Genomic DNA, 288358 nt, shown 5'->3' with positions numbered 1-288358 from the left:
TGCTTGCTCTCAGCTACCTACCTACCTCCTCTCTTCACTTTCCAGGGAATGGCACCACCCGCAAAGGACTAGGGCTTCCTATGTTAATCAACAATTAAGACAAGCCCCACAGACCAGCATGATCTAGATAATCCTCATTAATATTTTCTCCCCACGTAATTTTAGGTTCTGTTAATCTGACAACTAAACTCAAGTAACACACCTGGCTACCATATTCTACTTAACCTATAGAACCAACTAACCTGGGCACATAGGGGTTCATAGAGTCTGAACCACCAACCAAAGAACATGCAAGGACTGGTCCTAGGCCATCTACATATATGAAGCTGATGGGCTGCCTGTGTGGTTTTCAAGTCAGTCCCCTAATGATTGGAGCAGGGGCTATCTCTGACTTGGACTCTTTTGCCTCCCTCTGGACCACATTTCCCTAGAAGCGCTGCCTTGTCTTGCCTTAGCAAAAAAGGAGGTACTTAGTCCTGATGGGACTTGATGTGTCAGAGTGGGTTGGTACCCGGAGGCGTGGTGGGGCAGCATATGGGGGAAGTAGTGAGAGGGTGGGACTGGGAGGAAGTGGGGTTGCAATTGGGATGTAAAATGAACAAATAAATAAATTAATGAAGAAAAAAGTTTCCATTTTTGTTTTAAGACCAACTCCCCTCCTCATCCAACATGGTTTTATGTCTCCTTCACAAGCCAGAATGATGCCATTGGGGGGGGTGGGGGAAGGAGCTACCATGTTTGATTAAACACTATGAAAACCTAACTTAAGTTTTCTTTTTGTTTTTTGGTTTGCTTGTTTGTTTTTTAGGTTTTTTGAGACATGGTTTCTCTGTGTAGCACTGGCTCTCCTGGAACTCTCTTTGTAGACCAACCTGTCCTCGGACTCACAGAGATCCGCCTGCCTCTGTCTCCAGAATGCTGGCATTAAAGGCGTGCACCACTGTGCCCAGCACTTAAATTCTTTTCAATCTCCCAATTTGAGAGGAGACCTGAGAAGGCTTTAAGCTGAGAGAATAGCAATCTCAGCAAGTGCCTAGATCTAATTACTCATTTACAAGAGGCAAGAGGGAGAAAAAGAGATGCTAAGTGCTTTGGGGACACACATAGCAGTGAGGAGGACCCTGCAAAAAAACAACCCACAGACTCAAAGAGAGACAGAGATCGTTTCATGCCTGGTAATCAATTACAGTGTATGACGTTGATTTGAATACTGATTCAGCTGTATAGGGCAGAGAAAGGTAAACTGACAGCATTTGGCAATAAAGGAATTGGTGCTCACTTTTTAGCTCTGACAGTAATAGTGAAGGCATTGTTAGGAAACAATTCTACTCTCATCACTGGGACCACATCTGGCTTAGACCTGTGCAAGGACTGTGCATGCTGCCACACTCTCTGTAAGTTCATATATCTGTCAGTCCTGCTATGTTTAAAGGACCTTGTTTCTTTGATGTCCTCCAGCCCTTAATACAACTGACTCCACGATGGAAGTACCATTGGAGCTGTAAAACTCAGTGCATAGATAGCACCACCTAGCCAAACAAACAAAAACAAAACAAAACAAAATAAAGGCCTAATCCACCAATGTCTAAAGTCAAAGTTCTGGGAAAGTTTCTGTATGTACTGACCTTGCTTTTTGACTTCTGGAGTTCTGCTTCTGATTAAGTGTTCTTGTTAACTGAAGAGTATCAACCCAGGACATGATATTTATGCTTAAGAGCTCACTTTATGGTCATGTTCCTTTTGCACAGCAGTAGTAGTCAGGTTTTTCCGAGGTCTCTGTCTTATCTGGTCTCAGGTTCTTGCCCACCCTGTCAGTGTCAAAGATGGATTCCATCTCATGGAATGGTTCTTAGATCCAGTCATATATTCATTGGTTACTCCCACAAGTTTTGTGCCAATATTGCATTAGCCCATCTTGCGGGCAGATCAAAGAGTTAATAGCGTATCGGTGTTTACCTTTCTCCTTTCATAGGTCCAGAATACCTTCTATTACCACAAGCACTGGTCTGTAGGGCTAAAGGCTCTACTTAGGTACCATATTGGCTTCTCCATGTTCAATGAGTTGTGGAAGTGTTGTCTTTAGCAATAAGACCTTACTGTCAGCCTACGGAGAAGAACCAATAACCTTGGCATTAGCCGGGCTTGTTTGAGGGTTCCCATGGGGCCCCTTTGGCTAACAACTCAATGAGATGTAACGCATTCCTGGCATGAAGTTTCATTTAATTCCGAGATGTCCAGATGGGGCTCTGGCTCCCCTTCTATTGGGCAATTTCAAACATGTATATATTTTAGGGTGCTTCTTCTGTATTTATTTTCCATATGGGTTCTTAAATGGCCCTTTGTTTTATCTGTCTCTGCCCAGATTCCCTCCCTCACCCTTCTCTTTCCTCTCATTCCCCATTTGATCCTCTCATTCCTGTCCATGGCTTCCAATCCATCCATAACTATTTATTCTATTTTCCCTTCCTAGGCTGACCCATCCCTACCCCCCCCCCCCCATTCTCTTACTCTATACTTAACCTCTGTGGTTATCTGGGTTGTAAGTTGCTTATCAATGACTTAAGAGCTAACATCCAAATATAAGTGAATACATTCCATATTTGTCTTCCTGGATCTGGGGTCTGTCACTCAGGATTTTGTTTTGTTTTGTTTTTGTTCCATCCATTTACGGGCAAATTTCATAATTTCGTTTTTTAACAGTTGGGTAATATCCCATCGTGTAAATGTAGCACAATTTTTCTTTTATCCATTTCTCCTTTGATGAACATCTAGGCTGTTTCCTATCTGGCTGTTTTGAATAGCACAGCAATGAACAAGGTTGAGAAAATGTCTCTGTAGTAGAATGAAGCCTCCTTTGGGTATATGCCCAAGAGCGCTGTGCTTAGATCTTGTGATAAATCTATTCCCAGATCCCAGCGAGGAACTGGCTGGCTGAAAAATATTGTATTTATAAATGAGACTGAATGTCATAATTAGGCTTAGGATTGGAAGATGTGTGTGTGTGTGTGTGTGTGTGTGTGTGTGTGTGTGTGTGTGTGTGTGTGTCACTGTGGTTAAGGAAGGCCACAGGGTGCAAAGCAAGTTGAAGGCTCAGTTTAGTTAGCTGATCACTATGACCTATGACAAATTATCTCCATTTTCTAATCTCCACAATGAAAATTATGATGTCATCTATCTTGCAGGATTTTAAAGGTGAACAAAATCTATTCAATTGCAGATCACAGTGATGACGCCATATGGAGGTAACACATATAAAGTGATCGCATATTGGACAGACAGTAAGTGGATGGACATAGATTGATTGAAAATTGGCTATTTAGATGGACTGGCCTTTCACTTTTTCAAAGAGCTATTCTAAACTTACTATGTTTTAGCCACATAGCAACATGCTAACAACATACAAAATGAACATTACCCCCCAGTGTCAGAGATGCCTAAGAATCTTTCCTAAGGTGACGTTAGTAGTGTGTATGGGATACAGGAACAGTTCATCTACCCTTGCCTACTGGCTTCCACTGACAACACTCCATCCTCAGGCAACTGATTGTTCGCCACTGTCCATTAGACCCTCACATTGTTTCTGATCCCTTTGCTTTAGGAGACAATGACTCCAAATCCCAGGACTACAGAGGTAAGGGCTGCCCTGATCAGCTCTCGGGAGCCAGAGGAAGCATACGCTGGCGACTGCTGATAACTGATGGCTGTCTACCTATCTTAGCATTAATCTAACTCCTCCTGCCTGGCTTACACTCTCGGGTCACCTCTGGTCCTGATAGCCCATCCTGATTCTCATAAGGCTTGTCAACATCTGCTGGTTAGCATCCTATTTGTATGCAAATAAGCCACTTGCTTTTGTTGCTTGTGGATTTATCACCACTGTAAATTGGAGCACTTGTCTACTGGATGCAGAGGGTTGTGGAGTCTAGGGCTTCTGGAAGTAACTTTGTAGGATATGAAGTGCCAGTTCTCAAAGATAGGGAACCCTCTCCATTGGTAAAGTGATTGCAGCACCAAGCATGAAGGGCCAAGTTTCAGCTCATCTCTAGCACTCACAGTCACATTGAAAAGCCAGGCAGTGATTCCTGCCTGATCCTTGGTGCTGGGGAGGAGACAGAGCATCTTTGGGAGTTCAGTGGCCAGCTAGCCTCGCCAAATCAGTGAGCTCTAAGTTCTGTGAGAGACTCAGTCACAAAAAGTAAGGCAGCAAAGTGACCGGGAAAGACATCTAGCATCAACCCCAGGTGTCCCTCCCTATTCGTGCATATATGTGTAAGTGCAATTGCACTCATGTGTGAGCACACACATACAGAGAGACAGAAAGAGAGAAAAAAAGACTGACAGACAGAAACAGACTTGGGTAGGTGTATGTTTCTCCAAACTCACCCTTTGAAAGTGGAGAAGTGGAACAAGTGAGCTGGCATAGACAGTAGAGACACTGCAGTTAAGTCAATCCCAGGAACCTGCACAGTGGAGGAAAAGACCCAACTCCAAGTAGTTGTCTTCTTGCCTCCACACAAACACTACAGTATGTGCATGACCACAAAGATAAACACACACACACACACACACACACACACACACACACCACTAAATTAAAAAGTACAAAAATATAAAAATATTTCATTTTTTCGTGTGTATGTGTGTATGTGTGTGTGTGTATGTGTGTGTGTGTATTTGTGTGTGTGTGTGTGTGTGTGTGTGTGTGTGTGTGTACATACTTATATGATCTTTGGATCAAACTCTAACTATCAGGCATGGTCCAAGCATCTTTACCTGCTAAGCCATCTTGCCAGCCCAAAACCAAAAATGTTGTAAGTGAAGGTTCTGCTTGAATCAAAATAAAATAAGTCTATTGACTGATTACTTTTCAATAAAAGCTATTTTAGATAAATGTCCATGTGTCAAGGACTAACAATGTTCACTTGGTGAACAACAGAATTTGGTTATCATTGAAAAGTGCAAATATTGTTATGCCAAAGCAAACAAAGCAAGAGTTTTGGAGGGAAATGTTGTAAGTTTAACTGAGGAATAAAAAAAGCCACCTCATTTGGAAATGAAGTCATGATTTAAAAAAACACAATTAGTAATGAAAATCAAACCATTGTAATTGAAACCCCCCCTACCCCCCGCAACAAAGTAATGGCAAATCAGTGCAGATGTCATCTCCAGCGCCAGAGTGGAGAGGCGCTCCATACCAGGCGTCAGCCCTGGCAGCCATGCAAAGAGATCAGACATGCGCAGCCGCTGTGGAGTTCAAGCACAGTAAGAGAGAAAGATGATGGCCTTCTGGGGCACATCAACTCACACCACATATGACTTTTTGTCATCAGTCTCTGAGACTGCTTGCTATTGTCTTAAAAAATAATTTTAAAAATGGTTGGCATGAGTTAAAATGTCAATGAGGACTTGAAACAAGGCAGGAAGACAAGCTAGTGTTCGCCTCTGCGCTGCAACAGCTAGCTACACAGGCAATGAGGGATCCGGGGCCCGGGTGACATAAAAGTAACTGATTCAAAGCTCTCTCCTTTCTCATTTGCTCTTCTCAAAGCCTGGGTGGGTGTTTAGTACCCTTAGGACCAAGGAGTGTCACAAGCTCTCAGGGGATCAGGGACTGCAGTCATTCCCAAGTCAGAAGTGTGGCGCAGCCAAAGCCAGCACGTCCTTAGTGAGGAAATCCCCCATGTAGAGACGAATCGCACTTCAGGCCCAGTGTGGAGCTAGTGTCTGGATGCGCCTGGGAGACGTGGCTTTGGTGTCGTCGGAACGCCTGCTCCAAGCTTCAGGGGACCATGAAAAAAGCAGAAAGAGACACCGGGCAGCATTTCTGCTTCCACTCTTCTTCCAGCCCGTACATCCGCTGTGCAGTACTTTAAACGTCAACCTCCTCAACCCGTAAGCTGCTTCCACCTCTCTGAATGGAGAGGACCAAGCTGTTTGTTGTCAAAAGCCCGGGGAATGGCACCATCTCAGAACCCTGTTTGGAATGACTGCACTGCTCACTGAATCCCGGTGGCTTGAACGCCACTCAGGGCTGCCAAACTAGAAAAAGAGAACCAGGCTTTGAGTGGCACAGACATCAGATGGGGAATTACGGGTAGCACACTCACATCAAAGCCAAGGAGGAGGAGAAAGCAGAAAACAGGGACGTGCCTCTTTCACACAGCCTGGGTTTCCCACCAGATGTGTCAAATACCCACTAATTGAGTCGCCAGCAAACCATAGACGGCACTTAAGTGGAGGAGCTTGCAGGAGGTGCACCCAGGGGGAGATCTTAGCTCTGTTCTCACTGGAGACCTACTGAATAATGCCTTCTGAGTCCTGCTTCCATTCCGACACAGACTTCTTCCCCATATTCCCTCAGCTTTCTTAATTCCTATTCTTTTGTCATCCTCTGAGTTGCTTGTTCCTTGGAAGCTCTAACAGCAGGCTGGTGTTGGAGTGTTGCTTCGGGGGCAACACCATGTTTAATTGCTTCATGCATGGATGGCAGTTTATGAGGCCTTCCCTCTGTATTTAACCGTGTCACCACTGATGGACTTTCACTGCTGGAAAGCAAGCTCTGGTCTCCGGCACATTATTTTATAACCAATGGGAGAAGATGCCCTCTCATTTGGCAAATTGCATCTGGCCTTCCCAGCCCAGTGGTCATTAATGTTTGTTCTCACCCAACGGGCAGGTTCAAAGCAGGGCAGCTTTCATTAGTCTCCTGCTCAATTAAGAATAATGTTCATCTCCCCAGTGGTGAAAGCACTACCAGTGTGCTCAAACACTGAATAGCAGTTGGAAGGAGTGAGGAGGTTGGAGAAGCCACTTCCACTGCTGCTTTTGCCAGCCTGAGAGTACCGGACTCCTAGTTCCTCCAGCTACTCCCATCCCACCCACCTCCTAATGAGCACAGATACTAACTAGCATTGCTGGGTGGACCAGTAAGTGCCATAAACGATGTGCACAAATGAGCTCATGTAGTCAAGGCAACATGACCTCCAGCATCACCCGAAAGCTTGGCTCTTGGGAAAGCCACAAAGAGGAAGTCTACCCCATTGTACTTGAACTAGATCCAAGGAGGAATCATGTTAACCTCTGGGGTCAGTTTCTCCTTGGGTGGATCCTTTTCCTTTTCTTTCCTTGCCTCAGGCTGTCCCTACACAGCTGACTTGTATGAGTGGTCACCTGTGACATGAGGGAAAGCAAGAATCAAAATAAAACTTCCTAACTCCCAGTAATGTCATGATCACACATCTGGAGTAAACTGGGATAGCCAATGACAGCTGTGTTAACAAGCACAGTTTCCAGGAGGAAACTTTGCTAATATATCAAAACTTTAAGTACACATGCCCTTTAATTTAGGCTGTCTACTGTTAGGAATTCATTCTGAAGAACAGAAGAAAGGGACCGGGAAGATGGCAAAGGTGGTCGCGTTCTGGCCAAATAAGTGACCCTGAGTTTGGATCCCCAGCACCCATGCAGAAAGCTAAGCATGACAGAGCATGTCTGTGTCCCAGCACTGGGGAGGCAGAGACGAAGATCACCAGGGCTTGCTGAGCAGTGTGGTAAGATCATTTATGTACATCCTTGAGGGCACTTCCAGATCCAATGAGAGGCCTGGTCTCAGAAAAGAAACTGGACAATGATCAAGGATGATGCCTAAGATCAACCACTAACCTCCATATACACTTATAGAAACATGTGTGTACATGACACACACACACACAGTGCATATAAAGTAGTTAGTGAAAGAGAACTGTGTGTGTTTGAGCATATTTGTTTCTTTATTATCTTACTAGCATAATACTGTAGAGTCCAGGTGGAGGACTGGCTAACTAAATTACTGTACATTTGCACAATGGAATATTAACTGCTAAGCCAGCTCTCCAACACTATCACAGTGGAATATTATATAGCCATAAAAGCATAAGGTATTTCTAATATGTTCAAGGTCCTGGACTCAACCTCTGGCAGTACACACACACTAATATTGTATTAGCCACTTTCCTATTGCTATGATAAAACACCATGGCCAAGCAAATTTATAGAACAGTCTATTTAGGCTTTTGACTCCTGGAGATTAAAGTTTATGATGGTAGAACAAAGGCATAACAGTAGGAGCAGAGAACTGAAGACTCCATCTTAAACTGCAAGCAGGAAGCAGAGAGATCAAAGTGGAAATGGCTTGAGTCTTTAAACGCTCAAAGCCTACCCCAGGTGATGTACATTCTCCAAAAGACCACATCTCCTAAACCTACCAAGAGCATCATCGATGGAGGCATCTCATTCACACAACCAAATAACAACAACAACAAATAGTTCCACCTTAAATCTCAATTTTAAAATGTCTACCTTTTTGTCAAGCAAGAATGGCAACCGATTATTGTAGTTTGTCATTGCCGACTCTCACTGACAACCTCATCAGAGCTGTTGCCTCTGGGAAATGATGTGCGGTGGCTTGAAGCCAGGTTTGAGAGGGACATTTACTTTTACTCTGTCTCCTTTTGAAACTTTTGACTTTATGCCACAGGAATAAATCATTTAGACAAAAAAAAAAAAAAAAAAAAAAGATACTAAAGATACCAAATATTATAAAACAAACTCCCAATGCTTAAGTAGGTGTTCAAGATGTTTATGGTTTAAAAAAAAAAAAAAAAAGATGTTTATGGTTTGAGAAAAGGAAAATGATAGAAAGATGTGCAAAAAAAATCCATGAAACACTAAGCCAGTCAATGTGCAGAGAAGCTAGCATTGGTCAGGGAGACACTGTGGCCGTGCCCAAGCTGGTCACATCCTCCGGCAGACCCCTGACCCTTCACTTGCCATGTGGCATATAGTCCTGCGCCCACTGCTGGGAAACAGTGTTTACTCCAGATGGACTCCTGATTGCTAAAGGCAGTCAGTGCCCTTATGTGGGAGCAGCTGAAATCCCAGGGGCTTTTCTGGATGCTGCTTTGCCTCCTAGCTAGCTTCCCCCACAAGCTATTGTCCCTGTTATGGCTAATCTTATGTGTCACTCTGATTAAGCTATAGCTCCCAGAAAAGTGGCTAAATATGTCTAGATGTTCTTGCGAAAGCACTGTTGAGATTAAATTGACATTTATATCACTAGACTTTAAGTAAAGTACATCCCTCTTTCCCAGAATTCAATCAGTTGGAGGCCTTAAGAGAATAAGAAGTGAGCTCCCCTCAGCAAGAACACTGCCTTCAGACTGAGATCTTTACAGCAACCTTTCCCTGGCTCTCTACCCATCTGGCCTCTTCTGCATAGCTCAGACTCTCCAAGCACAACTGCACAAATCATTTTCTGTAACGTAAATCTCTCTTGAGAAGAGCACAGAGAGGTTTGATTGCTTCTGTTTCTCTGGAAAATACCTGGCAAATACCCCATCTGTAGGGATGGATTCTTACGTCACCCTGTGTGCGGCCTCTGCTGGGCTCTTACGTGCTAGCACCTGTATGTGTGGTGTGCTGGCTAGGTCACTGTGAGTCAGCACAGCTGTCTCTCTCATGGATGTATTCTGCTATCCGTCACTGTACCTACCCCAGGAACAAATGTCCCATAGGGAGGAAGCCAGACTTACTATGACAAGCACCCTGTTGGTAAGCACTGGGCTTGGCCCATCTACAGATCAGCATCCAAAGCAACAGGAAGAACACAAAGAAAAAGGAAACTAGAGAGTCAAAACAGCTCTGGAATTTGTTCTCAATTACCAGGAAAGGCTGACTTGTCTCTTCCCAGAAGTCCTGCCAGAGGCAAGGTTCAGAAATACACTGTGGTAGATGTCCACAATCGTAGACTTGCTTAGCTTACATCCTCTCAAGACAAAAATCAAAAATTACCATTTGAAATAAGATGTATTGACATAAAAAAATAAAGAAAACACGTGACTATATCCCTCACTTATAACTTTAATTGTCTGAGGAATGTTACCATCCAGTAACTCTCAACTAAGATTAAAACACCAGTCCTTAAAATCCTTTGGAATCTTTGTTTGGAAACCTCTCCCTACTGGTTCCACATAGGATTTTTAAAATTAGTTTCCATAATTAAAGGGTTACTATAAATTCATTTTTGCCAAGTTGCCCTGAGTTTTAGTTGAATAAAGAATCAGTTGACTTAGCTTTCTGATCAATGAGACTATTACGATGAGTTCCCAACACTAACAATTCTCTCCTGCGGGAATATTGATTTATTAGCATGTCAGAAAGAGATTTTATTTCACTTCCTGTTTTTACCGCTCTGCCTGCAGCTGTCAACCAGGACCATAGACATGCTCCCCTGGGAATGAGGAGGCGGAAGAGTGTGAGGCCTTCGGGGTCAGCCTTGAAAGTGGGAAACACTCAGGTCTGACCTGGTCTATTGAAATCAATATGACATGGCGCAGAAAAAGGAAGCAGATGGCAGACTATAGCTACGTCAATATTTTCTTTATTCTGTAATCTATATTAAATTCTGTTAAGAAATAAGTGGATTAAATTGACCATGAGAGATACAAAAGAGAGAGAGAATGTGATGAACCATTTTGCAAATGCATTGCAATCAACATTCTAGGTTTTACATGAGATGCTTCTTTTCCTTTTAATGAAGTTATCTCATTTCCACTCTAGGTTATGTGAGAAATGTACAGAATGGGGCATGTAGAAGAGAAAACAGCTTGCAGTCCACCCTCCAATGGTGCCACCATTATCACATCAGCATATTTAATTGCAAAGATCTTTGTGTGTTTTACATGACTAAAATTTATGCTTTTTCCAATTAACACCAGGGTAAAACAATCTCCTATTTTATTATAACTTTTGTTTTTCCTTGTGCAAGGTGATAACTTCTTAGTGTGAAGTTAAGCCTTTTCTGGCCCCACAGAACTGCTCATCAGCAGGGTTGGCATTCTATTAATCTACTGAGCTCAATGCCCATGCATGCACTTTCTGTATGTTCAACTACCTTAAAAATAGTTGTTGCTTTTGACCACTGAATCATCTTCAGGGAATCTATATGGAATCCCAAACATGTGAAACCATCTGGGAGCATGCTGCAAGGTCAAACCAGTTATGTATTAAAAACTAGAGAATTCATATCAAAAATAATCAAACAAAAAACCCAGCTAATTTTAAAAAAGGATTCTACAAGCAAAATAACACAGTATGCCATCTTAAAAGATGATAATCACTGGGTTTTGACGTAAAGCTATTCCCAGTTTTCTGAGAAAGCATCCAATTGATTTCCAAAGTGGTTGTTTAAGTTTGCACTCCCAACAGCAATGAAGAAGTGTTCCCATGTCCTCGCCTATATGTGCTGTCACTTGAGTTTTTTATCTTACCCATTCTGATATGGGTAAGATGTTATCTCAGAGTCATTTTTATTTGCATTTCTATGCTGACTAAGGGTATTGAACATTTCTTTGGGTGCTTTTCAACTATTCAGTATTCCTCTGTTGATAATTCTGTTTAGACCTGTACCTCATTTTTTAATTGGATTATTTGGTTTGTTGGTGTTTAGTTTCTTGAGTACTTTATATATTTTAGATATTTACCCTCTGTCAAATGTAAGGTTGGTGAAGATTTTTTCCCAGTCTGTAGGCTGTCACTCTGTTCTGTTGAAAGCATCCTTTGCTTTACAAAAGCTTTTCAGTTTCATGAGGTTCCATTTATTAATTGTTGATCATAGAGCCTGAGTGTGGTCTTCTGTTCGGAAGTTGTCTCCTATGCCAATGAGTTATATTCAAAAGATGCTCCACCATACAACAGGGACACTTGCTCAACTATGTGCATAGAAGATTCATTCATAATAGCCAGAATCTGGAAACAACTGAGATGTCAAGAAACTGGTACATTTACACAATGGAATACTACTCAGCTGTCAAAAACAAGGAAATCATAAAATTTACAGGCAAATGGATGGAACTAGAAAAGATCATCCTGAATTAAGTAACCCAGACTCAGAACAACATGCATGGTATATACTCATTTATAAGTGGATATTAGCCCAACATATATGTCCTCTAAAAGACTCCACCCAGCAGGGGATCAAAACAGATGCTAAGATTTGCAGCCAAAGCACTGAGAGTAGTATGGAAGTGGGGGGATAGAAGGACCCAGAGGGGAGAGGAGCTCCACAAGGAGACCATCAAAGCAAAGCCAACAAAGCTGGACCTAGCAGGTGAGGGTCCAAGGATAATGCATTTAGAGGACCTAGACACCCTGTTTAGATGTAGCCAATGGACAGATCATTCTCCACGTGGATCCCCTATTAAGGGGAGCAAGGACTACCTCTAACATAGACTCTTGCCTGCGATTTGATCACTTCTACTTGGTGTGGCGGCCTTGCAGGGCCACAGAGGAAGAGGATGCAGGCTATCCTAATGAGACCTGTTAGGCTAGGGTCAGATGGTAGGGGAAGAGCCCCCCCTTTGTCAAAGGACTAGAGGAGGGTAATGGGGAGAAGATGGAGGGAGGGAGGGTGGGAACAGGAATACGTGAGCAAGGGAGTAACAATTGGGATATAATGTGAATAAATTATTTTTTTTAATTTTTTTAACTAAAAAGATTAAAGTACCCAAATGGGGGGGGGGGGGCAAAACAAAACAGTGATAACCACACTCTTTCAAAAATTACATAAATCCTAGAGCATTGGCACAGGCCTGTAATCCCAGCTCTTGGGGAGGCAGACAGGCAGATCTCTGGGAGTTTGAGGCCAGCTTCGTCTACAAAGTGAGTCCAGGACAGCCAAAGTTACACATAGAAACCTGTCTCAAATAAGTAAATAAATAGATCAATATGCCCACATTGGGACTTAAAAAGAAGACTTGCTTATAAGAACATCAGCTTGTTACCTTGAAAAAATAGGTTAAGTATGTAAAATCTAGAATTTGGCTATCCTTTTGTGCATTAACTAGTTTTCAATAGAACCAAGTAACTAATGGGCCTCTTATTGTAAAAGAATTGTGGATAACTCATTCAAAAGCAGGGGTACAATAAAAAAAAAAGTGTGACTTCAGTCCCTAATGAAATACCGAGTGGAGGCAATCTTGTCAGTGAATGTCCACAGGGCCAGCTATAAAGAGAAGAGCATTGGACCCCATCTATTTGATTATTAGTAGTATTCAATGTAGGGAAAATAGGCTTCATGAGATGATGGTGGCAGCTACAGGAAGTACACAGCACGGGAACCTTAAGCATATCAAGACTCAATGTAATTACAAGGTTCTTTTTGTTCTTTGTAGGAAATACAAACAGAGAAACAAGTAAAAAAAAGCATCACAAACATCTAGAACAGAGGACCTGCAAGTATACAAGCTGGTTTCTTCAATAAATTAAAAAACTCATAGCAACAATTAAGTAGTTAAGATACATGACAACCATGCAGTATGTAGATTTTATTGTTTAGCATTTGATTAGGCCAACTATAAAGAATTTTGAGAAAGTTAGATACACTTGAAGATGAACCTTTACAATATTTTAAACATTATTATTTGATGATACACAGATATATATATAAAGATATATCTTGCATCTTAATCTCATGCAAAGTATGAAGTAAGGTCCATGATTTGGGGTATTGGCTTCAAATGTTCCAAGAAGAAAGAATGTATGTCTGTCTGTCCATGTGGTAGAGGAGAAATGAGGTAGAAATGAATAAACAAAGAAAGATGCACGATGCTGCTTATGGTGTAAGGTGAGCAATAGGCACATAAGGACTCATTGCACCATTTTCTCTACCTTTGTATGTTTGGACTTTACAACTTAAAAAAAAAAAAGTTACACCAAGATGATACTTAAAAGGATACCACTGATTAAAGCTGGTGCACACCTTTAATCCCAGCACTCTGTGAGTTCAAGGCTAGCCTAGTCTACAGAGCAAGTTTCAGAACAGCCAGAGCTACACAGAGAAACCTTGCCTTGGAAAACCAAGAACATAAAACCAAAAAACGATGTGAAAGTACATAGAAGTGAAATCCTACTTATGGCAAAAACTGGAAAGGCATAGAATAAGTAACTGAGAGAATGCTTATCTACCAGAAACCCCTCCTGTATATGCTCTGTGCTGATCTCTTGTCTTCTCGAAGTGGAACCACTGTAGGCATTATCCAATTCATTTTGAAATTGATGATTAATTAAAAGACTAAACACAGTCCACATTCCTCTGGCACCCAACACTATCACCAATACTATCACCAATTTACATAGGAACATCAACATTTTCAATCAAAGATAGAAATTTAGTAACTCAAAAAGGTTTATGTCATGCTCAGTGCACACACCCTTCTCATTGCGAAGGTGGGGGGTGGGGGATGGGGAGGAGTACTTTGGAGAGGGGAAGGAGAACATGAATCATGCAGATCAGTGTCTGGGGTCCTTTTTAAAGGCTAAGCTGGGGATTTGGGTTTTACATTTTTGCCACTGAGGATCCCAAAGCAAGGCAGATTTAATAATGAGTGAAGGGATAAAAGAATTTGGGAAGGTGCTTCTTTTCAGGAATGCAGTTAACCAAGCTAATAGCTTGCAGGGGTTAAAAATAAGTCCGTTCACCGTGTGCCCCCAAACATTCCCTGCAATGACAGATGGAGATCTAATTTTAAAATCAGACTACATTTAAAAAATTTTTCAGGAACATCTATCTAAACAACGGATTAGGACTTGATTAAAAAATAAATAATTTAGCACCAAAAGCTCATAGAAGGAAAGACGCTATATGAGAAAGCCTTCCCAAGGAAACGAAACTCTCGGTGTTCAGTAAAATATTTTTAGCTAAATTAAATGACAATATTTTCATTTTCAGTTTGCTATGGGGCAATTATTTGCTCTTAATAAACAATTTGTTTTTAAGTAGAGTTGTAACAACTGGGGAAGGAAGGCATTTCTAGAATGTTTAAACCAGAGCACACTCTTAGGTCAGGCCCAGAGGACCCGGGCTCTGCTGTGCAAGGGCACGTACAGGAGCTTCTAGACCCCTCGGAAGCATCTCCTGTGAGGGCCCAGCCCCGGGGGCTGTTGAACTGTGATGCTATTCCTGGAAGCCTGAGCAAACCCCACAGGGAGCCCGGGTGGAAATGGCCCTTCAGGATTTCTAATGGAGGCACATAAACGTGTCATTAGAATGGTCAGCTGTGACCACAGCTCCCACTCAGCAAAGGCCATTTTGGAGTAGACTCGGCGATGAGTCATCTGCAGAAGTCAGTCAAGTAACCAACTGCATCTTCCTCTCCCACCCTCTTCCTTCCCTCCGCCACCCCCCGCCCCTTTTCATTTTGATACTGAGGATTGAATTTAGGACTTCATGTTTCTGGGAAACCACATTACCACTGAGCCATTATATCATTCGTGCCTTTCACAAATACTTTTTTTTAAAAAAAACTTCTTTGATACAGGTTCTCATTTAGCTGTCTAGATAGACCTTGAACTCTCTGTACCTCAGGCAAGCCTTAAAATTGCAATATCCAGGCTTTACCCTTTCCAGTAAACTGGGAATTACCAGCCTTCGCCCACAAACCCAACTAGGATCCAACGCTTCTTACTGCTTGGGACACACCTGCATTGGCCCACTGAGTCTTTCATCTTCTAGGACCTTTGGGCCATAGCTCATCTCACCTAAGATTACCACATATGACTCTGGATGTTCCCTTATGCTGTGGAAATTTAGAAGATGAAAGTTGCTGTGCTAAATCACAGTGGCTGCCGCCACAGCTGGGAAACTGACCTTCCTCTTTCTGCTGCCTTTTTTAGACTCCTCACACATTTAAACACCTCTGCTATAAGGTGTTTGGGCTTGGTAACTCAGATTCTGCTCCCTAAGGAACAAAAGCCATGGCTCAGCATGACGGGATAACTGTGGTGATGGATGGGCAAATTCCGGTCATATTTTTTTGGTACTTGTTTATTTACCATCAGAATCTGCACAGAAACCCCAAGAGCCTGCCCTGGGAACCACCTATATGTGATTACAACTGGGTGACAGCTGCAGCTTAAAGTTTAATAGGATTCATTTTTTTATTCCCAATAGAAACCTTTTCCTCCGGTGACCAGGACATAAGAGATTGTCTACGTCAGTGTTTCTATTGCTGTGGTGAACACCAAGACAAAAAGCCACTTGGGGAGGAGAGCAGTTCATTGGCTTACATTTCTACAGCACTGTTCATCATCGAAGGGAGCCAGGACAGGAACTCAAACAAGGCAAGAACCCAGAGCAGGAGCTGACAAAGAGGCCATGGAGGGGTGCTCCTTACTGGCTTGCTCCCAATGGCTTGCTCATCCTGCTTTCTTAAGGAAGTCAGGAGCACCAGCACAAAGACGCCACATCCACCACGGGCTGAGCCCTCCCCATCTAATTAAGCCTTACATCTGAGTCTCATGGAGGCATTTTCTCAACTGCCTCCATTCTCAGATGACTCCAACCTGTGTCAAGTTGACATACGATTATCCAGCACAGAGACCAACAACAGTAGATCAAAACAGGTGCAGAGACTCACAGCCAAACATTGGGCAATGCATAGGGAGCCTTGTAGAAAAGTGGGGCAAAAGAGAAGAGGACATGGAGATGACGGGAGTTTTACACAAAGACCAACAGAGCCAACTAACCAGAGCCCAGAGAGGCCCGCTGAGACTGAAGCACCAACCAAGGACACTGCATAGACTGGATCTAGGTCCTCTAAACGGATGTAGCTGATGGGCAGCTCAGGCTTCATGAGGGTCCACTAGTAAAGGGAGCAGGAGCTCTCTCTCTCTCTCTGATATGGACTCTCTTGCCAGCTTTTCAGTTACTTCCTCATGGTGGAATTGCCTTGCCAGGCCACAGGGGACAAGGACATACTCAGATCTAATATGTCACCTCTAGGTGGCCATCTTATTCATGCTTTCAAAAGGCATTGGTTGCTTCTGCGTAGGCTATGTGTATTAAAAACAGTGGCCCTCTCAGAAGACATCTATGTTGGGCCTATAGCCACTTACAAGTGAGTTCATACCACATGTGTCTTTCTGGGTCTGGGTTACCTCACTCAGAATCACCATTTCTAGTTCTATCTATTTGCCTGCAAATTTCAAGATTTCCTTGTTTTTGATAGCTGAGTAGTATTCCATTGTATAAATGCACCACAGTTTCTTTATCCATTCTTCAGTTGAGGGACATCTAGGTTGTTTCCAGATTCTGGTTATTATGAATAAAGCTGCTATGAACATAGTTGAGCAAATGTCCTTGTTGTATAGTGGAACATCTTTTGAGTATATGCCCAGGAGTGATATAGCTAAGTCTTGAGGTAGAAATAATCCCAATTTTCTGACAGTGTCAGATTGATTTCCAAAGTGTTTGCACAAGTTTGCAATCCCACCAGCAATGTAGGAGTGTTCACCTTTCTGCACATCCTCGCCAGCAGGTGGTGCCACTTGAGTTTTTGATCTTAGCCATTCTGAGGGGTGTAAGGTGGAATCTCAGAGTTGTTTTGATTTGCATTTCCTTGATGACTAAGGATGTTGAGCATTTCTTTAAGTGTTTCTCAGCCATTCAATATTCCTCTGTTGATAATTCTCTGTTTAGCTCTGTACTCCATTTTTTTAATTGTGTTATTTGGTTTGGCGGTGTTTAAATTCTTGAGTTCTTTATATGTTTTGGATATTAGCCCTTTGTCGGCAGTAGGGTTGGTGATACTGGGATTTGCAGCTGGACTCTGGGGGAAGAGCTATGAGTTGTATGGAAGAGATGGTGGATGAAAGGCTGGGGGGAGGGTTGTCAGGAGCTTTACAAAGAGACTGTCAAGGCTGCCAGATCTGCACCCAGAGGAGCATGCACAGAATAATACACCAAGCAAGGACAGTGCAAACAGAGAACCTGGACACCCTGTTTGGGTAAAGGCAATGGCCAGCTCATTCTCCACATAGGGAAATGGGTGGGGGGGGGATGAAGCTAGGAACTGCCTCTGACAAGATCTCTGGTACCTGAGATTTGATCACTCTCCCCTCAGCCCTGTGAGAACACAAAGGAGAGGGATGAAGACTGACTGGATGAGACCTGATAGATTATGGTCAGATGGTGGGGGAAGATGACCCCACCTGTCAGAGGTCTAGGGGAGAGGAATAGGGTGGGTGGGAACAGGAAGATAAGATCAAGGGGTATTTCAATTCAAATGTAATGTGAAATGAAGAAAAAATTAAAAAAAATATATACATAGCAAATAAATAAATAAATAAATAAATAAATAAATAAATAAAAATCAAGCTTTAAAAAAAAAAGGAACAGTAGCCCTGATCATCCTGCATCCATTGTTCTTCCTTTGCTTTAAAGTGCGACATTAAAAGGACCATATGTCAGTCTATCAAATCTGTAAAGTGTTGGGCAGAGCTATTGCTTGAATGTCCATAAGACACAGGGATAAAGCCGTTTGTGACACATATGCCAACTCCAATCAGGACAAATTATAGCCACTTCCAGATTGCAAGACAGCCAGGTATCAAGTTTCTAAATGTGACTGGTTTTTCTTCCCAGGAAACAGTGTTTACTGGAGGTCCAGTGTTGGTTTCCATTGCTCATGGGTTGAATATTCAGTGGCAGAAGTAGATCTGGTAGCAGCAGTAGATATAGTAGGTAATTAGTTGATTCTTACGGTGACCTACTTTCAATTAACCAGACCTAGTGGTGTGTTTTTATGATTTATAAATTATATTGGATTTTATAATTCATTATTCAGTTCTTATAGACCTCTATTTTATTGAAAATGGACTTTTTGTATAACATATTCTGATTATGGTTCTCACTTCCCCAACTCCTCCCAGATTCCCCCACCATCTTTGGGTTTAAAGGGTGCTAGATAGTGAATTAAGTGAGGACACTGTGAGGACCTCTACTATTGCTGTTAGGTGTTTTTGGAATGGCAGCTCTCTGCCATTCTCCTTCTGTGAAAAAAGGAGTTTTAGTGCATTCTCTTGGTCGTGGCAGGAAAATTTCAGAAGCCTCCATGTGCCCTCCTGTACTATGATAGTTCATCTTACAAACTACAGAGCTAACAAGGGTATTCTACTAACTCCTATGGATAATGTTATCAATTATATGATCAGAAATCGAGCTAATGACCACCATGTGAAGCCATAGAGACAAAGAGCCCACAGAGAAGTGGACTAACTACCCATGACAATCTTCACTTTCAGCCAGGGGGCATGATGAAATATAACCTTCCTGGCATATCAGTCGAGTTTGCCACACTGAAGGACTTCTTTTTAAGTGTTATAGGATTTACCTATTTTTTAACTGGACAGTTGCCCCTGTACATGTCCACGTATCCCTTTTGGTATAGACTGGGGAAATTATTATCATAAGCACTTGTCATGAAATAGCAAGACGCCCCTTCAACCCATCTTCAGTTTTAGTGGGCGGGTCTTGCATCAGAACACTGATCCAGGCCTGGACTGTAGCCAGGGCTTTTCAGTACGATGTGATGTGTATCTTTTGCTTTTCCCATTACCGTGATCAGATGCTTGATAAGAAGCAACTTAGGGAAGGATTTACTTTTACTTATTTTGATGCTATAATCCACCCTGAGAAGGAAGGAGTGACAGACAGTGGCTGTGATAGCAAGAACAGAAAGCTGCCTATCCAACTCTTGCCTGATCAGGAACCAGGGAGGATGCAGCTGGTGCCAGGCTACTGCCCATAGAGTTTACTCTCAGGGACCCATTTCTCCCAGTAAGGCCCTTTCTACTAAATGTCCCATATCCTCTCAAAATAGCACCACCAGTCTGGACCAAGTGTTCCAACACATCATCTTGTAGGTGACATCTTACAGATAAACAATTGGTTTCATTATTACCTTGCTATCTGCCCCTTTCTTGCTCCTAAGAATTCCATATTCTAACACAATACCCCTCCCTTATCTGGTATTTCCTTTTCTGTGTAAGTTATTCCTGGTCAACTACAGTCTGAAGATATCAAATAGAAAACTTCAAGAAGTAAGTAATTCATATTTTAAATTGCACCGCACTCTGATTAGCATAATAAAAAATATCCCATTTTCCTGATCTGGACGTGAATTATTATAGTCATCCTATATGTCCTATCTACAAAGTTAATCAGTCAGTGGCTATTCTGGTTGTGCAATCCACTTTCATGGTGTCACAATGATTCCATCCACGCATACCTTACACAGTAGCCCACTGTTATATCACAGTGCAGTGCTTTCCGTGACACAGAGCCCACTTCACCTCACCACACGAGCTCTGCTTCCTCTCCCATCATTACAAGAAGAGTGAATATGATACAATGGGAAAGAGAGTTTGTATAACTTTTATTACAATTAGCGATTTTCTTGGTTATTAATCTTTATTGTACTTTATAAATGAAGTTTTTCATGGGTAAATATATATTTATATATAACATATACATACATGTATATATATATATATATATATATATATATATATATATACACACACACAACACATATAGGGTTTGTTTCTACCCATGTTTTTAGAAACCTGCTGGGGTCTTGGAATGTCCTGGCCACAGGTGAGGAAGGGTTTTTGCAAGCATCTAACTAGCTCTCTCCAGATGGGAGCTTCCTAGCTGCCACTTCAGCCTCGGCATTCATTCAAAGAATTGCAAGCTCCTTGCTTCTGCCACGTAAGTCTGTCAAGTGGCTTCTATCACCATGAGATCTTATTATCCTCGTTGCTGTTAAAGAGACCAATTCCATAACAACATTGTCGACAGCACCACGGCTGCCCTGTAGAGAACAGTCACCATTAACCTCCTCAGTGGTCTAGGGTCCTCCTCACCAGATCCTGCCTTTTTGCCTTAGTAAATGGCTTGTCACCTAATCAGTGAACTTGTGGGGTGTTTTCCTTAGAGAGCATATCCATTCTAGACAACATGTTTGGTTCTTTCAGTCTTTTGATTTTTTTATCACTGTCTGCTAATATATCTTATGGAACATATTGTATTGTCTGGTAGTATATTCCTCACATATCTCCCCTCCTGAATTAGGCAATAACTTTGCTAAAAACAGAAGAGTCAGGCAAGGGACTCCACAAGTAAAGCAAGCAGAGCAGTAAATCCTGTATCCCAGGACAGCTCCCACACAGATTAACCGTGTCCAACTCTGTATGCCATCCTTCTTAATCCAGGCTCTTCCAAACACGGTCTTGGGTCTTGCATAGTCTTCAGTATATATTAGTTTCTCTTCTTTATCAGGACCAGCACCTCTCTTGCTTCTGCAGCTACCAAATTTATCTACAAAGAACCAACTGGCAGTATTTTAAGTTGTGTGGGCCATTTCCCCTCTGTGGAAACTACCCACCTCTTCCAACGTAGCATGAAAGTGCCCAGAGACAACATGGCACTAAATGGTCTGTGGTGGTTGGAATCCAAATGGCATTTTACCCCTAACAGACTATAGGCTGGATTTGGCTCCATTGCTGTTTCTGGTTATTGGTCTGGTGTTTGGGGTCAGGGTAGATCCTGAGTTGGAAATAAGCTGCCCTGGAAGGCAAAGCCTTCCAATTTGTCTTCAGTTGAGTGAACAAAAGAATTCTCAATTACAGAGTAAGCCCAGGGGATTCAGTTAATCTAGACATTGCAGGTTTGTCTCAGAATCGAGCCAGGTCCCTGACTTGCCAGAGTTAGGAATTTTACTTTCTCTGGAGCTCTGCTGGTCTTAGCATTAAGTACAAGGTATGAGCCTAGCTTGTTTCTGCTTCAGGCTGTGGAGAATGGGAGTCTCTTTATAAACTACCAAGGGCCTTCTAGCCTCCGCACTTAGCCGGAAGTTGATAATGAATCACTGTAGCCTTCACTGCCTTTCTCTGGCTCATTTTCTAGCTCTGAGCAGCTGCCTTCCAATTGCACTGTACCACCAATCACCCCAGACCTCTCAAGGACTCTGGACACTGCGCCCACAAATACATTGCCTTCACATTTCATCACAGTGAAAGCTGAAGTACTGGTAGGGCTGCAGCCGGCTAAGGCCATCAGTATTTCAACCACACAGCTGTGGCATCCTTGATAGCCACGCTGGGAAGTCGGGGAATCAGTCTCAAATTAGAGTTCCCTTCCATGGCCTAACCCTAGCCCCTCATAGTTTTAGGTAAGAGTGAATTCTGAATAAGAGATTTCTGTGAAGGACTTTTATTGTTAAATGTTTTCAAAATCAATTTTTATATAAGTGTAGAAGACAAAGAATTCCACAGAGGGAGAAAATTACCTGTTATTCAGCTAACACGGGCCTTGAGCAATCCCATAGATTGCTGTCAGATTTGTTCTAGGCAAGGAAAGAGGACAAACATGGAGTAGAGGCTGGCCCATCCCATTCCAAAATTGCAGACTGGAGTATAGGCTTGAGAAATAAGTTCCCTTCTGCAACGTTGGTGGACTTACCTGCGCACAGAAAGGTCAGCATTCCTAAGAAGGAGAGGAAGGAGTTCCTGTGGTCTGCAAGGGAGATGAGGTCACACAGCTGATGGCTTCAGCAAGGACACCAGACAGGCAGCCCACTACTGCTGTCACACCTGTTACCAGGAATCCTGGGAGAAAAGCCCTGGGTTCAGATAATTGTTCTAATTGATTTTTTTTTCTTCCTAAAGACATTCTGTGCAATGAAGGCAATTAAGCATCAACTTTTGAAGGGCAAAATAATGAGAAACAAAGAGACACAGAGGGAAGAAGAGGTGGAGGGATAGTGAATGAAAGAGAAAAAGTGGATCCTTCTGACTCAGCCCAGCAGACACGGCTCGTTTAACTGAACATGCACACTGTCTAACAGTCTTGCCTCTCTATTCCACCACCTTTTAACAAGCAGCATTTTCCTACTTTTTGACATGGCTAAGGGGGAGCATTTGAAGTGCCATACTGCTGAATTTGAAACAGTGGTAAGCTCAGAAAATATACTATAAATTAAAATAGATATGTATTTTTTGAAGTTAGGTGAAGGTAAACTGCCTATTCATATCTATGGCACGTGCAGATACCTACACAGATGTAACCTATTTCCTCCAGAATTTGGAAAAGTACTGTAGGTAAAAAAATTTTATTTACTTGAACTTTGAAACTACAGTTTTATGAAATCTCACAGAAATCAATAATTGAAAGTTTTTCAAGACTCCAAGCATTGTTATAACACTTGTGTAGTTTCAAATTCAGACAAATTTGTCAGACATATTATTTCAAGTCCTATAATCCTTTCTTTTTATCCAACATTCATTGGTACCCAGAACTTTTATCCTCACACAACTCCAGGGTTAATTATCCTGTGGAAATAAAAATTGGATGTTGAAGGTTATGAGCCATATGTTTGGGTTCTTATTTACCCGTTTTTGTGTGCTGTCACCTCATTAGTCTCTGTTACTTGAGATGTAGTAATATAGATCTTATTATCTCCATTCATATTATATTTATTCTTCAGGGTATTGTGGTCCTGAGGAGGGATATTTTCAATAAGATAAAATGTTTATGCCTTCATTAATGCATCTGTTGATGCAACTAGGGTCACCACGCATCTAACTCCCTGCCACTACCACTAAGAAAACAAAGCCTTAGACTCTACAATGCAGGCAATATCCACAAGCGAAAACATAAAGGCCACTACGCCAACCCTAGGACCCAACAGAGATGGCTGAAATGCAAGCACTAGGCCAGGATGTTTCTAGATACTTAGACTTACTTATGGAGTTGAGAGAATGAGATGAAATAGCATGGTCACAATCCCTCATTTCATACCGGCACATCGTGGAGAAAGCCTGTCACATCTTATCTGCAATCCAAATTTCCACAGCTTTGAAGGACATGTATATGTGCACTGTGACAGACAGGAGACTATACCAAGGCTTTGATGTCAGTGGAATATGGTCTTTTCTAGAGAAATTAATGCACCGATGGACAGTTGGTCCTCCAGGTCCTAGGGGGGGCTAATATGTACACTTTATGGACTTGGTAGTTTTTGGAAGCCCAGGGCTATGGCTCTGTAAACCAATTCAAAGGGTTTTGAACAAGAGTTGGGAATCTGTCCTTGTTGAGTCTCCTTTTGTTCCCTTCTGGCTGGGTGTGGTCTAATCTATCATCTGAAGTAAGAACCAACCTTGGTCAGGCATCCTCTGTATCTTAGCACTCACTGAGAATCTTGTGAGTGGATTTTGGAATGGGCATGGTGTTTAGCAAGGGACTCGTAACGATTCCTATAATAAAGATGAGGGAAGTAAGAAAGGGTCAAGAACACCTAACGACAGAACCAGCTTGACAGGCCAGGCTCTAGCTGATAGCCACTGCTGCTCGTTCTTATAGGGCAGGCTGGGTTTCCTTCAGCCAGCACGGCTTCTCCAGGAGCATTTGGTATTCAGCCAGCTCATTTTCCCTGTGTCCTGAGAAGCAGCACGGTGCAATAGTTATCAAAGTACAATTCAGGAACCCCCAGGTGTCACCGAGACCCTTGCAAGGAATTTTCAAAGCCAATGTTAATGTTGCAATAGTTGTCTTCTTTCAAGCTAAACATTTAAGAAGATTTGGGAAAAACTGTATGCTATGATGTGTGTGCTCCTCAAAGTTCATATACTGAGAACCTGATGCCCTGTACAACAGATGAAAAGCGGAACTTCTTTTATGGGGGATTAGGTCACAAAGACTATGTTCTCTCTCTCTCTCTCTCTCTCTCTCTCTCTCTCTCTCTCTCTCTCTCTCTCTCTCTCTCTCTCTCTCTCTCTCGTTGTTTGCTGAGTAACACATGCAAGCCACTGTATCTGTGTGGAGGGAAAGGACAACCTCAGGTGTCAGCCCTGTGTTCCACCTTGTTTGGGGATGGTCTCTGGCTGTTCTCCACTATGTACACCAGGTTATCCTGCCTGCAAGATTCTTGTCCCTACCTCCCATCTTCCCATAGGAGCACAGGAATGACGGATACATGTGCTATTGCACCTGGTTTTCTCTGGAGTTTGGGGAATCTGAACTTCAGCCCTCAGGCTTGCCACATAAGCACTTATCCACTGAACCACCTCCTCGGCCAAGGATTTGTTCTTATCAATGGATAAGAACAAATCCTTGGATATTGCTACTATTATTGTAAATTACCTGGGTGTTCAGCCCTTTTTTGCTTGCTCTTGCCTTTGTTTTTCTTTCTCCTCCTTCCTCTTTTTCAGCTCCCCCATCTTCCTTCTTCCTCTTCCATTTTGTTGTTTTTTGACAGGATCATATACATTAGCTTGAGCTGTGTAATATATTATGTAGCCCTGGCTGGCCTCAAGCTCACGGCACTATTCCTGCTTCAGCCTCCTGAGTGACAGGATTACAACCATGAGCCACTCTCTCTTCTCACTTCTTCCTCACCCTTCCACTACTATGTGGTGACACAGCGGGATCATTACTAGGCAGTGACACCTTGACATTGAACTTCTAAGCATCCAGAGCTAAGAGAAATGCATTTCTTTATAAATTATCCAGTCTGTGAGACTCCATTACAGCAACACAAAACAGACAGAAAATTGGCACTGAAATGAGAAACCATGACTAGAACAAAAAGCTAAAAAATGGGAGAAAATGGTTTAGACAGAAGCTGGAAGCACTTGAAAGGGCAGGCTAGAAGAGTCTTGTATTGCTATCAATGGATCACTGAGAGCAAATTTAGGGAAAGTTCAGAAGACAAAAGGTAAAAAAAAAAAAGTCTAATCAGACTACAGATAGAAACATAGATGGTAAGAACTTTATAATGAGGCATCAGAGGGAAATAAAGAACAAAGTGGTTGAAACTCAAGTCCATCCTTAAACTAGCAAAGAACTCAATGGAATTGTGCCCATGCTCTGCATCTTCACAGAAAATGCAATTTAGGAGGAGTTAGGATGCTCTAAGCAGGAGAGAGACTAAGCTAGCACACGGCTTTTCCCAGTTATTTACAATTAGACGAGCAACAAGAGAAGTGATTTTTAGGGTGGAAATTACAATCAAAACAGATGTGTAATGGAAGATTTGAAAGACTCTCCGCTTAACCATGTTAAGAATAAAACATTATGTTCAAGTAAGAAAATCAAGTTGTGGCCAACCATCTACTTGCTGGAGCCTGGTGTAAATAGAAAACAGGTTCCTTTCAACACAATAATAAGAGAATAACCCCGAAGGCATTTTCCAGAAATCTTTGAGGCAAAGTAGGTCAAATTTCCAGAGAAGTGTCTTATACCACTGGTGGCCTCTGCTTCTTAGGTTTCAAAGTCAGTGCTTCTTTGTCACCACATGTTGTCTCAGGCAGTCCTAAGATCAAGGTTGTAGCTTGACCCATCACTCTGGAAGATACAGCATAAGCTGGTGACATGCACGCAATGCTAATTTTACAATCATGAAGAATGCAAGTGCTGTGGGGACCATGGTAACTTTCACCTAGATTTCAAATGGCATAAAGGTTCCAAGCAGAGACATCACAGTGACAGAGCCACTGCAGAGAGCACTCATTAGGGCGATGTTCAGAGACCCATAAGAGCAAACTAAGCCAATACAGAAAGTGCCCTAGGGTGAGGATCTGGTACTCTTAGGAGTCAGACAGCCTTAGACACTAAATCTGCATAGCCACAATCCTGCAGCTAAAGTCTGGAAATGCTGCATCCTGAGACGCCAGCCCACAGGAAGCTGCTTGGATAGAGTAACTATACATTGTGAACACATAAATTTGGACCAGGGCTGATCATAAAATCCTATGTACTGTTTGAATGTGTCCTCCAAAATTATGAACTGATTAATACTGCCGTCACAGAGGGCTTACTGTTGCAAGAGTGAGTTTATTAAGGTGAGTTTGACTCTCTCTTAGTCTTTCCTTTATACCATGGAAGGCATTTCCAGATTGCTAGCACTGTAACACTGAAGTCAGCCTCCAGAGTTGTGAGACAAAATTCTCTTTTTCACAAATTGGTCTGTGGTATCGCTGTAGCACCGTAAAGCAGTTTAAGGCAATTTAAATTCGCTCATCTCACTATAACTTCAGGTGATGATATTTTTTATGAAAACATATTAATGTTAACAAATAATGATTTCCTTGCTTTTATTTTATTGAGAGAACATTTCATGTATCCTTAGGCTGGCTGTGGATCTGCCATGTAGTAGACGCTGACCTTGAACTCCTAATCCTCCTTCTACCTCTGGAGTACTTGCATCACAGATGAGGCAGCATACTCAGGTTATACAGCGCTGGGATCGAACCCAGGGCTTCCCACATGATAGGCAAGCATTCTAGCAACGAGGCTATATCCCAGCCCCAATTTTGTTACTTTTCAGTCAATAAACATTTTTAAAATGTTCTCAGTCATAATTTATAACTGAGGGATGCAAGCATCATAAACAAAAGCTCTTAAGAGACCTGAGTGCACTAAAAGAATCTGAGCTGAAAAGAACAATACAGCCCAAACAAAACCCTTTACAACTGTTAGTATGCAGCGCCGTGTCTGTTGCCTACATACCTGGGTCCACTTTACCACTTACTAACTGTAAAGACCTTTTTGTATTCCCAGAACTGCTTAGAAAATGAAATGAGTTTGTCTATATGCATCACGTACAGCATCTTACTAAGTTTTAGTATTGTCGTTGAATTTTAACGTTATAAGCATGTAAATATGTCCAGGAACCCCCCGCCCCAAGTTTCAAGGTGAAAACATTTCTAAATTGTCCCAATTTTATTCGCTTAGAAATATGAAAGACATCTTGGGACAAGTCATTCCAAGTACAAATATTAAGTTTCCATCCACTCTTTTTATTGTCAACTTAGTATTTTCATTCTCACACAGCGCACAATATAAAAACACCCTTAGGAGCTCAAAAGGCCTTCACTTGGAATCATAGTTTCCACATCTGCAGGCACTGTGTGCGGACAGGGAGACAAACCACTCGATGATATTGAGACTGGAATGCCAGACGTGGGTTTTAACAAAAACATAACAAATATAATACTAAGTAATTCAGGACTTCAAATTTTTAAAAAATTATTTTATGTATAGATGCTTTGCCTGAATGTCTGCCTGCACCAACATGTATGCAGTACCTGCAGAAGCAATAAGGGCATTGACCCTCCTAGGACTGGAGTTACTACTGAGGGTTATGAGCCACCGTGTGGGTGCTGGGAATTGATCCTGGGTCCTATGGAAGAGCAGCCAATGCTCTTTGACCACTAAGCTATGTCTCCAGGCCAGCGTTTGGAATTCTTAACAAAATCAAAATTATAGATTTAACTTATGTGATTTGGGTAGTTTTAATTATCTTAATATAGGTGTGTTAAATATAGGTATATGCTAAATGTATATTCTCTAGTTTCTCTAAAAAAAATTATTGTGTTTACTCAGAAAATAATACTAAAGCAAACAAATTTGGGCTTTAGAGATGGGTCAGCAGTTAAGAACATCTGTTGATTTTGTAGAGGACCCAGATTTGGTTCTCAGCGCCTACATGTTGGCTCACAACTATCTGTAACTCCAGTTCTAGGTGTTCTGACATCCTCTTCCAACTTCCATGGGCAAAAGGCAGGAAGAGTGCACAAGATATACACAGACAGGTGAAACACTGACACAGAAAAAATAAACTAACCAAAACCAGACCTTACCAGTTGGGAACAGTTTCCAGAGCAGTGGTCAGTAAAGACACACATTTGGAGAAATGGTTCTTCCTGCTGTCAGATACTAACGTGATCCATAGACAAATTATATTATACCATCCAGAGTACCATCCAAACTCGAGGCTAAAGGAGGAAATGGTGGGTAGTGACTTAAATCAGTTCCAATGTTTGACAACAAACTAAAATTCTGTAATCCCAGAGCGCTCTCACTTCTCAGGATAGAATAATGATGTTGGGTTGTTACACCTAAGATTTCTCAGCTGGAAAACATAACTATCTACTTCTTAAGGGTAACAGGAAGACTAACTAAGATGATGTGTAAATCTCTGACCTTAGAAGCATACTGACAAACTCAAACACAAGGTAGAAAGTGAAGGAAAAAGAACTCATGAACAATGCATCCTAGTTACTGGTGTGCAAATTCAGTAATATAAACCAACTGTGCTATAAGGGTCAATTCCATTTGAAAAAGGCTCACAGGCAGTTTTTGCTTGGCTCTGTCTAAGGTCATGCTTGGGAACTGGTAGGGACTGTCATTATGTAACGTCATATGTGAATGTCATGCAAGGTACTCAGATACTGGAGTTGGTGCTGGCTGTTAGCTGGGATTTCATCGGGGACTATCAACCATTGCATGTCATACTCTCATGTGGCCTGGGACTCCATGTAGTGCGAACTCCTCAGGATAATCAGACTTCTTGCATGGTCAAGAGTACAAGAAAGGAAGATAAAAAGCCAAGTTGCCACTCCCCACTAAGGGGAGGTGGTCAAATATGGGGCACCAGAGTTCATGTCAGAGTCAGTCCCCGCTCTCCACCTAACTGTGGAGAGTGTCCTGTCCATTGGCTAGATCAGAGAAGGGGTTTGATGTTTACTACTTGTATTGTCCTTGGTTAGTATAATAGTTTGAGCAGACCTGCCTCCTCCACCCCAAACTACCACCCCACCCCCACCCCCGCAGGCCCTGATCCACCTGTCACAATGTTCCTCTTGTAGGTTTCTAGGACCCTCTGGATCCTTCTATTTCCCCTTCTCCTCTATTTCTCTTACCTAGAGTCACTCAAAGAAAGAATAAGCAGGCTACCAAGATGAGACTTGATAGCCTATGACCATATAGTGGGGCAGGAGATCCCCCTCAGTCATAGACTTAGGGAAGGGGAATAGGGTGAAAGAGGGAGGGAGGGAGGGAGGGAGGAACGGGAGGATACAAGTGATGGGATAACAACTGAGTTGAAATCTGAATAAATTAATAAAAAAATTTTAAAAGCAAAGTTGCTTTTAATGATTATCACTGGAAGCTGACAGCCTTGCTTCTACACTTTACTGTGAGAATAAGTAGGAAGGCAGACCTAGGAGTCAAAGGAGCAAGCAGGTATGTAGTTGCCATGCAGTTAATGAAAATATCTTTGTCTGTACTAGCCCAAATCAAAGAAGAAAAATGAAACTATAAAATTATTGCCCTGGATTTCTAATTGCTGGGGTTTCCACTGTAGTTGAGGCTTCAACCCCAGATTCATAAATGGCCCACCCTGGGGATTTACACAAGGAATCTGATCCTGCTACACATTCCTAGCCATACAGGCTTTCCTTTGTAATTTACTGGAAAAATCAATTACCATATTGCTGGCTAGTTTTTTGTCAACTTAACACAAGCTAGAGCCATTTTGGAAAAGGGAACCTCCAATTAAAAAAAAAAAAAAGTTCTTGCCAGATTGGTCTGTAGTATTCTCTTGATGACTGATGTAGGCAGATCCACCTCACTGTGGGGGTGCTACGTGCTACAGAAAGCGGGTTGAGCAAGTGTTGAAGAGTAAGCCAGGAAGGCAGTATAAATACACACACACACACACACACACACACACACACACACACACACACACACACAGTAGGGATTTCTCCCATACTTTGGCTAGATCAAAGTCACTGCCCCCAGTGCCACCACTGCAGCAGCAGAGACAGCTCAGAGCCTGAGGACACCACAACCAAGGCAAAAGCCATGGTTCCCAGCCTCAGCCTGAGGCAGCAATAGTAGTCTGCCCCCAAAGCCTCCCAAAGTTGTAGTGGTCTACTGCTTCAGCCATCCACAGCCCTCACCCCAAGCCTTTCGGCCCACTGCACCACTACCCTCAAGAGCTATGTCTAGCCCTTGAGCCGCAAGCCACTAAAATTTAAAATGGCTCGCTGCCAGTTCTCCTTCCTGCTTTGAGGCTGTGAAGATGGGAGACAAAAGTGTATCTCCTGTCAGCACCTCAGCAGGAGCTGCCCACGGTGACTATTCCTGCCTCAGCCGACTGCTATGAAAACCGCACACCGAACTCTTATATTTATGGTTGAGAGCCTACCCTTTAACGGCTGAGTCATCCATTGGACTATGCAAATTGATTTCTAGTAGCAGTACTGAGCAACTGGGCATTTGCTAGCATACACCCTTTCTTACCTATACTAGACCTTGGGTTGAGGAATGAAGGAGCAGCCTTCTTTTACTAGAGATGCAGAGAAACATGGCTGAAAATATTAAAAAGATGTTTGGGTTCACATGTGGTGCTGTTGCCCTAGGTACAACCATCACCGCCCAGAGCCAGCTAGTATCATCAGACCTATGCTGGGCCTTGCTAAGAAGCCCAGTTTCTAATATGTAAAACACACAGTCAGCTTTAATGCTCAGATGGGCTCAAATTGAAACCTTGTGTTTTATAGAACGGAGGTTTGGGGGAAGAAATTGGTTCTCGGTTACGTTTACAGCACTAGGGATTGTGTTTTCTTGTACATTTTGTACTTTAAAATCTTTTATCGGAATTCAGCACTCCTTCCACACATACAAAGGGAAGACAAGCCAGCAGTTCAGGCTCTTCCTCGATTACAGTGCTGAAATAATAAACAGTGAACAGATCACAAAAAAAAAAAAAAGAAAAAGAAAAGAAAGAAAACCGCACACCTTCTCTGCCTCAGAAAGCCTGCTGCTGCAGCCAATAGGAGCTGTCCATGATGACAACCTTTTCTGCTTCAGCCTACTGCCTTCACAGTGGACCTGTGAATTTTGGACACATTGTAAACTTTATTACCCCCTCAAGGCAGAAAAGTTGCCTACTTCTACCGGAGAAAGCGCCAGCAACCCACAATCCCCCCACCCCCAGCTCTGTGACTGCCATCTCCAGCACAGACTAAGGCTAATTGGGGATGAGAAGTCTGGACAAAAACCTACCAATCTCTGAGCTCCCCCCAGCTCAAGCTTGAAACCCCACCAATCCACACTCAGGAAATCCCTGCCCCCAGAAAGCTCCACCCCACCCCCACCCCTGAAACCCTATATAAAGGCTGTGCCTGCCCAGTTTCCTGCTGTCTCCTCCCAGAGCAGAGGCAGCCACTCCTGGATTTGTCGAGAGTTACTGCACTGTGACTGTCTTCAGAAGAGAAGTGGAGCTCAGGCTCCAAGGCTCCTCAGCAACTCAGGTGTTTGGGACAACCCTCCCTTGGGAGCTGCATGTCTCTGTTGAGAAGGCCTTCTCTCAGAGCTGCCATGAGGTTCCAGGCTCCTGTGCCTCAGGATACCCTTGGGACACTGTCCCACCTCAGGCCTGCATACCTTCCCAGCTCTCAGAGTTGTGGACGGACACCCTTCCATCAGAGTACCAGAAGGCAGGGGGCGCGCGCGCGCACACACACACACACACACACACACACACACACACACACAAATTGCCCCGAGAAAATTCCCAATATGAGTGGTGCTTACTTCCCACCATCTCTAAACTAAGCTTTGCTTAAGAACTGGGCCCACCTCAGCCTGAGAAGTCACATGGGAAGAAATAGTTACTGTCAACTATATCTTAAACAAATTTGCACTACATATACCCTTATGTTAGCAGCACTTGGGGACTTAGGGTACATGTGGGGCCACTAATTGAATCTCCACAGTATTATGACTTTCACTTTCTCTCAGGCTAACCCAACCAACCCAACTGGCAAGACAGTTTTATTCCCTGTCACTCTCAAACCCACAGTTCCATTCATGCCGCTGCTCTGCCACCCTTCAGGCATCATCCTTATCTGTATGGATGACTGCACACTTCATTCCGAGCTTGTGGGGAGTAAGAGGCAGAGCCAAAGCGGTTTACCTCAGGGTTAATCTGCAATAACTGTACCACCCTCTCTGTGTACACCATGGGCCCAAATCCAGTCACACCATCACAACCTGCTGTTGGGGAGCAGGGGAAACAGGCCCCAGCTGGAACCAAAGCAGTGTTAGGAAGCTTGGGCAAGAAATCCTACCTACTGTCTCCTTTAAAACAGTACTAAACTGCTCTGTTTCCTACTCTATGAAACAGCAATATTACTACACCTTACAACAGAAATTTTAAAAATGTGCTTATCCTCAGTAAACATGAATTTGTGGAACAGAATACAGAATACAGTGTCTATCCTGGAGATGGGCAGTGAAAACCAGGCTGTCAGGGGCCTCGGCAACATGCAAGGAGAGGACCACGTTTATGCTGTCTCAGCTGTGATTCGGTCTTGATGTCTCAAGCTAAACCCACACCAGCCAGCCTGGTGGGGACATTAATGCCAGGACTGCAAATAAATTAAGCTTTATAAAATTATGTGGACAGACATGGAAAGATAGGTTGTACTACAAACCTAAAAACAGAACAAAAGCTCTCTGGTGGATGGAAAAGATAGCTAATAAAGTAAATGGAGGTAGTACTGGTATTTGAGAGGTTAGTAAAAACCACCACCATTGTCTCTTACTCCAGTGGTAAGAAGCAGGAAAAAAAAAAAAAAAAAAAAGAGGAAGGTAGGAAGGAAGGAAGAGGAAGGAGGAAGAAGAGCAAGAAAAGGTGACACAACAGTGGATGTACACGACCAAGTACAAACTGGAGGTACAAGCTACAGGTGCTGATATGGTATTGATGGGTTAGACACAGCCAAGTTATCAGCTCAGCAGCAGGAGGGAGTATAATGTGGCAGAACAGCAGGTAATAGAAGAATGAACCAGATGCCTGACACTTGTTGAGCGAAAACAAGAAGAGGTGTAACACAATTAGTACACATCCTCGGTACACAATTAGTACACATCCTCAGTAGCGTGTAATTTAAAACCGCACCACCTGAAACACACAACAAAGGTACAGATTTAAGTACATGTCAGAGATGTGAAGAGCCTGAGTACTTCTGTAGGAAGGATGCTAGAAGAGATGAAGGAACAAAACTCAAGCCAGGGAGCCCCTTCCTCTTTTTAAATAATAGTTAACTTGTATCCTGAGCAACATATAATTCAATCTCATACTCTAAGTGTCAAAATAAAACAGTATGGCAAAGGTTGTCCAGCACGGGGTGCAGGCCAGTGCGGCCTACTGGCATCCTCAGCCACTGCGCTAGTCTGGCCCTTTCTATACTGAAGGAGATATTATCCAAGAAGCTATTGCTGGGAAGCCTACTATGGAGTGGGTCCTTTGGTTTGTTGAGCCCTCACAACTTGTGAGATAAAAGGATTGAAAACCCAAAAATGTGCAAAAATGGCATCGCTTTTCCAGCATCACAAAGGTAGCTCACTGACTAGTAGGCTTAGCTTGCCTCCTACCAATGTATTGCTAGTGCCTTCTCCTAAGTGACGTAACTAAGAATCTCTTCCGAGATTTAACCAGGAGGCAGTCCTAAAAACTACATAAGGTTTGGCAGTCACTCTTTGTTCTTATTTAGAAGTAAAAGCTACACAGCAAGCCCTTAGCATGTTGTGTTCTTTCCTTCCCTACATCCTTCCCATCACTGTGCCGAGCCATGGGCTCCTTCCTAAGCCAAACACATTCACGAGTGACACTCAGTTTTTCTCCTATGTAAGCCTCAAAGTCCCCAACTTAGGTCTCTCTGACATGATGTGATGAGTTATTCCAACATTTAAACTAATTTTGGAGTAGACAAATCATTTATGCTTCCCACATTATGCTGACAGCCAGAAAGCATTTGAAAGCTGAGGCAATAAAGCAACTGTCAGGCAGTAATGCAGGTCCTGGAGCCCAACAAACACGTCATCACTTAAAAGCTTTAAACACTGCTCAAAAATGACATCTGAAGACTAACATGATTCTGACTTTATTAGATCAGAACAAATAAAGTAGCAGCAAAAGATCCATTCTGCAATCTGGCTTCCCTGGTCCTCAGACAAGGAGGGAAGTGCAGTGGGGGAGTCATCTCTCAGTCTCAGCCTCTCAGAATCTCACTTGGGCCCTGAAGTGCATCTGCTTGGTGGCATTGTTCTTCATTCCCGTCTTCAGCATCCATTTCGATTTCATCCTTTGGACATACTGCATGTCCCGTTCACGCATGAGAGCTGCGCCTGTGGTTGGAAGGAGGGTAGAAACTGAGCCATGTGTTTCTTATCTGTTGGCAGCGTAAGTCAAATCTCTGCAGAGAATTTCTAAAGTTGGCTTGTTAAGTGGGTTCTTAGATTTAAAGACAGATGCTAATGTGGGGGTTCCAAGCAAAGGACCACGGATCCACATGCATCCCAGAACTATGTCTAAGAATGTTGTAAACAGTGGCGTTTGCAATGTTTTTAGGCACCAGAGCTTTCTGAGACATCAGAAAGGCAGTTCTCTTATCTTCACTACTCTACTCAAAGGTTCTTCCCCAGAAGGACAAAGAAGACAGCACACTATGGTTTCGAAGTTTAATAACGTCAGTTGTCAGCTTTACTCATTCCAATCTACTTCTATTAGGAAAAAAAAAATGCCTAAGAGGGCTGACACCAGACCTGTGGTACCTATATCATATATGCATAATGACAGTCAAACCTCTCAATACCTGGGTGGGTCCGCTGATCATTTATTTCCCTTATATAAATGAGAAAATTGAAATTTAATAATGAGACTCCACATGTCATGTCAGACTCCACAGCTCCACTAAGATTCTATCTAATTTCTGTTACCTCCAGGTAATTTCAGCTTGTAATGATTTCTAAGATTCCTTTTATAACTATGATCTTCTGCAAACGTTCACGATGCATATTAAGTTACTAGGCTAGGAACATTATTATTTTTTTAGGTCATGGAGTCTTGGATTTATTGCACTAAGTACCATGTGGTAATGGAAGTCCCTGAGCTAAGAGGTTTAGCTTCCCTGGAAAAGGCCCTAGAAGGACAACACAAATGAGAACATGTCACTCAAGCCCCCACGAAATCCATGCATGTAAGTAAGCATCAATGTACCTGTGCTGCCCGTCCACCCCAGGGCTCGGTACTGCTGGAGTACCCTGCCCACAGCCTTCTGATTTCTAGCAACTGTCACAGCTCTTGGCAAGCCAAATCGTTGTTTGTAGTATCTCATCAAGGAGCGATGACCCACTCTGGCACCTGTATTTTGAAAGAGTAATATTCAAACAAGTTTCTTTCAATTCAGAGCTATAAGTCAAAGGCTTCCTAAAAGATCTTCAAGGGTACCAAGCCTTAGAAATTCCTGATGGGAAAGCAGAGGTAACCAGGACAATGTATATCTTCTACAGAAAAACAAACCAAGATGATTATTAAGAAAATATATAAATAAAGGCTAAAACCCCTAAGAGAAAGAAAATCAAGGAGGGACTAGCCCTGACATTAGGTCTACAGCCATAACTGGAGCAGAAGGGAAATAAAACCTTCTTTCCTCTCTTTTTCTATTCCAGTGGTCCTCCAACAGGAGTGAATTTTACCACACAAGGACATCTGACATCTGCTGTAGCCGTCTTTATTGTTACAGGTGGAGTGCTACTGACATCTAGTGGCTGAAGAAGGAAAAAGATGCTATTGAACATACTAAAATGCAACAGCAAAGCCAGTAAAGTGGCTCAGCAGGTTAGGGGCATGCCAATCCCCAGAAACCACATCAAGGTGGATGGAGAGAACCAGCCCCAGAGTTGTCCACAGGCCTTCCCAGGCATACCACACATGCACACAAAGCCCCCAAGCCCCCTCACAAGAATAGTAAGTAAATTTTTAAAACAAAAAAAAGAACACACATTTTTAATTAGAAAACTAAGGGACAATGGTATTGGCCCTGTAAAGCTCGGAACATCTATAATTAGACTAATAAAATCCCAACATAGGTAAGGTAAGGATGGCCCATGTTTGCAAGGATGATTATCCCTATATGAGTAAATGACAGCTGGTAATTAATATGTATATTTGTAAGCAACATTTGGAAATCCATCTTACAGCTTCTGAGAGCAAGCAGAAGAGAAGTGAGCTACTCTTGCTGTCAGTTAACAGTCAGAACTTGGCAATAACACCATATAAAGTGCTAAGAGCAGCTCAACCTGAAGGCCCTTGGGAGGAACAGATTGGCTTTAGAACACTGTGCCTGCCCAGTAACAACTGTTATGCTGACTTATGAAATTCCTGTCCATGTAGCTTTCACCATGGAACTGTTCATAAAACTGTCTATTCCTGCTGAACAACCAATACAATTAATATTAGATACTAGAGTATTTCCAAATCTAATTTCCCTAGGATTAATTGTGCTTTTCTCGTGGATATAACAGCAGTTTCTCTGGCCAGTTGGCAAATAAATCATTGTATCTTTCACATCAATTTCCTCCATATGAAGTGAAGAGTAATGAAGGAAATGCAAAGAAACTGAGCCAGGCCACAATCTCCCAGAGAAGTGCTCAGAGCGCCCTCTATTGGATATTGTTTTCATTGTCTCTGGTGCTAAAACTGATGCTTTTCAAACAAGCTTAAAAACAGACTGTTAGCTGTATGATCCTTTCCAAACTGGACCTGGCAATTGAGGTTTATTCAGAAACAACTAGCTGATCCACAAGCTGCCACTACATTTTTATACAATGTTTGTTCAGAGATTATATTCACCCTGTTACCACTGTGCATGTATAGGCTACAATAAATTACAATAATACTTTCTCTTTGTTTTAAGAGTTAAAAGATTAGTAACTGGAGCTAATGACAGCTCTCTGTACTACATAGTGATATGAAGTACAGCAAGACAGGAAAGCAAGACTTCACACATAATGCTTCGTCAGACACTTCACTGGCAAGAAGTTGCCACTACTGCTGTACTATTACTGCAAAGCTACCTTGCAGTGTAGGGACTCCAAAAAGGCTTGGTGTAAGACCCTGTAGAAATTGCCTGGTCCTGTGTCAGCTTCATATGTGCTCAGTAAGCAGCAGGAACTTTACTATTCTCTCTACATTCCTTCTCCTTCATTTCAAACCATGCCCTCTGAGGTTCCCCCATCCCTGCCAGTTCATTGCCTCATTTCTTTCTTCCTATACAATAAACAACAGTGGATGCTTCTCATATTCATGACTTCTTCCTCTCCTCACAGCATAATCTTACAATAAGTCCTATTCTCCAAGGGAGAAGACAGAATTCATCCTCTGTGCCTCTCACAACTACTAGAGATAGGCAACCCAAGCATTGTTATTCAAACATCAACACAGCAAGCTTTTCTGGCAGCCTGCTACAGTTTGAACATGAGATGCTCCCCAAGTGAAGAAACAGAAAGTTTAAGTGGTAGGACGAGTTGACAGAAGTGGATCATTGGAGCTAGGTCCCTGGAGATTTTTAATCCCTACTCTTTTTGCCTCACTACCTGCCTCGAAGATGGGAGAGTCAGGGAAGAGGATGGACTAGGAGGTCAAAGCTGGATAGAGCAGACAGAGCCAGCAAGGACGACCTACTGGCAAGTAGCATGGGTTGTGTAGCTGAGAGATAGCTAAGTAGCTTTCAGAGTTGAAATCTGCCCAACTCCAATGCTTTAAGCTTATAAAATAAATTATAGTTTCTCCGTGTCAATTATTTTGGAAGCTAGTGGGGTTAAAGAAAACTGTTGCTTTATTAGATAAACTCATAAGGAGCAATAATAAGAACTCAGGAAGATGTCCAACATTGACCGCTAACCTTTACACACACACACACACACACACACATATGTACATACAGATATGCCAAACACAAAGAAAAAGGCACAAATACATATACACAGAAGTGAGAGAGGGAGAGATTGAGGGTGAGGGATCTATCAGTCTACATTTAGGAAAAAATTAAGGAAATACCTGGTCAAAATAATGTAAATCTGAAAAGAAACAAGGGAAAACAATGACCCAATTTTAGTGAAAGAGCTAACTTAGAGCTAAGTAGCCTACTTTTAAAGTTACAAGGACCTAAGAACACACACGTGCGAGTGAGTGCACAAATACACACCACTTTAAAGTTCATGTTCTTTACCCTCAGTAAAGACAGGTAATTGATGAAGACATGTTTTTTCCACACACCAGCATCAAGCTGCTACTCCTTGACAAATACACTTACCAGAAGGGAGTATCAGCTCCATGGTTTCATCATCACATTCCAAGATCTTTTCAGATGACAGCTCGTCAAGCTCACGAGGGTCCTGCCCCTCCTTGTAATCAGGGTAGCTACTCCTGTAACAGACAAATAGCACTAATAAATATACAGACCTGAAAGGGATGCCTGTGTTTGCAAACGTAGTAAAGCTGCCAACTGCTCCCAGGGAAGGCCCACAAAAAGGATTGAGGGATAAAACTACTGTCAAAATTTCTCTGCAACAAGGTGACCAAACGACCCTTAAGAGGATGTTTCCACCTCTCTAGGGCAGTTACCAAAAGTAGAAGAAAGAGCACAGAGCTAGACATGAAGTTACAACCCATTTACAATATAAACAAGTTCTAGAAAACTGAGGCCCAACAGATTTGTGATGACAAAAACAAAAAATAAAAAACACATTCTATGTGTCTCACATGTTAGCTTTAGATACATAGGCTTTCAAATCTGAACTTTAAGAAATGCAGATAGTGTGACTAAAGCACTGAGTTTTGTTGTGTTCTTTGAGACAGGGTTTCTCTGTGTAGTCTTAGCTGTCTTGGACTTGATTTATAGACCAGGCTGGCCTGGAACTCAGATATCCACTTGCCTCTGCCTCCCCAAGTGCTGGGATTAAAGGCATGTACTACCACGCCCTGTGCAAGCACTGAATTTTTAATATATATGTTTTATTTAAGTGGTTATAAAGATTTGCCTAGTAATTACTACACTGGACAATATAATTCTAGAAGAATCTTTGTTTCTAAATATTTACAAAATTTTATATTTAAATGGACATACAGAAAATAACTATAGACAGTAATGGGGAGATGGCTCAGTGGGTAAAGTACTTGCCATGCAACCAGATCTGAGCTTGATTTCCAGCAGCCACATGAAACCAAGACACAGCACTAAGGGAGTGACTAAGAGCATTTAAGGAGCTGGCTGGCCAGCCACCAGTCTAGCTGAAGGAGTAAGCTCAAGGTCCCAGATGAGACCCCGTTAAAAATAATACAGTGGAGTATAACCAACTCAGGTGTTACTCAGGTGTAGTAACACCAACTCAGGTCTCCACTTGACATGTACATCTGTACATTTAGAGCACATGTAACGCATATATAAACACAAACAATAAATTTTAACTTTAAGAATTGGACAAATACAAATTGAAATATTAACAGCTAGACAATCCACCAAGAAACAGATAAAAGACTAAATCAGAAACAAAAATACCTCCAAGTAGCCAATTAATATGTAAAAGTGTTCACAATAACATTGGCCATAATAAAATACAAAGTAAAACCACTATATATTCAGCCATATGGCTAAAAAGAAAAACTTGCCCTCAGTAACAGTACTACTATAGAGAACACTTTGAAGATTCTATGGTCCAACACCTCGACATACATAGTAGGTAAAATATGCACATTTACAAATGTTGGCAGGATGGTAAGCAGCATTGTTTCTATCAGCTCAAAACTGGACACCACTTATATGTGTATCTACAGTAGATTAAAAACTAGAAAACATTCAATCTAGTAATCTTAAAAAAACAAAAAAAACATCTGTAATTATATAAAACAGGATGGATTCAGAGAGATGGCTCACTGGTTAAGAACACTTGTTCTTGAAGAGGCCCAGGTTCGGGTCCCAGTATCCACATGTTGGCTCACAACTATCAGTAAGACTAAAGCAGAAAAATAACCACTTGGAGGCATTTTTGTTTGTGATTTATCCCTGGGTCTCTGAGCTCCACTTAGGGCCTCTACAGGTATTGGGAACATATGGTATACATACAAACATGCAGGTAAAACACTCACACACATAACAAGACATCTGAAGAAGAAATTTCAGAAACAAAAACAAAAAGGGATGAGTTTTCCCAAATGTGAAGTTAAAAAAGTTCCAAACACAAAGGGTACATTCTTTGCTCTTCTACTTATATAAAAGTTCAAAAACATGTAATCCAACATTCAAAAAAAATATAAGTCCAAAACAAAAGCTATCTTGAAAGGGTGAATTATACTGTGCTCATTTTTTTACACAAGTAAATTCATAAAAAGTACTTATGAGAACAAGGCCTGAGAGGTAGTAAGCACTCAGTGCTGGCCTTGTCAACATTTTCTATTTTCTGTTTTCCAAGGTTTCTTATTAAACATTATCAACTTTTGCTTCGTAAAAATGACTAGGGAGGCATTGCTATTCTATGGAAGGTCATGATGGCAAAGGGAAATATATTTGCATTCTTCAGGAAAAGAGGACTCAAGCCATTGAACTCTCCGAGCTAAAGCTAAATGGAAAAGCTCTGAGATCCACATACTTGGTATGTATTAGTTAAAAATCCAGAAATCTAAAAAGCAGAATCATAGCTAGAGTCGGAACACCTAGTCCATCAATCAACTTGACTTAATGTTATAAAAGGGTCCCTCAAGCTAGCTTTGAGAACATGACACAGGAAGTGGTGAGGATGAAAAAAAGTAAGATCAGGCAGACAACAAAACTCAGTGGCAGTGGATGGTAACCTAGACCTGGACACTGGAGGAAGTGACAAATAGTCAAATGCTAAAGGTAACTTCAAGTTGATAAAACAGATTAAAGGAGTAATTCAAGCATAAAAAAAGTACCAAGGGGGCTGGAGAGATGGCTCAGAGGTTAAGAGCACCGACTGCTCTTCCAGAGGTTCTGAGTTCAATTCCCAGCAACCACATGGTGGCTCACAATCATCTGTAATGTGATCTGATACCCTCCTCTGGCCTGCAGGTGTGGGTGCAGGAAGAGCTCTGTATACATAATAATAAATAAATAAATCTTAAAAAAACAAAAGTACCAAGGATGACTGGTATGAGGGGACGGGCACAAGCCATGACGGGGAGAGGAGAAGGCCACGCTCCTCTCAACCCGGCGGCTCCCACAGGAAAAGGCTATTACGCTTCTTTAGAATTAATATCTGTCTCTCCAAATCACCTGTTGAACCCCAATCCCTGGATTAATAGACTTAATGTCTGTTAGGGGTGGTTAGTGCATGCATAGTATACCTTCCTGAATGGAATCGGTGCATTTATAAGAAGATACCAGAAGGAGAGAGAGAGAGAAAGCTAAATCTCCTTCTGTTGGTGTGGAGACAACAGGAAGGTGGTTATCTTTAAGATAGAAGAGGGTCCTCACCAGATCCAGCCATGTTAGTACCTGAATTTCTTATTCCAACCTCTGGAGCTCTGTTAAAGGAACACCAGCTATCAAAGCCACCTTGCACATTTATTGCATCAGGCTGGGATAACTAAGACAGGTATAGAAGTTGTATGTCTGTGTGGGATATGAACCTAATATTATAGTGCTTTCCCAAATTCTTTCCAGTGCCCAGAAACACAAAAATAACACTGTTGTTGTTTTGTTGTTGGTTTAGGTTGGCCTCAAATTTGTAGTTCCCTGCCTCTAGATATGTGCTTCTGTACCCATCTACATTACTGGGAAAGACAGAATTAACATTATGAGGTATGGTGGAATAGGTTAGGTTAGATAGCAGACTACAATACAACTGTTAACGAGAGCTTCAAAGTGTGAAGTTAAGAAGCTGCGTTAGAGATATGAACTGGTAACCATAGCCTATTGGAGGCACTGAAATCTACCAGTCTCAGTAGGAGGCTATTTATACAAGGAGCAGATAGATGTAGATAAGAAATCAGAACGTCTATATTTCACATCTGAGGCCAGGTACTAAGGTTACCACCTCCTGACTATATTTGTTTAGCCTACTCCCAATTAGTCATTCGGTCTAAAGGTCAAACGGCAGCAAAGTAGAGAAGAATGAATAGTATCTTATTGCTTGGGGAGGATGCTTTCCGTCTCCAGCAGAAACTCATACCTGTCTTCTACACTGCTGCCACCTCTAACCTCCCAACTGTGCAATCCAACTGCCACCCGCAATTGCAAACTAAAAAATGAGGAACAGAGAGAGGGCAAAGCAAGTTCGAAAAGTCTAAAATTTTTCTCCCCATCTGTATCACTGGGGCTGTGTGGCTGTTTGGCATGGTACACACACCTGTACATACTCTGTGCCATTATCACAGAAATTTTGACAAAAGAAATTAATGATACATCCTAGTGCAGTGGCACACACCTGTAATCCCAGCACTTGGGGAGGCAAAGGCAGGTGGAGCGCTGTGAGTTCTAGACCAGCCTGGTCTACAAAGCACATCCAGGGCAGCCAAGACTACACAGAGAAAAGCTGTGCTCACATGGGGAGAGGGGGGAGGGCGGGGAAGAGGCACAGGCGCACAGGCAACAGTAATTCTTCATGAACACCTAACCAAATATGTATGAACTGTTCAGGAGTCTAGTCAGAGCTGAACTATCTATGAAATAATCTCACTACCAAATGCCAAAGTCTGGCATAGAATATCAAGCAGTTCAGTTTCTTTAGTAAGTCTGTGATTCCAAGTCTCTCAGGGAACCCAGAATGAGAAACCTCATTTTTGTATTTCTATTCCAAGGTAATTAGCAAAATTAAAGTTCTGCCTATTTAATCACAAAGAACAAAGATTCATGCTCACTTTGGGCTGGAGATCTTCCCTTTTCCAGATGTGTTTCAGTGTGCTTGCAACTTAGAGACATGTAATACGGGTTGAGAAGCTACTGAGCAAAGCTAAGTGTGAAGTCACAGCTACCTGCATGGTGAGCCTAGCTCATTTCCAGAAGAGGGAGACAGGTACCATCCACCATCACTTCACTGTTAACTATGACTCAGATCACTTCACAACTCCAACTCCTCTTACCTAAAGTCATAGAAGTCTGCAAACTCCAAAGCAGCGTCCCCATCTGTGAAGAGCTTGCAGTGGCTCTTGTCATTCATATGTGCCTGGACAGCTTCTGTGGAGTAGAATGACTTCCCTTTCTCATTGCACCACAAGCAAATCTTGCCAACACCGACTTTCTCTCCTGGTCAGATGGGAAAAAAATATAACAATCTTAAATTAACAATCTTAAATCTCAATATTTACTCTCACAAATTGAAAGCTATTTCTTCATCAAAAGCAGGATTGTACTTACCCAAATAGTTAATCAGTCCTTTCAAATCTGAAAGATACTCTATATCAGGAATAAAGAAGCTGTGGACTTTAGTCATGTGAGCCACATTCTTCACGAGGGAGCTTGAATGATGAGAACAAAATAAGCAGTCTGTGATTGGGATGGCACCTAGGGGTGGGCTCTCCCCAGCCTCTTCTTCATCTTGTGCATCCTGAACGTCCACTCCAGGGTTCTCACATTCCAAGCCATCGTCTGAATCAATATCTTCCCAATCTTCAAGCCAGAGAGTTTGGAAAAACAAATTTACTTTTAAAGGTGTGGTAAAGCAAGCACAGACATGACATAGTACGAGTTCCGCTGTCCCCCAGAAGCCAAGTTCTGTTTCAAGACCTCAGTTTTAGCTATTTATTTACCCTCAGACAACTTTGAATACTATCATTTTTTTCCAGCCCAAGGTAAGCTCTTTGAAGTAGCCCTGGACTGCACACGACTTACGTGGATTCCTAACTACTAAGTAACTGTCCACCATTTCTACTTCACAGGAATATGCTCGCGTATACTATGGTGCATGCAGGGCTATTATACGAATGCTTTAGTTGGAATATTTATGTTCTTCCAAGTTCAACTTAGTCACCAATGTTAACAAGTGGGACCTCCAGGAGCCCTCAGGAATGATGGATATCCTAAGAACTTAGTGAACTAGCCAGCCTCCTTCTCTGTCATTTGCTAATCCTCCATGAGTACACAGCCTAGATCTGTCTGCCTTTTCCACCATGTAAACAAAGCCTTAGAAAAATATCCTCCACAGAACAGGCCATCACTAGACAGTCAAGCTGCCAGCAGCTAGATTGCCTTTTTTAATTCCCAGCCTCCATGACTGTAGCAAAATAGGTTTGTATTACCAGGCTTATGACATTTTGTTATAGAAGCATAAATAGACCAACATATAAAACACACACACACACACACACACACACACACACACACACACACACACTGTCGGTATTAACAGTGTTGTGGGGGTGAATGAATAAACATCTCACAGAGTATAACAGCTGGAGCCCCACATTTCAGGCTGGCAGGCAGTTTGAACCCCTCACTCGGTTTTAATCAACTAAATTCAAAATCATAAGAAGCCACTATAACCGCAAGTTCTACAGCAGTGTGCCAACAGCATGTCTTTCTATGTAGTGTAGCCATTCCTCATCTAAACTAAAAGAAGCAAATGCCACTCGTTTATAAAGCACCTCCTCTCTTCTCTTATTCTTTGCTCTAGGCCCTGGATCCACAACAGAGAAGCAGACAAAATGTCCTGCAGAGATACAGACCAGTGAGGTATTTAAACCACTTCTGCACATCACTCTAAAATGTAATGAAACCCATCACTTTATTCAACGAATACGTGCTATTTCCTTCAAATCATATAAAACTTCGTATTAATAAAAAAAAAATGTAACGCTCGCTTTGTCAATAATTAAGATGCTTAAACAATCCTAAACAACTGTTCCTCTGGGTCCACCGGAAGTTTGGTGGGGCCAGAAGCAAGCATTTAAAAAAATAAAAAAAAAAGGAAGGTCTATAATCCATCTGCCAAAATAGTTAAAAGAAACAAACACGTTAACAAGCCCAAATCCAGGCAGGATGCCGTGGACCTAGAACCCAGCTCCCGCGAAGGCGGCGGTAAAAGGACAGCACTCGGGAGGCAGAGGCAGGCGGATCGCTGTGAGTTCAAGGCCAGCCTGGTCTACAAAGCGAGTCCAGGACAGCCAAGGCTACACAGAGAAACTCTGTCTCGAAAACTAAAAAAAAAAAAAAGAAAGAAAGAAAGAAAGTCAAGGCCAGCCTGGGAAAGAGACATCCTGCTGCTAATCTTAAACACGAAGTAGAAAGGTCGGGCTGGGCCTCAGTGCAGTGCTTCCCCGACAAGCGCGGGGGTGGGGGGGAGGGCAGGGGAGGGGTGGATTCCATCCCTTGGAGGACAACTTTGCCAAAAAATCCCGCCGAGGACTCAATCCCAATCTGCAGATTTCCCGGGAGCCAGAGCCCCACCCACCCCACTCCCGACAGGGCCATTACCTTCATCCTCTTCCTCCTCGTCTTCCTCTTCCTCACTTTCCTCCCCCTGCTGCTTGGCCAGCTTCTTCGCCTGCTGTTCGAACCACTGGAGCCGGGGCGGCTTCTCCGCGGGGTCTCGTTCCTGAGTGGCCCGTCTGGAGCCCTCCGCCCTCGAGGATTCTTCCGGGGGCACGAAGGGCGCTTTCTTGGGAGACATAGACGGCTGGGCCTTGATAGCCTGCTGGATGGCGGCGTTCATGGCATCCTTGTCCACACCGTCCACGCCCAGTCCCTTCTCCAAGTTCTTCTCGTTCATCATCTCCACCTGCCGGTTCACCGCCTGCACCGCCTTCTTCTCCAGCTCCACATGCCGCCGCGACTTGAGGTGGTTGTCGTAGGCGTTGAAAGTGGCGAACTTCTTACTGCACACGGTGCAGTAGGTGGCCGTGCCCTTGCTCTCCTCCTCCGCCACCGCCCGCTGAGCCAGCACCCGCTCCTGGAAGCCTTCGGCCGACACCGGGGCCATGTTGGCTACCTTGCGCCGCAGATTGTAGCGGTGCCAGTCGGCCTTGTAGTGCGCCCGCTGCATCTCCGCGTCGCGAAACGCCACCCGGCAGGTGATGCAGGTGTACGTCGCCATTGCCCGGCCCGAACGAAGAGACGACCTAGCCGAGAGCCTACAGATCAGCCTAGCAGTCCTCACAAGACCCTAAGCTACTGCCGCGCCTCCAGCCACGACAAGCGACTGTGGCTTAAGGAGTGGAACTGCGGGAACTTCCGGCACACACGGAAATTATGAACTGCCGGGCAGGAAGTCCTGCCTCTTTTTGACCACGCCCCGGGAAGTGACGGAACGTCATTTCTATCCAGGTGTTGGAGGATCCTCCCTGTCAGCCAGAGGTGGGCGTTCCCTAGAGGTTGCTGCCACCTCCCTGTGTCTACCGGTGCTTAGCGGTTGTGTCGTTGTGCTGTGATGCTGTTAAAGTGGAAGTTCCGGGAGAGGAAGGAGGGCGTGGGCGCCTGGGGCTGCTCTGGGAAGTCCGTGAGGCCGGCCGCTTGAGATGGAGTCCCTTGGCACTGTCTTCTGTGCCTATGGAATGGGAGATCAAACGTGGCCGCAGCGCGGCACTTCCGGAGTCCTCTTCAGGCCAGCTGTCCTGTGCCCCCGGAAACTGTAGAGTACAGACTCAAGCCTTGACCTTTTCATCTTAGGGCGCGGACTCTTGTATGAAAAGTTTTCCTGTTGGGTGCCAAAAGCACAGCCACTGTCCGACAGAAATAGAATCCGAGCCACGTGTGAAAATGTAAATCCAAGTCGCCATATAAAAAGCAAAACTATATGAAGTTGCTTTTAACGATGGGAAACTATTTCAGCATCTAAAAGCTAAAAGGATTTGTGAGATAAAAACAGCAGCAATTCATATCAATTCGGAATTGCCCTAATTCATTTGCTCAATTTGTCTATATAACCTCATATACACGGGGCAGTGTTTCGTAGGAAAATAAAAATCCGCACTGCCTGGCTCAGCCAGATCTGAACGTTGTCGAAGCTTCTAGAGTTTATTATTCATACTCAGATTAGATTGTGTTCCTTTTTGTTCAAAATCAAGTAAGTGGCTTTCCTTTGATCCTAAATAAAATTCAAACCAAGCCTTCTTGAAAACACAGGATCTGCCTCCACCCATGCCTGCACCTTAACACACCCTGCTTTAATCCTGAGGGCGATTGTCCCAACAGGCTAAGCAGGTATATTTTTAGTAAATCCTTTGCTAAGGCTGGGCATGGTGGCACACACCTGTAATCCCAGCACTTGGGAAGGCAGAGGCAGGCGGATCAGATCACTGTGAGTTCAAGGCCAGCCTGGCCAACAAACGAATCCTGATTAGCCAGGGCTACACAGAGAAACCCTGTCTCAAAAAAAAAAAACAAAAAAAAAAAAAAAAAAAAAGAAAGAAAGAAAAGTTAAAGAAATTCTTTTCTATTCTACATGAACTTGTTTCTGCCATCTTGCTGCCTTTTTTAGGTTATTGTCCAAATGCTTTTATGAGGGGCTTTTCTGGGTCTTTCTGTCAAAAATACTGCCTGCTCCCCATTTCCTAAGTCCTTGCTAGGTATTGCTGTTCTCTTTATCACTGTTTAGTTATTAGTGCTGTATTAGATTGCTCTAATATTTAGCTAATTAGATTGTGCTAATATTTAAAACATTAGCTCAGTTTCTGTAAGGCAAGCAGAAAGTTTTGGCTGAGTTAGGTGACTCTTGTGCCCCTTACATGAGTTCACAGTGAACCTGCTGCCCAGCTGAAGTCACCTGAAGGTTTGCGTATTTTACCACGGCTGGAGGAGTCTCATCAGAAATGACTTGAATGGCTAATAGAAAAAGAGTTCAGTTCCTCGACAACTGAATCACTCCATAGAACTATTTGTCTTCTCAGGTTGCCTTTAGAAAAAGCGGAGCAGTGCACGCCTTTAATCCCAGCACTAAGGAGGCAGAGGTAGGCAGATCTCTGTGAGTTCAAGGCCAGCCTAGTCTACAAAGCTAGTCTAGGACATCCAAGGCTGTTACACAAAGAAACCGTGTCTCAAAAAGGAAAAAAAGAGAAAGAAAAAAGAAAAGAAAGGAAGAAGGAAAGAGCAGATTGGAGCCACAATGGCGCTTGTGGTCTAGCCTTAACTAAGTACTTTTACAATTTTCTCTAATGCAGGTCAGCTCATTTAGTGTGAGAGGAGTATTCATGAGATCATGAAAAGCAGGGGAATGGGGTCAGGCAGACTTTATGGGTTGCTAGCCCCGCATCATGTTAGTCCTCCTCAGTATAAATTCCATGAAGCAGGACTCTCTTCCACTGCTGCATAGCCGAGACTAGAATAATACCAAGACAGAGACTATTCATTATCTCTTAAATCTACAATTCTGAAGTGCAAAAGTTAAATTTAATGATTTTTGATGCAGTTTTATTTAGAGATTATCTTTTTTTTTTTTTCAATAACTAAGCTTTCTAGACACATCCCATTTTGAAAAATACAGCTAGTATTGGTTATCAACTGAACTGACCAAAATGTAGAAGCATGGCTGTTCTGGCCAGAGATCACATCCAAAGACCTTCTAGGTCTATGTGATCCATTTGGCAAGAGATCACATCCGAAGATATGTTTGATCTGGCTGGGATACAAACATGCCTTTAATCCAGGAGACAGAAGCAAACAGATCTATGTTCAAGGCCAGCCTGGTATAGAGCAAGTATCAGATAAAGAGAAACTGAGATCCAGGCTTGGTGGTACATGCTTTTAATCCCAAAGGAAGGTAAAGTTAGTTTGTAGAAGGAAGCACCCACATTTGAAAGTGATGCCTAATTGAGTGGCAGAAAAGGTGATGAATCAGAGAAGATTTAACAAAATAGGATAAACTACTTAAGAGTCGAAGATGGCACACACCTTTAATCCTAGCACTCGAAGGTGGAGCACTGTGACTTTGGAGGCCAGTCTGGTCTACAAAGTGAGTCCAGAATCCAGGACAGCCAGCATGACGCAGAGAAACTCAGTCTCAAAAAACAAACAAACAAGAGGCAGTTTTACAGAGAGAGGAGGTAGTTTTTACCCGGACAGTAATAGAGAGATGAGTTGCAGAGAGACAACTCAGGTGAAGACAGGAACAAGAAAAAAAAAAAAAAAAAAAAAGAATAAGACAGAAGATTAGAGCAGATGGCTGAGTTAGTACCAAGGCAAGCAGAGAAATTCCAAGCCAAGAGAGAAGCCAGATTAAGTAAGTCAGCTGGTAAGTCAGCTGGAAGAAGAGTTTGAACCAGAACAGCTAAGCTGAACCAGCCAGCCCAGAGCTCAGAAACAACAAAGAAGTGTGAGGTTATTAAGCAGTACAGCTCAGAGGCTGAAAACATTCTAGGCCTAGGTTAGATTGTATGGAGGTTAGAAGCTTCTGGGACTAGACCTAGGTTAGCAGAAGGAGATAGTAAACCTCCCAAACAATCGAGCTAGAATAATAAAAGTTACTTTTTCAACAAAATATCAATTTATTTTCAAGCTTCCCTGAAAAGCAAAGGATGGCTATATAAAGAAAAGCATTTCTGTTTTTTTTTTTTTTTTTTTTCTCTATTTGATTTTGCATCTTCCTCATGTCTTTATTTCCTTGCTCTTGTTTATTTTCATGATCCTGTTTTAGCACCTTTGGCTTCTCAATACTCTTTAGTCTTCTTTAAAGGAGCGTTGCTACCTCCATTGATTTTGTAGTGAACTCGAAAAAAACAGGCTTTGCGGTCAGTCTGGTTTTTTTCTCTGCTAGCAATGTGACCCGATTTTTCTGACCACTCTATCATGATGTTAATTGTGCTTGCCATTCTTTAGATCCGGTGCGGCCCTTCAAGACTCACGTGCTAGAATTTTGTTCCGCAGTGTAACAGTATTGGGAGGCAGTGGATATTTCAGACATAATTAGGCCATGGGCGTGGCACCTTAATGATGGACTAATGTTTCTGTCAAGAAACTGGGACTAAATTGGTTACTCCAACAGTTGCCTGTTGAAAGTTGGTCAGCCTCCACCATCACCATGTGGTACTATCTTCCACGTGCATCCACTTTCACTTCTACTTCTCTTGCACATGTGGAGCAGCATTTCAGCCATCAGCAGCAGCAACTCAATAGATGCCAATAGACAGCCATACTCTTGGACCTCTAGAACTGAGAACTAAATAGATTTATTTATAAACTTTCCAGCCTCATGAGTTCTGTTACAGCAACAGGAAATAGACTGAGTCATCTATTAAATGTGCAGTCTTGGAGATTAAACAGAATACTATTACTTGGTGTTTCCTATTGCGTAGATCGGGGGTTACCTTAAAGGGACAGGTAGGTAAAAAATTAGGCTTTGTAGTCTTCTCTAGTCTTTATTCAGGACTTTTGGGTTTGTGCAATAAAATAAAAGCAACCAGCCACAATATGTAAATGACTAAGCACAGCTATGTTCTAATAAAACTTTACTTATAGGTTCTAGAATTTTTTTTAAAAACTTAAAATACAGGTGGACATAATGACTCATGGCTAAAATCTCAGCACTTAGGTGGCCTGCCTGTGTTAAGAATGAGACTCTGTCTCAAACAGTTAAAATTATTTTTAGTATGCATCCCATATATAAATAGGTAGGATTTACCATATCATAGTTTGCCAATCCTGCCCTTGCTCTTTTAATCATTGTCTCCGGGGCAAACCAGATACAAAGTGCTAAGTGACCTTACCAGAGTTCCACAGCCAGTAGTGTTAGAACCATGAAAAATAACTATTGTAGAACCTTACACGTGGTCCGCAAAAACCAGTGAAGTAATACACATTTTTATAATACTTTCCATCTGTGTGTTTCACAGGCATTTATTGAACTATAAAGCCATTATAGCTCTGGGCCCATTTCACAGTTTTCTTGTAAGTGGGTATTTAAAAGTTGCCTTTAAGATATAAAATAATGGCTTCGATAGTGTGTAGGCAGGAAAAAAAATCACTGTCTAGACTTTTATGCTATGTTGATTCCCCCTAATGTACATCAAGTAGCTTTTAAAATTCATTCTCAAAATGTACCTGAGTAAAAGGCTAAGAGGCTGTTGCTTGGGGATCATCATACGACTTTGATGTCGTGTCTTAGGGCCATAAGATCAACATCAAAACCAGATGTGCAGACATTCTCCTGGGGAAATGCAAACAGATGTCTAATCACCGCAGATAGGCACAGATGACAGACCAAAGTACAATTCTGCTCAAGTCTAGCTTGGCAAACCAGTGAGCTTATTAGGTTTATTGACTGAGCATGGGTGAGGAGTGACTTACAGGGGTGTGGTGACCCCAAAGCAGACACAACAGCACTTTTTGGACAATGACTTCTATAAGCTGCATAGATAGGGACCCCTTTCAGCTAGCCTTCCACACATTGTATAGGCTAGCACCTCAGGAGGCTACATATACTTAGGGCAGAGTTGTGTATAGCTGGACAGAAGGCCACAGCAGCACGTGGAGAAGATCTCAGATGAGGATCTGATGACCCTCCCCAGCCCCTCCTCTGTAAGAGAATGTCAACAAGCCCAGTCTTAAGGGAACAGCTGCTAGGGGAACAGTGATGATAGTTAGGTCTACCTCAAAGGCTGCAGTGAAAATGGAGGGACAGTGTGCATAGATAGACTTCTGGGACTTCCGTGTTCTGTGACAACAGGTTACCAATGGGTCCACGATGACTTCCTACAACTGATAAAACTGGAGTGTAAGCACACATAATTACAAACAAAAATATTAAAATAGTTTTCTTAAATTTGTATGGACTTGTAGCATAAAATCAGTAAGTAGCATGCTGACATTCGCCAGTTTTCAAAAAGGAGGAAGTTGTGCTTTTAAATGCAAGGACACATGTTCAAATAAGTGCCCTAATTCCAGCACCCAGGAGGCAGAGTCAGTAAGACAATAAGTTCAAGGGCAACTTTGGGCCACATTGCAAGACCCCTCCCCCACAACAAGTCTCTACATAATACATAAATATAGGGATACTTGCTAATTATAAAACTTTTGCAACAGTTTGTCTTCCCCATAGTCTATGAAGGTAGGCAGAAAGAAATTTAATTCCCTTTGAGGGTTTTTAGTGAAAGAAAAAGCAAAAATGTTTTAGGAGGAGGATATGCAATCCCGGGTGGACCTCGCACCTCAGACTCCCAATTCATAAGCACCAAAATCTGTGACCAGTGTGTGCTGTTCTCATTGTATGGTTTTCCTCAGTTCTTTCTACCGGAAACGAGAAAAGCTTTTCTGTAACTCCTCTCCAACCTAAATAGTTCACATCTTAATGGCTACATTCCACATGGATCTTAACTGGGAAAACACTGCAGTTTGTGTAAATTCTTATGGCAATGGATCTATACTAGAGCACTCTTAAGGTTTACTTACTAATATAGCCTAAAAGTAGAAACACTGGGGGAGGGGGTGTCTGGAGAGATGCCTCAGAGGTTAAGGACACAGACTGCTCCTCCAGAGGTCCTGAGTTCAAATCTCAGCAACCACATGGTGGCTCCCAACCATCTATAATGTGGTCTGATGCCCTCTTCTGGCCTGCATGTGTACAAGCAGGCAGAGCACTGTATTCATAATAAATAAATAAATCTTTTTTTAAAAAAAGTAGAAACACTGTTTCCACAGGAAGCACACATACATTTCAGCATCCTAGGCTTGAGCAGAGTTGCCTGTCTGTCCTATGTGAACTGCTATTCATGGAGTCTTGTTCAATTCATACTGAGATGCACGTGACTACAGTGCACTTCTCGGGTACTCCCCCCATACTGGTGACTATTTTCCCTTATCAATTTTTCTTTTAATTTCTATTTAATAACATTTTAGTTTAGATTAGTTTAGTTTACTTTAGATTTCTTTTTGCTCACACTATCACTATTCAGCCGTGTAAACTGTATTTTCTCGTAAGCTTGTCTAGTGACTTCAAACATGTTCTTCCGATTACTGGTTACAACTCTTGTTTATTCTTTAGTGAAGAAACTAAGATGGCCTTTGTCACTTTTTTTTTTTTTAATGTCATGACTAAGATATATTTTCTAAATGAAGAAACATACACATAAAAAAAGAGTACTGGTAACAACTATTTTATAAATATGTGGCTGTATTTTTCTTCACATCCAGCAAATGAATAGATTTCAGATATATTCTTCCTATACTCACACAGTTCCAAGATTTTCTAGCACAAATTTACACTGGTACCAAAATGGGCAAGAGAATGAAGGAAGGCACAGGCTTACTTTGTATCAATCAGTAAAGGACATCAAACACAGCTGTGAGGCACTAATGACGTAAGCAGAGTTCGATCAAAAAAAGCAAGTATTCAGAGTCTTCAGTAACTTCCCTCCCTTTTACATTTGGCAAAAATTCAGTCTAGTATTTTAATACCTCAGAAAGAAAAACATAAATAAGAGATGGTACGTCAATTTTTTTTAAGTTACCTGTAATTCGTCTTTAGAAATAAAAAGGGATGAAACTGAAAGAGAACACAGAGGCCTACAGTCTTTCGATGACCCTTCTTCCTAAGGGTCTCGCATATCTGTGTAGAAATGCCAGCTGAAACTGAAGGTTTAAGATAGTTGCTGACATGGTCCCTCAGTACGACTAAAAATTGTTTCACAAAACAACTATCTTGGTTTCCGCTATAAGTCAAATGTGATTATATCAACATGATCAAAAAAAAAAAAAAAAAGCCTGAAGGAAAAATATATTCTAGCTTCCCAATAAGAAAGAGATTACATAATTAGGCTTCAGTGGCAAAGAAATAAACCTTAAAGTTCCAGCAAGTACCTCTCCTTTGCATCTGTAAACTTAAAAAAAAAAAAAAGTTTTTGTTTGTTTGTTTGTTTGTCTGTTTTGTATCACCAATGACCACATCACTCAGGAACATACCAGTATCTAGTTTTACACCCTTAGGAGACTATAACACAATATATAAACATCAGGTTTTACTTACATCTGAGCGTGCAAAATAGATGTGCACTTACAACCTCCCCACTGCAAACACGACAAGAGCATCGTTAAGAGGTACATAGCCACTTGCTCTCTGAGGGTCAGTACCACCTATTCCCAAGACTAAATGTGGCAATCCATGGCACACGCCCCTTTGCAAGCAAGCCTATGTCTACAACTGCAGGAACAGCATGGAACTATCCCTGCCTATAGCTAGTACTTATTTTTGCAGTTTTTCCCAGAAAGTTAAATTTGATAGCGGTTCCATAGCCCTTCAACTATAAACATTTTAATAATTTCTCCTTTTTTTTTTTTTTACATTAAAATCTACCAAAGTTTGATAGACTGTTTCCAAGCATGAGTAATAAGGGAGGTGATACAGTGTGTGTTCACAACAGTTACTTTTCAGCAAGTTATGATAAATCTCTGCATGCTTGAAAATTATAAAGAAAAAGAATACTTATAGAAAGATCTTAATAGTTTGGTGGGGTTTTGGTGTTTTTTTTTTTTTTTTCTCTCTCTCTCTCTCTCTCTTCACTTTAAAAACAACCTTTAATCACTTATGACAGCACAGTATGTATATATAACTATAAAGTTCATTTCCATGCTTAATACACAAAAATAGCTATCAGAAATGTCAGTCTATCATCAGTTGACACATACCCAGCTCGCTATAGAAGGGAAAAGAAAACAAAAAAATCTAAAGTAATTAAAGCTTACGATTCCATTTTTTCCATTTTTTCCCCCTGCTTGTTTGAAATTTTTGGGTGGTTTGTCTGTGCTTTGCTGCAAGCTGACTCCCAGTTAATGGCCTCCAAGCAGATTTGAAAGGAAGCCTGAAGACTTCTTACTTTGCTGGGCTTCCACCTCTTGGTCTTGTGTTAGTCCCAGTTCACTCTCAATTTGATCTAGCTCTGCCTGGTCAAGTAGTTCAAAATCATCCCCTTCCTCAGTGTCCGTGTCCTCTCCTAGAGTGGGTGCAGCCTGAGCAAGTGCCTGCTGGGCCCCTGCCAACTGGTCTTTGATAGCAGCACTCATTGCAGCTGTGATGACATCCCCGGCCAGGTTGCTCATCAAGTGAAGAGCTTGGTCGCTATTCAGAGGAAGGGAGAGACCAGCAGCCGATTGCCTGTCTCTGCTTGGTCTGTGACCACTGTCCAACTGCTGCTTTTTTCTCTTGAGCTCCGCAGGTAAACCAAGGCTCAAGTCATCTTCATCATTTGTTCCCGTCCCATTTTCCAGAGATGGAAAATCTGAAAGATCTCGAGAGAAAACTTCCTCAGTGGGCCGGTCAAGATCTGTAAAACGTATAACACAGGTTCGTGCGCTAAGTGCGAGAAGACATCCGAAGCAAGCGCTACCTAAAACGACTTTGACCTGAGCTTCCTGAGCTACTAGGCATTCATTTAGCTTCTTTGCTCTACTAGAATCACTTCGGCCACATATTGGCCCCCTCTTGAATCTATGACAGTATCTCTCCACAAGTAGACAAATATTATTGAATATTCCCTTGTGGTTTCAGCTTTCCTATTAAGCATACAACAGTGTACTCAAGGACATTAACCTTTACCTACTATGAGCTATGGGGTTTAACTAGAGTTTTGGCGTTTCTGATACTCTTCATTGTCAATTTGAGTGAACTTAAATGTACGTAGGAGGCACAGCTCAGGGCATGTCAGTGAAGATGTTTCCATAGAGGTTTAACTGAGGAGGGAAGACCCCCGCTCGAATGTGGTCAGCACAGGGGTGACTGAACACAAAGATGAGGACGTGAGAAAGCAAGCTGGGCACCAGCAAGCACTACATCTACTTTCTGACTGAGGTGCAACGTGGCCATCTGCCTCGTGTTCTTGCCACTGCTACTAGAGCTGCACTGACCACCATGCATCCCTACTTTGATGCATGTGAGCCAAGCTGTCAGCCAAAATCAAGTCTTTAGCAAGTTGATTTTTATCAGGCATGTGACACAGCCATGGGTAAAGGAACCTGGAAACCTGAGTTTAATTCCTGTAACCCACATAAACTTAGAAGGAAAACACACACATACACGCACAAGCATACCCTTCAGTTACAGGTATTTGTGAGCTCCGGTACATCCATCAGCGATTATACCAACATTCGAGACATTTGAAAGTAGTGTGAGATTAAAAGGCAGGTTGATTTTATTTCTACTTTTAAAACTATATTTTATTTATTTATTTTGTATGCACGGGAGTGGGGGCGTTGGGGTGCCACAGTGCATGCGTGAAGGTCACAACTTGCAGGAGTACTTTCTCTCCTTCCACCACATAGGTTCCAAGATGTGAACTGAGGTCATCAAGCATAGCATCAAGTGCCAAATTCAATAATATCCCAATCACTCCGAAAAGAAAGCTGAATCACTTAATGATCATTCCCCATTCCCTGGGAGTGCACAGTGCTTTCAGGGTTCGTACATGCTGTAGCATGTATCAGTATTTCATTCACTTTTAAATCCCAGTAAAATGCCATTGTGCAAGTCGTCCCCATTTTATTAACCACTCAGGAGTTGATGGAATTTGAGTAGGCTTTTTGTGCATTCAGTACCAATAAAAAGTAAGAGAACCCAGAAGGGCCAGCTTACCATCAGAAGTGTCTGTCTGTGGAGTGTACCCTTCGGAAAGATTGAAGGTCCCATTGTCAGTCCAAGATACTTCGGACACATCTGTGTCCGACACAGATAGCTCTTTGGCAGCAACTGTGAGGCTAATCTGTGTCAACAGAAATACCAATGGCACATTTTAAACTGAAGAAACTCTTTAAAAATCTATACTAAAATTTTTTAAATTAAAAAAGCCATACTAACTCCTTAAATTTTAAAATAAAAAAGTAAAGATTGTTTTCTTTTGGGATTATCCAATCAGTTTCTAAAACAGGGTAAGAGAACCGCATTATAACAAGTCCATTGGGACAATCATTCCACTTTATGTAAATAAATGACCAAACCACACAGAAACAAATTTATCCAAAATACCTTAGGACAAAGGGCTGAAAAGTCTAATTCACTGTCATCCTTGTGACTTTTTTCTTTATCTGCTTCTGTTGAGGAAAAAAGGGGGGTTGGGAGGGGGAGGTGTTTAGTTTCCTTCCAAGCTTATATATTTTAACATATATTCTCCTCACGTCACTGGGATGTATGTTTGTACATCCCGGTGCCTCCCTATTAATTGTTTGTACTGAAGGGGCCTCACATGTTTGCAAGTGTTTGCTTTCCAGGGGAAATGGCCAGCATCTGTGTTCCCACAGCATGACCCAGCAGTAATAAGAGCTGGGAAGAGCTCTGTGGCAAGGCAGACTCGGGCGTCCTAGACCTCCTGTGTCAGAGATGCGGTGGGGCCCAAACACCACGCTGTACACTGTCGTTTTGATGCATACTATGGTCTGGGAAGCTGTAAACGGTGAAAGACTGACTGACAGGCACAGCCTCGTGTCTTTGTGTGCAGCTTACCTCTATTTAAGTGAGTACATGATTACGACTGCTGGGTCACATCCCACACACACCTTTGCAGCAGTCTGTCCGCCCCCCCCCCCGCCACCGTGCCCCCTCCTCCTGACCACATTTGACTCTAAGAATCTTTCTATGCCCTCTGCTCATTGCCCATTGCTAGGGTGGGGTGATTATATTCATGTCCCACTTAGGAACATGCATAATCTGTTGTAAAAAGTCGATTTACCTAACTGTACATTTGAAAAAGAATATAAGGCTAAATAAGAAAAAATTATATGGATTACACTTTGTGGGTAACCTTTACAGTACCACTGAGTAAAAGTTTGATTTTTCACACAGAACTAATATTCAAATGACCTACCAGATCTCTCACGTTTCTTCTGGTTAATATATTCTCCAATTCCAAAATCTAGCTTCAATAGAATGGATTTGATTTTGCTGTATATTTTTTGTCCAATATCATTACATTTAAAAAGTGGACACAAAAAAGCAAACAGCACTGAAAAATAAAGAAGAAAATAATACAGGTGGAGTGTTTATATTGAATGCTTACATTTTAGTGTTTTACCAGATATTGTTTAATTCACAGGGAAAGTACCAGCTTTGTTCTTAGCGGAAGCTTTCTACCAATTAAGTTCCTAATTTCTATTCTAACTCTGGGAAAACACACTTTACTACACATACACACAAACAGACACACACATACACACAAACAGACACACACATACACACATACACACAGACACACATACACACAAACAGACACACACATACACACATACACACACGTGTGCACTCACGTGCACATGCGCCATAGTCACACCATATTCACAGCTATTTTTAAAATTTGGAATTAGGTTAATTTTGTTCTCTTAATTCTCTACCCTGGAACTCAAGAAGAGCTATAACCACTCTGCTCAGCTAAAATCCTGTGGTTTTTCAGTATTGCCATTTACCATGAGAAAACAAGTACCTACTCTTAGCTTCTTTTTAATGATACTGGGATAATGTTACGTGGGGTTGCTGGGCATGTTGTTGAGCTCAGCACAAACAAGATGATGACAGCCTTGCCCCTGCTTCTCCCTTGCCAGACTTTTCTCACCTAGATCCTACATAATGCAGAGCGAGTCACTACTACAAGTTCTATTTGGATGACTGAAACTGAGCTCCAACCTTCTGCCTGGTGTGTCCTGCATTAGGAATACAAGAGAAAGGAAGAGAGCCACCCTGGCTATGCTGCGTTTTCAGCATTTGTTATTTTGACGTTAAAAACGTCCTCTCTTACCCAGTTATCTTTAGAGGCCAGTGGACTGTATGTCAGACTCAAAAGCCAGGGTAAGAAAGGAAACTTGGGGTCAGTAGAGGTGCTGCCCTGCCCGGAGGTAACAGCACCAGATCTTCACGTGTTTTAGGATATATAACTTGAAGGTCTTCTTAGGGTTTTAACTCACATATAACAAGTTATACAAAGTGTACATTTTGATAAGTTCTGACATGTAAACAACTAGGAACCCTTGGAACAATCAAGACAGTAAACAGTTCACTGCAACCAAGTCTCCTGTCCTTATCAGTCCTTATCAGTCCTTCCTTTCTGCCTCTTGCCTCTCCCTGACCCCACCCAACTCATCCCTAGCAACCACTGGTCTACTTTCCACTAACAATTATTTTGAATGTTCTAGAGTTACATATAAATAGAACTATATAGTACATGCTCTGGCTTCTTTCATATTCCTTTGTGCTATAAAGACCAGCCTGCTGTGAGCATTTGCGTATACATATTTGCAGAGACATCTCCATCTGTTCTCTTGGGTAAATAGCTAGTTGTAGGTTGGTGAGCCATACAACAGGCAAGGCATTACAGTTTTCTGAAGTGATTGCACCATTTTACCTGCCTAGCAAGAACAAACAAGAATACGGGTTGCTCTATTGCCATTTCTAGTACTTGATGTGGTGCTTTTAATTTAGGCCTTCCTGGCAAGAGATACAGTGGCATCTCACTGTGATTTCACCTTTGGTCCCACAAACCATGCATGAAGACAAAGGTGCATGGATATTTGTGCAGAGTGGGGAATATTGCTTAGCTATACATCCAGTGTACATAAGATTATTTTTTGTGATCCTGCATTTTGCATCTGCTCTTCCAGTTGTTTAAATATAAATGTCTCTTGGAGACAAGACAGATGCCATGCCTCGGGGGGGGGGGGGGGGGGGCGGGGGGGGGGGGGGGGGGGGGGGGGGGGGGGGGGGGGGGGGGGGGGGGGACTTGTGTGGTAACTCAGAGCTCACCTTTACTCTTCCAAACCATGGAAGATCTGATGAGCACTGATGAAGCTTGCTCGCCACACAAGTCAGCCAAGTGTTTTTCCCCCCCGTACTTACACAGTAGGTAGCTCAGTATGACGCCAGGTACGTAACTTCCCAAGACGGTGAAAAACGTGCACACACTGCAGACCAGGAGACAAAACTGGAAGTAACAGAAATAGCACGGGGCAGTTATGCACAGCAGCTAGACACTGTAGAATACATGCATGGTGTTTGTGTGTGTGTGTGTGCGTGTGTGTGTGTGTGTGTGTGTGTGTGTGTGTGTTCTGTTATGTCTGTCACATGTTTCTCCAGTGGCACTCTTTAGACTTAGTTCCTGATAATCAGTATCAGGCAGAGGAGCTAACTCTGGTTCTAAGATTGACCGTGCCACCCCCCACCCCACCCCACCCCCAGAAGTGTGCTGCTATATCACTGGCAATCCCCACTCCCTAGCCCCCCCAGGTGTGCTGCTGTATCACTGGCAGTCCCCCACCCCCACCCCACCCCTGGAAGTGCTGCTGTATCACTCGCAGCCCCCCACCCCCACCCCACCCCTGGAAGTGCTGCTGTATCACTGGCAGCCCCCCACCCCCCACCTCACCCCCAGACATGCTGCTGTATCACTGGAAGGTGCGTGAGACTCAAACAGTAGCATAACCTCAGGGACTTTTCCCCTGCTTGCTAAGCAAACCTGCAACTTCAAGCCAGTACCATAAAGCCGCCAAAATCCACAGACAGACTCAAACATGCCGTGGGAGCACCTCTATGAATCCGAGACAAGCTGGACTGCTGGTAAGCCTCTGGCATGCATCTGTGCACACCGTAATCCCTCCTAAATGGATCCACTCATGTCTGGGTTAGCCCAAAACTAAATGCAAGTGAAAGCAAACCTCTGCAGAGAAGTCTAATTATTCTCCTCCCCCTCTGTTGGCTACAAAGCAAAAACAAAATCTTTGTTTTTCTCAAGAAAAATTTAAACACTCTGTAGAAAACTTTCCCGATTCACATGGGAGACGTCAAGATAGAGAAGTCTCCTCTTCTAAGTCGTCACTTGATTCCTACACTCTACTGATAAAGTATGTAATTTTTTAAGCATTTTTTAAAATGGAAGTACTAAAACTGCCAAACAAATTCACTGAGGGGGCTTTCAAAAAACTGGGAGGTACATTTCTCTGGCCAAAAACCATCTAAGAGAAAGAACAAGGGCTCTAAATTTCAGGTTAACTGGCATTTCGTCCCATGTGGGTAAAAGCGTAGATGAATGTGAGGAATGAAGCTAAGAGCCTACTTCAGAAATGGCACGGTCCCTTGAAAGAATTTGAAATTCTAGAAATGAAGACATGTCTCAGAAGTTGAAGGGAGAAATAAGTCAATAAAGACATGGCCACACCCACAAGTCAGCCCTGCGAAGGGATTTGTTATCTCCTGGATTCTGCAGCACCGTAAGCTTTAACTAATGAGCTTGGAGCACATTAATGTAACCCAGAGCAGACATTTTAAGTTGAGGATCTTCCAAAACTATGTACGATCATACTCACTAACTGCCATGTTCCACATGTGAATCAATTCTAAAATGGACTGCTTGTGGTTAAAGAACTCCTTGCAGATACAGCAGCTCCAGTTCAGTGTGCACAAAGTGTTCTCAAGCGCTGCTCTTTCACTTAATACTGCTGAAGGCATGAGAGTGACTGTACACAGCACACTCAGCAGATCTTAATGCTGATATTTCTAGCTATACCTTCCAACTATGACTGGACAATTTGATCTTAAACACAGTGCCGGAACCAGCAAGGTCAGTTGATGGCCCTGCCCTCCACCCAGACAAAGCCACAGACCACCATCTTCGAGTGGGCATCTCCCCATGTGATCCCGTCCATCACTTGGGGGTTTTTATCTCAATCAGAAAACCCACCCTCTACCAGTTGTGTAGCCACAACAAATGTTCTTGCCAAAGCCGGTTTGGTTCCTTCATTCTTTCTCTCTTTTGATAGTCTGGGATGAGGGTCTTGGGGTGTAGCCCAAGCTGACCTTTGATTCATGATCCTCCTAGCTACCCACGTGTGGGAGATCACTGTGTTCGTCACATTCTACAGATTTCCTTCCAAATAAATCAAACCGTAATCTGCGCTACATTTTTAGACATCGAGTGAGACTCAATTACCTCTGACGCCCGAAAAAGACAATGTGTTTATCTCAACCGCCTTTGATTGCAGAACCAGACCACAGATGACAACTAAAGTTTTTAATGACATGCCTTTTTAATATTAATTATGAAAAAGTCCAATCTCAATCCTTCCTAAGTAAAGGGCTAAATAAATCTCTATAATATATGTGCCTAAGAGTTTCACATGTGACCTTGGCTGAGCCTTGTTGAAGCCAGCTCTTTATGCTATCTTATGTTCAAATTAGAGAGTCTTTCCCAGCTAAAGCAGGTCACCTCATTTGAGTATTTTGAAACTTGCCTTGCCAGGGCTCTGCTGTTTAAAAAGTGACATTTCCTGAAGAAATATGCTGAAATTCATCCATGATTCTGCGATGCAGTGGCTCAGTCTGGGTCTTTCATCAGGCTTGGAATTGATGACTTCCCAGCTAAAGAGAGAGGAAAAAAAAAATGTAATTGAGCGTCAGCAACAACAGTGACACCAACAACAGTGTTCATCTATTAAACGCTCAAGGCTTCAGCAAATCTTTATTGAAGATTACTGCTGGCCTCATTGTGCTGTGAGGTCAGACGGCTAAACCAGCCAGATATACCCACCTCAAAAAGCTTAGGTGCTGAGAGAAACAACCAGCCGCAGTTACCTGGCTACAGCATGTGAACCGTTAGGGAGGCCAGGGCTGAGGCTTTAGGACATACTTCCTAAAGAACTCACTTTTTAGCTCGGACCTGGAATGAATTAGTACTTTACCCAAAGTGTTGACTATGGAACATCATGCTACATAGAGAGAAGACCCCAGTAAAGCTGCAAGCTCTACCCTGTTCTAGCCTCAGTGTGGCACCAGCAAGGCGAGCCAGGAGAACAGCCATGTATGTATAAAGCTTCTGGGGAGGAGGCACAGCTCATGCTGAGCCTTGCAGCACTTGTTTACAACTTAAACCCTAAGGATAGGAAGCCACGGCACCTTTAAAGAAGCAGGAACTTTTGGCATATAATTATTAATAATGTCAACAATGTGCTTTCAACGTATTTGGGAGCTGGCCAACTCTAGAAAACTATTAATTCGATGGTGTCTTACAATACTCTCCTTTTTATTTTGAAAACAAAATTAGTATGTATGTGGATTCTGAGGATTGGTCCCAGGTTGCCAAGGGTTTTGCATCCAATGCCGTTATCTGCTGAACCATCTCACCAGCTTAACTCTCCCTATTTTTCTGAAGTATCTTCCCCCATCCATCTCAGATGGGTTGAATGTGATGCAGAGGCTGGCAGTGTGCCATGCCTTTTGTTTCTTCACAAGAATCTCATGGAGCTGAACATTAGAAACATTCCAGGAAGAAGATATGTGGCAATTACACGCCATTCCATGAAATGGTGGCGATATCACTCTCTTAGCACTTACTTGTACGGTCCTAACTCATGGAAAGACAAGCTCTGGTAATTAGTCTCAGATCCATTGTTTGAGAGAGAATTTAGTAGTGTCATGTTGCAGGCTATGCCACTGCGGGGTCATAGGCGTGCAATAAACCAATGCAGCGAAGACTCCAGCAGAGGGCATTAGTGAACAGTCATGGAAGAATTTCAGAGTGAGGCTGACTTCTAGATTCACCCCCATGGCCCCAAAACAAAATACAGGAAAATGATGTACATATAGAGTAACAGAATGTATGTGTGTGTGTGTGTGTGTGTGTGTGTGTGTGTGTGTGTGCGCGTGCGCGCGCGCGCACGGGCACATAGTTAATATTTTTTAATAGTAAGGCAATTTTTCAATTAATTAAATTTATTTTAAATATAAGGTTTGATTGTCCCTGGTGATACAGGCCTGTAATCCCAGCTAAGCAGAAGGCTGAAGCAGAATTTCAAGTCAATATCCTATCTGGACTAAAGAGTAAATTGAAGGCAGCTTAGTGAGACCCTGCCTCAAAATAAGAAAGTAAGAAGCAAGGGGGGGGGTGTTAGAGAGCACACATGCACACTCGAGAGACAGTGATACAGATAGCTCAGTGGTAAAACCATTACCTCCCAAGTACATGGCCCTAGGTTCAGTCTCTATTACCACAATTAGTTAATTAGCACCTAAGTATACATAAATGTCATAGTACTGAAAGGAGGAAGGCATGCTCCATTTTTCTCTCTCTGCCTCAACTAATGCTCTGACAGAGAATCACAGAAATGTCAGATGTGCAAGCTGAAGTCCTGAAGAAGGTAGACATCTGCCAAGTGACGTCATGCCTGGATTTCTTTTTTTTTTTTCTTTTTTCTTTTATTAATTTATTCTTGTTACATCTCAATGTTTATCCCATCCCTTGTATCCTCCCATTCCTCCCCCCCCCCATTTTCCCATTATTCCCCTCCCCTATGACTGTTCCTGAGGGGGATTACCTCCCCCTGTATATTCTCATAGGGTATCAAGTCTCTTCTTGGCTACTTGCTGTCCTTCCTCTGAGTGCCACCAGGTCTCCCCCTCCAGGGGACATGGTCAAATGTGAGGCACCAGAGTACATGAGAAAGTCGTATCACACTCTCCACTCAACTGTGGAGAATATTCTGACCATTGGCTAGATCTGGGAAGGGGTTGGATTTCAAGAAGTAGGTTGTATATCTATCCACTCGTATCACCCTGTCTTAGTGAGCAAGCTCGTTTTCAGTAGTGAACTGATCATGTCCCGGGTTTGCATACCTGGTTAATGACTCCAGAACTACTGTAAGAACACTAAGTATATGGCAAAGGAGACATTATCTATAACAAAATCCAGCATGTCTGCTTAATGAGGTAAGATTTTACACAGGAGAGGCAAATCAGTATGGGTGAAGGAGTACAGGTTGCTAAACTGAGGTTATTTTATCAGACATGGCAGACTCACTCCTAGTGAGACACAGGCTTGACCACTGCTCAGCTTAATGGGACTATGAAGATGACAAACACATTTTCATTTCGGTTTTCTTACACTATCTATATTTAATGGAGGAACTGGTTGAACTGGTTGACAAATACAATTCTACCAAGTCAGTCAAAAACACAACATACAGGCACATGCCTATAATCCCAGCACTCAGAGAGGCAGAGGCAGGCGGATCTCTGTGAGTTCGAGGCCAGGCTGATCTACAAAGTAAGTCCAGGACAGCCAAGGCTGTATAAAGAAACCCTGTCTCAAAAATAAATAAATAAATAAATAAATAATAAATAAAAAAATAAGGCACTGATTTAATTATAGGTCTTTAAAGATTGAATGAGATGAAAAAATTTGATAGTTCCCTCCAACTCAAAATATGCTTTTATCAGGAGAAGGAGGAAGTAACATGAGCAGTACTCAAACAGTGGGAGACAAAATAGCAGGGAAAATGAATGAACTGAACTCTCTGAGTTTGTGTATCAACTTCATAATGATAGTGTCAATAGAAAAAAAAATCTGAAAATACATGCAGTGTGGTGAAATGAACTGGTACTTCAGCAGCAGGTGGGAGGGCTCTGCTGGTAAAGGCGTCTGCTGCCAAGCCTCATGTGGTGAGTCCAGTCGCTGGGATCCATGTAGTGAAAGGGGAGATCTGATTCTCACAAGCTGAATTCTGGCTTCCACGCATGTGCCATTACACACACACACACACACACACACACACACACACACACACACACACACACACACGTCTTCACGCAAATGAATAAAGAAGTGTAAGTAGAACTCAGAGAGGGGGCAGGGCAAAGACTGGGACACGAGCCAGGTAGGCAGGAAGTCCTTAGATACTGATCACAGTCTGCTTCTTGACTTGGGCATTGGTGGTGTGAACATCAGTATACTGTGGCTACTAAAACTACACACACACACACACACACACACACACACACACACACACACGCACATGTGTCTGTATACACATATATAAGCATTTTATTTTTGAAACTTTCATACTGAAATGAATCATTTTCTCACACATGTAGATGCTATTTTGGGCATTACTGCCTAAATACAAACATTTCTAGCCTTTTCCTCAGCTTATTTACTTGTGAAGTATAGATAATACTTGTATTGAGTAAAAACATGAAAATCTTTAAGTGCACATTACTGTGTTTAGGTGCCAGAACTTTGCTCTGAAGGCTGCCTTTAGGATTGTCTCAAGGATGACGTCATATATTTTATTTAGTAAGTAATGCCCTAACGTTGGAAATGAGCCCAGTATAATACTAAATTACCACTGCAGAGATCATGCTAAGAATCTTTTTGATGGACTTCGAGTGGGCATTATCTGTTAACTCATTCACATTTTTTTTTCAGTAAAATATGATTAACCTTCCCCTTTGTGCATTTCATTATGATGAACATACTATTTGTAAAGCCCAAATGTCTATGCTGTTGTTTCTCTCACTATGTCTACAGATTGCATCAATTGCTTAGAAGAAAATACTCAATTTGTAATTGATTTTCACTGACATGAGAAACCACTTAATTTCTCCATTTTGAGAAATCCTCATATGAATTTTTAAAAACAGCACATCCCATAGTTTCTAGCATTGATATTAGCATAGCAAACAATTCTCATTGACAACTGAACAGTTATAATCCCAAACAGAAATCCATTGTACACAATTGGAAATATTATCTATCCAAATGATATTGCAAAAATTCAATAAATGTTGCAGACAAGAATAAATGTTCTGATTGTACCAGACAACATTTTATGGAGTTAGGAATTGAACGGAAAATCTGAATTCAGAGACAAAAACCGGTATCTCTTCACATTTATATGAGACATGAATCCAAAAAAAATTGGTTACTGGAGTTTAATTGCTAAAAAATATATATTGAGCCAGCTTATCAGTTAGGAGCACTGGTTGCTTTTTCAGAGGACTTAGATTTGACTCCCAGCACACACACAGTAGCTCACAACCATATGTAATTCCAGTTACAGGGATCAACTACTTCTTTTAACCTCTACAGGCACCAGGCATGTATGCAGTCTGTAGATATACATACAGGAAAACACCCATAGACATAGAAATAAAAATTTAAAAACAAATTAGATGCGATTATTATAAGAATACACATCTCTATAGTCTCCAAGTGAGTCAACATTAATTTATGTCACCATAGTTTGAGGGTGATATAGAATTATACACTTTGGAACGAGGTCAGACATAATGTCAGTTCTCACATTCCTTCGTGTTATGGATGAAAATTAAACTCACCATGTTGTCTCAACCTTGGGGACAGAGTCAAGACCTAAGAACAAGATCCCTGATTTCCAATACAGTTCTACTTAAACCACGGGAATCTTCAAACAACACATAATTTCAGTGCTACCCTTTTAAAAAATGTTGTTAGTGAGAGTACTCTGGTGCCTCATATTTGATCATGTCCCCTGGAGGGGGAGACCTGGTGGCACTCAGAGGAAGGACAGCAGGTTGCCAAGAAGAGACTTGATACCCTATGAGCATATACAGGGGAAGGTAATCTTCCTCAGGAACAGTCATAGGGGAGGGGAATAATGGGAAAATGGGAGGGAGGGAAGAACAGGAGGATACAAGAGATGGGATAAACATTGAGATGTAACAAGAATAAATTAATTAAAAAATTAAAAAAAAAAAGAGAGTAAGGAACATTCCTTGTTTCCCACCTCCTAGAATGAAGAGAAAGGAGCAGTGATTGGCCAACGCCAGTGTTGGTTCATGCAAGACTAGCCCTTTCCAGGAAAGCAGGCATGTCATGTGCAGAATCCAAATGCTCAGCGGAAACTAAGGCCCAAGAGGAGCTGGGGGTTGCTCCATCACAAAACTCTAGGCGTTCCTAGAGAGCCTGGGAAACATAAAACAGAGCAGCAGTTTCTGTGAAGGCTGGACAAAGTTGGGAAACATCTTTTCCATGGCTGTCTTATCATCATCCTTGGTGGTAACCAATATGCAAGGCAAGGCCCAGATGTCATACAGGGAAGTGAAATACACTTTAGCCTTCAAAACAGCTTGAGATTTTACCAAGTTCTTAACAAAAGACTACACACCATCTATGATGAAAGCTCCTCTAAGGGAGAAAATTTAATTACCACTAGTGTTACTGTTAATTTCTCTTGCATACTTTCAGACAGGACATGCAAACTCCAGGTTCAACAGAAAGTAATGTCCTTGGTGTGTCATGCATCCCTCCCAATCTTGTATTCCTTACTCAGTGAGCCAGTGGCACATTTCAGCCACAAGCAAAGGTTCACGGAAGCATAACCCCCTGGTTCCTACCAGCCTCAGCATCCCAGGTTCTGATCCCAGTCCCCTTGTAACCACGCCTGTTTTCAAAGAGGCTTGAAGAGTCTGCAAACCTTCTCTCAGAAGAAAAAAAGAGGGGGTGCTAAATGCCATTTAAGTTTTCCTTCAAAAGAAAAATACTCTGATGTTTTTGTACAAATGACATTGTACAGCCCAAATAAGCAAGCTACTGATGAACTCTTAGCCCCAAAGTCCTTTGTCAATAGCTGAAGAACTATGGTTTCCCCTGTAAACATAATAAGATGGCTCCTTGGACAGGCAGCCCCTTTGTCAACAGGAAGGAGCTCTGATTTGAGTTTCAAGGCAACATCCTTGCTTTCTGCCTCCATAGTCCTTGTAGACTGCAGCAGGGCATGTGCATGCTGTGATAGAGTCTACCCTCTGGGTTTTTCACTAGGGTGTCTGGCACCTAGGCTGCCAAAATGGGCCTGGGCTTCACTTGAGAATATGCTGGCAGAGCAGTTTGGGGGAAGCTCAGAAATTTGCAAGAACAAGTGTCCCAGGCACTCCCGAACCACGTGTTTCATATCCTAACAGTCACTGTGAGCAAATTATGTACAAGTCCTATTTCACAAAGAGACGTAAATAAAAATTAGAGACAGGAATAACTGCTTGGGCAAGATGGTGTGTCAGGGACCAGGTTTACTCCCTTCCCTGGACATTCAGCAATGAAGGAGAGTGACATGAAGAAGCAAGAATCTTAGGACTGCCTAGCTCCCTCCAGACCCACAGCAAGGAGGAAGCCACCCAGGTGGGTTCCATCACCTCCCTGAATTGACCCAAGATGCAGAGTTTGCAGGCCAAAGAATGGATGAATCTAATGCTACACAGAAAGAAGGAGAGCACATAGTGGGTCTGCAGGGAAATCTTCTGACACTTTCAGAGGAGGTTTGATAGCTGTGCCTGTGTGGGGAACTCAGACAGCAGGAAAGGGCTGTGAGAAATGCCTAGAAAGTGCAGTGTCTGTGCCAAGAAGACTCCTCGTCCCACCAACTCAACTAGAAAGAACTCGAAATCCATGGCCATTGACAGAGCACCCAATGGGGTCTTGGCTCAACAGCCAAGAAAAATCACCTCTGAACAAAGTGCTGCCCTGGTCTTGGGGGCAATTTTTACAAGCAGGCTCTCAAAGGGCCACCCTGACTCACTCAGTAGGTTTCAAAAAGTCTGAATGGGTCTGAATGGCTTTGTTTTCCCCTTCTGTGTGCATGTTTTGCATTATTTTATACTTCTTTTCCTTGAAATTAGTTATAAGGCTTGAGAGATGACTCAGCAGTAAGGAGCATGCTCTTCCAGAGTTTAGTTCACAGAACCCACCTCAAGCAACTCACAACTGCCTGAAATTCCAGCTCCAGGAGGATCCAACACCTCTAGTCTCTTTGGATAACTGTAGTCATATGCACAGTCACACACACAAACATATAATCTTTAAACAATACAAAGTTTCAAAAGCCAAGCAGCCCAGGATGGCCTTGCTATGTAGCTAAGGCTAGCCGAGCACTTTTGATTCTCAGATTTCTACTTGCAAAGGCTAGAATTATAGGCATGTGCCACCACGCCTAATAAACAGAGCTAGCTGTAGTCTAAGCACTTGGCCTGATGGGATGCTCCAGTGCTGTCTGTGGCTTCACGGTGCAGCACGCAGTGTTCTCCGTTAGGGGGTTCTCCAAGATTAGGAAACATGACACTCAATGCTCCTAAAAGTAAACTGTCATTCAGAAAGAGAGGAGAGCAACTAGCTAGTGTCTGACCACTAACACCGGTACTGAAACAAATGAGTCTTGGTGTTATTTTCAAAAAGTAGCATCTCTCGCTTGGCATGTCACCTCTGTTATTTCAATAAGTACACACGCCAAGTATGCAAACTGTTACTATTCCTGACTCCAGAGCTTTCAAATGAGGAGGCGTAGCCTGTAAGATGCCACAGTGCCTGAGAACACATGCCTGTACTCACACAAAACACATGTGTGTGCACACACACACACACACACACACACACACACACACATACATGAAGGTCGCCTGTTAGAAATAGCTTTTAATCTCAGGCTTGTAGAGAAAATTTAGTTTGAAAATTAAGTTGGGGGTTAGATAAGGGAGATGAAGTAAAAAGAATATTTAAAACTGAAGACTTTTTCAGAACAAAAATTGCATTTTTACTACATCAAAACTCAAATTCTTTTACATATTTTTAAATTTAGACTAAAGGAGACAATTACCAAAGAGAAAAGATGGGGAAGAGAGGGAGCAAAAACCAACGACTAAGTGTGAGGGCAGGGGTAGACTATAAATGAACCTTGATGGTCCAGTTTGAATTCTTGGCACTGCTAGGACCAAAGGGCAAGAAACAATGTGCAAAGCAAGACCATCCACAGACTGAAGCCAATTTCCTTTTGCATAAAGCAGTTTTTCTATCTCATTTCTGCCATTTGTAACAAAATAAAAGCACTAATGTTTTTCAGCTCGAAACAACGGAAAACTGTGCGCTTTTTAAAATTATGAGGTAGATAGAACCATTAAAAAGAATTACAGAAAAAGATGACAAGGATTAGCAAAGACTTTTCATTTCGGTCACAGTTTCTAGCTGAAAACAGCCAGAGGTTGAACAACAATTCAAATAAACGCAAGCACAGGGTGTCACAGCAACATGAAACTACACTAGGCGGCTCCTTCCAGGGGACAGGCATTAGTCTGCCTCTCAGAAATGCACCAACCCCATTTAATCATCACATCTGATTTATTAATCCCTGGTTACTTCTAAAGACATTGAGATCCAGATTTTTCACCTACGTGGCTCAAGGTCACAGCCCAGAACAGTAGGAGCCAGCACAGGAAGCACACTGTCCCCACGGGAACACACACATCACCTCAGAGACGATGGTAAAGGGCGTCCATTCCTCACTGCAAGTTAATCCAGTCAAAACAGAGTCATGTAAAGAGCAAACCGCGTCCCAGGAGAAACATGGAATAACAATTTTTTCTTTCAATAGAATTAGGAGTTTCTATGCAGTTCCCACAAGCAATCCTATAATCCAAGTCCATCTTCTCAGACTAAATTATATCCCTTTGTATAATCAGGACCCTGGCTGTGGCTTGCTAAGTGCTCCATTGGTGAGCACTGTCTCAGGTAATCTCCACACTACACCCTTTCCCTCCGTCCTCACAAAACACTGCAAGTCGAGACTGGTGATGTCTCCATTTTACCCAAGGGAAAACGGGAAGGCAGGAGATCTGTTTCTCACAGTCATGCTTTTATATTCTTTCCTTGCGGAATTCTGTTGTGATGGGTTTGTGATCATTGTAATGCTGACTCCCCATTAAATTTTAAGTCACATTTAAAAGTTGTGGACACTGTTCTGACTTCCTTTAGCAAGCCGAAATGGCTAGGGATGTAGCTCCGTTGGTCCAGTGCTTGCCATATACACTTTTCTGATAACTTTGTAGGTTTTTCATATTCATATATGAGCTTGCAATCATTTTCAATAATACTTAGAAGATTCCAGGCAGAGCACCATTGGAGACTATTTCCCAGTGTGACAGTCTAGATAGGAAACATACACTGAAGCTAAACAGTATTTTTCAGAAAGTTAGTCATGCCATTGTCCTATGTGACAAACTTTTAAAAGGGGATTTGTAATAACCTGTCACCTAGCAACACTGACAAACATCTGGTGCAGCCCTCACACCTATAAATATGTTTTGGCCCAGAGACCTTTCATTCCCAGCTAGTGACTCAGGGTCCCATGCTCACAGCTAGTGACCATCTGTTGATGCTAATTCCTGTCGAATTTTTCTTAGAAAGGTCAGTTACTATCCAGTTACAGACTTTAACATTTCTTAGTGTAACATGTCTGACTTCTTTTTTAATCCTCTGGAGACGTGACTATGGCCTCTGTGAGAGAATATACAAGACAAAATAAGAACAGGGAATGTCTCTCTCCACACCATGGAATTAGAGCCGTGACAAAGCAAATGGGATGTGTCAACTGGAGGATTAAACAAGCAATCAGGAGATTAAAAACACACATAGCACTTAATTTGAAGCTTTCACTCTCTCAGACCAATTAGCCAAGGAGCAGCTTCTCCCAGGGCCAGGGACAAGGAGGTGCCAGCTCCCTGGCTGCTTTACCCACCCAGGGAAGCTGAGTTCCACCTTTTGAGGGCTACTCAGTGTTCTGTTCGGACCTACACACACACACACACACACACACACACACACACACACACACACACATGCACCCACATACACACACAAACACACACATATACGCACCCACACACACTCACACACACATGCACCCACATACACACACAAACACACACACATATGCACCCACACACACACACACACTCACACACACATGCACCTACATACACACATACACACACACATACACATACACGCACACACACACATACCTCTCCCTCCCTCCCTCCATCCTTAATTTGAAAAGGTGTAGGAACGGGCCACTCCCTGAGACTGTCCTTCCCCTTGTATCTCAAACTGAGCACTGCCACTTTGGGGTGGGGAGGCAACGATGATCTAACCCACCACCTAGGAGGGTGCTTTCTTCCGCTAGCCGTGGTATTCTTTTCAAATGCCCAAGGACAAGGATGCCTCTATTTTCAACATTTCCACTTTTGTTAATGTTTAATAGCTGGAATTCTGCAAGCTAAGGGCCTGAGCAAGGCAATGTCTCTCGTGAGCACAAGGCCAGCACCTACTTGAGGCATGAAGGAGAGAGAATAAAGTGCCCTTCCTTCTTGAATACCAAGGCCAAGATTTCATTCAATCACTTCACTGTCTCTAAGCAGGAAAAGGTTTCCATTCCATCCTCAAAGGGCAGATAAAAATCAGAGTCAAGAAACAGGCTCCAGGGAAAGCAAACTGTTATTGTGGAGCAAGTTTGTTAACTTAACCTTCTATGTGAGCAGCAATCTCCAACAAATTACAACCCAGGGTGTATTGCAATTGGGCTCAAAAGTAAATGCTCCGTCCCAGCTTTTTGACCTTTGGTTTAGTTGTATGAAACTGGTGACAATTTTTTTTTAAAAGAATATGTTTCTTAGAAGTGAAAATTAAAAAGTTAACAGTACAATTCCTAACTTTGCTATTTATAGACTAGAGCCATTGCACTGGGCCTGAGTAATACAGACAGCCCAAACAGACAGAACTACTTAGTCTTTCCAAAGCATGTCTAATATAAGACCAATAAAAAATTAATTTTCATGTGTGTGATAAAGAAGGATAGCCTGGGCTATGACAAAGCCTGGTGACTCTCACGCACAATACAGATGTTAACTGCCAACCAACATGACGCCCTGCTTGGCTGTAGGTCACATTCATGTCTTAGGCCTTTCTTTAAAGAATACATTGATTGTTTTCCCTTTATAGGTAAGCCAGAAGTTAAATAGCAGAACCAGTAGCTTTTAAAAGAATACAACCAAAAAAAAAAAAAAAAAAAAAAAAAAAGAATACAACCATACCAACATGACCACACCCCTTCCAGTCATAAACACTGCATTCACAACATGATTATCTCTGCTTTGCTAAACTCAAGCAGATTTTGAAAATAGCATATGGTATAAACAGTACATGTGCTCATGGTAAATTAGCACAGTGCAGTACCCAAGGGCAGCATGAAGGGAAGATGGACACAATATGAATTTGGGGGTGTGGAAGGCACAATGAAGAAAGATGATAACGAAAAGTGACGCCTCTTTAAATGCTGCCAGAAATGTGGTAGGGAGCCAAGCCATAACACAATATGAATTTGGGGGTGTGGAAGGCACAATGAAGAAAGACGATAATGAAAAGTGACGCCCCTTTAAATGCTGCCAAAAATGTGGTAGGGAGCCAAGCCATAATGAAAAGTCCTACAGTAAAACAAAGCTCCCAAAATAAAAAGTTCCTGCCTGAACATAGAGGATGTTTCTATAGGAATATATTTCTTCTAATTTGTTATCCACACAAATAGCAATAGGAATTTGCTTATGAATAAAAAGGATTTAGTCCTTCAGTATATCTGAGTTATAATACAGGAATCAGCATATATTATGTAAGTGTGTATGTATGTTTGCATGGATGAATGAATGAATGAATGAGTGAATGAGTGAATGGCTGCCTATAAACATTTATTTAAAGAGCCACTCTACTGCTTCATTTCCATGCACATTATTAATCTGCTCCAGATGCCTCCCTTTAAGAGTGTGCATTCCACAAATGAAAAGGAACACATTATAACTAAAGAGGATTGGGACAGTTCGAGCTGAGCCACACCAGTGACAGAGGCGCCTGCTCATCCTCCCTCATTCTTACCTGTGGGTGACAGATACTTATCTTTGCCACCAGAGTTCTCAGCTGGCTCAAGTTTCTGCCAGCGGTGTGCAAGGGAATTTAATGACCGCCACCTGCAGTTTATGTGCATGTGTAAAATGTCAAGCAGTATACTGGAGACCGTCTTCTAGCCAGAAGCACTTTCAGGAAATCACTTTCGAGATATCAGCGAGCACTAGGAGGTTGTGCGTGCCCCTTGGATGCAGGATATCCTCCTCTTCTCCACCAGGGGGCGCTGCTTCCTGGACTTGCCTGGTAGTAAGTGACTTAGATAGATGCCTTCTGTTTTGTACACAGGCACATGCAGATGCACAAATACACAGCTAATAAGAAGTAATAATCATTCTACTTTCTATTTGAATGCTATGTGTTACATTGACAAGATTGGGAAAATAATAATATAGAGAAATGGCACTCTCATCAGCCGCAATCGTTTACTTTTCCTGGGTGAGAAGCATCCAGAACCACAAAAATAGAACGACTGGGAAGCATTCCTTTACGGAGTCTGGCCATCCCAAGCTTTGTTTTCACATAGGCAAGTAGGCCAGGTATAGGGTGTTAAACATTTTTATCCAAATCTACTTGAGAACCCAGACCACTAGGTGAAAGCTACCAAGGTAATGACTCTTTGAGAATGCAGACACATCCAAATAAAGCTAATGAGGCTTCCTGGGCAACAGAAAACCACTTCTTTTTAAAATGAACAATACTATTTTAATTGAACAACATAAAAAAGAAACAGGGAGAGATCTCCATTCATCATTGCTTTGTTAGGTATTCTATACTTTGAGTTATTTTTTTCATGATATGATGGTTAGTTTTACTTATCAACAGGACACAGTCTAGAATCACCCTGGGAGGAATTATCTGGATTACATTAATTGACGTGAGAACATCTGCCTACTGTGGGCAGCACCATTCCCTGGGCTTGGGATCCTGGGCTATACAAGTAAAACTGTCCAGTTCCAACAGAGTGACCCCTCTGCCTATCACAGCCATAAGACACCCAAAGCAAAGATTAAACATATGTTTGGATTCATCCAAGTTTTTAACATCAATTTCCTACATGAAACTTTTAAGATACAAATAGATGATTAGTGGAAGAACGAAACTTTTCTCTGAAATCTGGCATTAATCAACTCACTGGTATCATAAGAGCATGTGAAATTAGTGTCCTTTTAAGCAATGACAAAGGCTGTGAGACAGATCTACAGCATGGTTCGCACTAGGTAGGACATTCAGGAGTCTGACTATGCCACATGAGGAATGTGGGCTTCTTGTACATAAGGAGCTGAATATAAAGAGGCATTGACTTAATTTTCAAATCATGGTCCCCTCTGAAATATCTGTGGGCCCCGGATTGTGTACTTCTAAAACCTTCTGAAGTCTGAAGTCAGAGGAAACTGAATAATTCAAGCCTTATGTCTATGAAGTGGATATTTACTTTCTTAAGAAGAATGGATGTAGAACTTTGTGTTAACTACAGAGGGAAATAATATGCCATGCTAACAGCACTGCTTAAAACATCCCTGGTAATGCAGATGGACAGGGACATCTTAGACAGCAGCTATAGGTGGCTCCTCAAGTACCATCAAATGTCAGATTTAAGGCCCACTGGTCCCTAGACCGCAGACCTCCTACTATTCTGGAAAAAAGAAAACCAAGACAATTCCACTTTCTGGTGTTATAAGGATACTAAAATGTAAAATGCTACAGGCAGGCTATAGCAATGCCTGTGGTCCTGTCGTGGAGAGAAGTTTAAATCATAGATTATTTCATCTTTCCCTTGTGAGGGACTACTCTGCTGTCTCAGCTGATAATCCAGCTGTTGGTAGCTGTGCATTGAGCAGCTTCCCCACTGCCCCACCTTCTAAGGTGCCAGGAGGCTTAGCTTGTGAAGGCCATCTCCCAGGAGCTCTTCCCTAGTTTGACAGAGTTAGTAAAATACAGATCTAAAAACTCCATGTGTGGTTACAGGAAAGATCATGGGCTTTGTTGTAGACACAGTGCTGGAGATTCCAGAAATGTGACTTTTAAGAGTATAAAGAGAGTGTATGCTGAAACATTGGAGACAGGTAAAAGTCAGGCCTTAACTACCTTGAGGAATTAAGCCATTCTCAGATTTCCATTATAGGGTTTAAAAAGACTATCATCTCCTGTGCTATGATATTACCAACAAAGTTAACTTGTAAGCTGTTTTGTTTTGTTTTCACTATTACATAACTTATTCGATATGGTCTAAGTTATGTATCAATTCTAAATCATGTTAATCAGAATCTGGTATTTGTATATTTGTAGACTCGTGTTTTAACTTGAGGCTGATTTACAATTCATTTCTTGATGTGACAGCTGAACGTAAAGGTCCATGGCTGATACAGGCACATCCATAATGTTAGAAGCCCGGACCCTTTCTGTATTGTTGCTCAGTTGTGCTCAAATCACACTCCCCCAAATGGTCTAAGACAGTTACTTCCGCTACTCGGTTAACTCATTCCCATCACCACCATGAAGAATAAATGGCATCAAGAAAACATTACCCTTTTCTCTCTAAAGCCATGTAACTATACATTGTAGACACGGTTTCCACGCACCTCCTACCAGCTAGAACACAGTAAGAGAGTCTAGGAAAGAGTGCAGGTGTTAGTAGCCACGTGCCAGCTGAAACCAGGATTCTACTGCTGAAGGAGAAAAGGGAAGTTTGGCATTCTGGAACAACCAGCGGAGTATACCACAACCAACGCCTTTTCGATCTCTTACTTCTGTGGTTTTCATAATTGATAATTAAGTTGTGTAATTACCATACAAAAACAGTGGACACAATGAGCTGTGAGATAGATAAAGCTAATTTCACACAACTCTAATGGTGGAAGCAGTCATATACTAGAGTGGTGGTAGGCAAACATTCTCTGTAAAGGGCTAGAAAGTAAACATTTGCATCTTTGCTAGATATATTTATATAAAAGCTATATAAAAGCACACAGTAGTGATCCAATAAAACTTGACTTACAAAAAACAGGCAACAGGATGGATTTGTCCCAGAAACATATAGGCTACCTGTAGGTAACACAGCCCAGCAACCAAACCAGGAACCACAGTTACCGGCTACTAGGCCAGCCCTCCTATTTACTGAGGATATGCCAAGGACTAAAAGCTATGTTAGTGCTTTGCTTATATTGTCCTCACAACATCTGGCAGGTTGAAGAAATGCCCCGTTTTCCAAAAGACAAGTGGACACAGCTGAGGAAAGCAGCACCTGGGTTAGAACCATTCCTGCAGCTTCCAAGCCTTTTCTCTTCCAGATGAAAGAAATGTTCTCCACTATGACAGGCAGATCTGGGCCCAGGGGTTCTGCTCAAGCTATGGCACCAGCCAAGGACAATATGTGCAGTCATCATCAAACCCCCACCCAGATCCAGCCAATGGACAGGACATTCTCCACAGTTAAGTAGAAAGTGAGGACTGACTTTCACACCATCTCTGGTGCCCCATATTTGACCACGTCCCCTTGATGGGGAGGCCTGGTGGCACTCAGAGGAAGGATAGCAGGCTACCAAGAAGAAACTTGATACCCTAGGATCATATACAGGAGGAAGAGGTCCCCCTCAGAAGGGAATAGGGTGAAAACAGGAGGGAGGGAGGAATGGGAGGATACAAGGGATGGGATAACAATTGAGATGTAATATAAATATTATCAATAAAAAAAAAAAAGAAAAGAAATGTTCTCCCAGAAGTCAATGCACTCTAAGCACAACACACGCACACGAACTCCTATTGTACCACTGGCAAAGAAGTTCTGCCAGGTTTGACATGTAACATGTTGCAACAGCAAAGCTTAAAATAGCCCTTGTGCTAGAGGTTTCTCCCTGCTTTCACAAGGAGGAACCTACCCTTCAGCTTTGCCTGGATAACAACTGCCAAGGGCTTAAATGCTAGAGCCTTGGTAACTAATGAGGGGCTGTACAAGTGAAGGTACCATCACAGTCACTGAGCACCTGCAGGGTCTTCCAAAATTGAGAGAGGTGGGGGAGGGCACTGATTCCTTGTCATCTCTCTTGATCTTGCTCTAAGGCAAACATGTACCCTTGGCTTCCCACACATGGCTGACTATGTTAATGTGTTACACTGCTCTTTCCAGAAACTTCCCAAGGAGGCTTCAAGATCCTTATCAGAGCCCCAAGCACCACTTCTAGTTTATTAAGAGTTGGCACCGGAAAATGAGGCTATGTGCCATCAAACCCTTGGCGCTTAGGACTCAACAGCTCCTATCCTATGTCTTTACCCTGCGACAAAGGGGAAGGAATATAAGTTATTTCCTTTCTTGTCAATGCCAACCTTGTTATATCTGATATAAACTGGAAAATAAGTGCATTAAATCTAGGTTTATAATTTCTCTGTACATGTTTGGTTCTATAAGGAAAATTTTATCTCAAACCCTTTCTTAGCACAAACAAGTATGTACCTAAAAGAAAGTGCTCCCAAAGTGTCAGAATGGAAAGAATAGCGCCCATTTAGAATCTGTTCTGTTTACCCAGCTATAGAGGGAAATACATCAGCCACTAGTGAGTGATCCAAGGTACCCCGGAAATACTGAACACACGCCATAGAATCTGACCTCTGGGAAGCCTTCTCAGAACAGCAGAGGCCTGCCTTTTCTGAAAACATAAGTACATTTTTACTCCCCTCTCCTTATCTAAGGGTAGAGTCTATACGTTTTATGGCATAATGTTAAGATGCTCCACTGGAAAATGAAGCACTTAGAAGTTCGATCAAGTCAGTGTGAAATGCTACATTCTGAGTCAGGAATATTTGTACATTGCTACATCTGTTTTGTACATAAGACTAGCAAGCCCCCCCCCCATCATTGTAATTGTAATTACATCAATGTGTGTAGGAGGAGTCTGCTCAGCTCTGGCAGTACCAGTCTCCAGCTCTGAAACACTTGCATGCTGAGGGTGAGCATGCAGAGAACCTTTGTAACTCACTGTTGCCAGGCAGAAGGAACATTCTGGGCTTTGACCCTTTCTATTACCTCTTCCCAGATTAGGCACAGCTGCAGCCCTCCCTCCCTAGGCAAAGAATCTGTGGCAGTCTGGTGATGCCTCTTTGAGACACTACTACAGGTCACAGTGCCAAGTCATTAATAGCCCTGGCCGGTGTTTACCCCGTGAGTGAAGATCACTCCTAGAGCATGCCAGTTCTACAAAAAGGAGGCTCAACTAGAAAAGAGGTTTGATCTAGATGATTCTCAGAGCCTCCTCTCAAGGTTATTGTTTCATCTGTATCCCTAAGGAGAGTGCTAATTGATCGGTGAGAAGCAAAGCTCCACACCCGTCTTCCTCGCCATCATGATCTTCAGGGACAGCTGGGACATTCCTGCCCCCTTGGTTGCCCAATTTCAGCATCAGAACACTTTGTGACCTAGATGTACCACAGAGATTGCTACATCCAGGGTTTGCCCCTTGCCTTTCTCAGTCTGGGGTTCTGAGACAGCAGGTGTCTGAGGAGGGAGCACGCTGAAGACATGAGAGGACCAAAGAAAGATTAGGGTGAGGGCGGGTGGGTGAGAGGGCCTGAGGCTGTGAGACAACGTACATTTTAAAAGTGTGTGTTAGGGTCTGTGGAGACAGATGGTCTTGCTCGATTTCCTCCTACCTCACAAGTCACTAGATACAGCCACTCCTACCCAGACCAAAGAGCCTGAGGACAGTATTCCCCCATGAAGCCATTTTTATTTTTTCTCTTCAGTTTTCTGGTAGCATCACAAATAATTGCTGGCAAACATAAGCAGAGTTCAAAGGCTCAGACGTCCTTCCTCTGAGTCCCCTCCCCATTGGCTCTTGTTATATATAAAGAGTTTAGGCTGCAGCAGGGCACCCAAAAAAACAAACTGAAATAACCAGATTTTAGTTAAAAGAGAAGTTTGGGGGGGGTGAAGAAAATACCAATTTTCTAAGCAACTTCTCTCTGCCCTCAGTGTTGGCCCTCTACTTTTCCAGATGCAAATATGAGAAAAGGGGTACTGCATTAGAGTCCCAGACCCATCACTGGTCCATAGAACAGAAGGCCTTCTGTCCTCTAGTCTTGAGTTCAAACATCAGGTGACTGAAACGCTTAATGTTCTCTTTGTGCATGTGTGTTAAGTTTGTGCACAGCCCATATTAGATTTGGGGACACAATAATGCATTTGTGTAGCACACAAAGTGGCAACTCTGTCACCCAGGACATGAGTAGCAAAGCAGGGGGTTCGGAGCCTACCCTGGCTCTTGCAGTTAGTCTTTGGACATAACCATGAGGCCATGGAGGGAGGTTGGGGCTGAAGGACTAGAAAGGAAAGACAATGGCTATGCAATGATGGAGACCATGCAGAAGTGCATCCCAACATCATCCTTACCATCTAGAAGGGACTCATCATCTCTAGAGAGAACTTTGGGTATCGTTTGAGGAACTGGAACCAAAATTTGTGAATAGGAAGAGATGGCTATGCTTTGATTCACTCAAGAAAACCTTAAACTTCTTGATCTGGAAATAAAGATGGCTAAGTCCACAGTGCCAATAAGATGAAACCAAACCAACGTGTAAGAGAAATAGGCATGTTCTGACCCTGAGCCTCTGCGGCTACTCATGGCCTCATAAGATGGACTGTGTAGGCATCCTGGCTTCCTCTGACAATCCAAATACCATTAACCCTTCAGACCCACAAGATCCATGTCCAAGAATGCTACCAACTCAGAATTGACTACAATCATGGGAGAAGGTTGTACTTGTCCCAAGGACAAACAGACATTGTACAGAGTAGATTCTGGAACCCAGTCCTGAGGGTGAGAGGCTATGGAAGCCAGCCATCCTTTGTAGATACTGAGAGGTAGCTACGCTTTTTTTTTTACTAAATGCAGTCTGTGACATATCGCTAACACACACGTAGGTGTAAACAATTATAGGTAGGGCAAAAAATAGAGGAGCTAAACACATCCTCTGGAGTCCCATTTGAAATGGGGAGGCCATCCAGACTAGACCCTCTAGGCATCCTTCGCAGAGCTGTTGGGGAAGCGGGAGATCAGGTGACTCTGCACCCCCTCCACACAGCTGAGCCACCATCTAGGCAGAGGCGCATTCGCATGTCCAGTGTGCCACTGGGATGTGCACAAGAGTTAGGCCACAGTGACTGAGGTCTGAACTCAGACCGTGACCTACTTAGTGTTGCTCCAGGATGTGTGTCACTAATGTCTTTTATTACTTCTGGGAATTTAACAATGGCCCTTCACACTATTAGGACAGGCACCAAGACCAACAATTAATAAATGGAACCTCAGGCATCTCAGAAGCTCTGAGAGGCAAAGGAAGAGTCATCTGGACAAAGCAGAAGCCTACAGAATGAGAAAAAAAAATGTACCAACTCTACATGCCATAGAGAACTAATACATATACATATACATATATATATGAAACTAGATATAAAAAAATTTAAACAATCCAATTAAAAATGGGGCACAGATTTAAGCATAGAATTCTTAACAGAAGAAACTCAGTGGCTGAGAAGCACTTTGAAACCTTCTTAGTAAAGGGCAGATTGCTTGTCCCCTTCCCTCAAATCGAGGCTCTTGAGCCATTCAACTAATACAACATGACAAGAAAGGCATTGTACTGCTTTCTGGATCCAGCTCTTAAGGGCATGGCAGTTTATACTTCCTGCCTTCCACCCTCTTCATTCCCTATTTAGAAAAACCATAGTGCATATCCCATGTCACTTAGGAATGGCACAATTAATTTCAATAACAGAGGGGGAAATCCAGTAGATAGGATATTCTAGCAGGCATTTTTACAATGTCTTCAAATTGTTTAGGTGCCACTGGAAAGTGCTTATAAGTGAAAATCAATAGAGGATATACCTCTATGTGCACGTATGTATACCATATGCTTATAACTTTGTCAAGAAAATTAATCCAGAACTGTAATTTCATGTTTTTAGGATAGTGAATTTAGAGCTGTTCCTTTCTGCTTTATTCCTCCTTTCCTGCAAAAAAAAATAGCTAAAGCGTCCTTCAGGGAAACATCTTCAGTGGGAAGTCTTCCTTTCAGATATACTCCTGATAGTGAGTGGGATTGGCTTTTCAAGAAAAGATCTGTGCCCCCACGCATTCTGCATGGCCCAGATAAACACGTCATAATACAGCAAGAAAACGACATGTATTTTGACGCCAATTTGCCACAAAGGGTCAAAAGGCCTGCAGGGTCATCTGCCCACAGCCTGCCACAGATACTCTGTGGCCCTTTGGTATTGCAAACTAGAGACCTTTGTCATATTTTAGTGGTGGCAGTAAAGAACTTATCACCCTGTACTTACGGAATACAGATCAACTTCACCAGGTGTGGGAAAGTCAGAAATCTACTAGGGCACTGCAAGGTTTTGGAAGTAGGTTTCTCGTTCAGTGGTGACTAAGATGTCACCAACAAAACAAACTCTCCTGCAGTAAGGACAGACTGTATTGTTCTACGTGTTCTTAATCGGGTTCAAATATTAGCCCAGCTGAGTCAAAGTAGGCTTTCAAGAGTGATAAATATTTTCCATGATTGTGTGGGAGAATGGAGGAAGATAAATGATTAATTACTTCAACCAAACTTGATAAACTGTGATGGCTTCAGGATACGTAAGAGGGGAGGTGTAGCCTTGCTAAAAACTAAATGCCGACTCTGACCTTGGCCTACAATCATTTGTATACTGGAGCCGGCCTCCACAGGCTCACAAGAGCCACTGTGACAGTTCTCTCACTCCCTTTTCAGTGACCTGCTGAGAATGGGGGCATTCAGATCACAAGAATCATCAAATGCTGATAGATGGGGGATTCCTTTCCACAGAGTGAGGCTGAACCTCCCCCACTGCCACTCCTACCCAGGCCAAAACAGCGCTTCTTCACTTGCCTCTCGTTTATCTGCACTGAGCCCAGAGCCCCATCTCTTATGAGCTGTGTGAGCTGCTCTTACTCTATTTCTCAGCATCAGTTTCCAAATGAAAGGTAACAGAGGACTTTCAGGGATACAGAAGCTTAAATATATTTGCTTGTAGGAATCCACCTCAACTGAAAAGCCAAGGGCAAAAACCTGGACTTGAGAAATATACAGAAGTGTATATTTCTGTATTAGGTCTTAGATTTTAAAGAAATGCATTCTCAATGGATAGGCCTGACCACCAATGTAAAATTGTTCCTAAAATCCTGCCAATCTGAACTACTATAACAATAGAAACTCAAGAATATACATAAATCGATTTCTTTTAACATTCCAAAATTACAACTCAATGTAATTGCTAATAACATCTTCATACTAATGAGCCCATTGTGTGTTTAAGACAGCCTTGGTTTTCCTAAATACAACAACTTTTTGAAAACCCAAAAACAAATACAGGTTATACAACCCTAATCTGAGAACTTGGATCTGGAATGCTCCAAAATGTTTAACCTTCTGAGGGCTGACATCATAGCACAAGTGAAAACTCCCATCCCTGATGTCTTGGTCACAACGCAAGTCATAGTCACAATGCAAGCATGCCTAAAAGCAGTCTAGGAAATTAAATCCTAGCACGTGTAAAACCTAAGTGGGTTTTGGGGTTGGACACTGCATTACAGATATGCAAATGTGACAAGGATGGAAGGGATGGAGGATCCTGAAACCCAGGACTTCCTGCTGCACGCATTTCAGAGAAGTGATGCAACAGTCCCACCACTCCAGGGCAGAAAACAACAGAATGATCTGGAAACACAAACCAAGTTCACAGTTCTAGAGTCTCGGTGGCCTCTGCAAAACAAGCTTGTCCAACTCTACTGCGCTGTAAGTGGAGTAACAGCAATGCTCTAGAGTCCAGAGCTGCCGCATCTCCCTCTGAAGGCACCTGAGCTTCTGCACAGACACTAGGTGTTCTCTCATGGTACCACTTTAAACTGTGCCCTATGACCCACACGTTCCTCCTTGCTGATTGCTTCCCGCTGTGCCATCTCTCCCCTCAGATAGCATGGGCCTCACCTACCAACCCATCACCTGGTACAGCAGCTGGTTAGCTTCAGAGCTGCACAAATTTTCTACTGTGAGAACAAGTAAATGTGCGAACAAAGTTACCCAGTTAACGTGCTTTCGTGGCAAGACACACTGAAAGTGTAAAGTGAGTTTCATGTTCAGACAGGCCCCAACCTCATACCCCCAGGCCATCTCTTTCCATGTCATCTGGAACAGGGTATGGCTGATTCACTCACACGCCCTTCACCCATCAAAGCAGGGCCTCCCAGGGGCCAGCTTGGCTGCTGCTCCAAGGCAGGAACCAAAGGAGGTCAGATAAGGAACCACCAGGCCTCAGGCTACCATATAAGCTTTCCCATATGCCTGGAGCTAGTCTAGTTTCCTGGATTTTTCCCCTTCTTCTTTGGCATCGAGTGCTTTTTGCTTAGATGCCTCTCTAATTTCCCAGGCCTACTTCAGATTTTTTTTTTTTTTTGCCCCTTCCCCTCAGCTCTTGACCTTGAAACTGGCAGTGATTCGCCCAGTGTTCTTACTAACAGTGGTTACTACTGGCTAAAGAAAAGGAGAGTTTCTTCATCCATCGGGTGAATGTAAAATGGTACCCGGATCCACTGGGCTGTAAGCCATCCAGCAGAGAGAGAGAGGGTATCTGTGATGCCCACGTCCCAGAACACGATAGATGCCCCTATCATTGCGAGCTTCACTGTTTGCCAAGTTTTGAGTTTATTAAAGACCAAACTCTTATTTAGCTCCCTGGCAGATACAGAGCAATCCAGGACATCAAATTCTAAAATGAGAATCAAACAACATAATCAGCCTTGATGTGAGACGCAATTAGGGGCTGCTGCAATGAAGTTCTGAGAGCACATTTGTCAGCAGACTCGTGACGTGTAATACGTACTTCTCGTTTGGACACAGCACCAAAGGACTTATCCAAAAGCACGCCATCTCAAATTTAGCAAGAGGAAAAATTTCTCCCAATTATAAATATTTTAATTCTAGCCTAGCTCCAATCTTTCACCATTTCTACACAGAGAGAGGAAAAACAAACAAGTACATGGGATGAAAACAAAGAAAGCAATCTGCCAAGGGCTACAGAATAAAAGAACAAGATACAGGAATATGTTACCTCAGAGGCATGGGAGAGGTTTTCACCTGCATCGCGATGTATTACAATCCTTGGCGATGATAGTAATTATCGTGTATATATTTACGTGTACGCATGTACACATGCTTCTTTTTTAATTTGTTTAATTTTTTTTATTAGTGAAACTTTCAGAGAAAAAGCTAAAGTTTGCTCAGCTCATATAGCAAACAGTTTGAGATATCCCTTATCAACAACTAGTTACTATTTAATTTAATTTTGATAATGCTGCTTCTCATGAGAGCAGCCCTCAGTCCACTTCTGCCAAGTCCGTCTCCTTGAAGTGTAGATTGAGCAGGACGCCTGGGCCCCTGGTGGAGAGTGGCTTGCCAGGGCATTCTGTTTGCTTTAAGTGCCTGCTGGTCTAGAACTCAGGGAGCTGGTGGAAGTGCCTGGCTGTAACAGAAAAGAGAAAGCCTCGCTTTGGGGGATGTACGGATGTAGGGGGAAGGAAATGTATGACACCCATGCACCAAGCAGTGCAGACACAGTCTCTAGAAATGTTCTCCACACCAATAAGTCCACAGACTGTGCCAAGCACGGTTACAAAGGCCAAAGTCAGGTGGTTGGCTTAGTCTCGTCTTATGTAGAAAGTTCCTCAATGTAATGTCAATCTGTTTCTTTTCATTTAATAGAATTTGGGGGAGACTAGCGAACCACGGAGAAATGCAGACTTTGAGGAACCTATCACAGTTGGCTAACTCACTCCACACAAACCACACCACAGGGCCATAATTTCCAGCAATAGTCCGAGGGGTCTTGTTTCTAGAGAGTTCTCTTTCTTTGGTAATAAAGATGGACCATGAAACCTTTCTATGTTTCATAATTTTCTTTCTACTTCTTCATACCCAAATTTTGGTGAACTCAATTGGAAAGCCACGGGGAGGATGTAGCAGGTTCCTGTACTGTCTGCCAGGGCTGGATGGGAGACTGCATGGGGGCAGGTACACTTAAGTCAGCACACACTGACTACCAGCACCACCACTGCCCTCCTGGTACCCACTTCTTAGCAGCAAAGAAGCAATGAAGACATTTACAACCATGTACCACACAGCAGGGAGTGGTAACACTTCCAAAATGTATAGCTTAAGAAGTATTTATCAAAATTGAGAAATTGGCCTACCAGTCAACTCAAAACTGTCTGTCAAATCTTTAAAATGCAAATCTAAAAAAAAAAAAAAAAGTCATGAGCTTAAATTTCAACCACCATCTACTCAACTGAAAAACAAGCATGAAATACTTCAAGTAGACTCAAATTGTGTGTGGGAAAATTAGTTTTTAAAGTCCCGGGCCATTATTTCCTTACTCGAGGAAAACCAACCAGCCCTTTGCATGTCTAAACTTATGCTGCTAATTTTGACTCTGTTAAGTGTCTGCCAAAGAAAATTTCCTGGAATTATAATTTTCATTTAAACATATTTAAACTTGTCAGAATATTTTTTTTTTTTAAGATGAACAGCAGCAAACGAAGCCCACTCCAGAAAAGTAAAATGTCACAATTACCTTCGGCCTGGTCCACAGTCGTCGCCTTCAGGCATTTCTGCCCTTTAAGAATCTTAACTGCAGCCGCACCTGCTTGCCACGAGCTGAGACGGCCAGAGACTGTGATTCTGTTCACAACACAGGTGCTCTGGAGGAGGAAACCCCAGCAGGGGAATTCTTTCTTCCCTTTCTGGAGAAAAGTGTTCCTCCTCTACTCAGAAAGCTGGTGTTTACAAACTTCCAAAGTGCCTGCCTCCAGTCTTGAATGAAGCAGAACCCTGGACTGTTATGATAGCTCCCTGCTAAAAATAAAGAGGTCACCTCTCACTCCCAGTACCGTGACAGGCAGCTGGGAGGGAGTGCTGCCCAGAGGCCAGCATTTTCCCTGAAGTCGTGTGAGAAGGTGTCACCAGGGATGACTTCACCTAGCAGCCTGCCTGCCCTTCCTTTTTTTTTTTTTTTTTTTTTTTTTTTTTTTTCCTGGCACGATCTCAGCACCTACCAGAAGGTGGAGTGGCCACAGGCAGGTTGAAACCTCACTCCAGCTATCAGCTCTCCTCCTTTGAGTCACAGGGGGGAGTTGGAGAGCAGAGAGACAAGAGGGGAGGAGGGAGGAGGGAAAAACAAAACAAAACAGGGGCTGTCCGGGCAAGAGAGTGGGAGGTTTGTTTGTATAATACCTGCCACTCAGCAAAAAAGTCTCTTATCAAAAAGGAGAAACAAAACAAAACAAAGTCATGGGGCGATCACTACTTTGCAAGAAAAGCTTCCTTTACATCATCTAAGTTTCCCAACTCACAAAAGGCTTGCACATGAATGACAGCTGTGTGTCCCAGTGATCAAAGGTCCCCCCCCCCCCCCCCCCCCCCCCTCCCCACGCCTTCACTGTGGCCCGGGAGCTGGAGCTAGCCAGCCAATGGGCCACAGGCACAGGGCCAGCTGCTGGCTCTGAGAGGTGTTATACTTTTTTTCTATGCATTTCTCAATTGCTTCCAAAATGCCAGGAGACTGATTTAATATTATCCATGAAAGCCTTTTGTTGACTAAGAACATAAGGGATGATTCCAAGCAAGATGTAATAATTAAATGATTTTTTTCCCTTGAAAAGCATGTATGCTCCCCTTCTTGTGTTAGCTAATCCTAAACATGCCTCTTAAGTGGTGCTGCGCATGGTATCTTTGTTAAAAATGGTTTTTTTGATGACTAACGAGGTTGAGCATTTCTTTAAGGGGGAGACCTGGTGGCACTCAGAGGAAGGATAGCAGGTTACCAAGAAGAGACTTGATACCCTATGAGCATATACAGGGGGAGGAAGTCCCCCTCAGGAACAGTCATAGGGAAGGGGAATAAGGGGAAAATGGGAGGGAGGGAAGAATGGGAGGATACAATGGGATAGGATAACTATTGAGATGTAACAAAAATAAATTAATAAAAATTTTTTTAAAAAAATGGTTTTTTCCCCCAGATCACCAAGGAATTAAAAAGTCAGAGAATTTAAATATCTGCTTTCCTTTGGAAAATGTTGGCCATTTAATGATGTATGCATGCTATGCTTTAAAACAGATGCACTAAGCGATACAGCAGTTAACACAGAGAATGGTGCTTTAGACGTAAGGTTGGCAAATCTAAGGTTTGAAGTACATATACCTAAGGTGGGAACATGGCCTTCAATGCATAACTTAGGTTTTTTTTTTAATATGGCAGACCTCATGAGTCTGCAATGTCATCCTTGCACAGGGTTATGCTAATCTTCTCAGGCTTTAATGTTGGCCCTGCCAAAGTGAGCGCTCTCAAATACATACCTTGAAAGCAGACTCATAGTCAGAGTTCGTAGATCAAAGCAGCAGAACCCTTGGAGAGCCAAAGCCGTGGGCTACGTCACTAGAAGCTGCAGCCCCTCTCAGAACTGAGAACCCATCATAGGTCAGCACTTGCATTGAACTTAAGACAACAAAATTCCACTGCCTCACGCCCACCTCTGACCAGTTTAGCCCCTTAATTTTACCTTGTCTTTCTCCAAGCTCTCATCTATTTATTATTTTTTATTTTTTTTGTATTTTTTATTTTATTTAAGTAATTTATTCAGATTACATCTCAATTGTTATGCCCTCACTTGTATCTTCCCATTCCCTCCTCCCTCCCTCTTTCACCCTATTCCCCTCCCCTAGGTCTGTGACAGAAGGAGACCTCCTCCCCCACCATATGATCACAGTCTACCAGGTCTCATCCTGGTAGCCTGCTTACCCTTCCTCTGAGTGCCACCAGGCCTCCCCACCAAGAGGAAATGGTCAAATAGGGGGCACTAGAAAGCTACAAGAAGACCGTCAAGGCTGGCGGGTCTGGACCCGGGGTGGGGGGCTGGGGGGAGAGTCTACTCAAACTACTGTACCAAGGACAGTGCATGCAGTAAACCTAAACCCCCTATCCAGATCTAGCCAACGGACAGCACGGACTCTGTTATCTAGTTATTAAATAGCTAAACGGACCTCTGCTTACCCCAGATCTGAAGATGTACACCTGAAACTTGTCTCTCGCTTCTGACAAGAATCCACTGGTCAGAGCTAATGGAGTACCAGTTACTGCCGTGACATAGTGAGTAAGGACGCACTGAAGTGCTCACACCTTCGTGCCTTTCCAAACTACTTGCTCTGGATCGCCCCCCTTGAGGTATTTTTGTGGCATTTTGTAAAACTCACAAAGATAAGGAGGGAAAATAAGGACAGCACACACCACACATCCCAGAGTACAGGCACATGGCTGATGACTGTCCCTACTAAGGCTCTGTGTGCCACTTCTTGACTTAACTGTCACTTTCTGTCCTGGGAACTAGGAACTATGGGTTCCTTCATTGCTGTTGACCTGAAAGTCTAGTAAACAACCAGAAGTTGAAACAACCCAAGGAAGCTATCGCCAAGATTTTCAGATGTTATCATAGCCTCAAAAAGTCAGATGGCCACTGGCGACAGTCGGTAGCCCTCCTCTGGCCAGAGATCCAGCACAGCCTCACACCCGGCAAAAGCTCGTGTCCCAGACATTTCAAGGTTTTAGATTTTCCTCTATTTACATTAGCCTCAAATGTGTGTGCATTTACTTTTAGTAATATACTTTACTTTCTCTTTGCCATTCCATATGGCCTAAAAAATAAAAAATAAAAATAGCATTTGAAAGCTGTCTATTTTCCATGGTGCCTTTTGCCTCTTCACACAATCTCTAGTGTTTTATGTCGTGGCTACATCCTCAACAGCAGCTTTGAGGGACACTCTGGACAGCCCCAGACAGCCCCAGCAGGGATAGGAGGACAGCCCCACCCCCCACCAATTCTCTTGGAAGTTAAAAAACAGTGTGAGCAACGAGGGGCAAAAAGCCAGAGCTCTTGTGGAAATGGGTGTTCTCATATTCCCTCTGCCTCCACCAGGGAGCAGAAACCCGGGTTGGTGGTGTGCATTGCCTTCCAGGGTACAACTAGATTGCTCAGCCCATTTGAGCAAAGTGAGGCTTTGTGTTTAAGTTAGGACGGAGAAGGTGTCAGCAAATCCACTGGGCAGCTCTGGGGACTTTCACTAGAGGACATCTAGTACAATCTCATTTTATTCCTTCTAACTCCTGCTAGAGAGAATCTAGACTTGACAGCTGAATCTCCAGAAGCCACTCTGGGCAAGACATGACTTGTGAAACAGAGGGAAAGGCTGGCAGAGTCCTCATGCTAAAGCCTGTGGTGGGGGACACCGACAGCAGTCAACAACCATGAGTAACATTTTACTTTTGGGAAAATGCAAGTGAGACAGAAGTAAGATGTGTTTAATGCCAGTGTTCTTTTGGAACAGGGTTAGAGTAGTCTCCTCTTACCCACGGTTTTGCTTTCCATGCTTTCAGTTACCCACAACCAACCTTAGTCTAAATGTTCCAGTGGGAAGTCCTGGGAATGAACAAGTCATCAATTTTAACCTCAAGGCACCCTGTGTTGTCCTACTTTTTCTGCCTTGGTTCTCTTTTTACCACACGTGGGTACCATCCTTTTTCAGTATCAACAGTGTATATGTTACCTGCCCATTAGTCACTTCATAAGCATCTCAGGTTAGCCGACAGACTATCGAGGTAACTGTGCTGACTGTATCCGAGAGACCATTATTAAACCTACAATAATAGTCCCGTAGTATAAGATCCATGATGCTGGCCATCCAGAGAGACAAAAAACAAAACAAAGCAAAACAAAACAAAAATATAACATATGGCATTTCCTTTCATGATAAGATGAGAGTCCTTGGTTTGACAAAATTTTGAAAACTGTGCTAAAGATACTATGATCTACAGGACACCACAAATCGGTACTGTGCCTACTTCATAAATTAAACTTTTTAAAAAATATATTTTATTAATTTATTCATATTACATCTCAATTGTTATCCCATCCCTTGTATCCTCCCATTCTTCCCTCCCTCCCATTTTCCCCTTACTCCCCTCCCCTATGTCTGTGACTGAGGGGGACCTCCTCCCCCTGTATATGCTCATAGGGTATCAAGTCTCTCCTTGGTAGCCTGCTATCCTTCCTCTGAGTGCCACCAGGCCTTTTCATCCAGGGCATAAATTAAGCTTTATCATAGGAGTGCATGGATGTTTTTTAAAAGCAATGCATACAGGGCTAAGTCTTACACATGGAATCCGGTATCCACTGTGGTCTTGGGATGTATCTGCTGTGGGTAAGGAGATATTGTACTCAACTTAAACTTAACTCTGACGAAACTATTTCCCTAGAAGTATGAGTAATGGCAAAAACAAACAAACAAACAAAAACACCATTTAAACTCAGGGTAAAGAGTGAAGTAGAGATCCATCCGGTCACACTGTGAGATCAAGCCCAGTGTGGAGGGAAGAACCCATGCATCCCACTTCCAGGTCCTTACAGAAGTCTGTCAGGCTGTACACATGTGTGCAATTGTACAAAAATGTTTTCTAAAATCAACATTATAGGGCAAGATGGACTAATTTTACTAATTTGGGTGTTTCTTCCTTTTTCAATAAAACCACTAATGCTATCACAAGGGCCCCACTCTAATTAGTCAACTTTTAAGTACCTCCCAGGGTCCACATCTCCGAATATCATCAGCATGTGAATTTGCATATTGAGTTTTCTTGAACATGAATCTCTTTCCTTGGGAGCACAGTCAAAACACAGCACCTACACTCTGAGCAGTCTCCTGTCCATCAACTGTCACCCACGTGACCAACCATTCTCGGCTCAACGTTCCCACCCTCTCTTGCTGCCAAGTGAAATCCAGCTTCTCTTCTCTGCTACAAAAATCCTTACACACTAGTCTCCTGATCGCCTGCCTTCCCACGCTCTGCCATGTCAGGATAAGGTTTTCTCCAGCAGAAGCTGTCGCCGAGGACAATGGAGTAGGTCTGGCCCAGTAGCTAAGGGCATAAACTTTAGATCTAAATGTGGTCCTAATAGTCACCACTTTCCCTTGGGGTGAATTTGGCCAGTTCTCCACAGAACCCTGCATGTGGGCTTTCTGGAACTGCCACTTTGTAAGCACTTTGTGTGGAGAAAATGGCAAATGCTGTGTCGCTGTTGTTTTTATTAGCGTTCATATTGTGTGTTTAGGATGGATGGGTTGGTAGGTTATGTGAGACTACCATTTAGTCAGTTGTTCTAGAAGAGCCTGTAGACTCTAGAATACAGAGGAACATTAATCAAAATCCCCGATACTACCACGACACTCAAATGTGGGGACTATATGCAGCTCCAGAGGAAACGGGCCTTCCTTACACACTGTGAGGCTGGTTATTCTCAAAGCCACAGTATCTCAGGTGAGGACAGTAGACAGCTGCTGAAGCTTCCAGGCATGTGAGAAGCTGTAGGTGGCTCTCAATTTGTGTACTCTCACTGTGATGGCCCAAGTCTACATGGCAGCAAAACCAAATAAGAGGGGCTAGCTCAAGTAAGTAACTTCGGAATAGTGTCATTCAGTCAGTGCCAGCTCAGGCAGCTGGGAGCAGGTATGCCACAGAGTGAGGGGCAGAGGTCTTTCCAGTTGATGTGGGGGCGGGGTGTTCTGGGATGTTTGTGGCTGAGTTAGGGGAGAGCCATTCTCTTTGGGAGGGCATCTGCACTCTCCTCAAAGTCTCCTCGGTCATCTGCAGCCAATGAGCCCTGAGCACACCGGTGCACCACATTCAGCCAGAGGCTTGCCCTGGCTCCACAGCTGCAGCTCGGGTACCCGTGTCTCCAGGGATTTTTTTCCTGTGGGTAGCAATCTGAGCTGGTATAGCTAAAAGATTCTCTATAATCCACAAATCCTCAATACCAAGACTGCCAGCTTAGGACTTTCCCTGGGACTCAGAGAGATCTGGAAGCCTGGCATGGCTGGGAACCTTTCTATCTCAGTCTACCAGCCAGATCCCTCCTGGATCTTCCTCATTGGTCAGTGCCAGAGTTCTCTCCAGGATCCCTGGGAGGCTTTAATATTTCAATAATTTCATTCCTATCTACCTCTCACCCTTGTATCTCAGATCTGCTTTCCCTGTCACCTTGCAAAGGAGAGCAGACCCCTCCTTAGGTGAGCATAGTCGGCTCACCTAACTTGTGATGTGGGCCTCTATTAGGATGGTTGTGGAACAAAGAAAGGCTACCCAGTGACTTCACAGTCCCAGTGTTTGCCTGCTTCCCTTTCCTCACTTGAGCCCCTCTCATTTACCTCTAACCTGCACCCTCTCAAATTGATGGCCTTCAAATTTTGTTACACACACACACACACACACTGAGGGTGGGGAGAGAGAGAGAGAGAGGGGGGGGGGGCTCTCCTAAATATATAAATGTAACCTCTTCAATCTATATGTTATACACATACATATATGTATATATACATATTTACATATACATACACACAGAGAGATGCACATGCACACTCTACTAAATATATAAATGCACCAGAGTACGTGTGAAAGTCATACCCCACTCTCTGGAGGGGGAGACCTGGGGGCACTCAGAGGAAGGATAGCAGGCTACCAAGAAGAGACTTGATACCCTATGAGCATATAAAGGAGGAGGAAGTCCCCCTCAGGCACAGTCATAGGGGAGGGGAGTAAGGGGAAAATGGGAGGGAGGGAGGGAGGAAGGGGAGGATACAAGGGATGGGATAACCATTAAGATGAACAAGAATAAATAAATATATAAATGCAATCTCTTCAGTCCATATAATGTTACACACATACACATACACACACTTACACACATTTGCCTTGAGGGTTGACCAGTTGGTATTGGATAACTAATTGGTGCTCTCCCCTGGGGAAGACTTATTTCCTCAGCGCTAAGCATTCCTTTGTTGTCTGTAGTTCTTTGTCGAGGGCTGAAGTCTGTGGTATTCCCTAACCCGCAGGTGCAGGAACCCGTGTTGCAGACATATCAGTCAGGACTAGGAACCACACTGATTTTTGTATTAGCATTCAGTGCCACAAAATGCACACAACGGCACCAATTGCGACCCTTGATGTAGCTAATCTAAATTGAGATGTGTTTTTAATATACACACACTGCTTTGCTTTTAAAACTAAATGGAAAATAGACTGTTAAACATGTCATTAATAATTATTACATAGGGGCTGGAGAAATGGCTCAGCAGTCAAGAGTACTGACTGCTCTTCCAGAGGAACTGGGTTCAAAATCTAGTACCCACATGTTAAAACAGCTCACAACTGCCTCTAACTCCAAAATCTGACATCCTTATACAGGCAGACATACAGGCAAAACAGCAATGCACATAAATGAAATTAATTAATTAATAATTACTATACAGATGTCATACTAAAAGAATTCCTTTGGCTATACTGGCTAATTATAGTTATAGAAAGCAGTTTCATCTGTTTCTTTTTTTTTTTTTTTTTTTAACCTTTTAAAAATATGTCTACTGTAGATGATGTTATTGGATTCCATTAGGACAGTTTAAGAGCTTTAATTAGCCAGCAAAAATTTACAGTGAGAGGTAGGAGAGATGCCTCAATAGTTAAGAACACATGCTGCTCTTGCAGAGGACCTGGGTTCAGTTCCCATCACCCCTATGGCAGCTCAAAGCTATCTGTAAATTCAGTTCTAGGGACCCAAAACCCTCTTCTGGCTTCTTCAGACACGGCACATGGACAGTGCACAGACATACATGCAGGCAAACAACCCATAAAAAAAAAAAAAAAGTTAAAAGTCACAGTGTTAACACAACCTTAGCAACTGTTTCAACAATATTCTAGAATTGCTTTTAGTCAGAAGGGACAAAGTACAGATCACAAAAGGTAATCAACAGGGTGAGACTGAGAACAGGCCATAAGACATTTCCACTCTTGGAATCCTGACTCAGAGGGTAAGTGTGGCTCTCTCGTCCTGGCCATATTCCACTGATGTCAATACTGAAGTCATCTGCTGCATAAATTCAGAGGATATAATGTACTTTTTGCAATAGTGGGATGAGGGATGGCATCAGTCTTAAGGCCAGTATACTTCTGGAGCTAAGTGAAAGAGAACATTTTTCTCTTTAGATTAAAACAAACAAAACAAAACAAAAACAAAAACAAAAAAAAAACAAAAACAAGAAAGCTAAGTCAAAGGATCCAATATGCATGTATGTACATGTCACAAACAATGCCACAGAGAGCCTTCAGCCTGCTGGGCAATCAAGTGTAACCAGCAGGCCTCTCTCCTGCTCGGTGGTTGGCAGAGTCATACTGATTGGTGGTTTTGACAACAACAACAAAGTTCTTTTTCTCTCAAGTGCAATGCTATGCCAAACCTTAACACATTGGAGATACAGCTAAAGCAGAAATAAGACATGCTGATGCGATCCCAGTGGGGACAGGGTGTGCTGCATGGCCTCAGTCTAAGGGCATCTTGACACCGGTCCTTGTGTACCCCCACACTGGATGAAGGTGTGAGAATAGTGGGACCACCTGGCTAGACAGCAGAAAAAGAGAAAAGAGAACACTCTGTCTTTTCTTACAATCCCCCCACACTCAACCCACTGTAACTTTACCTTTTCTGGAAGTGTCACACAGGAAGGTTTTCCTCAAAGATCTTTTCAGCCAAAACTAGCAACTCTATAAAGACCAACCCATTAACTTTCCCCACCTCTACTCTGTCCCCTTCCTCTTATCTGTTTTCTAGAAACATCTCTACTTTGGAGGTGTCCAAATCTCATTTAGTAGAAGCTGAGCCTCCAGTCTGGTGATGATGGGAGCTGGGGCTGGCGAATGGCCACTGGATCCTGAGGATGGAAGTTCCACCAATGAGTCTGCCTCCTTTCAGGCAGGGACAGGATCATTGTCACAAGAGTGGGCTTCAGGCCCTGCCCACACCTTGAACTTCTTCACTCCCAGGAACTACCAAATCCATGGTGTTCTCTTATGGCCACAGATTATAAACTAGGATGGTCAGTGCAGTCCCATTTGCAGCCAGCCTGAGACAGACACTCCCCAGCTGCACCCCTTATAACCATCAGCTGGCCCCTTTCACCACAACCTTTGCCCCTACCTGAGACATAAGTTGTGTGATAATCTGTCTTGTCCCAAATAGTCATAACTTGTATTTTGTCAACTTCTGACGGCCTCAGTGGGAACCCAAAATAGAATTACTTCTTTGCCACAAAACAGTTTCAATTTGCCCCAGCCAAACTGAGCCACGTACTTTTTTTCTGTCCTGTCTGAACCACATCTACAGTCTAATCCTAAGACTTGTCAAAGCGAAGCTATGTAGGAAGCAGTGAAGGAAGCAATCGCCCCAGGGTGACCAGCCTAAGTGTGCTTAAAGGATGCAGAGGGAGCAGGGGAGAGGTGGGGGGAAGCCAGAAACAGGGGAGGCTGCCAGGTGTGGTGGCGGACTGAGAAGAGCAGCAGGAAGTGTCAGGGAATCCTGAGTGGAGGGTGGAGAGCGGTGAGGGTGGGGTGGGGTGGGGTGGGGTGGGGGTGGGGTGTAGGCTCAGAATGGTGTGAGGGAGAGGCCGCTTTCTGACAAGAGCTTAGGAAAGGAGCAAGAAGACAACAGGCATCCAGCCTTGTAAATCACATCACCCCACCACAGGGATTCCTCTGCTGTGTCCGGCCACTATTGAGACCCATTTCCTAACAATGAACTTGGTCTCTGCAAGTGGGCTGTCTTCTGCGGGGTGGTGTATTGATCCCCTGGGTCTAATGGTGCCCCGTCTCGTTCCCGCCTCGGTTCCTCATCACCACTGTCCTTTACTCAATGTGCTTCTGCTACCCAATCAATTTCCTTCTCTTGCCCATCCTTCCTCTAGCCACGCACTCTTCCGTGCCATCTACCCTGCCCCTCGTGAGAACACCTATGAAATTCCCACAAGAATTTAGACACTTGTGTAGTCTAACTCTTCAGGGGTCAAATCACCCAGGAGAGTCGGTCAGTCCACCCAGGGCCTCAGCCTTGCTGCTTGCTCCCTCCCTCACAGCTCTGCAATAAGGCAGTGTGTGTATCTGAGGGGTGTAGTTCCTTCTTGACACAGAAATACCCTAGTTCTAAGAAATTGAGAGCAAACAGCCATAACCGTGCGAGAACTCGGGCCAAGCCTCCATGCCCTTCGCAAGCATAAGGCAATGGAATTTTCCCAAGGCCACAAGGGGTGGAGCCAGAGGTCTTTGAGGACAGGGAGGACAGCATGCGTGACTCGATGGGGGCGGTGCTCAACTAAAAAGAAACTATCTCCAGCGTTTAAAGACACAGTATAACAAAGAGGCAATTATACATATGCGCCTGTTTAATAGCAGGTTATGAAATGATTTTTCTGGCACCATGATCTTCCTTATTACATTCGCTTGTGTAGTACCGCCTGAGCAATACCTGATGAGTTTCTTGGCTATGCGTTTACACAGCTCTTTTGCGAAGGAGTCACGCTGAGCTGGAGGTGATCAGGCACACAACTGTGGGTGTTCATTATTTATTTTTCTGTCATTTTCAAGCTCTGGGTTGGGTAACAGAAAACTTTCTCCAAGTCCCTCTTTGACCTGGGCCATGTGGCAAAAGAGTGGCCTGAGCCAGGTGAGCCCTACCACGACCAGCCTTGGCCAGGAATGAGAGATGTCCTCAGATTCTAAAGAAACTTTTCCTCAGGCTTTAGGGTTTGGGGAACCAAGCTACTGGCCAACACCATCCAGCCTTCTTGGAGAGAAAACAGCTGCTTCAGACGGCTTTGCTTCAGGCAGGCTGGGAGTCACTCACCCTGATCTTGATTAAATGGGAAAAGAAGAGGTTTGTTTAGGGGACCCACTCCCTGCATTTCCTCAAGGTAAGGCTCCACCAATAACCTGAAAGACTACTATGTACTTGCAGCTTTTAGTACCTGCTGATGAGCCAAGAACTTCAATAGGAATGCTCACCTCAAGCTCCCACTAACAGAACAACCTGAAAGGATCCCATATGCACCTTTGTTTCTATCAGGCTAGAAACAAAATCTGCTTTGTCTCAGGCCTTTTTGGGCTGTGATAACAGAATACCTGGCACTGGTTGTCTGAGTCAGGTTTCTTTTTTTTTTTTTTTTTAATTTTATTAGTTTATTCATATTACATCTTGATTGTTAGCCCTTCCCCTGTTTCCTCCCATTCTTCCCTCCCTCCCACTTCTCCCCTTCTCCCCTCCCCTATGTCTGCAATTGAGGGAGACCTCCTCCCCGTATATATGCTTTTAGAATATCGAGTCTCTTCTTGGTAACTTGCTATCCTTCCTCTGAGTGCCGCCAGGTCTCCCCATCCAGGGGACATGGTCAGAAAAGAGGCACCAGAGTTCGTGTGAGAGTCAGATCTCACTCTCCACTCAACAGTGGAGAATATCATGTTCGTCGGCTAGGTCTTGGTAGGGGTTCGAAGCTTACTGCCTATATTCTCCTTGGCTGGTACCTTAGTTTGAGGAGGACCCCAGGATCCAGATCTGCCTGTCATAAAGTTCTTCTTGTAGGTTTCCAGGACCCTATGGGTCCTACTATTTCCCCATTCTTCCATGCTACTCTCGCCTAAAGTCTCAATAGGATGTCCTCTCCTCTGACCCACTTTCTTGGTAAGTAAAGATTTTCATGGTACATATCCCTTGGACTAGTGTTTTGATATAAGTGCATATATACCGTTTGTCTCTTTTTGCTTCTGGGTGAACTCACTCATGATGATAATTTCTAGATCAATCCATTTGTCCACGACACTGAGATTCCATCTTACACCCATCAGAATGGCTAAGATCAAAAAGTCAAATGACACCACATGTTGGCGAGGATATGGAGAGAGAGGAACACTCCTTCATTGCTGGTGGGAATGCAAACTAGTACAACCACTTTGGAAAGCTATCTGGTGCTTTCTCAGAAAAATGGAAATAGGGCTTCCTCAAGACCCAGCCATCCCACTCCTTGGAATATACCCAGAAAATGCTCTACCACACAACAGGGACATATGCTCAACCATGTTCATAGCTGCTCTATACATAATAGCCAGAACATGGAAACAGCCTAAGTGTCCCTCAGTAGAAGAATGAACTAAGAAACTGTGGTATATTTACACTATGGAATACTACTCAGCTATTAAAAACAAGGAATTCCTGAAATTTGTGGACAAATGGATTGATCTAGAAATTATCATACTGAGTCAGGTTTCTATTGCTGTGAAGAAAAGCAACTTGGGGAGGAAAGGGCTTATTAGTCCATCACTGATGGAAGTCCGGACAGGAACTCAAACATGGCAGGAACCTGTAGGCAGGAGCTGATGCAGAGACCATGAAGCGGTGCTGCTTACTGGCTTGCTCCTCATGGCTTTGCTCAGCCTGCTTTCCTATAGAACCCAGGACCACCAGCCCAAGGATGGCACCACTTACAATGGGCTGTGCCCTCCCCCATCAACCTCTAATTAAGACAACGCTCTACAGGCTTGACCTTATAGAGACATTTTCTCAATTGGGGTTCTCAGATGACTTTAGCTTGTGTTAAGTTGACATACAACTAGCAAGCAACTGGGTAATTCATAAAGGATGAAGTTTTATTTCTTATACTTCAGAAGGCTGAGATGTTCAAGGCCAAGGCGCCCATATCTGCCACAGGTTGCCTAACCATATCATCCAATTGTGGATGGCAGAACAGCAAGGGGATGCATCCAAGAGAAGGGGGTGGAACTGACCTTTTCATCAGGATGCCCCTGCCTCAGCAACTAACCAAAACTCATGATATCAGCATTAATCCACCCATGAGGCAGAGCCTCAGCCTTACAGGTCTCTTCCAACAATGACTTTGGGAGTTAAGTTTTCAACAGAGGAACTCAGGACACATGCAAATCACAGATCATGAGCCGTAAAACCAGAGTTAAACGACCCAAAAATTTTCAGTCTTGATAAACTGAGTCCAGTAGACCCTACTAGTGCTGCTTCGTGACCATATGCTAGTACCTTGGAAGGCTCCAGGATGCAGCATCCACTCCTAGGAGCACACACAAACCTGTTTAGAGTGTGCTATGTTGAATCACTTCAATTTTCACAGAGCAGCCATAAAGGTAGAACCTGCTATAGACCCTGCCAGGTGCCCCCATCAGTTTCCTACACATTCCAAAAATGCCAAGACCAATCACCAACATTGGCCATCACCATGAGCTAAACTCCAGATTCCTTTAGCATCTCCACAGTTTTCTCACTGACATTTTCCCCTTCCAGGATTTCCATTCAGGGCAGCACACTGCATTCAAGCATTAAACCCATGTAGTCACTTGGGATTGATGAGAATTGCTGGGGTCTCGCATGGGTTTTTACGGACTTAATATTTCTGGAGTATTCTGTAGATAGCTTTCTGTCTGGACTTGTCTGCGATTTTCCTCAGCATTAGACTTAGAGTCAGCAAGAAAAAGGGAGCCACGTGATGTTCACATGACTTACCACTGATAATGCCTACTGGATCACTCGGTTAACATAGTGCTGTTAGGCACACTGTGAAGTTGTAAAGTTGCTTCCTTCCCATACTTAATCAAATCTACACTCAAAGAGAGAATAATGGGGCACAAGGGACCAAAGTCTTTACTCCTGTGCAAGGGGTTACAGGCACATCCTGGGGTTCTTTCCTCCATTTCTTTAATGACTCGCTTATGAACCTGTGCCCTGGGTTTCACTCTTCGTTACTTAACACTTTAGTCCGACTGCTCCAGGCACAAAGTTGTTTCTGCCTCCCCTATCAGAGCATCCATCCATCCCCTATCTCCTCGTGTGAGCTAGAAGCTGCCACTGCAGGTTTTACTCCCGCCCACTTAGCATTGATCCTTATGACAGGTGAGACATGAAGGTCCCTCCAAGGTAACCCCATCTCCGTCCTGTGGAGTGTCAGCATCACCCAAGAGACGGCACCACCATCCAGAAGTTAGAGGAGAATGACACGAGTGGACCAGAAGTGTCTGCTTTCCACACGTACCTCCACCTATGAATGTGTGTGATACACGATGACAGGCACGTGCATTTTGGGGGTGCACAGGCATGAGCTGTGCCCCCAGAACCGCACGCACCATGTGAAGAACTCTCTCTTTCCAATGTGCTCTTATGACGCCAAGAATAATACCGTCATTTACCCCCCTCCCAACTTTGACAAAACTTAATACACCAAGCCCAGATTTTCTTGCCATGTGGGTCATCAGTCCACACCTTCTATGTTCCTCTCCTCTGGAGCCTATTAGATGAAGCCCATGGTTTAAAAATAAAACAAAACCTGGCCTCGTTACATGTACCTACTTTTAGCACCGAACCATGGCAACCTCACACACATTTCCTCATGAGTTTTCACAGTGGATTCCCACCCGTAGACTCTGCCTTCAACCTCACCCACAATCAACATAAATATTTTTATTCAACTTGATTTTACATTATTTTGTTTCGTGAGACAAAATTGCCAACCATACTAGAAATTTCAAAGTGCAGTGGTCTTTCAGACGTCTCCTACCCCAGCTTCTCTGGCTAGGAAAGCAGTTAAAATGTAAGTATCACCTCAGTCCTAATTATAAGTTGAAAGCAAAAGGACACCCTGTGTCAGAAGCTTTACGAGAGGCCGGAAAACATCATGAGTCCCCATCATGTGCAAGCAAGGACATGATGTTTACACTGCCTGGAACAGCGATGGCTGTCCTTTCTCCCCCATGGCAGAGCACCTGGCCTCCTGTGAGGAAACAGACAGGAAGTTCCTGTCAACCGTGACAAGCAGACTTTGCTGAGGTCTTTGCGATGATTCGGAGGGACCAGCCCCATAGCTACAGAGGAAGGCTACTTAAGACTGAGGTTGGAACAGATGAAGTCCCTCAGGGACTCCCAGAAGAGCAGAGCAACAGTCAGGGTGAGGCTTGGGCATAGAGACCGAGCGCATCCTGGGTTCAAAGGACCATTTCTCAGGGAAATGGACCAACAGGATGGACACATAGAGAGACTGACTTATAAAAACAAAAACAAAACTGTTCATGTAATCAAGAGGGTTGGCAAGACTGACATCTACAGGACAAGGCAGCAGCCTGAACAGCCCAGCAGAAGAAACTCCAAGATGGAGTCCACACATAGTCTGAAGGCCAAACTCCTTCTCCAGGGGCCCTCAATCTATTCTCAAAGCTTTCGGGTGGCTGGACAAAGTCGGTTGCAATTATGAAGTGTAATTCAATTTATTCATATTCTACTGCTGAGCCTATAGCATCTAAAAATGGCTTCACAACAGCATCGTAATGGGTGTTGGATCAAACGGCTACATTTATATCAGCTAAGAGACACTCCGCAAAACAGACAAGAAAACCTCAAGCTCTGTTCCCTCATTAACACTCATTTGCTGGAAACATATTCTGCACAGATCCCATGTGACATTACAATCAGACACCAACTATGGAAGGGCCAGCGGGCTCAGGTACCAAGGATCTAAAGCAAAAAGGAGGCTTATGGATACTATGGCCAAATAAATGCTCCACCATGCATTGCACGAGAAAGCGGCTATCAGCAAGTAGCTCCTTCTGTGATATGTTGCCAGATCTCCTATAGACATGAAAGACTTACTCCACAGGTTTGTAGGGAAGGATACAGGACCAGACTGGCTTAAAAAAAAAAGTTCTCCCAATGACAATGCATTAGTGGCTGACAAGACCAACGATACGAATGGCAGATTTCCTCTTCCCAGTCTGCCGGTCTGCAGATTTGGGATGGCACTGTATGGAGTCAGGAGGCTTTCATCTAGACTTCTCTCTCCTTTCCACTCCTCCCTGATGCTGATTCCCAGAGTACTCCTTGCCAGAGCTAAGCCTCTCAACTCATCATCACCCTCTGAGAGAGGACAAAGCATCCAGGTCATTTTCCTAGGGTTCAATGTGGATGTGCCATAGATGGGAAGGCTAAAGTTCTAGCCCAGACAAACAGGCTCTGGGTGGAACTAAAACAAACACCACAAGGCCCAGTGGGTCACGTGGGCAGGGATTTATAGGGCTGTGCAGACTTGGAACTCCAGAGTTCACCTTTTACATCTGAAGACAAGACAGATTTAATTGTTTTGTTCTGTTCTGTCTGAAGACAGCCCTCAAAACTAGGATATACATCATGAATGGTAACCCTCAACTGTAACCCCAGAATTTTGGAGGCAGAGGCAGGAGGAATGCCATAAGTCTGAGGCCAGCCTGGGCTACACAGTAGGCCATAGGCCAACCTGAACTACAGAGTGAGACCCTTTCTCAAGACCAAAAAACAAAAGCACAATGTAGCCACGAGTTTGTGATGCTGCCTATTCACTTTGAATAGACTGGTACTGAGGAAGGAAGAACAGTAGAAGCACCCCAACTGATGATGCAAGTTTGGGGAGCTTGGAGAGATCATGGAAGTTACCACAGAAATAGGTTAAGAACAGTAAAAACAGCAATCATGATAAACAAAACAAAACAAAAATCACATATTTCATATGGCTCAGCTGTAAGATGTGCACTCAATATCAAAAAGGCCAAGTGTCAAACAAGAGCCTTCACACTTGTTTCTTTCTTTTTTCTTTTGCCTGCACATATTTTTGTTTGCTTATTTATTTTTTATTCACTTTATATGCCAATCACAGGCCCCTCCTTCCTCTTCTCCCAGTCCCACCCTATTCCCCCTTATTCTCCACCCCTTTTCCTCAGAAAAGGGGAGCCCTCCCATACCAATCCACCCTGGCACTTAAAGTCCCATCAAGACTTAGTTCATCCTCTTTCACTGAGGCCCAGCAAGGCAGCCCAGCTATGTGAACATGATCCAAACGCTGGCAACAGAGTCTATGTCAGAGACATCACCAGCTCAACTTAACAGGTAACTGATATGAAGGCCAAGCTGCCTATTGGTTGTATATGTGTGGGGGTCTAGGCTTAGTCCATGCATGCTCTTTGGTTGGTGCTTCAGTCTCTGTGAGTCCCCGTGGGCCTAGGTTAGTTGACTCTGTTGGTCTTTTTGGGAGTTCTTGTTCCTCTGGGTCCCTCTATCCTTCCCCCAACTCTTCCGCAAGACTCCCTGAGCTCCGCCTAATGTTTGGCTGTCACACTTGTTTCTTTCATATAGCCGTGGCCATAGGATAAAGAGGAATCAAGTGAGTCTAAATGTAATAAGAGCTTCAGCAACTCTAATTTTCAAAAGTGCTCTTCCACTACTTAATGGTGAAAGTAAATGTTCTTAAAAACACACCAGTCTCAAAAAGCAGCCACAGTCAGTAAAAGTGCAACTGGGGGGCACAGCAAAAGGAGCAACACATTAGGCACAGTAGGCCAACACACTAGGCAAAGAAATGTGGGTGTACATGTAGCTGAGACTTGATTTTACAGACTTACATTTAATGGAAAATGTGCCTCTTTTAAATGTATATGTTTGGGTGTCTATATATTTAAGCTGGCCAACAGCTTTCCCAAGAGCATGGCAGTGGAAAGAGGCCATGGTCATCTTAGGCAGGTGGTTCTTCAAGGTCACTTTATGCCAAGTATGCATTGTACCTGGGAGGAATAGGAAGCCATCAGATTAACTCAAGCTGGTGTGGGGACCAGATGTGTTGGGCTCACGAGAAAGGCAGTGGCTGGAGAGGGGTAAGAGCTGGGCGCCAAGGTAAGGGAGAGGCATCCAGGACACATTAAGAAGAAAGAGGCAAGAGGCTTTCCTGAAGGAGGAAGGTGTGTGTTACAGAACAGGTGAAATCAACGCCCTCATATACACCAGGACACTATGCCGTCCTTGAAAACCGGCTGAAGAGGAGCATCTGATGCTGTGGGATGCTTGACATACTCCGAGCAGAGACTGCAAACCTGTAGCAAGGGCCAAACAGTAAACACGGTCAGGTCGCAGGGCTGATGGTCTCTGTCACACCACTTGGCTCCAATTTCCACAAGAAACAGGCACAGCGTGTAAATAGCCCTGTGGGCCAGAGCTTGTAACTCTTGTGTCTTACACACACACACACACACACACACACACACACACACACACACACACTTCCCACTCAACTTATGAAAGAAAATGTAGCCTATTTGAAAATTGAGTTATTGAATACCATCTGCAAGAAAAGACCTCCACATTGTTCATGATTTAGTAGTAGCGCTGACATGGTTGAATGAGAAGTGTCTTCTCTAGGTGAACATTTGAACATTTGGTCCCCAGTTGGTAGCACTGATTGGAAAGGTGGTTACAACCTTGCTGGAGGAAGTATAAAACTAAAGCAGGATTTGAGGGTTTATAGCCTTGCCCCACTTCTAATCTATTTGCACTGTGTTTGCTAGGATATGACCTCTCAGCTTCCTTTTCTGTTTGTTTCTTTGGGATTTTGTTTCTGTTTGTTTGCTTAAAACAAGGTCTCACTATGTAGTTGGGCTAGAATTCACTTTGTAAGTCATATTGGCCTTGAACTCAGATCCACCTACGTCTGTTTCCTGGATGCTGAGATTAAAGATGTGTGCCACCACACTCAGCTAATTAAGCTCCTAGTGCCAGCTTGTTTAGCTAATTTCTTCATGTCATTAATTATACTGATACATTGATGCAAATTTGTACTGTCACTAGTAATGGGTATTATGTGTTTGTTCCTTGTGGTTTTTCAAAAGAGTGCCTCAATATGTAGCCTAGGCTGGCCTCAAATTTGCTGGGATAAAGGGTTTGTGCTATCACACCTGGCTGTAATTTGATTTTTTTTTTTTTACTCTGATACACATTAACAGTTTCCCCACATATGTATTCCTCTTTACACACACACACACACACACACACACACACACACACACACACACACACACACACACACCTATATGTGTAAATGTGGGCATTCAATTGCCATGAGCCACATGTGGAGGTCAGAGGGCAACCACAGGGGTCAGTCTTCACCTTCCACCTTGTTTGAGACAAGGTCTTTTGTTCACAGCTGCATATGGCAGGCTTGCTGTACCACAAGCTTCTAAGGATTCTTTCTATCTCTGTCCTCTATGTCAGAGGACTGAGGTTACAGGAACAAATTACTGCATCCTGTTTTTGTGAGTTCTGGAGATTCAAACTCATATCCTTGTGTTTGCATAGCAAGCCTTTTGTCCATTGAGTCTTCTGCAGCCCTGCACAGTGTAGCACTCTCCTTAAGCTTAAGAAGTAAACAACTCAAAGGCTTCAGGAAGTCCCTGAAATGGATCAGATTCATTATGTTCCTCCCTTCCCATGCTTATATAAATGGTAAGGACTTCTAAAAGATACTCTCAGGGAAGCTGATTTGCCTAGAAGCTTGTCAGACTTAGTCAAATTCCCTGGAAGAGGCGAGACCAATTGAGCTATCTTGAAAGGACACCCTCCAACCTGCTGAGCTGCCTGGATGTTGTGCAGTGCACTCCAGGTTTCCAGCTTTCATGAACTGTCACCCATTCTGAGTGACACAGATGTCTTTGAGCTCTTTCTATGTAAATAACCCCAATAAAACTCATCACTTCCACGGGCAGACATTGGCGATATCCTTACTTTGATCTGTCATCAGTTACCTATCTGGGGTAAATAGTTGTTCTTATCGCCACAGGAATAGTGTCACACAACACACTGTATTCCTGTTTGCATCAAATAAAAATCTTCAAGTGAAAACGATTCTGTCCTTAAAAATTCAAGAAATGGAAACAAATTCTGTGACTCTGTGCATGGTGTCCTTCCATTGACTGCTGTATATATGTGCTGTTTAGTATAAAAATACAAGGAAGGTCATAATATCACAATTTCCAATTCAGTAGTGACAAGAAACAACTTATAACTGTGTTGATGACCTGCGGTGGGGGTGGGGTTAGGGTGCCTGTGTGAGAAACAGGGAAGGTTGTTTTTGACTGCATTGGCCGAGTCTCTGGGAAAAAAAAAAAAAAAAAAAAAAAAGGTTGCATCTTGAATTAGCAGCTTGCCTTTGCTGTCCAGATAAATATTATGTTGCTAGGACCTACACTGCCCTGCCACGTGGGTCACCCTGCCGTATAATTAGCCTCTTATCATATCAGGTGCTGATCGAGGGAGTAGCATTAGCTGCTAACGTGGTAATTCAACAATAAGAAACTGTTTGCAAGGATCACTACCTCACTGCTTGCTCTACCACCCCCACTCTCCCAGAGACACTTTGGGTGGTTACAGGGCATTGCTCCTCGGCAAGCAGCTGCAGCTCGCTGCCCATCAGACACCTGGATGTCAAGCTTTTAGCTGCCAGCCAATCTGGGCTAATTCTTCCAACATCCTCAGGTGCTCAGCTGCCTGTGTTATCTATCCAATGGCCACTGAGTGGGGCAGAGACTGAACTGTAATTGTCACTTTGGTGCAAAGAAGCTCAAGCTCTTTCCAGTCGTCTCCAGCCTGCATGGTCAATTGGGTGATATTTTTGCCTCTTTCAAGGAATAAGTCAACTCCAAGTAAAGCCTGAGGCAGCCTGGCAGCAGCCAACAGTGCTGTGCCTCAACTCTATATCATTTACCAGTCCTGCTGTCCCCGGAGGCCATGCGACTTTAGTTCTGCTTCACCTCCAGGGTCTCCTCACGCCCCTCCACCTTCCCAGGCATGGCTCCTCTGTGCTTATGTTCATCTTGAAGGCTGCTCCCACAGAGCCCACCTGGCTGCACCCCTCCTAAAGTGCACTTGCTTGTCTGTGCAGCTGTGGCTACCTGAACAGGACCCCACTGAAGGGCAGTGCCACTGAAATCACCTCACAGTGGTGAGAATAGTATGTAGACATCCAAGGGGGCATTTCTGCCAAGTGATTCCTACCATATAACTGCTTGGGTTCTTTGTGATCGTGGGTAAGTTGTTTGCCCCTCTGTGACTGTTTTTCCACTAGAATAATAAGAATTTAAAACAGTACTTCATATAGTTGTTTCAAAGAGTCTATTAAAAGAGAAATGTATTCAAGGAAGATTCTGTATATGATTGGCTTAAACAGAGTACTCAGACTGAATGAGAGCAATCATATACAAAGCAACACTGCCTGGCATGCTGATTTTCTTATACAAGTGTCTGTTAAAAGAAATAGCCAACACAGGAGTCCCGCTCAAACTAAGGCACCAGCCAAGGACAATACAGGCTGTAAACTTTAAACCCCTACCCAGATCTAGCCAATGGACAGAACATTCTCCACAGTTGAGTGAAGAGTGGGGTATGACTTTCACACGAACTCTGGTGCCTCATATTTGACCATGTCCCCTGGAGGGGGAGACCTGGTGGCACTCAGAGGAAGGACAGCAGGTTACTAAGAAGAGACTTGATACCCTGTGAGCATATACAGGGGGAGGAAATCCCCCTCAGGAACAGTCATAGGGGAGGGGAATAAGGGGAAAATGGGAGGGAGGGAAGAATGGGAGGATACAAGGGATGGGATAACCATTGAGATGTAACAAGAATAAATTAATTTTTTTAAAAAAGAAGAAGAAGAAATAGCCAAGAGGGCTGGAGAGATGGCTCAGAGGTTAAGAGCACTGTCTGCTCTTCCAAAGGCCCTGAGTTCAATTTCCAGCAACCACATGGTGGCTCAAAACCATCTATAATGAGATCTAGTGCCCTCTTCCGGTGTGCAGGTGGACATGCTAGCAGAACACTGTATATGTAGTAAATAAATAGATCTTTTAAAAAAGAAATAGCAAAGAAGACTAAAGAGATTTTTTTCTGCTTTCCAGAGGGCCAAAGTTCAGCTCCCAACCCCCAACTGGTGGCTCATAGCTGCTTGTAACTGCAGTTCCAGAGGGCCCATGACACAATACACACACACACACACACACACACACACACACACACACACACTAACAAAATACATCTTTAAACATATATTCAATAAAAGATATTCAAGAGATACAGAGAGTCATACGCATTCCTTACCTCTATCTCGTACCATAATGATATTTCCTTTTCCCTTTCATAAAAATGTCAATAAGAAAGCAAGGCTGAAAGGAAGGAAAAGGACCTGGAAGCTGTCTCAGTGGGTAAGGCTTGAGGATGTGAATTTGGATCCCCAGCATTCACATAAAACCCGAGCACTATACATGCATTTCCAGTGCTAGAGGGACAGACACAGGAGGATCCTGGAAGCTTGCTCGCCAGCCAGCCTAGCTGAAATAGTTCCAGGTTCCATGAGAGACCCTGCCTAAAAACAGTAAGAGCATGAAGACACACAACATTGACCTCTGACCTCTACATGTGCATATACACACACACACACACACACACACACACACACACACACACACACACACACACACACACATTGCAAAATAAGTAATAAACATTTTTAAAGGAGGAAAGACTGAGCCCTAGGTGCCATTTTTTTTCCTCATTTTAATTGCTCATTTACTGGCCTTTGATGGCAGGAAATGACAGCAGCAGCCAGTGTGTTCTTACTAGGCTCCTGGTCCTCTGCTGGCTGCTTTACAAAACCCTTGGACTATCCTGGGGAAGGTGTTCTTAGCCCATTCCAGAGCTAAGGAGAATGAAGTCATGAGAGTCCTAGCATCCCGCCCAAGGTCACAGAACCTGTAAACCGCAGAGCCAGGTCTATGTTTTCCTTCCCTGGAATTACCCATTGCTTATAGCAACAGCTGTACACTCATCATACATAGTTATTAATGACATCGGCTGGTTAAATGAATAACCCATTTAACAACTGTTTTTTCACTGCCAATTGCAGGGTGGGCACCAGGAGGGCAAAGATTAGAAATGGCGTCTGCTGTCACCACGTCGAAAGTCTGGTGGAAAACAGAGACAGCTCAACAAATAATTAAGGAGCAGCATGATAAAGGTTATTACAGCCGAGAAAGTACAGCGTGACGTGAAGGCTCACACCAAGCCCAGGAGTCAACCTTGGGGGACTGGGGCTGCACAAAGGCCTTCCAAGGGAGGCATGCCCCGGGAATGGTAAATGAGCATTGGGCCTAAAGAGCAGAGATTCCGCACAGAAGTCAGACGCCTCATAACACAACTGATATGAGCAGAGACTCAGCAGAGCTGAGAGAGAGAAAATGGAGGACCCATTCACCAAACAGGACACCACTAGCTTGCCTCTCCTTCACAGCCTAGAGAGTTTAGGAAGGCTTCCATGTGCCTTAGCCCTGAACTGCAAGGCTCCTTTCCCCAGTGGTAGTTAGGAGGGGTAGACCCTCTGTCCGTGCCTATGGTAGTAAAGCACCCAGACTGCTGGCTCAGAGGAAATGGACTAAGGGTCTCCACGGTCTCTAAAATAGAACACATAGTGAGGCAGTCTCCAATAGAGAGACCCAGTGGCACTGGATTCTAGCAGTTTTCGCCCACCATGTCTGCTGCAGTGGTCTAGAGTACTAAGATTTCTTAATTTGCCAGTGTTCAAAGATGTTTCTGATTTGCCTTTCTCCCCATCCCTCCATCTCCCCATTCCCTTCTCCATCTTCCTCCATCTCTCTCTTTAGCCCAATGCTGGGTCTCCATGAAGACAATGCAGACGAAGACCAAAGCAATCACACTGATACCGTTTTTCCCCCCAGATTCTCCACAGTATGCTCCTGCTAACTGCATATCTCTGAAGAGCTTCTCCCGATTATCTGTCCATGCAGATACCTCTATGAGTTCCCCCACATGTGAAGTCTGAGTGTCCAAAGTGTGAATCAGTCTTAGGAAAGCCAGCTGGGGGCCCTTCTAGCTTGGTCAGAATCCTTCGCTTTGTAAACTATTAGAACTGATATAATAACACAGCTTATGGAAAAGACTCGTGTGAAATTTAAACAAACCTAATGAAGTGTAGAACCCAACCCAGGCACAAGGTGAACTACAATGCACTGATCTAGAAAGCCCTTCTAGAAAGATGCTGGTCCTCGAGTCTAGAATAAAGAAATTAGCAAGGAACTCAGAAACATACTTATGCAGTGAAAAGGTGAGGACCAAATGTCCTAGGTCCTCTAAGATTCCTTTAAATGCTTAACCTGCACCTCTCATCCCTTTCCTCCTCATGTCCTAAGAAAAATGCCCAAGTTTCAACACTGAGAAAGCAGGTAAAAGGTAGGTCTCCCTGGAAGCATGCAGGTCTAAACCTTTCTCAACTGATGCTCAGGAGTAGGTAACCCTCCATGAAAACAGGCAGAGGACCCATGGGAACACCAAGTGCAGCTTCTCAAACTTTATTTATTTACAAGTTCAGCCACCGTTTCCAGCAGCGTATCAGATGGACTTAACTCCAGCTGGTTTAAACAGAAAATAATTGAGGCCAGTGAGGTGGTTCTGCAGGTAACAGTGTTGGCCTCCAATCCTGAGTCTGTCCCCAGAACTCACCTGATAGAGAGAGAGAGAGAGCTGAGCCCGGCAAGTTGTCCTCTGACCTCCACGTGCATGCCATACACACACATGCTAAACAAACAAACAATAAATATAAGAAGTTTTAAACAGAAAGGAATTGTTTAAAGGGCCACAAAGACTGAAGTCACAAGTGTGACCCAAATAAATCCAAATAATAGATATATTCATTCTACGGGAAATATCAGCAGGCATACGGAGTACAGCTCATGAAGACCCTGTCAATGAATGCTAGGCCCTCAGCTCTGCTATTTGAGAAAAGGGTGTGTTAACCCCATCCTTGCTAGAATGGGCGATTCCTTAAAGCCTGTTTCTTCCATTCCCAGCTGCGACCATGAAGTCTGACCACAGACTTCGGTAGACCCCACAGCTGCAGGCTTTCACTCTTCCTTGGCGGTAGGGAAGTAAGCTCAACCCCTCCTTTGGAAAGGCTTGGACTCTGATACAGGAAAGGCCCTTCAAAAGACCTGGGTAGCCATCAGGAACAACAAAGCCTCTCTGCACTCAACAACTGTCAACACCACAGACCATCAGAGTGCGTTCCCATGAGCTAAGACTTCTGCTATGTGTCTGGTTCCTCCTGTCCTCAAACACGCTAAGCGATGAGTTACCCACTGACTTGAGATGTGTGACCAGGCCAAAAGGGGAACATCCCAAGGTTATCAAGCTCGGCTGCATAGGGCTCTTCACTCCTCCTGCCTCACTACAGAGTGAGGATGTGAAGAGTGGTGGGGGCGAGAGACTGCCATACTCACTTCCAGCCGACCTTATCTAAGGCCAAGGCAATCATGTGATAATGTGTGAGTCAATCCAAGGGGGTAGCCCGGGTATTTCTGAACCCATATCAACATTCACACCTCAGGTCCGGCCAGCTTTCACTCTCCTTCTGAGCTGTCACCAGCCATTTTCCATGTGGGACTCCTAACCTCTGAGTTTTTGGTTTGCTGAGGAGTGGTTAGAATTCTGCTGGGTTGTCGCTCCAGGGCAAGCACCCTCCCGAGGTCTTCAGTTAAAATTCTCTTCTTTTCTAAGTGACTGTTTCTGTTATAGGAGTCAGCTCGTCCATTCAGTGAGTACTTTTATAGAATATGTAACTAACGCCAGCACTGCAGCAAGGACTGGAAACTCAGGACATGAAGGAGCAGCAGCCCTGACACGACATTAATGAAGATGCTTGTAAAAAGTAGTGAGAAGCTGCTGTTGGAATGTGGGATCCTAATAAATTACATTAAAACAGAATGTGCTGAGTGTGGCGGCACACACCCATAATCCCATCACTTAGGAGGCAAAGGAAAAAAGAATTACTCTGAGTCCAGGACAAGCATGGGCTACAGAGTGGGACCCAGGCCAGCCTGGGATATATAACGAGACCCTATTAAAAACAAGAATCTAAGTGCATTCATTCCCACCACAGAATGCCTCTCGCTATATTTCCAATTTTCCCTGTATACCATCAGCTTTCTGCCCACCCACTCCTGGGCTTTGGTCCAGGTCAGCCCTTGAAAGGTCACAATGCCACACTTGATCTCTATGATGCCAAATACAGAGAATAGACTCCAAGAATGAGCACCGTGGCCCTCGGGTACACACAGTCTTGGGCTAAAACAAGAGCAGTCTTGTGCATCTTCAGTCTCTCACCTCACAGGAGACACACAATCCTAGAGGTGGCTCAGTCCTTCTGTCTCCTCTGGAGCCCCATCCCTGGAAGGAAAGCAATGAACTCTCACCCACTTTACTTCTCTGCCTTGAAAAGGACGAGCCAGCCAGTTTTCATAAGGCAAAATTGCGCCTCCTACCAGCGGCGGACTTAAAGCCGGTGAGTGCAAGGGTTTCTTCTGAGAGGGGCTCCCACACAATAAGCTAAAGCTCAGCAATGTTGCTAAGAGCCCAAACTTACTCCCTACTTCTGCAAACAGAAGAACCCCACAGGCTGAAGGAAAGCATCAGTTTCTTCACACTGTCCTCTGTTGTCCACATGCATGTCACAGCACCCAAACCCACACCCACAAAATAATAAAAAAAATATAGTTTAAAACCTTTTGAAAGGTCCAGTGCCAATCGACTTCCCTTCCTCCATTTTCCCATGACTGGCCCCAAGTCATCCTCCCCCCTGTCGGTCTCATCCATTGCTGGCACAAGGACCTATAAAACTTAGTTACATGAATCTAACAACTCTGCCCAGAGAGAGAGACGTTTTGTGCCATGCTCATTATAGACTTCTGAGTCCTTTAATCTCAGTATAACCTCTGAAATAAAATACTATTTCCTACATGTTAAAAGAATGAGATTTCAAGATTTTATACCTTGCTAAGGGGCAACTCCTTGTCAAGAGGGAGTGTTCAGTTAAAATCCCATTGTGAGCCTCGGGTCCAATCTGTTGCTGACTCATTTCCTCCACCACAATATGGTGCTAGACCAGCAAACTGCTAGTGGCCAACACACCACCTCAACTCCACAGGGTGGGGGTGGAATGTGTGTGCATTTGGCCAAAGACCAACAGCTGTAGTTCCTAACAGGAAAAGCGCAATACGAGACAAAGATATATGAAAGCGGATGCAGTAGATGAGGAGAAAGAGTCTGTCTGACACAGGATAACCACTGTCATGGGTAGTGTTTTGTGTGTGCAGCTTACAGCAGGGTCACTGCCTGGGACTACTGTCTCATCACACAGTGCTCACTGCTTTCAGAGCAAACATCAGGGAAAGGAAGCCTACTTAGACCTTCGGCTAAGAACTCTGCCTTCGGCTATATTCACAGAATTTGGAGATGTTAGCACAGGTAGGAACTTGAGACCAGCATGGCCCAGTCCCTTCATTTTACCACAGCATAGACATGAGAGGGGTGTGATGGCCACAAGGGCGGATGGACACTGAGATCTCCAAGGGCCCCAAGTCGGAAGAGATTTCCAGAACTATGGTGCAATCCTGAGTCTTAGAGAAAGCTAAGACACATAAGCCTGCCACATACCCACCTCCACAGACGTGGAGAGCAGATGGCGCCTGGCTCCCACTGTGAGGACCTAGATGCCAACCTCAGGGGACAGATGAAGAGATGGACTTGGAAGACAGGAGCCTGTGATGTGAGGGATCCAGGCAGCTGGAGGATTAGTGCTCAATTCTGCTCCTGGGGTGCCTTGGGCTTGGCATAAAAGCAGCTTCAGAGCTTCTCAAATCAAATGAAGGTAACAGCAGATACCCACAGCAGAGATCAGAGGAGCCCAAGACACACCCAGCACCAGCTGCTACTAACACTACAGATCCGTGTTCTCCTTCCATCCTTGCTGAAGCTCTGCATGGCTGTTTCTCCTACTAGCCTCATTTTCAACACAGCACAGCAAGATCCAGGGGTCTGCATAGCCTTAACCACCAGAGCCCTTCCTCCTGGCATAACACAGACCTGCTGAAACTCTGAACCTCATTGGGGATCACAGACACAGCCTGGGCATGGAGAGGGAAGATAGGCACATGACTTGTTAACGTAACACCGAGGAGCTGCTGTAAGAAGCCGATGTACTCTCACCCTACTTTCTACCATTTCTTCAGGGATGGCTCAAGTCACCTTTTCAGATATAAGATCGCACACCCCTAATAAGTAGCCCCCAAGAGCCTTAACAATCCTACTTCCCCACAAAGAAGAGAGGATTTCACTTTTAAATGACCTGGAGACACCCACAGAGCGATGGGGCTGGGGCTGGGGGTGGGGCTTGGCTTCATGGACTAATAAAATGAGACTAGAGGAAATAAGTTATTTTACTTCTGTGCTCACGTGCTACACTCTGAGCCAGCTGGGAGAGTCCCTGGAATTTGGTGACTAATCAGATACTGGACTGGGAAACACACCCCTGAATGTCATCAGACTCCAGGCATTTGCACCAAGAATCCAGAAATAAGCTGTCACCGAAAGGACGTGTGCCCTCTGGAAACAACATCCAGAGCACATTTCGTAATCGGCAGCTGGGACTCAGAGCCAGGAGACAAGGAAAGGTCAAGGCCTGGCCTGGCCTAGTCCTCGCTGCCCGTTCAAGTGTCCACCCTATGTGCCAACCAAACCCCTCTCTGCTTGCCGTCATGTCTTGGGCCCCTGTGTTCCTTCTCATCACTCTCCCTAGTGCTAGGATCCTGCCATCCTTTCATCATCTGAAGCCGAGATCATGAATTGTTGGCAGGTCTAAACCATCGGGCCCCGTGCGCTCGCCTTCAATGTGTTCGGAGTATCTGTCAGACATTAAGGAGCATTTTATTCACCAGACAGTTACTGTCAAATAATTACTGGTACTAGACTCTCTACTTATCAAATATGACTGAAGTGAGTGACATGTTTTAAAAATATTTTTTTTTTATTTTTGAAGTAATGTAGCCTTGTATTTTAAAAAAAAATAGAGATTTAGAATGAACAGAGAAGAGCTCATCTTGAAGACAGCACATGATCAAACGATTTTCAATGCAAAGTTCTTATATTTATACTCCTATGTTTTCTGGTTAGGAAATGTTGTGGCTGATAATATACATATTTTATAAAAATCGGGGCATATATTTATTTATTTATGTCTGTATGGAGTGTGCATGTGTGTGTGTGTGTGTGTGTGTGTATGTGTGTGTGTGTGTGTGTGTGTGCCCCACATATACAGAGGTCAGAGGTTAACTTTGAGGAGTGTCCTCTCCTTCTATCAAGTGGGTCCCAGACTTTAAACTCAAATTTTCACACTTGGTGGCATATGTCCTTTCCTGCTGAGCCACCTTGCTGGAAAAATCAGTTCTTTTGGTTTCTTTTTTTCTTGGCTTGTCGTTTTGTGTTTTACTTACAATATAAAGGATCAAATCCAGAGTCAGGCAAGCACCATACTTCTGGGCCCAACCCACTAGCACTTTTGGAACTATTTTGATTTGGCTCTAGAAACCCAAAGGGAATGTCTTAAACCAAGCTTGCATTTACCAACTAAAAAATGCCAACAAAACAAGCCTGCCCATGGAGTTCTTCTTTCTGATGACAACCCTGTTGGAGTGGCGTACGCACACGCAGGATCTCAGGCGCCGTCACTGTCACTTAGCTCACGAGCCTGACCTTGTCAACAAAGGTGTTGGTGATGCTCAGAAAGGTAAAGAGCCAGAGCATGCCTGTCATGGCAGAACTGCAGAGCTTCCTGCCTTCTCAGAAGGGAGCAGTGGACAAATGTTACTGCCACCCAGGCTGACGTCAGACTCAAGTCCATCACAAAGGTGGGCAAGAGACAGGCCTGAAAGACTGAACTTCTCAAATCCTTTGATTCTGTCTCTTTCCAAACAATGTTTCATCCACATCCCAGTAAATGATTTACTAAGAAAACCTAGTCCGGTAAAGCCACAGACCTGTTAATAAGTAATTTGGAACTAACTGGTGGTTGTGTGAAGAAGAAAGGAAAGGGTAATATCGAGGTATCCAGTTTATACTAACATGGCTCTGAGTGCTCTCACCCCAGCTGCCTGGGAAAGGCTCAGTCAGGAAGACCCGTGGCCCTCTCACACCAGCTGCAGGCTACCTAATGTACAAAGTGAAATGAGGAACAAGGCAGGAAGTGCAGCACACTGAGAAGACATGGCTAGAGGCTATGTAACCTATCCCATGGGCCTGTGTACACCAAGGGTACTGGAAAGTAAAGCAGCTGTTAAGAGGTTATTCAGAACTGACAAAGAAAAAGCACAGAGTTGGACATAATACATAGTATTGATTATGCACCCACTATATTAGGGATTGCAGAGTGATTACCACCTGGGGACCTGCACCGTCTATATAGAGCTGCCACAACAAAGAAGGCATAGCTCACAGTCACACTAACATTATAGTCTAAATGTGTATGTCCCCCCTAAAGTCATATGTTGGACCCTGATGCCTAATGTAATAATATTAAGAGGTGGGGCTATGTAGAAGTTCATTACATCATGAATGCTTCCCCTTGTGAATAGGATTCCTGCCCTCCTAAAAGTTGCTGAAGGGAGCTGTGTCCCTTCCACTGTGTGAGATCACAGAGGGGAGGAACGAATCCACATCAAACACTGGCTCTCACTTGTACCTTGTGCTCTCCACTGCCCAAAGCTATGATCAGTATATTCTTCCTCTTTATAAATATCCACAGTCTGAGGTATTTTTATATAGTAAGTACTATCTAAAGTAAACTGCCTCAATTTCACACTTGACTCTTCCCTTAGAACCACAAACTAGATAGATAGATAGATAGATAGATAGATACATAGATACATAGATACATAGATAAATTCATAGATCATAGATACATAGAGATAAAAATAGATGATAGATATAAAAATAAATACATAGATACAGATATATATATATATATATTCATGAGTAAAACAAAAAAGACCATCTATATGCCTATATTAACTTGTTTTGTTGGTGGTAGTGGTGGTAGTGGCACTGTAATAAACTATCTTAAAAAGGTTCGCTTAACTCAGGGTTTTGGAGGTTGGAAGTTTAAGGTTGGGTAACCCTCAGTGGTTTAACTTCTACCACATGCCTAACTATTAGTACTGTCATGGTCAGAGTGTGGTAGGCAATGAGATCACACTGACAGACAGAAAGCCAGACTCCAAAACAAGGAGACCAGCCTTGCTCCTCCTATAATAATTCTCTTGGGAGAGATAAGGAAGAGGTCTCGTAGGAACTACCTTAAAGCCGCAGGCAGAACCTCCCTCACTTATCTCCAATAGATCCACCTCATGATCAGCATCCAACACCTGAGCCTTTTAGAATCACGTACCACAGCAATGCCTGTGGTTGGGGCTGTAACTGAAAAAGACATTTCGGTTGTATGTCTGAGAAAAACTCAGGCAGGAAATATATTTTATTACTACCTGTGTTCAGTGGCTGGGATGTTCTAGAACTGAGGGCTGAAGGCTGAAGAAAGAAAGATATAGACTTCACAGAGGAAAGTTTTACAGAAAATAGACCACCCATTTAAAACATAAACATCTTATGTTAAATATTAAATAACCACCACAAGTGAGATAGAGAAGAACACTTCCAACTTGGTCCCCACCCTGTTACCTCAAGGCCCTTTTCTGACTTGTCATCTGGGCTTCCAAGATGGCGGAACTAACTCATGAAGACCAGTGCTCTTCTCTTAAAGGAAAAGACAAATAAGAACAGTAAGAAGCAAGAGGAAATAAGAGTCTCAGACTCCACAAAGCCTGTTCCCTCTCACCTTTAGTAAAACTCAAAGTCTGACTGTTTCCTTTAGGCCCATGGGTTGATACTTGGTCCCTCCTGTTGTGGAGATGTAGTAAAGCCTTTAGGATGTGATGTCTGGTTGAAGGAACTTAGGTTATTGGTGGCTGCACCCCTCAAGAGGATTCTGGGAATCTTTCCTTTTCTCCTTCTTTGCCTCCCAACAGGATGACATGAGTAGCCTCCTCTGCCATAAGCTTCCACCATTATATACAGAGCTGTTACTGATCTAAAGGAACAGGGTCAAACAACCATGGACTGACAGTTCCAAAACTGAGTCAAATACACTCTTCTTCCTGAGAAGTTGTTTACTTACAGTATTTTGTCACAGTGACGGGAAGCTAACACAAAGGACAAAGGCTGCCCTCAAGTGAACTCACACAGGACTCAAGAGTAGATGTGTCAATATTTGCACTATCATGGGTAGTTAATACTGTCCACTTGGCAGGGCCTAGAATCATGCAAGAGATAGACCTCTGACCATGTCTGTGAGAGATGGTCTAGACTTGGCTAGTTGAGGTGGGAAGACTTACTGTAAATGTGGGTGGTACCATTCCATCTGCCATGCCTTGATTTCCACAGCTTCATAAGTCTGCTCATTTTGTTTTAGCCAGTAGGAAATTGAACTCCAGGCAGTTGAGCTGATTTATTGAAAAGCTTACTTTCACTGGGGTCACCTCACCTACTAAGACTTATACTTTTACATGCAAAGGGAAACTTGTGCCAAGACACAGATTAGTTGATATGTGTCCATTTACACACAACATAACATGTACATACACAGAACACATAGTACACACATAAGACAGCATATACATAGTCAATTAATATGCCAATGATTGGCTTGAACTTGCTGAAAACACAACCTCATTTTTGTGACTAGAGCAACCTTTAAACCTAATAAATAAAGCTTTCAACATCAAGCTGGTCATAAAAATAAAATGATATAAGACCTTATGTTGTCTCTCCAACAAATAGAAGGGACCCAAAATCAGAGTTATTGCTGCCCAGCTGAGCCACCCACCCCCACCCCCCCAATGGACTCTGACCACCTCTCATTCCCAAACACAGATGGTACCAACATCACTGCTACTTCATATGGGCATGTAATGAAAACACCTGAAATTCTTCTTTAAAGAGAACACACTGCTTAAAGCCATTGGCACAGGGGAGGCACCAGGTAAGAGCTGAAATTGAGCTTCAGAAGAGGCTCACTGTCCTGCCTCAGACCCTATCCTCCAGATGAACTAGTGAATACACAGGAAGCACTTAGCACAGAGCGGGCAAGCGTTTACACTAACAGAAGGCAGTCAGACACTGCCATCATCACCATCATGATCATCATCATCATCATCATCATCATCGTTGTCCTTGGCCTTCCCTTCCTTGATGGCTCCTCACTTCACTCAAGCTTCCTGTCCTTCTCCTCTGATCCTCATCCCTTCCTGGTTCCCTGTGCTCCCTTGCATTGAACACTGCCAGCTTCTAGAACATACCCTGAGTCCAAGTGACAATTTCCCTTCATTTCCATGACAGAGGGAAACCGAGTGTTGCTAAATTTTGTCATCACCGAAACCTCCTCAAAGAGACAGGTCAATGAGCTCTTCAGGTTCTTCATTCTTCCTCCTGGGTCATTCCTACCAGCCAGGGAAGGCACACAGGGCCAGGTGCACAGCAGAACCAGGACAAGACCTCCTGTGGTGGTGAAGTCCCTCTGCGTCCCCTGGGGCCTCTGAATGAGCCCATACTGCACTGTCACTAAAACCAAACCAGCCACATGCAATGACGGAAACACAAAGAATTAAAATGAAACTAGGCCTCTGTGGCATATCTATCTGCCTGTCCACAGACCTTGAAAGTCCATATTCTTGAGATAAACATTCAACTCCTAGTCAGTTTCTAGAATCACCAAGTTGCACCAAAGATCCCTTTGAGCTGAATAGAGGGCAGAGTCATTGCAATGGGCAGAGGAAAAACAGGAAGAAAATACAATGCAGATTCCAAATAAAAATAATGGCAAGAAGATCCAAAACTGAGAGTTTGTAAGCACAGTGAGTACAAAATTAACTTACTGGCCTTCCTTCAGGCATCCCTCTCCTGGCTGTCTTTTTGTTACTTTGTCTTAAAATTATCATTTCAATGAGCAAAACAGTGTAGGTTTAAACATAACTGTGCACTCGCCAAGGCCTTAAAGAACCAATGAAAATTTCTGAAAGTGACATAATTCTCCCTTCTGAACCAATGAAAACTTCCAATGATGATATAATCCTCCTCCATCTGCTTTTACTGAACCATACAATCTCCTCTTTACACAGAGGTATGAGCCAGACACTCAACTTGAATCCTTCAATAGATGAGTTCTCACAGCTCCCATGAGCCCAGCAGTGTGCCTTATACCCCACTATCTCACTGCCTTTCTGACACTTGACTGGTTTTTCCCTAAGTTCTATTCTCAGAGAAAATGTAGTAACATCTTAATGCTGGCACCGCGCCTCAGGCACATCAAGTGTTGATTGGAAAAATTAAATCACTGACTACAGAGCCACGTATCTACAGTGAAAGTGACCCCAAAGCGTAATCAGAGATCTAAAAGAGCAAACCCCAGTGGATGAGCACAGGGAAAATGAAAAGTTGGAGACAAGAAAGTATGATCAAAACACACTGTAGTCACATAGTAAATTTTCAAACAACAAACAAAAAATATAGGTAAATAAATAAACATAAAGAAATAAACGTGTAAGCTCCACATAGTTCTAACACTTGCAAAGTGGAGGATCTAGAAGTCAGGGTCATCCTCTACTACATAATTGGTTTAAGGCCAGCCTGAGCTATCTGAGCTCCTAAATCAAAGGAGCAGGTAAAATAAATAAATTACTAGCTCCCAGCAAGGCAGAAAGATTACAAGAGGCCAGAAAGTCAAAGTCAGGCTGGGTATCAGAGGAAATCCAGGAAGGAAGGAAGGAAGGAAGGAAGGACAGAGGATAGATAAATGAGAGAGAGAGAAATACATAGATAATATTTTCAAACATAATCATTCTAATGAGCTTTGTAAGGCACTGAATATAGACTAAAAGCCCATTAAACTATTACATAGAAAGTATACCTCATATAAAAATTTAATGACAGATCCCATTATGTGACACAATTATAGTTCATACATCTATGCCTTGTCATGACCTCGGCTTTGGACTTGGCCATGTGATACGCTTTGCCTATGTGGGTATGAACAGGTAAAGCTGGACTAATTGGATGTGAGTGGCCGCGCTCTCCCTGTCTCCGGCCTGCCCACTCTCCCTGCCTCTTCCTGCCCGCACTCTCCCTGCCTCCTCCTGCCCGTGCTCTCCCTGCCTCCTTCCAGGAGTATAACACACCTTGAGCAGCCTGTGAGGCAAGGAAGACAAAAGGCCATGAAGTCGGGCCTGGATGCAAGATAAGAACTTCCTAAAGCAAAGCCTTCCTAAACCAGCTGGATCCCGCTCAACTCAGACATAGAAACAATTAAAAAAAAAAAAGCATGCATTGTACACCAAAGAGATTTTGTGCTTGTCTGTAATGAAGCAGTACCTGACTTTGGGCCCTTCTGCAGAGAAAAAGCACTACAGCACAAAAGAGGTTCGTGGTGTGTTGACTACTTGTTTCTCCTAGGTTGCCCATGAACTGCTGTCCAAGAAGAATTTGAAAAGGTCTCAAGGACACTATGGAGAACTCTCTTTTTGACTAAAAACATTTTACATAAATGTGTACTGTGGCATGAATATGACCATTGTCATGATTCGCAAGAAAGGTCATGTCCTCGTGAAGAAAATGAAATATCCCTGCTGTGCTAGGAACATGAACACTTGTTTGGCTCGCCAGCTAAAGAGACCCCTCACCTCATGAGCTGAATTCATATTAAGTCACAAGAGACTCTGAGCTTTGACTTTTGAGTTGGTGCAGGACCCATTTTAGACTTTGAGGGGATCTAGAGGGGGTAAAAGCACTTTATAGAAGAACTTGAACTGGGGGGAGCAGCTGGATTTTCTGGTTTGGATGTGCCCCCCCGCAAAAGCTTATGTGTTAGAAACAATCTCCTGGCCCTCATGAGAGGATTAAAGTTGACTGTGCCATCCACAGAGGTTAACATTACTATTGTAGGAACAGTGTCACCATTAGGGGGTGAGCTCAGCAGCCAGCACACTTGCTGTTTTTTCCCATGGCCTTTGCTGTCTTGAGTTACAGTCCTCAGCTGGTGCTGAGCAGATGCTGAACTGTGCTTTGGACATCTCAGTCCCCAGAACCATGTATCAAATACACATGCATGATTTTCTACATGACCTAGATTTTTTTTTTTTTTAATCGGGCAGTGCTTTGAATCTATGTACCCCAGTCTGGCCTCAAACTCACAGCTTCCCTACCCATCCTCCTGTGAGTTGTGACATCACAGGTGTGAGCCAGTATAACTGGCTGGTTTTGATCCTAAATGTCTCCCAGGCGTCCCAGGTATTAGTTGGCTGCCAACCTATGGCATTCTGAGAAGTATAGAACCTTTTGGAGAAGGCAGAGTTGAAAGAAGTCAGGCCCCTGGGGACATGCTCCTGAAGAGCATATTCAGGCCCTGAGCCTCCCCCATCTCTTTCAGTTACTCCCATCTACTGTCAGGTAAGCAGCTTTCTTCACCACTCACGCCTGCCATGATGGACCCTACTGCCATAGGGTGAAAGCAACAGGGCTAAGTGACCATAAAACCAAAATAAGTCTTCCCTTCTTATAGACTGATGCTCTCAAGTATTGCATCACAATGCAGGAAAGCTGAGTAACACAGTTGGCGGGTAGTGTTTTGTTAACAGGAACAGGAATGTGACTGGCCATGGGTCTGCTGTGCTCAGATCCCTCCCTCAACATAAGTGAAGAGTCACTTAGGCTCCATGGCTACAAGGAGTGAAAAGATCAGGACTGGCTGATGCTCTGACCTTGACTGACACAGGACCCTCTATCCCTACCCAGCATCCACCACACCAATGTTATACAGTTGTTCGTGGCTACAACATTAGCAACGAAAGGAGAAACAAAGCATAACTGAGTGAAGGTAGTATGAAATTCAAATGGCTTAATCCTCCAGGGTACACATGAAAGTGTCTACAATACCTCTTGTAAAACTTCCCCAAATCCCCGTGTCTCTTGATTCAACAGTAATAAGCAAGGTAAGGTATCTAAAGTGATGGGAGGAACATGGTGACTCCCTGGTGTCTGAGGGAGCTGTCAAACACCAGCACCACTGAACCAGAAGGCATTAGATATAGCTCCTCCTCTTGGGAGCAGTGAGAGCCTCTAACCTCTCACTTCATCATGATCCTTCCCAGGGGCTCAGATTGGCCAGGACTTGGACCTGACTCTCTAATTCTGCATTCCTGGGAGTTCTATCAACCCCTCGCATCCCCCTTCTCCCCCTCACTATATCCAAAAAGACAGAGATGAGCAGTTGGGGAAGGAGAGTCCTGGGGCTTACCACCTACAATCCCTAGACTTACATGCAACTTCACTAGCTCCCCAAAGTGAGCTTCTGGAGCTAAGTGGGTTTGGGTGAGCTGATGAGATGGAGCCCCACTGTGGAACTGCTGCCTTAAAAGGGGGTGATGGGCCGGAGTGCTCTCTATGTGTTGTGTGAGGTGACAATGAGAAGACGGTGCTCTCAGACCCAGAGAAGGGATCATACCAAGAACCCATAATGTTGGGCTGCCAACTTCCAGCAATGTGAGAAATAAATGCTTGCCATCTGAGCCACCCAGACCATAGCATTCTTTAATAGCAGTCCAAACCAAGAAACAGAATCTGAGCCAACAGGTCACGCTAAGCCGAGGGGAAGACCAACAGTGCTGCTGACGTGGCATCAGAGTTGAACACCTGTCACTGAGCCTCATCCACGTCTCACTGGACTCTCTCTGTTTCCTGAAACCACTTGCTTACCAGAGAATAGCTTTTTCTCCTATTCCCAAAATCCATTGGCAGCAGAAATGGTACAAGGCTTCCTCTGGAATTTATAACTGTCTTCCTTCTGTTGATTACATATGAACCCCATATTATGATCAGCAAGAGGTTCTTATCCATTGCAAGTCATGTCTTCTTTCACTATTGGAAAACTCTTGTGCCTTGGCTGAGGGACCAAAGACAAATGTATAATTGGTTTCTAGTCCCCACGATTCCTATACAGACAACACAAATTCTTTTTTTAATTAATTTATTCAGATTACATCTCAATTGTTATCTCATCCCTTGTATCCTCCCGTGCCTCTCTCCCTCCTGCTTTCACCTTTTTCCCCTCCCCTATGTATGTGACGGAGGGGGACCTTCTCCCCGATATCAAGTCTCATCTGGGTAGCCTGCTTATCCTTTCTCTGAGTGCCATCAGGCCTCCCCACCAAGGGGAAGTGGTCAAATATGGGCCAACAGAGTTCGTGTAAGAGTCAGTCCCCGTTCTCCACTCAACTGTGGAGACTGTGCTGTCCATTGGCTAGATCTGAGTAGGGGTTCGATATTTACTACTTATATTGTCCTTGATTGGTGCAGTAGTTTGAGCAGAACCCCTGGGCCCAAATCTGCCCATCATGATGTTCTTCTTATAGGTTTCTAGGACCCTCTGGATCCTTCTATTTCCCCATTCTCCCATACTTCTCTCACCTAGAGTCCCAATAGGATGTCCTCACATCTATCCCAATCTCCTGGTAAGCGAAGACTTTCATGGGACATGCCTCTTGGGCTGGTGTCCAATTATAAGACAACACAGATTTTTTTTAACCCAGCACCACTACCTCCTTCCAGTCGGGGCACAAGGATGTGATCTGATCACTTACAGACAACTCACATGTAAATGCTATAGATTGCATGTGGAATGTCCCATAAAGGGTTCACATGTTGAAGGCTTGGTCCCCATCTGGTGGTACGATTGAGAGAAAACTGTGAGGGTACCAACTGCATCTATAGATCAATACATGAATAAGAACACAGATAACTATGTGACTAGCAGGTCCTTGGGGAACTATGCCTATGAAAGGCATAGTTTGTCACTGGTCTAGTATGTTCCTCCTCACTTTCTCCTGTCCATCATTGGATGAGCTACTTTGCTCCAACACATTTCCCCCACTATGATATCCCAGCTCATTATGCAAAGGAGCAGACACAGCAAAACCAAGGGCCCATACTCTGAAGCCTCTGTACTGTAAGCCCAAACAAATCCCCCTTTAACTTTTCTCCACGATGTTATCACAACAATGAAAATGCCAAGCTTTTCCCTCTTGGCTCTTAAGGAAGGGCCTGAGGTCATCATCTTATTTTTAATCCCAAATTCATTTCAGAGCCAGCACTCAATTTTAAAACACAAGTTTCAATTCCGCTTAAAACTCTCTTGAGGATGAGACTTGATAGCCTGTGACCATAAAGTAGGGGAGGAGGGGAATAGGGGGACCTTGGTCATGGACCTAGTGGAGGAGAACAGGGTAGGGGTGGGAGGGAGGGAGGAACAGGAGGATACAAGTGATGGGATAACAATTGAGTTGTAATCCTATCTTGAGGGACAGAGTGATGGCTCAGAGGCTAAAGGCTGAGAACACTTTCTGTCCTTGCAAAGGATGAGGGTTCGGTTCCTAGCACCACATGGCAGCTCACAACCACCTCCAGTTCCAGAGGCTCTGATACCTCTCTTTACCACCCCCCCTCAAAGGACACTGCATGCATGTGTGGCACATACAAATATGCAGATAAACACTCATATACATAAAATTTAAAAATAAATTAAAAATTAAATTCCTCCCAATTACTTAGTGTTTATTATATACTGAGCACAGCACATTCATTAAGAACCCCTTTAAACATCTTAGCCAGAGTGGGGTAAATATTTACATATGCAACTTATTGAAATTAAACGTCCACATCTGAGTTGAGGTGGTTTAGTTGAGGTACGCTTTAGGAAACGACCGTTTTCTTTCCATAGCAGATGGCTCTAGAGTCATGACTGAAAAGACCTAGCTCATGTTAATAAAGATAGTCATCACCTAAAAATAAGAAAAACATCACGGGAAAGGTTGTTGTTGTTGTTGTTGTTTTTAAGGTAGGTATGTGTGTGTGTGTGTGTGTGTGTGTGTGTGTGTTTCAAAATACTATTCAAAATCTAAAGCTGTAGTCCAGGAGAAGAGAAGAGCATACAGAGGGTGCTGCTTGTGCTCTCAGTGACATGAGGAGCCTCTGAATGTTTTAGTTTAAAAATACTCTGGAAGAATAGAAGCCAAATGGCCGCAGGATTATGAGTTCTCTCCCAGTTGTCCAGGTATTAAAAGCAGGCACAAGTAAGAATAGCCTTCCCAGTGACGGATGACCAGCACGTGAGCTACAGAGCAATGTTCCCAGTCAGGGTACATCACACACCTGCTCCTCCCTCCCCCAGACCTCTAACAAGACTCACCCTGTACTTCCCTTCCCATGTGAACGCACTACCACTATTAAAAAGGGGATTTAAGAGGAAGCTAGACTTAACGGACCAAAAAAAGAAAAGAAAAGAAAAGAAAATAGCCAAAAAGCCCAGTAAATGATGGCAGAGCAAAACGTGGTGTACACAGGCAGTGGGATATTACTCAGCTGTGGGAAGGAATAAGGTATGGTAAAGGGTATATTGTGGGTGAATCCTGAAGTAACCGTGCTGAGCAAAAGAAGCCAGACAAAGTTAACGAAGGACATAGGTTGTTTGTATGGCTATACAAAGGCAAATGCATAAAAAGCAGGCCTGTAATGTCCAGAGCTAGGGGAAGAGGGAAGTGGAAACCATTACCTGATGTTTGTGAGGTTCCCTTTGAGGGGAATGAGAACATTCTGGAACCATACAGCAACGCCAGTGTTTCTCTTGTCACTAGTTAGCCTCACTCCACTCACCTTCCACCATCATTTCCCGAGATGCAGCTCACCACATCTACCTCTATTCTCCCAGCCTTCCTACTATGTTTAAGGCCCTGCGTTTGCTTTCAGTCCTAAGAGCTTCCTCTATAACCCCCTTGACACATAAGTGAAACTCACAGAAAGCTCTTCACAAATGTCTCTCCCAGTGCTTTCCTCTTGGCTCTCAGGACACAGATGGCTGCCACCACCAAGCAATGCTCCAACCTGGCTTCCAGCATGGCATGGTCACATCACTCGGGACCCTCCTGACCACACTGGCTCCTTTTTCAATCCTCATTTTCCCTCTAGCCCAGTGGCAGCATCCTCTTAGGCACACTCTTAGATGGACGGCTTCTCAACTTTCGTCTTCCTGTCTCATGGACCACAACACTCCTGTTTCAGGGCACTGCTCGTGGACAAATTGGGTCAAACTGCATCAGGACGCAACTACTCACAAACCAGGTAGAAGTGCACTGCTTTGGTGGATGGAGGTGGGGCCTGACCAACTTGCCCTTGACAATTTCCAGTAAAGACTGGCTCTTTCACATCACAGCAAATATTCCTTTAGCTCCCTATTGTTGCTATGACAAACTGCTACAGGCTTACGGCTTAAAGCTTGTCACAAGCATAGTCTTACAGCTGTGCCCTGAATGTTAGCATCTCCTCTCCGGAGCCTACGGCCTTCATCTTCCAGCCCTTTGGAGTTGCATGTACTCCTTGACTCCCTCCCTTTACCTCCTGGCCCACCAGCAGCATCTCCTCGACTTCTTAATCCTGCCTTGCTCTGGAACGGGCCCTGTCGTGACCCTGCTGTGTCCATGTGCATAACCCGGGAAACATCCACATCCCACATCTGCAGAGTCCCTGTCGCCATGTAAAGTGACAGACGCAGGGAGAGATTAGAATATGGACATAGCGGGGACAGCAGCATCACCTGGCCCACTCTAAGCACATCAAGGTTCTGGAAACATCCCATAGCACGAGTACTCACATATTTTTCTTACAAACAAGGACTCTTCGGCTAGAACTTCAGATGGTTACTTTATACCCAGAATCAATGAGTCACCAATTTGTCCATCCGCTTTCCACACAATTGCTTAAAAATAAAGCTATCTTCTGGAGTTTGTAATTTGACTTTATATCAGGTTCTGGAGCGGGAGGGAGAAGACAGTCTCTACATATTTTGACTCAGGCGGAAGATTCGTGGGGAGGGGTGAAGAAAAGACTTCTTAGACCAACAGTAGAGCTATTCCAAAGATTCTGACTGTGGGTAGAAACACTAGCAAAACGGCCCAGAATTCAAAGTGCCTCCGAGTTCTTCCCCTCTCACAGGCCCTCACAAGCCATTAGCTTTTAAAACTAAGTGTTACTGCCACTTGTCCTTAGTCTGTGCCACGCATTTTCGAGCGTCCTCCTCCCCTAGTCTGTCTTACTCTGCACAGGTATATGCTTTGTCACACTTTTCTATTGCTTCTCCCTTGGTCTAGGCTCATTTTTACTCTTCTCCCCATTGAATATACATGCAAATGTGCATCCCAAGTACAAGCACAAATGTGTTTGTCTTGCCCAAATGCCTAGGTATTAACGCCCCCAACCCCTACCCTCACCCCCACTTTGGAGTGGATGCCTTCATTTCCCTAGCAAAAGGGTTCTGGGCTTCCCAGAGCTGAGAGGCCCCGCCTCCTACGCGCCCCCTAGTGGACACCAGCAGAAAAGCACCGCCGAGCACACTCAACACACACGAAGCGCTCAAGAAAACTTTGCAGAAGGCTTGCGATGTTTATAAATTACGTTTGGACCCAGAAACCAGTGCCCATTTCACACACCCTTCAATGAATGCAGCCTCCTCAGTTCAGAAGCTGCTCACGTTATGCGCCCGGCTTTCCCCTTTTCCCTTCACGCTTTTGCACTGCAATGCAGTAAGTTCAGAGACTTGTGGAGACTATGGCCAGCCACAGAGATGGGGTTAAGAGGCTGCGTTGTTTGTATATATGATGGAGTATTATGTAGCATAAAAACTTAAGTGAACCTCAACTAGGTACAGAGGCACAACTATAATATTGTATTGAAGTGTGTCATATATCCCAGGCTGGCCTCCAACACAGTACGTAGCCCAGGATAACCTTGAACTGATGATTCAGCTGCTTCTGCCTCCCAAGAACAGGGACTACAGGCATGTGGCACCACACTGTTTTTATGAGGTGCTGGGGACTGAATGGCTTCATGCGCGCTAGACAAACACTTTCCCCAGCCCTCATCTTGTTTTTAATACCTTGAGTTTTATTTTTAATAATTTTTTTTTTTAAAAAACAATTGTATTGCCATTGCAAAGACCTACACCCATCTCCAGGGCCTCTGACTTTCACTCTGAGCTCACAGTCTCCCCAGAGACGAGTGTGGAGCTTAAAATATGGCACACGGGACACGTTAAGCAGTTTCTATGTAAGTATACCACTGGTGGTGAGAGACAATGAACCTAGCCCTCCATGTCATGTCCTCTAGGATGACGTCACAGCTGAGTCCCCTTTTGTAGTTGACTTTGATGAGTCTCAGTATCAAACTGCAACTTGGACAACCCAACCTTCTCAGCTGGAATCTTTTTTTTTTAACACATTTTTATTGAAAAATAAAATAATTCATATTACATCTCATTTTCTATCCCATCCCATGCATCCTCCCATTCCTCCCTCCCTCCCACTTTCACCCCAATCCCCCTTCCCTATGACTGTGACCGAGGGGGACCTCCTCCCCCTGAATATGGTGCTAGGGTATCAAGTCTCTTCTTGGTAGTCCGCTATCCTTCCTCCGAGTGCCATTGGGCCTCCCCAACAAAGGGACATGGCCAAATATGGGGCACCAGAGATCCTGTGAAAGTCAGTCCCCAGTCTCCACTTAACTGTGGAGAATGTTCTGTCCCTTGGTTAGACCTGGGTAGGGGTTTGAAGATGACTGCACATTTTGTCCTTGGTTGGTGCCTTTGATCAAGCAGAACCCCTGGGCTCAGATCCACCCATCATAATGTTCCTCCTGTAGGTTTCTAGGACCCTCTGGATCCACCTACTTCCCTATCCCCTATATTTTTCTCACCTAGAGTCTCAATAGGATGTTCTCACCTCTATCCCACTTTCCTGGTAGGTGCAGACTTTCATGGGACCTGCCCCTTGGGCTAGTGTCCAGTTATAAGTGAGTATATACCATTTGAGTCTCTCTGCTTCTGGGTTAGCTCACTCATTATGATCATTTCTAGTTCAATCCATTTGTCCACAAATTTTGGGAATTCCTTGTTTTTAATAGCTGAGTAGTATTCCATAGTGTAAATGTACCACAGTTTCTTTTTTTTCTTTTTTCATTTTATTATTTTATTCATATTACATCTCGATTGTTAGCCCTTCCCGTTTCCTCCCATTCTTCCCTCCCTCCCACTTCCCCCCTTCTCCCCTCCCCTATGTCTGTGATTGAGGGAGACCTCCTCCCCCTATATATGCTCTTAGATATCAAGTCTCTTCTTGGTAACTTGCTATCCTTCCTCTGAGTGCCGCCAGGCCTCCCCATCCAGGGGACATGGTCAGAAAAGGGGCACCAGAGTTCGTGTGAGAGTCAGATCTCACTCTCCACTCAACGGTGGAGAATATCATGTTCGTCGGCTAGGTCTTGGTAGGGGTTCGAAGCTTACTGCCTATATTCTCCTTGGCTGGTGCCTTAGTTTGAAGAGGACCCAAGGACCCAGATCTGTCTGTCATAAAGTTCTTCTTGTAGGTTTCCAGGACCCTATGGGTCCTACTATTCCTTATTCTTCCATGCTACTCTCGCCTAAAGTCTCAATAGGATGTCCTCTCCTCTGACCCACTTTCTTGGTAAGTAAAGTTTTTCATGGTACGTATCCCTTGGACTAGTGTTTTGATATAAGTGAGTATATACCGTTTGTTTCTTTTTGCTTCTGGGTGAACTCACTCATTATGATCATTTCTAGTTCAATCCATTTGTCCACAAATTTCGGGAATTCCTTGTTTTTAATAGCTGAGTAGTATTCCATAGTGTATATGTACCACAGTTTCTTTATCCATTCTTCTACTGAGGGACACTTAGGCTGTTTCCATGTTCTGGCGATTATGAATAAGGCTGCTATGAACATGGTTGAGCAAATTTTCTTGTTGTGTGCTGGAGCATCTTCTGGGTATATTCCAAGAAGTGGAATAGCTGGGTCTTGAGGAAGCCCTATTCCTAGTTTTCTGTGATAGCACCAGATAGATTTCCAAAGTGGCTGTACTAGTTTGCATTCCCACCATTCGGCTGGAATCTTAAGAGAGCCCTGTGCATGACCCGGAGACCCAGCCCAGCAGCCCTGGGAGGACTTGTTCTGTCTATGAATGGGCCCCTTCTTTTGTCAGGAGAAGAAGAAAGGGGCTTTGAGTCCCCACTGGACAATAGATAACTACAGAATTGTGCTCGGCTTTTTTTTCCCTTAAGGCATAAAAGGCCCATTGGAATTCTCATTTTGGCAGAAGACAGGCTTTCAGTTTGTGGAGCTCAGCTCCCAGGTTCCCTGGGTGCCATCAGCCAAAATAGGCTTATGCAGGCACACAGCACATTTTAGGTTGAGGGACTCTATTTTCTGAAAAAGAAAATTTTTTTCCTCCACTTAACCCAACCAAATGTAACTTTCACTGGAGATACTCCTTTAAAACTCATGGACACCCTCAAGGAACATGTCTACAGAGCAAGGTGCCACACTTATTTGTGGACGGTCCAGGGTTACAATGCAGAGAGAACAAAGAAGCTCTAGGAAGAAAAGTTAAAGCTGTGAAGTCTAAGAGTTTAACACATGCAATTTGTGATTACTGTTCTTGGGAGAGATTACACATTTAAGCAACCAACTTTCTGCTTAGGATTTTGATTTGCCATCCTGCCTATAGTTTATATAGCAGCAAGAGTCATACTTACATTTAAAATAATTTTTCTCAGGCGGGTGATGTTGCTCAGTGGTAGGACACTTGCTTATCATACAAAATGCCCTAGGTTCAATTCCTTGCAACACACACACACACACACACACACACACACACACACACACACACACACATTAACTATGTTCCATTTGTCCGAGGAGATAGCAACTTAGAGACACTAGGTAAATTTTCATTCTTTAAGAGAAATGATGTGATCAGAATTTAATGTCCTAGCATCTGCTTTAATCCTCTGACTCGCTGTGAGCTGGGTGGAACACCACAACTTGGACTTAACAGTCAAAGATTCTCTCCCTGTCCCTCAAAATATGGAGTGGCAAGAGCAGTTATGGAGTGGCAATTATCTGGAAGCTGATGGAACAAAAGCGCATTTTATGCCAAGGCCAAATGTCAGTGCCATGCTTCTGCTCTGCGTGGGTAAGAGGAGGAGAAAACATGTGACACACAGACCATGAAGGGGAACCTGTGATTTGGCCACACAGGGGAAAACCCCCAGGACTCCTGCTTAGCCCTGCTAGGATGGTCTGTGCTCTGCCTCAAGGTGAGTCAGGTTGGTGCCTGGCCCAGCTGCAGCTGAATCCGAGGGCCACCACTGCCTCCTACAGACAGCTCCCTGCTACAAGTTCCTGGAGGTCCCAGAAGACCTGTCAGAAATCCCCCAGCACCTTGTCAGTCTCAATTCTACAATTTTCATACCAACAAACTAAACCTTAAATATCTCAATACTGAACAATAAAGTGACTTGTGGTGAAAACCTAGACCGTTGATATGGGTGATAATGAACAAACTATTAAAGAATCAAGTTAAAAAAAAAAAACTATTTGAACCGGGCATGGTTGTGCACGCCTTTAATCCCAGCACTTGGGAGGCAGAGGCAGGCAGATTAATAAGAGTTCTAGGCCAGCCTGGTCTACAAAGCAAGTTCAGCATAGCCAACGACATACAGAGAAACCCTGTCTTGAAAAAACAAAAACAAACAGAAAATAAAACTATTGGAATGGCATAAAGTTTCCTTTTCCTCCTGTATCTACTGAGATAAACTCAGTAGAGCATTTTATTTTTAAAAAGAAAGCATAGGTGCAGAAAAGAGTAGAGTGTAAGCATCACCATTTGTTAACAGGGGGTTTCACGAAATCACACAATTTTTCAGAAATTAAAAGACAATATTAAGACTCTTGAGTGGGTCTAACCTAATCCTTGAAAGGAGTCATAAGGGTTGTTAGCTCAGTCCAGCTGACAGCAACCTCTGTATAAATCCTGCACACAGTTTACAGTTGTCAAATAGGTGAAAAAAGAGCTTTTCTCAGAGTGTGCTCACCTGGAAACATATCTGCATAATGACTATTCTGGGCACCCCTGCCAACACAACATGGCATCGGAGTCAAAGTTCCCAATCACTATTGATGCTGTTGAAACTCCAAGCCTGGCTTTGGCATGGTGAACTGCTACAGTGCAAACACTTGCAGAGTCTACAAACTGTCCTCAGACATCTGAAGGATTGTGCACGCGCTTGTGGGTACATGTGACCACCACCACCGAGATGGATGGTGAACACTTTACCCAAAGTGAAGAAAGCCCGACAGACAGGAAGCCAGGCTCACACCGAGATCAAGCCCAGACTGAAAACAGATACTGCAAGAGGGAAAACTAAGCCTTGCTGAGTAATCTGAGTATCTCAGCTGTTGCACCAAAGGACAGTGGGGGACAATGTCTAGCCACTGCCAAGGACGAGGGTGACAGTTAGGGTTAGAGTTGGTTAAAGTTAGTAAGCCCACATGGCTCCCATGAGCACAGTGTGCCTTCCTCTACCTCCAGGGAGCTGCTTGTCACCATGTATTTTAACCTGTAGGTTGTTCCCCTTTTTTTTTTTTTAACCTTTTACACTGTTAAAGATGACATTGCGCAAGGCCAGATGCTGAGGACTACAGCTTAAGTCACCTGCCCACCCCACTCTCCTGCCATCCACGAGCCACGTCACTGGAGGAGAAATCCCTTACCTTTCACTGAGGCTTCTCCACAGCTGCGCACCTGCAATAGGAAATGAAATGTGAAACTTGAGCAAGAAGTCACTCTCCAGGGGCATCTGCCAGCTTAGAAATATCCCAAGCTTCTCCAAGAAGAATGTTGATGTCTCTTACGTGCTAGACACTGTCAACACAGCGTCCATGTTGATTACCATGATGGGAGCAGGCAATAATCTACAAAACATTTAAATATCATAAAGGCAGGGCACTCTGGAGCACAGTCCCTACCTGTGGGGCAGAAAACAGAAGGAAGCACTTAAGAAAAAGTGCTGTCAAAGAACCAGTAGGAGACTTGACAGGAGGTGCCAAGCACCATACTTCAGAAAGGACAGACAGGACTGCCAAGCAGGACTAACGGAAGTGGTACTGGTGCAGTCTTCAGATAGTTTAAACCTCCCAAGAAAAACAACAACAACAACAACAAAAAATAGTTGATAATAATGATGAAGATAGATGATAGGTACATCATCACCATCATCACCATCATCATCATCATCACCATCATCATCATCATCATCCTCAAGCTCAGTAAGAAACAACCAGGAGACATTTTCTGCACTTTCCACCAAACCAAAGGTCAAAGGTAGTACCCTGTGTATTACTGACTATCCCCTACCAGATGAACGTCCCCTATCAAATTCTTCTTAACATATACTGCTAGGAAGAAAGTTGCTCAAAACTCTTAGTTTACAAACCTTTGGAGAGCTGGGATTATTCAATTAATCTGGTTTCCTTTAGTGCCTTGGTTGCATAAGCATATGGATCGAATGTTCCTCAGGTCACATTAGGATACTAGACTTCTGCTCCTGTTAGGCGTCTGAAACAACTGTGTCTCCTGTCCGTGACTCAAACCTTCTAGAGTTGAAGAGCAGTAAAAATGAAGTCAACTTAAGACAGGGGGTTATGAGGAATGCTGTGGACTCAATTAGAGAGAGAGATGGATAGAAACCATGCTGTTCTACCCTCATCTTGTACTTGTCTAACTAGCATCTTCATAGTGTTTCTCCGATGACTCTGGGAGCCAACAGTGGAGAAAGGAGATCCTGGCATGAGATGTGCGTCTGAGGTTAAGAACTGGAGAAATGATTACAGTTGAGGGACAGGAGAACTGGGAAGGCTTGAAACTGCAGCCCCCACTGAGCATAGATCCGGTGGGGACTGTGCAGAGGGAGGAAGTTCTGACAAAGATGGGGTCCAAGCACAGCACAAGAAGCAAAGGGCTAGAGAGGGAAAGAGTAAACTAACAGCGGGTTCCACGGGGACAGAGACCTAGGGGCTGAGCAGAGCGTGCTGGATCCGGGGCTTTGCATGTGGAGGTTTGACAGGTGCTTCTGCAGGCTAACCTAGGACAAGTGGCTGCCACAAAGACTACTGAATCCAGGCCTGAGCTAAACCAAGACAGAATAACAGTAATGGCAGAGCAGGTACAGGACTAGAGATCATGGGCCTGACCTCAAATAGGTCCAATCTCAATGACCCAGAGGCTGCTGAGCTGTGGCATAAATAGATAGTGTGGATCCACAGGAGGGACGACAGAAAGACACAGTGGTCACAGAACTACCCCCTGCCACATGACTGCGGGCAGACATGGGGACACCTAACTGGGCCCTCTTTCCTCACAGATAGTACCCGAAGAGTTTAGAGTCTGAGTTGGAGATGGCGACCCTAGTTAGTGTGAGGCTGGAGAATAAAGTGTTTACAGCCAAACTGAGGATATGGGAGGAATGTAATCCACATCAGAAGATGGCCTCAGAACCTGTGAGTGAGCAGTGACACAGTGGTGCAAAAGCATAATCAGAAATACAGGGGTACATACTTCTGAGGCCTACAGCAGAGGACTCTCTTGCAACTGGAGGTTGCAATGACCCACTAACCAAACGCCTAGGTATCTGTGAGAAAAACTGATTCTCACGACTGCATCTCTGCTCCCCTTTCTCCATTTGTTTCACATGAAGTGTCAAGGATGTGTCAGAGGGATGGACGGGGAGGAGAAAGGAGAAGAGGGTGGGCTTTGCTTGATTCTCAATGGGTACAGAGCTCCTGTCTCCTAAGATGAGAAACTTCACAAGAAGCTACTCAGAAATGTGCACACAGTTCATAAGGATGTGCACTTAAAACGTGGGAAGTGTAGTGGAAAAAAAAAAATACTTGGGGGAAGGCTATACAACTATGCTCATAACCAGCAAATCTCATATGTTTAGCCAAGAATGTGGAAAGTGGGCAGCTAAAGGAGGGAAGGAGACACACGGTCCCAGACAGCTCTGCTCACCAAGGCTTCACCAGCACCATAAGTGGAGGTATCTGAGAGTCACAGACAGTTCTGATGGGAGCTACAGTGATGCCACAGCTGCTTCTCCATACATCTTGCCATGAAGTCTACATCTCCCTGAGAGCAGCCTACTGCAGCCAGCACGGTGTTGGGCTGCAAAGCCTGCTGCCATATCCAGCCAGCTATTCACAGAGCTCAATCGGATCTTTGTCCTAAAAGATCAGTGAGGACAAAGAAGGCCCCAGGGTCTCTCCAGCCAATGTTACTGGGGAAGGAAGCTCATATTTTTCTTTTTCTTTCTTTCTTTTTTTCTTGCATAGAAATGCTGTGTTCAGAACAACACTATTCAGTAAAAAAGCCTGAGAGAAAGATGGGCCTTTTACAGAGGCCTGGGTGAGGAGGAGGTGAGGGCAGAGGCCAGCATGTCTCCATCTCCATTAGAAGCTGGTGCTTAGAACCAGCCTTGGCACAAAAAGACGCTTAACATACCCTGGCCGATGAGAAGGCAGAGCTCCAGATGTCCTGTCAGCTGAACAGAGGAGAGACAGGTGGGTTATAGGCTGTCACTCACTGTAGCCCTTCACCTGAACTGAATTCCAATCTGTGGTATAAGAATGGGTTTCTCTCAGACCTAGCCGATGGAGAGGACATTCTCCACGTTGAGTGGAGAGTGAGGTCAGGCTTTCACACAAACTCTGGTCCCCCATTTTTGACCACGTCCCCTTGATGGGGAGGCCTGGTGGCACTCAGAGGAAGGATAGCAGGCTACCAAGAAGAGACTTGATACCCTATGAGCATATACAGGGGGAGGAGGTCCCCCTCAGTCACAGACATAGGGGAGGGGAGTAAGGGGAAATGGGAGGGAGGGAGGAATGGGAGGATACAAGGGATGGGATAACAATTGAGATGTAATATGAATAAATCAATAAAATATTAAAAAAAAAAAAAAAAAAAGAATGGGTTCTCTGCTGTTACAGGATGAAGTGGTTTCCGTCCCTAGAGCAGGAGAGGTATCTGTGACTGTTGCTTCATAGAGAAAAGGGGTGCCATCGCAGGTGCTGTCATGTTAAGACTAGAGAGTATCACCCTAGGTCACCCTAGGGGGCACCGATAACAATCACACGTGCCCTTTGCAGAGAGCTCGGAGGGAGGTCTGAAGCAAGCACAAGAGAAGCCGGAGTGACCACAGAGGCAGGGCTGTGATGATGCAGTTACAAGCCAAGGAGCAAGTCAGGAAGAGACAGGGATGGGCCCATCCCTAGAGCGTCCAGGATGAATACAGACCCACCTGCGGGCTTCCAAGCTACGAGAAAAATACCCAGCCACCAAGTGAGTGGTAAATCCATTACAGCAGCCACACGAAACCACCTATCCTGCAGCTTCCTTATAGCCAGGAACAGATCTTAACAAGCTCAAGAATTATTCTTTCTTCCGTCGTGTCACCCTTGCTATCTTTTTGCACTACTAGGGATGAGACCTAAGGCCTGTGTGTGTGGTAGAGCACTGTGCTACTGAGAAACATCCTCTTTTTATTTTAAGACAGGATCTCAACCAGCAGCCCTGTTGTGGCTTTGCACTTCCTCCCTAGCCTAGGAGGCCTCAAACTACTGATCTCCTGCCGCCTTAGCCTTAACTGAGATTACAGACTTGCTCTGTCAACCCCGAGTTGAGAATCAGGGGTGCTTTCGGCTGGCAGACTTGGGCTCCACCTCCTCAGTGTTTTCAAGGGCAGCTTCCCCATGTACAAGGCCTTTCAAGGGCATTATTTGCAAATAAATAATTTCTCCACTGTCTAACTACCCAAATTGTTGACTCTGTTTCTTAGCAATTAAACTTTATTATACAACCCAACTAGCTTATACAAGAAGGGAAAAGGTTAAAGGGACAAAAGAGTGAACCTTCCGGTAGCCGTTCCACGGGGACGGGTCCTTAGGTGTCTCTCTGGCCCGCGTGCTGGTCCAGCTGGTCCGCTGCTCTACGCGCTCTCTCGCCCAGCTGACTTTGTTGTTCTCTCTTCCCCAACTCCCTGAGTCACGTGAGAAGGACCGGCTCCTTCTCCGGGTGAGGGTCCATTAGAAAGACAATAGTCCAGATGGGGTTCCCAGGTCTGCTTCCTGAATTCCAGACCCAGGATGGCTCCACTCAGTCTGTCACAAGGTATTCATGGGGTGCCCCAAGGGTAAAGCCCGCCAAGACTGCTCCCACCTGTAACAAGGCTTATTCTTTCCCACACAAATCACTGGTTGAAGTGAAAACTGAAGACTTGGTGGGTCCTGAGCAATGGACCTTGAGGGACCTTCCAAACAGCCCAGTCCTGGCCCGCACTCAGAAGCCAAGTCCTTCAGCTCGCCCTCTCCTCATTTGTCTGTTCTTTCAACTCACACCCAGGTGACTGCCAACATGAACTTATAATAGGAAATACTATGGTGTGTAGCTCCCTGGGCTGCCAACTTGCCTTAAAGGCTGCTGAGCACATTTACAAATGGCTGCATGCACTTTCATTCTCCTGAGGGAAGCGTCTGTTTCAAAGTACATTCAAGACAAAAAGAGCCTTCCTCTTCAGGCTGTGAATCAAGGCAGAAATGCAGAGCTTCTCAGCCAAACCAACCTCTCCACAGAACCTGAGGTGTGAGTTATTGACCCCAGAAAGCCTCAGTGAAACTGAGATACAACAGCAAATGCCATTGGGGGTTGAAAGTGAGGGAACTGGGCATCTATTCTCCAAAATGGGGGGGGGGGGTGCAAGAGGGAAGGAGAAAGGGATGTGTGACCTGTGCATCCATGAAATGCCTGAACTAGACAAAACTGAATTTGTTTTCCTTCCCAGAAAGGCTAGGCATGACGGAGTTACCTCCACACCTGAGCACGCTAATCTAAAACAATCTAAGAATTGTTTCCATGGTAGTTTGGTTTAGGACCTGGACAGACTTAAACATGAACCAGCTTTAAAGCCAACCCATGGAACACACACAGTAACCTTCAGTCCAGGCCTCAAGTTTTGTTTGACAGATGGTGCCTGTCTCTTAACATATTCCCATGATGGGCATCTGGACAGTTCAGTTCTTACGCACAGCGGTCCACACGGACCCAAGAGGCACTGGTCACTTCTTCGTGGTTTTAATCAATCTTATCACATGTCTACTCCTTGGGCTCATTATATTTTGACTTGGGGGATTTTTGCCCCTTTACAAAAACTAGTTCAAACATTAGCCAAAGAGGCGTGGACTTGCATGGAGAAGCTTCACTTGGGTTTTTAATACAGTACATAGCCCTTAACAAATCCAAGCAATGTTCAAAAATGTTTCAAACTCTCACTTTAAAGTGTAATGTTTACAGTTGATCTTGCTTTCAACATCATAATCATTCAAAATGTTATGTAGCTACCAGTGACTTGTAAGCACATTGCTTTCTTTCACTAAAGCAAACTATACATAAATTAGTAAATATTCAACTGCTATTCGCACAGCAGCCTACTTAAATATCACCGTGGTTTGTGAAGTACCTAAAAACCAATAGAGAGCTCAGCACACACAGACCTCTTACCTGCTCTCAAATACATTTAGAAGTTCGGGTATAGTTCAGTGATACATTGTTTGTATAACACGTGCAAGGCCCTGGGTTTAACCTCAGCACTGATGTGTGAGTGTGTGTGTGTGTGTGTGTGTGTGTGTGTGTGTGTGTGTGTTTGAAAATAGCAAACCCAGACAATATGATGACTCATGTCTATACTACTAGCACTCAGCAAGCTGAAACAAGAGCAGAGTTCCAGGTCAAGCCAGGTACAGAGCAAGTCCCCATCTCAGAAACCCAGAGGAAAGGGAGGGAAAGGTGGGAGGAGAGAGAGGTAAAGAAAACGGGGTGGTGATGGGGGTAGGGGTAGGGGTTAAAAGACATTGTCTACATAATCATCATGTTCAAAAGATTAATATTATCTGCACAAACATTAGACATTTAGGTTCCAGAAATAAAATGCATAAACGTTAAATGAGTGTCCTTACCTCTCGTCCTGGACAAAACCATGTCCTTGACGATTTGCATGATGACACGGCCAAGAATCATGACAGAAATGAGATGATAAACTCTCCAAGGAGTCAATGCCAGGAACCTACAGCCAAAAGACACAGACAAACCACCGCATCTCAGTGTCAACATTTTCACTGTCTTTAAATCTAAGTGATTTTTGCAGAAACAAAAACTACATTCAAAAAAAAAAAAAAACTACATCTAATAGTAATTTCTCTTTTCAAAAACCAACCCAGGGAAAATTGTATCGAAGTCAAAATAATCAAAATCCCTCAGGCCACGTGTACAGCAGCACTAGGCTTTCTGTTCCAGTCTTTAAGTTGGAGAGGCCACTCTCATCTCTCGCACATCTTCTCCTCTCCCACTCTCTCCTCTCCCAACTCTCTCCTCTCCCTCCTCCCTCTGTCTCTCTCTGTCTCTCTGTCTCTGTCTCTGTCTCTCTGTCTCTGTCCCTCTGTGTCTCTGTCTGTCTCTCTCTGTCCTCTCCTGCCTCGTCTCTTCTTTTCTCCTCTCTCTCTTCTCTTCTCTCTCTCTCTCTCTCTCTCTCTCTCTCTCTCTCTCTCTCTCTCTCTCTCTCTCTCTCTCTCTCTCTCTCTCTCTCTCTCTCTCGGCCTGGTCTGACCCAAACGCAACCATGGGTGCTGCAGGTAGAGACAGGAAAGCCCTGAAGCTGAGTGTTCAGTGACTGAAGCTACACGGTACGCTACCAACACAGAGCAGCTATGGGAGAAACCATCTCTTAAAAGTGGCATTGAGAGGGAAAGGTAAGATGGTTCATCAGGTGAAACACTTGGTGCCAAGCCTGATGGTCTGAGTTAGAACTGTGGGACCCCCCCACCCCACCCCACAAAAGGAAAGGTCCAACTTCTGTACATTGCCTAGCTCTATAGCTCTGCTCTGGCATGCCCCACCCCCAACACAAAACAAATGTAATTGTTAACTGCTGTGTGTGATGACCACAGTTTGGAGCCCAGCAGCTATGTAAAATCCAAGCAGGTATGGTGGCTGCCGGTAACTTCCAGCCTCTGCTGACAGTAGCAGGGACTCCCTGGTAAGATAGACTAGCCAGAATTGCAAACTCTGGGTTCAGAGACATACTCTGCCTTGTAAGATAGTAGAGAACAATTGAGGAAGACACCTGACATCAATTTTGGACTTACACACACACACACATTCATACATACATGCAAAAAAAGTGGTATTAAGGATCCAATTTGTGGGCTGGAGAGATGGCTGAGTGGTTAAGAGCCCTGGCTGTTCTTCCAGAGGACCAGGGTTCAATTTCCAGCACCCACACGGCAACTCACAACTGCCTGTAATTCCAGTTCCAGGGGGATCTGACAACCTCACCCAGATATACATGCAGGTAAAACACCAATGCACATAAAATAAAATATAAGCGATGAAAAGGTCTAGCACTTCCTCTTTTAAGATCACCACGCTCTAGTCCACTTGCCCACCTCCGCTCTGGAAAAAACAAACAAACTCAAATTCTGCTACCATAAAGAGTGTGATGCCTGCACAATTCCTTCTGGATAGGCCCATAAGAAGGACTAGCTAACACGTTGGAAGGAGCTTTGGCTCGTCAGTGAGACTAGAGCACGAGGCCTCTGCTTTGTCACATGTTAACTAGCCAAGTCAGTAACCAAGGTTAACCTGGATGCACTCAGGGACCCCGAGACAAGTCACTTTAACAAATGTTTAGTGGCGAGGCTATATAAAGAAGAAAAACAGCTGGATGAGGTGGCGAGTGCCTTTAACCCCAGTACTCTATAAAGGCAGAGGGAGGAGGATCTCTGAGTTTGACATCAGCGTAGTCTACATAATGAATTCCAAGATAGCCAGGACTAAAGAGAGAGACCTGTCTCACAAAATCAAGGTGGGCCAGGTGAGGAGGGAGGTGAGAGAAGAGGAGGAAGAGAACGAGGACAATGATACATGTATACTGCTTTCAGTGAACTTTACTACCAAACACAGCCTGAGCTAACAAAGGCCAAAGCAAGTCTTTAGGGCATGCCGGAATATGAGCAAAAAGCAAAAAAGCACTAAGGAAGCGCTCCTAGGCTGAATAAAAAGGAGACAGGAACGCTGAACACCAACATTCATCGCTGCTTCCTGACTGCGGATCCAATGCGACCAGCTGACTCAGGAGCCTGCTGCCAGGCCTTTCCTGTTGCAGGACTATGTCCCCTTAACCCAGGAGTCAAAACAAATCCTTCTCCTTTAAGTTGCTTCCATCGGGTATTTTGAAGGTAGGGTTCTGGCTCGTATGCCACAGGCTATAGAGAGAAAGCCCAAGGTATAGAGCAGGAAAATAAAATGCTACATGATTTAGGAGGATAAGCTGAGCTTGGAAGGAAATAGGCAATCATGCTACTTTCAAGAATGCTATGCAATATATTTGGCCATATATATCATATATATCGTATATATGTGACTCTACGTAAGATGTTGGGTGAAGTTGTGAATAAAGCTCTCCATCAGAAAGGGGCACACAGCTCATCTTCTATCCTAGTTCTAATGCTAAGTGACCTGGGCTATAATAAAACAAGCAGGTAAACTGGGCCAGTGCTTCTAAATCAGAGCTCTGCAACTGTCTTAGCTGGGGTTTCTATGACTGTGATAACACACCATGACTCAAAGCAACTTGGGTAGGGAAGGGTTTATTTTGCCTGCACTTTCCCATCACAATCTGCCATCAAAAGAAGCCATGGCCAGCACTCAAGGCAGGGACCTAGAGGCAGGAACTAAAGCCGAGGCCATAGAGGAACACTGCTCACTAGCTTGTTCCCCGTGGCTTGCTTGGCCTGCTTTTTTATAGGACCCAGGACCACCAGCCTAGGGCAGCCCCACCCACAGTGCACTGGGCCCTCCCCAGCAATCACTAATTAAGAAAATACTCTATAGGTTTGTCCACAACCTAATCTTACAGAAACATTTTCTTAATTGAGGTTCCCACCTCTACAATGACTTTAACTCGCGTCAAGGTGACATAAAACTATCCAGCACAGGGCCACATTATCTTAAGTTTTGCATCTTGGCTATGTTTTGACGTCTATTTTCTTCCAAGCCTACCTCTTTAGTCTCAGTTCATACTTAATCCTCACCATTGTCCTTATGCTGGATTTTTGGATTTCTCCAAATCATACTGAAGTGGCAGCTTTTAAGCCTTACCCTTAAAATGTCTCATTTATGTATTTATTGTACACAGTGCTACACATTTCCTTATGAGTGTATTCTGGACACTGGGTAAGTAATAGATTTACAATGAAGTATTTCTCAATAGAGCTCAAGTTTCAGGAGACACTATGTGTTTTGACCACCTGCCTGCCTTCAGATGTTATCCATCGGGGTCTCTGCACTCACCAGCCTGACCCAGACCCACTAATGAGCTGTAACTTGCCACTGGCTCACAGGAGTCAAGTTTGAGCTTAGCATGTGTCAGTGGAGAGTGAGGCAGAGCCCTAGGGGAGAGCAAAAGCTCACTAAAGCTTAACCACCTTTAGAGCCAGCCAGAAAGCCAGTAAAGTATTGGGCTGAACTCAAAGAAACATGGGCCACACTGAAAATCTTGAAACCACTACTTGCTCTCCTCGTGGGAATTCCAACTTCCAGGAATTACAATAATAATAATAATAATAATAATAATAATAATAATAATAATAATAATAATAATGTAACAATAGAACTTCAGCCCACAGACCTCATTTGGCGAGAACTGCCACAGCCACACCAGAGAACACTCTAGAAGTGTTTTTGCTGTGTCCTGGGCAAAGGCCCAGTTGGCATCTCAGCCAAGGGTCTTGTTGGTCATTAAGAATCCATGGTCAGCTGAGAAGGCAACACAGCAGTTGCTTAGGAAAGTGATGCCAAAATGTGCGGGAATGCTCAACTGCCTCGTTGGTAGGTTAGCATCTGCTAGTCCAAAGATTAAAATATAATTGAGGGGGTAAATAAATACACACCTAGAAAATCTATGCACACTTGGCTTCTTAATTATGCATCATGCTTAATATAACTCATCTCCTTGCTGTACTTTAAAATCCACAGTTTGGTCATTTATATTTGTGATTTGAAATGAAAATCTTAGAAACATTGATGAGCTTAATTTATTCATTTAAAGGAATTACCCAATATTATCAGATAATTTGGGTCATTAAAAAAGAACCACTTAGTAAATTTCAAACATGGACAAAAAGAGAGGCCAGGGTCTGCTAATCCAGCTGCAACACTTCCACACACACAATCCTATTTCTTTATAGCCCTACCCTGTGCTCCACCCATCACTTGAAGTAAATCCCCCCAAAAAGTAATTTAATCTGAAAATGCTTCATTTATCCTCCCAAGAGCTCTCTCTTAACTGAACTATTCTACTGTTAAGTGTGAGACCTTGCCTTAGTCCTGTGCATATGTACCTGTGTCTATGCATACATGCTCATGTATGTGTCTGCACAGATGCTTGTGTGCATGTCTGTATGTAGGGAGCTGGGCAGAGCTCACCATCAAAGTCTTCTTCAGTCACTCTTCACTTTATTTGAGGAAAACGGGGTCATTGGCTGTCAAATGGGAGCCATGTGTTAGATTAGCACATGTCTTTGTAGAATGAGGGACAGTGCACAGACACTCCGGTTTAAGCATCGTTAGAGCCAGCTAGAGAGCCATTTAACTATCCTTCCTAATACAGAGAAACACAGGCTTAACCCAAGCTCTAGAAGTTCTCTGAGTGACCAGATCCCTGTCTGGCCAGCAAGCCCTAGGGGTTCTCCTTGTATAAGCCACCATGCCTGCTTTTCCATTGGTGCTGGGGACCCAGACTCTGATCCTCAAGCTTGCACAGAAGTACGTTACCTACCAAGCCATCGTCCCATCACTGTGTCTTAATACTTTTTCACTTATAATTACTTCATATATGATGTACATGGGAGTACACATATTACGGACAATTTTGGAGGCTAGAGGTCAACTCCATGGAGTCAGTTCTCTCTCCCAACTTTACATGAACCATGAATTCTGGTCACCGGCTTTTACCCGCTGAACCATTTTGGTACCTGCCTCCCTCCATCCTTCGTCCCAGTCCTCAGTGCCATCACATAACCTTGTCAATGGGCATATCTGCAAGCCCCCTTTTGCAGATTCACGGAGAGAGCAAAAGACAGACAGAAGATCCACTGATGTCAGAGACTGAAACTGGCATGGGTGGTCAGGTTTCTCCCTTGCCCTAACTCTATTGCCATAGTTCTTAACTACAGATATTTCTCCCAAGAAAACAGACTCACTTGCTCAGCAAAGCCTCCTAGATTCTGGGAGCTGCTCGCTAAGTTCTGGTTGTATAGGCTAATACTTTCCTGTGCCTAGCAAGTGAGTCACTTAAAAATTGGTGTTTGAATCTAAGGGTTTTTTTTAAATCAGGTTTGAAACTTTTCCCCAGAAAGCCTAAGGCATATGGTGGGGTGTGCTCAGGGCCTGTGTGGAGGTGATAACCTTTCATCCCTGCTGGGTCTCAACTCTAAAAAGGATGTTTTTAGTTACTGGGGAAGATGAAGCTCCTAAGACAGGATGAACGTTCAACCCTTGCCCTTTATTACTAGTTTTCTTCAATGCATCACCTCCAAAGGTGACCAAGGTGACATCGTTCTTCTCCTTTCCCAGTGTTACTAAAACTGTCAAGAGTCTGTACACTCGATCCGCCATAGCATTATCCCTACTGGTCCTCCAGCTATCCCTTCCTGTTGGTGGTTCCTGAGCCACTCTGAGGTAACTTTATTGTAATAATATTTGACGATAACAATTACTAACGTCAATGCTGTGTTCAAAGAACTGTAACTCATCTTTTTAATGAGACCAGTCACTCCCCAGACAGTCCCCTGTAAATGTTTGTTAAAGTGTGCCACACCCATAGGATGACAGGTAGCCAGAATGCTCCCTAAACAGTCACATCTGTACCCATGGACTAGTGCTGCTGCCAACTGTTAACAGCCAATAGCTCCTCAGGAAGGGCAGGGCCTAGTGACCTTCCCATCTATGGAGAATGCTGACAGGTTCAGTCCTGTGCAAATGTTGTGTAGATAACCACAGCTGTCATAAGTGCAGTGTCCTCATGATATCCAGAAGATGTTATATTTTACGGTCCATTAAAATCAAATTTATAATTAAAGGGAGATGAACCAAATCAGTGTGCTTTTAAATCCATGTGTATTGGTTGTATAAGATAATATGTATATGATTTTCCCCCATGTATATATGGTGCTTTGAATCCCTGCCCCAGCTTCCTCCACACTCATCCTTCTTCCCAGTCCCTTTCTGTCCACTTTCACTCCTGCCCTTTCCTCCTCTTCTTAGAGTTGGCATGTAAAGAAAGCTATGCAGCGGTTATCTTACCGAGTCTTGATTGTTTCCTTTAACATGATCATCTCCATTTAAACCAACTTCCCTGAAAACAACACTGTTTTGCTCTTAAGAGCTGCGGGGGGGGGGGGGGGGGGGGGGAGGGGGGTGTGGAAGTGATATTCTCTTTAATCATTTATCCAAAGGGCACTTAGGCCAATATTATAAGTTTATTACTGTAAACAATCCTATGAAAAACCATGTCTATGATATGCTGTCTGATTCCTTCAGATAAATACTCATGAATGATAAAGCTGATCTTGTGTTGAACCAAATAATTTTCAATTGATCCTTACACGAAAATGGCATCCAAATAGCAGTCACCATCATCCTGCTGCCAGGGCTGTCATACTCTCTGAAATATGTGGTCACTGTCATAGCACAACTAAGGTAGAGGGAGCTTTCTTCATTCCATCGGTCCCCAAATCCCTTCAGGTAAATAATGTAGCCCCACTTAATACATCACACCTAATATGGCCAACATCCCTGTATCACCCACCTTCCTGAAGCAGCCAATCTTTACTGTTTCCATGATGCTAAGCATGTGCCAGACACTGGGGCTAGCAGTGGGGATTATATCAAATCCTGGTCTGCCCAACAGATATGGGAGAGCATAGAGACAAATCACTGTTGTGGGAGCAGAAGAGAGCCCCTCGCTGCATGAGAAATAGAAAGGTCTAGGGCAAAAACAGCTCTAAAATGTTGTCTTCCAAAAGAAGTCCACTTTAGCCAGGTGAGAAGAGGAGGTGTGCTCCGGGTTGAAGAGCACCATGTACATGAGAACAGATGGGACCTTGGTTAGGAGGTGTGCAGAGACCCCTTGGCCCCTCCACCCACTGGCACAGGGTGTGTCCTCTAGAGCCAACTTCTGGAGGAATGAAATAGCTGGTGTGCAGTGGCAGAGCTCTGTCCCAGGAGTTTCACGGTCACTCCTTTGATCCTCATAACCAGGATGAGGGAGGAAACAGGATCATTATCCATCCCCATTACACAGACGAGCAGAGAGAAGTCAGGAACTTGCCTACGGCTCCGAAGTAAGGGGAAGTGGCACTGAGATGTAAACAAGGCTGCCTACTTGTAGGCCAGCTTTATCACTGTGCCAACTGTGTCTCAGACGGACATTTCCTGCCACTTCATGTGCCTCTTAACTTGCTAAAAGGGCTAGAAGCACTGTCACCAGTTTACAAATAAACTTTACTTCTAAGAACAGTTTACAAAAAGAATTAAGCGGAGAGCAAGCACTGAGAGCTCCTATGCACCTCCTCCGCCCTGAATACCATGTCCCCTATTACAGACATCTCGCGTTTCGGATGTGGCCCATTTCTTTCGCATGTCATGTATCAACCGTTACAGGATGGTCCAGAATAATCTCACTGCCATAAAAATCCCCTGTGCATCCTTCCCTCCCTCTTTCAGGCCCTGGAAAGCTGTTCTTCTTCTTGCCTCCACTGGGTTGCTTTTCCCAGAGCATCATAGACAGAGGCCTCACTCAACAAGTAGCTTTTCCATTTGGCTTCTTTCATGCAGCGGCAAGGATAGAAGAGGCCACACGGTATTTTTGTGGATTAACAGAATGCTTCTTTTTTCAGCCTTTGTATATAATACTCTATTGTGTGATGCATTGACATTCACCTGTTCATCTACTGCAGAATTCTTGGCAATTCAGACTAAAGCTACCATCAACATTTATATGAAGGATTTTGGGGCAGGGGAGATATACATTTTTCAACTCATTTCAGAAGTCTTTTTTTTTTTTTTTAAACAGTTGTATCAGAATGCTGCCTATACTGAATTCACAGACAGTTAGAAACCCCAGGGGCTCTGTTTTTCAGATGATGTTTGAACCTAAGTATATTAACTCCCGTCTTGTTTGACACAGACCATCATTCACACTGACAGACCTTGATGCCGATATCAACCACTTCTGCTTCCTTGTCTGGACGCAGGAGACCTGCATATTTAATATCTGCATATCAGGAGTCCTTGTCTGCATTAGCGACCACGTGTGTTGCTCACTACTCAGATCCTGCCACTCCTCAGAGCAGGGTGACCCCCATTTAGTAGCCTGCACTTCCGCAGGCCATCTGTTTGCCGCCGTATTGCTGTCCCTATCAAAGGAGACATTCATAAACACCTTAATTCGAAGCCTACCGCATGCTGAGGTCTATGTGTGTCTGAGTCACTTCACTGGCTGCTGTACAGAACCTATGAGATATTTGACACAGTGAGATGTTTGACGGTCCTCTGTAGAAGAACCATCACTCAGCCCCTCAAGGATTTCCTGGGGCAAAGCCTGAGCAAAGTCCTAGTGACTTTTCTGATGCACCCGGCCGCCTAGTTCCCAGGAGCACGCTGTGACCACGTGGAACACGGTAGGATTCTGGAGTGAAGACTGTTATATGCAGGCTGTCTGATTCTAGCATGCTACAGGACAGTTATCACAGGATGGACTGGGCTCAAAGCACAGGACACTCCAGAGATCATAAGAGAAGACAAACTGTGTGCAGAGTAAAGAAAGGGTCTCTGGCTGGACATACACGATCCTCTCTCAAGAGCGTCATAGTAATCAACGTCCAGGGTGAAGTGAAAAGGATGGCACGTGCAGGGCTGACAATGTCAGTTACAGCTGCTCCCAGCTATCTGTCACTCCAGCCAAAAAGAGGGGGCTCCATAACCCCCTGTGGTCTAGAGTCTTCCCTGGTAACTAAAAACCTCCTTTTTAGAGTTGAGACCCGGCAAGGAAGTTCTGCAGGGCCAGGCACCAAGTGGCAGGACATAAGCCTAACCCTCATGGAGTGACCAATAAAGCCTCTTCTTCTTAGAGAAATTTTAGTTCATTTCTTAAAAGCTTCTATCCCTCCTGTCAGTATAGTATAGCCTAGGGACGTAGAATGAAGACCATGCGGAAACGCTCCCACCAGTCCTTAACCCCTGGTTCCAAAACCAGGAGCATCCCCTGTATGTCAGTGAACATCTTGTAGCCAGTTAACTTCTATAACCAAACGATTCTCCCTGTCTCAATTTAAATGTATTCTTTGTTTACAAAAGGAATTTCATATTATCTTAGCTGACATGTATATTGTATATTTCTGACGCAAAGGCAAATATGTATGACAATTACAATGAGCACGTGTATGTCTTAGGCAAACATTACATAAGGCATATATATTTTTATTACATATAAAACATGAAGCTGGCCTGCTGGTCTCCTACATGACGTGCTGTGGTGTCTGGCCACTGCTACAGCAGCGGACAGTTCTGTACATCGCTATGTCTACTTTTCCTTCAGTGAGCTGTGACCTACCTCTCCACCTCAACACAACGGTGGCTTGAAGAGCACGCTGCATCACCAGGTGACTCACTCATCCCTTGATCACCACCCACAGGTGACTTCTGGTCCTGACTGTCTAGTATCGTTTCTGATTTGTTTTTACACTGAACGACTTGATTTATTCTAACTGCTCTCCCCCCATCCCCCCACCCCTTTGAGACAGGAAGACCTCCCGAGACCTTGAACTCCTGATCCTCCTGCCTCCACCTCCTGAGAATTAAAGTGTGCGACACTCTGCTTAGTTTATTTAGTGCTGAAGACAGAGACCAGGGTTCGTGCTTACTACACAAACACCTTTCTACCATCTGTTTCTCCAGCCCACTGTCCCTCCTCATTTCTGCTCCACTCCCAGAATTGCTAACATCATTTTGAATTTTAACATGGTTTCCATTCAGCCATCTGTCTCTTCCCACTTGCCATCAATGGGACAGTTCAGTTGTTTGGGTCAGTCAAGAAATGAGACCCACAACTTTTGCAATTAAGGCTCAGGGAGCATTGCAGAAGAGGGAGCATCAAGACTGTTAGAGCCACAGCAACAGGTAGCTCACTTTGAGACATTCCTAGAAATGTCAGAGAAGCTGCCCCCAGGAAGAATTGCCAGCATGACTATCTAAACATGAACAAGAGCAACCACATACGTGCTAACATGGAAGGGGGAAAGTTCACAAGGCCTCAAACCTAGACAAAGGACTACAGGCAACTGAGGAATTCTGAGAGTACAGCAAACAGACTCCTAGGAAGAGCATACTAATTAGTTATCCAGTAACAAATGGTCACCCTGAAAGTGTGTGTGTGTGTGTGTGTGTGTGTGTGTGTGTGTGTAACATTGCACATAGCAAGCAAATTGTATTTTTATATTTAGAAGTACATACATATTAAATATATAAACTATATATTCACATAGTAAAGGAAAAGAGACCACACATTTGAAAGAGAGCAAGGAAAGGTACATTGGAGGGTTTAGGGGAATGAAAGGAAAAGGAGAAATAACATGATTATATTTTTTAAATATTTATTTATTGTATATGAGTGCCTTATCTGCAGAAGAGGGCATCAGATCACATTATAGATGGGTTTTGAGGCACCATGTGGTTGCTGGGAATTGAACTCAGGACCTCTGGAAGAGCAGGAGGCGCTCTTAACCACTGAGCCATCTCTCCAGCCCCAATATGATTATATTATAATCTCAAAAAATATGAAAAATACAAGACCCAACCCACATGCTTGAAGACAAATAAAAATTTAGGGAAAATGGGGAAAGATGTAGGAAAAGACTCAAAGAATGCCAAAGTTACACTTTCTTCATGGAAATAAAGGACCTAGGTAAAGCTCAGATCATCTCCCTTTCAGAACGTACCATCATTTTAAGGGGGAAGGATCCTATGAACATGAAGGCTTTAGGTAAACAAGATCAGTCTACACTTGATGCTCAGAGGACACAGAGAGCAGAGGCACTCCGCCACAAACATTCAGCATGGAAATGATAGCCGGGGGCCTGACTTTCTGTTCATAGACCACTCAGACTGCAGCCCAGATCATAACCTCTCCTTGCCTGTTCATTGACATCTGTAGCATTTCATAGGCACGGTCTGGGTGTGGCTGCAGAGGCGGGGAATAAAGGCAAATCATAGGCCAGGCTGGCCAGAGAGGAAGATAGTCCTCAGGCCATGTGGACAACTTAGAAGAGGAGAAAAATAAATAAATAAATCTAACTACTGACCAAACACTCTGTTGAACCCCACTGAGTGGCTACACATAAAAATTTTTCTCTTGTCTAGGGGGTAAGATGTTTTTAGGTCTAGAATGATGAGATGATAGATATTGATTTACACTCAGAATTCTAGATGCACCAAGATGGGAAGAATATTTTCTTCAAGGCTGTCAAATACAAATAGCCAAAACACTAAGAATGTAACATTTATATAATCACTGATTGTTTCATGGTTCTTCTTACTGTAGGAAGTTTATTGTATATATATGTAATAATATTAATATAGATGTAAAAACTAAAAAATTAATAATAAAAAATGGAAAATAACACAACATCAAAAAACACCAAAAACAAACAAAAAAAATGAAAACGAAAATGAAAAAAAAACTTTTCTCAGCTAGTTCCCCATTAATCTGTGGTGAGTTTTGCAAAGTCAAATTACGTGGCCACACTGAACAAATTTCTTATAGGCCCAAGAGAAGGATCACCCATACACACATGCACACACACACACACACACACACACACACACACACACACACACACACACGACAGAGACAGAATAAATTGGAAAGAACAGGCCTAGTTTTCTCCATGTGGGAAAAGCTTGGCCTCTGTCACCCCACTTTGTACCATGAGATGAACAGCATCTAGAGCTAAAGGAAGAGTTTGTAAGGAGAACCGAGGGACACCACCTTCATGGCTCTGGTGTGGAAACTGCAAGGCATCTTTAGCTTTGTATCTCTTTCAAGCCAGAGGTGTAAAGGCAGAGCTGTGTTTCCCTTCATCATAATACACGTAACTTCAGCCTGGGTCTATGCCAGCTTCATCTAGCACTGCTGTAGCTCTGAGCATGAGGAGGAAGATGCACGGCTGCCTGGTGGCAGGGCAGATGCCTGGCATGCAAGAGGCCTTGAGTTCAATTTTAAGTACCACAGGGAAAGGACGGGAAGGGGGGAGGGAGGGAAGAGGGATGGCGGGGCGGGAGGGAGGGAGGGAGGGGGAAGGTGAACATCTCAAGAGCCTAATAATTTACCAGGCGTCATTCAAAGTCCAGATCATCCCACCATAAAATGATTACTTATTTTACCAAGTGTTTGGCACACTGGCACCATCTCCCTTAATATCAGAAAATCCTGATTCTTCCATACTGATTCTGCAAAATTAATAAATGGAAATGTCATAGGAAATTAAATGACATGACATTAAGAGAAGAAAACAAGGCAGTGGGAAGATGCCCCAGTGGTTGAAAGCACTTGTTATTCTTCCAGAGGACCCAGTTTTGGTTCCAAGCTCTCATGTCAGGTGGCTCACCACCATCTCTAACTCCAACTCCAGGAGAGCTGGAGTCTCTGGCCTCCCTGGGCATCTGGTATTAATGTGCATAAGCTCAAGTGTGGACACATATACCTACACATGATTAAAATAGCAAAATTAAATCTTTAAAGCCAGGAGGTAATCATGGTGCCCACTTTTAATCCCGGCATTCGGGAGGCAGAGGCAGGTTTGAGGCCAGCCTGGTCTACAGAGTGAGTGGCAGGACAGGCAGGGCTACACCGAGAAACCCTGTCTCAAACAAAAACAGATACAGAGAGAGAGAGAGAGAGAGAGAGAGAGAGAGAGAGAGAGAGAGAGAGAGAGAGAGAGAGAGAGAGAGAGAGAGAGAGAAAACCAAATAAATTTGTACTCTAAATTGTAACGAGGTTTTAGGTCGATTTAAAACCCATGTGGGGGTGCAGCTCGGTGGTGGGCTGTTTGCCTACCATGAATGACACCCGAAGTTTGCTCCCTAGCACTGTAAAATGTGTGTGGACTCGGCAAGGGGAACATAACGTCTTTAAATTCAATGAAATATGTGTTTTAAGTAATTTACAAAAGCTTAATCATAGAGAGCGATGAGATAAGGTAATGGTTTCTTGGTGGGGGTTGTGTGTACGTATGTCTATGTGCTGTGTGGGTATGTGTATCTATGTGTTGTGTGGGTATATGTGTGTGTATGTGTTGTGTGAATATACGTGTGTGTCTATGTGCTGTGTGGGTACCTGTGTCTATGTGCTGTGTGGGTATGTGTATCTATGTGCTGTGTGAGTATATGTGTGTGTGTATGTGTTGTGTGAATATATGTGTGTGTCTATGTGCTGTGTGGGTACGTGTGTCTATGTGCTGTGTGGTACGTGTGTCTATGTGCTGTGTGGTACGTGTGTCTATGTGCTGTGTGGTACGTGTGTCTATGTGCTGTGTGGTACCTGTGTCTATGTGCTGTGTGGTACGTGTGTCTATGTGCTGTGTGGTACGTGTGTCTATGTGCTGTGTGGTACGTGTGTCTATGTGCTGTGTGGTACGTGTGTCTATGTGCTGTGTGGTCTATGTGCTGTGTGGTACATGTTGTCTATGTGCGTGTGGTACGTGTGTCTATGTGCTGTGTGGTACATGTGTCTATGTGCTGTGTGGTACGTGTGTCTATGTGCTGTGTGGGTACGTGTGTCTATGTGCTGTGTGGTACGTGTGTCTATGTGCTGTGTGGTACGTGTGTCTATGTGCTGTGTGGGTACGTGTGTCTATGTGCTGTGTGGGTACGTGTGTCTATGTGCTGTGTGGGTACGTGTGTCTATGTGCTGTGTGGTACATGTGTCTATGTGCTGTGTGGTACGTGTGTCTATGTGCTGTGTGGGTACGTGTGTCTATGTGCTGTGTGGTACATGTGTCTATGTGCTGTGTGGGTACCTGTGTCTATGTGCTGTGTGGTACGTGTGTCTATGTGCTGTGTGGGTACGTGTGTCTATGTGCTGTGTGGTACATGTGTCTATGTGCTGTGTGGGTACGTGTGTCTATGTGCTGTGTGGTACATGTGTCTATGTGCTGTGTGGTACGTGTGTCTATGTGCTGTGTGGTACGTGTGTCTATGTGCTGTGTGGTACGTGTGTCTATGTGCTGTGTGGTACGTGTGTCTATGTGCTGTGTGGTACATGTGTCTATGTGCTGTGTGGTACATGTGTCTATGTGCTGTGTGGTACGTGTGTCTATGTGCTGTGTGGGTACATGTGTCTATGTGCTGTGTGGTACGTGTGTCTATGTGCTGTGTGGTACATGTGTCTATGTGCTGTGTGGTACATGTGTCTATGTGCTGTGTGGGTATGTGTATCTATGTACTGTGTGCCGTCTGGAGATCAATCTCAAGAGTCATCCTCATTTGTCGTCCATTTTACTTTTGAAGTAGACTTTGAGATCTCATTGATCCTGGAGCTCACCAATTTGGCTGGACTGGTTAGCCAGAGAATGCCAAGGATCTGCTGTCTTCGTTTCCCCAGGACTGGGATTTCCAGGCACGCACCATAACACCAGGTTTTTTATGTGGGTACCTGGGATCCAAACAAGGGTGCATGTGTGATGATGAGTTTACCAACTGAGCTGTCTCAATTAGGCCCAAGTAATATTTTTAATTTTAAACCACAGATTCAGACTCCAGTAACTTTATTTTCTCCTGAGAAGCTATTCATGTAATGGGCAAAAGAGTGAATGAGATGGCGGAAGGGGACTTCCTCTAGGATGATGAGGGATTCTGGAGACCTCAAGCTTTAGGAAACGCTGGGCATCAGCAAGCACCATAAAGCTGCTCCGAGAGGAGAGAACTGGCTCACAGTGGTGACACAGGCTGTGGTAACCCAGTGAGCTCAGGGAATGTGCCAGGTCAGCGAGACATGCTAGTGCAGAAACAGACAGGGCAGCCAGTGGGGTGGGGGGGGGGTGGGGCCACAGCAGGCAGTCTGGGTTCTGGTTGAATTCTTAAGTTGAGGAAGGGAGAAGCCAGGGAACAGTGCAGCAAACTCACAGCCATCTGACATCAAGGCAATGGGCAATACTGCCCTAGCATACCACCTTGAGTTCTAACTATGAAAAAGGGGTCCCAGGGAAGTCAAGTCAGGTGGAGCTTTGGGCAGTGTAGTTGCCTCCTTCGAGCTAACACATTTTATCTGGCACCTTGTATGTGGCCCAGTGAAGACAGGAAAGAAGTCCCCAAGGTGGGAGGTAAGATACTCTGCAACCTGATTCAGGTGTAGGAGGAGCTAAAAGAGGGGAAATGTCACTGAAAACCACATGCTGTGATGGAGGAGGGTAGGGGTCAGAGGGAAGAGGTGAATTAAGAGGCATGGAAAGTGGAAAGAAAAAAAGAAATAAGCATCTGGCTGGGGAGATAGATGGCTCAGTGGCTCAGAATTCTGGCTGCCTTTAAGAGGACCACAGTTCAATTCCTAGCACCCATGTGGGTAGCTCACAACTGTCTTTAACTCCAGCTCCAGCGGATCTGATGCCCTTCCCTCTCATCTTCCTGGGCACTCACAGACATTTGAGTGCACATGCACGTGCACACACACACACACACACACACACACACACACACACAAAATTAAAAGAAAAAACAGATTAGAAGACTTTGCCAGTGGATAGTCAGATGACTGAGGATTGTGTGCAAATGATGAAGAGGCAATGTGCCTGCGCTGCACAGATGCAGTAGCCCAGAGGTCAGTACAGCTCAGAAACATGCACACAGCCTGCTCAAGACCTCTCGTGCTTAATTTGATCCTTCCTCGGAGTGCATTTTTATCATTGGAATCACCTGAAGCACTTTTTTAAAAACCCAGATTCCTAAGCACCACTCTGGGTCAGGTTGGTGAAGGGTGCAGGTGAGACATAAGGTCGACCTGTGAGCATGCAGACTTGCAGGCTCCTCAGCATTCCTCCACTCCACCTTCTGCACTATGCAACTGACCAAACATCAGGCGCAGCCTTGGGGGCTCTTCCTTTCCAAGTCAGTAAGCAGAGACTGTCTTCTCAGGTCCGTTCTGGCTATCGCAGCAAAATGGCATTGCCAAGGTGGCTCATAAACCACAGAGATTTACTTCTCAGGGTGCTGGAGGTCAAGGTCCTGAGCATGTACAGACTGATCTCTGTTCATGGCCTTCACTACCATGTTCGTAGACTCAAAAATGAGGAGTCATGTGGCCAAACCCCCCTTCCCAATCTTGTACCGCAATTCTCCCTTCCAGAACATTCTCTGAGACTTTCTATCTCCTGAGTCCTGGATGCTAAACTTAGCAGGCATGGCTTTAAAGTGAATATTCCTGGAATGTTGAGAGTTAGAAGTCTAAGATGAAGGCATTTGGGATTTGGTTTGCCCTTCAGCCCCCCTCTTGGCTTGCAGATGCATGCTTGCTCAAGGTGTCTTCATGGGGTCTTTATTCACACTCCTTGGTGTCTTGCTCTTGGTGATGGTCCATTCTTATGACCTAATTTATCCTTATTAAGCTTACTAAAATTCCTATATAGTCAGCCATGTCCCTGGGTGTGCCGTGAGTTGGGACTTCGGTGTCTGCAGCTGGCAGGATATGTCTCGGTTACTGACACCAAATATTTGGACAACTACTTGCTCTAAAATCTACTTCGTTTCTAGCCCTGGTTTCCTTCAAAACTCAGTTATGTTATGTAAACATGTTTTTGTTTTAATCCCAGGTGTAGGATATTGGGCTGCTTTAGGTTGTCCACCACAGCAGATTATTTGCCTCGTGAAGGCTCTGAGAGGTGTGATCTTTACCAGCTGCACCAAGGTTAATACTGAGGACTCTGGAGGGACAATAAATGCCAGATCCCAGAGAGATAGATGGGGGGGGGGCGCTCCTAGAAAGAATAATACTGGTGCTTCCCTGCCCCCCCCCCACCTGCTGCTCCTGGTTGCTGTGATGCATTTTAAAGAGAAGTTGGAGACATCCTGAAATGAAGATTGGACTTGCTCCAATGTTCTCAATGACCCTAACCAGCAGGAAGTAGCTAAAGAGAACTCTGCCCCCTCTCCCCACTAATCTTCTTTTTCTCCTGACTGGTGTTGGGGTTTTGGAAGGGATAAGGGGTGGGGAAGAGAGAAAGAGATTTTAAAACAACAGATAAAACAGATTTTTAAAAATACACACCTACATTAACTAGCCCTGTAATGGTACTGTCATCCACTGTGCTGAGGGGTCTTCTCTTTCCCAGCATTCTCTTAGGCCGCTTCCATGAAAACAAGGGTAGACAGTCTGGACAAGCCACAGGAAATTATGCCAAATAGAACAGTTTGCTTAAGAATAGAGGCTATCATATCTGGTTTCCACACTGTCCTGGCCTACTGAGAGTCAGTTCTATGTATCCTACTCAGAATCCAAAAGAATGTATGTCACAAAGAGAAAGCAACTATCTAATTTGTTTCCAAAATCCCAAACACAAAATACATGGAACAGTGACTTCTCTGAGGACCACTTGTTTGAAGGCACAGCCAAGGGTCCTTTACTTGTAGTAGACTTACATTTCTTAGCAGAACTGACCCAATCCTAATACTTATGTATACGGGCCTCTGTCTAAGGCCACAATAGCCCTCGGTATATGAGGAGCTGTGTTTACAGATAGCCTGCACTATCAGGAGCACAGCCAGTAGTTGCTCTGGAATACGTGCCATTTGTGTCTGTTATTCAATGACAAAATCTTCAGTAACCCACAGACCAAAACCAGATATGGACACTTGTCATCAAATTCAGAGCACAGTATCAAGATGGCCCTCCTGGGTCACAGTCTTTGCTGGCAAGGCAGCTCTAGGATATGGGATTCAAAACTGAAGCTAATTCCTGTTGAAGCAGCTGTCCCAACCAACACAGGGTGAGAAGTAATGTCGAATAACAATACAAAAGCAGCCACAGCACATTCAGGGGACACCCTCAGCTGCAGGCATGGAAGAGGGGAACCAGGGTGCCTCATTCCTCTGCACACAGACAGAAGATGACCTGCCACTTTACAGACAAGAAGGGGCAAAAAGAGGCAGATATTAGTCACTAATGTTACATATGAGGATGGGACACTTGGTGCCAGTGGTCACATTACATCACAGTTGGTCTGTGATTGGCAGGCCTGCCTAGGAAGGAAAACATTCTCTTGTTTGTTCTTTCCTATGGGGTCAAAATTAAAGACAGTGATGTACAAGTGTGTGAATCTGCCCTTATGTATCACAGCACCATACACAATGAATACATGTGATTTAAAAAGTTTTAAAATCATTAAAACACACAGAGAGAGAGAGAGAGAGAGAGAGAGAGAAATGAGAAAAAGAAGGGAAAAAACTGACAACTGCTTCCAGGACCTCTCACCTCCAACTTTTATGGTGGTGTGGACTTGTAGAACATACTACTTAAAGATGTAAAAGTGGGTAAGAATGAATCTCTTCTGATTGTTGTTAATTCTCGAGGTTCTTCTAGACCCAGGCCCTGCGTGCAGACAGGCTACGCTTCCACTCTGACAGAGACAGTTGCAAGCCTGCAGGGTTCTCCCTCCACTTCAACAAACAGCCGCTAACCACAACCCTGCACAGAAGAAACTGAATCTCTACCTCCACATGCGGTCAACAGACTGCAGAGCGGACTTCCTGCGGGTGGACAGGTGTCTATGTTTGAGATCATATTCTGATGTCCCACTGTATGCTTTACCATTCTAAAAGTAACCTTCAATACATGGCTCAAGACACAGAAGAGGAAGGTTCATACACATTTTGAAGCAGGAAACCAGGATATGCTGAAAGCACCCCAGGGCAAGGCTACTGTCCTATATGTGACGGGAAGGCCACACATTCAGATGGACAACATCTTTGAAGTGGACGGTAGCCACTGGGTGGGCTGCAGCTGTGAGAAAGCTCTGTAAGTCTTTTGTGTTTCTTTTGGTTTTTCTTACTTGGTTTGAGTTTGGGTTTTTTGTTTTTATTTACAAATAATACAATGGAAGCTCAGAAATATGAGTCATTGGAATGGGTTCATCTTGCTAAAAGCTACCTCACCTGTTTCCAGAACCTCTCCTAACTATACACACGCATGCACAAACATACACATGCACACACATATGTGCACACACATACACATACAAACACATGCACACTTGTACACATGCACACATACACGCACATATGTGCACACGTGTACACATACACACATACACATGCACACTTGTACACATGCACATGTGTGTGCACACATATACACACACAAACACACACATGTGCACACTACACACACATGCACACTTGTACACATGCACATGTGCACACACATATGTGCACATATGTACACATGTACACTTGTACACATGCACACTCATATATAAGAACACATGCACAAGCACACACTCACATAACTTGCCAGCTTCTATGAGCATTCATATCTTCCATACCTCTGTTCAAGCAATAATTTAGAGAGCTTAAAAAAATCTATTACACAGCAAAAACATAAAACTGTTAGGCAAAGAAAAATCCAGCCACAGAAATGAAGATGACTCAAAGTGTAACCCACAAGATTCAGACCATGGGTTGAAGGGCATGTAGACAGCCACAGAGTTGAGAAGCACCGCCAGGGTGACAATTCATTATTAGTGGGGTGCATTCTTAACAGAATAGAAGTCAAACTAACACAGGAAACTGTTCCTGTCTTGTCACTTTAGAAAAGATTCCATGGACAAAGCAGAGCAACCCTAGAATCTGAGTGTGCGTGTGTGCGTGTGTGTGTGCGTGTGTGTGTGTGTGTGTGTGTGTACCTGAGTGTGTGCCTGCATGCGTATGTGCCTGTGTACAGCTAGGAAGAGATTCTGGAAACTGGTGAACTAGCTTTTAGCAAGGCAAACTCGGTCCAAGGAGCCTATGACAACCTCAGGCTCTCTGAGCATCTATGAGGCAGAACAATGAACAGAACGGAACCACCCTGACTGCTCCACCGCGAGTCCCTGGGGAGCTAGTTCCTGAGAGCAGTGACCACCTAGGAAGAAGGAAGAAATGGTTAAAAGTGTTACAGGAGGGAGCGGAGCCACCCCCTCCAATAAACACAGAGATAAGAACCCACATGGGTGAGCCACAGTGGAGCCTCCGCCCAGCAGGCTTGCCCATTCCCTGATCCCTTTGTGTGCACACATGTGCAGTACACAGCAGAACAAACAACCCTAACAATTCTAATTAAACAGGGGAGACAAAGCCCTCCCTCAGCACCAGTCCTCCCCAAGCTCCAGTGGAAAACATATGTCTCTCCTGGTAATCCCACCTGAGATTGCCCACACCATATTAACTTTCCAAACAAAACAGACACAGCCCATGAACACAGCGCACAGAAGAAGAATGAAAGAAAAAGAAACGAGGAGAACTAACTGCTCTTCTTTAAGCTCCCCAGATGAGCGGCACAGCTTCTGCTTGTAACATCTGACATCAAACACACAAACATGAAAAGGAACCAGCTCAATCAACAAGTGGCTCCCTGCCACAATCAGCACGGTGAGCCTGGAGTCTCCATTCCAAGCCCAAGCTTTCATTTTGAGCAGATGAAGAGAAAATGAGAGACAAAGTTATGGGTTTTAATACTACAGAGACATGACCTCCATCAAGCAAAGTTTGTTGAAAGCAACCCAACCATAAAGTCTGTTACATCAGAACTTTAAATCCATATGTCCAAAAGGAATTGACTCTCTTGGCCAATGAATGAATACCCATGCTCTCTGGCAAAAGGCAATCAACAATGCACCAAAGCCTGACAAAGGCACAGTTGGGAGTGCCTGACTCACTACCAAATGCACACAGTGGTCATGCTCTGCAGCGACACAGCCGGGGAAACGCCAACCAGGCTGCGGACACCCACTGCTTCCCCGGAGTAAGGTTTGCCCCTTCCACACTGCTCCTCATGTTTCCTGCCTGCATGTTTATTTCCCTGTTCATTTCCTTCCCATTTCCTCCTCCACTTTAAACTATGAGCTTCACACAGGATGGGCCCAGTTCTCCAGCATCTCCCCAACTTGAGGCGCTGCCTTGACAATAGCTATTTCCTTGGTCTTGCAGCTTAATGACTGACTGTCAAATGACTGAGACAATTAACATAACTCACTCATCCCACATATGACCAATGTAATTATCAGTCTTGAATTTCCTACAGCACATTACCATAACCGTAACATCTCACTGAATTGAAAAGAGTGACCATTAACACTTCCACGTCATTTTTAAGATGCTCTTAGAAGTGGTGATTGGTATGAAAGCCCCATGGGTTCTGGCTTAGAAGATTTCTTCTTGCATAGAGGACCTGGCTTCTGACAACTTCTTTGCCTTAATAACTGGGTACGTAAAAAGGAAAGAGATGTTTTAGCTTACACCTAAGAGATAAGGTCAAAGGGCTGTGTCTAGTGGTGGCTCTCTTGCTGGCAGAGGCCCAAAGGAGTGCAGACATCACATGTTCCAGACAAAGACTGTGAATTTAAGAGTCTAAACCAAACTACTGTCCAGACGGTTCATTAACCCATTAAACCTCTTATAAGCAGGTTAGTCTATTCTTGTAGAACCCTAGTTACCTTTTACACATCCAGCCACTTATAGTCTCATGATGGGCATTAAATTCCAACATGAGTTTCAGAGGGACGTGTTCTAGTTATGTTTCTTGGGGAGGAGAGCATTTATTTCAGCTCACAGATTTGATCCATCAAGGGAAGTCAGAATAAGAGCTCAAGGCAAGAACCTGAAGGCAGGAATAAAAGCAGGGGCCAAGGAGAAACACTGCTTACTGGCTTGCTCAGCTTGCTTTCCATATAACCCAGAACCACCTGCCTAGAGTAACAGAACCCATAGTGAGCTTCCCTGCCCCATTCAATCAAGAAAATTCCTCACAGTTTAATCTGATAGAAATAATTTCTCAAGGAAGGGTCCCACCTCCAAGGTGACTCCATTTATGTCACGTTGACAAAAAATATAGTCAATCCAAAGCACCATCCATTGAACAACAGTCTGGGTTCTCATAACATGCCATGAGTTTTAGCAGCCATGTGGCTGGGAAGATCACAAGAGGGACCTCTCGCACTTGTTACCAGTGGATCAGCAGCGCCTATAGTCACAGCAAGGCAAAGCAGCTAGGTTTACACCCAAGGCCACCAGATATATCTGGGCTTCTCTGTAAAAGATGTTCTTTGACTTTTAAGTCATCATTAACCTTCCGGGAACTGTAGCCCAAGACTGGTTTGCGGTGGTCCCCCGCAACGGCTAATGGGGTGGTCCCCTGAGATGGCTGATGCTCACCAGGCGTGCTCTTGAACGCAGCGCACAATGCAATAAGGATGGGATGCATTGAGGCCGCATAAGCAAAACTCACACAGAAGACATTCACAGGGCCAACTTCAGATTGAAACATAGAGCTGGTACCTGAGTCACACAGAACACCAAACGTATATAAAACCTGCCTGATGTATTCAGTGGTACTATTAAAAATAGAGCTGCATGTGCTTTTAATCTCAACATTTGGGAGGTAAATGTAAGAGGATGAAGTTCAAAGGCCACCTGAGCTACACAGCAAAATTGAAAGCAGATTGAACTGTAAATAATCGTGTCTCAAACAACCTGAACTAAGATGTTGACATGTGGGTTCCATTCCCATTTTGACTAATGAAAGCTACTGTTCACTGATGCTAGTGGATTTAAGGGACCACAAAAGCAATTCTGAAATTCCATCCTTATTTCCACTGAATTGTGTTTAAATACATATCTAACACAGTGATAGCTTGAGCCCAAATTCAAGTTTCACTACTGTCTTTAAGTATTTAGGCAAGTTGTACAATGAAAGAATGAAAATCTAAATTGTTTACTTTTCATAAACAATGAAAAAGGCCAAAATTCTCCCACTAAAAATTCCCATTGTGGGTTTTAAAAATGATACCACTGATTTTTAAATTACTCTGGAGGTATTCTGAGGTTAAAGTCAACAAGATATACATTCATTCCTTAAAAGATGAAGAAAGGGATGAAGATTTGCACAGTCAGTGCCCACCAGGTTGCAGGAAGAATGTCCCTATAATGTTCCTCCTTCCTCTTAGGAGCCATTTCTCCACACAGGAAAAGATGCATTAGGATTTTGTGCAACTGATGAGCAAATGGGCCCCAGGCCTGAAGCCATCTCTGACTCATAGTTTAATTTCCCCACCAAGCTCTGGCTGTGCGCAAATCCACTGCAGTTACAGTGCCTACACGGTGCCCCTAAAATGTGTGTCCTGGTGGGCTTCTCTGGTCTTTGGTCTTTGTTCTATTCTGGTTTTGTTTGTTTCAAAATAAAAGGCCAAAGTATTCAGGCACTGGGTGCATAGAGGAGCTCTCAACGGTGTCCAACCTTTTGGTTTTTCTGGGTTACGTTGACAAAGAAGAACTGTTACTCATGAACTTCACAGGCAAGTTACAAAGATATCACAACTATATCATCTCATAGTGTTTCAATGAGTTATAATTTTGTAGGGCTCTCATTCATCACGCTCCTGGGCTGTATGTGGCCCTGCAGTCTGTGAGTTGGGCACTCCTGCAGGACTCATGGAGTTTACCCATGAGATGTAGAGAATATTCCATTACAAAAATTAAATTAAGTCAAGCATTGATGATTCATAGAGCCACCAAAGTGACCACCATGTCCATGTTAACAGGTCTTCAGGTTGCTTCAGTAAACACCAATGTAAATTCAAAATTAGAGCAGTAAAGTGTTTCCTTTGGTGAGCAAGTGTGTTCTCAGCTGCCAAGAATCTCCAGTAGAGAAGGCCTTTCAAGGAAGGAGCCTCCTCCCTCTTCATTTGAAAGAAGGTCACACTGCCATGAGCCTCATTTCAAGTAGAGTCAAACTCAAGCCCTTGCTACTCTGTGCCAGAGAATGCCCTCCACTGTGTGCTTCTATCGGTGTGACAAGCTGTTCCGTGTGTCCAGGAAGCAGGAAGGATAAGTGCTTGGCCTGAAGGGCACAGCTGAAAGCTCAGAGGTCTTGGCTTAATGTGGGGACATCTGTAAAAGCATCCACTCTAGACCCACAAAAGGCTCCAAAGGTGCCTCTGCTCTTGTAAGCAACCCTAATGAAACTCACTAGGTCATTTAAAAAAAGATAGGATAAAAAAGTAGAAGAGGGGTAAGCTGAGAGGGGAAAATTATGATGGGGGTGGAAAGGGGTTGGAGAGGGTAATGAGAGGCAACTACAAACAAAATACTTTATAAACATGCATAAAATGTCATAATAAATGCATTATTATGTATAATAAATACATGATAATAAAATGTTTATTTTAAAACCCACACAAACAAAAAGGTCCAGACACACAGTTGGAGCAACACTGTCAAGTTCCCACACAGATCGATCTGGGCACTCTAGAACATTCTTACGTCACTTCCTGAGTTTTGTCTCACTCACCTGTTCAAGAATTAGCAGCACAGTTTACAGAAGGGTAGCATTCTGACACTGACCATATTGTCAGTGGCTTCTGTGGGACATGAAGACCCAATTTCTTCATCCATATGCTAACAAAAAAAGATTCCTGCTCCCTTTCTTTCATCACAGAGATGCCTTCTTATGAAAGGTTTGATTGCCAACCAACAACCCACTTTACTAGGTCACTGTTGGTGCAACGCAGGAGTGAGCACCTCCCACGTGTCAGGAGACAGGAAGCAGGTTGGTGCCCTTAGAGAGTTGGGCAGTCCAATGTCCCCAGTAAGCCTGTCATTCCTTGGCAGAAATCTGTTCATCTCAGATATATTTTGTTCAGGCACAAAGATTGGCAAAACAACCTTAAAATGCCAGGGTGGCATTTGGAAGCCTGGAAAGGTAAAGTGGCTCCTTTGTGGCACTAAGCTTCAAACCAAACCTAGAATACAAACAGCAGTGACCTTCCATCGGCCCAACGCACCCTGAACACTGACAGGTTGGAGTGTTTGCTTTGAACGGTGTACAACCAAAGCCTGGCATGACTTTCTCTCCACCTTGTACAATGTTCAGAAACAATCTATTTTAGAATCACATAAAGTTCACAAAAAGTCAGGTCAGTTGCCAGGCCTCACTTTGACCCCTCAGGCTCAGTCAATCCAAAATAAGAAAAAGGAAAAAGAAAACTGCAAGCCAGGGGTGCCTTCCAGCACAACTTCAGGCTTACCACTCTTACAGGCAACACAGATGTTCCATTCAAGCTATCCACTTGGACAGTGGACCACAGAGGGCAAACAATTTAAGCTTGCTCTGAAGACCTAAAGAATGAGAAATCGTAACACAGGAACTCATCCAATGTCTGCTTCCCTAAGTATTAGAAGTTGCAGTCAACAGCTATACCAAATGCAAAAGAAAAGCATCTATACATGACATCCAAAGAATAGTGACAAGCAGGCTAGCAAATGGTCCTGGATAAGCAAAGTAGCCCCAAAAGTCAAGGGCAAGCACTACGAGGCAATCTTAACCACACACAAGTTATATACTCTTGGTAAGTCACTTCTCTGGTCCATGGCATCATCCATAAAGTGGGAGTATTAGTAACGATACTTAAGTCTTCTCATTCAGCCAGTGCATACAGGGGACAAGCTGCCTAAAACAGCTGGCACAAGCATCTACACATTGGCTGTGAAGTGCAGTGTTATCGTTTACTGGTTTCTCACCATGTATTCTATAAGGACCAATCCTCTATTAATGCCCAAGCGATGAGCTGTAACCTTGGAGCAATGAAAAGCACATTACCTTTCTCTACTGGAATGTGAGCACCTGCCAAAAGACCTAGGGACTCCCACAGGTCCTTTCTGGGCTGGGCTCAGAAGGGCCTCAGACTTTGGTGGGATAACAGTAACCATTCTACAGTTCTACCCAGCAAGAGGGTCACTTCACAGCTGCTCTGCCCTGTCACCTCTCCTCATTACACAGTGACCTCAGACCATTCCAACCAGTGCACCCTTGTGGAAATCTGTGGGCCCTCACAAATAAATATCCTCCCAATTTCCCATTCTCTAGTCTCTAAATGACCTCCATGCATCCCACCTTCTTGCCTCTGAGCATTTCCTGTCCCAGAAAACATCATGTCAGTGTCAAACATTATAAAAAAGCCCCTACAGGCTCACCAGGTCGAAAAGGGGTTGGTCCCCATAGTTGGACCAGTGCCTAAGCACTTGTGGGTCTAGGCTAGCTCCTCTCCACATCATCTCCTGTCACTTTAGGAAGAAGTAGGGACCCTGCTTCGGAATGGGGAAAGCCTGGCCCCTCCCTCCGCTGCAGAGACCTTTCATGGCTGACCTGACATCCACTCCTCTTCAACTTTGTCACCTCACCCTGTCACTGCTCCACACCCGTACAGATTGCTCTTTCCTCTGGACTATTGCACACACTGTTTTCCTTGTCTGGAACAACTCCTTCTGGCTACACCTGATGACCTGGCCAGTCTACTGATCACTTAAGATCTAGGTCAAACCATCACGTCCTTTAGATCATACCAGCTACGTGGCTGTCCTTCTAGTTGCCCCTCATGGCCCTGAAGGACCATATCAGAATGTCATCTTCAAGTCAATACAACCAGCAAAAAACAATCACGCCTTATACTTGTGATGCCTTAGTCTTCAGGGCGGCTGGCTTTAGAACGATGTGGCAAACATCTACAATTCCTTTACTTTAGTTTCTTCCCAGAGTTCCAGGAAAGACACAGCACAGCTAATGTCAGACTCAGTGACTTCCACCTTGCGTGTCTCCACTAGACATTTGCTAACGGAATGAATCACCAATTTGTCTTTTACCATCCCCGCTTCTGCATCCTTCATGGCAGTCCTATAGCCTTGGAAGGCCCTGCTTACCTAAAGCACTTCTACTTATCAGTAGCAACTCAGCTATGCTGTAGCTATCCCAACAGAATCCTACTTAGCAGATAGAACCCTGTTCCCACATCCAGCTTGGGGTACATGTCATACGCATACTTTATATCCCAAGAAACCTGCTACTTACTCTATTTTCTCCCAAGAGGCATCAAATGGTAAGATCTATAGATTCTGGTGGATCTCTGGTTGTAAAGGGAACCCAAACTATTTGGCCCTCCCTTTATTAGACTAAACTTAGGTTATCAAAACCTAATGACACCTAAGAACTCAATGTTGGGGCTACAAAGATGGCTTAGAGGTTAAAAGCTCTGGCTGTCCTTCCTAAGGACCTGGGTTCAAGTCCCAGCACCAACATGAATAGACATACATGCCAGGAAAACATACATAAGATAAAAAATGTTTAAACTCAATGTCATATCTAAATGACCTAAAAGTATATGGAGTTTATTTTTTATATAGGGTCCCTCTATTCATTAAATTATGTTCTATTTGCTTCATTTAATTTTTTAGATATAAAACATTATGATGTGTAAGATGTCATCTTCAAGTTAATACAACCAGGAAAAACCAAATACACCTTATATTGTGACACTTACTCTTCATTGTGATGGGGTTTAGAATGATCTAGAAGACATACACACATATGGCCATGTATTTGAGGGCATTTCCATGGGTTTAACAAGGGGGAGGCCTATGGTGACATCACCTCATGGGCTGGCGGCCTGGGTAGAAGAGAGAAAGAAAGCCAGCTGAGTTCCCCCATTTATCTCTACTCTACTCTCGTATTGAAGACACAGTGTAACACACTATGCTACATTCCTACAGCAATGGCTTCCATGTGTGATGAACTGTATCCTCTCACACCACGAGCCAAAATAAACCCTTCCTTCCATAGGTTACTTCTCGTCAGGTATTTAGTCATAGCAATGAAAGTAACCCACACACTCATGAGCATTCTTTGTGAAACCTCCAAACCATGGACACAAGTAACTCAGAACCGAGTGACTGTTAGGCCAATTTTAAATCTAAAATATATGAAGTGTCACATACTCTAATTGGGAAGGATTTTTCATAAGAGCAGAGCCAGTGATGGAGGAAGAAAATGACAGACCAGACTGGCCCTCCAGGGAGAGAAGCAGAAGACTTGCACACATATTTCTTCCCATATTCATGGAAGCTACCACTCCGGCTTCCCCTATATGATTACTGAGCACCCACTGCACACTGCCTCTCAAATACAGTGCCCAGAACACAGCCAGGCTTCTACTATGTCTATGCCCGGCCCTGCTGTCAAAGGAGGCATGCACGAGTCAGCTCATTTCAAAACTGGACAGGCCAAGGCACTGCTTCAAGATGCAGAGAGAAACTTCATCAGATGAGACACAATAAACCACATGGTGAGGTCACAGCTTGGCCCACCTTGTTCCTTTTCAGAGTCACTCACTGTGAAATGGGAATAGGAGTCTAAGGCTTCCTATTAATTATTTAGAGAACGCCTCCAACATCTAACAAAGTTCAAAATATATAGAAATAGGAAACACCAAATGAACATAGGAAAACCTTAAATCAGCTCCTCCCCCTGAAATTCTCAAGGAGAAAAAGCCAAAAGCCCAAATCTGGAAACAAAAACAAGAACATTCTAAAAGGAGAAATCAAAAATAAGAAAATGAAACAATAATCTTTAGGGTTTTGTTTTTTTGTTTGTTTGTTTTTGTTTTTGGGTTTTTGGTTTTTTTTTTTTTTTTTTTTTTTTTTTTTTGAGTTAGGGTTTCTCTGTGTAGCCCTGGCTGTCCTGAACTCAATTTGAAGACCAGGCTAGCCTCGAACTCATAGAGACGCACCTGCCTTTGCCTCCCTGAGTGCTGGGATTACAGTCGAGGTGGCAAGACAATAAATTTTAAGTGACCGAACGATAAAAGACCAGTGGAGAACTGAAAGCAAAAATAAACCCAGAGACAAATGTTGAGAAAATCAGTAACACACCTCCCCAAGTCCAATGGTTGACAGACGCAATTTCCAGAAAACAAAATAAAGTAATAACAACAGAAACCAAGTCAGTGCTTTAAGAAAACCTCCTGCAACTGAAGGGGTAAGTGTGCGAATGAAACCTAGGACAATGAAGTAAACAGAACCGGTGGTGGCTGCTGTATCAGGAAACCGAGAAAAGAGAAAAGCTCCTAGAAACTCTCAAAGAATAAGAATCAAGAAGTCTCCACTCAACAGGAACAGTCATAGGGGAGGGGAATAATGGGAAAATGGGGGAGGGGGAAATGGGAGGATACAAGGGATGGGATAAACATTGAGATGTAACAAGAATAAATTAATAAAAAAAAAAAAAATAAGTGAAAAAAAAAAAAAAAAGAATCAAGAAGTCCAGCCCTGGACGCCTGCCTATCTATTCCAACGGAAACCAGGTCAGGCTAGTGGCTGTGGACCTAATGCCTGCTGAAGTTGGTGTCATGAGCTTTAGGACTTCTGGGGCACCATGGCCAGACCCTGCCTCAAGCTGAACTATCCGTGGGAGAAATGTACATAAAGCTCAGTTATAGAAGACTTGCCCAACACATGCAGAGCCTGGTATCCAACTCACAGAAGTACACACACGCACATAGACAGAGAGACAGAGACAGACAGACAGACATACAGAGGCAGGGAGACAGAGACAGAGAGAGAGAACACGCAAATGCTTCCAGAGAAAGAGAGCAACGCTTCCAGTTTTGAAGAAAAACTTGTTTTTGACCCAGAATTCTAAATCTAGTGAAAGCATCCATCAACAAAGCTGGGCTAAAGATATTTTCTGCCCACATGTGGCTCCTTTGTGCTCTCTCAAAGCTAAAGAGTACATGCTCCTGGCGCAGAGGAAAGCACCAAGAATGAGTTTAGTATAGGGAAAAACAAACAGAAATTTAAAAAAAAAAAAACTTTGAACAAACAAGTACAGGGAAGTCTTAAACCACCGCAATACTCTCCTGCGGTTGGGGAGAGAAACGTGGCCACCTGTGAGGCCTCTGACCGGCTGATCCCCAGTTGCATCTTGGGTCCAGTAAGAGGCTCCGACAGAGGAGAGAACAAAAGAGAGGAGGACACTGATGTCCTCAGTGGACAGCAGGACCAGGGACCACTAAAGGACCACAAGATAAGATCAGAACAAGTGGCCCAAGTGCCACTCCTCCAAGAGTCACTGACAAGTCAGAATGCAAAGCCTGACTGCAAGGGGGGTTGGCATGTGGAGATAACAGAGAAAAGGCAGTGTGTGACACATCAGCCAGGTACTTGCTCTTTATCTGAAGGCATTTTCTATGTATGCTGGAAAGCTTAAGAGATCAACTAGACAACACGAACTTGCCTAAGATGCAAAGGGCTGGGAGAAGAGCTCTGAGCAGTACTTGTCCTCCATGTGCGAGGGCCTGAGTTCAATTCCCAGAACTCACTTTAAAAATGCCAGGGGTAGGGGGATGGGGACGGGGGAGTGCACTTAGAATTCTAGCCCTAGGGAGGTGAGAGACCCTGTTTCAGAAACCAAGATGGAACGTTCCAGAGAAATAACACCAAGGTTATCCTCTGGTCTCCATACATGCGCGCGCGCGCGCGCGCGCGCACACACACACACACACACACACACACACACACACACACACACACACACACAAAAACTATAAATATGACATCTACTTAGCTCACCTGAAGGGATTTAACCAAAACCTGTGATATGAATGACCACAGTGGAAGCAGGGCAGGAAGAGTTTATGTGGATAAATAGGAAGAGCGTAGAACAAACCAGCAGATATGCCATTCTCCAGAAGAAATGGGGCCCCCATTCTCTCCTGACCCCCAATTCAGCCTGGGTCTCCCTTAGATTCCCAAGATGCTGCATTTTAAGTCTATCACAGGCATATTAGGAAAGAAAGCTGAGCATACGGGAGCTGAGAGAAAGAGGGTAGGGAAAGTGGAGTAAAACAGAAGACCATCACAGTCTTACCGGCTCCAGTGAAGTTAGCTGATGTAAAAGGTGCGTGTGCGTCTGTGGGTATCTGCGCATGTTTCTGTACATGTGCATGTGTATCTGTGTGAGTGCATGCAGACCTGTGTTATATGTGTGTGCATGTGTCTGTGCATACACATCTGGATGTGTGTTTGCACATGTCCGTGTATGTACATGTACATATGCTGGCACACCTGTGTCTGGTTCTATGTGTATATGTGCATGTATATGTCTGTGTGCATGTGTCTGTGTGTATTTGTGTATTTACATGAATACACAAATATATTCATTTACATGAATATATCCCTGAGTATTTATCTGGGTGTTCATGTATGTGGGGCATAGGTGTACGTGTGTATGTGTACATAAGGCAGAATTAGATTTTTACATGCATTATTCTCCATATCATATGTTCAGTCACTGCAGTTTTAATTTTGTTTTTGATCTAAGTCAAGTTGACAAAATTGTAATTCTGTCTCAAAGACTTAGGGAAAAAAATCACAAAGAGAAATAAACAAAATGCCTTCAAATTTTTAACAAATTTTCTGAAGCACTGAAGCAAGCTGAAGTTGAAATTCATAGAGGCTCATGAGTCTGGGGCAGGAGGATGGCTATGAGGTCAAGGTAAATCCCAGGCTAGTCTGTCTCAACTTCTTTCCCCAAAAATCAATTTCTAACTGACCTATTGAAAGGTTTTAAATAGTATTAATATATATTTTACAGGAATAAAGTATAAAGTAAGTAACTAAGACCAATGAAGTCTTAATGGATACATTCTTTTTTTCTTAGTTTTACTTGATTGGAAAAAAAATATATCTTCAAAGAAAATGTCGGCATTCTTTATCCCAGTCATCTGAGTCAGGGACAAGTGAGGAGGAGAGAGCGCTCAGCTCAGCTCTGCAAGCGCCTTCTGCACCAGGGTTTGAGCACAAAGCTCCTTGGTGCTCTAGTGCTCAGCTTTGTTTAAAATGGCTGACCGCCCTCTGCATTAGGCAAAGGTCATCACATTTATTCATGAGGTCCAATCTCATTTTCAGTATAAAGTCTGTATCCTTATCAGCCATGTCCTCCACTCACCATCAGAGGCAGGAGCCTCGCTGACATTTATTGATATATTCAATTCTAGTGTATGCTGAATTTTACACATTGTAATTTAGATTAAAGGAAGCACTTCTCCAGATTCATATTTACCTTGATTGTTAAATATGACCTTAAATTAACTTCAAACAACTTTGTTTACCAGCCTAATTTCTGAAATATTTATGAATTCTATAAAATATGTTTTTGAGAAACAGTTTATTAGTAGATTACACATAAACATTATAAATAAAATATATTCCTTTTGCAAAAAAGCAAGACAGAAATTCATAGATGTTATTGTTCAGATGTGTATCTCAATGCTCATATGCTGGCAATTTAGGGCATATGGGGCAACAGAACCGATTTAGGTCAAGACTCCACCCTCGTGAATGAATTAATGCTGCTCGCTGGGGAGTAGTTGGTTATCACAGGTCTGGGTTGTCCCTCGTTTCTGTTGCTTTTCCTTTTCCTTGCCTTTCCTCCTTCTACCATGTTCTGAGACAGCACAATGGCATTTGTCAGATTCTAGGACTTCCCAGACTCCAGGATGTAAATCAATAAATCCATGATATTGTCAGGCATGGTGGTACACACCATAGATACGGTGTGTACAGGAAGCTCTCTGTCAATTTGAAGCTAACTTGTTCTACACAGTGTGTTCCAAGCCACCCATGGCTACATAGTAAGACCTTATCTTTTTTTTTTAAAAATCCTATTCTTTATAAATACCCAGTTGTGGGCATTTTGCTTTAACAATAACGAATGTAAGGGGCAAGCCCTAGATGAGGTGGCCGGAAAGATCTTGGCTGAGGAGGTGACTGGGAAGTCTGGTGACAGACGAGAGGCTATTCAAGAAAGACAGCGACTGGCAGAGCCTTGAAGCAGGAGACAGTGGCCACTTGGTGTCTTGGCTCAGAAGGACCAACACCCTCTTGTGCCCTGTCAGTGCAAACACCTGCATGACAGCCCAGCAGTCCAACTCTGCCCAAGGCATTCCAAACATCCTCCTTAAAGGCAGTGTCACCTAAGGCAGCATCCCAAACACCCCACCCTACCCCACAGAGCCACAAAGGCATCTGGACCAGCGGGAGTCCACATGACACTTTACCTGTACACAAAGATCCATTTCTGGGTCAAAAGGGCAAACACAAAAAGGAAGTGAAATATGATGAAACTGGGTCACTCAACAGCTAAAAAAAAAAAAAAAAAAAAAAAAAAAAAAATGTAACCCAGCCTGGAGAATGGAAGCCTGAAGCAGAAAACAAAGGCTGCCTCTTTGGAGGTGAGGCTTTCCATGGGGGTGGGGCCTTCCATGGGGGTGGAGACTTCTGTGGGGGTAGGGGGCTTCTGTGAGGGTAAAAGTTCCATATGGGAGTGGAAAGTCACTGTGAGGGTGGGGGTCCCTGTGGGAATTAAGGCCCTATGGGTGCTAGGAAAAAACTCAATTTCCTTCTCTAAAAGCTTGGTAGGAAAAGCAAGCTATGTGGGAAGAGAGCTGGGATTTCTGATGGAGGAATGAGCTGACCTTGCTTTCTAAGACACTGGCTCTTAAACTGAGGGGGGGGGGGGCGCTGCATGACTGAACGTGAGGGTCATGAAAAGTCCGGCCATAGTGAAGGCTTTCTGAACACACGGCAACAGGAAATCAATTGAGGGTCAAAGGCCTAATGAATCCGAGGTGTTTCTTGCTGTCTCCCCTGATGGCTCTCCTCCTTTTAGGGAGAGGTCAGACGCCATGCCATGCCTGCCTCCCACCCCCACTGTGAGCACACCGGTCTGTACCTTGTTCTCAGTACCAAAGGAAAAGGTACCCTGGAAATTCAAGCCCTTCAGTTCTGCTCCTCACAGGTCATCACAGATCTTGCCCATCCCCTGTTCCCTTCTCTACAAACTCCACTATGCTTCAGAGCACCTACCCAGACATCTCCAGGACTTTGCAGAATGGACAGAGAGTGCTAGGAGGACACCAGAGGGTTGCGGGGGGGATGTAGGCCATGCTGTCTGACTGAGCACTGAATCAAGAGTCTTGCTTGGCTTGGACTGCTAAGCAAAGAACAGCATAACACTCTGCAGCTTGGAAGTCACAAACTTGGCATCCAGGACAAAAGACACCAGCAGATGTAGCATCTGTTGGGGCTCACTTCCTGGTTTGCAAGTGGCACCTTCTTGCCCTGTCCCCCCATGGTGGAAGAAGAAAATGAGCTCCATGGGGTCTCTTTTGAAGAAGCACTAATCGCATTCACCAAAACTCTTCCTTCAGTGACCCAGTGGCCTTCTGAAAGCCCCAGCTCTTCCTGTCACTACCTGATGATGACCCCACAATGTTCCTCTCCACAAGACGCTTCTTTGAGTCACCCAACTCGGTAACGCTGGCTTCCTCAGCACCTTCCCCTCTCACCATTCCCAACAAATGCTCCCCAGAAACTTCACACACTCAGAAATCTGGAAGATGTGAACCCCAACATGCCCAGCTATGTACTTCCTCTCAGCCCAAACCAGAGGCAGCAGCCTGTGGACCAACCCCAGATCTGCCTGGGAGGTCACAGGCCCACCAAACTCAAAATCCCCCCAAACTGGACAGAATCCCTCCTCTCCCCAGCCCAAACATGGCACACCTTCAATGACCCTCAAGATTACTGATGTTCCCAGCCACTTCTCACACACTGGGGTCATCTAAGCCACGTCCCCTGTCCCAAGTTTTACCCCCTGTTTTGCCTGAATCCGTTCCCTCTTATGCACCCACACTGAAACCCCCTTTATTCAGCCCTCCTGCCACCAAGCACTCTGCAGTGGTGCCCTACCTGGCCCCATTTCTCTGGCTCTTGTCCTGATTCATACGGAAGAGTGAACAGTCAGCTGATGGGCAGAATCTGACAGGACTGCAGCATAAAGTTCTAAGCTATAGAAATACTTTCTCTCCCTAGAGAAAAAAAGAGGGATACGCCAAGCCTGGTGGCACAGGCTTTAATGCCAGGTTGTTAAGAGCTAAGGTAGGATGGTCATAAGTTCAAGACTAGCCTGGACAACTAATCGAGATCCTGTCTCAAATGTCTTTTTTAAAAATATATTTTATTAATTTATTCATATTACATCTCAATTGTTATCCCCTCCCTTGTATCCTCCCATTCCTCCCTCCCTCCCATTTCCCCCTTACTCCCCTCCCCTATGACTGTGACTGAGGGGGACCTCCTCCCCCTGTATATGCTCATAGGGTATCAAGTCTCTTCTTAGTAGCCTGCTATCCTTCCTCTGAGTGCCACCAGGCTTCCCCATCCGGGGACGTGGTCAAATGTGAGGCACCAGAGTTCGTGTGAAAGTCAGTCCCCACTCCCCACTCAATTGTGGAGAATGTCCTGTCCATTCTCAAATGTCTTAAAGGGCTGGATATGTAGTTCAGTGTAGACCAGCACTTGGCTGGCATGTGTGTATGCTGTAGCAGCTAGGCTCAGCCCCAACTGCTGTGAAGTGAGAAAGGCAACGAGGCTACTGAATGGTCCAATAGTAACCTCTCCATACACTGCCGCCCCGAACGTCTGTCTCTTTCTCTATATGAGAAATTCGTGACTGCTGCTGCCTTCCACAATTCCATAAATCGACTCAGCCATCAAAGCAATATAGTTCAATTGCACTTTCTACGTACTGACCAACCTGTGTTCTCCATGCCCTCAACCCAATACCTTCTTGTCTTGCTCAAACTGAATAAACCATAGATAGGAGAATTGTTGAAGAGGAGACTATCACGTGGCTGTGCTGCTGGTAGCTGGGAAGTCCCAAACACGATGCCATCATCAGGGAGGGGCCTCTTGCTGCATGTGACAGGGAAAGCACACCAGCTCTGGGTTTTCTTTCCCTCTCTGGGGTCTTGTCCTATGACCTCACCTAACCCTAATTACCACCTCTCAAAGTTTCCACTTACAAATCCCATTAAGGTGAATTTGAGGATTACATTTGCAGCATGTGAATTTTTAGGGGACACGTTAATAGCATAGCATCTCTTCATCCACTGCCTGAAAATCGCCGCTGCTTTCTCCTGGCTCCTGTGTGGCAGTTCAACACTCACAACATAACCTGCCTTATGCATGGTCACTCACTTGGCTCCCTCCTGGTCCCCAACTCCCATGGATCAGACTGTCTCCATCATCCTTCTGTTCCCAGCCCAAGGACTCACAACAGCCACCCTCATTAACTTATACTCGTTTGGATCAACTGGGCAGCTTGCGAACAGCCACGCGCAGAACAAGACAAAGAGACAGCCAAGCCAAACGGAACCGAGGTAAAGTGATGATATAACTCTGTGCAAAACTCAATGAAGTCACCTCAAAAGGTGGCCGTGAGGCCCGTGGCTGCCACAGCACAGAGGCAATCCCAGCTGGTTTCAAGACTAAGCACTGATCTGCGATCTGCGGGGGGGGGGGGGGGGGGCGGGGAGCAGCCCCAGTTTTGCTGGTACTGATGGGTGAGGCTGCCAGGAAGCTTCACAAGGCCACTGTGTTCATCAGGAAGCCGCTGCCCAAGAGACATTTGCTGAAGGCTCACTAACCAAAGGGCTATAGCTGTTTGTAATGCCTTGAGTCCTTTCTACTTTGACCTTCTCAAGTCAGGTCCACCCTCTTTGGGAGAGAAGAAGACTATCTGCCTCACATAGAATCATCACATCTGGGCATCTACCTTTCAGGTCCTCCCCTCATTTACCCTCCAACCCCCCCCCCTCCCCACTCAATCCCCTGGGAATCCAGGCAAGTCTCCCTAGTTTGAGAGCAGCTAGAGCTTACCTCCCCGCCCCACCCCCCCTGCCATCTTTATTCCTGGTTCATCCTCTGTCAAAAGCTCTTGGCATTAACCTCACTTTTAAAATTGAACTTCTTTTCAACCTATAAAACGCTGCACAAGGCTTTCACCAGCATTGTCAAACTACCCAGCTCTGCACCTTACCCTAAGCTATGAAGTACTGGAGACTGTGACATGCAACTGAGAACCAGGCTGTACCATTTGGCTCAACTTGGTGAACCAGCCATGCCTTCCCCAGCGGAAGGAAAACTCTATGGGGCAAGTGTAGCCCTTGGACTTGGGCTCCATCCCTGGGCCCAGCACCAGACTGGACATAAGCTCATCCGTGTCTTCTTGTAACCCAGGCCAGACAGAAATGTAAATATTTCTTCCTATTGTTCATTATAAAATACAGCCAAGGCACCTTATGGAAGACTCGATTTAGGCATATGTTCCAAGGGCTAAAGTCTCTCCTAGTGGAGTGAAGGCATGACAGTAAGAGTGGGAAACGGAGGGCTCACATCTTGAACCACAAGCAAGAAGCAAAGAGGACAAACATGAAATGGCATACATCTTTAAACTCTCAATGCCAGGCCCCAGTAGCATAGCTTCTCCAACAAGGTCCCACCTCCTAAGTCTCTCAAACAGCACCATCAATTAGGAGCCAGATACTCAAATGTCTGAGACTACTATGGGGAACATTTCTTATTCAAACCATCCCAAGAGCAAGGAATTTGGACTTGGACCCATTACTAAGCTGAAAAGCAAGCCCCACGGATGCAGAAGCAACCACCTCCCAATAACATTCTTCATTCTGTCCTGGATCACCAACAATAACTGTGTTATATTGGAAAACATGACCCAAGTTTTCTCATGGAATTCTTTAGAGCAATGGAGTAGAAAGACTACTGAACTTATGAAAGTGGGCATGCTTCATGACTCATGCCTGCACGGATTATCAAGAACTGCACCTGACAGCCACTAGGCACATGGGGTGCTTTGCATGTGAACTAAATATAAATGAAAGTTCGCTTATCAAGGAGATGAAGAGACGGCTCAGTAAGTAGAGAACTTGCTGTGCAAGCCTGAGGACCCAAGTTCAGATCCCCAGCACCCACAGAGAAAGGCAGGGATACTGGTGTTGGCCTGCAAGCCCAGTGCCAGAGGACAGAGATGAGCAAAGGAGACTCAACCACAGCCAGTCTAACTAAAATGGCAAGCTCCAGGTTCAGCAAGACACCATGTCTCAAAACCTAAGACAGAGAGAGCTTGAGGAAGACATCCAATGTTGACTCTGGCTTCCACACATACCCTCATCACAGGTGAGTGTGTCACACACACACACACACACACACACACACACACACACACAGAGGGGGTCACATGCATTTATATATGAAAAGCACTGCACCACTCTAGCACAGTGGTTCTTAACCTTCCTAATGTTTCAACCCTTTAATATAGTTCCTAATGTTGTGGTGACCCTCAAGCATAAATTATTTCACTTCTACTTCATAACTGTAATTTTGCTGCTGTTATGAAACGTAATGGAAATATCTGTAAAAACTGCTGTCCTATCCATATTTCAGGTGCTCAACAGCTCCCAAGAACCCACTGGTCATGGCAATGCCCAAAGCAAGTGCAGAACAATTTCCCTCATGGCAAAGACTCTACTGAACAGTGCACAGGGACGTCACCCGCGGTAGTTCTGTTCACTTCAATGGGCTAGTTCTCTTTTGTACAAAATTACGGTAGTATGTATAACAAATAAGATGTAAATGAAGTGCTAAATGTGAAAATCTTCTAGAATTATAATCACTCAACTTTGACAAGTGACCAGAGCTGTAGTTTTCTGACTGTTATAGCCAGGACTTGGATGCTGGTGACTGTAGATTATACCAAGATGCAGCCATTAGCTCAAGGTAAGGATGTAAAGGAGCTGGAGTCATCCAGCAGTAGAAATGATATCTTATAGAGAAGAGGACTCACAACTCCAGAAAAGGCTCAAGCCTGATGCTGCTCAAATGTCAGTCACCTGGAGAGCTAGAGAAGCCCGCCCCGCCCCCCCCACACATACACCCCTCTCCGGCATCTCCATCCCACATCCAGGGAGTCTGCTTTGGTAGGGTTGGAGAGGGCTTGGGTATCTGCATGGCTGACCAGCAGGAAATGCTGCTGCTACTGCATGCTCACTCTCCCTGAGTCCTGATCCACTAAAGCTGGAGGAAGCATCAGAGCAGGGGAGGGGCACGCTTGACACCAAGCGGGAGGTTGGGATGGGCCACTCCCTGAACCTACCCCACAGATGGCACCCAAGGTCTCTCAGTGGGTCCCACCACCATGCCAGAATGTACTCCAGATGCCTTGAAAGTGAAAGGGCCCAAGGTCCCCTACAAGGTGTGCCCCTGTGTAGCCATCTCAAGAGTACTAGTTCATTGCCTTTTAAGAGTTCCACATGTGGGAGGAAAGATGTTCACAGAACACTTAGACATGAAGAACAACTCCTCTTCATAGACTTTTAGATGTCATGGTTACCAACAGTGACTTCAAAGTTCGATCTGAGCAGCTGCGGAGACACGTGACTCAGAAGAGGGGCTCCATCAATAGTTACTGCATTTCAGAATCATAGCCCGCAAGACTTGTAAGATGGGCATTTTGTTCCATTCCTTCCTCATCGAGGACCACTATCATGAGTCTGTAGCAAAACCCAGATTACCATCTACTACTTCCTACTACCCAAACAAAGCTTCACGCCCAGGCTTGTAGCTGAGCTTTCTGATAACTGTAATAACAGCAAATAACAGGCGAGCGTGACATGTCTTTATGTGGATATCAGCTTGCTAATGGAGAAGCCAGTTGTGACACTCTCCTCCCAAGTAGCACAGTGCTCAGCAATAAACAAAAAGGACAGCTATGCAAAAGAAAAGTAACTGAGACACAAGTTGACAGAGTACTTTAAATCTTGAATGCCACTGTGATCACATATATATGTACACACAAATACATGCATGTAGATATTTAACTATCCGCATCCAATATCTTCTTCTTAGTGTAAATTAACGAAATCATTCTCTAAAACCGAAAGTATTCAGCTGGAGATATGGCTCAGTAGTCAAGAGTGCCTGTGGCCCTTGCAGGGGACCTACATTCAGTTCCCAGCACCTCAGGTAACCCACAACCTCCTGTAACTCAAGCTTAAGTGGATCCAGTGGTCTCTGGCCTCTACAGGCACATATATTCACACACACAAACACACACACACACACACACAGAGAGAGAGAGAGAGAGAGAGAGAGAGAGAGAGAGAGAGAGAGAGAGAGAGAGAGAGAGAGAGAGAGAGAGAGAGAGAGAAATTAAAACATCTTTTAAAAACTAAACCATCATGCCTGTTTCACTGCTTCGCTCCAAGCTGTGTTTAGAACTGTAATCTTAGCTGCCCTTGTGAGAAGGCTGGGTGCCAGGCCCAAGAAAGGTTTCTAGAATGTTTTTCCCCCCTACTTTTCAATCTTTGCAATTGTGAGGTTATATAAGTTATTTTAAAAATTAACAAAAAAATCATCCTGAAAACACGTTCTTGTAAAGCTAAGCGAGTAAGACCATGCAGTCTTAAGCCTTGTCTAGTTCCAGGACTGCTCAACTGTGGCCCAATTTGTTTTCACTGTGGAAACCTTGATTCTGGAGACTGGCACTGTATGCAGCCTACACTTTATCATACTTCTCCACGCTATGGCTAAAGATCTATTGTTGGCATTTCTTCAGCATTTTTCATAAGTACATAATATATGAAAACATGTATATGTGTCTGATTAAAGAATGTTATGTCTGCGGTTTTATCTCCTTTGTGTATGTCCTTAGAGCGGTCTGGTTTATTTTCACATAGAACTGTTAAGTCAGTGTGCAACATCATGAGACCCAGCAGACGTACACATGTCACTTTGTGCATCTTTTATCCCAAACTATACTTGTAAAACTCATCTGTGCTATTGCCTGCACCCACTGCTTATCCTCACTGCTATGTAGCTGTTCATGGTGGGAATAAACGAACACCACTTTGCTTGCCCATTTTAATATTTGAGCACATTTCACAGGACATTTGTGTTGCCCTTTTTAATTAAAGAAAAATTACGTCCAAACACCAGCCATAGCATTTCTGGCAAGCGCTACATCCCAAATATGTCCCCACAGCACCTAGCCAACCTCATCTACATTTGGTCTGAGTATGCCTCTGAGATGTCTCTCTCATTCGGTGCATCCCTTACAGTGAGACAGTTGTCCAGGCCCAAGACCCACTAAGACCACCCCTGCTCATCCAGTTTCAACACAATCCATGAAGACCCTAAGTCTCTCCCATCCTCAGTGACTCTGTCCCACCCAGACCATGGCAATGTCAATTACCTGTCCCTGAACCTTCCATGTGCTTGCTGAATGCCGAGCGGAGAGAACTCCCCAAGACCCATTTCAACCCCGGTTTTCAGTGCACAGCACTGCTATTGATCATGGGCAAATAGTCCATGTTCAGTTTCCTGAGTCAAATCCAAAATCCTCAAAGCATTTTTAGTAGCAGGTACTAAACCATGCAAAGTGTCCATAGACAATGTTGACTTCCACAAGAATGGAGAAACAACAGCCATCAACAAAGTATCCCACTGCTTACGCTAAAACTTGGGCTTTTCCTTTGTTTTTGAGACATGTTCTCATTCTATAGCCTATTATGTATTTAACATATTGACTTTATTTTTTCATAGAAAACAAAGACTTTAGCATTCCTGGGACATGGATCATCACAGAACCAAATGAACTCATCTATAATCTGGGGTGATGGCTCATCCCTTTAGTCTTAGTGCTAAGGGGGTTGTGGCAGGAGGATTGTCATGATTTTGATACCAGCTTGGGAAACAGAGTAATAACCTTTTTTTATTTAAAAAAAAAAAAAAGCTGGATGGTGGTGACGCATATCTTTAATCCCAAAATTCAAGAGGCAGAGGCAGGCCAGTCTCTGTGAGTTGGAGGCCAGCCTGGTCTACAGAACGAAAATCCAGCCAGGGCTATACAGAGAAACTCTGTTTCAAAAAAACTAAAAACAGAAAAATAAAAATAAAAGGAAAGAAGGAATGAAAATAAAGATCAGATCATTTGAGAAGAAAAACTAGATTTTCTTTTTAAGTTTTGGGCTTTGAAAAGCACATTTTAACCCTGGAGAAACAAAAGGAAGATTTCAAAAATGTTATGGCACTAATAAAGGAGTCATAAAGTCCAATGGATTATAACACAAAAGCAGCAAGTGCTTCAGAATTCTGAGAGCAGGACGGTTATCTGTCAGAGGAAGTGCAATAAGACGCTACTCAGGTTCAATGTCTGGCCACTCACTGTCTTTCCATCAGAGCGATAAATAAGATGGATGGGAGACAATACTCATGAAAAAAAATATCAAATACAGTTTGTAATTATTTATACAAAAAATAATTGCTGTTCTGAGAGAATATGTCCCAGGGAGGCTAGAGGGGTGGCTCCGCCAGGAACGTACCTCCACACAAGCATGAGGACCTGAGTTCACATTCCCCAGGACCAGGTAAGAGCCAGGAGTAATGTATAACCCCAGCACAGGAGGACTAGAGACAGGCAGATCCCTGAGGCTCGGGAGGCTCGTGAGGCTCGGTGACCAGCCAACCCAGCCATATTTATGAGCTCTGTGTGTAGTGAGAAAGCCTGATGAATGAACACTAATGAGAATGATTAAAGAGAGCCTTTTGCCTCTACTACATGCACAAACATAAATGTGGACCAGAACACACATAAACACACACACACATACACACACACACCAACACACACATGCACACATCCAAGAACGCATCATAGGGAAAATGTTTGCAACTCTTTACATTACTATGCTAGACCCCATCATATTAAAAAAAAAAAAAAAAAAAAAAAGCTCCAGTAAGTCAATAAGAGAATCAATGTCTAAACTGAAGAAATAGACCAGAGTTATTATAGATAAATAAGCACGCAGAGAAAAGATAATTATAGTGACCCTGGACACAAGAAAAATAGTCTCAGGCAAATGCAAATTTAAAACCATACGAAAGTACCCTTTACACCTACTAGATTTAAAGATTAAAACCTTTTTCAAAATCTTCTTGGCAAGAGTACATTGGAGCACGCACCCAGTCATATAGGTGACTGTAGGTGGGTTAATAATCTGTAAAACCCCAACAATACAGCCACAGGCATTAAAATGACAAGGGCACATGCCCTCTGACCTAACAGTTTCACTGTGATAATCAGCCTATAAAAATGTTTTTATATATGCAAAGTGGTACACATTAAAAGATGAGACTATTACCCTCAAAATGCACATGCTGGGAACTGTGTCTGAGCCCCCTTCCGAGGCAGACCCAAGACAAAGGAACTATGCACTGGAAAAACAAGGCGTGCTCAACAGGGCACCCACCCTTAAAGGAGGAATCCTTAGTATGCCAGCTCAGTCTGCACAACATAGTGTGTTTCTCCTGAAACAGTCACTATCTAACCTCTAACACACACACACACACACACACACACACACACACACACACACACACACACACACACACGCCAGCCCCACAGAGAGCTAGTAGCCCCGGGGGAGGGGGGGCAGCCTCTGGGAGGAAGCTGGGGATGGGCGTGGGAAAGAGATTTTCAAAGGCAAAAGATTTTTCAAAGGCAAAAGATTTTCCGAGTGTTTACATTTTTTGTACCTTCAAACTTTGGAACTGTGGTGTTTTTAAGTAAATAAAACTTAAAAGACATTTAAAACCTGCTGCTTATTGGTAAATGAGACACAGCCCTAAGACTTGGTTTCCTGCCCAGTCTAGCTCAACATAATATAACCTCTTTAAGGGCTCAGGTAAGTTTACAACAGAACTGAGAGTTGGGATAAACTCCAGAAACAGCAAGAGCTGAGAGACCCAAAGTTAATTGGCATCCACAGACAGCAACAAGATGCAGCTCGTTTTCAGAATAAACCAGGACTAGCAAGGATCTAAAGACTATCCTTCACGTTGTCCAAGTTAAGCCAGAAAAATGACAGGGTATATATGTATCTCTCTTAGGCATTTATTTATTTCCCAACTTTGGGGTTAAGAAATCTATGTCCTGTAAATAGGCGTCTGTTAGTAAAAACTGCTTATTCCGAGCACTGCGAGGGCCATGTCTGTAATGAAGACACTTAGCAAACAAGGTTTTTCTCTACCCTTGGTGAACTAGTACCGGGTGATATAGGGCACTTCCTTCTGTAATGGAGCCAGACCCTGTGTGATGCTTACCTAGGCAGAACACATTTTGGTGAGGCAAACCTGTTGATTGGGGGCTATCCAAAGAACGTCTCTCACTCATTCCCTCTGGAGTTCGCCTGAAATTACTCTGCCCCTCCCCCGCCCCGCTCCCGTCTCCTCCCCCCCCTCCTCCCCCGTGTGCAACCTTGGGGCGGGGCGATGTGCCTAATCCACCTGTTTATTTACCTCCAGCTTTCTCATCTGGGAGCAAAGACAGTAAACCCTACCCTCTAGGGAAGGAAAAACAAACCATTCACTGCCCATCTCTGGTGGCTGATGAAGGCAGCGGTGTTTAAAGTGTACCTAAGCTGGTCCAGATATGCCTCTGCCGGTGCAAAAATTAATTCAAGCCCAAGGGCCTCTGCACAGCCATACTTGGAAGTATAGGTCAAGATCTCAGAGTTGACAGTACCAGGGTCAAAGTTTTTAAGAGCTCTGGAACATCCCTAGCTACGGGAGCACGTGGGTCAGCTGACCATCACCAGGTCAGCTGGAGACTGGCCCCCACAGCAAAGGTGACAGCCACTCACCGGGAAGTGCGTCTGGAGGAAAGTTGAAGTGGGTGACTACCTGTTTCAGACAGGTGACCAAGCAAGGGGGACTGGGGCTGTCACTTCCACCGCAGCAGCACCCAGCTCACCCTAGCCAGGCCACATCCGGCCCTAGGCGCCCCAAGGTCACCTGCCCTCCGGGGCGCCCCCACCCAGCCCGTGCGCTCACCAGAACAGCAGGTTGGCACCCAGGAAGGCGAGCAGGCTGCTCAGCGGCCTTTTCCAGCTCAGGAGCTCGTCGGCGCGGTAGCCCAGCCACACCACGGGCTCCCCGAGCAGCCAGGTCAGGGCGGCGGCCACCCTGCCCGCGGCCTCCTCCACCTGAGGCCCGGCGACCTCCGGCTCTGCCTCCCACGCCGCTTCCTCCCCGGGAACCCCGGGCCGCGGCGCCTGCTCCTCTGTTGCCGGGGCCGGGCATCCTTGTGTGCAGTGTTCCTCCTCGGGCGCCCGGCTAGCCATCTTCAGCAGTGCTTTGCTGGCGGAGACAGGGATGGGGACCCGGACGGGGAGGGGCGCGGGCGGACACGCGCGCCTGGCGGTGAGCGCCCGGAGAGCAGCAGCAGCAGGGACCGGTTGGGGTGCAGGGTGAACACCGTGGGGTGCTGGCTGCTGGGTGCCTTGTGACGTCAGGCCCCGCCGCGCCAGGGAAGAGGGTGCGGTCAAGTTCGTGTAGGGGCGGGGCCGCCCAGGGCCTGGCTACACATCCTGCGCTGGGCTCTGTAAGTGCGAGCGGGGCGGCGTCCCTAGGGAGCTGGGGACGAACAGAAAACACTCCTTTTTCCCTTCCAGCTGAGGAAGCCAGGTAAAGGTCTCTTCTCAAGGGAGGGGGGATGGAGGACATTATCACTTTATTCAGCCACAGCAGGCAGCCCGCCATCCTTCAGTATAGAAGAAAATATCCCAGGAGGTCGTGTATTTCAGCACTCAGAACTCAGCACGCCCCCCCCCCCCCCCCCCCCCGTCCAGATCCCTTGCAGGAACACCCAGCCTAACTGTGTCAGATAGAAACAAAAAACAAAACAAACAAAAATCTGCTGCCTTGGAAAAGGAAGAAAAGGAGTCAAGGAAGGACCTCTGGTCTGGTCCTCTTGATTTTAGGAGTAAAGACTGCTCAGGCCGCAGGGCATATGCTAGTGAAGACGCTTCTGATTAAGTGAGCCCTTTGGCTCAGACGTGAGAGTTGCTCTTCAGTGAGGGTCAGTGAACTGATCAGGAAGCAGAGAAACTAGACAGTGACCCGTGACCCGACTCTGCTAGTGTGCCAAGCTTTGGAGGCGGTTGCTTCAGCTGATCTGTTCTCAAGGGGGCCTCGGATGGAAATCCTCAGCGCCAAGATATCCTTCCTTTAAACTGCATGCAAAATCAAGTTTCAGAAGGGTTACCCATGAGGAACAACTTGCGTTTTTTAGGGGCTTCCAGGTGACAACTACATGCAAAGAGGTCCTGGAAGCAAATGAAAAGGAAATGTCAGAACCATTCAGTCACACACACACACACACACACACACACACACACACCAGCAATGTGGCACCACCTTGGCCTTGGTGGAGGAGCTTTGGGTTTGGCTTTGTTTAGCACTTGACACAAACCTGAGCTAAGAATGCCAGGTAGTGGAATTCCCTGTGATCCAAACCCAGTATTGACAAGCTTTCAGAAACCAGTTTACTAAATTCTTAACATTCCTCCTCCTCCTCCTCCTCCTCCTCCTCCTCCTCCTCCTCCTCTTCCTCCTCCTCCTCTTCCTCCTCCTAACTTCTAGCTATTGTCGCCTGGAATCTGTGGATGCAGTAAAAGCTGTTGGCAAGGGAGTTACCCAAAAGCTAAGCTCAGGTTGCTGTGTCTGCTTTTCAGTCTTCATTATCTCCCTTTAATGATAGATCTTTCTAGAACAACTCAGCTTTCTGAAGGGTTTCCTTCCCCTCTCTCCAACTGCTCAGACAAAAGCTAAGAACTTTAGGACAGGGGTAGACCCTACTGGAGGTACATAAGTTGGTACTACTGGGTAGGTATTCTTTGCAAAGTTATCTTTATAATGCCTGAGGGATTTACTCAGGCCTGAGCACAGAAAACTAATGTTGGGTGGATGCAAGAAATCTTGCTCCCTACTTGCAACAACTCTGATGTTTAAAAGCATGGGGAGTGCAGGGGTGATAGAGCATGGCTTTAATCCCAGCACTTGGGAGGCAGAGGCAGAAACAGAAGCAGGCAGATTTCAGTGAGTTCAAGGCCAACCTGGTCTACAAAGCGAGCTCCAGTCAAGGGAAAGCTATACAAGGAGACCTTGACTCAAAATTAATAAATAATTAAAAGCAAGTCTGTAGTTTTAATTGAAAATCCCAGATCGTTCTATTTTTACCAATAAAGACTCAGGAGGCAGGTGCTGTGGTGAAACCCCTGCTAGCTCAGAGAGGCAGAGAAGACACCCAGCTGCCCTTCCTATTCAGCCTTCGTCCTGATGGAAAAGGCCCAAAAGGCTCACTAGCTTAGGTGACATCCCAGAGGAAAAAGCCGAAGAAACCAAGGCCGAAGACTTGCTAGCTCAGAGAGCCAAAGGCCAAGGAGCTGAAGAGCTGAAGATCACAAAGCTAAAGAGAGCTAAAGACGCTTCTACTTCTATACACTGTCTGAAATACTCAACTCCCAGCCCCTCCTACTCTTTAATCCCCGTCAGCTGGTGTCTTGCTCTGCCTCTTGACCTAGGGTTAATTTGATAAAATTCTGTGTACAGATAGCTCTTAGATTATAAGCATGTGTTGGGGCTCAACCTTGCCAAACAAAAGACAGGTTTTTACAGTTCACAATCTCAGGGATCACATTTAGGATCAACTATCCTGCAACATAAGTCTTGTTGGGTTTTTGTTTTGTTTTGCTATTTAAGATTCCTTTCTGATTTTGACTTTGATTGTTGGGAACATGAGTCATGTAAGTCATGTCTATACAATTAGACTATATAGATATATAATCAGAAAAGAGTAAGGAATTCATGAAGGTATTCCCTCAAAAAAAAAAAAAAAGTCAAGGGGAGGAAAATATTGTAGCTGCCAGATGGGGGAAAAAAGAATAGTTAAAAAGATAACAGGTCTTGAAAAGGCTAGCACAAAGCACACAGGGCCTCTTAGAGGCCACTTGTCTTTCTCTTCTAAAAGTTGGTAGAAATATTGTAAGGAAGAGAAAAAGAATGGATAATTAACTCCTTTGTGTGCAGAGCCTTGTTGGGCAAAATCAAACTCAGCACAAAAAAGCAGGAAATACGCCAGCAAGACTGGTTTAGTTTGTTTGTCTTGTTGTTGTTGCTGTTGTTGTTGTTTTACATTTTGGAATCGTGCATTGGGCCCGGGTCCTCAAGATGAAGGAGACAGTGTCCATATTGTATCATTGTCCCCAGATAGACCTTGTGTGGCTTAACATTTTTCAGGCGTTTGTATCCTTGTCTTCTTTCCTTCTCCCTAACGTTCTGGGCACTTTCAGTCCCTGAACCAACACTCCCGATCGCTCCCTCTAATCACAGATCAATAAGAACATCCTGTGGCAGTAACCATGCAAAAGGACAAATCCCACCCCCAGCCATCTTCCGACCTCATTTCCTAGTCCAGTGCCTGAACCACAAAAGTGATTTGCTCTCCACATGCAGCTGCATGTCTGTGGTGCTTGTAAGAACAAGACCATCCAAGCTAACAGTGTCTGTCTGACAACCTTCTTCTAAGGGATGTGTTTACCACAAACAGCCTCACATGAAGGACTGGACTCTCAGACACCTATTGGGGAACACATTTTGGGGTATCACTGTCATATTTTTTTTCTGTCGGAGAAGAGATCCTATCTGCAGATAGTATGCACATAGCAGCCCAAAGCCTTTTTCGGGACTTTGATACGTGCAGTGACCTTGTGCACATTGGGAAAGGCCCCCGTCACTGAGCAGACGCATTTGTGTAGCATAGAACACAGCTTAGGAAACAGCACAGGCTGAGCTTCACCTTAGCCCCTTCTATAGATACCCTTGTGAAGAAACTGCCCAACTTCCCATTGGAGTGTGTGTGTGTGTGTGTGTGTGCACGCGCGCGCACATATGTGCACGTGAGAGAGAGAGCTATTATAAGTACTTGTAGTAACCAAAAGAGGACATTAGATCCTCTGGAGCTGTAGGTAGTTGCGAGCTACCTGACATGGACCCAGGACTTGAACTCAGATCCTCTGCAAGAGCAATGCAGGCTCTTAACCACTGAGCCATTGCTCCAAGTCCAGAGTGGATTTTCTTTAAAGACCTCAACATAACTAACTATAAAGACATGGGGATAACGAGGTACCCCTGCAAGGTAAGATGCATGCTACCAACCCTGATAACCTGAGTTTGGTCTGCGAGATCCATATGGCAAAAGGGAACTGACCCTGCAAGCTACCCTCAAACCTCCCTGCACGTATACATGTGTGCATGTATGAGCATGTGATGCATGCATGCATGTACACACACACACTGTAATGATAAAAAATTTAATAATAAAAACTAATAAGAACTGAGGCCACACTGTCAGGCCATCATCTGCTTCTGTAGCAAAATACCTGAAGCCTGGTAGTTTATAAAGAACTGTGAATTATTTGCCTCATAGTTCTTGACTCAGGGAATCCAAGAGTTTCTGCCAAGTGCCTTTTAGTTGTGTTGCCTGACAGTAGAGAGTTGCAGAGCACAAGCAAGGGGACGACAGGAACCTGCCGTGTGGAGTCTCTTATCCTCTTCTCACAAAGCCAGCGGTTCTATCACAAGGGCCTCCTTTATTGTCTCACATATCTGAATGCTGGCTCTCCAGCTAATTGGGTGCTGTTTAGGGAGCCTCAGGAGGTGTGGTCTTGTTGGAGGAAGTGTGTCACTAAGGCGGCTTTGTGGTTTCAAAAGCCCACACCCTTCACAAGTGTTTTCTCTCTGTGTCTCTGTCACTCTGTGTGTGTCCCTCTTTCTGTGTGTGTACCTCTGTGTCTGTGTCTTTCTCTGTCTCCCTTTCTGCTCTTTCACTCTCTGTGTCTTCCTATCTCTCTGTGTGTATCTCTGTCTCTGTCTCTCTCCCTCTGTTACCCAGCCTCATGGTTGTGGATTAGTTGTAAGCCCTCAGTTACTTCTCCAGCTCCATGCTTGCCTACCATCATGTTCCTGTTCATGTTGGTCATGGACTCTATGACCCTCTGGGACCCTGACTGCTTATTCGGAGCTTTCTTTTTATAAGTTTTCTCAGCCATGCTGTTTTGTCACAGCAATAGAAAAGTAACTATGACATTGGGAGGGGGGAAAAGTGGCTGCTTTGGGAAGGAGATGGTTTCATTTGTGATAGACTTTGGAAATGTCATGTGAATGGACACAGTTGCGGTAGCTCAAAGGCCAGCAGGCGTCTTGACCAAGACACAGATCCAGGCACATGGAATATCATGTATGAGAGCCTGGTGTGAAGAACAAGTTGAATTCAGAGACACTGGCCGGAGTGACTGCATGGAGCAGTGTGCCAATCGTCCATGCTGGTGCTTGCTCACTTTGAAATGGATGCCTTTTGATAATATAAAAAGCAAGGCACACTCAATAGAAACCACCTTGAGTTTTGCATTTGCTAGCAGTATGCAGTCTTGTGCTAGGGGAGTAGAAAGCTGCCTCTAGCTACATCTTGCAGCCGACTGTATTATCATGAGGGAAATCACAGAGATGGTCCATCCAGTGTGCTGCACATGAGCCAGGGTGTGCAGTGGGCTGAGCATATTAAATGGACTTAAAGGGTTTTAGCCCCCACTTAACCCCTTTATAAGCCAAGGAATGGTTCTGTATGTGCAAAGGCTTTCAGATAAACATCAGAGAGAAGAAAGTGTTGACTCTGTGACCAAGATTTGGTCTTGTGGGCAGCGGACTTTCTCAAGATAGTGGGTTTCTTTGCTGCTGTCACTGTTTTTGTTTGGCTTCTGTCAAAGATGTGACAGAATCAAGACACCAGCCTCCTAAGGTCACAGGAACTCCGATTCAGCTTCTATCACCCAAGCAAAATCAGGGTGTCATTATTTCCAGATCCAGGTCTCAGAATCAGGCCTCTAGTCTCCTGGGGTATTTCGTGTGCTAAAATTAAACCCGTGGAATGTAACGAAAGAGCGGTGAAAGTTGCATCCCACGAGCAATCCTTTAAAGTACTCATTTGGTTTGACACCTGTCTGGTGACTGCAGACCCTGCAGGTTCACTGTGATATGTGTCACCATAAGCCAAGAATAAATGCACAGTCAGTGTTAACTAAAGGGCTAGGGCATTGCAAGATGTAAGCGCTCTCTGTACCGTTGAAGCCGTATTAAGCTTCTGTGTTGTTCCTGGGTCACAGGCTTGCAGATCATTTCACTAATGCTTGCTCTCTCCACCACACTCCTGACATCAAAATGGGTTTTTCCTGCCTCCTGACACTTGCCACCAGGGTACCATGGATTGACCACACAATCTGTCAGACTGCCCCTTTTTGTAGGCTAATAGAAGTCCTTGGTTTGCTATACTTCTGACTTAGCACCTATAGAACAGGGACTCCCACAGCCCTGGTTTGACAGGTTGCTGGGATGGCTCTCAGAACTGGGACCCATTTCAATTACTGTTGCCAGCTTATTATAAAGGATATAAAGGACACAACTGGAGTTCCAAGGGCAAGGTCCCAAACTACCCTAAACAGGAATTTCTTATCCCACTGGGCAGTTGGCATGTGCCAGCATCTTGGCATAGAACAGCATTTGTCCACCAACCGTAACCTTCCTTGTAACTCTTCACTTAGAGGGGCTGACTGAGGTACCACAAGGTAGGTGTGTGTGTGTGTGTGTGAGGAAACCATTGGTTACTGGAGAGTAACGCAATCTCTGCCCTTTTGTTTTCTCTCAAAGTCTAAGTGTAGCGCACAGGTTCCTCCAGTCTAGTCACAGGGTTGGCTTCTCTGGCTACCAACTTCTGCTCCAGGGCTAATCTTAGTGGCCTGTAAAGTCACTTCAGGGAAATGAAAAGGTTTCCTATGAATAACAGAGCTGTACTGCTTTCACTTTTGGTGCTCGGGAACTTCCAAGAGATGGAAAAGTCCTATGTCGGAGTGAAGGAGGAGGATGAAGCACGGAGTTCTTACTCTGTTCTACTGCCCCACTTGGACCCCTCATCCTAAACCAGGTACTCCACTGGACTGAGCAAATCTATCCCCCAAAATGGCCTTGGGGTTTCACTCCAGGTTACCAGGATATGGTCCTGACGGCCTTTCTCCTTTCTCAAGGAAGATGAGATGTACTTGAAGCCAGGACCCCTCAGCCTCAGTGGAACCTTCCCGAAGCCAGCTTCCCACTGACCCTCAAGCTTTCCTAGGCAACGTGTACAAGTCATTGACACCTATCTCACTTAGGGACTCTTCTCCCACAACAATGCTGTTGGGGGGGAGGGGTGTGGGGTGGGAGGAGGAAATTACAGTGTATTGGGTGGGAGTGCTCCCTGCCTAGAAAAGTTCATCCCAACAGTCCCACGAAGCATCCTGGTCTCACACTCTCCTCTGTGTGGTTGAGAGGAGTGTCAAGATCAAGTAATTTAAAAATTCCAACCCGGAGGAGGGAAGGACTCCCCAGGCCCTGCCCCTAGCTGAGGAAGGATTGATGGGTGGGGCTTTCTCTCAAAGCACCTTGCTTATTAACCCAGTGCCAAAAGAAGGGCTTCTCTTTAATGCCATTGATCTTGTCAACAATTACAGGTGCTTTGTTCATACTTGTTTTCTCCTCGGCTTTACCTGGACTCACATGCCTTGCCTTTGCCAACCCCTTTGCTCTGCTTTTTTGCATTTTGTACTGTAAAATGGGTGTGGGTCTTTGGAGGGTAGGATCAGACCATCACTGCTTGACTCTAAACTGTCTGGTAGACTCATATTTTGGAGACTCAGTCCCAGGCTTAGTACTGTTTTAAAGGTTGTGGAGCACTTGGGAGGTGTGGTCCTCACAGTTGAAATCACTAGTGATGGGTCTTTGAAAACTGTAGCCTGGGGCCTCTTACCAGTTTCATTTTCTGCTTATCAATCTGCCAAGGTATGAGAAGCCTCCACCACTTACTCCTGCTACCCCAGATACCCTCCTGAGTGAAACTGAGGGCATGACTGCTCCTAGCTATGGTGGGGGAGAAGGGTTTATTTATATGTGGGCGAAAACAGACGGAAGCATCTGGAAGGGTCCAGACTGAGCCAGTCTGTGAGAGGAGGGGAAGGAGTGGTAATGTGAGAGATGAAGAGATGGGGGCAAGAAGAAGAGAGGAGCTGAGGACCAAATGTCCAATAGTGAAACAAGAGACCAAGAGAAGCAAGACAGCACATAGGCAAAATGGCTGAATTATAGAAATCAGAAGCTGTTGGAAGAGGATGAAATCCCAGGCGCTGGGCAGGAGAGGTTTCCGTAGGGAGTGAGGAGAGAGGAACTAGGAAGAGCCACATATTGAGTGAGATGTGTTCCAGGGTTTCTTGGAGACCTGCCCCTTATCACAACAGATACCACCCTGCCACCACAGATACCACCCTGCCACCACAGATGATATCACCCTGCCACCACAGATACCATCCTGCCACCATAGATGGTCCACCCTGTTACCACAGATACCAACCACCTTGTCACAGATGGTCCACCCTGCCATCACAGATACCACCTTGTCACCACAGATACCACCCTACCACCAGAGATACCACCCTGTCACCTCAGATACCACCCTGCCACCTCAGATACCACCATACCACCACAGATACCACCCTGTTATCACAGATACCACCCTGTCACCACAGATAGTCTACCCTGTCACCTCAGATACCACCCTGTCACCACAGATACCACCCTGTCACCATAGACGGTCTACCCTGTCACCACAGATACCACCCTGCCACCTCAGTTACCACCTTGCCTTCCCTAGCACAGCTGAAAGCTCCCCAAAGCCAGAAACCAAAGCAAACCTTTTCTCCCTAGATTCAGTCAGGCATTCTGTCACAGAAACAAGAAAAGTGACTGATATAAACCCCACTGCTCTCAATCAGGCCTTCTAGAACAACAAAGCTTCCCTGAGCCTTGCTCTCTCAGAGGCACTTCTCATCTGAGCACCCGACAAGAGGCAGAGTCAGTTGCCCTCAATCCATACTCTAAACACATTTCTCACCTGTGTTCTTGATGAAACTGTAAAGCCCTTTCCTGGCTCCTCAGCCTCTTCACACCCCAGCTACTCTATCTTCGGTGCTGTCCACACCTCTTCTGTGGACGCTTGATCAAGCAGAAAGCTTATGGGCTTTTAGAAAGAATGTGGTTTGATCTGAACGGCCCATTAACCATTCTAGTGCTTCAGAGAAGCTGTTCTCTCCCTCCTCCTCTTTCCTCCTCTTTCTCCTCCTCCTTGGTGTGTGTGTGTGTGTGTGTGTGTGTGTGTGTGTGTGTGTGTGTGTGTGTTCGTGTGTAGTGTGTTCACGGATAGATGCACATGTGTATGTGAGTGTGCATGCACATATGTGAATATGGAGGCCGGAGGACACAGGGGTCATTACTCAGATGACAGAAATTACAAAGAAGGCGAGGCTGGCTGGCCAATGAAACCAAGTGTTAGGATTGCAAGCACACCAGCCCCAGGGTGGGGGTGGAGAAAACTCTGGAGATGTACTCTGATCCTTGTACTTGCAAGGAAAACTCTTTTTAACAAATGGCCTCTTTTCCGAACCTGAAACACTCATTTTCCTCCACATTTGAGCAGGCCTAGAAATGGGACACACTCCAAAGACTTAGGCATGTCGGACTCAAGAGCTCTGTAATTTGTTGCCGCAACAGACTCTCTGAGACCATCCTGTCAACTTTACAATGTGAGAAAACAGCATATCTGACTGGTGTATGAGGGCACAGCTCATCAAAACTGACGGGGGCTGGAGCCACTGCACCATTGAGTCTGAAAGAGAAACCAGTCTTCTCTCCGAGGCACAGCTTAGCCACAGTCCTCTGCAGAGCACTCATAGGCAAAAGCTAAGGAGATGTTTCCCTAAATGTAACTGGGTTCAGCAACTGTGTTGGAAGCATCTTCATGATAAAAAGTCCAAAAGCTGAACTGTCCTTAAATAACTCCTGTAGAGACGGCCCAGAAGCCACTGGGAAGGAGCCCCCAGTAGGCCTCTTAAGAATCAGCTCACAGTGTGTGTTTGGATATTGTTTAATTAGACAATCACCTCCCTTGGGAGAACATCATCACTATTGTGAGTAAAAGTCTGCCCATCCTTGAGGACCCGCATGGAAGGCCTCATAGCCAGGGTGCGTTCTAGCAGGCTCACAAGGGAACTGGAACCTGCCCTCTCCTGGCCCCACCCTTACCACTTCCAGTGAGAAGCCTGGCCTCCACAGAGAAGCCCAAATTAGTGTCTTGAGGGTTCCTTTAGCTCTGATCTCATGAAGGTTTCCGGCATGTACTGAGGACTTGTGGAGCACCGTATAGGGCAGGACGTGAAAATGGGTAGAGTGGCACTCTAATAGTCTTTGCCTGCTGAAAAAGCTCACCATCGATAACAAATCCACAGGGACCAGAGGGTGCATTCTGAATATCACTGGCTGCTAAAGAGGACCAAAGTGCCTTAGATGATGATGCTAGGTCCAACTGGGAACATCTTTGGTACCAGAATGCAAAGGCATCCTCACAGGCTCCATAGTAACTCGTGTCAAGGATACAGAGGCCAGGTTGGAAGGGATCTCCCTGACCTCAGATCCAAAGTTTCAAGGATTAAAAAAAAAAAAAAAATCCTGGTAAATGATTGTAACACATTGACTTTTTAAAAATTATGATTCCGAAGGCTACATCCTGTGACCAGGCAGGACTTCAGTGGAGAGAGAGGGACACCAAACCACCCACAGAACCTTCCAACCACAATTTGCCCTGCCTACAAGATGTGCAGGGGAAAAGATGGAGCAGAATTAGAGGGAATGGCCAACCAACGACTGTCCCAACTTGAGACCCATGCCATGAGAAAGAGCCAATCCCTGACACTATTAATGATATTCTGCTCTTCTTGCAGACAGGAGCCTAGCATAACTGTCCTCTGAGAGGCTTTACCCAGCAACGTATGCAGAGACCCACTGCTAAACATTAGACAGAGCTCAGGAAATCTTGTGGAAGAGGGAGAAGAAGGACTGAGGGGGCCAGAGAGGTCAAGGACACAACCAGAAAACCTATAGAGTAAACTAACCTAGGTCCATAGGGGCTCAGAGATTTAACCACCAACCAAAGAACATTCATGGGCTGGATCTACGCCCACCTACACATGTGTAGCAGACGTGCAGTTTGGTCTTCATGTGGTATTCCTAACAACTGCAACAGGGACTGTCTCTGACTCTGTTGCCTGCCCATATCTGGGCTGCCTTGTCTGGCCTCAATGGGAGAGGATGTGTTTAGTCCTGCTCTTATTTGATATGCCAGGGTGGGTTGGTACTCATGAACAGGGGGCCTTGCCTTCTCTGTGGAGAAAGGAAAGGGGGTGGAGGAAGGGAGAGGAGAGGGAGGGGAGAGGGAGGGACCGGAAGGAGAAGAGGGAGGGGAAGCTGTCACTGGGATGCAAAGTTAATAAATAAATTAATTTTTAAAAAGGAAAAAATGATCCCAGAATGATTCCAAAATGATAGGATTCCAAAAAGATCTGGTTATGGGAATATATTAAATGTATAGATTAAATTTTATATCATTTTGTAACTCTCTATATAGTAATTTATTTAGACAGTGATAATCAAATGAATCCCATAGCCCACTGAGAAGAAGATTGCAGGGAAGAGGCTATTTCCATGACCTCACAAGTTACCTGTTAATTCTGAAGGCAAAATGGCCTTGGCATCGAGGAAATCTGCCAGGACCCACTGTGTCTACGTTGGCAGCACTAGCAACGGGACAGCCTGACTCTTAAGTTCCTGATCCAAAGATGCCAGGGGAAGGGCATGTCGGGACAAAATATCCTGGAAACATTTCACCTACATGAAATCTTGAGGTAACACACAAGGATGCACTAGTTAGTTGGGCTTTGTTTTGTTTTGTTTTGTTTTGTTTTTCTAACTTGACACAAACTAGAGACACTTGGGATGAGGGAATGTCAATTGAACCGATTGGCCTGTGGCCATGTCTGTGGGGCATTTTCTTGTTTGCTGGTTGATGGAAGAGGGCCTAGCCCACTCAGGGGCAGTGCCATCCTGGGCAGGTTGGGCCTAGGAGAAGGCAGTAAACAGCAGTTCTCCATGGTCCCCACTGCCAGTGCTGTCTCCAGATTCCTGCTGGAGCCCCTGCAAGGTGATGGAATGTGACTTGGAAGCATAAGCCAGTAAAACCTTTTCCTCCTAGAAGCTGTTTTGTTCTGGGTTTTGTCACAGCATCAGGAAGCAAACTGGGATGCAGAGGAATCCAGGAAGGGCTCATTTTACAGGTTAACTGTGCTGGGTTTGCAGAGTCAGTGATAATATTGGCAAAGTGTATGGGGAGATGAAGCCAGATCACTGTGAGAATCTTGATTGGATTCTCAGTGAAGACAATAGATGTAGTCAAGGTTAATTCCAAAGACAGCTGGGGAAGACTGAGTCCAGGCAGCATGAGAGATGATTTTGTTGAATTAACATTGATTGTCTTCTTTATAATAATGATTTTAACCTGCTGTACAACAACATCTCTCTCTCTCTCTCTCTCTCTCTCTCTCTCTCTCTCTCTCTCTCTCTCTCTCTCTCTCTCTGAGGTAAGATGCAGGCAGGGATCAAATGCTATGAGGACAGTTCCCTGCTGTCAGAGAAGAGAAACAGGAAGTGTGTGCATGTGGGTATGTGGGTAGGTGGGTGGGGCTAAGAAAGCTGGTGTGGCCAGGCACAGTAGTGCGTTCCTGTAGCCTCAGCATTTGGGGAGCACTCAGAGGCAAGTGGATCTCTGTGAGTTCAAGGCCAGCCTGGTCTACAAAGTGAGTCCAGAACAGCCAGGGCTACACAGAGAAGCCCTGTCTCAAAACAAAACAAAACAAAACAAAAAGCTGGTGTGGAAAGATGTTGGTGTATGTGTGTGAGGGTATCCGGGAGGTCATTATGTCAATCTACAAATGTCTACTTTCATATGGGTTTGGAACATCTCAAAACAACCAAAAATGGTGCTTTTCAGAAGACTGAAAGAATAGGAAATAGAGTAGTTCTAAAAATAATAATAATAATTTCCTTTTATTTCGTGTTCCCTAAAACAGTTTCTCATAGATGACAGCAAGTTCTCCTTTTTTGTTAACTCTTGCTTAAGATAATTGTGACACAGCTAGCTTAGCAGGGCTCTTTCTGGATTTTCTGGCAGCAGGGAGAAATGAAATGTTTACCTTCTCCAAGAACAAAAGTTCGTTTCTTTTTTTAAAAAATAATTTATTTTTATTTTATGTGCATTGGTGTTTTGTCTACATGTAAGTCTGTGTAAGGGTGTCAGTCAGATCATGGAGTTACAGTTATGAGCTGCCATGTGGGTCCTGGGAATTAAACCCAGGTCCTCTGGAAGAGCAGTCAGTGCTCTGAACCACAGAGCACTTTTAAATATTGTCTTTTTTTAATGTTATTTATTTACTTATTTATTTATTATGTCTTCATATACACCAGAAGAGGGCATCGGATCATAATACAGATGGTTGTGAGGCACCATGTGGTTGCTGGGAATTGAACTCAGGACCTCTGGAAGAGCAGACAGTACTCTTAACCACTGAGCCATCTCTCCAGCTCCAAAGCCCATTTCTTAACTTCCTTTTTTTTTTTTTTTTTTAAATTGAGCTTTAGCTGTGCCCAAGACCTTGGAAGTGAAGTAACACAGATGAATAAATTCCTTGCCATCAGTGGGTATAGAATCAAATCTGGAAATGTGGATTCAACAAACACTTACTAGTGGCTAATAGGAGCTAAATGAATTCTAGGAGCGGGAACTGTACTGGTAAATGTGAGGCCATCAGGGACCCTCATCTAAATACAGAGGAGTACACTAACTTCAGTAAGTCATCTGAGGAGGAGGAAAAGACTTTACCACTTCCAAAAAACTGTAACTAAGCATTTGCAACAAAGGATGCTTCTGAGCCAGAGCCTAGAGACTGCACCTGGAATTAACTAAAACCCAAGCAGCTGGATACACCACTTCATTTGAAGTGGGAAGACCCACTTTATTTTTTAAATATATTTTATTAATTTATTCATATTACATCTAAATTGTTATCCCATCCTTTGTATCCTCCCATTCCTCCCTCCCTCCCATTTTCCCCTTACTCCCCTCCCCTCTGACTGTGACTGAGGGGGACCCCCTCCCCCTGTATAGGTTCATAGGGTATCAAGTCTCTTCTTGGTAGCCTGCTATCCTTTCTCTAAGTGCCACCAGGCCTCCCCATCCAGGGGACGTGGTCAAATATGGGCACCAGAGTTTGTGTGAAAGGAAGACCCACTTTAATCTGGAACTTTTGAGGTGGAAAGATCTACCTTTAATGTGAGCACACTTTGTGCTGGGAGTCTTTATAAAGGACATGGAAGAAGGGAGCTTGCTCTTTGCCTGCTGGTTCTCACTCTGTCTGGCAAGTCCGTTCATTCCCTGGCATTGGGGCCTACTTATTCAGGATTCATACATATTCATAAATATATATGAATGAGTGATATATCCCATATATAATAAATAACAAACCCCACTACATGAAAATAATAAATTCCATATATGTGTGAATATACATTATATATACACACACACACACATATATATATATATCACAGATATATATTTATTCTATAAGCATTGTAAAGAACCCAGACTAATACAAAGAATATCAGGCTTTCCAGACAAATGGGTAGCCATCCCAATGAAGGGAACAGGACATGTAAAATCAGGTGAGCATGGTATTCCTAAGGACTGACAACTAATTAGCTCTAGCTGGAACATAGGATACTTGCACAGATAGTGTCCCTGGTAAGGTTTCTATTGCTGTGACAAACGCCACAACTAAATGTGACTTGGGAGTAAAGGTTCATTTCCACTTAAAGTTGTAGTCCACCATGAAGGCAAGTCAGGGCAAGAACTCAAGGCAGGAACCTGAAGACAGAAACTGAGGCAGAGGTTGTGGAGAAATGCTACTTACTACTTGGCTTCACATGCTTTATTATAGCCCAGGACCACGTGCTTAGGGAGGGTACTGCCCACCATGGACTGGGCCCTACCATGTCAGTCAAGAAAATAGCCCACAGGCTTGTCTGCAGGCCATTACAATGGGGCTATTTTCTCAATTGAGGTTCCCTGGTCTCACATGATAAACACAGACACATAATCACACACAGACACACACACACACACACGAAACAAACCCAACAACAGCAAACAAAAGCTGTCTTAGTGAGGGCTCTGCAGAGATGTAGAAGCAATATGCTGTTTATGTTTTTGTGTGCACATGCTTGTGTATCCATAGGGAAGAGTTTAAGAACTGATCCATTCTGTGGGTGTAGGCGAGTTTCAAACATGTGGTGCTATTGCCGGGCTGGGGAGTCCGAGGGAGCTGATGCTGCCGTTTTGAACCTGAATGCATTCTAGTGCCAGAGTTTCTCTCTTCTCCTCAGATGAATTTAAGCTTTTCCCTGCATGCTTTTCGTGGACTGGATAAGACTCAACCCAGCTGAGGAGAAGAAACTGTTTTACTCAAAGTCTATTGCTTATGTTGATCACATCTGAAAATACTTTCACAGCAACACCTAGTCTAGAGTTTAACCAAACCACCGAGCACCACACTCTGGCCAAGCTGTGAAAATTTTCACTATCAGCACCCTTTGAAAGATTGGTTACTGTCTGAGTTTTCCTCCTTGTCACTGTGATCAAATACCCTGGCAAAAGTAATTTAAAAGAAATGGCTTACTTGGCTCCCAACTCCAAGTTACAGTGGGGACGCCATCATCTGTGTCATGTGAAAAGAAGCCATCACCCCCTCGCTGGGGGAAGTCACCCCCAAGATAGCCAGTACATTACATTACATTATATCCAAAGTCCAAAGTGGAGAATCAAGGCCTACATGCTACTGCGCAGCTTCCTCCCTCTTCCCTGGTACCTCCCCAGGGGATGCTGCCACCTACCATGGGCTGGTTTTTCCCCTCAATTAGCATAATCAAGGTGATCACTCACGGACATCCTCACAGTCCAACCTAACCTAGGCTACCCCTTATTGAGTGAGACTCTTTTCCCTGGTGATTCTGTCGTTGTGTCCAGTTGAAAGCTAACTGCTGGCCTGCTGAGATGGCTCAGAGGGCTAAGGTTCCTGCCATTAAACCTAATAAGTTGACTTTGATCCCTATGACATGCATCATAGAAGGAGAGAACCAACTACTACAGCTTGCCCTCTCTGACTTCCACACGTACACTTTGGCATGTGCACACCCACACATGCACAAGCACAAGCACACACACATAAATAAAAACAAATATAATTCTAGAAAGAGTCTAACCGTCACAATTACACCCCAAGATGTGGGGTAGAGAGGAAAGACAAGCTCAGAGAAATAAACTTGACTTTAAAGATGGTGCCTTTCAGCCAGTCATGCACACTAGGACAGACACTCAGGAGACACCTTGCTATTGAGTCAATTTTAGAATCCCTGTGGTGGTCCCAGGTATGTTAGTGTCTTTGGCACTAAGTGACAGAAGCTGGGTGGCTTCATTTATGTCTTCCAATTGGCTGGGCCTGTTGGCTGGTGTGCCACAGTGGTCCTCTATACGGCATCTCCCAGATATTGTCTCATCTTACAGGTAAGGGTTCCACCAGGGCAAGCCCTACTATGCAAGAGACGTCTTTAGTTTTCTGCTTCAGGCTTATTTCCCAGTGTCCTAATGACTGTAGCAAGTCACATAGATAAGCTCATGTAAAAAGTGGACAACACAAAAGCCTGGCATTCACTGGGGTCTATTAATAATCTAATACATGTTGAGTGCAATGAGGGAGAATAAAGTGCAGGAGAAAGATGGACATTACATTGAAAGAGAGGCAGGGTGGTCAGGGAAGTGACGTTTTGAGTAGAGACATAAATAAAGTGATGCAGATAGTCATGTGACATTCAGGAGGCAAGGCCATGGGACACTGAGTGAATGGGGAGTGTCAGAACCATATAGCAAAGACTGGTTTTCAAGTTCTCAGGAAACCATAGGAGTATTATAACAGGTGAGTGGAGTGGGCAAGGGCTGAAGGCAGCAGAATGGTAGAAAGGATGCTGAAGAGCAAGCCGAGGGTACACTTACATAGAATTTGGCAAGCCATGGCAAAGAGTCTTGATTTTATCCTAAAGAATTACAACCAAAAGCACGAGTGAAACAGTGTGACATGTTTGTCAGTCTTCTAGCAGTGTGACAAATCCCTGAGAAAGCCACTGCAGGGAGGAGAGCTATAATTCACTCACCGTTTCGATGATTTTGATCTGAAGTCAGCTAGAGCCGTTTTTGCTTCTGAGCTATAGCAAGACAGCACAGCAGTGTGAACGGTGAATACTGCAAAGCTGCCTGCCTCGAGGTGGTCAGGGAGGAGGCAGAGCAACAGGAAGGGCCCACTGCATATGCCTTTGAGAGTAGGGCCTCCTGACCTATTTTCTCCAATTCAATCTCACTTCCTAATTTTCCCAATAATGCCTATAAATTACTAATCTATCAGCGTATGACTCCACTGATATGGTACAGCCCCTGGTATCTCCGCCAAGGCCACACCTCTAAACACTGCTGCATTGAACTTCAACACATGAGGCATTAGAGGGGACACTTCATCCAGCAGATGGCTTTTCTACAAGTGACTTGACCTGGCTTTCATCTTTTTTGTTGTTTGTTTTGTTTTTCTGAGGCAGGGTTTCTTTGTGTAGCCTTGGCTATCCTAGACTCACTTTTTTTTTAGACCAGGCTGGCCTCGAACTCACAGGGATCCACCTGCCTCTGCCTCCTGAGTGCTGGGATTAAAGGTGTGTCACCACACATGGCCTGACTTTCATCTTTAAAAGGATATTTTGGTCACTGGTGAGGAGACAAGCGTGGGATGGAGGATACGGTCCAATGTCTGAGTGGGATGTGAGGGTGTGAAAGAATCCCAAGCATTCTTCTTTGAATGTATTGTACCTCACATATGTCATACACAGACAAGCAGAGATGGAAGGGAGAAAACAAGACATAAAACCCCTATGCTGGAGGGAGGAGAAACCCACAGCTAAATAACCCTAACGGTCCAGGAATGGATGGTGAGCTGGGATATGTGACAGAAAGATGCAAAGAGATACTCATGATCCTTGGGCTTCCATGCTGGTATAAGTATGGACTGAGTACAAAGACTTAAACAGGGAGAGTTTTGACACAGGGGTTTGGGGTATGCAGGATACCATGAGAGTTGAATTCGCTACAGATATATGAGATGATGACTGTGGAGGGGCTACTAAGCTTCAGAAGACTATAGTGATGCACCTCAAGTGTGGGTTGGAGCCTGTGTGGCACCTGTGTACCTATAGGCTCAACTACATGGGCGGGGGGGGGGCGGCCCTTGGGTAGGACTGCACAAACTCAAGAGGAGTTTGAGGCCAGCCTGGACACTACAGCACAGCCCTATTAAATATATAATAGTCTGACTTAGGTGGGGGTAGCTCATGCCTGTAATCCTAGCACTCTGAAGACTGAGGAAAGAGAGCTGTAATTTCAAAGTCATCCCGGGCTTCATAGTCAGACTCTGATCCTGAGAAAGAAAGGAAGAAGAGAGGGAGAGGGAAGGAGGAAGGGAGAGAGGGAGGGAGGGAGGGAGGAAGAGAGGGAGGGAAGGAAGAAGGAAAGTGAGTCATTATGTTTGCCAGCTGCCTTCAATTTTTCATCTACAGAGTGTTAGTGCTGCCCAGACAAACAGACCAATAGGAGCTGTGTATATGTATGCAGCTAGAACTATATGCATTGGTTCAGAGTTCTGAAGACTGAGAAAGCTAGCGCATAAACTGTTGTCTTCAAGCTGTAAGCTCAGGAAAGCCAGCAGTACAGGTCAAAGGTCTGAGGTGCAGAGAGCTAGGTCGCACACCAGCTTGTTTGCAAGGCCCGAGAATCAAAAGCTCTGAAGGCAGAATGCCAGGGATCCTGCTCAGTCAGCCAGTGACCTCAACTTTGTCTCTGCTTTTGGTAGTCTGCAAGCCCTCTGCAGACTACGTGCTCCACTGGGGAGAGCTGTCTGCTCTGCTCACCCACCAATTTAAGTGCTAATCTCTTCTGGAAACTCCTTCCCACACACACCCAGAAATCATGGTCAGCCAGCTGTCTGGGCCTCCTGGGGCTCAGGGAAGCTGACACGGGGAATTAACTGTCCCATATGAACTTGTAGAGACGGGTTGATCTGTGGGTGGGATTATTCAAGTAAGGGGTGCAGAGGGGAGTCAGAGGTGAAGTGGGAGTTGGAAGTATATAAAAATAAAAATTTGTTACGATTCTGAACCACAGAAGGAGAAAGCAATGGACAGTGAAGAAGGTGGTGATCTCATTTGTCCAGAGGTCAGGTGGGGGTTGGAGGAGTGATCATCCATTGAGGCGACAGAGTTTGGAAGAGGTGGGAATAGAGTGCTTTGGGAGCAGAGACTAGAGTTTGGAGGATGAAAGAGGTCAAGGAACCAAGAAGCCAAGTGAATGGATGGGTTATTCATGAGAGGAAAGTTGCTAGCAGGGCCTCAGATAAAGGCAGTATCCAAGCATTTGTTCTGTTCTTGCTGGTCAAAAACCACTGGTTGGTCAACAGCACCTTAGCAGAGTGTGGTGGCTTAAGGGAGAAGTGCCTCCTCAGGTGGTGCTGCATGGAGGATGCTGTGAAACCTTTGGGAGGTGCTGCCTTGCTAGAGGAAGTGCGTCATTAAGGGGGTAGGCTTTGAGAATTTATGGCCTTGCTCACTTTCATTACTTTATGCGTGTTTGAAGACGTGCTCTCAGATTCCTGCTCCAGCCGGCTGCCTTCATGTCTCCAGAGCCACCAGGACCCTCCCCTGGGACCAGAAGCCTAAGTAAACTCTTTTATAGGTTCCCCTGCATCATAGTTTTGAGGGAACAAGGAGCTAGACACATCCTAGACAGGCAGGCAGACAGGGAGAGGTACCACAGGTAGATAATAACTTCAGGTGTCCCTCTTACCCTCCTGATCTGAGACAAAAGTGGGGGGGGGTGTTCCTCGCACCAGAAGGGCCACCCTTCCAGGCTGGTCAGATATGTTCAAGGCTGGTCCTGAGCTTGTTTACCTGAAGGTGTGGGCCTGTCAGCTTCCTTCTTTTTCTCTAGGTTGACCACCCCAAACCCAGAGAAGTGTTTATGCCACCATAAATAGATAAACACAGGTTTACCTGAAACTGTGCCCTTACCCATTTCTTTTGCTTTGTTAAAGCTGACCTACCCAAAATAAGGGGGAAGGAGGCCTATCTCAGGCCACCAAAGCCACTTTGAAACCTCAGCCCTCCAGGAGAACAGGTGTTGATTTCTTAGTTCCAGCTCTTCTCTATGAGGAGTGTTTTTCTCTGCATTCTCTCTCTCTCTCTCTCTCTCTCTCTCTCCTCCTCTCTCTCTCTCCCTCTCGCATCTCTCTCTCTCTCTGTGTGTGTGTGTGTGTGTGTGTCCTCTCTCTCTCTCTCTCTCTCTCTCTCTCTCTCTCTCTCTCTCTCTCTTCTGTTTCTCTCTCTCCTCTGCCTCTGACTGTGTGTGTGTTTTTCTTTACTTTTAATACAGTTCATTACCTGTTTCTTCCTGCTGTGCCTAAGATTTTTCCAGCCTGTTAATCAAGACCCCTAAATGGTAAAAGTATTTTGTCACAAGCTGGGCATGGTGGTGTATGTCTTTAACTGAGGAGATAGAGGCAGGTTGATCACTGTGAGTTCAAGGCCAGCCAAGATAACACAGAGAAACCCTGTCTCAAAAAACAAACAAAAAACAGCAACACAAAAAGTATTTTGTCACAGCAACAGAAAAGTAACTAATATGGGGAGGAAAGAGTTTGTTTTGGCTTATCCTTCCAGATTGCAGTGCATCATTGAGAGGAGCTTGGGCAAGACTTCAAGGAGCTTGAAGCAGAAACCCCAGAGACGCACTGCTTGCCAACTAGCTTGCTGGCTCATGCTTGACTAATACAGGATTGCCTGAGTAGGAAATGGTACCGCCCACAGTGGGCTGATCCCTCCCCCGTCAATTACAGACAGTTCCACAGACCAATCTGATAAAGACAGCGCCTCAATCACAACTCTTTGTCAGGTGATTCGAGGTTCTGTCAAGTACACAGTTGAAGTTAGCTCTAAGAGGCTGTGAGCCAGACACTTGTGAGAAGGCAAAGTAGATTGTGTGGTCGGTAGTGGTTTGGATGAGAATGGCCCTCACAGGCTCATAGATTTAAATGCTTGGTGACCAGGGAGTGGTCCCATTTGAAAGGATTAGAAAGTGTGGGTTAAGGATACCAAGAAGAGACTTGATACCCTATGAGCATATAAAGGGAGAGGAGGTCCCCCTCAGTCACAGTCATAGGGGAGGGGAGTAAGGGGAAAATGGTAGGGAAGGAGGAATGGGAGGATACAAAGGATGGGATAACCACTGAGATGTAATATGAATTAATAAAATTAAAATTTAAAAAACATATGGTATAAAAATGAAGCTTATATGAATGCAGACATGAAAAACGAAGTGTGGCTTAGCTGGAGAAAGTGTGTCATTGGAGGTGGCCTTTGGGGTTTCAAAAGCCTAAGCCAGGCCCAGGGGTTCCCTCTTCCTTCTACCTACAGATGCAGATGTAGAACTCAGCACCATGTCTGCCTGCATGCTCCCTTTCATGACAATGCACTAAGCCTCTGACACTGTAAGCCGGCTCCAATTAAATGCTTTGCTTTACAAGAGTTGCTGTGGTTATGGTGAGTTTTCACAGCCATAGAACAATGACCAAGATATGTCCTAATGAAGTTTCTTTAAGGAGGGTGTTCAAGAAGGAAGAAAGGTCTGGAAGTGGCTTAGCAATCAAGAGCACTGTATGGGCTTGTTGAGGACCCAGGGTCATTGTTATCACCCACATAGTAGTTCACAGCCCTCTGTAACTTCAGTTCCAGGAAATTGAACACCCTCTTCTAGCTTTCATGGGTACCAGGCATGCACACGGTACACACAGACATACACACAGGCATGCACACGGTACACACAGGCATGCACACGGTACACACAGACATACACACAGGCATGCACACGGTACACACAGACATACACACAGGCATGCACACGGTACACACAGGCATACACACAGGCATGCACACGGTACACACAGACATACACACAGGCAAACTTTTTTAAAAAAGATTTATTTATTATTACATATACAGTGCTCTGCCTACATGTACACCTGCAGGCCAAAAGAGGGCATTAGATCACATTATAGATGGTTGTGAGCCACCATATGGCTGCGGGGAATTGAACTGAGGACCTCTGGAAGAGCAGCCAGTGCTCTTATCCTCTGAGCCATCTCTCCAGCCCCAGGCAGACTCTTAAAGAAGAAAGACGCATGGACTGGAAGCACAAGGGGAGAAATCATCTCATGCCCAGACCCATGACATGAGAGCTGGGAGGCAATCAGTCCTCCCCTCCCTGGGGGTTCCAGGAGCACAGATGTGTTCTGTAGAACTAGAAGAGACAAGGAACTTAAAAGAGGTGGAGAGAAAGAGAGAGAGAGAGAGAGAGAGAGAGAGAGAGAGAGAGAGAGAGAGAGAGAGAGAGAGAGAGAGAGAATGTATGGAGTGTGTGTATGTGTGTGTGTGTGTGTGAGTGAGTGTATTGTGTATGGAGTGTGTGGTATGTATGTATGTATGTGGATGTGTGTGTGTGAGTGGATGTGTGGTATTGTATGTGTTTGTGAGTGTATTATGTGTAGAGCATGTGGTATATATGTGTATGTGTGAGTGTATTGTGTGTAGAGTGTGTGGTATGTATGTATGTGTGTGAGTGGAGTGTGTGTGGAGTGTGGTGTATATGTATGTGTATATGTATGTGTGTGTGTGTGTGTGTGTGTGTGCTCTTGAGTGGATGTGCAAATGATAGATCAAGCATCACAGGAACCTCAGGCCGCAGGTAGAGAGGACTGTACTGCTGAGTGAGATGAACAATGAGAAAAGTTTTTCTGACTTTTGGGGCAGAAGAGCCAGCAAAGCTCAGGGGGATGATTCTTATTTACCTGGAACCATGTTTTTCTTCCTCACAGATTCTTGGCCATGTTCAACATTATTAAGTTTGCCAAGTAAAAAACCACACGAATACTTTATTATATATGACATTCATTAAGTTTTAATTATAGCACTACTGCAGGAAGTAATCCCACATATCTCGTTTGCCTTCAGATGTTAGTTTTCATTTTATGTTCATTTAAAATTAGTTTGATCTCCTAGAAACATCAGAGAGGCTGCACCCGTGAAGTCTCTTTAGCATGTTTGCCTAACAAGACCTGAACAAACAAGCCATCAAGGGGCATGCTAACATGGGTGTGGGAAAGCCAGAGGGGCCTCAACCCTAGACAAAGAACTCCCATCAACTGGGGAGTGCAGACAGTGAGAGAAAAAGTCATTTAGTGAATAGGAACAAATACCCTAAAAGGGAAATCTAGTCTATCATGGTTTGGGAGGGGTAAGGTGTCATCTTAATCCATGACTATTTCACACACCTTATAAATATTCATGAAGAATATCCACAGTGTAAAAACCCTTGTGCTGCTATGCCTTTTCAGGACAGCCCACTCAAACCTCTGTCTGCCACGCATGCTTTGCTTTGCTAAATAAACTTTGGCTTAAAGAGTTGTCTGCTGAATTCTTTAAGAAGACAGGAAGTGAGGAGAGCTGGGTGTGGTGGCACACGCCTTTAATTCCAGAAATGGAGAGACAGAGGCAGGTGAATATCCGAGTACAAGATTAGCCTGGTCTACAGAGCTAGTTCCAGGACAGCCAGGGCTGCCCAGAGAAACCCTGTCTCAAAAAACAAGCAAACAAACAAAAAGAAGAAACAACTGCTCTTGCAGAGGACCTGAATTCAACTCCTAGCACCCATGTTGGGTGGCTCGCGACCTGTAACTTCAGCTCGAAGGGACTCAAGGCCCTCTTCTGGACTCTGCAGGCACTTGCACTCATGTGCACATACTCACATGCAGACATACCCATTTCATTTTTATGATGAAAATGTTCAAAAAGAGAAAAAGAAAAACCTGCTATTCTACATTTGGTGGTTAGGAAGGGCCCCTTTGGTAGTGACATTTAAGTGAGACCACGATGACAAAGAATCATTTGTGTGGGATGGGGCAAGGAGAGGCATTCTCGGCCGCAGGTGTCAGTTGGCAATCAGTGCCCCTCTCCTGGGAGACTCCAGGGGTCGGCACATGCATATTCACGAGCGGTAGGGAGGAGGCTGATGGCTTAAAGTGGAAAACAGACATGTCAGGCAGCAGCTCTCCGCTTACCGGTGAATGGGAGCTTGTTCTGGTCCTGAAAGGATGAGTCTGTTGCCTTGAAGAAGTCATGTGATCTCATGATTTATATCCAGCTTTGAAGGATTCTCAGAGGAGAAGTCACAAGGCATTGGCTTCCTCTCTGTACTAGCACTAGGTGGGTTCTGTAACCTGTATTTTGCTGTGTGATTTGCTGCCATTGCTTCTCATTGCATGTGCTTGTGTGAATCAGCCTGTAGCACAAAGCTGTTAGGGGTTGTCACATCAGAGGATGCAACATTTTTTTTCTATGACTCTTTTTCAGGATTAAATGTTATAGTAAAGAGACTATCTGCAATCACCCAACAAAACTGGACCTCACTGTGTAGACCGGGCTGGCCTCAAACTCCCAGAGATCCACCTGCCTCTGCTTCCCATGTGCTGAGATTCAACGTGTGTGCCACCACACATGGTACATATTAAGCTCTTATCTAATTCTTTCTTCATTCATTCTAAGGCTAAGAGAAGAACCCAAGAAGACCAGCTGAGTGAGTGGGTACTTCACAGATGGCTTCTTTCTAGTCAGCAGTATCTTTCCAAGCTTGGTCCAGTCTCTTTACTGGAAGCAGCAGGAAGAAGGCAACACCTCTGGAGTGCGAATGACCACAGAGTGTTGGTAGACTTTCTACTGAATCACAAAGGTGTCCTTTCTTCTCTCTTCTCCACCAATATTTTCCTTGCTTTTCTTTAAGTCTGCGTCATCAGCCACCCGACGGACAGCAGGCTACTAATAACTATTTCTGTTTCCTCTAGCATGTTCCCCCTACTCAGTTCCAGGGTTACAGGACAGCTGTTGTGACAACATGCAGTGTCCAGCAGGAGAACAGGTCCTCGCCAGTGTCGTGAAACTAGCCGCCCCAAACTGAGTCATTATTGACTTTGCTCATGAAACCTCAGTTTGGCCAGATCGTAGCAGGGCAGGTTTTCCACAGCAGGGTGGCTGAAAGATAGTGAGCATCAAGGAGGTCTCTTATGGTTGAAGATGGGGTGATCAGCTTCAGATGGTTAGCCTGGGGTGGTTTGCACAGCCTTTGGCCATATATATTAACATATATTTTAAACTATGGCAGCAGCTTCAGATTCTTGAGACCCATATGCTATGTCAGAGTATTGTAACCCAAGAAAAAGCAGTCAGAGGCATTCCTTATTATGACCTTGGATTATAAGCCAGGCAGTATCCTTTACATATGATTCTATTCATTAGAAGTAACCTGTGTGGCTAGCACATTCTTGTGAGAATTAGACTTCACCTTTTAAGTGAGAGGTATCAAGAATTTGCAAGTTGACGCAAAATTGCCACCTGCACAGAACTGCAAATGAGCCTGGGAAACACATCCTGCAGCTAGACTTCTTCTGTGAAGGAAAATTCTGGGTAATTAATCCATTACTGAAAGGTAAACAGAGAGGGTGGTGGATTACTGAGAAGTGGGCAGTAGCCGGGCACAAGTATCTCTGAGAGAAAGCACTAAGGTCTGGACCACATTGTCATGGGTAAAGAGAAAACAATTAAGGAGGAATCAAGAGAGACCAAGAGGAGACACTGAAAAAGGAGACACTCAGGTGGGCGTAGTGCAGGTTTCCACAGAAAGTGTGCCTCACGCCAGGAAGCTAGTGATGGGACAGCGATAGGTCATGCCACCCAGAACGGATGTGGCCATCAGGAAGGGAAGGGAGCGTGGAGAACATGTCCCCTCAGTGTGGTCTGTAAGGAAGAGCAAGACTCCGGAAGAAGGTGAATCTGCCATCTGTCTGTCAAGACACTGTAACTTGAAGGTATGTGTGTAGTAAATGACAAACTGGCCACACCCCTCACCTCTTGCTGAGTGATTTTTTTTTAAATTAATTTATTCTTTGTTACATCTCAATGATTATCCCATCCCTTGTATCCTCCCATTCTTCCCTCCCTCCCATTTTCCCCTTATTCCCCTCCCCTATGACTGTGACTGAGGGGGACTTACTCCCCCGTATACGCTCATAGGGTATCAAGTCTCTTCTTGGCTACCTGCTGTCCTTCCTCTGAGTGCCACCAGGTCTCCCCCTCCAGGGGACATGGTCAAATGTGAGGCACCAGAGTACGTGAGAAAGTCATATCACACTCTCCACTCAACTGTGGAGAATATTTTGTCCATTGGCTAGATCTGGGAAGGGGTTTAAAGTTTACCGCCTGTATTGTCCTTGGCTGGTGCCTTAGTTTGAGCGGGACCCCTGGGCCCAAATCTGCCTATCATATTGTTCTACTTGTAGATTTCTAGGACCCTCTGGATCCTTCTTGCAACTTCCTGTAGGATACAGATTGTTAACTCTCTACCTCTTGATTGCCTCCCTCCCAGCATCCCTTTTACTTGGCTGAAGGAAGGGAGTGGCAGTCTGTAAATGTTGAATCTGGCCTTGCCTGTCTTGTGTTTTTCACACCTTGCCACATGATGGAAGAGAGCCCAGCCATCCCTTCTGAGGATCTAAGCGTGAGGAAAACTGAGAAAAGACCCATCAAGGTGACCTAGGACTTTACTGAAGACGCATGAGGATGAACATCAAGGCTGTCCAGTTCACACTAGCAACCTCTAGAACAATGGTTCTCAACCTGAAATCCTGGCCCTGTCTGTCTTGTGAGTTTGTTTGTTCTTCACAGAAAATGGCCCACATTTACCTTTGTGCGTGTGTGTGTGGCTGGGGAGGAACTGGGGGTGGTGGGGCAGGGAAGGAACTGGGAGTGGGGGGGGCAGGCGGGGCTCAAAGTTCTTTTACTTTCCTTATCACATTCTTCCTTCTTGTTGCTAAATTACTCTTTTTCATTTCCTCATGAAATAAAAAGATACTTTAAGAAACAATAAAATTAATAATCCCTAGAGGTCTGACGTCTTGAGACTCGTGGCATGGCTTAGCACTGAAGAAATTTGAGCAGCTTCTTCCTTAAAAAACGAAACCCCAAAGTTCAACATCAGCTGTAACGAGTCAATTAATCCCAATTTCTTAACTGTGTGCTGTTAGGCTACTGCTTGGATTAAAAAAGCAAACCAGCAACACTGCTTCAGTGGAATTGACAAAGGAAACAGAATTAAGCTAAGCTACCTGGAGCCTAACTGAAAATACATGTACAGATGACAGGGAAACCAAGGCTGTTTAAAGGAAAGGAACAAGAAAGGGAGGGTGGCTGATGGACGGAGAAGATGGACTCAAAGCACATTAGATAATTTTATAAGAATGCCCTTATGTAATTCAATACAATAAAAAAAATTTACAAACATGAACATGTAGAAGTAAACTCCTCACATGGTTAAACTATCCAAATAAGGCAAACACGGCACATTAGCTAATATCTTTTATTGTCAGACTTTTGTGAACCAACAAACACCACTTTCACATAGCTGTCCATACGGGGTAAGGCAAATTGAATGTTTCTTTCTTTGTGAGTAGACTCACTTGGCCACCTTTATAATTTTCCCATATAAAAATAGAAGTCCAAGTCCAGATTCTTGTTCTTCTGGTCGCAGCCGCTGTTACTTACAGGGCTGTGTTCAGGCCACCGTTAGGAACTAGGGACGAAACAACGCCTACGTTTCCCTGAAGCCTCGGCATTCCCATCAGGGTCCTTTAGAGGTTTGTGCGAGGGTTACAGAGTTTGGGACTGCAGCAGCTCCCCACACCCCCTTCTCAACACAATTATATCTGCAATTAATCCAGAGTGATGATACAAGCTACCCTTCAAAGAAAACAAACAAACTTAACTTTTAGAAATAAAAGACTCCAAAATGACTTCATATTGTTCTTAAAAACAGCACTGGAGCCAGCAGTCTAAGAGTGGTTTATAAATACAGTTATCTTTGTGGGCTACGGACCTGTTAGTAATACAGCAGTCACAGGTAGCAGCCCTTGCTACATGTAAAAACGAAACTGAGTCAAAATGTTTCTTTCCAAAATACAGCAAAGACAGGAGCATCCAGGGTTCCGGTCTGTTAAAAAAAAAAAAAAAAACACCTCGGAGACTATAACTCTGCACTATTAAAATATACAGACAGACTGTTTACACCATTGCACATCCTCTTCCCTTTGTGTTTAATGCTCACGAAACAATGATTAGAGTGTTGAGTGTATGAACAGACGCATGCATGGGCAAGCACAGACACTTAAATGAAACAAAGCAAAACGTTAATGCATGTCCGCGAGGAAGGCTGCCAGCAGCTCTCCGACTACCACGCACTGTCCCCTTGCGCTCTGCTCCGTCTCCCTCCCGACTCCCTCACCTTCCCTCATCATCAGGGAATCAGGCTGGGAGGTTAGTGCATAATCAGTGCATCCAATGGATGCCCTGCTTCCAAGCTCTGCAAACTCCCCTAGAAGAGGAAAGCGCTTCCCCTCAGTAGCACAGTTAAGGTCGATTAGGGTCAATTCTGCAAGTTAAGGCACTTCTGGCTGCTTTGGTGGCAGCATGGTTTTCTCCCCTTTCTTTTGTTTTTGTTTTTGTTTTTTTTTAAGGCAAGTATCACCTACAAGTACTAAAGCTTTAGAAATTGTGCAGACTGTTAAGGTTGACAGACTAATATGTGGTCACTGAGGCTGATGGGGTGAAGGGAGCCCCGGAGACTCCTCCCTCTGACTGGTTTCCAAAAGCCCAGGGCAGCTGTGTTTCCAAAGCTGGGTCCGGACCCGGCACTGGCGTAGGTAGAGAGCGGCACGTTCAGATCTGGAAGACGCACGGGCTTGCATGTCTTCACCTGGAGCTGCCCTGGCTGCTCACAGAGCGTGTGGTGCTGTAGCGCTTTTTCACAATCATACTGATGTAGGCTTTCATGAGCTTGGCCACATCCACCACCTGCCAGGAGAGCAGAACACACACACGGTAACGAGTCGCTACCAGGTCCAAGAACTGGATAAGCCGGTTGGACCTCCGACTGTCCTCTATACAAGAACCAGTAGCTTCCTATGGTAAGTCCAGGCTCCCGACTCATAGACAGCCAGGGAGAGAGGGAACTGGAGCCTTTCTAAATAAAGCGTGCGCCACCTGGTGGCTCTTGTCTAGAAAGCAGTGATTGTATGTGATGCATGCTGTCCAACCTTGCACACTAGTACGCCACCAGCACCTCAGCGCTGGTACCGTTAGGGTTCTGACCGCTATCCTCACTGAAAATGGTGGTGAAATTTGAAGACCACCTGAGCCTTTGTAGGCTACAGCAACTAATTCTGGCCCATTTATCTGGACACAGTTGAAGCAGCGAAGAGAGGCTTGGGGGTTGGGGCAGAGCTATGGCCAGCCCCCCAGAGACCCATTTCCACCCCAAACAAGCCAATCTCCTGAGCTAGAGCTCTTCACTGGCAGCTTGCAAGGATGCTCTATCACTGTCCCCTTCCCTGGCCAGTCTGTCCTCTCAGCCTGGCCACACAAAGGCATCATATAGGCTTCTATTTCTCCTTCTGCCATTCCAGCCTCACCCCATACCAATGTTGGTAAAGCGCTGCTGGACTGTCTTACACAATCCCGGATTCCATGGTAGGTTCCTACCTTCCATGGGATTCAACTCAACATCACAGCTCAGCTCTGGGACCTCCGGGAGCCCCCCCACCCCCCGCCACAGTCTTGAGCCCTTTCTTCTCTCTGCATACTTTCCCCTTAGACCTGCTAAACCTCATCATTCGCTTTCCTGCCCCCCAGCACCCTGAGTGCCCACCTACCCCCCATCATTCCCCTTGGCCACTCTTTCCTGGGGGCAGCCCCCTTGTGGAGACCTCAATTGACTTCTCTTATTACACTTGCTCAAGTTTGGAGTTGCTAGTTCAGTGACACTCCTGAATGTGATTTTGTGACCCTGAATCAACTATGGCCAAATGGGAGGCCCCTCAGCTTCCTCCTGCTCTGTAGATGACATTGGAACCTTCGTTATCATTTTATTTATGTGTGAGCATTTTGTTTGCATGTGTGTTTGTGCACCATGTGTGCGACTGGTGCCTGAAGAATGGTTGGGAGCTACCATGTGAGTGCTGGGAATTGAACCAGGCTCTTATGTAAAAGCAACAAGTGTTAACTGCTGAGCTATCTCTTTAATCTCCAGAATAGAGTCTGATTGCCAGGGTTCTTTGCAATAATCACCTACTCTCTGCAAGGTGTCACTGCCAACAGTGTGCTTTTTCACTGTATCGCTTTTCTGGCCCTCTTACAAAAGAAACAAATGTCCGTGCTTAATAAATGGGACAGGAGAAATTTGGAGCCATCTGACTTTGGCTCTAGAAGAGGGAGGGTTCATCACAGTGTGCTCCAGACAAGACGCCTGGAGTGTGTTATTCAAACGAAGAGACTTGGTCAAAGGCCACCAGGAGATGAAGGCACTGCTCCCCTGCTTTGCTGTCTGCCTCTTACCTCACTGGTCTCAAAGAGCAGCTCCCGCTCATCAACCACGATCTTGTACGTGTTGGCCAGAGGTGCCCCAAAAGAGAGGATGTGCTCGTACTGAAAGACTTCTAACGGTTTGCCCTCTCCACGCTTGTAGACAGACACGGCATCCGCACTGACACCCAGCCAGAGTTCCTGGGGGAAGCCGCCTTCTTTGCACTGTTGGGGCAAGGGAGTCACTATAAGCAAATGTTGGGTAAGGACGATGACCAGAACACATTTTAGAAGCCACAAGGCAGGCACCGAGACCAGTGCTTGGCAGGTGGTGCTGACTGAGGTCAACACGTAAACACAAGAGATGGCACCTCAGTGCATACCCTGGGTGATTTGATTTCTGACTGGGTAATCAATTTTAGGCTTCTTAGAAAACAAATGGGTAAAGTAGAAGGCCTTGCTCTGATGCCCTTCTTTTTCCTGATGCCTTATCTCCACCGTGAACTAGCTGGTCTATTACAGCCACCTGAATCAGCCACATAGAAGAAACCAAACAACACACAGGCTGGGCAAGCAGCTTAACAACATGGTCAGCCATCCTGCATAAGCCAGACCCGCCCCAATCTTGTCTGGGCTGGTTTATCTAGGATCATAGAGGTAAATTCTCCCAGTCACTCTTGCCTTCTCTCCATAGGGACCCGATATCCACTCAATGTGAGCATACTTCACTGCCTGGGCCTAACAACTGCAGATGCTGGCACAGAACGACGGGAGGAGAAAAGAGCTTGCGTAGGGAGCAGCAACAGAAACGATGGGAACCAGAGCATAAAGGGGTGGTGCAAATGACGCTCGTCAAAGAGACCGTGTACAAGGCGCAGAGCACCTCACTTATGCATCAGAGCAGCGGTTCTCAACCTTCCTGATGCTATGACCCTTTCGTACAGTCCCTCATGTTGCGCTGACCCCAACCATAAAATTATTTTTGTTGCTACTTCATAACTAATTTTCCTACTGTTATGAATTGTAACCTAAGTATCTCATATTTCCAGTGGTCTTAGGTGACCCCTGTGAAAGGGTCATTTGACTCCCAAAGGGGTCTGTCTGGACTCACAAGTTGAGAACTGCCGCATGACAGCAAACATAGCCAACTAATGTACTATGGCCAGGACAGCACCTTACCAGAAGCAATGAAAGAATTGTGGGATAAGATATTTAGATTTTTTATAAATATTCGATTTAAAGTTGTCAAAGATCACGTTAAACTGCTGCAGCTGTATGAAATCTAGAAGCTCATCTGTACAACAGGGGCTGGGAAAATCCTTCAGAGCAGGAGTGACTGTCTCAGGCTTTGCGTGCCTTGTGGCCTCCAGGACTGACTAAACCCTCCAGAACTGCAGAGAAAATACACGAGGGAGGTGGCAGGATTGGACCGGAAGGCTTGTTTGACAAGTACCCCTCTGTGCTACGAGGTTGGTAAAGTTCCCTTCTAGTCAGTGGCCGTAAATAAAGAAACGAGGAGCTAGCAGTGGGATGAGGCAGTGGCTAAATTCCAAGAATGAAGCCGAAATTCCACTTTATAAGATGCTGTTCTTTCAAGCTAAGGAACAAGCAAACAAAACAAGTGCAAGCTCAGCATTTCTAACCCGGTCTCTACAACGTGAACCATCCCTAGGTGCTGACTCCACGTACAAAACATGTAGCCTGGACACTGGGCATGCAGCCAAGCGGTCGAGTGCTTGCCTTGTATGCACACGATCCTGGGTGCAAAAAAGAAAATACTTAAAAAACAAAACAAAACAAAAAAGTTGGATCTTGCTGCGAGGCCGTGGTGGTGGGTGCCTTTAATCCAAGCAGAGGCAGGTGAATCTCTGAGGCCAGTAGGGTTTACAGAGTTAGTTCCAGGCCAGAAAAAAAAAAAAAAAAAGGTTTTATTTTGGCTTTTAATCTCAGCACTTGGGAGGAGGCAGAGGCAGGTGAACCTCTGAGTTTTAGGCCAGCCTCTCTACAGAGCTAGTTCCAGGCCAGCCAGAGTTACACAGTGAGACCCTGTCTGGAAAAATAGGGGTGGAGAGATGGGGTGATATGACTTTTGAAATATTCCGGATTCTGGATTATCAGATCAGGGCTGCTCAAATAGAAAAGTTTATATAGAAATTCTAAAAATCTGAAAAACTCAATCTGGAGAAATTTCCCTAAGTATTCTGTGTAAGCAGTACTTAAATCTGTGTGTCCAGAGTTTCTAAGTGTGTGTGTGTGTGTATCTAAAAACAAGCATTTTTTTCAAATGCAGATTTCATTAAGTATTTTAAAAATTTGAACAATAGCTTAATTGAGGGAAAGAGATTGGCGGGGGAGATAAACATGGCAGTGGTGGTGCACACCTTTAATCCTAGTACTGGGGAGGCAGAGGCAGAGGCAGGTAGATCTCTGAGCTCGATGATACTAGCCTACTCTATAGAGCATTCCAGGACATTCTGGGCTACACAGAGAAACTGTCTCAGAAGGGGATGGGGGGGGGGGGGGAAGAGGAGGAAGTTATTTACCACATGAGATATCTGAGGCCTGGTGTGGTGGTCATGTTCATAATCCCACTTGGGAGGTGGAGGCAAGGGGCTCGAGACTACTTTCAGCTACAGAGCAACAACAGAGTCCAGCCAGCCAAGCAAACACACAAATAGAGAAAGGTCCTCCTAGCGGAGAGCATCTTATACAAACATTTGCTACAAAGGAACAGAAAAAAAAACATTGAGGAGGGCTGGCAACATGGCTCAGTGGGCACGGTGCTTGCCTGCAAGCCTGAGCACTTCAGGTCACTAAGTTCAGTGCCTGGAACTCACACACTAGAAGGATGGAACTGAATGACTTCTGTCCTCTTCCACATCACACACACACACACACACACACACACACACACACACACACACACGGACAAAGTTAAAAACAAAAGAAACTACTTAATAAAAATAAACAGATGAATTACCAAAAACCAGAGGAAGGCACAGAGCCAAGTGGTCTCTGGTGACCACACCCCACCCCCACCCCACCATGTGGACCTGGCAAGGTTCAGTTTCTGACCGTGTGGTCAGGACGCAGCACCTGTGTGCTCACAGCTCTCACCTCCACATCAAAGAGCGTTGATCCATAGCCAGGCCACTCCTTGATCAAGGCCATGTACTTGGCCATGGCCTGCTCCTGGCTCATTCCCTGCAGTTTCTTCCATTTGTCAATGATACTGGCTCGAGCAGAGCAGACTTCCTCCTTAATCCACATGTCCAACATCTGCTCCTCCTCCACTTTCTGCCGAACCATCGTCCCGGTCCGGAAGCTACGCCTCAGCGTTCCCTCCAGGAAGCTGGTCCGCCTCTTCTCCAGGCGTTCATAGGGGGTGAAGGTTTTGGTCGACTGACTGATGCGAGCTTTGAGTCTCTGCAGAGAATAAACCTCCTCGAGGGGTGGGACTGAGGTGTGCAGAGTGTAGTCCCCTTGTAGGTACTGGAGTCTCAAGGCGGCCAGCACTTGGAGGTTTTCTTCAGGGGCTGGATGGTGGCCATGGATGACTGCTTCATGGGCCTGAAGAGAGGGGACAGCAAGTACGGTCAGGGAACTCCTGAGTAGAGAAGACCCACAAGGGTGATTCACTCATGCCCGAGGACTGCACCCCAGCCTTGGACTGCACCACAGCCTTCCTTCAAGCTTAAATTCCTCCTGGGAAGAGCACAGCCACCATTTTATTTATTCATGTATACTGTGGTTCTGCCTGCATAGACTCCTGCAGGGCAGAAGAGGGCGCCAGATCACGCTGTGAGCCATCATGTGGTTGCAGGCAATTGAATTCAGAACCTTTGGAAGAGCAGTCAGTGCTCTTAACCTCTGAGCCACCTCTCCAGCACATATGCCACCACTTGCAAGTTGGATTTCTCCCTCGGAAAGCACAGCCCACTGCTTTGAAGCCGAATTCCTCCCCTTCAGGGTGTCATCCCCACACTGTATTATCTTTCATTCCTATGGCTTCTCAGCAGCGGTGTTGAAATCGAGTGTGTATGGTTTCATTCTACAGTGTGAGCCCCTAGATTTTTCTTGCTGGCCACTCTACAGCCATGCCTAATCCTAAGGACTTTAGCAGTTAGTTCATTTACATGGCGTAGTAATGGGCTTCACTCCTGCCTCCAACAAAGGAAACTGTTTCTCAAAGTTCCTTTTACCTGTTCAAACATAAACGCAAACTCCACGCTGTCTTTTGGCACACTGTCGGTGTCCAGGAAGCAATAAAGTTTGAAGTAGAATTTCCATGGCGAGTCCCCGGCTTCTGACGTGGCAGCTAACCTACAGGCAGAGGTCACAAAAGACTCAGAGCAAAACTAGAAAAACTAGAAATGGGCCCCTGGTAGCCCACTGAGGGCTGATTTTGCACAGCTCACTCTGAGGACGTCTACCCATGGTGGTGATGGTAGGATGGTGGGGGCAGAGAGGAAACAAGGGACAGTCACACAAACAAAACAGCAAGGCTATTTGTCAGGGTTCGTCGGCAGGCTAACCAGAGGGAAGGCGCATGCTCCCAGCCTGGTCTCACTTTAAGACAACAAAGCAAAAGCAAAGCTTTAGGCAAAGCTGGCAGGCAGGGGTCATGAGGACCCCAGCTGAACTGGCACCATCTAACGTGTGCCTGTTCCACAAAGGTTGTCTGTTTGTGTCCTAAGCTTAGCCACTCTCGACTAAATTTTCTTAGTTGAAGCTGCTGTGAATATTCAGGGGAGGAAGGGTGCTGCCTTCCTATGCCAAGTCCACATAGGGAATGTCAGTCAGAGATCCAACAGTGAAGTGCCGAAGGGGCATGGCAGACACGAGAGGCAGTTTCAGTAACTGGGGTGTTGGCTTGAGCCCACCAGCTTCATTTCCAAGCTTATCGGGAATAAGTGAAAACTTATCAGTTGTTAGAGAGAGGGAATACAAGGCAGCGAGACAGGGAGAGAGGGAGAGAGGAAGAGGAGGAGAGGGAGGGGGAGAGGGGAAGAGGGGGAGGGGGGAGAGGGAGAGGGGGAGAGGGAGCTGAGGATGAGATAAATCAACGTTGAGACCATGGCTTTGTCTGAGTCAGGACACACAGATGGCAAAGAAGGTAAATAGATGAACACAGGTAAAATAAAACTAACACAAACATACAATGGGGCCAAACAGGGAGCGTCAAATGTTCTTCCGGCTCTTGGGAGAGGAGGAACTTACTTTTCAAACTTTGCCAGAACATCAGCTACAATGGTCCGGCTTTCAATGGCCTTGTCCACGTGTCCATTGTACTCAAACAAGGCAAACATGTTCCTGCTATCCTCCATGGCGAGGCCCCGGATCAGCTTCTCCACCACCTGCAAGATAAATTAGGAGGCCCTCACCTCAGAGGCTGTGTGAGGTTCACATGCGTATGATCTCATCTGAACTCAGAGGGGGCGGCTGGCACGAGAGGGTCCACACAGCCTCTTCAGACTGCTGCCTACATGGCACGTTTTTCTCTTACTGTCTTGGTAAGTTAGCCTTTACTTTCTTGTCCCCGCAAACCTCCATAAAGCTAGGCAGCCCCCCACCCAGAGTTGAGGGGAGATGAACGCTAAGTTACTTTTTTTCCCCCTCAAAACCACAGCAGTTGGAAAAATAGATGAGATCCCAAAATCCTGTCTTTTCTTTGATATATTAACGAACCTGATATAAGGAATGAAATAAGTTTGAACGATGAGCTCTCCACTCAAAAGGGCTCCCAGGGCTGTATTTGCAACACTACTATTGCCCAAAGCTTTTGTTGGGCTAGACTCTAAAGTCCAAAGCGACTTAACGCACATTCTTTCTTACAGTGCTTTTCTGTAGCAGATCTAGACATGCTTTAAGATGGGGGATTAATCTCAGAGATGAGAGCTTGAGTTGACCTTTGCATTTTCATATAGTTAACTGCACCTTTAGGCCTTGGTCGCTGGCTATATTTACTTCCTCGTTTGTTGAATGGACACCAATGCAGCTATGCACAACCTGGGTGCCACAGGTGTCCGGGCAGTTGTGCATCAAGCATCCCTACCTCCCCAGCTGTGGTGTGCGAGTTGATGGTGATCTTGCAGGACCCTCCACCGTGGCAATACACTGTGGATGTCATTTCCTGCCGGTGGATCAGAGCTTCAATTTCATCTCGGGAAGGCACAAACTCTCTGCATTTGGTTTTCTTAAGAGATTCGTAGATAAAGAGGGCATATTTTTCCATCTCGGTTCCTAGGAACTGTTCCCGTATCCTGGGAGACAAAGGGGCCTGTGAATTGTAGACAGAGGCTGGCTGGCTAGGAGGAGTGGGGCCGTGAGGAGGGTTTGGCAGCAGAAGTTGACAGGCCACTGTAGCGGCAGTTTTGGTTTGTTATGTAAACATGGTTTTGTTTTAATCCCAGGTGTGGGATATGGGGCTGCTTCAGACTGTCCACAGCAGCAGACTACTTGCCTCCTGGGGCTCTGAGAGGGGTGCAATCTTTGCTGGCTACACATAGTTTACTTCTGGGACTCGGAGAGGGTATAAATGCCAGAGCCCAGAGAGGGCTTGGGGGCTCCGAGGAAGAAGGCAGCTGCTGCTTCTCCTCTGCTGCCTCTGGTTCCTGTTGCTGCACTTGGATTAAAGGCTGGAGCCATCCTGACTATGAAGATTGGACTTGCCCCAAGGAACCCGAGGACCCTAACTGGACCCTAACCAGCAGGAAGTAGTCAAAATAGAACCACACCCGCTCTTCCCACTAACCTTCTTTTTTTCCTACCTGGTGGTAGAAGGGATTGAGGTGGGAAATGGAGGTAGACACACAAGAAACCCCAATAAAGCAGATTTTTAAAAATACAAGCTAGGGCTAGAGAGATGGCTCAGAGGTTAAGAGCACTGGCTGCTCTTCTAAAGGCCCTGAGTTCAATTGCCAGCAACCACATGGTGGCTCACAACCATCTATAAGGAGATCTGTTGCGTTCTTCTGGCATGCAGGCGTACACGCAGGCAGAACACTATAATGAATACATCTTTAAAAACAACAACAAAAAACAAGCTAACAGGTCACCTCCTAGTGGTGACAGGAGCAACAGTCAGTGTCAGTGTCTTCCAGGCTAGGTCCAGCTTTACCTCAAACATGGACAAAGTAAAGAGCCATGGTTTGGTAGTAGTCTCCTGCCAGCTTTCTACGAAACACCTCTAGTATCTAAAATGATGATGCTTTGGGCTCCCTTGCAAAAAGATCTGCCTGCCTCTGCTTCTTGCAGTGCTGGGATTAAAAGTGTGAGCTACCACACCTCGACCTGGCCTTTGTTTTAAGACAGGGGTTCAGTCTATAGCCACGGCTGGCCTTGAACTTATTTCTCCTGCCTCAGCCCTCTAAGTGCTGAGATGATCAGAGTGAGACACCATGTCTCCTTGTGTTCTACAGCTAGGAAAACTGAGATTTTAACTGCTTCTGCCACAGACAAAACAATGAGATGACAAATATTCTACTCAGATTCAAAGTAATCATTTTTTTTTTCCTAAATGTATTTCACAACCTCATGCTGTCAACCTCAGAATAAAATCTATTAGGAACTAAGTATGTGTGTGTGTGTGTATGTGTGTGTGCACGTGCATGCACGTGCGTGTGTGTAAAATATACAAGTTGGGGTTTTCTTTATATATAATACTGGCAATTAAATGTACCCAGCATGAATACATCAGGGTCCTACCGCCACAGTGGCTTGGTTCCTTCTACAGTTTTGTGCAGCTTACAAGGAAAGAGCACACCTAGGCTATACAAACTTGCTCAAGGACCTGTGTATCTGGCTAGAGGTCCCAGTACTCAGTGTTGGAACCTAGCCCACCGTGCCTGTGTGTTAGCAGTGCCCCCTCCCCCACTTTCCCGGTGCCTTACCTTTTCAGGTGGAACTTGAGGTACTTGAGGATCCCTCGGCTTGGCAGGAAGGTACAACTGAGGCATGTGAGGATCTGCCAGCTGTAAAGGTTGCCCACACTGCCAGGATGAGGCACCTTGTTGGTCTGTTTGATGAGCTGACAGTACAACTCATCCCGCAGAGGTCGCAGGTCATGCCCAGTCTGCAGGATGCCCTGGATGATCGGGATGGGGTCCGACATAGACTCCAACTGCTGGAGGGAATTGAATATCTTGATAGCTTCATCTTGAAGGGTTGTGTAGCCTTTGTCTTTGAGCACTAAGAGAAGAAAAGCAACGGAAGTCACTCTAGGGGCAGGAGCCAAAAGGAAGCAAGGGTTTGGGGGGCGACAACAGCCATTTCCTAATGTTGTGTCCGTCCTATTCCCTGTATATTCAAGCCAGCTGAGCGAAGCAGGGGGTGTGCAGAGCGTACTCACTCTGTTAAATTTTAGTACAAAAACCATGCTCACTTAAAACCTGAACTAGAGCTGGACAGCTTCCCCACTTAGAATGTAATATTGTCTAGGGTCCGTTTTCCTTGATTTAAAATGGAGTGACTTTCTCGTAATCCATTATAACTTGAAAGTAAAACTGCATGAAATGCATGTAATCCTCTGTAGAGCACAGCTTTGCCTCATGTGTCTCAGATCTGCTATGTATGTCACAGTCACACCAAGCTACCACTGAGCAACAACATGCTGCGAAGCCCAGTTCACGATGGCGGAATGAGCACACACACAGCCCATTGACCACTGCACTGAGGATTAAAGACAGCAGGGCTGGGCGGGTGCACCTTCACAGCACTGCACTGCAGGCGCCGGACAATCCGAGGACCTCTCTGAGTTCATGGAGAGTGCTCCCATTCTCCGATGCCCCCTTAAATCAGCTGTTCTCAACCTTCCTAACACTGTGACACTTTAATACAGTTCCTCTTGTGTGGCAAGCCCAACTATAAAATGGCTGCTACTTCAAAATTATAATTTTGCTGTTATAAATCATAATGTAAATATCTGATATTCAGGATATCTCATATATGATGCCTTCACCCACCCACCCAAGGGGCGAGATCCACAGGTTGAGGAGAAACACTTCTTTGCATCTTTACTTGAGTATATTTTACTCTCTCCTTCCTGTCTGGGATGACCTGTAGCCTCCGAGTAAGCAATGCTCCCATGTTAGGGCCGAGGAACTCACGGTTGAGATTTATGTCCCCGTAGGGGAGCGGCAGCAGCGGGGAGTGCAGTGGGTGGTGCGTGTATCGCAGGATCGGGTTCCGCTTGTAAATCTGCTCCACCACGTCAGAGTTCAGGCAGTTCTCCTGGGAAGGAAAGAAAGCAAAGAGGCTGCCTGTGAGAAGTGCCCCGACTCAAGAAACGAATCGAGCCATGCTTCTGCACACAGAAGTTATGGGAAATCCAGCCAAAGAGAAGCCGAGCTGCATTTGAACACAGAACACAAACACCTTATGCACGCAGCATCTGTTTTAAGAGCATGCTTTCTCGTGTTATTAAAACTCCCCATTCCCGGAGATGCACACATATACTCTAAAAAATTAACCTTCATGGTTTGACATTAATTATGTGATCTTCAACTATAATTCATTTTAAAGACACATTTTGGTAGACTTTATATTTTGAGTTTTGAGACAGGATCGAGGGTAGCCTAGAACTTGTGACAGTCCTGCTCAGCCTGCCAATCACTGGGATTATAGTTGTGTGTCACCACAGGCTGGCTTTAATTATATTTTGATACTCTCTTTTAAAGGTTGTCTTTTTAGTTACGGCCAGAAGACAGGGAATCATATTCCTTGGTTCAGTTAGAGGAGGCCGTGAACTAAGCAACAAGTGTGCTGGGACTGAACACTGGCCCTCTACAAGAGCCGCAATGGGTGCTGGGATTGAACACTGGCCCTCTACAAGAGCCGCAGTGGGTGCTGGGATTGAACACTGGCCCTCTACAAGAGCCGCAGTGGGTGCTGGGACTGAATACTGGCCCTCTACAAGAGCCGCAGTGGGTGTTGGAACTGAACCATGACCCTCTCTCTACAAGAGCTGCCAGTGCTTAAGCACTCCCTACCCCAGCCCTTTGCCGTGCTTCCTCTGCACTAGAAAATGAAGCATGTTGGGCCTCACTGCTCTGAATTTAAGATCTTTTGACAGAATTCCACCATGTGCTAACACTCTCCACATGCCACCCTGGGATGGGAAGGCAGCCACGTCACTAAGTAAACAGCAGCGCCGGGCCAGGCACTGAATCATGCCTCCCCAGTAATTTCATTTCCAGCATGAAATCTTTTCACCAACACTCCATTGCAGACTGGAAGAAAAGCAGTGACTTAAATTTTCTGGTTAATTAGGGCAACTTGTCTCATTTCTTAAGAAGCATCATTTTATATCTGGAAAACTCTATTCTTTGAATGTCTGAATTTGTAAGTAGAGAATAAAAATAGATGACACAGCTTTGACTAAAAAAAAAAGTGTGGTTGACATGTTAAAAAATGATATAAAAAAAAAAAGCTACAAACATATTTTTTAATGGCTAAAAAATGAGATTATTTGTATGTAGGGCCCAGGGTTCTACAGGAAGCTTGGGTGTACTGGAGAACAATGAATCTGCTGTAGTTTGGTTTCAAACTTCCAGAAAGTGTAGCACATCAGGAAGTCACTTGATCTGAGTAGGAAATTACAACTACAGATGTGTTAGACCCTCTCCAGCTCCACCTGGGTCCACAGTGAGGCTTGTGGCATCTGGCTAATCGCTGCTTCTTTCAAGCAACATATATTACTGAACAGTTACACTTACAACGGGTAACTGCAACTTAATGAAGTCAACGAGATTTGCTGATTCAGACTATTTGGAGGGAGCTGACAGGGATCCCAAGTGTGCAAGATTGATCTGGGCTCCGTTGTCTTTCAGGCGGTGGAGACTGAACCCAGGTCTTTGCACACACCAACGAGTACATGGCCACTGACCTGTTGCCCTAGACCGCCAGTCTGGGCTCTTTGTGATCTGCTTCTAAATAGTGAGAAGTCAATCACTGTTACTTACAGAGGTCCCCAACTTGGGCTGAGGTGACCCTGGGATGGTTTGAGTGGTCCCTAACCCACACCGTCTTCTGTCTATATATAGAATGCTAAATTCTAACACCTCTATAGAGATAAGTCTCATTTAAGTGGAATTTAGACTCTGAACTGAGAAATAACCAAGCATTAGTGAGAACTTAGCTGGTGAAATGCTGAGGCCTTTTAGGGCAAGGGAAGAAGAGTCCATGAGGAGCTCTTGGGTGTCTCATCTCACCTTAATATCTTGGATCAGCTGCTGCGTGGGCGTGTCAATCGGAGCCTTGGTGTCGGTCACATTTTGAATGGCGCTGGACCACCTCGTTGCCTCATTGAGTAGTTTTGTGTAGAGTCGGTAACAGTGTTTGCGCCCGTACACGGTGACATTCCAGTAGCCTGTGAGGCAGTCAGTGCAGCACACGTCAACCTCACAAGGCTTGTAGTACAGGCACCGCCCCCCACAGCATCTTAAGTCTTAACGAGTGATTCAACTCAGTAAACACTGGGGTCCTACATGTGCTTTGTCTGGCACTAGGCACCCAGTGACAAACAGAAAATAAGTGTCCCTCATACTGTCGAGTTTGTAGTTTGTAGCCAAGAGAAGACAAATACTAGAGCGAGATGGCCATAATCAAATACGCTAACGGAAGCAGTCTCTCTTGAAGCGTGGGTGCAAGCTAACACCCTGTCCTAGGGACTGGCACAAGAATGCGGGTGTGTAGCTCATCCTGGCATTCTTTCTACGTCCTGCTCCTTCTTTGCTTTTCCTCAGCCCCTTCCCTCAGCACAGACCGCTGCTAAAGAGTCTGCCATGCTCAGACAATGTGTGTGCCATCACCCTCACCGCACACAACCGGACCAATGGTGTTTTAAAAGCCCCATATCCAAACTAGAGACAGAAATCAAAAGAAGCAATGTTTCAGAAAACCATACGGTGTCACAAGGGAAAAACAAACCAAGCCAGCCTACCTACACAGCTATTTCTTATGTACTAGGCTAAAAACAGAGTCTGAAGATCTTTGTAGTTTTTTATTCTTAGCAGACTCTTTCTGCAGCCCTGGGGGGGGGGTGGGGGGGGGGGTGGGAAATCAACCTGTCTTCACTGTAGCTTTAAATCAAAGCATTTAAAACCAAGCACAGCCAGTCTCAAGAAGCAGACGGAAAAACAGAACTTCATCTGGGTGGAGGAAGCCAAGAGATAAAAATCTCACTCCCTCGCAGGGGCAAGCCCCAGCCTTCTGAGAGCTGTCCCCCTGCGTTTGGAGCCTGGCTACAGCCTTCGCTCGGTACCTGTCTCTTTGAATATCTTCTCGTCCGGGGGCACCACGGAGCACAGGCTGTTGAGGACCAGAGTGCCCAGTTTCAGGGCGTTCTTCTCTGAGCTCTTGTAGTAATCCAGGGAATTGTGCGTCAGGACAAACCACCGCTTCTTCAGTTTCAGGGAGGACATCTTCGGACTGTTCTTCACTTCTTTATGTAGCCATCCTGGAAAGGAAGCTCCAGTGTCAGATGGAAGACTATGAGGAGGGGCTGGCGTAAAGGCTGGTGGTAGAGTGTTTCCGGAGCATGCTTGAGACCACAGGACCCGAGCCCAGCACAGAGAAGGCAAGCACAGTCAAACCGCTAAGTGTCATGCCATCATTGACATCTGCAAAGCATTAAGTATGAGCTGCGCATTTACCTACTGGCTAGGAAATGGCCATGCTTACTGCTTATCATTTTCCAAATTCTTCTGTCCAAGTAACTTGGAGAAGCTGTACAAGGCTGGGGAGGAGGCTCTGTCACACACTGTTTGCTGCATATGCCTGGGAGCATGAGTTTGGGGTCCCGGCACCCACGTAAAGGGTCTGGCACAGTGGCCTCCACCTGTTATCCTAAACAGGAGGGTTCCCTGGACATCAGTGGCCATCTAGTGCAGCTGCATAGAGGAGCTGTAGGTTTAGTGAGAGACCCGGACTTAAAAGGACAGCGAAATACGGCTGGCAGTCACCTCTCACGATGAACTCCTGGCCTTCCACCCTGGTGTCGCCCTTGGATCTCTGCAGCAGTGTTATCCAGTGGTGCATTTCCTCGGGCGTGTCCGCGTTGCAGTGGAGCACCCGGTTGGCCGTGATGATCACGAATGAGTTGGGTCTGAGAGACCGAGACAGGGAGAGAAAGAAGTGGAGCCTCTTAACACCCAGTGTGGGCATCACCTGTCTGCACCAAGGCCTTTTCCTTGGCATAGGGGTCCCTGGGAGAGACTGGGATGCTATTTATATTTCATATTAAGGCAAACCTTGCTCATATTTCTTTGGCATTGATTTTCCAGGACACATTCATCCAGAAAAGGCCTGAGAGGAAAGCCATTTCTTCCACAAGGCTTTCCAGAAGAAACTAATCCCAGGAAGGCAAAATAAGGTAACCACTGGGGGAATCCTGTCTGTCTGTCTTTCTTTCTTTCTTTCCTGCATCTCTAAAACCATTTTTTTTTCCTGCCTCTGGATATAGCTTTGGATATTATTTCTGTGAGTTGAGAATGAAACACCAGACAGTGGTAATAGAGGAAGATTAGCAACTAGGCATCAGTGGAACAGTGTATACCCTTGGTGGTGCCTGGTACAAAAAGCTACTTGTGTCCACGTCTTCAGAGCCACTCAACAGGGGCTCACTTCCCAGATGGGGACAAAGTGATAACGGAAACTTACTTCATGCCCCAGCTGCTGTCTGTCGATGCTCAGAACCTTTCCTAGGGCTGTTCACACACTAATTCCTTCACCTAGCTGCTTAACCTACTGAGTGTGAGTTCTCTCTGTGAGCTTTCAAATGTTCCCTGTAGCAAAACATTACCCTAGTTCAAGAAAAAAAGGTTGGGCTGAAGAGAAGGCTCAGAGGTTAAGAACACTGGCTGTTCTTCCAAAGGTCCTGAGTTCAATTCCCAGCAACCACATGGTGGCTCTCTGGTGCCCTCATCTGGCATGCTGGTTCATATGCAGGCAGAATACTATATAAATATAAATAAATAAATCTGAAAGAAAGAAAAGAAAGAAAGAAAGAAAGAAAGAAATCAAAAGAAAAAAAAGGTTAACCAATTGCTTGCCTGTGGCCAGCAGTCCCTTAAAAAGTGAAGCTGAGCCGGGTGGTGGCAGCACACACTTTTATTCTTAGCACTCAAGAGGAGAGGCAGGCAGATCGCTGTGAGTTTAAGGACATCCTGGTGTTCAAAACAAGTTCTGAGACATGTAGAAATACATAGAAAAACTCTGTCTTGAAAAACCAAACCAAACCAAACCAAGCAAACAAACAAAAACCTGAAGTTGGGAAGAAAGAAAGGTGAGAGAAATCGAATAGTGGAATGCAAAGTTTTCAGAATGGGCCATCTCCTGCTAGGCCTGCTGGGGCAGTGGGTTTGTGAAAAGAAGCAGGCTTAACAAGGTATAACTTAAATAAACACCCAGAGTCTAGACTCAGGTGACTGACAGTACAGGTGTTAAGCACTGCTAAGCCAGGCATAGGATGTGTTGGCTGGCTTCTAGAGACAAAGATCATTATCTCTCAAGGGTCCCCAGAGTAAAGGGGACTCCAGACATCTCACTGTGCCTGGCAGACTTTTTTTTTTTTAAATTATTGTTGTTATTATTAACAGCTATTTATTATAGGTTTTAACACAGTCATATTTACTTTCTGGCTACCTTAACAATGTGGAGGTCAGCTTTAATTCTGACTTTGGACAAGTGAGTCAGCTAAGGACCAATAAAAGAATTTACAAGCAGTAAAACCAGACAGACTGTCAAAGAGGTCAATCTCAAGATGGTTTTGCAAGGTCAAAGCAAGGAAAACAGAAATGTCAAGGACAGGGCTTGTGGTTGGATTTCTATCTATTAGATCTACCTCACTCACATGCTGTCATCAGGGCCCTTATTCTAGAGTAAGGAATGCTACAGATTCCCGGTGCTAAAGCATCATTTTCCTCAACAGCCGTGTTCTTGCTCTAAGAATTCCAAGACTGTTAGGTAGGACAACTCACACATGGAGTCCTAGACTGGGGAGGGTAAGACAGGAGGACAGTCCTGATTTTGACACCACCCTAGGTTAACACAGTCAGGCCCTGTCTCAAAAAAAAAAAAAAAAAAAAGAAAGAAAGAAAGAAAAAAAAAGAAAAAAAGATATGTCAAGTAGGTCCTCCACACAAACACCATCTTCTTGTTGTGGCTGGTATGTGAAAATGGACTGTCAAGACCTGGCTTCTCCTTTACCTTAGTAACCCAAGGTCAGGCTTCTGGAAGACTTTAGATGAGGCAGCTGGCAAGGTTTCATCCACAGCCTAGCAAAGGGGGCAGGGGCAAGGCCAGAGGCCACCCGTGGGGCCTTGCGGATGTTCCGAGTCTCTGAAGACTCACATGGGAGCTTACCTATCAGGGCTGTCCGAGGCGCACACAGAATCAATCAGACCCACATCCAGTGTGCCCTGGAAAGGACAGAAAGGTGAGGGAGGAACCACAGCGGAATGATATCACATGGCACCCCTAGATTATAACTCCAGAGTAAACAAACCAAGGAAGGCAGCAAAATAAGTTATTTAAGGAAGGAAAGCTCCCTTCCTTTTATGAGTTCTGAGTCTCTAGATGGTCACAGTCTATAGTCCACTCCTTAAAGCGCCATGAGTCAATCAGGCAGCCCCGCCTGTTCTTTTTATTTTGTGTGTATGAGTGCTCTGCCTGCATGTACACCTGCATGCCAGAAGAGAGCATCATATCCCAGTATAGATGGTTAGGAGCCACTGTGTGGTTTGCTGGGAATTGAACTCAGAACCTCTTGGAGAAGCAGAGCTCTGCCCCTCTTGTTCTTCAAATATCTTCACTGAAGTCTACTCATCAACTGATCCATAGTGTCCATTTACTGATTTGTACTATGATCCTTTCTTAAGAATTACTCAGCAAAGAAACATGGGATTTTAAAGGTTGCTATGGATGGGGAGCGGAGACAGCTCAGTAGTTAAGAGAGTATACCAGTCTTGTAGAGGACCTGAATTTAGCTCCCTGCACCCACTCTGGGTGGCTCACAAGCACTGGGAACTCAATGTCCTGGGGGATCTGATGCGCATTCTGTTCTTTGAGGGCAACCATGGTACACAAGGACACACCTAACCTCTTAAACACAACTAAGAGTGAAAACAAATATTTTTTAAAAATAAACTTTAAAATCACATATAAGGGGCTGGAGAGATGGCTCAGAGGTTAAGAGCACTATCTTTTCTTCCAAAGGTCCTGAGTTCAATTCCCAGCAACCACATGGTGGCTCATAACCATCTGGTGCCCTCTTCTGGCTTACAGGCGTACTTGTAGGCAAGAATATTATATAAGTAATAAATAAATAAATCTTTAAAATCACAAAAAAAAATGTTTAAAAAATAAAATGTCTTTTAAAAAACATAATGGTTCCTCATGAGGAAAAACAATTTATTTTTTTAAAAAGTACTATATAACTTCCTATGTGTCCACAATACAGACAAAAAATATCATTCACAATTCACTTGATTCTTCAAAATGTTTCAGGTGCTTCTGTAATATGATAAAAATTATTATTTTTTTAAAGAGCTGAGTTGGAAGACGTGTAATGTAGCAAAACTTGCTAGGACTTTTCTAGGCAAGATTTTAAGCAGAATTTAAGATTTAATTAGTCCTGTTTTCTCCCTGATTATTATCTTTTTACTTACAACATGCCCAGTGCCACCCTCTTGCCCAGCCTGACTCTCTCCCACTGCCGCCCCTGGTCACCCGGCCTCCGCCCCGCCAGTGTTCGCTCACCACGGCGTTTTGGGGGTTTGCCTGCTCGTCATGCATCTCTCTGATCTCCTGGTCTGTGGACGAGTGGACCTGACTCAGCACGCTGAACCACTGGCTGTGGAGAGAGGGGGCAGCAGTCACGGGTGGCCAGGCTCGGAATGGCAAAACAACGCCTTTCCGTGTTCCCTGCCCACAAGACACTGCCTCTGAGCTCTGAGCAGTGACTGTTTCCCACAGGCAAGCTGGGGTGCACACTACCATACACAAAGTGAAAAGGAAGCCGCCCTAGGACCTCTAGCAGGATGTATTGTCACATCAAGTCCCTTCTCTGCCAGCCCTCAACACCTTGAGTACTATATCCACATCCTAGAGGATACACCATCCAAGGAAAGTAAGTCAACCTCCTCAGACCTCAGGGCACACACAAGTCTCCATGACCTGCCAGGATCCAAGTGAATAAAACCACGAGGGAATGGGAAATCAAAATAGGTGTTTAAGCCAAAAGCAGAAAATTATTTTGATCAGAATTCTTCCATTTTCATTTCAACTGGGTTTCTCACTTTTTGCCATATCATAATCAGGAAGACCATGAAAAGCAAAAGGCATGGTGATTCCAGAAAAATCTAAGCAGAATGAAAGTCCCATTAGAACCAGAAACCTGAGCTGTGCAGAAAGAAAAGGATCTGGGACATACATATTTATATGCGTGCACGCATACATACATACTGATCACACAAACACACCAGGGACAGAGAAGCCAAGGTACCCCTTCTCCTGTCAGGGCTTTTCTTATGTCTGAATAAGCATCCATTTCTACTAGTAGGGAACTTCCTTCTACTAAGAAAAAGTAAAGGCTGCATATAAATTATTTGCAGCAAAAACTCAATTTACTTCTTAACATTCCTAATGGAGAAAATGCTTGCAAATGCTCAATATTGTGGGCCCTTGGAGGAAACAAAGCTAAGGAGACATTCTCTTTTTTTGTTTGTTTGTTTTTTTGTTTTTCGAGACAGGGTTTCTCTGTGTAGCCTTGGCCATTCTGGACTCACTTTGTAGACCAGGCTGGCCTCGAACTCACAGCGATCTGCCTGCCTCTGCCTCCCGAGTGCTGGGATTAAAGGCATACGCCACCACGCCCGGCTAAGGAGACATTCTCATCTGTCCTTGCTCCATTCTCCCTGGTCCACCAGAAGGTGCCTTGCAGTCCTGATGCTATAACCTCAAAAAACCTCCCCCTAAACCAAACACTGCAGCATTATAACTCAAGATGTATGTCATATGAATCACACACACACACACACACACACACACACACACACACACACACACACACACTCCCACATACAAAAAGAACAAAATTGTGCTTTCATCTCTATTGAAGCTCTTACAATTTATACATTTCTTATGAATCATATATAACTTTAAATCTCTACACAGACTTTAAAAAAAAAAATGTGTTCTACTGGTCAAGGGGAAAAGGTTTTGGCTAAAATGTTCCAAATGTTAAATTTAGCAGGTTCATTATGGCACAAAACAGACAGGGCCGCTGCCAGCTGCCTGGCCTGTAATTCTGCTGAGAACTTGTGGGCAGTCTCTGGACACAGAAAGCCACATGTGGTCTCCAGGAGTTCCAGACAGAATGTTGGGGCTGTAATTTCAGGTTTCCTTGTTTTTCCAGCTTGTGCTGTAATTTATGAGTCCAGCCCGGGGCTTCAGCTCTTTCCCATGGGAAGAATTAACTTTCTGGTGTCTTCACCCTTCATGATGCTGCCATGGTATTATATCAACTTAAAAATACCCAAAGGGCAGGCAAGAGGGAGGAAGCAAGGGTCTGCAGACTCAACAGAGAGCTCTGAACTTCTGGGCTGACCACTGAATAACAGAAGCCACTTGCTGTCATGCTTATAGATTGCCACCTATCTATGCCGAGAGCAGGTGACAACGGCCCAAGAATGGACAGGACAGGACCCCCTCACTGTGTCCTAGGCACTACATGGCCTTTGATACGTCTCACCAAAGAGCAAATGTCACTTTTCCCTAGCGTTGTCTCCTCTCTATGCTCAGTGCTCCGACACGGTAGCTCAAGTCCAAAGACAGGCAGCCTGCACCAGCCAACAAATGAGTTCACATTCCCTTCACCTCAGCAAGAGACTTAAGCCCCTTCAGAAAGACATGCGGGAAGAGTCATGCATCTGTTCACCAGCACAGAGCTCATCTTCCTGTTACAGTCTGTGTTCACCTTCCTCTATCACTGTCTGCAAATAATAATTCCTTAAGCAGATGATGGCTAGGGCAACCGACTGGCCTTTATATGTCTGTACAGATTCTTCTGCAGCCCAGACACATCCACAGGGATGGCTCTCAGTGCTGTTCATACTAGATGGTACCAGCAACGAAGTCTTGAGATTCCGTCTTATCTGAGGCTAGAAAAACGTGAAGCTGCCGTACTTGAACACATCACACATCTCCTATGCCTCTTCAGGTGTCCTGAGAGAAAACCCAACTAAAAAACTAAAACCCCTTTGAAGACAATGGAGTTGAGCAGTGTCTGCGTGAGGGTCGTGCCTGAACTGGAGGGAGGGCACGGTGGGGAGGAGGCCCATCCCACAGACCTCACCTGGCATCTTCAGGGGATTCCGCAATGAGGTGGAAGGTCCTGTCGGCCATAATGATGTCGATCCCATTCTCCTTGCTCGTGTTGTCTATTATCTCCCTGCGAGGCACGAGAGCAGCAAATGGAAACAAGAATGCAAAGTTCTCAGGTACAACTGAGAAAGGTGATTTTACCCAATTAACGACCAATTTAGAAATTATATACCACACCTCCCCGTTTCCCCACTCATGAGAGCTGTCTGTCTTCTAGGTCCATTGGAGGTACCCAAGACTGGAGATAGTAGTAAATGCCACACACACTGTGGGGCTCCCCATATAGTATAGAGTGTCCCTGGCCCAGGACACCTGAGACCAACTGTTCTGTACTTCAGAACAAGACCTAAGTCTAAATATGAGATGTGTTTATTTTTCATACCTACATAGCCTGAAGGCATTTGTTTTATGCTAAGCAGAAGGTATACTATGGAGCGACATTCCAGCTTCCTGAGTGCAACTTTATACAGCGTTTTCCTCATGTCTAGATTTTGACTGTAACCCATCATGTGAGGTCAGAGTGGAATGAATTTTCCAGAGTTTGGGGAATTCTAGTTTTGGATTTTCAGGTTGGGGCAAACAACCTGTTCAAGCAATTGAACTGTAAAGCTTACTTTGCAAATTAGACACATCCAGGGTGATCAATAACAGAAAAGAATTGTAATACCTCCAAATAAAGGTAGGTGAGAATTCTCTTTCTCTATTTTTCTCCCTCTAAATATGAAAATTTTCTAGCTGGCATTTTTTTGACCACAGGGAACTGAAATCCTAAAGATGACTGAGAGCAAGGCCGGGCTCTGCAGATGAATAAAGCACGCTGTCACCGGCCTTCATAGCAACCTCCAGGGGGAGCTCGAGTCCTCCGTGCGCCTAATAGTGGGTCTATGGTAGGGTTAGGAATAGGGCGGGGAGGGAGGAGCAGAGTGCTAGGGTGCTTCCTAGGGTCTCTTCTCACAGCGCACACCCCAAGTCTGGCTCTGCTCAAGGCCCAGAAAAGTCTTCCTGAGCCCTTTGTGATGTAAAATAGGAGGAAACTCTGGAAGGCTGCCTAGTCCAGTGTAAGCTTCCCAGCTTGTCTCAGCAGCTGTGGCTAGAGGATGCCACGCCCAGGCTCCTGTGTTGGATATGTGATCAAAGTGGGTATTGACCAGCAGGACTCTGAAAAAAGGACGAGCTATGAGGCTCCACTATTGTGAACAGATTAAGGTTCTTGGGGCTAAAAAAAAAAATTTTTTTTTTCTTCTTTTTCTATTTTGTTTCTCTATTCCAGCATGCCCGCCCCCCCTCTTTTTTTTCTGCAGTGCTGGAATTGAATCCAGGTGCTGTGCATGCTGGACAGCACTCTACCACTGAGCTACATCACATCCATAGTTTTACTGAGGTAAGAAGCCAGGCTGGCTTCAAACTGGCAAATCTCCTGCCTCTACCTTTACAGAGAAGACTCAAAACATGTGCTACCTGGCCCATTCCCTCTCTTCTGAAAGCATGCTTGCCTTCAGCGCAGTAAGAAACATTCTCTTAATCCTGGATGGCCTAGTATTTACCTGACGGCAACATAAATCTGGTTCATTAGAAATTACCCAGCTGTGAGCACTCATGACTGGCCAAGAGAGGAGCTTCCCACCATGGGCAGAGCCTCTGTGAGTGTGCACACACACACACACACTCACGTGCACAACCCCTACAGCCCAAATACACATACATAAAAATAACAATTCCAAGGAAGCAACCTAAAAACAGATGAATTAAATCCTCAGTAAGATCAGGAGACAGTGAGATGGCTGTGAGGGTGAAGGTGCTTGCCACACAAAATTGGTGACCTGAGTTCAATCCCTAGAATCCACATAAATAAAGGCGGGAGGAGAGAACTGACTCCACACAGTTGCCCTCTGATTTCCACACCTGTGCTGTGGCACGTGTACTTGCACACACAGTGCACATACACATACTGATGATAAAATCTGAGAAAGAGCACGGTTCTCATAATGGATGTTATCCTGGTTTCCCTGGATTGATGGGATAAACACCATGACCAAAAGCAGCCTGGGGCAGGAAGGGTCTACTTGGGTCACATGTCCTGATCGCAGGCCACTCTGAGAGAAGTCAAGGCAGGAACTGAAGCAGAGGCCATGCAGGACTGCGATTTCCTGGCTTTCTCAACATGGCGTGTTCAGCTTGCTTTCTTATGTCACCCAGGACCACCTGCACAGGGTTGGCACTGCCCACAGTGGTATAGGCTCTCTTACCTACCTCAATCATAGTTCAAGAAAATGCTCCGACAGAGCTGCCCGCAGGCCTATCTAAGCGAGGCATTTTCTCAGTTCAAGTTTCCTCTTCCCAAATGACCCTGGCTCGTGTCAAGTTGGCAGAACCCAAGCAGCACAGATCCTCACAGGCAGACGAATGGCCCTAAGAACACAGTCTCTCTCAGACCCGACATGAGTAAATGGGGCGTCAGACTATGACCAGCCTCACAGTCCTGCACCTCAAAATTCTAGGAATGTTCAGAAACACAGGCAGGGCCCCAGGGAACGGAAACGGTGGAGATAGATGTGGTTGACATGGCTACAGTGTAGCTGGGCTCCAATTCTGGACTTTCCCAAACGCTGAGGCAGGGAAGAGTAAAGCAAAAGCCTTCTGTTGAGAGAGCCTCAATCTTAAAGGAGGGCCAAGGACATCCTGTGACACTGAAAACAAGAAGCTCTCAGAAACTGCTGCAACTACATGAACTAGACCAAGGACTACATGGTGACCCCTGCTGGTCCAGACAGGGCTACACTGGGCATCGCATAGGGCTACAGTGGCCGGAACCCACTAACTCTGTTAGCCCCAGGAGTGTATAATGATACTTGGAAAACAAAAACAATATTAAGTCATCGCTGCTGGATGATACAGGAACCCACTCATTTTCCCGGAAACTGGAGGATGAAAGGAAAGGCAAGGACTTAGCTTGACTATACTACACAAAGAGTGCCTCAGGATAACCACCACCTGTTTAGGAAATGTTTCCTTTGTGGAAATTCTTTAGGTAATGACAACAGTCAACATCAGATTGAAAATATTTAGGAAAAAAAAAAAATGACTCCTGAACACCTGCAGGTTTTATCAATATTCCCTTAATATATTTATATAACATTCACATTGTACAGGACTTGCTGGATTCTGATGAAAAGAAAGAGTCTACACAAGCAAGAAACCAAACAGGTTCCTCCTCCCTGTACTGATCAGGCAGCTGTGGGAAGCGTGGACTGTTCCTGGAATCTACTATGTCAGGAGGTGATATTCTCAATATGATGCCAATGGGTTATGTTCCCAATAGAGTCCTTAAGAGCAAACTAACACATTTACAAGAAATGGTGCCAGTGACTTGCTTCAGCAAAATGCACTTGGTCAGAGAAAAGGCCTGTGGTTGCCCTTGAGCATGGGTGGAGTCACTGACACTAGGTAAGGACATGAATTTGGCTACCACCTCTGTTCTTGTGTGAGTGGCAAAGTAAAGGGGACACGATGCTGTCCCTTGTATCTGTGGCTCTAGGACCTGCTTCTGATACTAACCCATGTGTCTACGACCTGAGCATTCTCCTACGCGTTGTTGATCTGCTCAAGAGCAACACTCGGGGTAGTGCAAATGCTGCTGTTCCACACCGTGTAGGCAATAACCAGGAACAAGCCTGCATTTGCACGTTCAGGATAGATGCGTTTTCTTGAATAATTTTATTGAATCTGCAGATGTGGAAACCATGGCTATAGAAGGCCACCTGCATGCTACTTTTATTCAAGGAAAACCCTCATCTTTCTTTCTTTTGCTCCCTCCCTCTTTCTCAGACTCCTAGCATTGTCACCTTATCCTCATCTATGGGATGAATAAAGTGGAGCACTGCGGCACACAACTGACAGTGACACGAGAGCTGGCCGTGCTGTGGACACTTCAGACCCAAACTGGCCCAAATGAACCCCAATAACAGCCTAGAAAGATCCCCAAAATTTCCTGTCTGTTTTTTATGATTAGTCCTAAAATCAAATATATATTAAAGTTTTCCCTCATTTTACTTTCCATATTCCCATGAGTAATTTTCTACGTTGCTGATGCTGGCTTGGGAAAAAAACATCTTCCACGTGCAAGTCTTGTGACTTCCAGGGTTAACTTGATCTCTCGAAGCTCATTTTGCCACTTTTACAAATACTTGTGGTTTCCAAGTTTTAAGCAGTGCAGGTGCAGGTCATCCCCAAACAAAGATATTTTTATGCTCAGTAACTGCTTAACTGAGAAAAACAGCTGCCCCCCAGGCAACAATTTTCTAAAAACATTAAATTTTAACAAAAATAGTGATCCTATGACAGTCCAAAGCCTTAGGTCTAAAAGAGATTATTGACAGGACAGAAGCTTGAATGGGCCGGGTGTGGTGGCGCATGCCTTTAATCCAGCACTCGGGAGGCAGAGGCAGGAGAATTGCTGTGAGTTCAAAGCCAGCCTGGTCTACAAAGTGAGTTCAGGACAGCCAAAGCTACACAGAGAAACTCTGTCTCGGAAAAAAAAAAAAAAAAAAAAAAAAAAAGAAGGTTGAATGGAATTCAAATCCCAGCTCTGTTCTACCACTGCTGGGGTGGAATCGTGGGTGGGTACTATGCACATCATGGAAGATGACGATTCACTTCAAAACAGCCGTCAATCAGCTCTTCCTTTCGCTTGTTGGAGGACAGCCAGAGTAAGGAAGAAATAGAGGGGCAGGATGACCTGCAGGAGCGCTCTCAGCCAAGTGCTCCACATTCACATCTTTATTCTTTCCCAGGTTACTGAGATAAGGCCTCACCATATAGGTCAGGCTGCCCCGAACTCTCTAGTAGCCCAGGCTGGCCTCTACTTTCCTACCGAAGCCTTCTCAGAGCTGAGTGTAGAGGTGTGTAATACACGTGGCTTTATTCAAGACAAATTTCTCTGTATATGCAGCATTACATTTCCAGTGGGTGCATGTCCAAAGACCTATCTTCTAAGTGAAAACCAACAACTGAGTGTAACTGCAACCACAAAACAATTATTCTGAGGCTAAGTCTTGTTTCCCAATTCTTTCACAATTTAACCCACTAAACTGAATTGTTAAGTCCGAGTACCTATGCTAGTCACTGCTGCAGTGAACTTGTGGGCTGGTAAGACAGTTCAGTCTGTAAAGTATGTGCTATGCAAACTCAAGGACCAAGGTTCAAGACCCTGAACCCACTTAAAAATTCTGATGGCAGGGGTTGTGTAGTCCAAACCCAATTCTACTAGTGCACTTGGCAGCTTGGGCCTCTCACCTGCACACACTGTGCACACATGCCCCTGTCCTCACAATGCATCCAGCAACCTGTTGGTAACTCGGGACCCTTGCCTGCCTCTAACCATATGCATTCCCTACTCTAAACATTGAAATACATTTCTCTTCACTTAACTACCATCAAATGTACAATTTTTCATCAGTCATATTCCAGCTCAGTAGAATGGAAAAAGAGCCTATTGGGCCTGAAGTAATTTGGGGTCCATATAGAGTCATGCCCTGTAAGTGAACATGTATGGATAATATCCTATTTACCACCTTATGCCTATACATATGCTTATACATATGGCTAAAATCCAAAATCCAATGCATTATGGAAACGACATATACAGTAAAGGTTATATAACTAAAATCTGTCATTCAAAATAGACAACTGTTCACACTATACCCCTAAGTATATTCCTTTAAGTCCCACAAAAGACTCTCTCATGTAGCCTGCTGTCACTTTGATACTACATTTCTCTATCTGTATCTGCACTATCACTTTGCTTTTTAATAGCATTTTCTTTTCCTTAGTTGCCTGGCGGGGGGGATGGGGGCATGGGGGGAGTGGGCGGTGGCGGGACATCTCAGTGTGTTGGCACATACTAGCCATCCTAGTACTGGGGAGGCGGAGACAGATGGTTTCCCTAGGGCTTGCTGGCCAGCCAGCCTAACCTACTTGGCAAGCATCTGGGCCCAGGAACAGAGTATCTGTAAAAGGCAGCTTCTGAGGAATGGCACCCTGCATTGATGTGCATTCCACATACACATGCACATGTGTACATGTGTACCCTTAAACATACACAACACACACGTGTACACACACACATGTGTACAACATGCGCACACACATGCACACATGCACTTTCCAAAACAAAACAATGTGTATCCGTCAGCACCACCAGGAAGCCGATGTATAGACACATACTTGGCTGTGCGTACTTCCACAGTGCCCTTGAGCTTCTCCTCACTGTCGTTCTCAAAGTACATCAGCTTGGACTGGCGGAGGACAAACCAGCGCTTCTTCCAGTTCCTCCTGGACAGTGTGGAGGAGCCGCCGCCTTTCTTGTGCAGCCAGCCTTGCTTGAGGGCTTCCTGCTTGGATCGGAACCACAGGAAGGTCTCGTCCTTGAGGACGCACCAGCGGCGCTTCCAGGAGTTCATGAGGCCACCTGTGTCCCCCAGGAAGGGGCAGAGAATGGGTTACAAAATCAATCAAACCAAGGGACAAAAATCCGTAGCCCATTTTGAGCCTCCTCTCGGTTGACATGCACTCATGACTTCCGGAGCAGAGGATGGGCTTCTGCTCGGTGTATAGAAGATGACTCAGCAAGGCTGTGCCAATCTGTGAATGTTGTTCCTTCCTGGTATACAAAAATGGCTCCTCCTCAGCTAGCTGGTACAGCCCCTAAAGCAGCTCCCATGGAAGCAGTCAGAGACTGCGGTCTAGCCAGGAGCAACTAACTATAGTGCCATGAGCAATGCATCATTGCCGCCAAGTGGCCCAGAGTAGTTAGAACTACTGAGCCAGCCTTCTGAGTCACTGGGTTAACAGGTGCATGACACCATACCTGGCAGAAAATGTCTTTTAACTGGAATCCGAGAATACATATTGACCTTGGTAGCCAAATTCCCCGCACACATACCAGAGGCATCTTACTACCCTCACTCAGAAATCTTTTTAAAAACAGCACATGGGAGAAGAGAATCTACTACTTCCATAGCTCACTGCGGAACTGCTCATGCCAGTACTTTCTTTGGATCAAACAGTAACAAAAGCAAGGGATGCCCAACTATGGAGACTTAAAGCCAAAACGACAGTGCATTCCTTTCATAGGTCAAAAAACAAATCTAATAGACCTTTTCCTGGAGTGAATGGATGGCCGAGGCAGTCCCTCCCTTCCCTAAATACCCAGACACCCTCCCTCCATAGACAGTTCCAAAGTTCTCCACTCAATGGGCTGAGATCTTTCGAGATGAAGCTGAGATCGAGCTGTTTCCCCAGAGCAAATCTGCCAGGACTCACAATGAAACCTTACAATCAGATCATTTTGATTTGTGACTTTTAGTCTTCTTCTTTCAAAGCAGGTCCAGAAGAGAACTGTAGCACAATTTTGTTCTGTTGTCACGTTATCTTTAAGTGATAAATCTTAGTCAATGTGTCAACAGCAGCCACCGCAGCAGCCCCTCTGTGGCTTGTGGAATCTGGTGCTCCTCTGTTCACAACATACACGTGTACCCGTGTGGTTTTAGAGTGAGCTCTTGGTGTTGGCTAACCAACGGGGAGGCTCTCTCCTTGGAGAAAACATCTTCTCCTGCTGTCGACATTCATTAGTTTCCTATAGCTCTTTGTCTAGGATCGGGCCCTCTTCTGTGTCTGCTGCTGTCAACCGTGTTCAGCTCTTGTGCAGGCAGCCAGATTCTTCCCTGCTTAGTCGGGTATCTCACCGAGTGCCAAAGGGCTCGGTTAAGAAGCCTCCAGCATTTGATTTTGTAAGCACTGACGTCAGACAACAGAATAGTCTTCCCTAAACTAAACCTAGTGAGAAATTTCTGAGCATTTTGCGGGTACTAGGCTCACAGTGAAAACTGAAATGACTGAGCATGGTCATTAGACTAGTGTTTTTGAAAAGGGACCAGGCAGGCAGACAGACACACTTACCCAGACAGACACAGACACACACACAGAAACGTGTGTGTGCACTGCAAACAAGAAAGCCAAGAGAAGGGGTGGAAATAACAGAACACTTGCTGATGCAGAAATGAGGACGCTAGAAGAGGCTTGCAGAATCAAGGGCGGCCCTACTGATGAGGGATTCTGTTCTCTTGCCCAGCTCCCATGCTCTTCCCTCCCGCAGCCTAGGACCCGCCAAGGACCAGTTCCGTCTCTATCCACCTGTAGAAATCTGCCAGCAAATCCTGGTGATGATTAGTTTCTCATTGTGCTGGACCCTGAGAGAGCATCCAGCACCAAACATCCAAGCACAGACATGAGGCCATGATGAAAACAATTCCTAAATGGCAGGTGCCTCAGGGGTTTTAACACTTAATATTTAAGGATAGCGTATTTGATGCTAAATTGCAACTAGAATTAGATGCTGGGACGTCTCGTCACACGGGAGGTGTGCTGAGCAGTTTCACAGGCTGTGCCCCCAAAGCGTTCAACATATCCTTCCAGGTCTTGTGATTGTGGGGGTGAAGTGAGGATGGGGTTATCGTTAGAATGGGTCCCAGTGACTTCCAGCAGTGACTGTATTCACATTTGCTTGCATGTACGTATGTATATGTGAGTGAGAAAGAGGGGGCATAAAACGGGTGTAGAGTGCGACTAAAAACGGATGTTGCATGTTAACAAACTCTTTGCCCTACCTATCTCCTGGCACTCACCCAGGGGAGCGAAAGCCTTATTCATCATGGCAGGAGCAGCCACACTGCACCAACATGACCCTGTCCTCCTCATTCACCTAAGTGACGTATCACTGAGGGGAGGGGTGGGCTAAATTATTTTTCATTGCTTTAATCCAACCCAGGCTGTACCTTTCATATACAGGAAACTGTGGAAATAAGGCAGTGTGACACAGCTATACACCGAGTCTCGCCGGTAGGAGAGTTCATCATCCGTATCAAATCTGGAGTCGAAGTCTTCTTCGCTATCTTCAAACTGCAGAAGGAGACAGAGCAGGCAAGGCAATGGTGAGCAGAGCATAGGACGCAGCAGGCGGTGAAAACACCCAGCGAGGGGTAACCATCAAGTGCTCGACCTAGCTGAGAAAGGGCGCTCCTGATTCACGGACAGGTACTGGGCCTCCTGGGGACTCGGTTACAGAATGCTCAAACACAGGGCCTGACCTGACCTGATACCTGCAACACATTGACTTAATTTAAAGGCTCGATGCTAAAACGGATGCTTAAAGGGTGCCGTCTGAATCAAGCCACAAGAGAGTTGCTTCTTTGAGTTGTTATGCCAAAACATGGCCAAGTCGGAGAAAGTAAAGACCATATTTAATATGTGACAACAACAATAGTAAACATAAAACTTTAAAAAGAAGACACATTTAAATTCCCTCATCAAGATTCTAAGAAATACACCGTGTAGTGTAAACTGCGAAGTTACTGTCAGAAAAGTTCTTCAGTACGCCCCATGGGAGTCTGGGGCCAGCTTAGGCTACCTAGCTTAGGCTAGGCATGTCTGCAGAGAGGCCAAGCTGAGCCTCATCTGAAATGCCAGTTTGGGCCTGTGGCCATACCACCCTGACTAAGCCTAAGCTGATCCACCCAACATGCCAGTCTGCGGCATGGCAGACAGACACTCTCCTAGTAAAGTGTATACATAGGGACATGAGTGGATTCCCAAAGTCCACGTAGAAACAACTGGGCATGATGGCATCTACTAGCTTGTGATCTCAGCACTGGCAAAGTGGAGACAGGTGGATTCCTAGGGTCACTGGCTGGCATAGCCCACTACAGCCTACTCAGTGAGTTTCAGGCCAGAGACATCGACACACACACACAAACACACACACACAAAATGGTGGATGGGACTTGTAGAATAAATAGCTCTTTTCTCTGGGCTTTACACACACGTTCACATACACGCATACATAAAAGTAAAAATCCAGTTTTCCTGTGGGCTGGATGAAGGTGAGTTCTGGGCTTTGCGCTGAGCCCCATTTTCCACTAGTTTAACTGGCCTTTGGAAAGAGAAAGTGGTTTAAGGGCATCTTGAAGAACACGACAGAGATCTTTAGGGGTCAGACTTATTGCTGCTGCCGATGCAGCGGTGTGGGGGATGGTGAAGCATACAACTCTTAGGGACAAGAAGGCAGATACTTACAGAGGACTGCGCCCCTTCTGAGCTGAACCGGTACGCTCCGGAACTGTTGTAGGTTCCCACAGAATACCTGTAGTCTGGGGACCACTGGCTCCCATAGGAGTTGGAGAAAGTCACGCTGCTGCCGGAGGTGATGGCCCCATCCTCATAATCCTCCTGGTCGTAGTCATAGTCGCCATCGGGGGAAGGCAGGTCCCCGTTGTTCTGCGGCATGCAGTAGGTGGACTCCCCGCTGGAGGAGTTGTGCAGGCTGGCAGAGTCCTGCACAGATGCGGCGAGCAGCACTGTGCTGTCGCCACTGGGGCTGGTGGGCACCACCGTGTAGTTCATGTAAGGGTCGTCCTCTGAGGAGTCGTCGCTGGTCCGGATGCCGCTCGTTCGCTGGTCCGAGTGGCCATGCTCACTGGGGTTAGGCGAGTCCTTGAAGGCATCGTCGTCAGCCTCGAAACCCTCATCCACTTCCTCCTCCTCAGGGTAGGGCTGGCTGAAGTTGAAGTTTGGCTTCTCCGCACTGGCGCTCTCTCCGAGGCCACTCCCCACGGACAGCGAGCGCTCAATGTTGCGCACGCACTCGTCGATCTCGTCGAAGTTGAGGGACTCGAGGAACTCCTGCGCAGCACGGCATGCCTCATCCTCCAGTCTGCGCAGCTCCTCATCCCGGAGCTGCTGTAGCTTCTGCAGGGAGGCCTCGGTCAGCGATAGCTCCTGCTGCTCCTTCATGCGCTGTAGGTCCTCGATTTCCTTCTCCAGGCGGAGGATCTCCTCCACTTGCTTGTTCTCTCTCTGTTTCTCTAGCTCCCGGGTCAGCTCCGCTGCCTCCCTCTGGCTCTTCTGCAAGGCTTGGAGTTCCTGCTGCCTCCTCGCCTCTTCCTCCTGGACGGGGGGGGGGGGGGGGGGGGGGGGGGGGGGGGGGGGGGGGGGGGGGGGAGGGAACGAGGAGGGGGGAGGGTTTTAGAATAAGCACCTTCCTCCTTTTTCACACACCGAACTGTGGCCCCACCCTGAAATCCTGCCCCCCCCCTCCCCAGCACCTCAGACGGATGACCATGTGATTAAGTTTAAATGAGGTGAGCTCAGTGAACCTCATCGGATCCTTATAGGGACCAGGGTGTAAGGCCGTGGTGAGGTGGCCACCTGGTCATGGGATGGCCTTGGGAGAAGCCACTCTATGACTCACACTGAAACTTCCCGGCACTCTCTAGGCTCTGCACCACTGCGATGGGTAAGAAAGTGTACCACAAACATCCCTTCAGTCTGCTCTTCCACTATCTCCTACTGGATTACCACTCTAAATCCCAGGATCAAGGTTTGCAGCACACGAGGCGCCTCAACTGTCACAGCACTCCTCACCTGCTGGGCGCGAAGAAGGTCGGCTTCTCTTTGGGCTCTCTCCCTTTCCCTGAAAACAGAAAAGAAAACCACCTAGTGAAAACCAAGAGCTCTGAAACTACTTTTCAATAGGTCTCATTTCTGGGCAGTGCTGGCTGAGGCATGTACATGCTAAGCAAACACTCTGTCGCTGAGCTAGCTGCTCAGCCCAAAGATCTTTGCCAGCTAAAATCCAGGAAGAGGGTTGGGGAGATGCCTTAGTGTGTAATGGGTTTGCTTTGTAAGCATGAAGTCCTGAGTTCAGACCCTCTGCACCCACCCATAGAGCCAGGCACAGCCGTATACATCTGTAATTCCAATGCCGAAAAGCAGAAACAAGCAGCACCATCAAGGTCAGTGGTCAGACAGGCTGTCCCAATCAGTAAGCTCCGGGTTCAGTGAGATAATAGAGAGCAACAACTGAGGGAGCTACCTGACTCCCACATCTGGCCTCAGCACACACCCATGCACGCATGCTCAAAGAAGTATGGGGTGATGTACTTCTTCTGTGTGTAAAGAGACAGAATGGGGACTTCTGTGTTGCCAAGGAATACGGCATCCCAGCTGCCAAGGACTGCAGCCTCACATCAAGATCCGAGGGACCTCTGGAAATTCCTGACAGGGTAGCACTCCCAGCGACCCCTTATGTTTCAGCACACAAAGCACATACCTTTCTTCCTCCTCTCTCTTTTTCTCTTCCTCCCGCCTCTTCCTTTCCTGCTGTTCCTGCTTCTCAGCCAGCAGCTGCCTGTAAAGCCTGCGTGCCAGCCGTCCTCGGAGTTGCTTTTGGAACACGATGGCTGCCTTTTTCAGGTGCAAAAACCTCTTCCTCACCAGGAAAGCTCTGTAGTTCTTCTGTATCGTCACCACGCCACACAGGACCTTTCTATACTGTTTCCTGCAAGAGAGAGTGGCCGCCAAGGCAGTGAGGAGGTGAGCCATAAAAATGAGCTTATATCACAACTACAACACAGAAGTAGAGGACCCAGATTTGGACCCACTCTCTCATTACGGAGACTGGAAGTCACAGGGGGCAAACTGGACCCGAACAAAACAGAAGAAAAACGAAAGAATAACAGCAAACAAAAGAAAGCCAGAGCCTGTCATTATCTTGGCTAAATAAAGAAGCAACCCAATACTGACTTTGAGCACCCTGGCGCAAGCTGGGTAAACACAGGCAAAGAGGAGCCAATACAGTCTTCTGCTCACATGAAGGCAAGAACTCGAAGGCTACTGGAGCAGGGCAGCCCCGTGATTCAGAAAATGGAACGCCTAGTGTTTCCTGTGGCTGCAGAGTACATCCAGCCAAATGACCATGAGTCAGAACTCGGAACACATGTCTTTAATTTCAGGACTTGGGAGGCAGAGGCAGAGGCAGAGGCAGACATACCTCTGAATCTGAGGCCAACCTGACCTACACATTGAGTTGCAAGCCAGCCAGGGCTACATAGTGAGATTTATCACAAAACAACAACAGAACAAATCAACCCTGAAAGATGCGGTCTCATTTTGTAAGCAACTAGGGAATGGGTCTCTGGACGATGTGATACAAGTTGGGAAGTCATCATCTCCAAGCTCAAATCTGCACTTTCTTGAATGCTGATATGATGCTTAGAGATTTGCAGATTCTAGAGCTGGAGGGGTGGCTCGGCAGTTAAGAGCACAGGCTGCTCTTCCAGGACCAGGGTTCGACTCCTAGCACCTACACAGCAGCTCACAACCATCTGTAGGCACATGGCACAAGGACATATATGCAGGCAAAATACCCATATGTATAAAATGAAATAGAGAGATTTCCAGATTCCTGGGGCTAGGGATGTAGCTCATGGGTAGAACGTATGCTGCTCAGCATGCATTAACAAGTTGGGGAGAAATCAATATTCAGCACAGGGGTGTTTTTGAATTTCTGATTGCCAATCAGCAGAGGCCAGGCAGAAAGATATTCCAATATGAATCTGAAATGCTCGTGAGCCCAAGTGTTTCAGATGAGGGGCATACTCGGGTGGCAGTGCCACAGGACTGAGCCAAACTTCAGGAGATGCCGCAAAGCAAGGTCAAACGACAACGTGTCTCCACGAGACTTGTAGGTGAGCTACAGAAGCGGCGAGCGATTTTCCACGTTCTGTCCAGGTCAGACTTACAGGGTTACTGCTGTGATCACCTAACAGATCTGACCTCCGGTACCTCTTCACTCCCACAAACGACCCCACCGGGGTCACAGCCCTTCTAGAGCTTCATGCCCCTCCCTCCCCTAGGTGCGGCTCTTACCGAGCCAAGTAGCCCAAGATGTGAGCTTGGATCACCATGGCTGCACGTGTAATCTCTTCTTCCCGCCTTTTCTCCAGTTTCTGCTCCAAGGATTCCCGAAGGAAGACCTGTCCACGAGAGAGACATGCATCAGAAGGATGCAGTTGAGGGAAAAAGGCATCTCAAAGTCAGCCCTGTCTTTTGGAGACAGTATCTGTTCCTCTCTACTGATGTCTGTTGCTAACTCCCACAAGAAGGCTTTTTAAAAAATATTTATTTACTTATTATTATGTAGACAGTGTTCCACCTGCACGTGCACCTGTAGACCAGAAGAAGGCACCTGATTAATTACAGATGGTTGTGAACCACCATGTGGTTGCTGGGAATTGAACTCAGGCCGTTTGGAAGAGCAGATGGTGCTCTTAACCACTGAGCCATCTCTCCAGCCCCAAGAAGGCTTTTTACACAGCCCACCGGCCACAAACATTCTAGCATCCAGTAAGGATAAGGGACAAGAGACTAGTTCCTTATCCAGGGCATACTAGTTCACATCAGCATTGGTCCTAGACTGAGGACCTCTTGTCTGAGGGACAAGAGACATAGACATTGGCAATAGAAAGAGAGATAAAGGAGCGAATCCAAAAAAGTTCTAAAACATTACAACTTTGCTGTCTTGTGGGAACCTATCTTCTCTCCATACCTGCTAAGCAATAACCTTCTAAGTATCTTGACTTCAAAAATATACAGGCACAAAAAAGTACTGACACCAAGAAGGCAGGTCTGGGCACTGCAGAGATGGCTCAGTGGTTAAGAACACTTGCTGTACTTCCAGCAGACCTGAATGTGACTCCTAGCACCCACAGCAAGTGAATCACAATTGCCCGTAACTCTCAGTTCTAGGAGCTCCCACAGCCTCTTCTGCTCTCCAGAGCCACCTGCACTAATATGCTCACACCCATGACATAATTAAAAACAAAGTCTGTCTGTCTGTCTGTCTGTCTCAATAAAAGGAGGAGGAGAAAAAAAATTCTGAGATGTGGGGCTGTAGAATGCTTGTCACATAGTATGTCTGAGGTTCTGAGTTCACACACACAGAGACACACTCACACACACAAACACACGAGTCCAGTAACATTTTGAAGTTGGGAAAGAAGGGTACTGGTTCAGTGGTTACAAATGCATCAGGTTCAGGGTTAAATAAACTACAGGCCCTTCCAGGCTCATTTTGGTCAATGGTCTCCTTTAATCTCACGCTGGCCAACTGAGCTGCATCTGATATTGGTACTTGGCATCACCATCTCTCAGTTCGAAAAGATGAAGACATGAGGGCTCTTTCTCAGGCAAAGCACTCCATGGTTCTCTCCTGGACTTTGGGGTTAAGGGGCTCTGCTATAGCAGCATGGCAAATGTGGGCTTTAGTTTTCTTGCTCTTTGCTGAGGTTTTGGCAACTTACAGAGTTTTAGGCTGTCTGCTGGTTTCCCACACAATAGCTACTGTAGCAGCAGGGATCACACACACACATGGCATTGAAATCAGAGTTGGAAGGCTTTGAAGTTTCATTTTTGAGGTGTTGGGGGTTGCTTGTAGATCCACAACATTCAGTCCACACTCTTGGTTGTCTGGTACACATCATACACGTACACACACACACACACACACACACACACACACACACACACACACACCATGAACCACTAAGATGTTAATAACAACCACTTAGCATCTGGGAATGCTACACCTATCATCCCCCCACCTGCCACCTCCCCTCTCCCCTCCCCACCCCTGGCTTGGTGGCTATTGCTCCTGTCACTGTACCTTGGTCTTCCCCAGCTGCCACTCGCTGTTAGAGGCGTCGTAGAGCTGCAGGAGCGAAGTGCACTTCCCTCGGATGTCCTCTGGCAGAGCCAGGTTCCGCATCAGCACTTTATATCTGCAGCAGAGGGTGCGTGGTGTTACCTTTGCTATTTGTTCTCCATCCCTCTTGAAGAGACAGAGAAAGTAGGAAGGAAAGAAGGAAGGAAAAGGGGGAAGGGGAAGAATGAGAGGAAAGAAAGAATCCATTTAGCTCCTCCTTGCCTTTTGTAAAAATCCTGAAAGGGTCTTCGGATGGCATACCCTGCTTTGCGAATCCTCACCGTCTCCAGCATCCCAGAGTAACGCAGCTGGTTTAGCACCACTGCCTGGTCAAACTGGTCTGGCATCTAAACCGTGAACAATGGGATAACAGTGGGTTGATTTAGATGATACAGCACTAATAAGGCTGCCCTCAGTGGGGAGAGCATGTGCAAATACACACAGTGATTTAAAACCTACACAAGTCATGCAGTGGGAAAGGAATGCCTGTGGATCCATCACTGGATTCCCCAGTCCCAGCCGATCCTGCAGCGGCCACCAGCCTGCTTGCTGTCCTCCTCATATATATTGCCGATTTAATCTCACTAGTAAATATTTTAGCATATATCAGTTTAACATAACTATTATACCATTATCATTATCTTGCAAGATACTAACAATTCTTAATATCAGTGTCCATGCCCAAATATTTGATCATGTCACAAATATACTTCGAGGTTGACTGTCACCATTTTAATAACCTTTTTCAAAAGTCTAAACTGTCATGCATATATCACTGTTTACTAAACAGGTATTTTCTTAGCTAAAAAATACAGGAGCACACATGACGTGCACTCACACACATGCACTAACGCATGCACTCATGCTCACTCACACTCAAACGGGTACGTGTATGTGTGTGTGAAAATGTCAGAGGATAAGAGACAAGCAGACTGAGTTTGGTCCAGCCCGATAGCCCACTTCTTCCATGTTTCAGCAGGAATGGGCCCAAGGACACGCAGGCTTGAGATAGGAAGCCAAGCTGCCTCCTCTGCAGCCGGCTCTCCCTACATCGCAGCTGCCAACTGGCACTGAAGCAGCAACAATAGTTTTTCAGGGGAAAGCGAAGTGGGTCATATCCCACTTGCAGCTTTTTGGATGGTGATTCATTCTTCTGATTCAGGCCTCTATTTCCTTTAATTAACTGTATGCTGTTATTCTATAGAAGTCTAATAAAAGGACCCAAAGACAGAGCCACACTGTTGAAGAGTCCTCTCTGACCCTTAAAAAAAAAAAAAAAGAACATAAAAGTGGGCTTAAAGCTAGAGATTATTCTGCAGTTTCAAAAACTAAAATTTACACAACACACACACACACACACACACACACACCCCTCTGATGGAACAGCTGCCCTCATCTCCAGCAGGCAGACTCCTCTCAAGAATGTCTTACACAAACACTGTGGTCAGGTTGTCTTTACTTAGCAGCATTCTAACCGAATGTAGCCAACAAATTAGGGCAAGTAGCCAGAGACCAGTGACTCAGATTTTTAGTCTATGCATTTGAACTCTCCTTAGAATAGTAAGAAAAGGATAACGCTATGAAAAGCAAATGACCCGTGACACACTTTATGCTGTACTCTGGCTTAAAGAATACGACTCTGAGGTAAGTAGCTGCTCTGAAAACATTTGTCAAAGGCCCGTTTAGCTTTATAGATTTGGAAATAACATTGGAGCAGTAATGATCTACAAAGGATAGTACAAAGTGAATTTACACATTTTTAGCTTTATAGATTTGGAAATAACACTGGAGCAGTAATGATCTACAAAGGGCAGTACAAAGTGGATTTACAAAGTGAACATCCAATAAAGCCTCAGACTTCTTCAACTTACTTAAATTCATTGGAAGCAGAAAAACTTTTAAACCGGCACAATGATTTAAGGTTCCAAGTGAGAATCTTAACAGTCCTCATTCAGCCGTAGCCGTGCCTGACCCACATTCTTCTGCCCTGTCACTTTTTCCTTGCTCCAAGTAATTCCTTAGCCTGGCACCCAAGTTATGAAAACATTCCAAACGATTCGACTCCAGGGGCCACCCCTCCAAACGCGATCGACACTCACCATCTTCTTGCGTCTCCGAGGGACATTCCACCTTCTGTTAGGCTCTCGGGCCAAACTTCATACGGAAAACAACTGCCACCCTGACCTTTTCCCCCACAGCTAAAGACTTGGAACAATAACGAACACCATTCCTGTGCTTTAAAAAAAGTGCCCGGTTACCATGACAACACCTTCCACTCCGGGCTAATTAGTGTGGTGTGGTTCTAGGACTTGATACAGCTCCGGGAAGGGAGTGAGGGACGCTGGGAGCTGTTGCTTTTTGCAGACTCCCACTGCCATTGTGTTTCTGCCCCTTCCCAGTAATTTAACCAGGGGAGGTGAGGAGGGGGGTAATCTATAGGCCGATTGTAGCCCTGGGCAACCCGCCTCCGGTGGTCACGAGGGGGCAACTCCGGCTTTCCATTGGTGCTTCTGTTTTCAGTGGCAACTTCCTTTTCTGGTGAATTTAACTTTCAAAGATGTCACAGCTGGAGGCTGGACAAGGAGCATTTTGCTTTTCAAAGCCTGCCTAATGCTTGCTAGTCCTTACCGGTAACCAGTTTTCTAGGGCTGTGCTGCACCCCAACAAAGACTGCCTGCCGAGTGCTAAAAGCTAGGTTTTGATGAGGACAAATAGATTTTTGGAAGGAACAGTTCTAACCCCAGGCAATTACAGACCAGCTAGATCCCTTAGGGAGACAGCTATTAAACACCTACTATGTGCAAGAATTTTGTGATTTTTCACTTTCGGAAGATTCACCACAAGTGTGTGTGTGGGGCGGAGAGCTTCATTTTGTTCCCAAGGTTTTGGAAGTGTGGGAGAGTAATCAGGTGTGTCAAAAATCACCACTGAAGTGGGTGGTGAGATGGTCAGTGGGTAATGTGCACCCACATAAAAGCTGGGCACACTGGCACTTTTGTGACCCCAATGCTTGGGGAGCAGAGAGAGGCAGATCTTAGGAACTCACTAGCCAGCTGGTCTAGCCGAGAGAGCTGCAGGTTCAGTGGGAGGCCTTCTTTATCTCAGAAATTAGCTAGTGTGTCAGTGACTCAGTGGGTAAAGGTGTGTGCACCAGGATTTTATCCCCGCCTCCCCCAAACACACACAGTAGAAGAGAAGTGCCTCCACCCATGAGTATTCCCTTTCATAAATGGATAAACAATCTAAGGTTGGGGGGAGGGGAGAAAGTGGCGAGCAGTTAAAAAAGTTACCTGAAGTGAACTTCTGGTCACCACATACACATGCTGGTGAGTGCACATACACAACACCTACACACAACCACATATACAATACAAAGTGTAATATTACACCATATTTAACATATAAGCAGAAAGAAAAAATGGTCTAACTCATCAAGGTGTACCTACTGGTTCATTAGTGGGTTATCGTTCTGGGGGTAACTAACCACTCTGAGTGGATTTGAGGTCTCAGGAAGGAATTCATGTCTGATATACAAATGTGAATGTCTAAGGCTGAGGTCATAGACCCTGAGAGGCCTATGTTTATAAGGACTGGTGAAACTGGTGCTGCTCTCAGCCTTGGTCAGAGGAGGTTCTCTTAGTAGTGAGCAGCAGTTAGTGTATTCTCACAACTGGTCACATAGCTGAGAATAACAGGCGTTAGGGGCTCAGCCCTCAATGAGGCAGCCACCTCACCCTTCCAAGGCTCAGAAAACAACGCGGAGGTAGGGATGGAAGGAAATGTTGGGAGCCTCTGCACGTGGTCTGCTTCTTACACCCAGGGTCTCACAGAGCAAGCCAGTTAACATTCTGCAAGGGGCACAGAAGGGCTCACAAGGCATTGCCCCTTGCGGACAAACTCCTGCAGTTGATAGCTGCCTCCCCGGGGGAGATGTGGTCCCCGTAGGTTGGTCACACTCCATGCGGTGCTCCTACCCCTAAATTTATGCCAACAACACTAATTTTTTTTTTTTTTAAAGACACACCAAAGTAGGGGAAGGGAGAACCAAGATACATTGTATACATGTGCAGGAAATAGAACAAAAAATATTGTTTTAAAAAGACACAAAATGGGAGGTAGAAAAGTTGAAGAGCCAATGGCAGCACAGGATTCACAAAGGGCTGAAGGGAGAGTGTCACTCTGACCCAGAGAAGCAGCACAAACAAAGCTCTGGAATTAGAACGGACCTGCCTGCGGTGGTCTGGGTCTGAACGCAAGGAACCTTGGCTGGAGAGGGGCATGCCAACTCATGACGGAATGGTTGTGGGGCACAAATGGAGAGGCTGCGTGTGAACACAGCCAGATGACTGTTATGAAAGGACAACCTTGCTGGCAAGAAAGCAGTAAAAACAAGGCCATCGCCCACCACAAGAAGGGCAGGGGCCACCTGCTCACCAGGAGAGTCAGCATCTTCAACAAAGAGCCAGCTCTAGTTCTGGGCTCACTTTGAAAAGAAAGGGACAGAAAAGCGTGTGTAGCCAACAGCCCCTTCCTGTAACCCTGGCCTTACCTGGGCTTGAAAAAAAGCATTGTCTCTAGACGAGAGGCCACTGCAAATTCATCAGTCAACCGGCGACTTCGCAACTCACTGTAACTACCACCGTGATTACCTGGGTTCTTGGAGACAGTTTCATGCGCTCCAGCCTGAAACTTCCTGTGCAGCCTAAAGTGACCTTGAACTGTCCTTTCAGTTTTGAGTCCAGAGTTCTGAGATTAAGAGTGTGTGTCCACCACTATGCCTGACTTACGCTGTACTGGGGGTTTTAAAGTAGGGCTTCCTGTACGCTGGGCAAGCATTCTCCCAACTGAGCTACATCCCTAGCCCATAATAGTCTTCAAAGGAATTTCACACCATTCAACTTCGATTTCAAATCCTTCCTTTTAGGAAGGAATTCCAAAGCCTTCCGGAAGGCCCGGCAGGAACTGCAGGTTGCCTGCTCTGGCTTCTGGAGTATGGCACCCCTGTCCATCAACACACAGACTCTGCTGTTTCGGTAGCTAACATTGTATCCCCTGAGTGAGAGAACTGAAAGGAAGCACAGAACTATCTGCTCAAGGCAAGCTGAGTTATTTGGACCAAGCCATTAGGTGCAGGCTCAGCTCAGTAGCAGCCTTACATCCACACCTGGGTTGAATCCCCCCACCCCAGTCCTCACCCCACACCCTGACACCGGACAAATATAAACTGAGCAGTTAGGAAAGTCAAGTTCGAGGCTGGAGAGATGGCCCACGTTGAATCCCCAGCCCCCACATGACAGCTTGCAACTGTTTATAACTCCAGTTGTAGGTGATTTGACACCCTCATACATGCAGGCAAAACACCAATGCACATAAGATAAAAAATAAACAAATCACTGGGGTTAATTATAATTGAAATCATTTTTTTTAAGTCAACTTCAAAGAGCTTTGCTTTCTTGAAAACAAGTGCTGTATGTTGGTCAGATTTGCATCCATCAAACCTAATGGGCATGTGGAGAAAACAAAGTTCACCTCTATACACATAGCTCTCACAGAGGTGAAAACTTCTTGCGGGAAGAAGTGAAGACGGAGTCTATGCACAGGCCGTGTTCTGTTCTGTAGTACTCTCTGCTGTAAACCTCCTCGAAATACATTATCCAGAAGAATTTAGCACTGAGGGGCTGGGGACCAATCTCTCAGTTGCTGACTTGGTCCCACATGCAATTAAAGAAAGTTTTCACCAGGCATGGTGACTCATGCCTGTAACCTCACATTTGGGAGGCGAAGGAAGAAGATTACTGAGAGGTGGGAGGCCAGTGTGGGCTACAGTGGAACCTTGTCTTTAAAAACAAATAAATTAACATACTGAGGCAGGAGGAACCCTTAAGCCCAGGGGTGCACTACAGAATGAGTTCAAAGGGCAATACACACACAAACACCCCCTTTCTGAACCAAGGAAAGCATTCAGAGATTGAATTTTAGCCACTCCCAGAAACACCCTTCCTGTCCAGCTCAATGTCAGACAACTGACAAATGGCTACCCAGTCCTTGCTCTACCGTGGTTTAGTGCCACTTACCTCCCTCATTCCCCCTTGGGCATTTGCTGAGGACAGCATCCAATCTAAGAGTGCACATAAGTGAACAATGGAATAACTCACATGTCACACAGCAGGCCACAGAACATAACCACATCTGACAATGTATTTTAATACAGGTTGTGTCTTCATGAAAAAAAAAAAAAACAAAAACATTACACTAAGTATAACTTGACAAGCCATGAAGTGTACTCCTCTTGGAAATGGTTTATAAGATCATGAAAACATGACATTTTTAATCACTCGAAAGGTTTATGAAAAGCCTCACCTAGCATGAGCCACAAGAGAAGCCAGCTTCTTGAGAAAGCAGGCCAGGCCTGGTTGGTCTGGTCTAGATAGCTCCAGGGGTCCAACTGCTGAGCATGCAAATGGCAGTGGGGCCTGGCTCTGGAGATCCAGGAGGCCAGACAGGCAAACAGAGCACCCCAGAGTCCCACCAGCATCTGTTGCACAGTCCTACGGTAGCATACGATAAAATATGAGTTCCAAGTCTAGGGAGAAGATGTAGATACCAAGAGCACGTGCTGCTTGGCTGCTCGTGCAGAGGATCTAGATTTCCTTTCAGCCCATGTGGCTGCTCACAACAGTCTGTAAAAGCCCAGTTACAGGGGATCTGATTCCCTCTGAGGGGACGAGGTGTAAACATTGTGCAAATCCATACAGACAAACACTCAAGCACATTAAGATATACCTACCTCCACACACATTGTTGTTTCCCTAAAACTAACAGGTTTTTATTTTCTCTTATCTGTCAAACATTTGCAACTTTACTAATAAACCTATCAGGTCTGTGGCCAAGGGACCCATCACACAGTCCATTTGGAAGGACCAAACATGTAGAAAGAACTATCACACGGTTCTTAGTGAGTACGAGAGCAGGGAGACAAGACAACTGGAAGGAAAGCATTTACTACATCAACAATTCACTGAGGGACAGAGAGCCGCGCCACGGAACTGTACACACAAGCCTGCCTGGTCTTTTCATACTCTTTCTTCAGATTTAAGAGGCTGGAGACTCTAAGAATGTACCACAGGTAAGTTAGTTTACCCTGAAACTCGAGGTCACCAAGGCAGGAATACCATCTTCCTGATCTTGATATTCCAGCCTCTGAACAGGCACCAAGCAAAAGCTCTCTACTTACAGCTGCCATCTTGCTCCAGAGCTGACAGGCATTTTATTCAGCTGTTTCATATGTGCTGATTTTCACAGTGTCAAGGGGGAAAGAAGCAGAGTTCATTTTTCTCCACAGACAGGCAAGCCCTCCAGGTAAGAACAGAAAGCCACGAGGCAACAGGACATGCCCAAGTAGAGCTCTGAGTCAGCGGGAAGGTCAGGTTACAGCCTATGGAAATTTCTCACTACCAAGGACAGCCTCCAAAGCCACACCTCTTAGGTGCGGGGCGAGAGTGCCAGAGCACAGAAAACTCTATGCCCACTTTCTCCAGAGCCACACGAAGTCACGTGTTTTGATGGAAAAGAAAGACCAAGGCTGCAGCTTCACACCCAAGGGCCTGAAGTAGTCTCTGTTTCCACTGAAGGGCACACCTACATTTTGCCTGAACTACAGGTAATCAGAGTTGATTCTTAGGCATGCTTACAAGGCAGAGGAAGGCAGATCGGATCCGTGTGAGTTCGAGGCCAGCCTAGTCTACAAAGTCCAGGGCAGCCAAGGCTACCCAGAGAAACCCTGATTCGAAAACAAAACACGCACGCATGCATGCACGTACGCACGCATGCATGCACACATGCAGAAAGTTTTTTCTTGACCAGCAAATTCCCTTGTCTTCACCTCAGGTGACAGTCACCTCCCACTCTCACTGTTCTCAGATGCTGCCACAGTCTCACTCCTCGTGGGCCAACTCTCCTCTGCTCTGCTCTCTCACTTACTTTCACAGTCTATGAGAATTAATCAGCCCATGGTGGAGTTAACTGTGATATACGGCACAGAGAGGCAACCATCTGGAAAATTCTATTTTGCAACTTCTAAAATACCTCACATAAAAGCAATCATTTGCTCATCACTACTACAGGGAGGGGGGATGGGCAGGTGGGGCTGCTCACAGAGTGGAGGCAGAGTAGCAGAGGCATCAAGGTCATTTAATGCTGTGGAAAGATCCTGTGTAAAGTGACACCGTGTGAGTGCCATGGTTGCCCTCGGTAGGTCACTGGTGAAGTGGACTCTCCCCTGTTCCAGTACCCGGTTTGGTTTGTATTTACAAATGGCAACTGTGGAAAATGCTGAACTGACATTAATTCGTAGAAAGCCCAGCAGTAAGAAGAAAAGCTACTGTGTACCCAGGACTAGGTGCCCAGGCACCAATTCTAGCAGTTCTATTTGATAGGCATCATTGCTATTCCTGTTTTACAGATGCATTACTTGAAGCACAGAGACGTTGATTAACTTGTCTAGGGTCACAGAGCACATGCTTGCCAGAGTCAGGCAGAGTGGCTGCTGAGGCTCTAGCTAGCCACACTTGCAAGGTATACGCTCAGGAAGTGGGTGGGGTATTCTGGCAGATCAGGTATTTGTTATTTAACAGTAGAGTTCATTTCACAGTATTCCTAAATGGACTTCACCACAAGAGCTATTTTGGGAGTAGCCCAAATAAAAATCCAGTCTGAGGGTTAAAATGCAATTAAGACAATGAGTTTAGACCAGGGGCTACCAAAGTACAGCCTGTTCATATAAATAAAGCTTTCCTGGAACACAGCCATGTAAAGCTGAGAAGCATGGGGACCTTAGTTCAAATCCCTGCACCTACATAAAAAGTTGAGTATAGCCAAGTGCACCTGCAACCGCAGTGCTGAGGGACCAGGGACCAGGAGAGGCAACCATCTGAGAAATTCTATTTTGCAACTTCTAAAATACCTCACATATAAGCAATCATTTGCTCATCTCTACTACAGGGAGGTAGCTTGCTAGACGCCTGTCTGGATCCAGGTTCAGTAAAAGACTGTTAAGAGGATAAGGCACCGAGAGCTAGAAAGGCTACCCAGTATTTTCCTGTGGCCAGCTTTCATAGCAGCAGTGCACTGATCACACACACACACACACACACACACACACACACACACACACACACACCATACACATACCACATACATATATACACACAAAACAGCACCACATATACACACATAGAACACACATGCACACAGACACAGCACATGCACACACACACAGCATGCACACACCACAAACATATACACATAGAAACAGCACACACACACACATAGCTCACACCACATGCACATATCATGCACACACACACCACTCACATGCACATATCGTGCACACAGCATGTTACACATAGTGCAGACTCCTGAATTAAAGAACAAAAGCCATGGCTGGGGCTGGGATTTGGTTCAGGATTAATGCCCCATCAGGGTGCAAGAAGCTATCCATGCAATTAGAAATCATTTTCATGAAGTTAACTTTCCTCATACTCTCAAACAAGGTTACTGGAAAACGCATGGTTCGGCACAACTCACTTCGTGCATTTACTGCAGAAATGGACCCGTGTTCCACAAAAGCTCAGAATAAACAACAGGCTTAAAGTCATTCTACTTGTACGTGGTGCCAGGGACTCATTTCTACAAGTCAACTTGTTGACCGTTTTAACACAAGGCTTTTTCACTTAGGTAAATGCTAAGGCACGCAAATCCGCAGGAACTGCCCTGATCATCTGACGATGAAGAGAAAGCTGAAGGTGAAAAGACATGAACTAGCGAAGACCAAGGAGCAGTTCCTGCTCGGCTAAGCACGTGGAACATTAGATGTGAGGAATTTCCTTGAGCTTCAAATAACCCATGTGAAAGATCTTCCAAGACAGAGAGAGTGGAGTCAGGCACAGTGGCGCACGCACGCCTTTAATCCCAGCACCCAAGGGGCAGAGGCAGATGGATCTCTGTGAACTCAAGGCCAGCCTGGTCTACAAAGTGAGTGCAAGGTAGCCAAGGCTATACAGAGAAACCCTGTCTCAAAAAACAAAACAAAACAAACAAAAAGACAGAGATGGTGATTCTCAGACATGTACACTTTTTATCAACTCTACATTTAATTTCTAAAACACAACAAAAGATCCTGGCATCATTAACTCATAAACTTTTTTTAAAAAAATGAACCATTGAACTCAGGATCGTTGGTGTCTAAAGTTGTGGTGAGAACCGTGCACAAGTGTGTGTTAGAGCAAGGTCTGACAGGCCAATGTGGGGTGCACACAGCAGTGAGTGCTCAGAAAGAGCATACCTATCAGCCCTCCGGTGTTTGGAACAAGCCTTCGTCTCTCATTGTATCCATGGGACAGGCACACATCACCTTAGCTGCTATTGTACCCCTGTCACGTACTAGTTTCCAACCCCACGGGAGTCTGAAAGTCACACACAGTGACCATATGGTCAAATGGTTCCCGAGGTATGAAAATGCAAGCACTGCTTCCATTACAGCTCTTCCTTCCAGCTTCCTGCTTCTGTCAGACCCTGAACCTGCCACAGACTTCCTTCCCTTCTGCAGGGCTACGTGCTTAATACTGCCCAGAGACGAACTTCTGGCTCCTCGGGTCTCCACACTGGTGACTTCCTCCCTCCTCAGTCCTAGTTAACCCCATAGAAGTCACCAGTCTTCATGTTAGTGTGTGGCTCCCTCCAGCATGGCATGGAGTCTCCCCTGAGAGTATAGAAGGATAGCAGTTTGGTCCCATAGGACCAGATCCCTCGCTTGCTCAATGGGGCGGGGGGGGGGGGGGGATAACATTAAGCACGGGTCCTCAAAGAAAAGCTACCATTTCCTTCCTAAATTAAAATGAAAGAGCAACTGGTATGGGCTGCCACATGCCAGGGATTTTCATGACCTGGAAGAAATCTCCATGAGTCCTGTTGAGGCCAGTGGGCAGGCCAGCATTATTACTCCATTAAGCACTGAACACAGAGAGTGCCCTGCCTGAGGCCTCATGACCAAGCGGTTCTAAGTCCTGTGCTCTTCCTCAGAGGAAAACCTCAACAGGGCCCACAATGGGCAGGAATCTCTAATGGGACACTTGCCAGACAGATGGCAGGCCTTTAGAAGTGCTGAGGCTAGCAATGCCTGGACGAGCATCTCTGTCTTAGTGTGCACTCATCCATCTTCCCACATAACACCTTGAGCACTGGACGCTTTCTTTTTCTGTTATCACTGCCAGGTTGGTGGACAGGAAAGAGCACTGACTTCTATCTTTCCTTGAAGTATTGGGTATAAAATGTCTATTCAAGATCCTGGGGTAATTTGGCTCTTTAAAGTTCTCCAGCCTTGCTAAGGAACAGCAACTGCATTCAGGGCGACCGTTCTGATGTAAGACCATGCTGCACCAACATGCAAAAGCATGCACCACTGCCAGATACGTTTGCAGCCTCTTGCAGAGGGAGGCTCAGTGCTAGTACCCAGCCCTGGCCCTAGAACCCTGCAGAAAAGCCAGGGCCAGAGAGAAGTGGTCTGACAAATCTCCTTAAAAGACTCCAAGGAAAGACTTGCCTTTCTAGTAATGGGAGTGTTCTCAGGGAGGGATCTATTTGGGCTCAGCTCACACCGGGTCCAGGATTAACGCTTCCTCTGAAAAACATGCTCTTCATTTCAGAGATGGACCTCAATGGCCCAATTTTAACAAATGCTGATAGAACTGTATGTGACAGCCATTTTGCAAACCCGGGGGGGTCATAGATGTGTTAGCTGGAACCGCTGACACCGTGGAAGCATGAAACGGACATTTGCCATGTAGCAAAACCTCCAAGCACATGAGTGTTGGCAGTTACCACCTCTGACCTGAAGATTTGGAGCTTATGCAGGAGGCAGAGGAGTCCTGTGTGGGCACTTGTCTAGGCTGTTGGCAGACAGAGCTCTTACAGAGGGAAGAAAGATTCTTCAAAAAACAAAACTGAACAAAACTAACCAACCAAACAGACAAAAAAGCTACTGTCATTGGTGATGAACCCTACATGTAAAAAATATGCTCAAGGCAAGGCAGTTTGAGCAAAGGCCAGCATGGCAACCAACGCATACTGGTGCGAGATGGTAATCCAGACAGAAGCAGGGCCCTGAGCTCCTTGCCTCAGCGAGAATCACCAGGGGTGGCTTCATCAGCGGTGGCCAAACACCCAAGTTCCCCTGGGTTGGGAGTCATGGGAAAACAGTACTCAAAGGACAGTGAGGGTCAGAGGAGGCAGGCTGAGACATCGCTGTTGTTAGATACAGGTGGGGTGTGTGGGTTCAGGAATAATGCTCTCCAACCCTGCTACAAGGTGAGCTCATAGGCAGCGAAAGCTAGGGTGTGGAAAGGTGTGGGGGAGTCAGGGAGAAGGGCTGTGGCAGAGGGGGTCAGAGTGGAGTTCAGGATGAGGCTGGGACCAGAGTTCACAGCCACTGGCTGTGACCTAGGAGGTTGTGGCCCCTTGCTGAGCATTGCAAGGTGGACCCTTGTGATTTCAGAGATCAGTTTTTCATATGCAAGCTATGCTGAAATCAGAAGGAAATAAAAGTCTCTTGTTGACCAAAACATCAACTGAGGCAAAGAAACAATGAACTTCTCAAGGGGGCTCCTGAAGACACTGAGAAAAAGACTGTAAAGTCTGTGTGACCAAATGAAGCCAGCTTATACATTCTGAGGGGATGAGAGAGCAGATTGGAGTTTTAGAAACTTAAACGGGGGGAGGGGGATGTGACGGGGTGAGGGGAGTTAAAACAGTGGGATCCGGAAGGACATGGGCAGATCTCCTTCATGGCCTACTCAAGCAGGGTGGGTCCCTTGGCCTGGCAGGGAGGCTGGAGTCACACCTGGTAAAATATTAGTTACTGCTGCTTCTAGAAGCAGAAGAGGCTGACCCAGCCCTGAAAGTCACCTTGGTGGGAAGCCAGGTCGTCTGACTCTCCAGCTGCTCAGAGGCAGGTTTGAACTGAGCCACTCCTCAAGTTCCTACCCTAGCCCCAAAAAGGCTCAGAAACACTCGAAGAGGAGAGGAGGCCAGCTGGGCCGGAGCACATCTGAATTCCAGCCCTAGAAGGCTGGTTGGCAAGACTAGCTTGCGACAGGTTCGAGGCCTGCCTGGAAGGTAGGAGATTCCAGGATAGTGAGACCCTAGCTCAGAAATGCTAAAGTAACAAACAAAGAGACTCAGACAAAGAGGATGGGAAGAGTCTATTCTGCATCAGAGCACAGCACTGGAGGAACTGACAGAAGGCTCCGCCCTCTCTATGAATCCCATCTGCAAACCCTCAGAGAGCAGCCTTGGGCATAATCTGCTGCCTTCTTATCTAAAGAGCCCAAGGCAACCTTTTCATCCCGGGACACTGAACCCCAACTTCATCCTATTCATCATGGCTCTCCCATGTCTCTGACCACCGTACTGACGGGTCACAGGCCCCCTCTATTCAGATTCACTCTGACAAATCATGCTGAGAAATACAAATTAGGAGGGCAGCTGTCTTTCTCTCTCTTTGCTGGCAAGGACGCCCACACCGCTCATTAGAATGCTGAATAGCTACAGATCTCAATGAGTCACTTATCAAGGCCCAGGGTTATGGCCACACGATGCAATCAGGCTTCATAGCTAGAAAAAGGCAGGAATGAGATAGGAAATGTGGGAACTAGGAGGTAAACATTCTTCAATGTCCAGACCTGGAATATTGTCAAACTGAGATCTGGAAGGCTTGGTCTGGGTGAGCAGTTTCATAATGCTGCATTCACAGCAGACACGGCACCCTGTGCTAGCAACACAAATCAGTGTAAACATGCTAAGTAGGAGAATACATGTTCGTGGATCCTTGCTTCTTAGGCATTTAAGATTCAAGGGTACTTCCAAGCTTCTAAAAGATGGGCATCATTCATTATGCTTAGATTTAAGAAGCAAACTACAGTTAGTATACAGAGGGTAGGTAACAAAGGCTTTCAGATACACACAGACAGGCTGGCAGGTGGGCACACACGCAAACCCTCTCCCCTCCACACACACACATCACAACCGGATATAAGTCTAAATTGTCTAATGAAAGATGAAAACAGCCACTCAGAAAAGAGTCAAGCCAAGCAGTCCCCTGGGATAATAAAGATGTCCTCAAGACTCATGGCAGAGCTAAAATAGTCTTGAGGCATTCCCCTGCCCAGGGACAAGCAAGATGAAGCAACTTCATGTGCATAAAAATATACAGCCAAGAAAAACCTTCAGGAACAAGTATAGTTGACTTGTAAATATTCACGAGCACACGCAAAATACCAGGAGAAAAAGAAAATTGCATGGAGAATTTTATTCGACCGCTACTCAAGGCAGTGTGCGGCTGGGACAGGCAGAAATGCACTGGCAGGTCTGTGGTAAATTCTACTGTCTAGCTAGTGGAAAGACAGGCCTGGTGGGAGGGGGGCCTGAGTGAGCACTGTGTGCTAGAAGTCTTCTTTCCTGCTTATTCGTGTATTAAAGTGGCTGTATGCAGGTCATACTGGGAAGTTAGCCAGCCCACAATATCTGTTCAGTGTATCTGTTAATGTCTGTTAAGCATAAATTAGAAACATTATGCAGTATTACACTGAACAGTTACAAGTTGCTAGGAAACAAGCGGGCAAAAGACACTCAAAAGCCAGGCTATTCCCATCCTTGGTTAGGGCATTTATCAGAGCTCTAGGCACACTAGGCTCTCGGTGCAGAAGGAGGCTAGGATCTTGGGATCGCTGAAGCCCTCAGCTGGGCTGCATGCCCGTCTAGGCTTCCAAGTGATGCAATTCCAACTACTTAAAGTCTGGGTGTCCCCTCCCACTCCCAGACCCCCAGCTTCAGGGAAGTGCCCAATGGATGAGGCACAAGCCTGTTAGCTTCTATTCTTACTATTTTTCTGCCAATCAGCAAGGCCATGATCTTTTCCAGAATGAATATGCATCCTTCACAAATTCTATGTGTGGAGGCATTGAAGGGTTTGGGAACTAAGTCCACCTTTCCGGAAATGCCCCACACAGCATCAGGGTCCTCTAGCAACACATGAGTGTCACTTTGTTCCACAGTGATGCAAAGAATAGTGGACGGTCGTCAGCCACTGTGACCATCAGCAGTGAAATGGGGCCAGGGTATGAAGAGGGAGATTTCCAGACATGTTCACAGTAATCCTCAGGTCCTCCCGAGAGTGGGTAAAATTCATACTCAGACAACAGCCAAGGACCCACAGCTGGCTACAGGCAGACAGCATTCCCCTGTAAGCTTTGTTGTGTCCCCCATGGTACATAGCATCCCTGGTCTCTACACCAGAAACGCTTAGAGAAAGAACCATTTTGTCATGCTGTTAGCCAGGCTGTCTAAAGGAAAGGTAACGTTATTCACTAGGCCAACAACAGTTTACTTGTTCTCTTAGAATTGTGAGAGCCTTTGGCACGAGATGTTGCAAAAATACACAAGTTACAGTTCTGGTCCAACGGACTGGTATGGGATCACTAGGCTGGCAGAGCTGCACGCCGGATACCACTGAAATTCTCTGATTGACACGAGAATACTATGGAAGAAGGTCACAAGGGTGAACAAAGTTTAAAAAACCCCAGCCGGGCAGTGGTGGTGCATGCTTTTAATACCAGCACTCAGGAGGCAGAGGCAGGAGGATCACTGTGAGTTCGAGGCCAGCCTGGTCTACAAAGCGAGTCCAGGACAGCCATGAGTATACAGAGAAACCCTGTCTCGAAAAACCAAAAAAAAAAAAAAAAGTTAAAAAACCCCAGGACGGGCTGGAGACATGGCTCAGAGGTTAAGAGCACCATCTGCTCTTCTGAAGGTCCCGAGTTCAATTCCCAGCAACCACATGGTGGCTTACAACCACCTGTAATGAGATCTGGTGTCTTCTTATGGTGGACAGGCACACGCATGGGCAGAATACTGTATAAATAATAAATAAATCTTAAAAAAAAAAAAAAATCCAGGACATGTCATATGCTGGGGAACACTCTAAAAAGTCCACTCAGATCTCCAAACAGTACCCCCACAAGCCCTCAAAAGAGATTGGTTGGTGATTTGACTATGACTGTGTGTCTGCCACAAAACCTGAAAAATGGAAAGAAAGAAAAACAAACCACCACCAAGAACAAAAACCCCTGTGTACCTAGGCCAGCTGTGCCTCAGGTCAGCTGCTTGGGGCCTTTGACTAGTCCCAAACCACCTTCTCAATCATTCAATACCTTATTAAAGCCACATGTTGTTACAAGAAAGAGCAGCAGGCTATGAACAGGCCGGGTGAGTGTGCTATACAGAACAAGTGGCGGCTGTGCTGAAGTTGCTTTCTTCACCAAGCGTGGGGAAGGAACAGCTTTCACCCCATGCACATTGGCAGAACCGAGGTGAAGTCCACCATGGAGTGCCACAAGCTTGTCTCAGATAACAGGAGCAACTAGAGAGGTGCAGGCAGCTGGCTCAGGCCAGGTCGCAAGCAAGGTTGGTCTGAGAGGTAGCCCAGTGGCATAGCTTTGCATCCTGGACCCCCTTTGTTCCTGATTCTCCGCCCTAAATAGTAACAGGCTGTGCAGGAGGGTGGGAAATCAGAGTCAAATGACATCATGACCAGGCTCAACCTGTTTTTCCACCTCCACAGGACCTCATTTCCCTAATTTGCAAGCTACCTCTGACTGAAGACTCAGAGGGTTGCAACTATGTGCACCTGTGGTCCAAGGTAAACCAACTAGTCTAGGCGTCACTAAATTTACGTACTACAATCCTCAAATCAAATGACGGACCCAAATTTTAGAATGAGACCAAAGGAAGAAGGGAAAAGAACAGACAAAGTTAGCTAGTTTTTCTTCCACACTTCCTCTGGGCACAATAACTTAAGAACAATGGGTTCTGTTGGCCCCGTGGACTTTACCATGGCTTAGTAAATCTGTTTAGTCTTCTGTGTGAATATTGCAATAACCGTGTCTAAGTCTGGGCTGCCTTAAAAGAAGTCAGTACTGTGCACGTCTCAAACACTTCCAACTCCTGCCCCTTTGCTGAGGTCAGAAGGTGAAATCTCAAAGTTTATGGGGCGTAGCCTTACCTCACCTCCTCTCCCCCCCCCCTTTTGCTTATTTAAAGAGCATTAAAAAGAACCCACAGAAACATCCATTTTCTGGTGGGGTTTTTCAACCATAAGGCTCGGAAGCAGGGAGAAGTAGCAGAGTCTGTGACAGGGCCGCTCTTCTTCCATTTCATAGAGGCAGACGCTGAGAACACCACCGTGTAATTCCAAAGCTAAACAGTATTCCCTTTAAAGTGAAATGCCGAGCGGAGCAGCATCTGGCACACTTTAATGAGCGGCTGCATCCTTTCAGAGGGCTGAAACTAGGGCAGCCATTCATCTGAGAGGGTAGACAGCCCACAGCCAGCACACAATGGTGTGCAGCACACTGGTAGAAAAGCCCCCCCAAACATTTCAAAGTCTGAATATAACAATGCCACCTAGCAGTCAGCAACTTGATAATCTCAAAGCTTCTAAATGGTATGGTTTTCTCTGTGTAAACTCGAGGTTAAAAGCAACAGCAACTTTGATAGAAAAAGTTTACATGTTTGGATGCCATCTTCCTAACAGCAAATAATAATTACAACAACAAAAACAACAACACTGAAAAGCAGTAAGTAGAACTGATATCCTCACCCAGAGGTTTGTCTGGGAACACTGGGGGCTGTAACCTGTGTCTCCTAAGTTGATGCCTTGACCATTGCTGAATCTCTTGCAAACAACAGCCTGGACGACAGCTACCCTCAAACTGCCCAGTCTACACGTAAGCAGGGCCAAGTGTGGCAACCCATACCTTGGTCTGACAAGAAAGAAAATAGCTTCGCAAGTATCATCCATATAACAAGTTGCAGGGAGAGAATGAAAGGAGGTGAAATTTAATAATGGATACACGTCACTTCAAAGAGCCAGACAGAAGAAAACTGGAAAATCCAGGCAACCACAACCACAACAACAACAACAACAACAACAAAAGTGGGTTACAAAATAAAGGCGACTGTGAAAGCCAAACCCAGAGCTCCAAGCTGGAAAGACATGGTGGAGAGGGGAAAGTACTCACCAGAGAGCAGGAGAAAGGAGCCAGGGCTCCTGAGGCTGGAAACAGGAAGGTAGGGGCTGGGCTCAAGGTCAGGCCTCCAACTAGAGGAGCCAGTCAAGAGCCTGCTGTGGAGGTGGGGAGGCTGGTCAGAGGGAGGGAAGGAGTGGCAGTTAGGAGCTAGCGGTGCCCCTTGCCTGGGGGTGGGGTGGAGACCTGGAAAGAGGACAGAACTTGAGGCAGGGAGCTTTCAGAAGGGTTCCAGAAAAGGCTTTGGTCCCACAGCCTCAGACTAGTTAAATATTCAGCAGGGAAGAGAAGCTTCCTGAAGGGGTCAACCCAGACCAGTCCCCTCAGTTTGTCTCTCCTGAAAAGAAGGCAGATATGTTAGTCTGCCTATCTCTATCAAGGAGTGTTTAGGTATGTGTGTGTAAGTGTATATCAAAGCAGGCAAAAAAAAAAAAAGTTTAATAAAAATCAATTTGTGCTGGGAGTGGTGGTAGTCTGGTAGTCCCAGACAGAGGCAGAAGGATCTCTGTGAGTTGAAGGCTAGCCTAGTCTTTATAAAGCCAGGGCCGTCAGAGCTATGCAGAGGGACCCTGTCTCCAAATGCAAAACACCAAAAATTCAGTCTTCAATCTGGCAAAATGATCACATCTTAATTTGAAGTTCCTCAAATATACTAGTAAGAATGTCAGATCATTTCCAATTCATTATTTCTTGCAAATTTCTTGTTTACCTGCTTTCTTTTTTTTTTTTTTTTAAAGCATCCGTCAGTCTTAATCAGTTTGTACAAGTTCTTTATATATTAAGGCTAACCACACACACACACACACACACACACACACACACACACACACACACACACACACACTATATATATATATGAATGATAAAGGGACTGGAGAAGTAGCTCAGGTGGAGAGTGCATACACTGTCCTGGGTTTAGTCCACAGGAGCAGGGACCGGGAAGCATGCATACATCTAAATGTAAACAGGATGGTCTTTGAGTAGTGAAATTATGGTGACTAAAGAAGAAAAGTCCATCAATATCTTTCAAGTATTTCCTAATAAATAAGCATTCCCTTCACAGTGGTGTGGACGGTGACAATGCTAGTGGGGCATTTCTTTCCATTCTTTGTTACATGTTTTTAGTATAGGAAAGAAGCTGGCCTGAGAGCAAGAACACACACACACACACACACACACACACACACACACAAAGGTGAAGCTCAGGTGAAGGAAGCTGAAGGAGATGTTCTATTTGGGGGCAGGGGAGGGGGGTGGGGGTGGGTCAGACCCTGTTCCCAGGCCTGGGATGCATCCACAGGTCCCAGCCTCAGGCCCTCCACCCGCTCTGCCATCAGCAAAGGGAATGGCAGTGGGAGAGGGTGGATGCCGTCAAAAGAAAGGCAGGGAGCTTGGGAAGATGAGGACTTGAGGAGAATGAGGCTGGGCCTTGGGAAGACTGCTCTTGGCACAACAGCACAGTGAGCTGGGGAAGGACCACAACAGCCAGGGATAAAAGTCACACAAGTCACACACAGTGGGGGTTGCCTCTGAGCATGCTAATGTGGAGCTTCATATGCTAAAAGACTACAGACTCCCCCCACCCCCACCCCCACCCCGCCCAACTCCCCACTACCCCACTGTCAGGACAGCCCAGAGTCTGGGTCAGGCTTGTAGATGCCAGGAGGTCTCTCACCTAATTTGATCACACTCTGGAAGCTCAGGAGGAGTTAAAGTAGAGACTGCCTGCAGCTACAGCAAGGAGGTGGAGCAGGTGCTCCAAGTCACAGCTGCCACCTCACAGTGAGCTGCAATCATTTTCCTATACACAACCTGGGACCTGCCATGAGGGGCCACTGAAGAGACAAATACTGCTCCACTAAACAGAGTAGGGATGGTGAGAGCTGTAGGCACCCAATGGCCCGGGAGCTTTATAGGCAACCTCTCTGAAAAGAGGGAGCAAGGCCCTGATAGGATTGCATAAGAGTTTTTTTTTTTTTTTTTTTCATTGTTTCTAGATGCTTGTTTCGACAAAAAGTAGATTTAGGCAAGTAGGTGGTTGACCATTATTATTCATTGCTTTCAAATGTTGCTCTATTTAATATGAAAGGCTACCTTCATATTGAAAACATTTAATCCCTCCATTTAACAACTGAATAGACATCATCAACCTAACCCATCCCATCCTCTTGGGGCTGGCAGAGAGTAGTGACTCACCCCAAGAGCTCTTTTTTGGGGACCTTTCCCTCCAAACAGGCCTATGCTTCCTCACATTTCTCCCGCTGGTAGCAATATTCATGTATGTACGTGTGCATGTGTGTGTGCACACATTTATTTTAAAAAATCATATTATCCAACAGAAAATTATTTAAATCACATAACTTCTTCTATCTCCACACTGGCAGAATCTGGTTTTATTTAAAAGGAAGTCTTGTGCCGATTTCTCTTAAAGTTTCTATACAGCATAAGGTAAGGGAAAAGCTATTAAGACTGTTATGTAGAAGTAAGCTGGGGGGGGGGAGAAATACTTCAAATTCAAACAAAAGACCCCATTACTAAGTTTCCTCTTCAACTCACTCACAAGTGTTTTGTTTTCTTTAAAAGCTGGGCTCCTTATCAAAAATAGACCCCCACAATCAATGCTTCAGCTGATAAATGGATTGATTTCCCTCGTCTTTACAAAGGATCATTAACAGTTCAGACCTGTGCAATCCAAACAGCACCTCCGTCCCTCGTTTGGTTAACGACCCAACAATTGGGTGCTCGGAGAGACTGCCAAATCCACTCCTCTGGTATTTCATCACACAGCCTTACACTCGGCAACCGCTACGAAGTAGACGAAACTTTTAGGCAGCGCCCAAAAGGAAGAATTAAAAAAAAAAAACAAAACAAAACAAAAGAAAACAAAACAATCCTACCTTGGGTTTTCTTTTCCTCTCCTCAGGGGCTGTCTACTGAGCACAGCTGCATCTCCAGGGAAAAGGCCCCAAAGCATCCAAGCTGACAGACACCAATCCCGCTTTCTGAAGCTTGCCCAGCTCCCTGCCTTTTATGCGGTGTCTTGGGCTGGGCTTGCTTAATTCATTCCTGATTCTACTCAAGAAGCCCAGCCTCTCGAGGCTGCCGTGATAGGAATTGCTGATGATACTTTTGACCAGAGGCCCAAATGAGCCATGATCCACATACCAACAAACGCACCAATCCATCAGGGAGTCCAAAGAGTCTACATTTTCAAAAATTGTCTATATATTTAAAGATGATGAAGATGCCAAAAGTGGGGAAAGAAAACAAAAACCCTCCAATATTTTAGCCCCGATCTTGGGAAACCCACCCAGAGCACAGGGCTCTTTACTTAAGCTGAGCTTCCTTTACAGCTATTTATCCAGGTCTTTACGGAGGGCTGCTGAATAGTTGCCATGACAACTTGGTAAACAGGGCTGAAGTGACCACTGAGGGCTTTACTGGATTGTTTTGTTTGGGGAGAATAGTTGCTTTAATGGCTCCTTTTACTAAAATTTTCTCAAAAGGCAAAGCTGCCTTTTTACTGATCTTTTGTATGAGATATTCTGTAAGCAAAAAGAAAACTCTGGAAATGTGTCCTAGTTGAGGGCAGCTGGTCAAAGCCAGACAGGAATATTGTAGGGAATCAGAAAAACAAACAAACAAACAAACAAAAATTACTAAAGATTAGTTACCAGATGTGGGTGTATAGTCTCCAAGAAGTACACAGAGGAAATGGAACTACCCCCAAAAGCCATTAATTTACCTATACTTAGTTAAAAGAGCTGATAGTCTACAAAATTCTATAACCCTCTCCAACACTTTCATTCTTCTCATAATCTTTTCTATATAACACAATATCATTTATGTTTTAAAAAAATACTTTATGTGGTAAAAATACAGCAAAAATAGTTTTTTTTTGTTAAAAGACCAAAATATATACTCTGCTCTGGTCAGGGTTCTAAGGATAGTTTGTGTGGTCTCTGGCTCTTCACTGTGCAGTGTAGTGGAGGCTGGCTTCAACCTTCTCCAGCTTCCGTCATTTATCAAAGCTAGAATCATACTATAGAGATACATGAAGAAACAGAGCAGGTAGAAGCCAAGCTTGATCATGGCTTCTTTCACGTGTGATTTTAGCCGCCCCGATTGTGTATTTCTGTTGGCTCAAACACTCCCATGTTCCCACTTGGCACCATAATGAACATATATATATATATATATATATACCAAGTAGCGACAGGTAAGTTGAGAAGGAAGATGAACCAGTTCAACAAAACAAGCATTAACACAGTGACAATGGTATGGCCGATCAACTCTGATATTACCCACTTGTTTTATTTTGAGCAGCATGATCTAGTGTTAATGTAATCACATTCTAAATCAGACAATGTAATGATGAAGTAGACGAAGAGGAAGATGAACGCGCAACAGTCGAGGAGCGAAAAGAGGAATAACCACAGACTCCACCTTCCTCCTCCCATCAAACCAGCTCCAGGTCACGCCCTCGTTTGTTTTCTTGTGTTCGCTAGAAAGCAAACTCCTCAGCCAGCCCATCACAAGCTACTCTTTAAAAATGTTTCTTGCCAGGCATGGCGGTGCACGCCTTTAATCCTAGCACTCGGGAGGCAGAGGCAGGTGGATCTCTGTGAGTTTGAGGCCAGCCTGGTTTACAAAGAGTGCAGGACAGCTTAGAGCTCTGTGCAGCAGAGAAACCGTGTCTCAAAACAAAACAAAACAAAACAAACAAATGTTTCTTTTCTTTTTCTTGAGACACAGGTTCTCTATATAGTCTTGGCTTTTCTTTTTTCTTTTTTTGGTTTTCAGAGACAGAGTTTCTCTGTGTAGCCTTGACTGTCCTGGGCTCCCTTTGTAGACCAGGCTGGCCTTGAACTCACAGCGATCCACTTGCCTCTGCCTCCCAAGTGCTGGGATTAAAGGTATATACCATCACCACCTGGCTAGTCCTGGATTTTCTAGAACACATTCTGTAGACCAGGCTGACCTCGCACTCAGAGATCGGCCTGCCTCTGCTTCTGGAGTACTGGAATTAAAAGTGTGCATCACCACCACTTGGAGAAAATACTTATTGAAAAAGGTATCATTACAATTTGAGCCAACTGTCTACATTTAGGAGTCTGATACATTCGTGATACCCAGAAAATCAGAGTCCCCTTTTAGGGTTTTAAGTCTTGATAATTAAAGAATTTAAGAATGGACTCAAGGGTTGGAGAGATGGCTCAGAGGTTAAGAGCACTGGCTGCTGTTACCAAGGTCCTGAGTTCAATTCCCAGCAACCACATGATGGCTTACAACCATCTATAATGAGATCTGGTGCCCTCTTCTGGCATGCAGGAGTTATAAACAGGTAGAACACTATGTACATAATAAATAAATAAATAAATAAATAAATAAATAAATAAATAAATAAATTTTTAAATGGACTCAAATGGAAGCTGGAAGACAACTTCCTTAGTTCTGAAAGGAAGACTCTGGAACAGACAAGATGTGAACCTTGCTGCCTGGAGGAGGAGGAGGAGGAGGAAGAGGGGGAGGGGGAGGAGGAGGGAGCAGAGAAAGAGAAAGCCATGTCCTTTGAGTTAAGCTAGCATGGAGTTCAGCCACCTAGTGGCATGGCAGCCACATGGTAGGGAGGGGGGCCTTTAGAGAAAGAGTGAAGGCTAGAAAACAGAAGAAAAGGAACAGTTACAACATGAGTAATTCAGAAAAGCAACAGACTTAGGAGGCTACCAGTCTGCTGCTCAGAGAGTGAGTGCCCTAGTAGGCAGGGAAAGTACATCATCTCTTTAAAGGGCTAATTCTTCCTCCTATCTCAAGGCTTCCCATGAACTGCCTTCCTAGGAAGTGGCCCCTGGGTCAGGTAATTGGTCTGCCAAACTGAAATCATTACTTTTAAGCATGTCAGAATAAAAGCCATCAATGTTGAGTATGTGGTACCCTATCACGTAAGGCGAGCATGGACTGCTTCACAGGGCACTGTGCAGCTGTTTTACGTCCATCCACCCTCATGAAGCACACACAGCCACCCATCTATGTAGATCGTAGGTTGTCAAAACCTATAGTCTAGAGGCAAGACAGTCATCGTTAAGCTACATAAAGCTTAAAATGGAAGGCTTGGCAAAGCCTAGACACATACCTTTGATGGGTTTCTATTTCCTCCTGTTGCTTTTAGGGCTTCTGTGCCTGGTCAGCTTTGCAGTCCCCCTTTTAAGCAACACCCTGGGGTGCATCTGACTGTCCTAGATCTGAGCCCTGTACCTCCTAAACCTCAGAGCCCTGGGCCCAAAGGAAGAATGACTCCAGCGGCTACAGGCAACAGGCATGAGGTACAGGTGAGTTAGGGAGAACCATGGCCAACAGAAACTAGTCCTCCTCGTCCCAAAGGAGTTAGCTCCCTCCTTCCACCATGTGGATTTTGGGGATCAGATTTAGGTTGTTACACTTGGTGGTAGGGCCCTATGCTTGTTCATCCAACCTGCTGGCTCCTCTAGTGACATTTAAAAGAGAGGTCGGAGCAGAGATGACTCAGCAGGGCGGTTGTGTGCGCTGTGCAAGCATGCAGTCTTGAATTCTGATCCCAACACCTATTAAGAAGCTAGGGCTGGGGCTGGAGAGATGGCTCAGAGGTTAAGAGCACCGTCTGCTCTTCCAAAGGTCCTGAGTTGAATTCTGAGCAGCCACATGGTGGCTTATAACCATCTATGATGACATTGCATAATAAATAAATCTTAAAAAAAAAAAAAAAAAAAAAAAGAGAGAGAAGCTAGGCTTGTTCATATGTTTGCCTGTTACTCCAATGCTTGGAACTGGGAGGTTGAGGGATAGAACTGGAAGATCTCTTGGGTTTAGTAAGAGGCTGCCAAAAAAAAAAAAAAAAAAAAAAAAAAAAGTGGAGTGATACAGCAGGACACAGGATATCTTCTGATCTCCACAAGGGAGTGTACACAATGCATGCCAGTGAGCACACCACACACATACACACATATGCACATATTCACACAAACACACAAAAAGAGATAACTAGTCCTGGAAAGACAGATTGTTTTGTAACTTTTTTTTTTCTTTTTTGAGACAAGTTCTTACTATATTGTAGCCTTTAGTTGGCCTTGAACTCACAGAACTCTACGTACCTACGCTGCCACTGCCGAGTGCTAGGATTAAAGGTGTGTGGCTGTTTTGAAATTTATTACTGCAAAGAGACTCTAGATGTGTCTGATCTGGTCACCTAATTTGCTGTCCTCTGAGTGTCAGCAGCCCCCCCCCCCACCCCCCCCCCCGCCGTGCACTGGTGCACTGATTACCCTGCCTGGTATGCAGGACTCTCATCCCAGCCTTTTCTCCTGTCTTCACAATGAAGCTAATTACCAAACTCTGATAGGCCCTTCATTTGTAGTCACAATCACAACCTTATGCTGCAGGGCTGGAAAAGCAGCTCAGCAGCGAGCCACATGCCTAGCATGCATGAGGTCTTGGGCTTAGTCCTCAGCACCAAGAAAGCAAAACAAAATTACTACAGAGAATCCAAGAAACCATCACTGTATCCGAAAACCTGGGGCTGAGTGGCAGGGTAGTGGAATGGCCTCCATTTTATGCACTTTGAAAAGTTATGACAAAGAAGCAGCAAGCAAGCATGTATCGGAGAGGAATAGCTGGCATCCTTGCTAGTTTTTGTTCTGTGTGCAGTGACAGAAAGAGTCTGTGCTTAATAAGATACTAGAAACCGTTTGGACTGAACAAGTGATGTGTAATTCCAGAAAGTGTATGTGGTGTGTGTGTGTGTGTGTGTGTGTGTGTGTGTGTGTGTGTGTGTGTGAGACCATGAAGTAGGCCCCAGTGCTTTACGCATGTAGAAGACTACCATCTTTTTTTTCTTTTTAAGATTTACTTATTTATTATGTATACAGTGTACACTTGCAGGCCAGAAGAGGGCACCAGATCTCATTCTAGATGGTTGTGAGCCACCATGTGGTTGCTGGGAAATTAACTCAGGACCTCTGGAAGAGTAGACAGTGCTCTTAACCTCTGAGCCATATCTCCAGCCCTGAGGACGGGTATCTTTGTAGGGCCTTAAGGATATCATCTCCATGTGTGCCTTTATGCTCCAAGGCAAGCAGCAGGTCCTTCAAGACCTTTTACCATCAAACGCCTCTGTGATGTAGCTAACCATCTCTCCTGGTTGGTTTCTCCTCTTGCCAAATAGTCTATCTTATAGCACACAACTACGGCCCACGGCCCACTAGACATATCTCGGTCTCTCTCTGCTAGGGCCTGGTCTTTAGCTTCCCGCACACACTGGACACCTTCCCTTCACTTTTTTCCCCTTAGATGAGCCTTACCATATTGATGCTATAGTCGCTCTCTATAAGTCCCTAGCCTTGGAGCCGGCGTGGTGGCGCACGCCTTTAATCCCAGCACTCAGGAGGCAGAGGCAGGCGGATCGCTGTGAGTTTGAGGCTAGCCTGGTCTACAAAGCGAGTCCAGGACAGCCAAGGCTATACAGAGAATCCCTATCTCGAAAAACAAAAAAAGCAAAAAACAAAACAAAAAAAGACCCCAGCCTGGGGAGATGAGAGCTAAGTCGCGGCCTTTTGTAGGAAGAGAATATGAGTTTTTGAAAACAGTGTTACATTGTTTAAACATGAATAAAAACATTCTGTAACCCAGAATGCTTCCCTCCTCAGACCCAGGCCCTCATCGTACTGAGCCTATGACAGAAAAAGAAGGCACAGTATCCAGGCATGGTGCAAGAAGCAGGTGGCTGAAGCTGTGGGCAGTCGCCCTAGCTTCACCTTAGCTCCCTGGAGCTGCAGACTAGCTCTCATAGAGGAAGGCCTCCCTGATACTCATCACTCTGCCCCCTTCTTTAATTTCTTCAGAATATCCTCAGGGCTTTCTGAGGAATGTTAATGAGAGACTTTTCTGATGAGATCTCATTTGCTAAAATGCCAGGCAGGGAGAGATCACAGGCTGGGGATGCCCTTGGGGAGAGATCCAGATGAGGTCCAGCAGGTTTGCTGTCAATCCAGAAGTCTCTAGAAGTCTCCTACGGTCTGAGGGCAGTTTTGGGCCAGCTATTGCTACACCCTACTATATCCCAACAGAAGGAAGCTGAAAGGCCACATCACCATCTAACTACAAGCCAGGAGAGATACCTGCCTTCTGTAAACTACGAAGGTCTAAACTGCTCTCATAGGCCCAGAGCAGCTACATATCACTTCCTGTTAGGAGTAAGTTTTCTTAGCTTCATTACAATTTGGCAGCAGAAAGATTCTTCCTTTACCCCATATACACAGTTGGAGATTAGCGGGGAGGATGGATAAAAAAAGGGGGGCGGGGTAGAGAGAGAGAGAGAGAGCCACAAAGGACCCCACATTCTTGAGACTTGAATGCCTATCCTGGGGTGGCAGGAGAAAAGGCGGTTGTTGGTCCCCACACACAGGCTGCAAGGCCACACACAGCTGGCCCATGTGTGCCTCTGGCAGCTCCTTTTACTTCTAATCTACAGTTCTCTAGTGGACAGACTTTCATAGCTCTTCTGGTTGTAGTCCCCTTTTGGCCACAGAATCCGTAAAGAACTAACTCTAGATTCCGTCCAAACTACCCGCCATTCTCTATCCTGGTTGAAACCCAAGCAATCACATTCACATCTCCAAGCTCCCATGATAAACTGATGGGGCTGGGGGGGGGGGGGGGGCGCGGGGGAGAGTATGAGGTGAGGGTAGTTCACCTCACCCTTCCCCTGGTGCCAGAGACACAGTCTCTACTCAGTAGTGAGCAGAGGCACGCATCCCTATGGAACCTTCCGGATTCACAAAGGCAAAAGGACTAAAACCATCTGTGAGGAGTTGCGAGCGAGGAGCCGTGTTATATGTTTCATAGCACACAAGGGGCGAGAACAGAATAATACTCCTGACCTCCTGACTGGGGGGGGGGGGGGGGGGGGGGGGGGGGGGGGCAGGGGGAGCTTCCTATCCCTGTATTCTAATTAGTATTCTTCACACTCATAAACCACACCTACGTTTTTTTTTTTTTTTAGGCCAGAGACAAGTTAGCTCTTGTGTCAGAGCCCTAGTGCCTTTAAAATGATATCAAGATATTTTTTACAAGCCACACTTTGGCATGCTTCTAATTAGTGTCTGCAGTCAGTCAGGAGAGCACAGGGCCGAGAGCCTGGGCAAACACAGAGATGAATTGGATCACTCTGTAAAGTACAGAATTCGAAGTAATTGAGCACATCAAATCTCAGCATGAAAAAGTAACAATAAAAAAAGAAGCAATTTGAGCTGGGTGTGGTGGTGCACGCCTTTAATCCCAGCACTCAGGAGGCAGAGGCAGGAGGAGCTCTGTGAATCCAAAGCCACCCTGGTCAACCAAGTGAGTTCAGGACAGCCAAGGCTCTGTGTGACAGAGAAACCTTGTCTTGCAAACAAACAAACAAAGAAGTAATTTCTTCAATTCTGGTTATGAACAGGTTTCAAGCTTCCACAGTCTGAAGGAAAAATTAGGAACTGAATTTTTCAAAATGAAGTTTCTGTCTGTAGAAAGGCAGCCTCAGGGAGCATCCTTTCCAGAGAATCAGAGATGCTGACCCTGATTGAGCCACCCAGGGACGGCAGAAGGAAAGTGTGGTGCACCAGAAACCTAACAAGCACCCATGCTCCCAAGACTTCCAGCTGAGAAAAAGCTGACAGGCTCAAAGCATGAGATGTGCCATCTACTGCACAGAGCAGAAACACTGCCAGGTTAAGCCAGTCCTGCCAAAACACACAAGAACACGTCTGTGACTGCATGTGGAATCGACACAATGCAAAGTCAAGGATCCAAGTCCAACAATAAGGAGAATGCAGTTAGCAGCAGCTGCGAGGAGGAGACTAAGGTCAGGCAGGATTTCTCATCTTCATCTTTTCTGTTCTTTCATATGTCAGAGTTCTTGAAATTACTACCTGGCGGGGGAGGGAGTGTAGAGGGGAATGGGTGTGAGGGGGGGGACAGGTGTAGGTGTCAGTGTTTTAAGAAGGGTTCCTAAGAGGCTTACCAGACAAAAATTAACTCATTAACAGTCTGTATGGGCTCAGAACACGGCTCAGTTTGATATAATGCTTGTCTTGCATGAATGGGGCCTGGGCTCAATTCCAAGCACTGAATAAAGTTGGTGTGATGCACACTCCTGCAATCCAGCCTTCAGGAGTAAGAAGCAGGAGGATTAGAAGTTCAAGACCAGCCTCAGCTACATAGTGAGTTCAAGGCCAGAATGGGACACATGAGACTTTGTCTCAGGGTAAAACAAAGCTGAACTACTCACACATTGTGGCAAGTTGTCTATTTACTCTTGAATTCAGCAACTGCTTGCACCTATTATCCAATCCCTCTTGTAAAAGGAGCGTCTCCTTTTTAAACTGCCTCTAATTTAGTCATGGCATTTTAAAAAGTTTATCTTTAAGCTGTTTTGTAATTAAAGTGCTTAACATAGGCCTAAGAAGTTCAGTGGTTAAGAGCATTGTAGCTCTTACAGAGGACCTGTGATCCATTCCCAGCACCCTGTGGCAGCTCACAACCATCCATAACTCCAGTTCCAGAGGCCCATGCCCTCTTCTGACCTCTGAGGGCACCAGGCACTCACGTGGTGCATAGACATACATGTAGACAAACCCCACACATATAAAATTTAAAAAGTGAAATTTTTAGTACTTAAACTTTAAATTATTTAAAACATTGCTACTCTGTATATAAACTCACAGCATCTAACAATAAAGCTAAGGAGAAAACTTAAAACAAAACAAGCAAAAACAGCTACAACAGACAAACATACTAAGTGGGTTTTCTCCCTCTCTCTCTCTTTTTGTTTTTTTTCATTTTTCATTTTGCAGCTATATTCAAGCACTTTAAACCAAATAATAAAGAAGACATGTAGGCTTTACAATGGCTCCTCTCAAAGTGGGACTTCCTCTGACTCACAGGCACAGAGGATAAAGGATTTCCCACTTACTCCCACACCAGCTTCCACCATCTATAAGAAAAGGACTTGGAGAAACCAAATCTATCCTGGAGGCTGTCCTTGAGGAGAGCCCAGGCTGGCGGCGCACAAGCCTTACCTTCTGCGTGTTTGGCTTGATGCACCGAACAAAGAAGGGATTAGAGGAGCTTAGTGTCGCCATTAAGGAATGCAGGGAGTCCTGTGGGGAGGAAGAGGACAGGTGGGCTTAGTTACAATAAAATCATCACAAAAATCTGAGTTATAAGTTTTTCATTTTCAAGCCGGGCGTGGTGGCGCACGCCTTTAATCCCAGTACTCGGGAGGCAGAGGCAGGCGGATCGCTGTGAGTTTGAGGCCAGCCTGGTCTACAAAGCAAGTCCAGGACAGCCAAGGCTACATAGAGAAACCCTGTCTCGAAAAACCAAAAAAAAAAAAAAAAAAAAAAAAAGAGTTTCTCATTTTCAGTGGTCTCAGCATAAAACAAGGCAATGATCTCACTTCAATATTAGGGTCTAGAGGTTGGCGCATGTATGTGGCTCCGATTCCAGTCCCTGCCTCTTTCCTCTGGGGGAGCCTACTGGATACCTGTACTGCCCCAATCTCAGTCCCCTTGTCTCTAAGATGGAGACAGTCCTCACAGGGTGATGTGAGAGAACGCAGAACAATGGGTGCGAAGTGGTAAGTCCAGTGAGTGGAACAGAGTAAGTATTTGATATATGAGAGATGGAGTGAGCACATCTCCCCTGTGTGAAGGTGGCACTTCACACTGCATTCCCCGACTGTCAGTCATGCTAATGAGCACCTCCCTCCCCTCAACCCCCATATATATACATGTATATATATGTACATGTACATATGGAAAAGACCAATGTCCAGACACAGCAAGAAATATGCCCTATTTTCACATAAAAGGTTAAATACAATAATAATGATTGGAAAAGCAAAATAAGCCTTCTGAAGACCAGCTATTTCAACAGCTTAGAATTAAATAGCTTTCCCTTATTTATTTAATACATATTTTCATGCGTTGTGCAAAAATACATATCTTGATACAGTCATGTATATTATATATATACATATATATATATACCTTTTCAGATATTTCAAGAGTCCTACAAACTCTCCTGTACATAAGATCTGTATATGCATCTCTTTCATAGATATCATAAGTATCCCAGGTTCTCCCTGTGGTAAAGTATTGAGACAATAACCTACTGAATATACTGCTGCCAGTATTGATGTCCAGACTGAGGAGCCTTGGCTCGCTTATACAGTCCTTCTCACCATGTCTCTCAAAATAAAAATAAGATTTGAAGTAATGAAATATTCCTACTTCATGATCTTGGTAATTATGAGATTACATACCAGCAGAAAGAAAGAATTGTAAAAGTTATTTTGCTAATCTAATTTATAAAATCTCATGGAAAGTCTCAATATTTATGTGTATACCTTTCTTTCTGTGTATTGGAAATTGAACTATGGTCCTCAAGCATGACTGAAGGAAAAAGAAAAGTACTCTACTACTGAATGTCCTCACCCCAAGATGAACCTGGGATGCCCTGCCCACCTTAAAAGTGTGACAGAACAGAAACAAGTTTCAGTCTCCTCCCGCGCACCTGGCTCCTGCTCCGGTGCTCTGCATCATAGATTGATATGGAGAAATGAGAGATTCCTGCACACGAGCGGTGCAGACTGACCTTGAACTGTGAGCTGACAGTGGGCCTCCGGTGCTTGCTGCCACATTTCAAGGTGTCCTGGTTGTTGCGGCTGGAGACGTGTTCAAAGAGGTCATAGATGAAGTCAAATCTGTGTGGAGGAAGCGCAGGTACCCCGGTCACTGTAATTACAGTGTTTTTCCACGGTGTTAATTAGGACAGTCCACGGGGACATTAGGAGTGGCCAGAGCACACAGAGCATCAGGCAACCCTTGCTGGGCACTTTGAGGTGCTCCTCAGAGTACCAGGCTCTGCACGAAAGAGAGGGAATGGAAAGACACTCACCCCACATCTCACTGAGGAACAGGCATGTCAGGAGACCCATCTAAACCCCTTGTAGCCTTCACTTCATCTGTATAGCAAAATAGTAGCCTCTCCAGATGAAGAGGGAACAGGTTCCAGGACTTTCCATGGAAACCAATACCCAGAATGCTCAAGTCTCTTATTTATAATAGGGCAGTGTTTGCACTGAGACCATACACATTCTCTCACACACCTTAAACCATGTCTAGATGATTTCCAGAAATAACCCAATGGACATTCTCCCTGAGTAGGTATTAGGGGGTCATTGTTTAGGGCAGTGGTTCTCAACCTTCCTAATGCTGTGACCCTTTTAATATAGTATGTTGTGGTGACCCTCAAGCGTGAAATTATTTTGGTAGCCACTTCAAAATGGTAATTTTGCTGCTGATTCGAACTGTAATGTAAACATCTTAGGTGACCCCTGTGAAAGAGCCAGTCAACCCCAAGAGGATCGCTACCCATGGTTTAAAAAAAAAAAAAAAACGACTGCTTTAGAGACTAATGGCAAAGACAAAAGTGTACATGTTCAGCACAACCACAGGCTTTGTTCACTTTCCAAATATCTTCAACCAATAGTGGTCAACTCTGTGTAGGAAGGAACGCATATAAATGCACGCAGAGCTGGCTGTGTTATGCCTGTTGTGTGCTGATGTGAAGGCTCAGACAAGAGTTGGGAGGTGCTAGTAGGAACATCTGGAGTGAGGTGGGCAAAGGTTCAAATCCAGCTCATGTGGAACAACAGGAGTAAATTGAGAATGTGGTCTCTGATTGTAAAGCAAGAACAAAATGAAGGAATGTGGTTCAAGGTTAGAAGCACAGTGCCGGGGTTGTGGCCAGTGTGGATGAATCCCAGCTCTGCCATTGCTTCCCGATAACGTGTTATCCTCCTGGTACAGCGGACATCACGAGCTATGAAGCTGGGAAAATTGGTGGCTTCACTGTCACAAGGAATGGCAGAAGGGACATCCACCCACTACCTGCATCCTCAAGGTGGCAATGGCAGTGCTTCTCACTGTACCCCAGAATTTTGCTTTAGTCTGCTATAGGATGCTCACTCAGTTAAATATTCTTGTTTTGTTTTGTTTTGCTTTGTTTTGTTTTGTTTTGAGGCAAGGTTTCTCTGTGTATCCCTGACTGCCCTGGAACTCTCTTTGTAGAACAGGCTGGCCTTGAATTCCAGAGATCCACCTGCCTCTGCCTCCTGGGTGCAGGGATTAAAGGCATGCGTTACCATGCCCAGCAAATATTCTTGCTTTAAACTCCTTAGAGAGTGGCTTGCTTTCCAATAAAAGGTCAAAGATGTCAAAGGTGAAAAGAAAAAAGCATGCCATTTGCAAAGGGGGACCCCAGCCTGCAGCAGCACATGTTGTACCCGTTCCAGCACCCTTCACAGGAAGACAGAGACAGCCCTTCACCCTGGTCTGCAGTTCTCCAGTCTATGGGCTCTTTACCACAACAAAGGCTTCCACTTCCCAGTCGACAGGCAGATCATATTTAGATGTAGCCTTTTAATGCTAACAGCTAAGACAGCTGTGACAGGTGACATGCTGTGGCATTTTTCCAGCATCCTGTATTTTCTGCAGGTCTGAAAACTCATCTACAAATAGAAGTAGCTGAGAATAGTTTAAGCAGTGCATTTTCACACGAGAGAACATTAGTTTAAAGATCAAACACTTCAGATTCCAAGCTCAGCCTGGCTCGCTTCACCTCAATTCATAGCTTGTTAAGCCACACACAGGATGACCACCTGGTATTTACACTCAGCAAAATAGCACAGCTTTTTAACAATTGTCTACTTCCTTCCTCGGACGTTAAGTTATTTCTGTGTGTATTCATGCTAGATCCCCCAAAGGGTTGAACTGCCTACAAGGAAAGGCTTTGTCTCAAATCCTTTCTCTTTTACCAAGTCTCTGGACAATAGGAAACTTCCTGACTTAATAGATACAAATAGTTAAGCTAATCATTAAAATTCCCTATATGTTCTCCTTACTCTTGATTCAAAGGTGTGATTTTATAATTCCTGAACGAATGAATGGATAGATGGATGGATGGATGGATGGATGGATGGAAGGATAATACGTTATAATAATTCTGGTTGCACTAACACTTGCTTAATTTTCTTGACAATGAAAAACAGGATCCTATAAAACAAGACCTGAAATTAAAACAGCTCGGTGACTGTAGTGGAGATAGCAGGCTTCCCGAGCCAAACAAACTCCCCTATCTAAGCTCAGCCTCTGGCTACCAGCTGTGATGCCCTCAGCAAAGCCCTTAACTGTCAACCTCTGACCTGTGTAAGAGAACTGATGAGATTTATCTAGGTCATGGGCTTGCTGTTGCTTCTGCCTTGTTATGGGCAGTACTTGCTTCTATACCATATCCCATAAGTCACTGATGAATGTTGCCTGGAGAAGAAGCTAAGCCTAACACTTCGACACTAGGATTGGTTCTGCAATCACAAATTACGGACATTTGCACTAATGACTTCATGGAGGAGACGTGGCATACCTGCTTTCCCTCAGCAGGTTGAGGAGGTCATCTCTAAAGGTGTCCCTGTTCTTTTCCAAGATGCCTCTGACGTCATACTGCACCTAGTTTAAAAACAAAACAAAAGAAAGTGTCACACTCTCAATACGTTACTTTCAAGTTATGATCTCCTAGTCTTTTTTTTTTTTTTTTTTTTGGTTTTTCGAGACAGGGTTTCTCTGTGTAGCCTTGGCTGTCCTGGACTCCCTTTGTAGCCCAGGCTGGCCTCGAACTCACAGCGATCCGTCTGCCTCTGCCTCCCGAGTGCTGGGATTAAAGGCGTGCGCCACCACGCCCGGCTCATGATCTCCTAGTCTTATTCTTTTGGTACAAGCTCTCAGGATGGGGCACAGACTAAACTCAACTCAGGACCCTCCTGCTTTAACAACTACTTCTTGTGAGCACCAAGTGGGCACATATGAATAAAAAACCTGTTGTTGCATTTGTTTGTTTGCTTATTTATTGTGTGTGTGTGTGTATGTGTGTGTGTGTGTGTATGTATGTATGTATGTATGTATGTATGTATGTATGTATGTATGTATAAATGGATGGATGGATGTTGGTCTCCTGAAGGCCAGGCTGACCTCACACTTACCTTTGTAGGTAAGAATGACCTTGAATTTCTGATTGTGGATGGAATCCCAGAAGGAAGACATTGTACCTGCTTGACCATCCTACACAGGTTAAGTGGAACTTTAATGACTGTGGACAGTTTGCCATGTTGTAGGTAGGGGGTCTATGTTGGCCTCCTGAGTAGCCATTGTCCTCCATTGCGTATGGCCTAGTGCCCTTGTGACTATCACATGGAACCTTTTGGGATGCATTAACTCAACAGACAGCTAGCTTCCATCAAGAGGAAGGCTGAGAATGCTGTGGGAGGCTGCTAACAGAGGCTCCATGTTTCGCTGCTGTCCCCACCTACCTGGTGCACCCATCAATGCATTTGAAGAATGTCTCAATTTATAATTTTCTCTGTTCTATTACTATAAAACTTCATGACTCTGTTAACTACCTCCTTGGGACATTCTGTTTGGGATAACCTGTGTCTGTGTTCCCAGGCACAGTCATTCATATTTGGCTTCAGAATAAGGCTTCCTCTTTCCCTGTGAGGTGAGAGCTGAATTTTGCCATGGCTACAACCTTTAGCTTCCAGTCTTTCTGCTCCCACCACCCTGAGGTTACGGGTGTACCCTGCCTGCCTGGTTCATGCGGAACTGGATATTAGAATCAGGGATTTGTGCTTTCCTCGTAAGTGCACTGGCATCTGAGCCACATCCCCACCCCTAGATAATATCTTAAGAAGAAATTACCTCTCCAGCATAGTGTTTCACTCCAAAATTGAAGACGGCAACTCGGGGCTTCACATAAAAGTGGTTATTCTAATGAGAAAAAAAAAAAAAAAAAAAAAAGCACACACACATATAAAAGCCTTTTACCTTATTAC

The 288358-nt window shown here is 44.9% G+C and overlaps 3 protein-coding genes and 1 pseudogene across 5 annotated transcripts in view; all 4 read right to left on the bottom strand.

Annotated features, from left to right (window-relative positions):
* Window positions 1-34348: 34348 nt before the first annotated feature.
* On the bottom strand, window positions 34349-46657 carry Znf622 (zinc finger protein 622). Its single transcript, XM_051151009.1, has 6 exons — window positions 45940-46657; window positions 43885-44136; window positions 43611-43773; window positions 38827-38939; window positions 35730-35873; window positions 34349-34858 (listed from the first exon to the last, which is right to left on the bottom strand). The coding sequence occupies exons 1-6, from the start codon at window positions 46556-46558 to the stop codon at window positions 34731-34733; spliced, it is 1419 nt and encodes a 472-aa protein (XP_051006966.1). The 5' UTR covers window positions 46559-46657; the 3' UTR covers window positions 34349-34730.
* Window positions 46658-54930: 8273 nt separating this feature from the next.
* Retreg1 (reticulophagy regulator 1) lies at window positions 54931-187110 on the bottom strand. 3 transcript variants are annotated; one of them, XM_051151003.1, is made up of 9 exons: window positions 186658-187110; window positions 141684-141790; window positions 135390-135420; window positions 62644-62770; window positions 60257-60341; window positions 58239-58376; window positions 57404-57468; window positions 57014-57140; window positions 54931-55709 (listed from the first exon to the last, which is right to left on the bottom strand). In XM_051151003.1, exons 1-9 carry the CDS (start codon window positions 186945-186947, stop codon window positions 55216-55218), a joined length of 1464 nt encoding a protein of 487 aa, XP_051006960.1. In that variant the 5' UTR covers window positions 186948-187110; the 3' UTR covers window positions 54931-55215. The 3 variants fall into 3 exon arrangements, with proteins under 3 accessions (XP_051006960.1, XP_051006962.1, XP_051006961.1); XM_051151005.1 differs by lacking the exons at window positions 135390-135420; window positions 141684-141790; window positions 186658-187110 and adding an exon at window positions 113951-114081; XM_051151004.1 differs by lacking the exons at window positions 135390-135420; window positions 141684-141790; window positions 186658-187110 and adding an exon at window positions 87577-87962.
* A 27819-nt stretch (window positions 187111-214929) lies between these two features.
* Window positions 214930-288358, bottom strand: part of Myo10 (myosin X) — a 204699-nt gene continuing 131270 nt past the window's right edge. Inside the window, exons 16-41 of the mRNA XM_051151002.1 lie at window positions 288225-288293; window positions 286897-286979; window positions 284068-284176; window positions 282489-282569; window positions 252485-252609; window positions 252224-252338; window positions 250429-250535; window positions 248831-249058; window positions 248143-248191; window positions 246796-247665; window positions 245499-245622; window positions 242890-243133; window positions 236639-236734; window positions 234043-234136; window positions 232648-232703; window positions 230247-230389; window positions 229547-229741; window positions 228495-228652; window positions 226392-226515; window positions 225177-225474; window positions 223340-223547; window positions 222505-222641; window positions 221487-221607; window positions 220402-220854; window positions 217318-217509; window positions 214930-215778 (exon numbers count right to left, since the gene is read on the bottom strand). Of these exons, the coding sequence (XP_051006959.1) occupies window positions 215677-215778; window positions 217318-217509; window positions 220402-220854; window positions 221487-221607; window positions 222505-222641; window positions 223340-223547; window positions 225177-225474; window positions 226392-226515; window positions 228495-228652; window positions 229547-229741; window positions 230247-230389; window positions 232648-232703; window positions 234043-234136; window positions 236639-236734; window positions 242890-243133; window positions 245499-245622; window positions 246796-247665; window positions 248143-248191; window positions 248831-249058; window positions 250429-250535; window positions 252224-252338; window positions 252485-252609; window positions 282489-282569; window positions 284068-284176; window positions 286897-286979; window positions 288225-288293 (4581 nt within the window). The 3' untranslated portion in view covers window positions 214930-215676. The remainder of the gene's footprint in view (window positions 215779-217317; window positions 217510-220401; window positions 220855-221486; window positions 221608-222504; window positions 222642-223339; window positions 223548-225176; window positions 225475-226391; window positions 226516-228494; window positions 228653-229546; window positions 229742-230246; window positions 230390-232647; window positions 232704-234042; window positions 234137-236638; window positions 236735-242889; window positions 243134-245498; window positions 245623-246795; window positions 247666-248142; window positions 248192-248830; window positions 249059-250428; window positions 250536-252223; window positions 252339-252484; window positions 252610-282488; window positions 282570-284067; window positions 284177-286896; window positions 286980-288224; window positions 288294-288358) is intronic.
* Window positions 274409-274859, bottom strand: LOC127193551 (protein cornichon homolog 4-like; annotated as a pseudogene).

Source organism: Acomys russatus, chromosome 9 (genome assembly GCF_903995435.1).
Source record: "Acomys russatus chromosome 9, mAcoRus1.1, whole genome shotgun sequence".
NCBI lineage: Eukaryota > Metazoa > Chordata > Mammalia > Rodentia > Muridae > Acomys > Acomys russatus.
This window is presented reverse-complemented; position numbering and strand designations above follow the sequence as displayed.

What these genes read in the sequence shown, in the direction of transcription:
- Znf622 (XM_051151009.1), bottom strand. Translation starts at nt 46,558, where the DNA reads ATGGCGACGTACACCTGCATCACCTGCCGGGTGGCGTTTCGCGACGCG. An exon ending in CGAGGAGGAAGAGGATGAAG is followed by an intron (nt 44,137 to 45,939) that starts GTAATGGCCCTG and finishes TCTGGCTTGAAG; the next exon opens with ATTGGGAAGATATTGATTCA. An exon ending in AGGACTGATTAACTATTTGG is followed by an intron (nt 43,774 to 43,884) that starts GTAAGTACAATC and finishes CCATCTGACCAG; the next exon opens with GAGAGAAAGTCGGTGTTGGC.
- Retreg1 (XM_051151003.1), bottom strand. Translation starts at nt 186,947, where the DNA reads ATGGCTAGCCGGGCGCCCGAGGAGGAACACTGCACACAAGGATGCCCG. An exon ending in GGTGCCAACCTGCTGTTCTG is followed by an intron (nt 141,791 to 186,657) that starts GTGAGCGCACGG and finishes TTTTGGCTGTAG; the next exon opens with GTTCCTGGCATTGACTCCTT. An exon ending in CATACTGAGCTACCTACTGT is followed by an intron (nt 58,377 to 60,256) that starts GTAAGTACGGGG and finishes TTTATTTTTCAG; the next exon opens with TGCTGTTTGCTTTTTTGTGT.